The sequence below is a fragment of the Erithacus rubecula genome (genome assembly GCF_903797595.1).
Source record: "Erithacus rubecula genome assembly, chromosome: 22".
Lineage (NCBI taxonomy): Eukaryota > Metazoa > Chordata > Aves > Passeriformes > Muscicapidae > Erithacus > Erithacus rubecula.
This window is the reverse complement of record NC_136674.1, coordinates 2,292,738-2,509,728: the sequence shown is the minus strand read 5'-3', so window position 1 is coordinate 2,509,728 and position 216,991 is coordinate 2,292,738. Positions and strand designations below refer to the sequence as shown.

The window sequence follows — 216,991 nt, the reverse complement described above, 5'->3', positions numbered from 1 at the left end:
CCTGGTTATTGTGGGAACCACACATTTTTTTCTCTTACATATTTCCATCCTTCCTGTGCTGGTAGTGAGTCTAACCTTAAAAACATTTGTATTTGTAACTACATTGCCAAACACTTACTGTGTTTAAAACATTTTAGGTTATTAAAGGTTATTTTTGATTTTGGTAGGTTGTTTTATTTTGCTTTGTTTGTGGGTTGTTTTTTGGGGGTAGGGTTTGTTTTGGAGTTTTTTGTAGTCAGATAAATATTCTCCTATTCATGAAATGTCTGTTATAGTGGGAGTTCTTGAATCAACTTCCAAGGGAGCTGCACCTGTCCCTTCCAACAAACAATAGTGAGATTTGGAGCATTGTTCCTGGCTTTATGGACATCCTGTGGGGACTTGGCCTACAACAAGCAAGGTCAAGGCCACTGATTCTGCTGTTCCTGTGTCTGAGCCATTGGCTTGTGCTGACCTTTGATCTACCTCTTCAATTGTAATTGTAAATGAAATAAAAGCCTTCTTCCAGGCTCTATTTACATAATTAATTTTATTAATTACATAGAGAATTACTCCTCCAGCTTTTAATGTAATTGGAGGTGATGACTATTTGACAGTGGCAGTTTACTTCCTGTCACTTTGACCCTCTCCACATCCTGGGGAAAAAATAAAGGAATCCCATCATAGATCAAAAAAATGAAGGCTCAGTTGGGGAAAAGGGTGTGAGAATTTCAGGACTGAAAAACATTCACAGGAAGAAGGTTGGAGATGCCTAAAACAATTCCTGTCAGCCCCTGCTGCAGAGCAGTAAGGGATTATGTTACAGCAGCTAAAATTCAGATTTTTGCTTTGGGGTTAGACATTTAGCTGTGTGCTGTGCTTCCTGACGTGGCACAAATTCTGTCAGCAGACCAACAAAAAGGACCAAATGTCCTGTTCCATTAGCTGGAAGTGCCATAAATAAATAAACAATATGGGTGTATATCATTCATAGGTGCACTGAGCACCTGCTGTGTTTGCTTCATGATCAGCATTAGGAATACAGAGATAACATGGGGTTATTCCTGCAATAAAGTTATTTATTGCTACAGTACTACAGTGACCCATTTCTCTCTTCCTTGTTTCTCAGGGAACTTACCTGTCCTTAGCCTTTTGAAAATCTCTTTTACCTGTTCTGTGAAATGAGGACAAGGATTCCTGGGACTTGGCCATTTTTTCAAGGAGTTCCCTATTCTTGTTTCCAATACTGCAGATTCTGTTTGGGATTTGTTGAAAACACCAGGGAAATTTATTGCTGAACATCCTGTGCCTTTTGGAGGAGGGAGAAGCTCACCATGATCTCCTTTCCTGACCCTTTGTTCCTGCAAACTCCAATTGCCTGTGCTGTTTGTCTGAACTTCTTGTGCAATCTTTCCTGCAGCTTCTTCTGTGAAAATACCCAAATTAGACAAAAGCTGAAAGTGGCAGAAACACAGCAGAAAATTCTTTCTGACCAGAGCAGGCCCCAGCTCTGAGCTGCCATCTTTTGAATGAAATGGCACTAAAACCTGAAGGTGCACTGTGAATTTGTCCATTTGTCAAGGGAAACATGCTTGAGATTGATTGAATTCTTTTAATTTTTGGCCTGTGGGATTATTTCTGTGGGAGAACAGTGTGACATGGGGGAATGGCAAGAATTCCCAAAGCTCTCCCTACCATGAATGAAAAGCTAAGAGAGGCAGAAGAGAGCTCAGTGTTATAAGGTAATCTTTAATTCTATTTAACTCTTAATTCTTTTATTTCATTTTAATTCAGTGGTTGTCTTCCCAAGTCATTCCATCCCTTTTCCTGCCAGGAGGGAGCTGCAGCTTCCCAGGGCACCACCTTGTGGTCGTGGTAAAATTTGTGCAAAAAAGAGCCAAGTCCTTAAACTGACTTTGGAAATTAGAAAATTTATACTGTACTGTATTTATGATATCAAATTGTAAGTTCTTACATTTGCAGTCTACCAGCCATCCTCATCACAAATATGTTTAAATAATTAACAAGTTAATTAACTTATAAATTGGAGAAAAACAAGAGTTGTAGTTTTTGCTTAGTGAAATGGTCAGAAAAAGATATAGCAAATGTATTGAAAATAGGTATTTATTAGATATATTAAATATTAATATATTTAGTTCTTACTAAACACACACAGACACACACACACACTCTGCTCCTAAGAATGAAAAATAACTCCAGTACAATAATTTACATACTTCAGGAAGTTGATGGAATGTTTTCCAGCTTGGTTCTTTCAGAAAAATCTCTATTTCCGAGCATTTTTAGGAAGAAATAAATCACAGATTGGTGTAACTGGAGATAACTTGTTCCAGAGTTGTGAAGCAGTCCAGGAAATCTTCCTCTTGGATTCCAAACTTTGTGTACTGGTGAAGGTAAGCTCTGAGTGTTGAAGAATGGGTCAGACATTAGAAATCAGTGAAGATATGGGCAATTTTTAGTGAAGTAGCATCACAGTTATTTTCACTTACTTGGAAGCAAACATATTCCAGGCTTTTCCTACGATGCTGTCAAGAGGTTTCAGCAGGAACTGGCTGTTGCTGACCAAAGCAGCAGATTTCTCATACTTGTTAAATGCTCTGGGTGTTTTCCATGCATTAAAAGCATCCTGAGGGTTTAGCCATGATGTGTATAAAGAGGAATCTTGGAAACTTCCTGCAGCAGAAACAGGACAGCCCTTTGGACAAAACCCAGACTTGATCCCTATGTGCTAATCAATGCTGTCAGATCAGTTCAGGCCTGGGAAAATATCTGCAGAGTGGGCAGCCTGTTGGAAATACAACTTTTAAACAGATTATTTAGATTATTTAGGAGCACACTGGTGTGTGGATACTGCAGCTGCCAGCAATGCTCATCACTCCAAGAAACAGCTAAATGTATTTTCAGACATTATAGCCAAGAATTTCAGATATACAAACTTGAGTCTCTTCCTCCTTCCCTGAAGTGCTTCAGGAAACTCAGAAGTAAAATTCAGCAGCCCTAAGCAATTAAACAAATTAGCCTTGGACAGTAAAATATTTCTAGAGGGAATATCAACCTTAGTGTTAAATGTGTGGTCTTGGGATGTTTCCACTTGCACAGATCTGGTTGCAAAGAGCAGTGAGATGTGAACCCAGACTCCCTGAGTCTCTCTCTTACCCAAGTCTACACTGTGCACATCTTTTCCTCTCAGGATAAGCAGGTTGGCAATGGAAGTGTTGAAGTGCAGGGCTTTGTTTGTGGAGGGGATGGAGCAGCCTGGGTGTGGTGGTCGTACTTGCCAATCAATACCTTTGGGATTTGGGAAAAGAGATAGAAAAGCAAATTAATGTTTTGTGAAGATGCAGATGGGAACTATCACTGTGCCCCAAACTGAGACCACACTGGATTCATAGCTGCTGCACATGAGTGAAGCAGCAATCACACAATTCCCAGAGAAAACCACTGCTAATCCTGCAGCATTTGCCTGGCAGTCACTCTGCCAGAGAAAATGGATACCTGTTTCTATACTTAGCAAGCCTCCAGCCCATTCCTTGCATAACTGGGAGCTGTAACTGAATTCTCCATGCAAATTACATGGGAGAGATGAGCCTGATTTTTATGGGTAGAAGGTGTAAAAAGAAAAAGCAGAGCTCACCATCCAAGGAATGTTGCAAATGAGTTATGTAAATTAAGTGCACAGCCACAGACTGTCAGTTTGGTTTGTGTATTTTCAATAGTTATAATTAACTGAGATGTCTGGAAGCAGAGCAGGAGCAATCTGGGAGCTGCTGAGGGAATGGTGAAAGGAGCAGCTGGTTCTGTGGGGGGCAAATTCCTGCTGAGGGCAGCAGCTCCTTTCTGAACTGTGAGCTCCACAGAACATCCAGCTTTATTCCATCTGCACAAAGGAATGTTTGAAGGGTGCTGGAGACTGAAGGTGAGTGACTGGTGTTTATTTACCTTCCTCCATCTGAGCATTAGCAATGAGCATCTGCCTGAGGTGTTTGATGAGGCCAGGCCAGCTGAAGGTGCTGAAGGGCAGGGAGCTCTCAGGCATCTGGGGGATGTTCCTCAGGCCCAGCATCCTGAACTCGGGGTGTGGGACCAAGGTCTCCAGTAAATCTCCTGAGAGGAGAAATCAACAGCTGCTTATGTTTGACAGAGATTGCACAGGGCAGCTAAAAGGGAAGAAGAGTGAGGTCTGTTCATGCACATTTGCTGTGTGTTACTGAGTTCTGTACAGGGTGTTAGTTGCTTTTATTTTGCAGTTTGGATCAATATCTCAAGGACTCTCTCTGCACTCCACACAAATGTGGAAATTTAATTTTACAAGCAATGTGGGCAGCTTTCTCTAATTCTTTCAAGGTACAAATGTCAATCTGCTGCATGTTGCTGCCCACTTGTCTGCTTATTTCTTCTGCCTGAACAAAACTGAAAACTCTCAGTTTGATACAAACTTCTAACCCAAAGTGAAATGTGAAACTCAGTCCAAAATTACTGCCCTACTCAAATTTCCTCTGAAATGTTAACAGGTACAAGGATGTCTGTGATCACTTGAAAAAGGAGAAACAAGGTTCTTTTGGTAAAGAATGAAACCAGAAGTCAGGAGATCTATTTTTGATTGCTACAACATCAGGACTGAACTTCTACATTGGTCTTTTTCTGTCTTAAAATTTGGGATGCATCCAAACACTTGAGCAAGGAGACTGAAGAACTTCAATTCCCAGCTGAAGTGACTCCAGCAAGGTGTGTGGGTGTTGGGTTTGGTACCTAATGGGTTTCTGCTGTAGCCTGAGCCCCCTCCTGCTGTGTGAGTGGGCTGGAAAACACTGCCCAGCTGGTGAGCAATGACTTGATTGACATCCCTGAAGGAAATCTGTTTGATATTCATCAGCTGGGCACAGATCTTGTGGATCACATCATTTTCATGGACAAGCAGAGCATCTGATGAGTGGTACAGATGTGACAGAGTCAAAACCGAGTTGTAGTTTTGAACAATGACCTGGAAGCAAACAAAAAACCACAGACAAAGAAGAGTCAAACAACTTAATCTCTTTTTAGTTTATAATCCTCTGGCTCCTGCTGTTTCCTCAGTTATGATTTAGGAAGTGATTCATTTGCTTTGCCAGAGTGCAGAATGAGGTCAGGAGCTCAGAGCCTTCTCATGGAAAAAGGGCAAGACCTGTGAAAATCAGGTTATCCATCCCTCCCTATACAAACATGCTGGAACCAGACCTGCCTGGAAACTGATGATAATGCTGAGATAAGAGCATACCAGGAGATTTCTAGTTAGAGTTTCTTGTGAATCTGCATCACTTAAATTATCAAGAAGATTTTTTGGTGAGAATTCTTTAGCTGTGATACTGAATCACTTGAACTTTCTGTGTAAAATGTACCCATTTTCTAGTTTATTTCTGTTGTAGCTATTTTGTTTAAAAGCAGACAGTGATTATAAACTCAGAAATTCTATATAAACTATTGCTATCTATTAAAAGGCAACATGACATTCACCTCCCCAGTGCCATAGGGCCAGACCACGTGGTTCAGTATGAATGAGGTGGGAAAAGCATCTCTCAAACACTGGGTCACAAATGCTCCCAGGCCTGATCCTGTGCCCCCAGCCATGCTCATGGTTGTGAGGAATCCCCCAAGCCTGTCACATTTCTCTGCTTCTTTCTGCACCAGATCCATGATTGCTTCTTTGTGCCTGGGCCCATGAACAGAGTAACTGTGGGAAAACACAAAACAGCAAGACAGGGCAGGGTGCATCAAAATAAAAGCAGAAAGGTGAAGTTATTCATAAAGCAGATTTTACTCTAACTCCCACAGTTGCTGTATTACCACTCCTGGGGAGTCTGAGCAGCCCAGAATTCCCTCAGGGAAGCTCAAGGCAGCTGTTCCTACCCGTTGGCCCAGTTGTTCCCAGATCCTTGCTTCTGGCAGAAGTGGGAGTGGCTGCTGTATTTCCAGTGGCCAGACCTGGCAGCCATGGATAAGGTCTGGCTGATCACTTTGGGCTCCATGTCAACAAGCACAGCCCGGGCAACAGGTACTGCACAGGAAGGAAAACAAAACTGGGGGAAATCTGCTAATTATTTGGGTGAGATGGATGGGTTTGGGTGGATACAACATCCCAAGGTTATTCTTCCCACCCACTTCAGCCAAATTATTAATGGGACAATACAGAGAGGATCTGGTCATGGCAGATTGTGCCAAAACCAAATCTGAACTCCAGGGAGCACAGATCTTTTATGAAATAAACCCTTTGGTGTTTCTGTGTGCTGAAATCAGACCCTGAGAGGGGGAAAAAAGCCCTTTAAGGCTTGTACCTCCAGATTCCTCCTCACAGAAGAACCTTTCCTTGCAGGAATCTTGGTAGGATTCATTCTCCTTCTTGGAACAAAGCCCATGGGTGCCACGGATGTCACTGCAGAGAGCACTGAACACCTCGTGCCCAATCTGGTTCCCACACTGCCCAAGCTGCACTGTGACAATTGACATCCTTGTTCACTTGGTATTTAAGCCTGAAAAAGAAAATTATTTGTTTTCTCACTTTTGCTTGATAAAACAGGATGGAAACAAGTAATTATAACTAAAGAGTTACAGGACTAGGATGCAAAATTGGAAATCTTAAGCCAGGTCAAAAACTGAGCTATTTTCCAGTTGTGAACAGTACCAGGCCTGATGCCAGAACCTGCTGAGGTGACAAAAGGATTCCCTGGAGAATTCCCCTTGTTTCCACCACACAGATCAAAGTATTTGACTCCATCCTGGTATGTTTTGACATTTTTCCCCACTCAGCATTTGACAGCAGCTCTGCTTTCTCACTTTTCTATTATTTCACAGAATCAAGGTCATTTTTTTAAACCTTCCTGGTTATTTTGGGCTGCTGTTCCTCACTCCCATCGCATCTCGGGCCCGATCCCAGCGCTGCCGCCGGGCACGGCCGGGTGTCGCTAGGACACCGAGAAACTCCTCACGCAGGAAATAAATAAATATGTGAATTATTGCCAGGAAAGGCTCGTGTCTAAAGCGTACGATACCGACCGTCCCGTGCCTGATTCTCTGCGGGGGAGCCCCACTCGTGTCCCCGCGGTCACAGAACCCCCCTCAGGGAACGCCGCCATGTTCCCGGCGCTGCCCGCCCTCACGCCCCTCAGTGCCGAGCCCCGTCCCCGAGCCTTTCTCCTCCACAGCCCGTCCCGGGATCGCGCTGTCACTCAGCCCTCACCTCATCCCCGCCGTCCCCACACGGGCAGCGGCCGCGCCTTCGAACCGCGCGCCTCGCGCACGCGCACGGCGCGCTCCGGGCAGCGCTCCGCGCGCTCCCGCCCGCGCGGCTTCACCGCGGCCTCTGCGCAGGCGCCGCGCCGGTAGCGGGGGGCGGGCGCGCGGCGCGCTCACCGCGCAGGCTCGGCGGGGCCGGGACGCGCGCTGCGCGTGCGCGGCGGGCGCGGGCGGGGCGGGGGCGCAGGCGCGCTGCGGCCGCGCAGCCGGTGATGGCGGCCGCGGCTGCGCTGCGGGGCGCGGGCCCATGAGGCGGCGCAGGCCCCGGGCACCCGGCGGAGCCAGCGAGGGGCGGCGGCGCCATGGCGGGAGTGTTCGACATCGACCTGGACCAGCCCGAGGAGGCGGGCTCGGACGAGGAGCTGGAGGAGGGGGTGAGAGCGGGGAGGGAGCGGGGGAGGCCGCGGGGCCTGAGGGAGGGCGCGGGAGGCGCCGCGGGGCCGGGCGGGGCCGCCGCTGTGCCGGGCACGGCCCCGGGGCTGCGAACACAGCCCGAGCTCTGCCCCGCCGGGCTCCGGCACGGGCGCCGCGGCGGGGTGGGTGTTTTATTATTTATTTCTTGTCACATGTCCGAACGTCAGGGCAGAAATGCCGATCTTTCTGGAGCTGTGTAAAGTCGCTGCTCTCGCGCCAAAATTAAAAGCAGGGGTTTAAAATGCTGTGTTAGGCGGGTCAGCGGCTGTTTGCATCTCGTGCTTTCGTGAGCAGAGCACCTGATAATGTGCAGTTTGCAGCTCGTGATGTTCATCTAGATCTTGTCAAAGCTTTAGGGGGACTTTATTGCATCATCTCTGTTTATATTTTTCCAGATTTTCTGTTGGGTTTTTTGCTGTTGTTATGTATATTAGCTGTTTGCTGTTAACTCAAACTGCCACTGCCTTTATTTTCTGCTCATTAAGTACTAATGACAGCCTTGGAGCCTTTGTGTCACAGAATGGTGGAACGATTTGGGTTGGAATGGACCTTAAAGATCACCTCAAGCCACGGGCAGAGGCTTTTCCACTATCCCAGGTGGCTCCAAGCCCTGTCCAGGGATGGGGCAGGCACAGCTTCTCTGGGCACCCTGTGCCAGGATCTCCCAGAGTTTCCCCCTAATATTTACTCTAAATCTCCGTGTAAAAAGTCCCTTCCATGTTTGCTGTAGATTCTCTCCAGATACTTCCCTTCAGGAGATAAACAGATATTCTGTTACCCACACTCCTTGTAACCTGTAGAGACTTTATTTCCAGCTGAAGGCTTGAAGGCTTCTCAACCTGCAGGAAAAGCTCTGTCTGTCACCTCAATAATCAATAAAACACTTGGCTTTGGAAAACCTCTCTTGCATCACCCTGTTAATGCTGCCAAGAACAGGTTCTGAGCGAGGTGGTGAGAAAGTTGAGTTTGTTCTCTCTTGTGTTCCTGTAATTCAGAGAACAATCAAACCATTGTGGATTTTAAAGCCTTGCCATGACTGATATTTTTATGGACGTTGGTTGGTCTCAGGTGCCTTTTGGCAAACAGGTAAATGAGGGTGAGAATGGGCTTGAGATTAAAATAACTGAGCAGCAGGAAATGTGTGTCCTGCAAGGATCAGAGAGGGGATGCAGCCCGAGAATGGAGATCAGGGAATGAGCAAGGGGGACACTGTGGGCTGTGTTCAAATTTCTGCTATTGATCCCTGGTATGTCCCAAAAACCGACTCCAGGAGGAGCCCAGACAGCTCAGCCATGGGTTTGAGTAGGCACAGCCATCCTGGAAAATCTGAAGCGTTGTTTAAAAGGAGTTCCCTCCAAAGCCGTGTGGTTGTTTGCACTAATTGTTATGGTGGAAAAAGCCTCAGCCTTAATTTAGGTGTTTGTAGTAAATGAAACTATGTATGGACTAAAGGGCTGGTGGCTTCCCAGTGCCTTTCTTGGTGCTGTGAAATGAGAAGGAACCCTGAAAAAATACCAGAATGGTATCTGAAGTGAATTTTGGTTAAATTAATACTGAGAATGAAACCCAAAGTTCACAGCAGCAAGAGCAGCACACGTAAACTTTGCCAGAACCATTGGGTAACAGGAGGAGTTGCTCTGGGAACTGAGGGGTGTTTATTCTCTGGGTTGAATTTTTAAAAATTCATTTGTTGGCATCTAAAAGTTGGGGTCAAGGGCAGCTTTAGTGGCTTTTATTGTGAAACATGTCAATAAGCTGGATTTCTCTAATAAATGTCACCAGGAGGACATGAGCTGGCAGCTCTCTGAGCTGGAAACAAACCTGATCTTTTGGACTCCTTAATTGCCTGTGGTGTTAGTAGGTGGATTCAAAAGTTAAATTCCCCTTTAGATCACCCAAAATAAACCAGCCTTTGTAAACTTTAACGTTGAAATGGTCTGGAAAATGTTGAAAGTTGTGAGTTTTCTTTGGTTAGTGTTTTCACTTGGGTAATATTTTAAAGTGCACTCCTTGGCCTGGGCTGACTTTTGGAGATCTCAGTGGGTTTTCTTTTTGTTCTGCTTCTCTGAATTTCACAGGTCACTCAACATATTTATATTCAGTCTGTAAGTTCCAGGCTGTTTACCACGAACTCATAGTTGTTATTTTGTGTCCATATTTTTAAAAATAAGAATGTGGCAGTACAGTCTGAAGCTCACTAGAAGCTTGCCCGTGACATTCTATTTGTATTCATTCCAGCTGTCTGCTGCCTTTGCATTTCTTTTGCCATGTAGAGCCACAGTCAGAGGGAAGGGATCAGGTTAAAAATTCTTTGAGGAAAATATCTCTGCAGATTTAAACCACATTGCTTAATGGTGATTGGTTCTGATGCTGAAGTGCAGGAACTTCTTCAGTACTGATTACTGGTCAGAAAATGTGTTTAACAGCAGAGTAAAGCTGAATTCTTTCATCATGATTGGGATTTGACTTGCCAATATAAAATAATAAAACCTTTTCAACAGATTGTTTTTTCTAGTGCAGATGAGTCCCAGTTTATCTGTTCACATAATCTTTATTATTGGTCTGATTTGCACAGTACTGCAGTAGGACTCGAAAATTTCTGTGTAAGAGGAATTTTAAAGAAAATTGCAGTACCTTAACATTTTTCAAGTTCACCTGGGGGTGTGAAATTGTACCTCTAATCTTTAAGTGAATGAATAACAATGCAGCCAGGTAAGAGTGGTTCCCTGTGTCACTGCTTGAGACACAGGGCAGACAGCAAATCTTGATTTTATGATAATTTTTATATAGAAATTTGGTCTTTTCAAACTTAAAAAGTTGTAAACCACATCAGTGCATTTATTTTTAATGCTTTCATTTTTCTAATTCATCTTTCTTCTACCTTTCTTATCCCCAGGGTCAATTAAGTGAGAGCATGGACCATGGAGGAGTTGGCCAATATGACCTGTAAGTTGCTGCTAGAAAATATTCTGTATCATTCATGCCAGCAACATATAACTTCTAGTTTTGTTATTCTGTTAAGTTAAATAGAAAATTTTGTCATTTTAGATGTTTCACTATTTTTTCACATTAAAATTTGTCAATTGTATCTTGAAATAAAATAATAATAATAAAAAGAATTCTGGTGTAAGCTGCTGTTTGTCTTTTGATCCTTGTTTCTCCTAACAAATCTCTTGCCTTTGAATAATATTTGTAATATGGATATAAAGATAAAAAGAAATATCTGAGTCAGTCTGAGGTTTTTCACCCTGCAGTTAATTCTGGTCTAATGCAGAGATGTATTGTACATTAAATTGAAGGTGTTTGAAGGAAATTTTGATACTGTAAATCCCCAAAATCTGCAGGTAACCTTGTCAGTGCAAGTTGCAGTTTGCACACAATGAACAATAATTCCTCATCTCCCAGGCTATCACTGTTAGTTCAGACAGACACTTTCCAGGGAGGCAATGCTTTCATTTGCTCAGTACTCAGCACCAGGTAGACTCACAGCCTTGTTCTGCTTTTTGCAGTGGGATGGAGCATTGTGAAAAATTTGAGATTTCAGAGACCAGTGTGAACAGAGGCCCTGAGAAGATCCGCCCCGAGTGCTTCGAGTTACTGCGAGTGCTGGGCAAGGGTGGCTATGGCAAGGTCAGAACCCTCCAGCACTGAGCCCTGCACACCCTCACTGCTCCCTTTGCTCTCATCCCCCTCTCTGAGAGTCCATTCTGCCTGGGGTAGAATAGAGAGAACCAACCCCAGCTGCCAAGGTTGACACTGAGGTCCTGGCAGAGCTGGGAGCAGCAGGGAATGTCCCCAAACTCATTCTGCATCCCATCTCTGCCTTGTGGTTTGTGGGTGATCTCCTCCCTCTCTCTCTCTCTCTTGCACAACTTTGCTTTTTAGCTTGTGGCAGTTAATGCAGCTGAAATGTGTCATTTGCCATTGTGTTGGTGTTGTTTAGGTGTTTCAAGTACGAAAAGTAACCGGAGCAAACACCGGGAAAATATTTGCCATGAAAGTTCTTAAAAAGGTAACTTGAATTTCACTACTGTGTGAATCTGAAAAAATAGGAATATATCCCTCCACTTACCTTTTAGAATTATCTAATGATATAATATACCTAAAAATAAGTTCTAGGATATATACAGTTTTTATTCAGATACAGTTGGAATTAGAATTACATTTCAGATTTTTCTGTCTGGGTAGTTCTCAGCAGCTCATTTAAATAGGTCAGAAGGTCCTTTCCAACCTAAATTATCATGTGATTCTATGAAATAAAGACTTAAACTTCTGCAAGAAATCTCTTATGTAGATATTGTGGTGAAATGTAATTTTTAAATGCTGTTGCTAACTCATATATTGTATTGTAGTTTAATAAACTCAGAAATGAACTCAGTGTGAAAGTTTGCCTTGTTCAGCATGTTGTGTGCTCACATATCCCTGCTTTTTGCAGGCAATGATTGTAAGGAATGCCAAGGATACAGCTCACACGAAAGCAGAGAGGAATATACTGGAGGAAGTGAAGCATCCCTTCATTGTAGACTTAATTTATGCCTTTCAGACTGGTGGAAAACTCTACCTCATCCTTGAGTATCTCAGTGGTCAGTAGATAATTTACCTCCTTCTTGGGGTCTTACACAATCAAGAATTTGGGTTTCTAACCCTACAAGTTAAAGGCCAATTAATGATGGCTTGGTGTCTTAAACTGATTTATATTAAAATCACCTAGGAGAACATAAATAAACTTTCTAGTTCCATACAATAAAGAGGAATGAAACAAAAAATTATTGTTTTTCATGACAGTACAGGAGAGAAGGGGTTTAAAGACTTTTCCTGCCTCCTGAGTTGTCATTTTTGTGTGTTCTGTGCAATCCTGCAGAGTTACCTGAGGGTTTAGTCCCTGCAGGTTCTTTGTGACAGAATAAAGTGTTACCTTTATTTCATGGTTAGGGAAACAGACACAGATTAGAAGCAATTTTTTCAAACTATAACAACAAAAAACAGAGACAGAAATGCTCCTGTTTTTTAAATGCTAATTTCTTCAGGTTGCTAGAATCCTGAGGGTAACAGAATAGTGGCTCAGTTGTTTTTTTTTTGTGAAACAGCCTGTTGTACAGCAGGCAAAAATACCTGTTGCTTACAGTTTTCCTAGAAAATAGACCTTTGACTGACTTAATGTTACTTTTAATTGAGTACAGTCTATTTTTTCTCATGACAGGAGGAGAACTATTTATGCAGTTAGAGAGAGAAGGGATATTTATGGAAGACACAGCTTGGTAAGTGAAGCTATTTTTGTAAATTAATAGTTTGGGGTTTTTTCCAAGTGCTTAAACTATATTTAACTACTCATTCATTTTAGAGTGTAGTGAAAGAGCAGTTCAGTGGGTTTGGGGAGGGTTTACATGTGCTGTACTCACCAGTTTTGAGCTGTCCTCACCAGTTTGTGCTGGTGGAACTCCAGTCTTACAACAGAGGAGGGTCCATTGCTGGCTGCTCAGTGAGGCTCTGTCCTTAGGGCTGTGCTCAAGGTTTGGGGGTTGAAAACTGTGCAAGACTTGCTTTTAAGATGCTCTGCATGATTGAATATGTCTGATTTTGTTCCCTTTCAGCTTTTACTTGGCAGAAATCTCAATGGCACTGGGGCACTTGCATCAGAAAGGAATCATCTACCGGGATCTGAAGCCAGAAAATATCATGCTTAATCATCAAGGTAGAACTCTAGTCATGAGTCAGGCTGCCAGTCCTTTGAATACAATTCTCCCAAAGGTCACAACACCTGAGTTTTAGGTGAATCTCCTTAGAACAGTGGCAGGATTGTTACCACTCCTGGGATAAGTGAAGAGCTGCCAGAGCTCATTGCCCTCAAGCACAGCTTCCTTGGTTCAATAGGCCACAGCAAGCTCAGGTTCCATGGACCCAGGCTTTGAGTGCTTGATTTACCATCTCTGCACCTCTGGATTTTTTTTTTTTTTTCTTTTTCTGGATCATTGTGAAGTAGAACCTGTGACATTTTAGTCAATGGGGATGACTGATGGTAGGAAAGGCAGTTTGGGTAGGATGCCAAATCATCTGTGGCTGAAATGACTTAGCCAGCAGCTGCCACTTCCCACTGACAGCACTGATTGCACTGTTCCAGTGACTGTGTGACACTGATCAGTCTGGCAATCTGTACCACCCAGAACTGGCATGTTTTCTTAAACAACTTATTTACTTAGCCTGAGTCTTTGTACTGAATTATTCAGAGCACTTTACAGTTTGTTGAAGATCATTCTGTGAATTTTGAAGCAGGCAGTAAAATTAAGTAACCTACTTTTTTAGCTAAATGATGCTCTACAGTCTTTATGTTTAAATACATTTGTCAGTATTTGAATAAGTTTTGGTAGTTTGTCAAGTGGCAGCACTTGGTTTTCTCTGTAAGTGTGATTACCTTGTATTTTACAGCTGCATTGCTTTGTCAGACCATATGTAGAAGTAATTCAGAGTAATTACATATCCATGTTAAAAACTGCTAATTTTTCTCAATGTAACTTGTACAAATGTCAGAATTCTGACAAGTCTTAAATTTGATCTGTTTAATTTCAGGTCATGTAAAACTGACTGACTTTGGGTTATGTAAAGAATCCATCCACGATGGAACAGTCACACACACATTCTGTGGAACAATTGAATACATGTGAGCTGCATGATGAAATACAAAAATATTGCTCTGCTCTGGGGGTAATGGCTGTGTTTTGCCTTTTTTAACTGGTGGTTCATGTGTTCAGTCACTTAGGACAACATGACTTAATAAATGGGGTTTTTGTTTGAAAACTAGCAGCCACAATTAGTACTAAGCTCATTAAAACACTTTCCTATTTTTGATTTTTCTGCTTATAGGGCCCCTGAAATCTTGATGAGGAGTGGGCATAACCGTGCTGTGGACTGGTGGAGTTTGGGGGCATTAATGTATGACATGCTGACTGGAGCAGTAGGTGCACACTTATAATTGCATGTATTTCCCTTTGTAGCTTTTCTGCTTCCCTGTACCCTAACTCAGCTGCATGTATAAAGAAATATATTATATGTATATATACTGCAAATAGGAAAGAACCAAACTACAGCTGTCAAGTTTGACTACAGATATGAGCTGCTTTTATCCAAATAGTGCCTATTTGCACTGCTTTATAAATGACTATTTTACCTGCTTTGTAAATGACTGAAATGAGTTCTGGGCACAGAAATTAAAGATCTGAACAAGTCCTGTTTTTCCTCCTGTTTCAATGGTGCTTTCCAGCCTCCTTTCACTGGGGAGAACAGAAAGAAGACAATTGACAAGATTCTCAAGTGTAAACTCAACTTGCCTCCCTACCTCACACAAGAAGCCAGAGATCTGCTTAAAAAGGTAGAATTTTAATGACTGTCAGTACTCCACATGTATGTAGAAAATAGAAATATAATGATATCACTGTGGCTGTTCAGTTCAAGCTTGGTTTATTACTGATTAAGCCACTGTTTTGCTGAGTGTTACAGAAAGTGATTTCCCTTGAAAATACAACTGTTTTCAAGTGAATGCAGATTTTTCTGATTGTTCTGTATTCATTCTGCATCATTGAAGTGATGATTCATGGCAGAACTAGTCTGGTTATAACAGCATAACTAATTCTGCTTTTTTGGATGTTATTTCTCATCAAGCTGCTAAAAAGAAATGCTGCCTCACGTCTAGGAGCTGGTCCTGGAGATGCTGGAGAAGTTCAGGTAACTTGAACTCAACTTGAGACTTCTTAAATGACCTCATTCAATATAAACCAGCTTTGAAGATGAGACCTCAGGGAAGGAGAGTGTCTGTCTTGAAGGATAATGAGCAGAAAGGCAGCCACACTCATCAAAACCTGAAGTCTTTAAAGCTTAACAAAAGCAGCTGTCTACCTATTTGATAATTAGAGATTTGGAAAATAACTTCTATTCTTTGTCTCTGTCTTGCAGTAGATCTTTTTTAGTAATTGCACAATGCTAACTGTGCAGCCCTGGAAGGGTGAGGATACTCTTCAGCAGTCTGATTTAAAAACTTGTCAGCCTTGTATTAGTGCAGCTCCTTGGAGGGCTAAGGGTGGCATTCCAGCTTGACTTTGGTTTTGTGGTGATACTGACAAGCATTGGAGTCCTCTGATAATTTGTCATTAATGCAGTATTTTGTCATGGTTTAACTTCTAAAGCTGGAAAATTCAGAGGTATTTTGCACATGAACTGGCTTTTTCTAACACTTCCAAGGAAATGAGGACATGTTGTCTGACTTGGAGGTGTGATCTCAATTCTCAGCTCTTGCAGCTACTCTGAGCTAGCACTGCAGAATATTCTACACTAAACCAAATGTGATTTTGGAAAGAACCACCCTAGAGAAAGGGTCTGGGTGGAAGATGTTAGTGGAGAGACTCTGGGCTCTGTGGGCTGGAGGCAGAGGCTGAGTGTGCTGTGCTCCCTCCCCCAGGCTCACGCCTTCTTCAGACACATCAACTGGGACGAGCTGCTGGCGCGCAAGGTGGAACCTCCTTTTAAACCCTTATTGGTATGTACTGGGACTACTGGGAGAGAGAGATTCCCTGTGTGCCTTCAGCAAAGCTCTTAAGGAAACTTAGAAACATTCACTTGACAAACTGGAGTGCCACTGATTGCTGGTGCTTGAGATCTAGCAGCTCAGGGGACAGATTCATTCTCAGAGCTGGCAGATCTGCTCTGCTTCAGTCTGAACTCCTCCTGCTTCTGAGCTGTAGGTTAAACAGACCTGCAAGTGCAGTTCACTCTGAGATCAGCTTCTAAACCCTCTGCAGTAAGTGAGTACTTAGTTTCAACTAGATAGTTGCTAAGCAAAAGTAAATGAAGTCACCTAATTAAGCATTTTCTATGTTGGCTTATTAATCTTTACAATGCATCTTGTGTATTATAAGGAGTAGTTAGAGTTACCTCAAACCAGTGATGTGATCAACAAGTTTTTATTTTCCCATCTTATATTTGGATGGTGTCTGGTTTTCCCTCTGGTACCATCAGCTCCAGCAGCTGTGGGTATTACCACCTCTATAATTCCCAGCTACTAAAATTCTCACTTAAAACTGGCTGAAGCATCACTAATGTCAAGCATTCTACAGCATGGGGACTTCAGACTTTTTTCCCCCTAATCCTTTAGAATGAAATTCAGAAAGAATGAAGCCTGATATTTCCAAATATTTATCTGAAAGTGGTTTTGGGTTTTTCTGTTAGTAGCAATTCTATGGAAGTTTCTTGCATAAACCAGATGGTTTTTCAACTTGTGCTTCCATGGCTTGCACAAATGAGTACCTGCTGCCTTTCCAGTGTCACATGGGAATAAAAAAGGGATTTTGGAATTATTGTTGTGCTTTGAGCAAATGAGACAATATTCCTCATAATCACTTATTCCAGAGTTCTCCTCTATCCCTCAGACTATAAACACTTCTGTATTTGCAAAAATGGGACAAAACTATCTGGAGAGGCCTCCAAAAACTAAATAGTTGCAACTGTTTTATACTGGTTGTGGCAAGGGCTAAACTTGAAAGAAACTGGCATTGTATTTCTAAAAGTTTTTGTTTGTAATTTGAGATTTTTTTTTTTTTAAAGGCATCTTTTTAATTTGTGTTCCTTTTTGATCCATAATTTTTGCCCCTCCCCCTTGCCTTTATTTCTCAGTGTCAGTGCCCATAGTGACCGGATTCCGACACCACTCCAGGGTTTTCCTCCAGCAGAGCTCTGCCAAAAACCCATGGAATGAACTCCATCCAGAGGCTGCACTGCTCACCGCTGAGCCATTTGGTTGATATCTGTAATATAAACCCTTAATCATTTTGTTTTTGCAAAGCAATCTGAAGAGGATGTGAGCCAGTTTGATTCAAAGTTTACACGTCAGACACCTGTTGATAGCCCAGATGACTCAACTCTCAGTGAAAGTGCCAACCAGGTCTTTCTGGTGAGTGAGCCAAGGACAAGTGAGGAGGGACTGTGGAGAGGGAGGTTTGGAAATGGAGGAATTTCAGCTAAATTCATTCTGTTGGCTCTTAACACCTTGAAGCAAACTCTCATAACTATACTGAAATCCTGTAACAGGTTTGAAATGTTTAAAGGCTTTTACAGTACTTTGGTTATTGCTGATGTTTTCTTTATACAGCAGCCAGCAAAGAGTGGAATGTCAGCATTCTGATTCAGAGCTGCACTGTGAACCCTGCACATGGCATTGCTTTCACAGCCATGCAGAGACAGCAATGGCCAGTCTATAGAGCAAAATTAATTAAATTGAGAGTGCCTGTGGGAATCTGTGATTTGAGGAGAAATAGCTGAAATGTGACAGCTCCCTCAAGTCCCACTATTTGCTTCAAGGAGTCAGTATGGGTTCATCTGTCCACATTGACTATTCTTTTTTTAATTTTCCTATAATAATCAGATTTTCCTAACAAGTGATCCTGAATGCAGACCTTGCCTGTGAGTTGCAGTGCCTTTTTCCTGTTTTGCAGGGTTTTACGTATGTGGCTCCATCTGTACTTGAAAGCGTAAAAGAGAAATTTTCTTTTGAACCAAAAATTCGATCACCTCGCAGATTCATAGGTAGCCCTAGGACACCAGTCAGGTACTTTATCTTCTTTTTCTTATAATACATTTTCTGACAAGTAGTTGAAGCACTAGAAATAAGAAGCAGCTTTGCTTCTTAGTAAGCCCAGCACTTCCATTAGAAGTGATTCTAAGTTCTGATGTTCTTAAAGACAAATCTGTGGTGTTGGGTAGCAGATGACATTCTAACTTGTTTTCAGTGCTGATAGAGTGGTGACTTAGATACAGTTAAAACTGTTTCAGAACATCCTAAGCACTAAAGAATTGTGTTAGTACAGACAACCCCTTCTGCAATCACCTCAAAATGAAAGAATTCTACAGGAGAGTGTGGTAGAAACCAGACATGGAAATTTCTCAAACTCCTGGAAGTGGAAGGAAGAATTAGAATAGAAAAGAATTAGAAAAGAATTATTCCTTCTCCATAGGCTTTTGAGTGCAGTTGCCTGCAGAGTAAGGGATGTACCTTGGTGCTGTGTATGTCTCCATCTCTGATTTTGGTATTTCTTGTTTTAAAGCCCTGTCAAGTTTTCCCCTGGGGAGTTCTGGGGAAGAGGTGCTTCTGCCGGCACATCCAACACCCAGCCACCTGTGGAATACCCCATGGAGACCAGTGGAATAGAACAAATGGATGTGACAGTGTGTGGAGAGGCTTCAGCACCACTTCCAATCAGGCAACCAAACTCTGGGCCCTACAAAAAACAGGCTTTTCCCATGATTTCCAAACGGCCGGAGCACCTGCGCATGAATCTATGACAACACCATTCTGTAAGCCTTGGAAGGTGGAACCCAGGATGGACAGCAGCCCCCTTGCAGTTGAAATTGGAGGGCTTGTTTGGTTTACTTTTAAAAAGTGACAATATCAAAGAATCGGTCATTGCACAGAGAGACTTGGAAAGCAAAGAAAAACGGATTTTTTTTTTTTTTCCTGTCAATCAATGGTGCATAAAACAAAACAACAAAAAAAAAAAACTTTAGCAAATGGTATTGCAGAACTCTAGGCACATCATCTTACTGATTCCAGTGACATCTTCTCACCTTATCAAGGATCTTTCAGCTTGAGAGCTCGAAACTGACAGTATTAAGGGGCAGGATGTTGCTTCAGAATCACTGGTGTAGTCTGAATGTGTCGAGGAGGGTTGGCCCTTTCACTAGGCAGAGTTTGGAATGCCTGCAGGCTTGCAGCTGAGGGGTAATTAGCATGCAAGCTTCGTTAAGCAGTTTCCTACATTGGGGTGGAATCAAAGAGGAAAGCTAAACTTAATTGGTGTTTCACATTCAAAACATAATGAGTTTTTTTTATATATATATATATATATATATAAATATATATTTTTCAAATAGATTTTTTGATTCAGCTCATTATGGAAAGTATCCCAAAATGAAAAAGGCAAACTTAATTGGTTGCTGTGAAGAAAGTTCAAGGCTCTAGTTCTGATTCTCCTCCTCATGAACCAACCAATCAATAAATGAATCACTCACTGACCAGCCTGGCAGTGTGGGGTGGGAGAGAACTGTTTTCCCTGCTTCCCCAGCTGAAATCCCTGTTTGTTCCTGCAAAGACAAATGGATTTAATCAAACAGCAGTGCTGCTATGTTCTAGGCTTAACTGGAAGCCATGGGCTCACACATGTCCTGCTTATTTCATGCCTGTCCTCAGCAGACATTTCACTGGGAAAACATCACTTTTGTACACGCTTGTCCTCAGCTGGGCACAGCTGGGCAGCTCAGATTCTTACCCACAGAGATCAACAGTGAGCAGAACACAAGGTCAGTAGAAATCTCTAGAGAGTACCACAGGAAACACAGACAAATCCTCCAGAGTATAAGGTAATAAATATTTTTGTAACCAGTGGGTAAGAATTTGAGGTTTTTTAAATTATTATTATTGTTAATAATAATTAAATTTTGCTTATGGTAGTTCCCTGCCATTATACATTTCTAAATTTATCAACTTTTTTTTTTTTTCTATGCTGGGGCAATAAATTTGGTGATTGTATGAGAAAAGTGTTCAATGGCCTTTCAGTGAATGTCTTCCACAGTGGGTCAGAACTTTAGCAAAACTTTAATTTAGCAAACACGTTCTAAAGGACACTATTTATGTTTTTAAAATTGTCACGATCTGTACAACTGACTTACAGGTACAAAGAATAAAATAAAGGTAAAACTTTACCTTACTTTAAATACTTCCTGCCTTAAAGAGAAAGCATTTCCATGAACATAGCTGGTGAAAGGGTTAATATCTGCAGAGCTTTACCCTAGAGTTAGAGTGTGGATGGTGTGTGTGTGTGTGGAGATGATCATGCAGCTGCATACAAGTCCTGTCACTTTTTGCCTGCCACACGTTGCATTATCTTTTAGTCAAACTGTGCAAAGTCTACTTCTGGTGTTTCACAACAGTAGGGATTTTTTTATTCTAGATTCTGCTTACTCTGTGGATACTAAATCTTTTTGAGCCATAGGATCCAAGCCATAAAACTCTCTGTAAGCATTGAATCCAATCACAGTGCTCTTTGCTAAAATTGGCAAGGCAGAAGGATTCAAACAAAGAACCAACACAAAAATACGGTTATGATTGAGCAAAAATTAGGTTTTTTTTTTTTTTTTTTTTACTTCCTGATAAGCCTTTTGTTGAAAAATATAAAATTTTTTTTAGTTTTAGCAGGAAAATCAAGTTACCTTACAGTGACATACTGGAAGATTGCCATTGTTCAGTTGGTGACGTGGCCACGGGTGATTTGATGGAACCAAAATCCAGGTGCTCAGGAGTGTTTGCACTGGGCCTGTCTGCAAACACACAGCACCTGGACTTTCCTGACATTCACCGAGGATAAAGGAACTTAGTTACAAACAACAACAAAAGAATGTTTTAGAGGCAAATCTCTCTTGGTCCTAGTCACAGCTACCAGTTGCTTTTTGCTTGGCTGGATAGAATTATCCAGTGGAATTGGTTTCATGGCTGGCAAGAATGGCAAGAGTTGTTTGTCTGAGTTCACTGATCAATTACAAACTCATGAGTTTTCCAAGGAAATTCCATGTGCTGTCAATGTTTCAGCCTGCAGATTGTAAAATGAATTCCCTACCATAACTGTGAAACTTTGGGAGTGTGACTCAGACAGCAAGCACACACTATGCAATATGGTTTATCCTGTATTTATTTGTAAAAATATCAGACATAGATCCTCTATATATATATATATAATAGTGTCAAAATTACTAGTTGTGAACTAAGGGGAGTGGAGTTCTAGCTCCTGTCTGGCTATTTCAGATAAGTGCAGAATGCATTGAATATTGGAGAGCTTAACAAGTGCTTTCTTTTGTTCATTTAAAAATGTCTTAAATTTTTCATTAGAGTATAGAATCTTATTTTTTTTATTTTGTACAAGCTGCGCTTTTTTAATTATAATCACTGAAAAATTCACTATAATTTGATTTTATAGGATTTTTGTAGCATTACAAAAATATAGTAAAACTGAGGTTAATACCTGTTGTGGCTAACCATATAAAAGTATTAAATCTTAAACTTGAACAAAAGTCATATTTTTTTTTACTAGATGTTAAATAGGGAAATAATTTGTTCTGCAGGTCATTACCAGAAAAGGTTTTCTAGGTCAGCTGTGTTACCAGCAGTTTTTCTTTTTCCCATTTGATGCAGAAACTATTCTGGTAGAAGATATTCAGAATTCCATAATTTTTCTCTGTGGGAGTGATGCATACATTTGATGCCATTCGTGTACTAAATTGTAATTTTGGGAATGCTGGAATAATTCCTACCAAGACTGTCTTAATTGTGCCATCTGACATTTGAATGTCATCCTGGTATTAGCTCATAATAAAAGATAAAAATCAACGAGTCAATTGTTCTTTTGGATATCCCTTTTTTTTTGGCCATGCTGTTTAAAAGCTGAACTGCTGGAGAACATTTCATATTTGAGTCCACTCTAAGTGTACAGTTGAAGTTTATTTTGGGTTCTGTTTTTCTTTTCAGTATTAACTCCCAACCTGCTCTCAGTGTTAATTAAAAGTGTCTCAAACATTAAGGAGGTTGTTCTGGTTTTAGGGCAGATGTTTGAGGTTGGTTTGGTTGGTTTATTTAAATTCTGTCTCGTTGCTGTTTTATTTTCCCAGTTCAGAGAGAAATCCTTTATCCAAAGGAGAAATCATTAAGAACAAGGCAAATTACTTGAATATTATTCCTGCAAATCCTTGTGTGCAGGTCTCATATATGAATTTCTCCAGTTGTTCTCTTCTAGACTAAATCCATCTGTAGCTGCAAGAACATCCTGGAGCTGCCTTAACAGAAACAAAGGTAATCCCTCTTCTGCCTTTCATCTCTCAGTTTACTGCAACTAAATATCCTCAAGAGCTAAATAAGGTGGATGTGAATAGCAACTAAATGCAAATTTAAACATATGTTAATCCAAGTGACCTATTTGTTTTTATTTTAGGAAGTAGGTAGGCCCTAAGTATAACAGGAAATGTAAATCATTGCCTTTCCTGAGAGCTCTGATGGGAAATGGAGGAGGAATTCCCTCAGAATTTAAAGACCCAAGAGAGGTTCCTTCTGGTACTTTCTGGTTTTTGGGCTCTTAAAAAGTGGCTGTTGATTGTCATTTGTCACCTTGTGTGTCCCTGCAGACTCAGAGCTGAGGTGTCTGTGTGTGGTTCTGGGTTGGATCAAGGAGGGTCAGGTACTCACTTTTTCCCTGTCTCTAACTTAGATAAGAATTACTTGTTTGATTTATGAAGTAAATCTAAACCAGTTGACCAAAATCTCTTTTTTATTCTTGTTTTTTTTTTTAATAAAACATGTTTGTTAATATTACTGGGGTTTGGATAGAAAAATAACAGAGAGAAAAAAAAAGAGAATTTGTTCCTTGATCCCTGTTTTTGACCAATCTCTACACTTATTCCAGTTGTTACTACAATGTTGTAGACAAAGACCAAAGGATCAGACTTGATTTAATGCTTTGTTGTGCACCATAAAATCATCTTGGTGAGCTTGACAGGCCAGATGTAATGATAATCTTCCATCTCATCAGAATTTTATTCTGAATACTGGAATCTGCCCTTGGAGCTGTACTTTTAGGGTATTCAAGTCAGTGTTTCACTTTTTAATTGTTTTCAAAATGTCTCCAGGCAAGACAAGCTCAAGTTAATAGTAACTAAATGTAACTTTCCTGTAACAGAATAATTTATGGTTTTAGTCTTACCTGAATAGCAAAGTGAAAGAAAATCAGGGAAGAAAGTGAGGTTACACAGAAGTTAGTGGTAGAAATAACATAAAAACTAATCATGAATAAATTGTAACATTTAAAGGGCTTTTGTTGTCTTCAACAAGAAAAATATACCTGGCAGTTAGCAGTTTTTATGTGCCTACATATGAATCAATGTCAAAACAATAAGAAATCTTCTTTATTCAACATGCAGCAAACAAATAGATTCAAATGCATTTATTCTCTCTGATTTTTATGCAAACTACAGATTGCAAATAGAGTATAAAATAGATTCTCCCCTGTAAGAAAATCCGCTTCCTGTTATGACAAAAATATAGTATTAAAGATTTATTTTAAAAATACCAGCTTTATAAAATGCTAAGTAAAAAACTAACATCAGTGGTTGGTTTAAAGCCAAAAGATTAAGCCAAGGATCCATTAGAAGCCTACAAGAACCTAAAGGGGAAATATCCTATTCTTGTGCTTATCTACAGGTGCAGTGAGAAATAGCTGCTGTTCCAGGTGCATTAATAAGCTCATTTCTCCCATTTACTGGGCAAGCATTAAAGATCTTTAATGCCAAGAGTGACAAGCAGCTCTAATTCTCACTGCAGTCCAGAGTATAAAATTTACTCATAAACTTAATTAAATCAGTAGGCTGACCTTTTGGCTTGAGTCATGTTAGAAGGATAAATACAGTTTAGTACAGTCTGGAACCCTATTAAATGTTTCAAGTGAAATGTTGAATTCAGAAGTAATGCAGCACATTTCAAGGATTTGACTGTTTCCTATGAGAATCACAAGAGAAGCAATGCTGGCTTTTCTGCAGTCATTCTGAAAACTACAGTTTTCTCTACTTAAAAAAGGTCAAGTTGCCATTTTCTGCACTGTTTTGAATACATGGTATCTGGAATTTGGAAACTCTTTGCTTGTGCCACCTACAGTTTAATCTGCAGTAAACTGAAAAACCATAGTGTGAACAAACAAACTGGAACTCAAGTTGTTTGACAAGCTTTAGAAAATCTGGAGATGCATGGATGTGGCTCCATCCTTCCACTTGTTAACATGGTCTGAAATAACAGTTCTGCAGAGTGGACAGGTTTTTTCTCTATTAAACCATAAAGAGATGCATTCTTCACAAAATGTGTGCTGGAATGAAAAGAATGACAACTTAGAGCTTCTAAGCTCTTCCATTTATATTATTTGTACAGTCTGATTTCTAAAAAGAATTATCATAACATACACTCTTCTAAATTTATGTTGTCTTGTGTAACAGTAGTTTTAAAATATTCTTTAATTAAAAAAAATTAAAAAGGGATTATGTGCATTACCTGACAGATCAGCAGAATAGGCTTCTGAAATTCAGCTTGGCAAATGGAACAAATATCATCAGATTCAGAGCACTGTCTCTTGCTGGCTGGCACCCCATAGTGCTGTAAAACAAAGAAAATATTGCAGCAAATATTAATTTTGAGGGGGATGAAAAAGCCAAACCTACAATACCAGGACAGAAAGGAATTTTGGAATAAGGGCTGCTATGAATGGGAAACTTTAAATCTCTAATCTCAAGAAACATCACTAATTTTTAAAGTAGAAGCAGGACAAAAATTATTATTTCACATCCTTTTATCTGAAGGGACGTGCAGACATTTCTTGTGGGTGATTTTGTTGTTGTTCAGGTGGCAACATTCAGTCAAGGAACTTAGTGAAATGAGAGAATGAGTTAATTTAAAAATGCATTTGTTTATTGCTAAAACAATAAAAGGAATAGGATTGTGGAATTTCTAGGATTTTCATGTAAATTTGGGTGATGGTTTTGTCAGAAGAGAATTCAATACTCACTGGGCGTGTAAAAAATATCCGTAAGACCTGCCTGAAGTTTCTCCATTGTCCAAAAAAGCTTAAAAGCTGAAATGGGAAAGAAAACTTGAGTTAGGCTTAGTATTTTTTTCACTGTGAACTAAAAAGCTCCCAAGCTTTTGATTCCAACACTGGAAGTTTCACTGCTGGTTGGATGTTGGAAGTCACATAAGCACAGCAATAGTTCAGACTTGACTCTATCTTAAATGTTTGAAATGTAACTAAATGAAGAATTTAGGCTGAAGTTTTTCCTAGTGAGAGCCTGGTTTTTAAGAGTGCTGAGATTCTGAAAGGAAGCACTGGAGTGCAAATATATCAGCATTATTATCATACTTGCAATGATCTTTAATCCTGAATTAAGGTCCTAGAGCAAGATGAAGTGTTGGTTATGTTTAAAGCCAGACTGGTTACATTTGGGGCAGATGAGCTCTTTGGAGAAGCAGAGAGCCAGTAGAAGATGTTTAACTTGTTTAGTATCCCACAGATGCTCCAGCAGAGAAAATTCCATTTCCTGGAAAATGGTGACACTTTTAGCTGTTAATATTATTTTTGTCTCATGTGATGGGACCTATGGCAGCTGTGTCCTTTTCTTTGCAATCCCAATCCATTGCTAGATAAAGAGAATTTTGATTCCTGAGCCAGTTTTCCTGGAAGGCTGCATCAGTAAAACTGAAGCAACTTGGCAGTGAGTTCAGAAGGGAACTATCAGCCATGTGTTGTCTATAACCCCCCAGTGATTATTCCTGCAGAACAACGACTTGAGAATTTGATAGAACATGTGAGGAGAGTATAAAGCTTGCATACCTTGAGGATGAGGTAGAGAAGGCCCAGCAGGATGCCAAGGCTCCATCCCAGGGCAGAGTCCAGCTCCCCATAGGCGATGAGGTAACGGAACCAAACTGGGATGGGGACAAACATACGGTAATACTGGCAGAGTTCTTCTAACAGCATGTACCAGTAGCCCTAAGCAAGACATGCAAAGGAATAGCTCAAGGTTTCAAACTCCAAGGATTGGCAAAATACACAGAAAAGATGCATTGTTATTCTTTGGGGTAGCTTCTTGTAATGAAATAATTTAATGCGAAGCAGGGAAAAAAAGATCAGAGGATGAGTCTCACCACAACTGTCCAAGTAACAGGAGCAGAATTGATTGTTGGAAAATCAAATTATAGGATGAATTGGGATGGCTTGGCAGATGCCTACCTACTTAACAAGGCTGTCAGACTTAATTTCATAAGCATTAAAAGAAGTAAAGTTACATGAAAAAGGAGAATAACACAAATTTGGTCACAGAGATCTGCTTGTCATGAGCCAGAATTGTGTCCTGCACTCAGAGTGAAAAAGTGAGAATAAGGCACATTCTTTTAGTAACAAACAATAATAATTATAGTTATTAATTGTTAATAATAAGACTTTTTCTTAAAACTGTATTTGTAACTCTTTCTGTAATGTACACTGGATGATACCACAATTTGCCACTATTGACCAGATTCCTTCTTTAATAATTTAGCCATAGTTGGTAAAATGGAATTTTCAATAACTTTTTTGCATGTTACATCACTAGCTGTAGGAAAAAAAAAATTAGAGATCTTGATTATAAATCAGTATTTAGAGAAGCCAGTTGTACCTCAGAAGAACTTGTTCTGCTACATTATAAGAGATGAAAAGGTCCCAAAACATCCTGTTCAAATGGTACCACATCAAACTGTACTTGCTAGTTTATTTCTTCTGAACCAGCACCAGTAATTGCAATTTTAAGATAAAATATAATTGGCTTTGCCTGCCTCACCTCAGGAAGCAGAATAAAAATAAATACACCATGAGTGAGTGTGAGCTTCTGAGAAAATTATTAAACCTCACTGATTTGAGAAGTTAAGCTATGAATCACATTCCTTGATCTGACAATAAAGAAAATTCAGGATTATTTTCGAAGAGACAGAAAAAACAGCTGTTTGCATGTGCAGATCTTAAAATCTTGACAGTTCTTGTTGAGCATGTGCAAAATTTGCTGTGCTCCAGCTGCTCCAGGCCAACTGCCCATGTACACATTCCTACAGAGCAGAAAATAAAAGGTTTGCTTCAACCCCCAACTTGGAGGCAGAAATAAACCCATTTATCCAATTATATAATACAAGCAATTGTTTCTGATCAGACTGAAAACCTTTTTTAGCACCAAGCAGAGAAGAACATGAAATCCACAGGGTTTTCTTGCCCATGGTGTACTGGTGGATTATATTCAGACATTTAATTAAAGATTTTTCTCTGGGTAGAATTTAATAATTAGTTACTTTTACCATAAGAGAATCTTCACAAGGATCAAAACTACAGCTTGTTTCCTTACCTTGGATTTAAAGGACATGATAAAAGAAGGCACCAGGAGAATAAAGCACTTCAGGCCCATGAAGAGGAATTTCAGAATAAAGTCTGTGACTCCAACAATCCAAAGCACCTCCCAAAAGTTCATAAAATCCACAGTGGGGCTTAAGAAGATTAAGCTACAAAAAGAAGTATCAGAAGTTACTGGAGCACCCTATTTAGAGGAAACTGTAACCTGAGATTATCACAGCAGGTTTAATTAAAAAAGGAAACCTGATTTACACCAAGGGAGAGCATTTGCTAAGAAAATTGTAAATGGATCACTGAGGATCTCTGACAACTGTTCCATCTTGGAACTTTCTTTGCTGTATCTTCATCACAGCTCCCATCCTCCAGAGCTCAGTTTGCTGTCTCAGTTTGGCATTTAGCCTTTGATTTCCAGCCAAGGCTGCAGCTACAGAATAGGCAAGGGGGAAAATCAATTGGAGTCATAAACTCCACAGAGCCCCAGGATGCCACGTTTGGTATTCCCAAGGGTCAGAGCTGGGAATCAAAGCCAGGAATGTTCTCTGTGGCACAGCAGTGCTGTTAAATCAAATATGGAGTCTAGGAAATTCCAACATACTGTTTTTAAGGACAGCACCTGTTAAATTTGGCAGAAGGGAAGGAATGGAGATTAAAGTGCAAGAGAAACCAATGGCACAATTAAAGAAAAACAGCAAAGTGTCCCCAGTTAATGCTAAATACTTTATGGTGGGGTAGAGCTGTTTCTCTACTTACCTGTGATACAGGGACTGAGAGTGGAAGGTGTAATACAGGAGCAGAGATGATCCACTTAGGTAGAGTAGTAACCAAGTGCACTGCAACTTGGAGCACCGTTCCTGCAAGGGGAGTTAAAGACACTGCAGTCCTTGCCTCAGAATCACTGCTGAAAGACATCCCAAACACCAAATCTGCTGCACCCCAGCAGTTACTACCACAGGACTTTATCTTAGGGGGTTCAGACCCCATAAAATAGGAGAGCTCAATGGAAAGGTAAAGGAGTAATTTTAGTATTTTTCAACCTACCAATTTGTAGGTGTAGCAAGTTTTTTTCTGAAGACAACCAAAACCCAGCCCACTCTAAAGAAACAACAGGTTTCCCTTTGGCAGTGAACACAGAGCTGAAAATTGAAACTGTCAACTGCTGTTTCATCCCACAACTATAGATAAGAAGTTAATCCATAACTTACAAAAAAGCGATTTCAATAATCAAAGTCAGAGGGGAATTTTGCAAACCTTGTTATCTGAGAAGTTCCCCAGTACAGAAGCATTAAGACTTCCATCTTGATACCTAATATTATTAAGTAAATAAAATACCATCTCCATTCACATTTCTTTCAAAAATGGATTAACTTGTTTAAGTCTTGTTTAACTTAAAGAATTATGTTGTATAGTGTGATACTTACTCTGAGAAAAACCTGATTTACTATGCTTTTGTTTGCATATGCATAAGTTGTTAGCAGCCCAATTCCAAGAGAAATGCCTATTAGGAAAATAGGATCAGTTATAAACATGAAAAGGAAAAAAATAATCACTGAACTGGGTTAAAAAGCAGACACTACTAATATGTCTTTGTAATTAGAATTAATAGCTCAGACTCTCAAGCCAGGATAATTAAGCACATTGTACATATGCCAGCAAAGGAAACAGAAGCCACTGAAATGTAGTTTAGTAAATCTCCCTTTCTGATGAATAAAGCAAATAAAAATAAAGCTAAAAATAAATTGAATTACATTTCAGGCATGGTTATTAGACTATTTCTTGGCAGGGGGAGGGGAGGAGGGTCTGTTTTGTTGCACTGTACCAGTTAGGTGCTGCATGAGGAGTTTGACACACAGGATCAGCAGGTAGGGCAGGCTCTTGTGCAGCCACTGCAGGAGGTACCGCAGCTCGGACAGGGAGTTCCCTCCCTGCTCCTCGGGCTCCGGAGCAGCATCCTCCAGCCCTGCCGCCTCCCCATGGGCGTGCCCGTGGGAGCGGCTCTGGGAGCCGGGCCTGGGGGCTCGGGAGGTGGCGTTGTCCCTGGATTCCCCCGCGCTGGAGCTCAGCTGGATGCGCACATCGCCGCTGCTGGGCCGGCAGGAGCTCTCTGGCAGCCCGGCCGAGGAGGAGCCGTCGCCGCTGCCCTGGATGCCGTGCAGATGGGAGCAGTCGGCTTGCATGGTGGGGTGTGCTCCTGGAGGCTTTTCTGATTTGTGTCTCCTACATTGGGACATAAGCAGGAACAGCTCAAGAAAAAGATAAATAATTCAGCAAAATAAAAACTCAAGGAGTGCATGAAGGCAAGATTCTCTGAGATCCTGAGTATGTTCACACCCCATCTCCACAGCACAACCTCTCCTGTCCCATATTAAAATGATTTCCTTCCCTCCACGTGCAGGTTTCCCAGCCTGCAGTGACCTGGCTGCCTCAGGAACAGCTAAAAGTGCAAATCAGAACAGCAAAAGCTGCTGGACAGGAGAGCAGCACTGGCTGGTACAAGAGAGATCTTGGGAGTGCTGCATAATTTCACCAAAATAGCAACAGCAGTGGGCCAGAAAAGGAGCAAACACGGATGGGAAGGAAGCAGGGAGCACATTTCCATGCACCCATTAATTGGTGAGCACTGGTTCAGACACGTCCAGTAAAAAGCCAGTGCATGCTCAAAACTGAGGCCCATTATGAGATTAATGAGATTATCCTGTCTGGGGAAGGGAGCAGAACCAGGTTAGGCCATTTTCTAAGAAGCATTTAAAAGAGTGAAAAATGAAATGCAGCCAAATGAGGTCTGATTTATCTTTCCTTTGGCATCATTTGGTTGTGTTCTGGGCAGCTTTTCACTTCTCTGTGAGTCTTTACTTGGATCAAATAGGGTTAAATCAACTTCTTTGGACTGGTGTGACATCAGAGTAATGATTTTGGAGAATGCCTGGAAGCTGAATTTGACACAATACTTGTCACTATGGAGTAATATTGAAACACTGAGAATTTTAATATAATCCCACTGTTCAAACACAGATTCCTCTTTGATTTTTTTTTTTTTTTCCCACAGCTAGGTTCACTGAGGATACAAAAACAAAGCAAAATTTGATTTTTGCAAAATTGGGTTTCCACAGCAAAATGTTCTGGATGCTTTTACACAAACCTCAAATTCTTTACCCTTTAAAAAGATGGTAACACTTTAACACATGAATATGAGAACTCACTAATATTTACAAGTACTGCTCCTACTACTACTATTTTTTTTTTTTTTTTTTGTTGGCCAAAGATGACATCATACTTCAAAGCAACCAAAATTCTCGTTCTGTATTTTTTTGCACACGAATAAAACCGATGGAGCGGGGATGGAATTGACTTGTGTGAACCGCGTTCCTGAGCGATTTTTACGGGAAGGAATAAAAAAGGCACCTCATTTACACTGCAGTTGGTGTTTTAGGGCCGCGTTCTGCAAGAACTGACAGCTCGGTGTTGAAAAAGCCGGAGCTGCAGGATCGCAGCTTCCCCTGGCACCGCGCCGAGCAAACTTTCAAATCACCGAGTTATTAAAAGAGATTTCAAAGGAGACTCCCGCACGCACCCAGATTTTATTCTCCCCCCTCAAATATCAGCTAAAATAAGGCTCTTGAGAAAGGCCCCTCCGAATATTCCCCGTTCCTCCCGGGGCCGCCGCTCACCCCGCAGCTCGCCGGGACCCCCGGGAGGGTTTGAACTCCCCCGGGAGGGTTTGAACTCCCTCGGGAGGGTTTGAACTCCCCCGGGAGGGTTTGTGCGGAACCCCTCGGGTGGGTTTGCACCGGCGGGACCCCCGCAATGAGCAGGAAAGGGTGAGCGCGGAGCGGTGCCCGCGTCCCCCTCGCTGCCCGGCGCTGTGAGGGGCGCGGCCCCTTTCCCGCCCCCCGCCCTCACGGTACCTCATGGGGCGGCCGGCGCCTCCCGCCCGCCGCCCGCCGCCATCGCCGGGGCCGAGGGGGTGGGAGAGGGCGCGGCGGGGGGAGGAAGAGGAGGAGCCGCGAGGGAAGGAGGAGGAGGAAGAAGAAGATGAGTGAGAAGGAAGGAGTGAGAAGGACGAAGGCTGCGAGCTGGGCGTTGCTTTGGCAACATCGTGGCCTTCGCCCCGCTATGGCCCCGTGAGGGGTGGGGGGGGGGGGGGCGCCTCCCCTCAGCCTCAACCCCGCCAAAACCAAGTGGGAGGTTCCTGTTCCTTTTTATTGAAAGCCTCAATTAAAATTAATCTGGGAAGGCAATAATAAGGAAGGAAATGAAGGGATATATATATATAAAATGTGCGTGTACTGCGGATCATTACTTGTCGGTGGCGATTAAGGGAGTCCTGCTGTCTGGAAATTGGCTTTGCCTCCCAGGAAACCTGAGGAAAGCGCTGCCCTAGTTAATATTGCTGTAGCTCTTGGGAGAGGCTTGGAATGAAATAGATACAGGTTTTCTTTTGAAATATGCTCTTGAATAAATTAGTTTGCGTCCAGAAATGGCATCTGTTTTCCCTGGCTCAGATATTTTTCTAGAAGAAGTGTTTAGGTATGCAGCTCACACGGAAAGCGGGGCTAATATCTGAGCAGCTTGGAAAACCGGTGCTGTGTTGTTTTGAGTTAGAACAGAAATGCTGGTTTAATTCCAAAGTTTAAATACAGCAATGCTGTGGGGTCAGTAAGGGCAGGAGAGGGAAAGGATGGACCCTTAGATGTAGATCTTACAAAGTGAAAAACTAAGAGTTTGGAAGAGTTAAGTGGCCTGGTGTGCAGTGACACCATCTAATAACAACCCTTGGCTCTTATTTTCAAGGAAGTAGCTGGAAACACTGGCTGCACCTCTGTGTCTCTTGGAGGTAGGTTTTGAGGAGGCAGTTTGGTCTGCTTTTATGATGTTTTTGGAAACTCTGCCTAGAATTTCCCAACTGGAAAGTTCAGGTCACTTATCCTCTGCGTTTTGCTCAGGCTGTGGTTGATGGATTGGAAGAAACCCGGGTTGGTTATTACAGACAGACTTAATTATTAAATATTCCCACAGTCCTCCTGTTGCTGTAGGCCCTCTGAACTCAGAAGAACTTTCTCATTTGTGTAATTTTTCTGTCTAATTAGCCCAATACTGCTCAGTAGCAGCAATAATGCAGATTTCAGATGCCTGGCAGGAGGCACTCAAAGAATTTCATGGCCATATCCCCATGTTTCCAAGGATAACACAAACCTGTTGTGTTTGGCTTCTGCTGTGCCATATTGTTCATTCTCCCACTCTTTACTCAGTCAGTCACTCTCATCATGTTTGGATTATGAAGGACAATGTGAAAAAAATCTTAATTTGCTTCTCAAATCAGGGAGAGCAATTATAAATCTTTTATTTTTAAATAGTGCTTTATGATTGGAAATTATGCATGCCTTCTGTACATCGCTTGGAAGGGTATAAATATAAAAGATTTGTTCAGCTGTTTCTTTTTTGTAATTATAAAATGCATTAAAGTACAAATGTAGCTTTAAATTCACGTTGTTCTCAAACTGTTTCTCATTGCCACATGCACTGAAAATATGAAATTAATTCACAGCAGCTTATTAATCAATGGTGTTTGCTCATGCAGGTCACTTGCTGATTTATCTCCAATTCACAGCTCATTAGAAGGTGTGTAACTCTTCAGAGATGTTGTTATTTAACAGGTATGTTTTCCTAGTGCCATTAATGACCCTCTGGATTTAGTACCTCCTGACAGAAGAGAGATTTGGGAGATTATTCACAGAAAATTGGAAGTCTCTTCCCATGGGCATTGGACACATTAGGTCATGGAATACCTGGTGATAAATTTACCAATCTGTATTTGGCTTCTAGTCCCAGGATGCCAATCAATTTCAGAGAGTGCCCAGGCACATTTTCAGGTGTTTATACACTCAGAACTATCCCAGAGTTTCTTATCCTCCCAGGGACAGGTGGTACCTCCTTAATTGGTGCAATCAGCACTTTCCACCGGTGTGTACCTGATTTTTCTGGGGTTGTTGAGTGCATGAAAACATTGGAACAAGCTCTGATCCTTGTGGAACTCTGCTTGGGATGCCCTTGCAGCTCAGTATGTACCTCTGCAGCAACAGTTACTCTGTCCTAGAAGTTGCTGAGAGCTTGTTTTGTAGGCAGAAGTATTAGAAGAACATATTTTGTGTCCTGAAGGAGCTCTGCAGAAACCTCAGCAGGTTGAGAGATTACAATCTTCACCTTTTGTATCACCTTTTTTCATCAGAAGGAACTGGTGCTTTAAAATGAGGTGTGCAGCATCATCTGTGGTGGAATTTAAAGAAGCTGATCTCAGATACAGGGAAAGCAATTTTAGTTAATGATATGATAAAAAAAATGGGCTTTTGGGTAAGAGTCTGCAGAATAGCAGAATGTCCTGAATATTCAAAGGCTTTATTGGTTTGTCTTCACTTTACCCGAAATGCTGCTTGAGTATGGAAGACTTCTGCAAAATTAAGAGGGTTTAGTTCAAACTGTTGGAAGGATTTGAAAGTCCTGCCAAGAAGCTCAAATAACCTTTAGAATTTGAATGTTTCCTGAGCTTTGAGTGCTCCATCTTTTAAAAACTCTCCCCTGCATCTCTACAAACCCTGACTTCAGTCTGTATTTCGAGCACAAGAAAACAGCTCCTGTGTTCCTGTAGCTGAGACAGTGAAGAACAGAGCCCAGTTCTGGGCTCTATTCATTCCCTAAACATCCCTGAGGTGGTGGCTGAGTTTCACTGCTGAACTCTGATCCTCTAAGCTTTGTCAAGGAGACTCGCAAGGAATTCGAAGCAGATATTTTTGTATTGCAATGACATCACCCCGTTCCCTGAGGTTTCCAGAAATCTTACGAGCCCTCTGTGTACAGCAGCGTGTTCATGCCTGTGAAGTCATTCTAAACTGGGAGTAATTCCACTGCAGTGCTGTCATGTAATTGTTCTAAAGCTGTTGAATTAGATCCCGGAGTCTTGTTTTTTTTAGGCAAAGATAAAGCCTTGAATGAGAATCAGCCAGCGGAGCCACAAAGGGCAGCTGTAGTTTTTGCTCCCTGCACAGGAGGGTGCTCAGCCTCTGTCTTTATCTGCAGGAAGGAGCGATCCCGTGCTCATCAGAACCAAGTGGAGAAGCTGTTTCCTGAACTGGGCTTTTCTTGTAGTGACACTGGAGGATCTGTTAAATCCAGTGACTCATAAATTATTCAGCTGTTTAAGAATTTCGGGAGGTGTGTGTTAATTGCTGCTGTTAGACCATTACCGAGGTATTTAGGTCAGAAGATGTAATGATCATGACGTTGGTGTTCTCTAATGGGTGTCCTTAAAGGTGCCAGAATTTTTAATAGGATCTTTGAAGTTTCTCAAAATTAGGGGATTTTCCCCCCATCTAATTTGCTCATCTGAATGTGTGAGTCCCTGTGTGAATCGTTCACTTGAACAGTGAATTCTCATGTGTGTAAACATGAGTGGATTTACCAGGAAGGTGTAGATGAGTTTGTTAATTTATATTCCACTTGTAGTACCTGCTCGTAGTTGTATCCTTAATTAGTCTCTATTTTCCTTGTTAAATCAAAGAAGATCCTGAGTTGGAAGGGACCCACTGGAATCATCAGTCCCACTCCTGGCCCTGCTCAGGACAGCCCTAGCAATCCCACCACGTGTGTGATATACAGCAATATATTTTATGTTCCAAACCCGAATTAATCTTCTAACATAACCCATTAAATTTGACTTTCTGTTTACCGTTATAGGGATCAAAGAGGGGTCTTGGATGTTGTTGTCTGGTCAGGTTTTAGTCAAGTGACTTTTCTGTCTGAAAGCAATTTGTCAAACTTGTGTGTTGTACAATATTCCAGCCCTCTGGATGCACATCCAATTTAGTCACTAAGGAAAGACAGCTTTGTTTTTAAAAAGCAGATGTCTGGAAAAGGAAATATCTCCTTTCAGACCTTTTGGAATAAATACAAACCCAGAAATGTAGTAGGCAAAATCTTGTTTGCTGTGGTGAAGGGGATTTGTCCCCTTAACGTCAGCACATAAATATTTGCTTCATTTCAGTCAATATTTACCTCGTGGGTCAATAAAACTTGTTTTGCACTTCACAGAGTTAATATTTACTTGCTGTTTTTAGCTTGGTGATGATATTTAAAATTCTCTTAAGGATATAGGGGGACTCTTCTACTTATTTTCCAACAAAAGATTTTGTTTTAATAGAGGTGTGTTAGTTTATTAGGAAGTGTTATCCACGAGTCACACCATGTTTGTCATGTAATAAGATTATCCAGATTATGCCTATAACACCTTACAAGTATGAAAAGGATTTTTTTTTTTCTTGAAAGGGTAAAGTGACTAAATGTCTTAGCAAATTTAAAAGCAATTGCCTGTGTCTGTAAAATTAGGCTGTAAAACTTAGGACACAGCCACTAATTTAGAAGGTTAAATGAAATTAAAGTACTCCTTACTCCCAAAATTATGGCTTTTCTTGGAAAGCATCTCTAACTCAGTCGTTTTTTTCAGTTAAGTCAAGTATGGAAGACAGTGGCCAGGTTTGTATGGTTTAGGAGGAAATGCAGAGATGAATTTTAGATCCTTATAGTTGGCAAGACCACATTTGCAAACGTACAAGTTCATTTCTGCAGAACTTCCCCTCTGCATTTCATATTTATGTCACAGCTGGCTGTGTGCTATTTCCAGAGGTTGAGGTTTATTAGAAGTTGATCCATGGCTTTCAACCTGCTGCAGCCTTTGTCTGCAGCCTGTGGGTGAGGTTCAGGCCCAGCTCAGTGTCTGCTCCAAGGAGATAAGGGGGTGCTTGTTAAGGCAGGAGTGTTATCTCACTGCCTGTACCCTGCTCCTGCCTGCTGCACTTAACTCCAGCCCTCAGCAGCTTGTTTACATTTCTGTCACCAAACAAAACCAAACATTTCCAGTTCTGGCTCTCAATGGCGATTTTGGGGTTGATACAATTAGAGATGAGGGTGAGGTTATTTAATTGAAGTCTTCAGATGGAGTAAAAACTCAGAACTAAATCACAGCACACCCATATCCTTCAAACTGTCAAACAAAACATGATAAACATGAAATTATGATAATGATTATCTTAATTGAAGAGCTCTAGCTCATGCCATGCTTTTCTTCATTAATAGAAAGAATTAATGAAAGGATACTTAGAAAAGTACTTAACTATTTAACTAAGAACTACTTCTGGAGTGAAACACTGCTGAAGGAATGTTGGAATTCATCTTAGACTACTATATAAACTTCCTCCTGGTGAACTTAACCAAATTAACCATTTTTCAGCCTCCAATGCTGCAGTAAAGATGTGCTTGCTTCAATCTGGCTTGCTTGCAGAGTCTGACACACTGGATTTAGTACAGCTGCAGAATTAGCATTCAAAACTCCCATGCTGCACAATTTCCCCACATGTTACATAAAAATGCTCTGCAGTTCCTCTCTCAGGGCTTTAGCTGCCTGTGTGTTCCCTTTGGTAACTGTTTTAATTTATACACAATCCAATTTTACACACTCACCCAAATCACTATTCACTGTGAGATAAATATGGTAAATTGGTGATTCTGCCCAATATTGACTTAACATTCAAGGTGGAACAGCTTCAGAACATATTTTGAAGGTGTCTTATGTTTCAGGGGATGGGAGGAAATGTGGGTTTCTGTGAGCTGGAGAGCTGTGATGGTTTGGATGTTGTTGAGTTTCAACATCCACACTTTGAGATCCAGGTCTATCTCCTTTAATTCTTCAAGGTAGAGAACAGCTTAGATTCCATTCCCAAATTTTCAGGATTTTTCATTCGGGAAGATTTTTGGAAAAATGACTGGTTTGATTTAGGGAGTGGATGGATTTTAAAGTTCTGTGGCAGGTAAATACCATCAGGAATGCCTCCTCTTCCATAGCTTCTCATGGCAAAAGTAGTTCTGTTATTTTTGTATTCTAAAGAAATATTTCCTAACCTTTATTTTACAAAGAGTCTTTTTTGGTCCAACTAACTAAATTTTTTTGACTTTTATCAGTTTTGCAGCCCAGACTTGGACATCAGTCCTTCCCTCTTTATCCTAATGGTCCTTCCCCTGCAGGAAAATCTCAGCTTTGATTCCTATGGAGTCTGCACTGAAGGATAGATTGGGAGCAGTGTAAAATTCTTGCTGGTGCTGCTGCATCTCCTGACAGGAGAGCAGAGGCACAGAGGAGGAAACAGCATCAACATTCTTCATAAAGCAGAGAAAATAGGTGCAGGCAAATACTTGGAATTGAACTATAATGAAATTATTGTTTATGGCCCAGCTTCTCCCTTCCATCCAGAACCTGTCATTTAGGTGATTGGGCCAGCAGGTGCAAACATAATTGAATTCAGGGGAATAAATAAGAGGGGAGGCTGGGGATTGTTTGCTAAAAAGAAGACACAAATTTTGCTAATTAGGAGGATTTATAGGATGCTGCACTTAAAAATAGATGATTATTGATAGTTGATCCTAATCATGAGAGTTATTTTATTGTTTGAGTTTCTTCCAACAATAACCAGGAACAACACCCTCTCTGCTCTGGATGCTCTTTGCAGCTGGAAACTTTCTGAAAGGCTGCACAGAAACAATGTTGTCAATTCTGAGAGGAGGTAGCAAAAATATGTGTTACATCTGTCTTTGAATTAGTTTCACAGAGGAAAGAAGTTGGAATTGTTTTTAATTATGAGACCATGAAAAGTTATGGGACTGTTGGAAACTAAAATGGAAATTGCTTTTGATATCCTCATCTAAAGTTGTTTTAATGGAACTCAGAGGTAGATATTAAACTAAATATTTGTCAGTGGACACTGCTGAAGTGCAAGTTAAATACTTTTAAATTTAATTTATTTTAAATGCAGTAGTGCTGATAACAGTGGCACTTAGGTCAATATCATTTCTCATTAAAGTTCTTTTAACACTCACAGCTTTATCAGTTACCAGCGAGCTCATCACAGCCAGGCAGCCAGGTATGAATTACACATTTGCCATGCCTTTATCTAATTCACTTCTCCATCCTGCACTTCAATAATTTGAATCTGAAGTATATCAGCAAAACAGAGTTGTTTTCTTCTCTGTGGAGAACTCAAGCAGAACTATTCCTCACAAAGAGTAACAGCCAGACTGAATTGCCATAGAAGATGTTGCAGCTGAGCTTGTAAATATTATTTTGAGAGACTTACATTTCCTTCTGAAAGGAAAGAGCATTATGGAATATTTTGAAAATTTAGAAAGGGAATAATAGGGGAAAAAAAAACCCAAAACCCATAAGATAAATTTGGCTTACCAGCCTTTTTGCCATTTCATGTCTAACATTTATTTTTGAGATGTATCAGTTACATCAAGCTGAGACTAGTTTAGTTTTATGTGCCTGGTAAAATGGATTCACAAAGATCTGGCCCATTCTCTTCTGTCACCTCATATTTCTGTTACTGTGTCTACATTCTTTTTTAACAGTTTGGAGAAAAAGAAATGGAAGTTCCTAAGTAAATATTTTTCATTCAGTTGCTCCATAGAGCTTCTGTGTTGTGTATTCCTCCAAGTAATTCATCATGATAAAGTGCAATGCTGAAGTAAAAGAGTTAATTAAAATTTAAACTGGAAATTGAAATACCAAATGAATCTAATCTGAGAGTTATGATTTCAGGTTTTCTTATGAATATCCAAGGAGTGGGCCAGCCATGCACTCAGGGTTGGGGCAAACACTCAGCAGGAGTTCTGGAAGAAGAGGATCTCTAATGCAGAAATCTGCACTTTGCTTTTGGCAGGGCTGTTCTGAGAAGGGGTTTATGATGCCCCAGGATACTGGATTTTTCTGGATTTGGGAGGAGCCAGTAGGTCTAGAGGTGTGTGGATGTATTTGCCATTCCTCAGTTGCCTCAGGAGGTGCAGAACTTTGCTGCTACAACTTCCTTTGGGTGCAGACTAATGTGTCTCATGGACAATCCAGTTTAGTGTAAAAATTAGTTCAGTTTGCTTCTGATTTAATTGCAACATCACTCAGACTTTGTGTGTTTTCTCCATGAGTAATCCAAATTTAGATTTCACTGTTGGTGCTACCTGAGTTTTTTGTGTGTTTCTGTTTAATGCAGCTGAAAGTTATTATGTAAAATGGCTAAATTGGAGTCTTTAAAGGAGCTGCCAACTTGCATTTGCCTGAGTTACTTCAACAGTGGAGAGGAGAGGAAGAATTCCAGACACGTCATCCTGATTTCACAAGTCTGCAGAGATCTCCAGAGTGGACTTGGCCATCTGTGTGAGGTAGTAAAGAGCTCTGTGCTTTTGTTCCTCACAAGTGCCTGCATGTGTAATCCATGGCATCCAGGGATCCTGCCCTGTCTAGACAACCTGGCCATCCCCTTGCTGGGCACAGCAGAGCCCTCAGGCTTGGCAGGAATGGGCACTTGCTCTCAGAATCACCCTGAGCCCCTGGGTGCAGTGCAGGTGCAGGACTTCCTCTCTGACCTTCCCCCAAAACAGAAAAATTGGCATCTGAACATTCCTGCTTCAGGAATGACCACTGTTCAGGGACAATACTTAGCTCATGATTAAAGTTCCTCCCTAAAACTGACATTTTTTTCTGTGTTCACTCACCCTGAAGTGACAAAAGATAGGAAGGAGAGGAAAATGGGAAGGGAGGCTTTACTTGCCCTAACCTTGACTTCCAAAACAATGCTGGAGAAAGCCACCCCTGTGTCTGGCTTTCCAAACCAAGGCACCAGCATGGCCAGCTGGGGACAATCCCTGTCATGGATGTTGTTCACAGCTCCCTGTTCTGACAGTGTTTGAGTTCTGTTGTTCAGTTTTGTCCATGGCAGGGTGGGAGAGCATTTCCCCTGCTCCAGAGTCCCTGGGGCATCTCCTCAGCACACACAAATTCACCTTTCAGCTGGGTGCTACAAATCAAAGCCTCCTCGTGGAGCAAAACCACATTCCCTTCATTGTTGTTGCACACTGTGTACCCATGAAGGGTCCTTCTGGACTCAGTTCTAAAGGGATAATTGTACTATTTAAATATTAAACATCAAAGTTTTTTTTTTTTTATTGTTAAACCAATATTAAAGTAGGACAAAGCTGATTTACACTTTATGGCTGTGCATTCCAGAGTCGCTGGCATTGCAGTTGATGTCCTGTTCCAGCAATATTGGCACTGCCAGGAGGCAGAGAAATGGAGATTTTAATCAAAAAACTTTATTTGAGATCCACTTCAGTTAAATTATAAGTTAATCTTGCCTTGTGAACTTCCAGGCTGTTAAAAAGGGCAAATGGCTGCAGTGTCCTCTGAAACAATTCAAATCCTATTTTTCATCAGGAGATGATTCCACTGCCCTGGAATTGAAAGTTGGGTGTCTTTTCCTCACAGATTGTTATTTAATCTCTATATATTAGCTTTCATTGCCCTTTTGATATATTTAGGCTCATAAACCTCTCATTGACTAGATTGGATTTACCACGATGTTGTTACTTTTTATGAACAGAATGAATCAATAGCAGATCTGTTGGTTTGCACTCAGTTGTTTATTTTAAGGGATGTTTAAACTTTACTGAGAGAAAATGGAAGGGCTGATGCCCAATCCTCCTCTTTAATGCTCATTTTTTGGTAACACTCTGAGTATAGCAACTGCTGCACATGTTATCCAGAGATCCAGGGCCAATAATATTTCCTAATGTTCTCTGAAATGCAAAATATTTTGCAGTATTCACAATTTATGGCATTTAATGCTTGCAAATTACTTTGTTGTTGTGATAGAAAGTTTTGGTTTCGTTACTAGGGAATATTCCAGAATAAGACTATTTTTTTTGCTGAAAATAGTAACTCTGTCTTGAAAATGTCTGTCTGGTATCTCCATATATATATATATATATATATAAAATTTATGTATCAGGAAATAGTAATTTATTTTCCTGTACTCCTCAAATAATCTGCACAAACCAGTTGACTTCATCTATGAATTTGAAGCACAGTACTAAGAAATATCACTGGGTTCATTTTAACATTGAATTTTAGGGATGGGGTTTCTTGCTTTTATTTCCTGTTTGTTTAATAATAATAAAAACCATCTATTAATCAAGTTCTACACAGGCAAGTGCAAAACTGTACCTAGTGGATCTAAAAACTTAGGAATTCTTGGATCAGTGTGATCAGGTGATAACAGCCCAGACTTGGTGCTTGCTGGAGGGATTTGTTTGGATTCCCTGTTGCTCCCATCCCCATTATTTATGCATCTTTATTATTGCATTAAGTGGTTAATTAAATCTGGTCAGATTAACCTTTGTTGATGATTAGAAGTAGACATCTCAGCCACTGGAAAGCAAATCATTTTGGGTGGAACATCTTGTTCTTGTTTGAATAATTATCTTTGTTTACATTCACACAGCGTTAATCACTTGAACCAGACATTTTTGGGGAAAGAGGAGGAGTGCCCAGAGCAGGTTTTCAAATGTACAGAAATTTAAAAAAGAGATACATTTCCCTCCCTTCTCCTATGTGAGCAAAATAGGGAAACAGTTTGAATTAATAATCCAGAATTCAAAGTATTCACAAAGAGCTGTAATTTGTTGTCAAATGACTTTTAAAAGCCAAAGCTCCAGGCTGACCAGCTGAACTGAGTCCTGTTTCCTCCATGAGAATTCTTCAGCAGTAGCATTCCAATATTTTCCTGGTGGAGTATTTTTCATTCTTTTCCAATTATTACTGGTATTATTTTATAACTCTGTCTTTGTTCTGTTTTTTGAGTGCTAGTGAAAGTCTCTTGTCATTTTCCCTGTCCTTCCCCTTGGTTTGATATTTTCTGCCAACTCCTCTGCCCTAAAGCCTTTTTTCCCCTTTTTCTCCATGTAATGGGATCTTGTTTCTATCAAACCATTGCATTTATTGCTCCTGAAAGAGTGAATTTATCCCAGACAAATTCTCCAGATGTTGTGGCTTCTATCCTCAAGGTGGAAGAAACCAGGAGTGATGGTAAAGTGACCTGGCAGAATTTCTGATTCTTCTTTGGGAAGAGCTCATCAGCTCAGTCAAAAGATGCTCATTCTGGAGATTATTTTATTTTAACATGAAATATTGTTTATTAACTGTTGCTTCTCAGGAACCAAATTGTGGGAATCACAGGAGATCTGTAAACTCAGCATGGTCCAGGAAGTGGGATAGTGGGGAATTAGAGAATCAATAGTGTAAAAACACAAAAGATTTCTTGGTACCACTATAAACCCATCAAGTAGCTGTGTGAATACTCTGCCTCAAAAAGGAGAGGTTAAAACAGCAAAAGCTGTAGAGAAGGGCAAAAAATGTAATCAGAGATATGGCAGATGTGGGGAACATGAACTGTATTCCCATGTTCCTTGTACACAAGGCCTCCAACTCATTTAAGGATGGAACTTTATTTTATGCAATCCCTTTTCTGATTAAAATGGTCTTCTGTAAGTGATTTTATGATACATATAAATATTATGGTTATCAGTCTTCACTTTAAAATAAGGCTTTTTTCTTTGGCAGGAGGAAGGCTGTACATGCAAATTCAGATTCCTGATGCATTCCCACTAACTTGCCCTTCTGTTCTGGCAGAATTAGGAAAAACTGTGGGGTTTGTATTTTCTTTTATTTGTTTCTTTATGTATCATGTGCTCTCTGATTCTCATTTACTTCTTATTTCGTTATCTTTCCTGTTCTTTTTCATTTTTGTGGCTACATTTGTGGCTGCATTTTTTTCTTTTATTTGTTTACTTTGCCTTGAACTTTCTCCTAAATCCTTCTTTTCTTTTTAGAAACACATTGAAGCGTCATTTTTCTCTCCTTCCATTTCCACTTCCCTTCCTCTTCTACTTCCATATCTTTTACCCTTTCCCCTCTAATAATTTTTTCCTCAGCATTTATTGATGTTTTTCTTTCCCATTGACTTTCTTGTCTTTTTTTTTTTTTTTTTTTTTTTTTTTTTTTTTTGGTGCTTTGTAATTCACCCCAAGAGAGACTCAACAAGGATTTGGGCCTTTTTTCCTTAATAGTGCAAAACTGGAGAGAAACCACCTTAAAAATGTGTGGGACAAACTTTTTCCTAACTGTCCTGTGGCATGAGGGTGACTGGGAGCAAATAAATTCCTGTTTAGCAAATTTAACTTCTCCTAAAAATTCAGGCTTCATCCTTCCAGCTGGAAACTGGATCATATAATGTGTTATTACAAGCTGTTAAAATTTGAGACTGAGGAGGGGGAATAGGCTGAAGTTATTCCATGGATTGTTCTGTTCTTTGTGGGAGGCTGTTAAAATAAAGCAACAGTATAAAAGATGAATTATATACAATTTAATGTAAAGCTGTTGGAAGCCATTAGAATATTTCTTCCTTGATGGTCTAACATTTGTGTACTTTTACAAAGTTTTACATTTTTTGGTTCTTTCCAAGCATTATGAAAATTGTACTGAGAGGAGTAAATTCATCTGCATAAAATTGACTGCAAAGAGCAATTAGTCCTTCATTAATATGCAAATTTGGTCCAGTGCAGATTCATCTATATATGAGGCTTAAATATGCAAGTCAGTCTTGCTGTGCAAGAAGCCCAGATGCTTTTATTTACTTTGAAATTGAGGGATTTGGTTAATGATGTTGTTGACAGGAAAACTTGAATAAATTTGATGATCACCATCTTTCATATTAGACGAGGCCCATGGAAAAAAATTACCAAGTAAAATACCAATTTTATTTGGTAATTTCCTATTACCAATCTTGTAATAAAATGTAAGATAGAAAGTAATAGAGTTAGATTTCCTAATGTAGTTATCCTGAGACTTAAACTGTTTCCCAAAGATGGAGCCATTTTTCTTAAACTTTGTTTTTCCAGAGGGTAAAGACATCTCCATAAGCTGTATGAATAACACACTGCCTGGAGATTTAATATTGGAAAGTTGGTTCTGTGACTTGCTTCAGTTGGTGAGAGGATATAACCCTGAGAATGAAAAACCAGGAGCTTTGGAAATGGTTCTTTGTCATCTCCCATGATTTATCTGTAGGATCTTTTTAAGAATTAGTGCTGAGGCCTTTGCCCTGAACCTGTGTAACCATCCTGGAATCTGTCTGAACACACAGCCAATTCTATTTGGGTCACCTAAACTCCTTAATAAACATTTTCCTAAATATCTTTAAATCTTTACAGCCCTTGGTAGTGATACTTTCTTCCTGCTGGCACCCACCAGAGCAGGGTTTTTCCTCACCAATAAATCCAAGCTGTGGTGTGTCTTTCCTCTCTCCTCCTCTTTTCCTGCCCCATGGTTTCTTTGGCACATCCAGGATTCCCCTGGTTTTATCCAGCATCCATCACTCAGCCAGGTAAGGGAACAGTTCCTTTGTACTCTCAGTCTTGATTCACCTGCAAGATCCCACAGCTTGTTCCTCCTTTTTTTTTCCTGTACCAAACCTGGTCTTCTGTCATGCCTGAGTGAGGCATTGGCACTTCCAAAACAACAGAGAAATGTGGTTGAAATGGACTGAGCTGTGTGGTAATTTATAAAGCTCTAGTTGTAACTACCTTAGGACAAGTTAATAGATGAGACCATTTGATTCCTCTGACTTCCTGGCAGAGCTGTTTGGGATATAAATCCTCACAACAGTTGGTTTCCAAATCCTTAATGTGCTGCACTAGGCAAAAAGTTTCTACAGCCATGTTGAGGAGAGAAAAAAATTCAATGAGACACCAGAATTGTTGATGTGGTCTTGCAGGTGAATCCAAAAGCAGGAAAATAAAAATGGAATTGAGTTTTTGGGAGGAACAGAGGAGAGATCTGATAGTCTTGTGAAGGCTGTGGTTATCCTATAAGGGAATCTGCTTTTTTCCATCAGAATGAGGCACTGACAGTGTCAGAGGGGAGTTTATTTGCAGTTCTTAATCATTTAGGAGGTGATAAATTGATTAAAAGGTGAAACCTCAAAACCACACCATCTGCTGAGACTTAAATAGCCTTTGCCTTTGAGAACACAGAATTTTTGAGCTGTTTGGTATTTTTCAGCACCATCCACAGCAATCTTGGCTTTCTGATCAAGCTCCCAAAAGGGGGAAAATATTAATTTTGAAGTGTATAAACAACAGTCATCTCAGCACAACCTGAGGTTGTCTCCTATCAACTGTGTAATCTTTATATTCTAGATTAATAAACACTTCAGCCTTGGAGTTTATTAGTCCAAAATATATTTATTACCTCATAAATTCAAACCCCCTCCAGTTACCATCTAATTAAACTGCAGTGCTGTGCATGCTATCTTTGGGGATGTATTAATAATGGAATTATCTTGTGAAACAGTAATTACATACTTTGTGCATTCTTTGCCACACTCTTTCTTCAGTGTCTGTGTGATGAGTGGGGCACACAGTGCTCCATTGTTTGGAGCTCCTCCAAACTCTCTGTGTATCCAAAGATAAGCAGATTTTTTTTTTTTTTTCCCCTCTTAGTAGAAGAGGGAGAAAAGTTTGTGCATTTTTTTGTACTCAGGAAAGACCAAGTTCCAGACTAGGAACAGTTATGAAACATGATTGTGCAAGTGATTTTAGCTGGTGCTTTCTCCTCACTCTTTGAGGAGATTACTCTCAGGAGGAAAACCTCCTTGCAGGATATGTTTTGTTCTTACTGCAGCTGCCAAAAGCTGAAGACAGCTACTTTATCTGCAAGAGAATATTCATTTATGGGACTTCAGTGGTGACATAGGTATTTTAAACAGGAAAAGAGGCTTAAAGCCTTCCTCAGGAGAGAGAGATTTACTCACAATTTTCTCCACTGGTAAGTGTACTTGCTGTATTCTAATTTATAAATGTATTGACTCTGTCTGTGCTTTTGCTTTGTAAGGTTGTCTCCCATCTTCTACTCTGGATAACTTGTATTGACAAGAATTCTTTTGCTCATTTTTCCTCACTTAGTGCAGGATTGGGTGTCTGAATCCTGCCTGGTGCTCCCTTCCCTGCATGGAAAGAGGCACAGGAGGCAACACCTTTGGCACATAAGTTCCCTGGAGTTTGAAGTGCCTTATCTCTAGTTCAAGTACATCTGTTGAGCAACAGTGGCAGTGTGATTCTTGTTGACACAGGCTCTGCTCTACCTGACAGGAGGGGGGTTTATTCTCTCTTGCACTCCAGCACTTTGTGGGTTTAGGACCCATATGTTGTGTTTTCTTGCCTTTTTTTTGGTCACTGCAGTAGCTGGGGCTGGCAGTGTCTGCAGGGACAGGAAGGGCACTTCCCACCAGTTTCCTCCCTGAATCTTTCGAATCTTTCAAATCTTTTCAGCACAAGTTTTGCCTTCTCCCTGGTTCAGGTTCTGAAGTGTGATGCCAAATAAAATATGGGTAGTGGTCACTCACTTCACACAAAGGGCTTGGATTGAACTTCCAGCTGGAGCTTCATCTCCACTCCTGTGTTGTGATTGCAACTTCATGTTTTACTTGCATTTTGCAGCCATTCAGGGGCCAAGTTTTCAAGTCTCCACATTTGGACTTGTTTTGATACTGCAAAATCCTGCAAGAATTCTGCCAACAGCAAGGCCAGTGTGTTTGAAAGCAGATGGCATTTCCAGTACCTAAAGCCTGGTCAGGTGTGAGTATCTCAGTAGTAAGAGTGACTCAAACTTGTAGCTTTGATTTCCAACAAGACACTATTTGCTTTATCCAGTAATTTTCATCTGCCAGCACTCACAGTGATTTAAATCAGACTGTTTTCATGGATGAGTGTTATTCTTTGGAAATAAAGAATGCCTGACAAGCTTCTGTAGTTTCATGAATAGATTTTTGTAAACCACAAAATGAAATGTAATTATTGTATGAGATATGTTTTACAGAATCTCAAATGGCTTTATCAGCCTAATGTCTAGGAATTCACCTTCTGAGATTGAACATCTTGTGCTTGGTATCTTAATAAAAATGGTGTCTGATAGCACTTGGCCACAGCATAGAATGGAACAGTTTCTGTTGTAATGAATAGCAAACATCTGCAAAGAATAATTATATTTATGACATATTCCTCAAACACACAATATTATTCTTACAGCTCAGCATTAATTACTGGATTGTCAAAACCTGCTGATCTCAAAACTTTTGGTTGTCTAATATTTCTTGTGGCTGTTGATGAAAAGATGGTCTGTGTGTCCCCAGAATGGTCCCAGCTTGTGTCTTGCCTGTTCTGTCACTCTGTTTTTGTCCCTGGTATCTAAACTATTCAAATTAGACACCTTTCTGATGTGTTTTTCCTGATGTGAATAAATTCACTGCAGAATACTTGCAGAGCAAAAGATGTTTGTTGCCAAGCAATTATATCAGATGAAATATACAGAAGGGTAATATTTTAGTCTGACTTTTTTTTTTTTTTAATTTCTTGCTACAGGCATGAATCTGAAGATGAATTCTGGGAATTTAGAGAAGGAAAAAGACAGGGCTTTTATTTCTTAAATAATTTTCCTTGTCTTCTGTATTTTGCAGTGATTGCTTTGAGTCTGTAAGGTCATTGTGGTTGAAGGCATGAAGATGAGGACATCAAAGCCTTTGCCCACTTCTGACAATTACTCTGGAGACAAACACAGCTCAGAAGACAAATGTTATGAGCTACCTGTAAGTTCTGGTTCACAAAACAGATGAGAATCCAGAGATACTTCAGAACTTGAAAATGAAATTTATTCTCAAGGTAATGGTTGTGCTCATTATCTGCTGCTCTTTCTAAATGTAAAGTAAGGAGTGCAATGCCCATCTATTCTATCTATAACAGCTGACATGTTTTCTGCATTCCTGTGTTTGCCTAAGGAGTCATGGATAATCAATTTGATGTGCAAAATATACTGCATGGGTGAATTCTGATACATATCACTTGGCATGGCTGTGCTGTTAGGAGAGGCAAAAACTTCCAGGAAGGAAAGAGCAAGGAAAATCTGCCTGATAATTTTCTCATCAGTTTTTCTCCAAGGACGTATCTGTAGGTGGATTCCATAGACAGTGTTTGGGTTTTTTTTCCCCTCCCTTGAGTGGCTGGTTCTGTGTGTGTCAGTTATTTTTCTCTTGCTATATTAGAAATCAAAGCTACCTTATCTCTTCAGGATATATTTATCTATATTTATATCTCTATATCTATCTCCTATAATCCTAACTAGGAAAAACTAACCTGAAACATTTTATTTTCAGCCTTTGTTATTATTTAAATACATTTTCAATTTTTTTTTTTATTCCCTACATGTATTACAAATAATTTCCCATCTGATTGGGAAGCAGAACAGGCAGGAACCAGCAGCAGACAGATGTGATTATAAAAGATGTTCTGTTTGTTGTAATGAGACTTATGGTCTTAATAAATTCTTAAAATGTTTTTAACACAACCAGTTTAAGTAAGTTTAAAATTTGATTTTCTAGTTTTAACCTTATCAGATCACTTTTTGCCTTATTGTTGAGAACACACCCCCCCAATTTTTTCTTAGTTTTAGAGAATTTCTCACAAAAAAGAGCATCTCTAGTTCCAGCAACAAAAAAAAGGGAAATTCATGTGGATAAAAAGCATGAATGACAATCCTGATCATGTGGAAAAAATCAATCTGTGAGCTTAGACATAGTTTCACATTAGTCTCCTCCTTTCTTGGAAATCCATATTTTCACCAGAATATCCAGCAGCGTTACGTAGCCTGTCAAAATTTGCCCATAATATTTCATGTCCTTCTGCTGCAAAGAAACAGCTGGATATTTTATGTCATGATGTGACCAATCCACCTCTGTTGTTGTCATTTTAATTGCTGGGGCTGTATTTTTAAGTCCTCCACAGAAGGTCTTTGTAGTGACAAGAGAAGGGTTCACGCTTGGTAAGCAAACATAAAGAATGCTGCTGCTAATTGGAGAGGGACTAATGCAGTTATGATCCCATCAACATTTAAGTTACATTGGGAAGGGACATGTTTTTTTGTTGGGTTTGTGTTGTCACATAAAATTTTTCCTCGGGGTGGATTTGGTGGGGAAGGTTTTGGAACAAACAGATGAATCCTGGAATTACAGGGATGGGAGAGATGGAAGTGAAATTGTTCTAAGCTACATCTACAGTAGAGAAATCAGCATTTTATTATTCTTTCTTTGAAATTGTGGTTGTTAGCTGTTGGCTTGTGAAATAGCTTGTCTGTGGAAATGGGAACTCAAAAAACTCCCTTTCCCCTGCCCTGAAGAACTGCAGCCAGAGTGTTTCCTGTGAAGGAGGACTCCTCAAAAATCACCAGTTTCCCAAAGGAAGGAGGTTCTTATGCAGTAATTTAGTATTTTGAGTGTTTTCCCCTTGATATTCTGCCTCTTGTGCCTATAGACCTCCCAGTTTCTGAAAGTCTGCTGGACCTTGGCTTTTTTCCTCAATTACATTTGGCTATGGATTAACAGTTTTACAGTTGTGTGCCCTGAGTTCTTTCCCCTTCATGCTGATTTAATTTTTTTTTTCTACTCACATCTCTCTTCTCAGGTGGAACCTCATCTTGAGTAGCCTTGGGAGGGTCAAAGGTGCTTCCTTTTGCAATTCACTGCATGGATTTTAGAAGATCCCAATTTTTAGCATCTAAAGAAGGAAATCACAGCTATTTCCATGGGAAAATCACAGAGATGACAGGGCTTCCCCCCAGAACACTGCCTGTGTAATTGCTGAAGACATTCCAAGCCACTCTAACGAAGTGCTGTCTGCCAGTCATTATGTTCTCCTTGGAGGACCATCTGTTGCACTTCAAATATGTAAAGGTCTCTATCATTTATTGCTCCAAACAAATCCAGGCCTTTGTCTGATGTGTTGGAGCTCCTGAATGGATTCTAAAGGTGGTTTCAGTCACAAAGGACAGGGTGTTCTCTTTGGTTGTACTCCTTCAGCTCAAATTTCAGAGCACAAATACACTGATGAAACCAATAGCTGAATATTTTCAATTTAGTTAGAAATGAATTGTGAACAACAACAACTGAAAATTTTGAAATATGTTTTCGTTCAGTTAGGAGGACATTGGAAGATTTTTGCTTCTGGTGAACAAATCTTTCCATTGTAGTGGTATCCAGATTTGATATATGCTGAGATTGGAATGAAAATTACCTTTTTTTTTTTAACTAATTTTTTTTATTAGCTTATTTGCATCTGAAACTAGTGATTCAAAGGAATAGTAAAAAATAGAGTCAGCAGCTTGAAATGCTCAAACCTTCCTTAGCACATGTCCTTTACAGGGATGTAATACTTGGTTGTACAGTCATTATTTATAGGTTAATTAGGATCCTTTCCATGAGTGAAATGAGCAAGATCAGGCATTAAGACATTCTGCTTTTTGTTTTTCCTGCTGCAGATTTTAAAGAGCTGTACAGTCAGCTTGGAGAACATGAGCATTGTCTTTTCACAGTGGAAAAGTTCTGTTCAGAGATTTCCAGCCAGAGAAATCCAAAACAATTTCTCTCTGGTTAGGGAGTGGTCCTATCTTTTTCCCTTTCTTTTCTTTCCCTTCTCCTTCCTGCACAGCAGCTAATGTTCTGGTCAGAAGTAATAATATGTTAGATCTTGAATGTCAGTAGCCCCAGAGATCCTGACAAGACTATTCATGTGCATTCATACGTCTTAACCAAAGCTGACACTAAAGAGAGCAAGAATTCTCATATTCCTCTTTTTATTTCTGTGCATTAAACTCAAATCTTCTCTTGGAGACCTCTGCTAGAAATGACACATTCACCATTAGAAAAAGGCATTTTAGCAAGGTCTAAACAAAGCAGCTGGATATCAATCTGGCTCAGGGCAGAGGCTCCTGTGAGAGCTTGCAGTGCAAAGCTGAACTCTGATTTATACCTTACAAATGTTGTGAGATAAATACCAATGGGAAAAACTATTCCTCCCAATCTTTCTAAATTTCAATTAAAATTAAGTGATTTTTTTTTTTTTTTTTTTTTTTTTTTTTTTTTAACTATAGGACATAGACATGTTCTTATAGGGATATTTGGGTTCTGGTAACTTGAGGCTTTTTTTGAGAAACACACACTGAGTGAATATTCTGCTCTACTTTTTACTCTGCATATATTTTACACACACTTGTAGGATGGTGTATAGCACATGTTTGGGTAATTTTGCAGGGATCTGATTAAGTTGTTAAAACCAGGTAGGCAATTTTGCCAGCAATGATATTTTTAATCTTCTTCTTTAAAATGGTTTGGTAGTAGCTACTAAGGCAGACTAGGTGGCTCTGGGCAGCTCGCCATTTTTAGGTAGTTTAATTTGTTAAAAATTATCTTTCTTCCCACCCAAATCCCCTTGAAACCATTTGGAGAGGAGAACTGTTGAACAGTTGCCAGTAATAAGTCCTGCTGAGACCTCTGTATCCTCCTGACAGAAATGTTGGTGCCAACTGGAGACTGACTGGCACGAGTTTGAACTCTACACTGCTTGATCTATTTACTTCACATGCACCAATTACAATAATTACCACCTCTGTAGCTGAAGTTTAAGCACTTGGTCTGCACTCCATACCTCAGGTTGTTGGCAGTATGTTCAATCCTATAATCTCAATTTTCTTGGAATAATTAAGTAGAAAATAAATACTTCAAAAAATTAGGAGAGAATCTGAATGGAAATCCAAGGCTGAATAATAGAGTTGTTTGACATGTTGCTATTGTTAAGCTGCATTTATTTCTGTTTAATCATTATTTCTAAAAGGCAGCATCTTCTTTAGCCTGCAGAGATTCACCAGGAGATGCTGTAATCCACTGACTTTTATTTTCAGCAGTGGAGTATCTCTTGATGTGAATGAAAAAGCAACGTGAACTCCTACTTTGTGGAGATGTTTAAAAATATATTCCTTTCAAAATAAATGCTTTTGACTAGAAGGGGAAATCACCCATCTCTTACTCCTTTTGGCTGGGTATTTCCATGTGAGACTGCAGGGATTTAGTACCAGGACTGGCTTTAACTGCCCAGTTCCTGACAATTCCTGGTTTAAATCTGATGCAATGGGGACTGTCTCTCCCCCACCCCTGTTGTCTTTCCAAGAGACTGGTTAATTTTTAAATTGGATCAGCAACGTTTAAAAAAAAAAAAAAAAAAAAAAAAAAAAGGTAAAGTTTCCCTTACACAAAGATAAACCTTAGATTGAGCACAAACTGACCTGCCTGTAGCTTTCCTAATACAACTGCAATGCACAGAGTAGATACTAAAATTTATATTAAAATTTTTTTATGTGAGTTCCCTCTAGGGAGAGGAAGAGGGAAGGAAAAAGCTTCATGTGACAGATGCTAATTATGCAGCTTTAATGCACTTCTGGAAGTTGCAGAGATGAGAACTCTATAAGAACCTATCTACAAAACAAAGCACATTTTCAACAGCATTTTTTCCTCAATTCTTTTTTAATCTGCTTCCTCTCTGTTTTCCAGGAGGCTTTATTTCCAAAGGGTACAAAGGGCAAGGAGTGTCTCAGGTGCAGAATTCACCAGCCATGGATGTGATTGCTCTCCATTGTGTTTCTGTTCTGGGAAAGCTTCAGGGTTCTGAGTCAGGAAGAGTTTGGGTTCTATATTCCCTAGTTGGTGTGTTAGTTTTCTTTCCTCTTTTGTGGATATTTTATCAGTTCCTTATCCTGTGTTCAGGTTTACTGGACAAATGATGCTCTGCACTTGTGCTGGGATCCTCTAGAAGGATTTCTTGTGATGAATGTGTCAGGACTGATGAACCAGATCCCAAAATGCATTCTATAGAGAAGTGAGATGAGTTCCTCAAAACTGGGAGGTGCTTGCACACCAAACCCAGTGTTAGACACTAATCCTCTCTTCCAGACACTGAGCTGTGCTGTCTGAGGGAAACAAATGGGAAAAATTGATGTTGTCCTGAAGTCAATTCAGACTTGCAAGAACCACCATCCTGGATATCCAAATCTACCAAATGATTATTTTTCCTCTTTGTGATAAACCCACACCAGCTCTTGTGTACTTAATGCCGAATGCTGCTTTCCCTGATTTCCATTTCCTCGGTGGGGAGGAGTGACTTGAGCACCCCTCCCGCAGGGACATCGCGGTGGCGCTGGGACATCCGAGGGGCTCGGGCACCCCGGAATGTTCCTCAGAGCCCTGGGCTGCAGGCAGAGCAGGGAAAACCATCTGTTTGCCTTGGAAAGGGGGTTTGCTTCCCCCCGGAGCCCTCCCCCCGCATCCCGGCTCCGGCCCCAGCTGCCGTGTTTCGATGAGCACTGAGGGAATGAATCTCCTGCGTTTAAAAATACTCTGCTTCTATTTAGATGAAAAGAAGAATCTTGCTTGCCTACACTGGCGTACAAAAATAGGCTCAGTGTGAGTAAATCTTCAAAGTTTCTCTTGGTGAATATATCTAGCCTCACTTCTTTTTTTTTAACTTATATGATAAGTTTATTTATAGTGTCCTTCTTTCCTCCTACTCTATCAAGACATTTGCAGAAGGTTGTTGCTCGTCTTGTTCAGGAGTCCTGAAATAATTTGCAGGGCCTTTGAAACATCATCGTGTTGCATAGTTGTGATCAACGTGCTGCTGTTGCATGAACATATCATATTTTAATGTTAATGTCAGGTAAGCTGAGACATTCAGGGCTTTCTTTCACTTTAGGTGCTTTACACTGGTTTGTGTTTTCACTTCTACACTGCAATAAAAATTCTGCATATAGTAATTTAAAAATTTTCATTCTACATGCAAGGCATTGCCTAGAAAATTAATGTGTAATATGAGAGGATTAGTAAGATGCATACACTTTCCAAACATCTCTTAAAAATAGCTTTCACTGTCGCTGTAGCATCTTAATTCTGAATAATCTCACAGTCCTTCTGCAAATCTGAGCATGTAGTAACAGAGAAGCCACCTACTTCATCCTCTTGAACTGCACAATATGGATCTGGGCATGGAAAAAACTGGGTTTTGGGGTAGGGCCCTGCTTCGGCAGAGAGGTTGTCTGTAGGACTAGTGAGAGCATTAATACCTGCATTAAATATTAAAGTCAGCTTTCACAATACCTGCCTATCTGTTCAGAAAGGCTCCGAGATCCTGAGTTTGGAATTTGCTCCATGGTGCAAAGTGCCTGCTCAGATCTCGGGAATCCTCTGCCAAGGGGTGGGAGCTGTGGAAGGAGAGCCAGGGCAGCGTTCCCGGTGCCGGGGGACACTCTGTGCCCGCACTTTGGCCCCAGGCTGGCCCGAGGTGCCCCGGGCAGGGCACAGAATCCCAGGATATCCACAAGGACCACTGAGCCCAGCCCTGATGGCCCATGCAGGGGTCAGGCCCAGGAATGCACAGGGATAAGGGAAGGGTGATCCCGTGTGTAAATGTCTAAATGGGGGTGCCGAAAGATGCACCAGGCTCTGCTCCCCGCTGCCGACCACCAGGACATGGCACAACAGGCAGGAGCTGATGCCAAGGAAGTTCCACCTGAACTTGTCCTAGGAGCACTGGAGCACATTACCCGGAGAGCTTGCGGAGCCTCCCTCATGGCACCATCCCAGGCATGATCCCGTGCTCCGGGCTGCCTCTGCCCAGCGCTCCTTCCACCCTACCCCGTCCCACCGTGCGGGAGCCGCGGGCCCGGCCGGGGCGGGACTCGAACCCGCGCCCCCGCCGCCGCCGCCGCGCCGCCGCCGTGCGCAGCCGCTAGATGGCGCCCCCCCAACGAGCAAGGCGGGGGCTCCGCAGCGCCCCGGACGCCCCTGGCGGCCGCTCGCGCCGCCGCACCCGCCTTCCCCCAGCGGCGCCGGCGGCCATGGCGGTGCGCGCCCACGTGACGGCGCGGCGGCCAATGGGAGCGCGGCAGGGGGGCCCCGACCGCCGTCCCTGTGGCCGCCATTAAAGAAAAAGGGTCTCGGAATTACCCGGGAGCCGGATCCGCTCCCGCTCCGGCCATGGGGGACCCGCGCTGAGGCTCCCGCCGCCACAGGATGCCGCGGCCGGGCAGCCGCCGACAGAGGCACCGCTGAGGGGAGGCGACGCGCCGGCGGGGGCTTCGCGGCACCGACTCCGCCAGCGGCAGCAGCGGCCGCCGCGTCCCTGTGTGTCGGCGGCGCCGGGAATTGCGGGGCTCCGACCCCTTCGGGCTGAGCAGAGCCCGGGGCTCGGCCGCCGCCTCCCCGCCCTGCCCAGGAGCCTCGGGGAGGGGGCCCTCCGCCCGCCGCCCCCGCGGGGACCCGCACCTGAGGAGAGCGAGCGCTCTCGGGGCTCCCCCGCCCCCGGCACAGACCGCTCCGGCCGAAGACGATCGTTTTTTATATTCTCCCCCCCACCCCCCGCGCCTTCCCCCTTCCTCCCCCCCGTTTTTGTTTTTTGGTTTTTGGTTTTGTTTTTTTTTTTTTTTTTCCTCCTTTATTTTTAAAGGACTGGCCTCGCAGCTGAGCTGGTCCCTCCCCGCCTCGCCGCCCCCCCGCGCCCAGGGCTCTGGCGGGGGTCGCTTCCCCCTCCCCGCGGTGACTCGGCGGGGTCCGCGCTCCCCTGGAGAGACTTTGCGGGGTCCCCCGGCCCCCGAGGACAGCAGGGGAGAACCAGGCTCCCCGAAGACACTCTGCGATTTCCCCCGAGAAGGCTGGGGATCGGCCTCCCGGAGACTCCTCCATCCTTCCCCGAAGAGACTTCGAGGGTCACCCGCAATTTCCTCCTTCTTCCACCCCTCTCCCCCTCCCTCCTTTCCCCACGGAAGGAATTTTTACCCAACGGAGGATATTTTGGTTTCGCCCTCGCTGCGAAGATTATTTCTTTTTGGGGAGGGGGGGTTTCCACACGGGAATTTAATCCCCCGCTGGGCTGCTAAGGAGACTTTTTGCGGCCTTTCTCTCTCAAGGAATACCTTCCCCCCTCCCCTTCCCCCGCAGATGTTTTTTTGGGGTACACCCCAGGAAATTTTTCTTGCTCTGCCTTTACGAATTCTTCAGACTGGCCTTGCTTCTGGCCCCTGAAGTTTGTTTTTATGATTTTAAATTTTAATTTATTTGGAATATTTTTGGAGCAGGGGAGAAGAATCTGACCCCCCCACACCCTGTTGCCCTCGGACTCCGAAGAGACGAGCCTGGATTTTTCTCTCTCCCACGGCCAATCCTTCCCAGTCATTCCACAATTTGCCCCTTTCTCATCTGATGACTAAAGGAACAGGAGGAAGAGGAGGGGGGGTTCTGGATTAATTGCCCCCGCTGGATTATTTATTTTTTCCTGCTTCTCTTGCTTGGCATCTGAGAGAGAGGAAGGAGGGATGTCAACTGATTTTTACCCCTAACCCCCTGGATTAATTACCCCATTTTTATTCTCTTGTTGGATCAATTACCCCTTCACCTTACCTCCTCTCCCTCCCCTCCTTATGCGAACGAGAAGACAAGAGGAACAGGGAGGATTTTGATCTTAATCTCCCGTCGTTGGATTACTTACCACCTCCCTCTTTCTGTTCTCCCCTTCCACGGCGGCTTTACACCCCCGATTGAGCTCCAGAAGACGAGAAAACGTTCTGAGTTCCTCTTTTTTTTTTTTTTTTAATTTTTTTTTATATATATATATTTTTACCCCCTTCTCCCACACCTCTGTGTCTCTCCTCGCGGGTTATTCCCCCTGCCACTATTTCGTGTGCGTGTGTCTGTAAATCCCTTATTTAATTGTATTATTATTTGTGCGTGTGCAGAGCCCCCCTCCCCCTTTCCCTCTCGCTGTCTGTCTCTCCCTCTCTCCCTCTCTCTCTCTCTCTCTGTCTGTCTCTTTCTTTCTTGTCGGAGGCTGTGGGATAATGGCGTGTGGGTTGTGGCTGTGAGGATGAGTTCCTGCTTCGTGCCGAACGGGGCCAGCCTGGAGGATTGCCATTCCAACCTCTTCTGCCTGGTGAGTGTCGGCCCCCGGCGCACACACGCCCGGGGCCACCGAGGGAAGGGCTGGGAGCTCTGGGGGAGGGGGAAGGGGCAGTGGAAGCAAAGCAGCCATTTTTAGCAGAGCTTCTGCTGGATGAGCCCTCGGAGTAGGCCCTGCCTGGAGCAGCCAACTCTGCCATGCCCCTCTGGTTCCCCTCCATCGCTGTCTGTCTCGCCGAGCCCCTCCCTCCGCTTTCTTCCTGGATAGTAGCCTCCCTGCAACTCGCCTTTTCCTTCCCTCGCCGTGCCTTCCAACTTTTCCTCCTTTCTCCCCTGTCCCTGCCTCTCAGCCTGGTGTTTCTCGCAGGGGCAGGGAGCTGCTGCTGCTCCCAGCCCCACATCTCGGGGAACTTTCTCTTCTCCTTCCCCACTCGTGACATCCCAGGCGAAACCTCCCTTCTTCCTTGCTTTTAAACAGAGGCCTGTCCCTGCTTGTTTTTATTCTGGAGGGCTGCTTCTGGTGATGCCCTCCCTGTCTTGTGTTTTGATGTGCACCATTTTGTAGTCTTTTTTTTTTTTTTTTTTTTTTTTTAACCCAAGTATCAAATCGTTCACATTGTTGAATTTTGGTAGCTCCAAAAGTAAATTCGATATAACTGAACTGTGATGCAATTTTTAGGTGTCTGTGCTGAGCTGTTTCATCAGCTTTTAATGCAAATGAGCTAATCTTAGCTGCCTGCCTGATATTTATGATTCTAGAGATTGTTACAACAATCCTGTGCCAAGCTGTGGCACTCATATTTTTGGATGGAGGGGAATCTGGACGGCCTGACTGTGTCTGCAGCCTGCATCAGGCCTGCAGCTCCAGATTAGCAGTGCAATTTTAAATCTGAAAGTCTTTCTAAAGTAGCAACTGTTGCAGACAACCTTTCATCTAAATTGCTCTCCTGCTGAAGGTAGGGAGGCTGCCATGTTAGGTTTAAATGTTGCAGTAATCTTTTGTGTGTTGTCATATTGGGAAGACAAAAAAAAATAGTAACTTCTTAGCAAATGCCAGCCTGCCTTGCTCTGCCTTCCTAAAGAGAACCCGGGGCAATGCCTCCGCTACCTGCCTAAAGATGCCTGTGCTGGAGTGAAAAAACTGAGTGCTAAAACTTGCTGTTGTGGTGTAGATAATCCAGGAATTGTCTGCTTCCCATTATACAGTGTAGTAACTCTTTCTTGTGTAAAGTCAAATTAATTTTTGCCTGGGAAGGGGTTTAGTGGATCATTATCAGCGTGGTTGCAGGTCTAGCATATAACTGAATGATAAAACAAGGGTTTAAATTCTTGATATGTGGTGTGAGGAATGAAAAGTGTGATAGCTGTTGGTAAAATCAGTGAACACGAGATGCTTCCTGGGGGAGAGACAGAGAATTTTTTACAATGGAGAAACTTGTGAATTTTTCCCAAGTGGTAGATGGCTGGAAGAATGTGTGATTTACTGTATCACCTATTTCCATGGAGTAATCTTGGATGGAAAAGGCAGTGTATGCATAAGTAAGCAAAAAGAAGGATGTTCTTTGCTAAGGCAAGTGTTTAGGAGATTGGACACTTGCAGCCTGTGAATAATAACATTACTCACTCGTCTTTCACTCTCTTCTTCAAATCAAATCTGATTTTCCTCTGTGTAACCCTAAAGCTGCAGTGAAAACGAGCAGCCCTTGCTTTACTGCAGTTATTTAACGAGCTATTAAACCAGGATGCCTGATTGCTCCCAGTTTATCTCCTAAGGCACTCCAAACTTCCCAACGTGCTTCCCCTTCCACTCTGGAGGATCAATCCTCCCTTTCCCCCCCGTGCCACCACCTTGTGTTTGCTGGAGTTTCCCACAACCCGCGCGTGCTTTTCTCCCGCCAGGCTGATCTCACTGGGATTAAATGGAAGCGCTACGTGTGGCAGGGCCCAACATCTGCCCCCATCCTGTTCCCGGTGACGGAGGAGGATCCCATCCTGAGCAGCTTCAGCCGCTGCCTCAAGGCCGACGTGCTCAGCGTGTGGCGCCGCGACCAGCGGCCGGGCCGCAGGGAGCTCTGGATATTCTGGTGGGGGGATGACCCCAACTTTGCTGACCTGATCCATCATGATCTCGCAGGTAGGAGCGTGGTCACACCTTGCTTTGGTCATTGACAGAATCCTGGGGCTCATCAGGGTTGCCTTCTGATGGAGTGTTGTATGGAGAAAAGATGAATTTGGTGCTGTGACCCTCACCAAGTTCTTACAGCAGTGAGCTGCTCTGTGTTCAGCTCACCTCAGGCTGTTGGATTTTCAAGAAATGAGGGTTTTGCTCCCCACTTGTTCCCTTGAAAAAAAAACACAAAACACAAGCCTATGAGTTTTGGCAGCTCCTTTATGAGAAAGCTGTGCTGAAAGCTGTGCCTGTGATTCACAAGTGATGTCTGAAACATGTTTTGATAAGATCCCTTTTGTTGGGTAATTAGAATTTTCAAATTCAAATAGTAAAGCTCATTTTATTATGTAATAAGAAGTGTAGAGATCTGGGCAGCCCTTGAACTGTTTGGAGTTGTTTTGGTTGGAATTCACACCATCAGTGAGAATCCCTCAGAAGGGGGCACCTGGAACTAACCAGCTGTTTCCATGCAAAAATCTGTAAACCTTCAGTTTTTGATTCTTCTTCCCCCCCCCCCCCCCCCTTTCCTGGTGCTCTGAACCTGCTTTCAAACTCAGGCTTTTGAAAGACTGACAATATTTGTATTTCTCAATAATGTTGTACTTCAAATTTGGCACCTTCCTCTGGAAATGTTTGCTTGTTGAGCTCAATTCCCCAGGTAGATGGTTTCCAGCTGCTTATCAGCAAGGTGACGAAGTTAGATATTGAAATTGGGTGAGTCTAAAGGTGAGACTAAACTAATCTGAGGGGTAAAAAAAAAAACCCAACAAACACATCACTCTAATTTCCTTTCAAATAATGTACAGTATTCAGATTACTGAAGTGTAAAATGAGACCAAGGTTTGGTGACCTGGTAACCAGAAATTGTTAATGCTGCCTCTGTGTGTGTGTGTGGATAAGCTGGAGAATAAACAGGAGTTTAAAGTGCCACTGAGGAAGTTGACTTGAAACAATTTAATAATGTGTGGAATTTTCATACAAAAATACTGTGATCTGAAAAACAATTGAGGCACTGAAATGTTGTTTATTTCTTTGAATACATGACTTCAAAGATTGGGCTGTTGCTCCTATTCCTGTCTGTCCTGGAACTACAAACTTTGCATTTTAAATGCCACTTACACTGGAGTTTGCTTGATATTTTAGTGCTTTTAAGGCTTCCTTATTATGACCTATAAATAACCTGTTTTGACCTGCAGGGAGCATCCTTTGTGTGGCTGAGGTGTAACTTAGACCCTGTGCTGGGTGTTTGTGGTCTGGGATGCCCTGAGCCAAGACCAACACTTGTGTGAATTTTGTGTGCTCCTGGCTGTGGGATTAAATTGAGACAAATAGATTTTGAATGAAATTTAAGCTATTTGGAAAGTGCAATTTTGTACTGCCTAACCACTAAAGTTATTTGTTTGAGCAACTTATTTGCCTTCTGTTGAATGTGTGCTGGTGATTTATCACAGAGGGACATTTGAAAGCAGCAGTGGTTTGTAGCTGGAGTTTTAGATCAGCACCTTGTTTGTGCTTGTCCAGAATTACCCTTTTGAACAGGTAGATAAGCAGGTATCATCCCAGGGACTTACCAACTCTTAACCTCTCTTAGGGTATAAGGGAGAGATAGGGGAGGATTAGAGTCTCCCAGGCATGTCTTTGGGTATTTTCTTTGTTCAGGTCACCTGTGGGTGCCTGTGCTTCCCCAGAGCTGTTCCACACGTGTTCTGTGTAATGCTGGTGCTGCTGAGGCTGTCACCTGTGTCTGACACCTTGGGCTCTGCAGATGTGGTTTGCCCTCTTTGAAAGAAAAAGACATAATCTGTGAGTGTGTGTGCCCAGGAGTTGGTACAGAGGATGTGGCTGAGGGGTGCCCACACCTGCACTTTCTTTGCTGTCACACAAAATCTTAACGTGGATCTCATAGAAGAGAGAATTATGGCTGAACCCAAACAATGTTATCTGACCTTTGTCGTAGCCTAATGGATTTTTTCATCGGTGGACAATTTCTCCTGGTAATTCACACTGCCTTGTTCTCCCAATGACTGCTTGTTACATTTTCAATGGGAATGATAAATGACTTCTTAGCACAGGCTTGTTACCTGCAAAATTGATTGGAAATTGTTTGCTGCTGGAGGTTGAGGTGCTGCCTCATTTAGAAGTTTGCTGCTGGATGGGTGAAGGGTTGTCCTGGAGGAATCTGGGAGCACTTTGTCCCTTAGTGCTTCTGGACAAATTCCTCCTTGAGAGAGCTGTGGTCAGAAATCTGCCAGAACCACGTTAATAACTCTTGATTCTGACTCCCTTTGGTCTGAAACTCTGCCTGGTAGGGAGAGGATGGTATTTTGACAGTTTCTGACTTTTTTGGTGATGTGTATTTTCAGTGAACAATGGGTGTTCAGTGACTGGAACACATCTTGGTTATCAGCCCTGGGGGATTTGAAATATGTCAGCCTTCCAGAACCCTTTTGTCCCCTTCCCAGGATGCCTTCAGCAGGGGATGTACAGGGCTGTAAATGTACATCTATGCATATCAGATTGAAGAAATAAATGCTATCTCTGTGTTCAGCTGTACATTCTAGAAGTTCCCTCTGTGCCCTGGAGTCACGTTTGAATCCTGCTCGTGGCTGTGTCGGAGTTCTCATTCCAAGCCTTGGATAAGTGTCTTGTTGATGGTCAGGGATTGTTCTTGCCTGGAGGCATGTCAAAAGGAGACTTGTTCAGAGATGCTGATTGATCAGGAATATTGACTTCACTCAATCATTTATTTTTTTTCCCTTCCCTAGGAACCTACTTACTGTACATACAGCCAAAAAAACAGAGGTCTATTTCTAACCCAACGTAGCTAGAGGCAGACAGAAGTTAGTGAAATGTTATTTTAGCCTCTAACAACCTCAAAGGTTATGTTTTTGTTCTGACAGTGAGGCTTGATTATAGTAATTCTTGCAACTCAAACCCTAAAGTAGGACATCTCTTCCAATTTCAGCAGGCAATGGTCTCTCACGGCTCTGAACAGCAGTTATTTTATTAGAAAGGTTCTTTCTTATTTTCATGTGGCTACTTCTACTCTTGGATTATTTTTTTTTAAATTGGCAGTAGATGATTTTAAACCTGAGAACAGTCAGGTATGAATTATGTACAAGACATGGTCCCAGGGAAATGGTTACAATTTGATTAATGCTGGGATAGGGGAATGCTGCTATATGGCTTTGACCTTCAAATTGCATCTTTTAAATGGTGAGCTGCAAGATGCATCTTTTTCATTCTGGTGTCTATTAAATTTGGTTAATTTACTTTAAAAATTAAAGAGTTGTCTGTCATATATCAAGATAATCAGGTTTTGTTTGCTGAACAATCTTGCTCGTGCTACTGTGGGGGGAAATGTAGAAAGATAAAGCAGGTTGGAGGAGAGCTTGGAAGAATCCTGATGTTTGTCTGTGTGGTGAAAAGAGTCGTGGCAGCAAAGACTAATATGTGTTGTGTAGTTGTTAATGCATGTGCATTATAGATCAAATCTCTGCCCCCAAAAAATCAGTGAGATTGTGCTGATGTCAGCACTGAGTGTTTCATTACTCCAGGACAATGGAAAGCAGAGGATGAGCCAGTTATCATTCCAAGGGGCTGCAAGCCCTGCCAGTTGCAAGGATTGGCAGAGGCAGCTTGGAAAAGAGTTCAGCCAGTGATGCTTTTTTAAAATAACAATTGCTCCCTAAGATCATTTAACTGCTACAAAAAATACCCAAAACCCAAACCAAACAACAACAGAAAAAGGGGGAAGGATGCTTTTAAAAACATTTTGCACCTGATGTGAGCACGGTGAGCTGCAGCCCCTTGTCTGGGAAGGATCTGTGTGTTCTGTGTCAGGCAGGAGAGGCATTCCAAGTGTTCTTGCTGCATTGATGCTTCAGCATTTCTTTAGTCCTCCATGTTAGAGATGTAGCCACTTAAGCAAAACTGCTGATAAGCATTATGCAAAAATTACTGAGGCAGTTTTATCAAACTTCTGTGACTTGCTGTGAGCTCAAAGGTGACAAAGGTTTAACTTTCCCCCCATTTTTCCTTGACTAACATGCATGTGAAATATCTGTGGAGTCAGGTGAAAAATGCTTTGTCACAGCCAGTGAGGATTTGGCATGGTGTCACTGTTGGTTGTGTGTACAATGTCACATGCAGAATGACCTGGAGAAATCAGAACAATGAAATATTTTACTTACAACACTGTTACATCTACCTGCATATGGAATTACTTAGTGTGGTGCAGGATATTGGATCATTTTAGCTGGGAAATTTTTCAGCTTTTCTTGTGGTTTTGTAACCAAACTTACACCCAACAAATGGTGAACAGTTACCTTGTTATCTTGATACACTGCCATGGCTACACTCTGACAGAAAAATTCTGCTTTGAAATTGTCAGGATTTAGAAAATATTCTGCTGGGTAGAGAGCATAAAACCTCTGTGTGTGATAGTGGTAAAGGCCAAGCAGCACAAAAACCAGCCTGGAATGATGTAGAATGTTTTCACTGTGCTATTTTGGACAGTTTGGGGATCCAGAGTGTTGGATTCAGGCTCTGTGCAGTGAGTGTAGGTAACAGACACCACTCCATTAGGAACAAACTTCAGATTCTTAAATTAACATTTATAAATGGTATTGTTTTCCTTTATTGCTGCAAAATCTGTTGCTTCTCACTTGTTTCATAGGCCCTCAAAAACAGCATTTCAATAGCTTTGCTGGGTAATTCTCACTTTGAGCAGTTTAAAGTATTTTAATTCAAAAATCTGGGTTTTTAAATAGAAAACTTGGTGTAAAAGTGTTTCTGTCATATCATTACAATATTGTGTACAGCAGCAACTTCACATTGCTTTACTTATTTACTTCCCTTGGAATCTGAGGTTTATATAAGAAGTTCAATTGTATAAATCAGGTTTGTGTCAGTGTTTTTATAACTGGCACAGTCACATAATGGCAAGAAGGAGCCTGTGAGGTAAGAAATGCTTCCAAAAGACAAGTCTCAATCCTGATATGAAAGAATGGATTTTTCCCTGTGTAATTGAAGTAATTGGGGGGAATTGTAGTCCAAAGTGGAGGCTTTGTTTCTTTGCATAGTTTATTTTAGAGGTTCATTGAGCATTAGGGAGATATTTTTAATGGTGTGGTAAACACTCAATCTGTGCAAGAACTGGTATTTACTGGTGTCCTGTGTGTTAAAGGAAGGAGGGAAATCCATGTTCTTAAGTCTTGTTTAAAATGACATTTTTAAGGTGTATATTTATCTGTTGCAGTATAGATTTGTTTATTTATGTAATTGTATTACTTCTTAGAAATCCTTAATTAATAAATTTGGCTAAAGATCTGTGACTAACAATAGGCTTAAAAACCCCCTTGACATTAATTAAATTATAAGGTTTAAAGATATTCCCTTTTCAGAATTCACTTAAAATTGCAAGAGTTTTATATTCTGAGGATTCTCCAAATTTTCTCTTCTCCAAGAGCATCACACAGACAGAGAGGCATAATCAGTAAAAATGAATTTTACTGGTTCAGGTGAACTGTAGGAAAAATGGAAAGGAGAACATAAAAGTTCTGAAGAAATAGAGTTGATAATATTGACAAAGTGCTGACTGAAAAAGTTTTATTTATATGTAGTGTGCAAATTGCTTTTTCCTGGCCATTGTTTCCATGAATTCTTCATTTCCTGATAATTTTTATCTTCATTTGAGGAAAACACAGTGTAATATGTGATGTAAAGAGAGAGGGAGCAGTGGGATATGGATATAAATTGTTTAATGGATTGACATAAAAATGAGTGTGCTGGGGAAGAGTTGAGTGCTTCAGCTGAGAGAACTCATCAAAAATAAAGTACTTGTAACCTTCAGGTTGCCAGAGCACTTTTGTGGATAACACTTGTCCAAAGTGAAATTGTGGCTTAGCACCTTTTGAAAATGAGTCAGCAACTTCTGTTGGTTTGTTAGAATTATCAGATTGAGCATTTGGATTTATTGTTTAAGAAAGATTAGAGGACAAAAGTGCCTCTTGGTCTCCCCCTCCTTTAATGAATGGTTTGCTGTGTACAATTTTCTATTAAGTGGGAGGGGTTTTCTCATGTCGAGAAACAACAATTTGAATTAAGAAGAAAAATAGTTGGCAGATGTGAGCAGATGTCATGTTTGCTTCTCTCCACCACTAAAAATGGGGGGAGGGAATCACTAAATAGACTACAGAAAGTCAGAGAACACTTACTGCTATTTTTTTTTTCTTTTTTTTCCTTGCATGAATTTGAATAATCTTCTAGAATGAGGGTTTCTTGAACTGACAGCTCCTTTTACCTTCCCTCTCTGTGGCAAGGTGCACTTCACTCAGAGCTGGTGGTCTGGTGAGCAAAAATTGGAGTTTTAGTTGTGATTTCCACCTCAAACCTTACACTTTCTGCACATAACACACTGAACTAAGAGAACTTTCAGGAATTACATCCTGTGGCAAGTTCTTGCATAGAAACTTGCTCATAACCTGATGGTCAGCACAGCTGATCCTGAATGAAATCTATGCTAAACAAAGCATGGAAACTTCTTTGTGTCCACAGTGTGACCATCAAAACACAAGATTTGTGTTACTACAGTGTCCCTGCAATTCCAGCATCTTCCATGGCACTGCTACACCAATACACCAAAACAAAATGAGCCATAAAAACTGGAATTAGCTCCTTCCATTCTGTCTTCTAGAAGGTCCTGGATGCAGGGGATGTGCTTGGAATGATTCCCTGAATTGACAAGAGCCATGTACAAACCAAGTGTGCAACCTTTGAGATGGTGAGGAGTTTATTGTGCAGCTAAAGTCCAATGTGAGTGAGCTCTGGAGTTAATGTTTGCTCTGCTGAGCTGCTTTTTGGTCCCACAGCCTGGGCATCCACCAGAGCTGCTCTGGAGCAACCCCTGTGCTTGGCACGGGCACTTTACACCCTTTGACTTTGGACTTTTGTTGCTTTTTGTTACAAGAGCCGTGTATGATGTTTCTTTAGTGAGTTACTGTGTTATCTTGTAGCTTTACAGTTTTTAAAAACAAGTTTTTGCTCAGCTCCAGCTGGCTGGAGTAGAGTGGTGAGGTGGGAACCTTGTGGTGAGGTCTCTGCTTTGGGAACTGCTGCTCCTTGTTTTTCCTTCTCTTTCCCAGAAAGTTATTTCATGGAATGATTCATCTGTAATGATGCACACCTCCTCTTTTATAAATGATGGGGCAGGTCTGTTTACTCTTCTTCTGTCCCTCAGAGTTACTGAGAATAACTTTTTTTTTTTTTACTCACAATACTGGCCTTGTGTGGAAATGTACTTTTCTCTCTGTGCAATATAGCAAAATATAAACATGGTCACCATGTTCTGGTTCCAATAGTATTGAAATTCCCTTCTCTACCATCTCTGTCTTAAATATTGTTTGTTGTAATAATCTGTAAGGTTTTTTTTTCCTAACTAAAACTCTTAGGTGTCTGGTTTTCTAGATGCTCTCTAATTTAAGGATATCAAGACTTTAGTTAATAATGTTGCAACCTTTTAAGCTTGTAAGTGGCTTCCAGAGAAAGGTGAAGGGGCTTATCTCCAAGGGGGATTTAAAATGCATTGTGCTGCTGAAGTTTTCTGCCCATGGAGCAAAGCAGTGGAACCAAAATTCTCTGTGAGGGAGAGGGGAGCAGAGTCAGGTGCTGAGCCAGAGCTGGACTCCAGCCCTGGGATGTGCAGGACAGTGGATGTGACACATGAGCAGCCTGTTCTCACGTGGGGCTCCCTGTGGAGCTTGGAGCAACCACCTCCACAGGTCCCCTCTGACCTAAATTATTCCATGACTATCCAGAGACTGGAGTAAAAATATGTCTCCTTATCTATGTCAGACAAACTTCTGGTCTCTGCTGCTACCTGGAGTATAAAAGCAATGGCATTTGAAGAGTAACTCTGCTAGGTTAGTCCAAGGAGAGCAGGAGCAGATCCTAAGGGATAGATGTACACCACAAAATGCAAGGAATTAGAGCCATAAAGGTAAGATCTGATTGCCAGTGATTGAGGGACAGTATCTCAGGTTTTATTATGTTATTATCCTCCCTTATTAGTGTTGCTGGGGATGAATGATATCAGATATATCCTGGGAGACACCCCAGGAAATTTGAGATGTCTCTTGTTTTACCTGGGTAAGGGAGTTGTGTGTGTGCCAGTGCAGCTCTTTGTGCTTTGAGGGCCTCTAGACCCTGTTCAAGCCCTGAGCAGCAGCCAGAGTGGTGGAAGAAGTTGCAGTTTCTTGCCATAAATCTCACTTTTCCATTTGGCACATCAGCTTGGCTTGTGCAAGTTGGATTCCATGCCTGTGTTTGATTTGTGGGGCACAGAAGATGTCAGTGTTTGACTTCAGAATCCCATCAGTAGGAACTGGGCATTGTCTTGCTGATTTTTCTCTGCTGTGTGTACATCAGAAAGTAGGGCTAGGCTACTAAAATATTTTCATTTTAATGCTGAATTAAGAATAAAAATGACAGTTCTGAGTCTTGTGGGGAGAACCAGATTGCTCATACCAATATTCTGAATCTGAGTGTTTTTCATCATCTCTAGCAGATTGTTGATCACTGGGGGTCAGTTGATTGCTGACTTTTGCTCCTGGCTTTCTTCAGTCAAGACACCAGGATATATGAAAAATCTAGCTGTGGTAAATGTATTTTTAAGCCTCATTGTCACCTAACTCTGCAGGATGAGGAATCCACACTCCCCAAAACACAAGCCACCACACAGTCAGATCACACAGGCTGAAATACCTAACGTGCTGCTGCTACTTGTTTCCTTTTGTGTACAAATAACTGTTCAACCTTCTTTCCTTGTGAAAGACAAGATATTTTAATAACTGATCACTTTCAGCAACTCTTATCATCATTAAAAATTACCTGAACATTACAGGTTGCATGTTACGCTGCGAATATTTGTGGGAGAGAAAAGGATTTGGTGCTATGTCAGAAAGGATGGAAATGAAAGGTGGTTTGTGTTTTGTGCCCTGCAGAGGAGGAGGATGGGGTTTGGGAGAACGGGCTGTCCTACGAGTGCCGCACTCTGCTGTTCAAAGCCGTGCACAACCTGCTGGAGCGCTGCCTGATGAACAGGAACTTCGTGCGCATCGGCAGATGGTTCGTCAAGCCTTACGAGAAGGATGAGAAACCCATCAACAAAAGGTAGGGCCTTCATTTGGCTTTGCTGGAGGGTTGTTCTTTGGGCTAGAAGAAAGGTTTAATGAAGAGATTCCTGTGTATGATTTGGATACTGGGCTCTGCTCTTTGGTATTTTGCTGCTTTTTTGGAGTTCTTCAAAACTTCCGTATGATGAAAGGAAGCAATGCTAAATGTGTCAATAATCTCTTCTGTGCTGGTCCCCATGTCCAGACCATGGACAATGGGTGTTGGGAAAGAAGGTAGAGCTTTTTCAGCTTTCCTGAATGAAGAGAAACCTGCCCTGGACCTGCAGGGGAGTCATTGTAAGCTCATTGTAGAGAGCTCTCTGCAGTTCCCACCTGAGCTTTGGGTAAATTGCATCCCATGGGAGATGCTGAAAGTTTGGAATGTCAGCTCCTGGTCAGAAAAAGGATGGAGTCTGGGAATGCTGGTGTTAAAAGAATCCATGTGGCCTCCATGCTGGGGAGGAGGAGGGAGAGCAGAGAATTTTTGATCTAAATTGGAAGGACTTCTTCTCATGGTTCTAACGTGGTTTGACACGGTCTATGTTGCCTAGCAATAAATAATGAAATGAATAAAAACTAGGTTAGCTGGAACAAGTTTAATCGCTGTTCCCAAATCAGCTTTTAAAATCCAAAGTAATTTAAAGCTTAGATGATGGGGTTTTTAGTGTGGCTTTTTTTTCTCTGTGTGTGTGTGTGTGTCTATGTATGTGTTAAATCTTGCATGCAGGAAATTATGAGATCAGTGGCTTTGCTTTTTGGGTGTGGAGTTGGCCATTGTTGGCATCTTCTGCAATAAATTTAAACTTGAAAGAAATTTAGAAGCTGTTTTGGAGCAAAAGAAGCAGAAGCACATGTTTGTGTGTGTTTCTATTAGTAGTTGTGAACTGCTGCTTTTAATTTTTGTATAAACTTGTCCTTTAGTTCCAGGCATTTCTTTCTCCACCCTGGTCAGGGCAAATGTTTCCTCTCTGGGTTGTCCTTGTCCATCCTTTTTTTTTTTTTCTGCTACAAATCAAGAGTAAAGAGTTTACTTTTAACTATTTTGACCAGTATCATGTTAGCACAGTCTGGGCTTTCCTCCTTTCAGGAACTGGTTGACCAAATTGCCATTTTAAACTAGCATTAGTTATGTCCTAGATTTTCTTGGAGTAATTCTATAAAGCTCTCTAGAGTAGCTGGAAAAGCTGATGAAAGCTTTTAAAATAAAATAGCAGTGTTTGTTTAATTTGGAGTCTCTGATTCTTTTTAGAAGAAGGTCAGAATGTCAGCATGCTTGATGAAAATAACTGAAGGAATTGTGTGCTTACACAATTTCATCATATGTAACCCAGAACTAATGGAAAAATATGTAAAAAGCTTGAACAGATCTGTGCAAGGTATTTTATTGTTGAGAAATTTCAGTATTTCCTACCAGCTACCTCAATAGCAGGAGATGCTCTGAGCACTGGCTTTTATGGAATGAAGTGGGGGAATGGTGAACAGATGTGTGTTCTTGTGGCAAATTTGGCTCATCCCTCCTAGGAAAATCTAGAATTGGGATCATCTCTGCTCTCAGGAAAGTTGGGCTCTTCAGGAAGGTCAGTTCAGCCTTGTGGGAGAAGATCAAACACTGCCATGGATGCTTTGTGGTTCCACCTCTGTAGCTCCAAAGTCTGGAACACTCCTGTAGTACAAGGAACATTTCTCTCATGGCAGAAGTTAAATGTGACACTGCAGCAAACCCCCCAGAAAGGGATTTGCAGCCAGCCTGGAAAAAGCACTGAATGTTGCACCTGGGATTCTGATACATTTCCTACCAGACAGCTGCTCTAAAACTAACAAAAACTAAACCTTAGTACAAATTCTGTGTATTTTTCATTCTTAGGATCCATTTAATCAGCCAAACCTATACAAAGTTTATAATTTTTTGGTAGATGTGGCTGACTTAATTAAAAACCAAGCTAAACCCCCTACAGTGTTTGTGAGTATTGATGCACAGATCTTTAGAATCAGCTTTAAAGCTGTGTTTTTGTTTTTCATCCCATATTGCTCTGCTGTCCTTGGGACTGTTCTTTGCATTAAGGTTCAGAAACCCTGGGAAGGAATTCCTGTGCCTGTGTAATTTGAGGTAATTTGGTATCCTGGGGATGTGGAGTTTGCTACCAGAGTGCTTTGGATCATAATTTATCTCACCCTGCACTTTGAGGCTTGGCCAGCCACTCTAGAGACTTGTTCCCTGTGTTTTACAGCTGCAGATTTCAATCAGGTTGGTTGTTCTTGCTGGAAATCTTTAGTTTCAAGGAATTTGGCTGGAAATGGAGCAGTCAGTGCCCTTGGTGTGGAGGTGACTCCTTCCCCTGGGCATTCTGGGGCTGTGGCTGCAGGACCTCAGCCCCCTCTGTCCCTGTCTGTCCCTTTGAAGGATGTGCAAATAGAGCTGTTTCTTTCATTTGAAGCTGATCCCATCTGGATTTTTCCCAGTTCTGTTTGAAAGGCTGTGCTTCCAGAAGGGGAGATTTTCTGTGCTCTGCTCTCCCAACAATAGCTGGCAGTGGTGGTGCAGCAGCCAGAAGGGAGCTGGGATTTCTAATAGCTGTGATAACAGCTCCTCCAGCAGCCCTGCCTTCCTGTCTGCTGCTCTGGTGGGCTTTTTTCTCCTTGTATAAGGTTACATCAAAATAAAAATTCTGTCATTGTACATTTAATTTTTAAAAGGACAGTCCTGAATGTTCATAGTTGACACTGGTGTGGCTCGTGAGCAGGTGACCAGGGAAGTCAGAATGAGATTGTTTAGAGTGTTCACTCTTTAATGATGTGACTCCTAAACAAATAAACTCATTAAACTAATCTCTATTATATGAGATCTCTTAAAATTTTTGCTGTGGGAGCAGTAACCCCTGAGCTGTTTGTGTTGTGCAGTGAGGTAACATCCATGACCTGCTCTTCCCTCCCTGCTGCTCCCAGTTCAAACCAGCACTGAGCAAAGTGAGCCACTGCTGCTGGGCTGAGATCTCATCTCTAGGAACAGCTCACCATCCTCATCCCCATCCCCATCCCCATCCCCATCCCCATCCCCATCCCCATCCCCATCCTCATCCCCATCCCCATCCTCATCCCCATCCCCTGCCTGGGGAAACTCCCCAAGATTTTCAGCTGGTTCCACTTCTGTTTTTAGATAGGGCAGGGATGCAGCAGCTCCCTGAAAGGGGGTGTGTGTGCTGGAGTCTTTTTTGCCCATTTTTAAATTTTAGTTTTCCAGATGAATAAAAAGGCACAGAGAGGATTTTGCTGAAGGTCTTTGCTGCAACCCAATAAAAAAAAAAAATCATTGTCTATATTTGTCACAACCTGTTTTGGTCACTTGGAGACAGAAGCCAAATAATGTGGTTTGAATGACTACACATTAAATTAAAATTTGACAAATAGAAATGTGATTCTCCTTTCTCCTTTCCAACCACTTGTTTTGTTGCTGCTTTCAGGAATATGGTTGTGTATGTTTTATTCCAAAATCCCCTGATAAATGTGAGGTGCAGACTGATCTGCTCCATCCCACTGTGCTGGTTGGATTGCTTCAATAACTGCCTCTGGATGAGACTGTTCCTCTTACTCATTATTGGGGAATAAATACCTGGAATAAATATGATTAGGAAACCTGTCAGATTAAATGCTATTTTAGATACAATTAAAATAGATCAAATATGACACTCCCTAATGAAGCACAAGTACCAAGTGTTTACATCAGGGGCATCTCTTTGGAGTTTTTGGTCATAATTACAACTTGCTAAACTTTAACACAATTGAAATAGCAGTAAGCAAACAATTGAGTAATCCTGAATTTGTGGGTGGATCTGATAGACAACTGAAAGTCTAGAATGCTAAAAGCTGCTATATTACTTGAATGGCTGCTTTTTTTTTTTTTTTTTTTTTCCTTGTAATTGGGAAATAATGCAGCCAATTACAGTGGGTGGCAAAGCAGAACTTGTGTCTGACAAGTTCACTTAAAAATGGTGAAAAAACATCAGAGAGAAACACCACACACCCAAAACAAAAAACAAAAAGCACAAAAACCACCCCACAAGCCACTTGGAAATTCATAAGTGATAAGGTTATCATAACTTGCTGCACAGGTTTCAGGGTAATTCTGTTTACCACAGGTCTGGGTTGAGGATTTTAGAATGCCAGGCCACCATTCTCCTATTTATTTTTTCCCCATGAAAATAGAAAATAATAAGTATTTAATTTCATGGAAGTGGCTGCTGAAAAATATTCTAGATACCCATTTGGCTTTATTTTAAACCTTTGTACATGTAGTTATCTTGTTTTGAAGGTGTGCTTATCACAGTTCTGGAGAGGGATTTTTTTTCTTTTCTCTTTTTTTTTTTTTTTTTTTCTCCATCTCATCTTACCATGAGGAAGAGGTAGAACTGTGGGTGTGATTCCTGAGTTTGGTAGCAGCCCTGCAGTCTGGAATTGGGATGGCCATGGCTGCAGTGTGAGTTTGGGGGGTATTTTTTAAATTTGGGTCCTGGGAATGGTCCTGCTGTGCCATCAGAAATATCTGTATTGGCATTGAACAGTGTGGATGGGATCAGCTCCTGCCTGTCTGGTCTTCACTGCCCTTAAGACAAAAGAAATGCTGCTTTTGGTCTGTTTTAACCCACATTTCTGCCTCATCCCCCTGCTTGCCTCTTTTTTTTTTCCCAGTTCCCATGATCATTTTTCCACAGGGACAGAGAATTTTACTTCTTGATCCCCTGGAATGCTGTTGGGAATTATTATTATTAAGGAACAGAACAAGATTTCTGGGTGCTAAAGCTCAAAAATTCCTTCATACTTGAGAGAGTTAACTACCAAAACAAGGTTCACCCACAGGTTTTGAGTTTCTTTCTGTCTATTTAGTCTGAAACCAAGTGGCTCTTCCCTGGTAATGCTGGAATATTTTCTATTAAAGCTGCTCAACTCTTTGCAGTGTAAATTTCCTCCCTATGTTAATCTTTAAATCAAACAATGTCAACATTTTTTTCCAGCAGCTCTAATGAGGCTGTTCTGGCATCATGTCCCGGCAGGAGAGCAGGTGATGTTTTTCCTTTTGCTGTAGACAGCTGGAATTGAGAGCTGCTGTAAGTAGGACAGTGCAGGATAAACAGCAGGAGCTGAGAGCATTGATCACATGATTGTCTCTTTGGAATATTGGGTTGCTACAGAGACTACAAGCAGACAAATTTAGCACTTTACATCACAAAGCAGTTTTCTCTTATTTAGCTTAAATTACACTGGTAGTTGGTTCATCAGGAAAAGAGAAAAAAATGATATGGCTCTTGGTTTTGAGCTTTCAAGCATAAATCTGCTCTCTTTGTTCACTGAACAATAAAATAATACAAAAGACATACAGATACTTCAGATTTTGTTAAATGACAATTTTATAATGCGTTTCCATTTTGAACTTAGAAAAAAATCTGGCTTAACAAGATGTTTGTAAATGTTTCAGGATGGGGAAGAGCAATACAGGGAAAGCTGTTCCCCTGGCTTTGGAACACAGGGATGTTTAGAGCCATTATCCTTTTCCCAAATATGTTCTGGATCTTTATAGCACAAGTATATTTCCCTGGGAAAGCTCAAGTTCAGCTAATTGAGATTTGCAGCCTCAAATTAAAGGATTCTAAAATACAAGGTGACAGGTTTATTAGTCTCATTTAAGTTCTGAGATACAGGAATGTGAGCAAACTCTTTGTAGTATTGTTTATAATTGTATCTGGAAAAATATATACCTTTGTGTGTATATATAAACTTCTTGCTGCCTTCTGGAAAAAAAAAAATAATCAGTTTTCTTTATTTTAAAATACCATGCTGGAGTTTTAGTGTGTATAAAAACAAAATTGGTTTTATTGGGATGGAGCTAAGCCCATTAATAATGAAGTTAATTTAAAATGTGGCAGTCTAAGGCAACTGTGGCTTATTCTGGAATACAGATTGCTTGCTACATTTATGTTTGTTTTAGTGCACATAACTCAGTTATGGAATAAATAAATATTTTTAACTCTCAGGTCTAAGTCAAATCAAAACATCCTCAGCCACGAAGAATGCTTTGGAGAGCCTTTTGACAGGAATCATTAAAGATGTGCTTTGAACTGGAAGGGTTTTTTCTACTTTGCTATTAACTATGTTTTTCTGCTTTGTGTTATCATCAAAATCAGCTTTCTGCTGTATTTCCCTGGCTGGCCATGGGGAGTTACTCAGGGATGCTTGGAAGAACATCTCTGGCTTTGTCCAGAGTGAGGGGAGCAGCTGGAATTCCAGCTCTGGATCCTGCATTTATAATACTGAACATGCAGCTCCCTGGAAAATGGAGCTGTGCATTGGCTGAGGATTTTTGCACTGCTTTTAGTGTTTTACTTATTTCCTATCTTGCTGATCACAGCACAAGCACAGTGATTTTCCTGCTCCTTTGTAGGCAGAATAAAGGTTGGGGAGCTTGGCAGTGGGAATTGAAGATATCACATTTGAAATAGGATGGGCTTTGGGAGCAGCAAAGGTGGGAGGGAGGTGGAGAAGAAACTTCTCAGTACCTGGGAGTGTGAGTAATCCCAAAGAGCTGCTCTGTTGTATCTCACTTGATTAAAAAGAAAAGAAAATAAAAAACAAACAGGAAGGGAAGAGGTTTAGGGCTTCATGGGGGCTGTGTGTCACCTTAAACATTTTTTCCTTATAAATTTTTATTTCCAAAAGAACCTCTTTAATTGTAAGGCTGTGTTCTTCATCCCAGGAATTTATTGTGGAAGGGAGCTGTCACATTTTCAAAAGGAGGGGTTTTTTAAAATTTATTTAAGTGGCACCCAGAACTCACCTGTCCTGAAGGACAACTCTGGGCAGAAGCTTCACATGAGTTGGGAACTCTCAATTATTGTCAGCCTGGGTTGATTCTTGGGCAAAATGCCCCACACTGACCAAGATGCACCAATTTTTGGCAATCATTTTATAACTGAAACCACCATGCAAGTGAATGAATGAATGAATTAGAGCCTTACCTAGGTGTGTGTTTGTTCTCCTACACCAGGTGAGTTCTGCCCTGCTGGAAGGGGCTGGGTGGGAGCAGAGGGGGCAGTTCCACCCTGCAGAGGGTGTTTGCTGAGCAGGGACTCTCAGGGTGCAGTTTGGAAGCATTCAGTAAATATTTTGGTTGGGATAGCAGTGCTTTGGCAGCCTAAGGTGCTCCCACTTCAACTCAGAAGTAATTCACAAAGACAAGCTAGGAAAACAGGAGATAGTAATTACATAAAACAAACATTTTCTCTTCCAGCTGAAACATTTGGATTTTTTTTTTATTTATTTACTATTAAAATGTGCTTTTAGTTGGAGCCTTGCCTGTGCTGGTGCTGTCCTGAGGAGATGGTTTGAGTGTGGGTTGGAGGGGTCCTAATGCAGCCAATACTGGGGAAGCACTTTGAAGATCTAAAGCTCTACATAAATCCTAATGTGGAGAAAAAACCAGACCTAATTACCTTTTTATCAAGAAGATATTTTCAGATTTGCTAATGGAAACCTCCTGTAGATCTGGATTTTAGTGTGGTTTCCCCTCCTACCCTTCAGTTATTCTTAAAAAGGTAGAAGTAGAAATTGTATTGGGTTTATCCACAGCAGCTTCTGTTTCCCCCCCCCCCCCCCAATAAAATCATAATCCTTTGTCTCTGAAATGAAAATATCTTTGTTTTGTGTGATTAGAGTGAAGAGGGAGCATGGGGGAATCAAATGGTTTTACACAAATGTATTTAATGGACTGTAGATGAGGACTGAAGGTTCCTTCAAATAGCATTATTCCCAAGGAGTCTCTTTCTTATTTTATTTTTTATTTGTTTCTAAAGTTGCTTTCAGGATTGCAGCTCAATCTAACTGAATTCTGGTGTGTTCAGATCAAAAGTCACAAAGAATCCTTGTTCTGATGGCACTTCATATCTCTCCTCAGAAATCAGCTGGAAACTGGATTATTGATACCTAAATTCTGTGATTGGGACTTTAATATTTCTAATTAATTTCATTAATGGAGCAGCTTGATGTTCAGGATCAGACAAAACAAAGAGGTTTTTTCAGAATTAGGATATTTTTTCAGAATTTTCTGAATAAAAATATATACAGCAATAAATGATGGCAGTAGTAAAAGAACTAAAAAATGGGGGTTATCAGTGCTGGCTTTAACATCAACTATTTTTTTTTTCTATATCTGACCTTAAGGATGTCACTGATTCTCTCTTCATGCAGAGTAAAATTTCAAAGTGTTGAGGTGTAAGGATTTTTTTTTTTTTTTTTTCATATTTCAGTGGTGAGATGCTCTGCACAAATTACCAGTGATCTTCTGAGCTACCTAAAATAGTCTGGAAATAAAAATAGGATGAACTCTCTGTTAGCAGGCAGGAAACCACCAGCCTGATTCTGTTACTGTGTCCTTGACTGAATTGTAAAGATAATTTGCCTATTTACCCCAAAGTGATATGTGATAGAATTTTTGCTTGATTAGGATTTTTTGGCTGTGAGATGAGTTGTTGGGAAGATTAGAGGAGGATTTAGAGAAATGATAAAAAACAAAACAAAACATATCCACCTATTTTTTAAAAATTAGATTATGGTAAACTTTGGAATGTTCCTCCTAGTCTGAGGTTGTGCATTGGCAGGCAGGCTCTGGAAACTTAAAGAATTGGAGGATGTTCAAATGTGTTAATTTAAACAAAACAATAATAAAAAGCCTGCATGTTTCTAGAGTTTCTTGCTAAGTCCATAAAATAATTTGTGTGGGGGTATCCAGTACTGTAGAGCTCTGGTTCTTCATGTTCTTCCTCTTTTCTCCACTCCCTCCAAAGAGCTTCCCCCTGGTTTTGATTTCTTTTTTGTTATTATTGTTGTTGTTTTAATTAGGATTCTTTATTTGTATTTCTTGTGATTATTTCCACATGCATTGCTATTTCCTAAGTTCTGTAACCTAAAATAATTTAAATGTGAGGAAGCAGTTTCTGAGCAGGACTGGCTCAGAAGAAACAAAAATTTGAGTCCGTGGAGTGTTAGTTTTGCCTTTTTTTTTTTTTTGTTTTAAAGCTTCCAGGGGATACTTTGTGTCCCGGTGGGATCTGTTTCCCTTAGCTGGAATTTCCAGACTCCCTTTTTTACTGTGTATTCCTCCTGAGAAACTTATTATCCTGCTGGCCAGAAAGTGGCAGCTGCACCCCTAAAAGAAACCCCCCGGTGCTGTGCATCCTTCTGCTGCTTAACACTTCCATTTATAACCAGGATTAGTGGAAATTGGGTGAATTTTGGGTTTTCCAGGATGAATTACAGCAGTGGATCTTCTCTCCATGGAGGCAGAGCTGGGAACAATGGCAGTGGCAGCACTGGGTGCTCACTCACTGGATTATTTTTTTTTTAAATCTCTTTCCTGTTGAGTTGGGGGAGAAAAGAGATTTTTTTTTTTTTTCAATTTTATTTTTTTAATTTTATTTTTTGGTTGTATTTTTGGATTTGGCTTTTGCATGGTGACCTTGAGTTTTCCTTGCTCCTCCTCAGGACAGGTTTTGCAGTGTGATGAATTGAAATGCTTCTGTTATCATGCTGATGCCTCCCTTTGTCTTGGTTTATCTGAATTCCATCAGATTATGCTGTGATTGTTTGCCCTTTATCTGGCTAACAATGGGGTGTTTACAAGAGGTGAAGCTTAATTGCATTTAAAGTGTATATAGGGAATATGTGCTTTAATTTTAAAATTTTGTCTTGCTGCTACTGAGTTCTGAATTGTGTCTGTCCCTGGGAACCAAGGCACTACCACCTCCTTCACCCTCATCCAATGTGGTTTGGAAAATAAAATTCAGTTTGAAAATCAGTCTTGCACCATTTGCATAAGGATTAAAGTTTAATCAGATTTCCATACTGGAATTGAGTGGTGTGTCCTGGCCACGTGACTTCTGTCACACTTGGAGTCCTCAACGTGCTCAGCTCCATCCTCACTGTGATTCAGAAATGGAACTTTCCTGGGGTTCCTGAGCACTGTGGGGTTTCTGCTGTCATGAAGCAGTTTATGATTCATCCAGATCTTGCCTTTTTTGCCCCTAAAACACAATTAAACCTGAAGAGCAGATGAGCAGGGCTCAGAGCTATTCTGCCTCCAGGCAGCTCCTCAGTGGGGTCACTGCAGCTCCTGCTTTAAGGTGCTGCAATAAAAATGGGCTGTTCTTCTCTCAAATTTCTGGATGGTTTTGGTGCTCAATTTTAAATCTGCTGTGTTTTTTCTCACTGTTCCACCTTTCCCTCCTGAGAGTGAACCAACCCCATCCTTTTCCATGGATTGAATGGGCTGTGCCAATTCCAGAAACTTCCCTTTCCCCTTGCTGTTCCCCATTTCCCTCTGGGAAAGAAACATCTTGGGAATGGCACTGAAAATGTTCCCGGTAGCTGCAGCTGTGGAGGTTGTGTGTGTTTTAATGGGGTTCTTCTGGTGCCTGTTGGTTCTCCCTGCCCTGGAGCTGTTGGTGTCTGTCCCAGGAATGCCAAATTGGATTTTAGAGGAACACAAATGTCCCAGAGCCTTCATGCCATCCTGGGCACTGGCTGGTGGGATCAGGTTGTGATTTTGGGACACAGGGGTGCTGCATTCATTTTTAGGCTGCAGTAGTTCATGGAGTGTTTTTTCCATGGGATCATGCAAAAATCCACTCCAGTATCTGCAGTTTTCACTGACTAAAATCAGCATTTCCTGTGACTTGATCCCTTTTTTCTCTGAGACTGAGCAGGATTTTGCTGCTCCTTCCTTACAAAGGAAGATTTATTTTCTCACCAGCACTTTATGAAGTTCTTCTCAGGTTCTCCTTGACCTTGGTCCTTCTCTGGTTGTGATGTTGGACTTAATTTAATATCCAAATGAGCAGCATCTTCTGCTTTTAAACATCTGCTCTTCCTGCTGGAGTGCATCAGTCTGGAAGACATTTGGGATAACTTGTAGCCACTATAACTGACCAATGTTGTGCCAATGCAGCTTCTTTAAAAGGGGGAAAAAGAGTTTTCCAGGTGGGATCTGCTTCATTTTGCCTTCCTTTCTTCCTGCCCTTGAATTAAAATTGGTGAAATATATTTCACATAAACCATGGAGTTGATGTGGATGCAACATGAAATGTTTTCCTGCATGTCCTTGCAGGGGTCAGTTGTATTTTAATAACAACAACAGGGAGCTGGGACCCAAAATTTAGAAATTTTCTTCAGAGTGATCTTGTGGAGTAAAAGGTTTCATGTAATTGCTCACTAATAACTGTACACTGGGAAACAGCATTTAAATTAGATTTGTAGGAAGGAGAAATGTTGAGAAATGTTCATTGTTGGGAGTTTTTTGCTGTTCAAGCCTGTTGGATTTTTTCCCTAAAACTCTGGGCCATGGGAGATGCTGTCAATGAAGCATCTGCTATTAAACATTGACACCTTAATGACTTTAATTAACAATGTCTTGAGCCTCAGATTTTTAAGTTGATTGTATCTTCTCTTTTGTGTGTAGGTATGGGATTTCATTTTTAGTTACTTGATTGGCTTCAAGAACATGAAGATAAGATTCAATTTAAATAACAAAACAAAACCACTTCTCAAAGCTGTTGCCATCCTTTTTATTCTTAAATAAGTGACTTGTTGGCTGGTATTAAATTCTGCTTAGTGGAGCTGTGACAGGACAACCTAGATATGACCTCATTAAAAATGAAATACATTCAGAAATATTTCTAGAGATTTGAAATAAATGCCGAAGGTATAAAAATATTAAATTACAGGGTTTTGTCTTGTAAAAAATTATGTTTTAAATTTCCTCAAGATAGCAAAATATGAAAATATGTCAGACTGAAGAAATTGAAAACTTAGTGCCTGTGGTTTTCTAACTGATTTTTCTTTGGGTTTGTAAAGGGAACCTATTTACACAGAAGGATGTTTTGGTTACTTTCATTAATGAATATATAGTGAGGAAATGCTGTAAAAGAGACCAACTTATTGAAATCCTTTACTTCAGACTTATTTTGTGCTGTTTCCTTTGCAGTGAGCACTTGTCCTGCTCCTTCACCTTCTTCCTGCACGGGGACAGCAACGTGTGCACCAGTGTGGAGATCAGCCAGCACCAGCCTGTGTACCTGCTCAGTGAGGAGCACCTCACCCTGGCCCAGCAGTCCAACAGCCCCTTCCAAGGTGGGATTGCTGCCTGTGCCACTGCATCCATCCTCTGGGTGCTCCCCCAGGCCTTGGGGCAGGGGGGCAGAGGTGCCCTGCTGTCCCCAGCTGTGCCCTGTCCTCACACAGTCAGCTGCTGTGTCCTGGCCCTTCTGCAGGTGGAGCATTTGTATATTCACCTCCAGGCATGTAATTGAGTAATTTGTCCTCATGGCACCATTTCTAAGTGCTGTCCTATTGGTGACTTAAATATTTTGCTGTTTCAACCTTATAACCCCCACATACCTTCACCAAGCCTCCATCAGAAATCCATTTCTGGCTCAGTGTATTTAACCCATTCCCACCCCTCCCCTTTCCACTTGGCTCTTCCTTGCCTGTAAATCCCTGTGGTTCCCCCAGCAGATGCAGGCTGTGCTCTGGAAGACAGAGGAGTGCTGGGGCCTGAGTCTGGTCAGTGGGGCTGTGTGATCCTCCCTGCAGAAATCACCTCTGCTGCATGGCCACACACCTTTAATAATGCTCACTCTCCAAACTTGCTTTTTTTTTTTCTGAATGCAACTTAACAGCAGCTGTGTTTCCCTACTATGAGCAAGACTAAACATGAAACAGATGATTCCCTGTGTATTCCCTGTTGTTGTAAGCAGCTGAATGAAAGGATGAGGAAACACCTAAACTCTGCCAGGATTTGGAAGTGTTTCTCTATCCCACCTGTGTCTGAGGCTCCTTCAAGCCAAGATGAAAACTTGCCTGTTGCTTGTTTGAATGGATTAATTTGTAGTTGTTATTGTGGTTCCTCAATTCTTACAGTACCTATAAATTTAACAATGTGAAGCTATTGCCAAGAATCTCAGGTAGGGTAAATCATGATTGGGCTGCATTTTGTCTTACCAATGGCAAGTTGTTTATTTGGTGTGGCTGAAATAAGAGTGCTGCTATTGCAGAGGGGAAGAGGGAATTTGGGGCTGATATCCTCTCCAATGGGTTTTTATTTCTGTTGTAGTTATCCTGAGCCCCTTTGGGTTGAATGGCACACTCACAGGGCAGTCCTTCAAGCTTTCTGATTCATCCACAAAAAAGCTGATTGGGGAGTGGAAGCAATTCTACCCTGTCACATCCAACTTGAAGGAGGGATCTGAGGAAAAACAAGAAGAAATGGACTGGGAGGATGATTCTTTAGCTGCTGTTGAAGTCCTTGTTGGTGAGCCTGATTACCTTTAATTACTGAAATAAACTGGGTGATTAAACAAAATTATGAATGCAGAAGTGACCCCATTTGATTCCTTTGCAACAGTGGTGGTTGGATTTTGTTTTCCTGTTTGATGCTCAGGACTATCTGAGTTGCTGCTCAAAGTAGATTTTACATTGATAAGAAGTCTTTTTCTTTTATGCCCTGAGAGGCAAGATTTTAAAAAATTAAATAATTAAAAGAGTAAAAAAAACTCCTGGATGATCACTGTTGACATCTCAGCTGCATAAAAACAGGTTGTGCTGTTTCAGAGTCTGTGCAAATTCAACCAGAGCAGACTTGCCTTTTAGAGATGTCTGCAAAACCACAGTCCTGGAGAACCTGATGTGCTCAGGCACTGCCTTTATCTGCTGTTTTTCCCAAAATCCCAGCCCCTGGATGCAGTGGTTTGTTCTGCTATGGGCTGATGAAATCAAACCTTTGATTTGCCAGCAAATGCAATCCCTTCTCTGTGAGGAGCTCATAGTGCAGTGATGGCTGGAGCCCTTCATGCTGCTGGGGATGTTGGCAGTGTTAAATGATGCTAAAAAAGAATTTTGCAGCCTTTAAAAAGCAAAATGACAGAAGCAGGCAGCAGCATGTGGATGTCTGCCTTTATAAAGCCCTTTTTATTCATTCACCCAAATCTTCTGTATAAAGCAAATCAAGTAATGATGGAGGTGACAACAGAGGTTTTTTTGTCCAAGGAGATGCTTCAGTAGGTGGCAGAGGGTCTGTCAGCTTAGGAGCGGCTGCTGCAATGATCCATTTGATGTTTTTGAGTGTAACTAACTGTGCACTGGCCTCTCTTGGCAGCTGGTGTGAGGATGGTGTACCCGGCGTGCTTCGTGCTGGTCCCTCAGACAGACATCCCTGCTCCCAGCTCTGTGGGGGCTCCCCACTGCTCCACTGCCTGCCTGGGGGTCCACCAAGTGCCTGCTTCCACCAGGGACCCTGCCATGTCCTCTGTCACCCTGACTCCACCCACGTCCCCAGAGGAAGTTCAGACAGGTGAGAGGGAATTGGTTTCTGCATGAGGGAATTGTTTCCATGGCTTCTCCTTCAAACACAGCAGTGTTTGCAGGGAGTTCAGGTGCTGTCTGTGCAGCTGGCTTGGTAGAAAAAAAATCACATTTCTTTAGTCCTAAGTTTGCTGTAGAAAAACTGATGTCACCACTTGTGGGCAAAATGAACTCAAATTCTTCTGTAAGCTGCTGAAATAAGAGCTGCTGTTCTACTTGGTGTTGTTACCAGTACTTTAAATTGCTCTGGGGATGTTTTTGGGTTTTTTCCCCTCTGTGAGCATGGCTGTGTTCTGACACAGCTCCACAACCCCCATTGTGCCCTTGATCATTAGTGAAAGGTGATGTTTTCCCCCAGCCCAGGAAGATTGGCTGTAGTTAAGTTTCCAGTTTCTGTGCCCTCTGCCCTGGGTGTGAGCTGTGATTATGGGGAGCTGATTTAGGTCACAGCAGATGAGACTCACCAATAGTTTTAGGTGACTTACATGAGTTTTATTGTGCAGAAGAGATTTTGTTTCTTTTTTCCTTCCATGATCTTCTGTTACCCAAACTTGACCCTTTTTTAAAATCATAATATTGGCTTTGCTCAGGTTTTCTGTTTCAGGTCACTTTCCTCAAAGATAAAGAATATCCAGCCCCCTTATGACATAAATATATGGTGCTTTTTTTAATCTCTTAAAATTATCTGCTAGAATTCCTACATTTTCTGTGTGTTTTTATTTCCAAACACTGAGTTAAGAAGATACTTTTCTTGCTTTGATGATTGAATTGGAGTGGTAGACACTGCATTGCCTCACTGCCTGAATCTGTTTCCCTCTGCTGCTGCTTTGCAGTTGATGCTCAGTCTGCCCAGAAATGGGTGAAGTTTTCCTCAGTTTCAGATGGATTTATCTCAGACAGTACCAGCCATCACGGAGGCAAAATCCCCAGAAAATTGGCCAACCAGGTGGTGGACAGAGTCTGGCAAGAATGCAACATGAACAGAGCACAGAACAAGTATGTACTCATCCTCTGAAACCAGAAATACCAATATTTTGTGTGCTCCTTGTAGCAATTAGTTCTGTTAAAGGTGCTGTGACTCTGGTGGAATGTGCTTTGCTCTTCTCATAAACCATTTCTAAAGAAGTTCATTTTTTTTCCCCTAACTGTTTAGGAATGACTTACTTAGTTCTCAGTTTAATATGTCAGGAAAAGACTATTTATCCTTTCTTTGCTGAATCCCTTGTCACCAAACTGCTCTTGAGCTTTGCCAGAAGATAAGAGAAGAACATATGTTGCTCCCAAATAACTCTCCTGGTATTGAATCCTAGGAGGAAGTATTCTGCTACATCAAATGGCTTGTGTGAGGAGGAGACAGCTGACAAGGTGGCATCCTGGGATTTTGTTGAAGCCACACAGAGGACAAATTGCAATTGTTCAAGGTACAGCACTTGGCAGAGGCACAGCCCAGTGATGTTCCTGAGGCTGAGGAGCTCAGGAGAGCCTCCTGATCACTCCTGCAGGAGTAATTAAGCTGTAGCTGCTTGGAGAAAAGCTGGAATAAAATTTGTATCTCCTCTCCTAAATGTCATTGGAGGTCTTGAAATTCTGCCCAAGAAGTTAATGCAGAGGTTGGAGTGAATTGGCTGAGGGGAGCTGCTGCCAGTGCAGGGATAATTCCTCATCCTGGGCTGGAATTCCATGTGCATATGGGCAGAACCATCTCATGGGCAGCTTTCTCAGGGAATGCTGTTTATTTAGGATTTAAGCATCTCTTCTAGCAGGCTCTGGTGTTAGCCTTGAAGGGAGAAAGCTGTTAATGATGAGCTTGGTGAAGAGGAATAAAATCCCAAACCTGCTCTCTGGGGAGGGTGGCATTCCATGGGTGGCTGTGTGGGAAACTGCTCCTCTGGGAGTGCATGCCAGTATGTGTCTTTTATATTAGCTAGGAAAAAAAGGGGTCAAAACAAAGGGCTAAAAGTCTGAGATTAAATAAATACATATATAACACAGCCTTTTTTGAGGCTGCAATGCCACAGACTGCTAATACAGGTATTTAAAATAAATGGAAGCATTAATTTCATTGAATTCTCAATTTCTGTGCTTATGGCAGAATATTAATCTTTAGGTGACTGAAGTGTTGCAATAGGTTTAAACACTTTCTCTGATTTAAATGTTACACTGATTACCTTGCAGTGAATATTGGTATCTTAGGAAAAAATTACTGTCTGGAGGATGTAGCATTTTGAGAGAAATGCATTTTTTAAACTCCCTTATTGAAATGGTTGGTTAAAGTTCTGTGGAAATACTTGTGTCCTGAGAGGAGCTGGGATGTGGAGGAGGATTAAATGTTCCTTTCAAGGAGAATTTAGCTATGATAGCACTAGTTAAGAGCAAACCAATCAATTAACTATGTGAGGTGTGTATTAGAAATATGCAATTGCCTAAAGAGAAATTGCAAAGACCTAACCCCCCTTATTATTCCATGTGTTTTGAATTCTAAGTGGAGAAACAACATGTGGATGTGTGTAAGAGTTTAAAGTAAAAATAGATTTTGATACCTCTTACCTTTTATCCCTGCCTAATCCTGTTTTTTCAATACAAGTGCTTCTTAACTTTGCTAATGGAAGAGTGGCAAAGAGCTGCCAGGCTCTGAGGATGTACGTGCAGTTCAATGGCTCAATCATCAACATTTCATTCTGCACTTCAGTATTTCATGTGCCTCCTTCTCTCAGATGATCCTGAAAGTTGGCATCTTGAACTTGCAGATGAAGTGTTTAAGCTCAAGTGCATTTACACTGAACAGACCCAACTGTATCAATGCAGTTGAGACACTGCATTTTTCTTTTTCCCACTCTTGCTAAATTTGTAAGTTAGCAGCTACAAAAGCCCTGTAATAGCTTGGAAATAGCTTTTGTAGGAGTGAGCTTGGCTTCCTGGTTCTTGGTGTTAATTTTCCAGTCCTTAACCCAGTGAGGCTTGGGCAGCTCTCTTGGCTGGTATCAGTGTTTGAATTCCAGGAGCCATTCACTAATTCTTACGTTGTTCTACTGATTCATCAGTGCTGGCACTAGTTAAAAGTGATGAGGTATTCATGTGACAATCTATTTCTGCTAAAGCAGTTATAAAATACTGTCTTAATTCTGAGGATTATTTGTGTGTTTGGCTCAGAGGACAGATGTAACAATTTTTAAAATGGTGTTCTAAGATCATAGAGTGCTGCTCAGATCCCAGATTCTGGTCAGAAAGAAGAGGCAGCTTCACTTAGAACAGTTTCAGTTTGAGACATCTCTCATGGGCTGTTTAATGGCCTAGAAGCAGGTTCTTATCTAGTGAAAAAGAACACCACAGACATATTTGAAAGATTAATGTGGAGTCTTTTTTCCCCCTGTATTAATTCTGCAGGCACAAAAATCTCAAACCAAGAAATTCAGGTCAACAGGGGCAGGCCCCACCTGTGGGCCCCCAGCAGCCGGCGGCTCCGAAGCACAAGACAAATGAGAAGCAAGACAAAGGGGATAAGCCACAGAAACGCCCTTTGACTCCTTTTCATCATCGTGTATCTATCAGTGATGATGTTGCCATGGAGGCAGATTCAGCCAGTCAGAGGCTGGTGATGAGTGCCCCAGACAGCCAAGTGAGGTTTGCCAACATGCGGGCTGGCGAGGGAGCCAAGCCCCCGGCGCTGCACGGGGCCGAGCCCAACTCGCCGCAGCCGCCGCCGCTCAGCCCCCACCCCTGCGACAGCACCGACGAGGGGGGGCCCAAGGCTCCCTCCACCCCCCAGAGTCAGCATTTCTACCAGATGCCAACACCAGACCCCTTGGTCCCCACTAAAGCAATGGAGGACAGGCTGGATGGTTTGTCCCAGCCTTTCCCGGCCGCCTTCCCCGAGGTCATCGAGCCCACCGTGTACGTCGGCGCCGCCGTCAACCTGGAGGAGGAGGAGGCTGACACCACTTGGAAATATTATAAAGTTCCAAAGAAAAAGGATGTGGAGTTCTTACCTCCCCAGCTTCCAAATGATAAGTTGAGAGATGATCCAGTAATACCTGCTGGACAGGAAAATGTAACATCAGTTACAGAGTAAGTGGTGCTTGGTGCTGGAGTAATGACATGAGGAGTGAGGGAAGAGCAAGGCCAAAGGCAAGAGTTTTCAGTATAAGGAGCAGTAATGCTGAGGGTGTGAGCATAGAAGTTAATCCTTGTGAAAAAGGAGCACAAAGCACAGTCAGACCTGTAGCAAGACTTTCTAGCTTTTTCCCATTTTAGCTCTGATTTAGTTGACAGCAATGATATTTATTTTTATATTATAAAATTAATCTGCAGCCAAATGATGGCTATTTGGGACTTAAGTCCCTTCCTGCCTCCCCTCAAAAATAAAATAGAAATAACTTTTTCACTTTAGTATTTGCTTTCTTCATTATTTGAAGAAAATAGGGATAGTCTCAGCTTCAGAGATCCTGTTAAAGTTTGTTCTCTCATTTCTGCTCTTGTCTTCACTTAGAAGAGCTGGTGTTACAAGCCCCAGCTTGTAAAACATTCTTGTTTCCATTTGGATAAAGGGGTTGGTCACTTTGGATAGTGTTTTAAGTTTTAATAAATTCTGGAGCTTAGGACCACTGGAGGAAATCAAACTCTGGTTTTAGTGTTAAAACTTAGGTCTGAGCTCTCTTTTACTTCAGAACGAGCCAAAATGAATTTGCTTTACCAGTCAGAGCAAACACAAAACCCCCCAAAAAAGATCACAGCACCAAATCCCCAAACCATGAGAACAGAAGCCCTGAACCAGAGCCCTGTGTGCTGTGTCCTGTGTGATGCAGGGAGTGAGCAGGAATTGTTCCTGTCATCCCTGTTTCACAGCACTTCCCTGTGAGGACAGGCTGCTGGGGAAGGACAGCCCTGGGCAGCAGCAGGTGCTGACAGGGCTGTTAATGCAGCCACAGCTTCACAGGGCTGGGACATGCATGAGGAGGTGACAAACCTGGGCTCAGGGCTGTGATCAAGGAACTGGGGCTGCACCCAGAGCTGCCTCTGTCCAGGCACTGCTGCTGATTATTTCTGGTCCAAATTTTCTTATTCCTGTTCAGGTGAAAGGAGACTCTTACTGTGATCAGTATCAAATTATGGAAAGCTTTGGGATTTATTTTAGGAGCTGAGGTGCTGAATTTGGGGTGGAGGAGCAGCTACTCACAAGACAGAAACTTGGAGTTGGTTTTTGTCCTGTTGTTGACAGTGGGAAGCCATTGTGGCAGCACATAATGGCTGTAGGAAAGCTGGGAGGAGGAGTAAATGTGGTGTGAGCTGGGAGAAGGAGTAAATATGGTGTGAGCTGGGAGAAGGAGTAAATATGGTGTGAGTTGGGAAAAAGAGTAAATATGGTGTAGCTGTTGTTCTGTGCTCACACACACAGTTTTAGACATTCTTTGTGGTCACTGTTTAAGAGACTCTTTCAAGATGTGCATTTATAGGATTTTTTAGTGGGTTTTTTTTTTTTATTTGCCTTGAATTTTCTTCAGCCAAGTAGATAAAGGAAGAAATTTCCTTGTCTTTCCTAGTTTGGTTTGACAACTTACAAAAACCCTAGGATATCTGGGTGTTAACTTGTCTTCCTCTGTGCTGGTCAAAAATACATCAGAGATGTTTAACTCTCCATTCCTAGAAAGTAGCTTCCATCTCCTTTTTTTGTCCCCCCCCTTTTTTTTTTTTTTCCTTTCCTAATGGCAATTTTTGCAGGATTTAGAAAACTGGTTTATTGAGCATGGAAGAGCAGCATGGATGGATTTGCCATTGTTGTTGGCTGTGAGGTGCTTTTTGGGACAGTTTGTTTCTAGGAAGTGTCTTTGACAAAGTCGAACTGTTTCCATAATTGAGAGGAATGTGCAGGAACCTCTCATCTTGTTTGGGGGAGCACCTTCCTCACCTGGTGCCTTTTGTATGTTGGGATACAGAAAATAAAGCTGGTTCAGGGGCACACCTACAGCTCATAATCACAACAGATTTTTCCTTACCAATATCTTTCTTTTCCTGGTGCAACTTTACATTTGTGAAACAAATACTCCTGAGAGAAAACCTTAATTTCTGTGTACTTACCAGCTCCAGTTTTGGCTCAGAATGTTAACAAAAGAAAAATGCTGATAAAGGCAAATGTGGTTTGATTTTTCTCATTAGTAAATTAGTGACTGGTGTGCTGCAAGCTTCATTTGTATTGATCTGTGTGATTTAAATGCCTCCTGAACACAGTGGCATTTGTGTGCTTTACTTGTGATTATTGCTTGGGCTTTTTTTTGGGAATGCTGTGAGTAATTCTTTAGCCTGGTGAGTTTCTTTTAGTGGATGTGGAGAGTTGAATCCATTTGTGCCTTATAATAAATGACAGCCATGACCTGGGATAAATTACTAATCTTTATGTGAATTGACAGTGCTTGAGGAAAGAGGGGCAGGATGAATCACAGGGCTGGATCTGATGGGTGGAAGGAGGTGATATTAAATGAGTAATGATTTAATCCTCATCCCCAAAAGTTTTCTGAAGCTGGGGTGTGAAGGAAGGCAGTGGGAAGATGAGGTTGTTCTTGTAATGCTGTGAGATAGCAGAAATAATTCCATGTTATAAATGCTAAATAAATGATTTTTATTTTTCTTCTGTTCAGATTAATGGTGCAATGTAGGAAACCTTTGAAGGTTTCAGATGAACTGGTGCAACAGTATCAGAGTAAAAACCAATATTTAACAGCTGTAGCAACGGAAGCTGACCAGGAACCTGAAATTGATCCTTATGCCTTTGTGGATGGAGATGTGGAATTCCTATTTCCTGACAGCAAAAAGGACAGGCAGAACATTGAGAGGGAAGTGGGGAAGAAACACAAGGTGAGTAAAGGAGTGAGGCTACAAATCAGTGATGGGATTAAAACAGATTGCCTTAGGCACTGGATAGAGTTTAAATCCTTCGTGGTGTATTTAGAAGCAAATTAAAAAACAAATTATATTCTAGCAGAAATGATCAATGAAATTAAGCAGCATGTCTCTAATGGCACCTAAATTTTTTTTGGCACACTGGTGGTGCTGTTGCATCAGGGTTTATGAGGATAAAGCTTCTGGATCTGTCTGGCTCAGTGGCCTCCCTGTGGAAATAGGTGCTGGCAGGTGCCTGGGGAGAGAGGAAGAACAAGGCCAGTGCTTTGTGCATGGGTGGAAAGGTCTGGGGGTAGGTGAGGTGAGCCCTGACTCGTTCCCTGGCCACTAAATTTCAATTTTTATTCTTTTATTTGTGCTTTAGTGCAGCTATGTGAGACTTGTACTTAAACCAAAAGGGCACCTACAGAACAGGAGAAAATATAACTGCAATGGGGGCTTGTCTATGAAATAAATTTGCTTATTAGAATTAGTTAGGAGTGGATGCATTCCATTCAGGAACTGGTACAATTAATGTGTAGCATCTGATAGCAAAGGTTTTTCCTTAAGGTGTTGTAGCAAGAATCCACAACTTGCTTTGTAAATTTATCCCCAAGACAAGCCCTGTGCTGGCAGCCCAAGCTCTGCTCCCCCTGGGCCAGCAGCAGCCCCCAGCCTGTCTCTGCTGAGCTCACAGGGTAATGAGAATCTGATCCTCCTCCAGGGCCAGGATTCCCACAGGGACATCAAATACCTCCCACCCCACCACCCACTAATTAAAGCAAACTTTTCTCTCCTTTTTGAACAGGCTGAGGATGGGACATCCAGTGTTACAGTTCTGTCCCATGAAGGAGAGGATGCAATGTCTCTGTTTAGTCCTTCTGTCAAGCAAGGTAAAAAGACTTTTTTTCCTGTGTCTTAATTGTGTTATATTAGTGGTGTGTTGAATAGTCAGTAGGTTCTAACAGACTGCCAAGTTTTGTATTTTATGGTTTGTATGGAGCATGGAGTTGGTGTGGTCTGCTTGGAGCATGTCTTTGTCGCACCTTGCAGACAAATGTTGGCTATAAAATCCAAACGCTCTTAAAAGAAAAGCCCTTACCTCCGTATAAGATGGATGAGTGGAACACTTCACCCCTTGGTTTCCTTTCCCCCAGCTGTGCTGGAGCTGCTGCATGCAGCTGTGAGTGAGGTTTGTGCTGTGCTCTCTCCCCACAGATGCCCAGCGCCTGGCCCACGCCCGCACCGCCTCCACCAGCCTGTTCCACGAGACAGACCTGGTGGTGTCCTACACCGACCTGGACAACCTCTTCAATTCTGATGAAGATGAACTCACAGTAAGTCATGTGCAAAAACTCCTGGCAAGTGACAGCCAGAAAACCAGCAAGGAACAACTCTTGTCTTTCTGTGGTTTGGGGTTTGTTTCTTTTTTTTTTTTTTCTGGTGTTTGTAGGAGAGGTTGCAAAACATTCACACAAACAAGAGCTGTGGCCCCTCGGTGGCAAACGGACTGTTCTGGTTGACTCATGCAGGCAGATTTTTGATGCAAACAACCTTTTGATCTTACTTCCTTACAATCCCCACAATGTGTGCTGCCTGAACATACCTTTAGTTTGAGTTGTACAGATTCAGCAGATCCTAGTGTGTTCTTTTCCTGTGGTCTGGGCTCTGGTTAGCTGCTTCATCAAGGTTATACTGAAACCAAACAGCAACTTCTGAAAGAGAAAAAGCATTTAAACACTGGACATTCTGCCAAATAAGCTGCTTCTCTGCAGCAGCTATTATCTTAAAACAGTTTCTCTTGCAGTTTCTGATGGCTCTGAATCCATTATCTTTTTAGTTTCTATTTCAATACTGTTTGTAATCAGTTGTCTCTTCTAAACTGTACTTTGCTCCATGCTTAATCCCAAATCCCCTTACCCAGACAAAATGCCCATCAACTTTAATGGGAGCTGGAGCTGAGCAAGGGCTGAAGGATCTTAACAGCCATCAGAGATCATCAGTATGTAAACAAAGTGTTTGCTCTTAAATGTGAACACTTACATTCTATAGACATCTGAATTGTTTAAAGATGGTAAAAGGTTTCTTAACCTTTTACTTTTGACAATTTTTCTTTTCTGTATTTCTTGTTGCAGGATTTGTATTTGTCTTTTCTGTTCCTGTGGTAACACCTGTGATGTTAATGTGCCTCTGAGAGTGTTATGGCTTGTTCTGATAGACTGTGGGCAGCCCTAATTTAGCTTCTTTTACCATCTGCTGAAAGGCTGAGGGTTATTTTGTAACTGGTTTTTTCCTTCAATAACATTGTGACCTGTTGGGAAAGTTTTCTCTGGGTTCCAAGAATTAAGAACAAGTGTAAGCCCAACCTTAGGCTTCTGAGCTATTAAAATTTTTCTAAATATTATACACTGTCTCAGCTTTGTATGTGCAGGTGAGATTTCCTGTTAGAAAGAAACATGAACATGTGTTTATGTCTGAAGTGATTTTATGACAATTCTTCTTTCTTAGCCTGGATCTAAACGAACAGTGAATGGCACCGATGACAAATCCAACTGCAAAGAGGCAAAAACAGGAAATCTAGACCCACTGTCATGCATAAGTAAGATTTCTTTGTGTTTTCTTTTTGCCTAATGAGAATAGTAGCTCTAAACATTTGACTCTAATATGTTGTGGCAGTTTGGAAATGTACCCTTCATTTGCCTTATTGAAATTTTGACTCAGGAAAGACTTCAGAAAGTTTCATGCTCTAAAATCTGCTTCTCTCTGAAATTAGGCACTGCAGATCTCCATAAAATGTATCCAACTCCCCCTTCACTGGAACAACATATTATGGGGTTTTCTCCAATGAACATGAACAATAAGGAGTATGGCAGCATGGACACTACACTTGGAGGAACAGTGCTGGAAGGGAATAGCTCTACTGTGGGAGCTCAGTTCAGAATTGAAGTAGATGAGGGTTTCTGCAGCCCCAAACCTGCTGAAATCAAGGTAGGTAGTGCTTGTGATGATTGTTGATCAGTTTATTACTTAAATCTGAATAGCAACGGGAGGAGATTAAGTACAGTTTGTAACTTGTCCTGCATTTTGGGGAGGTTATACACTTTGTGGTAAGTATGTAGTTTTTTACCACTCAAACTTGAGAGAGAGTAATACCTGAGTAGCCATCAGTGAGCTGCAGAAATGCCTTTCAGTCATTGCAGTTCACTGAGGTTTGTTTTGTGTGTTGTGAATTTTGTGTACACATCTCTGCTTTCTCTTGCAGCTGTGTCAGGATTTTGGGTTAAAGAGCTGCTGCTTGAACTCAGTCCTGTTTTTTGGAGAAGCATTTAATTGCTGCAGTGATCTAATGCTTTCCCATGTCTGCCTTCCAGGATTATTCTTATGTTTATAAACCTGAGAACTGTCAAGCTTTAGTGGGATGTTCCATGTTTGCACCACTGAAGACTCTTCCCAGCCAGTGTCTTCCCCCCATCAAGCTGCCCGAGGAATGCATTTACCGCCAGAGCTGGACTGTGGGCAAGCTGGATCTGCTTCCTCCAGGCCCTGCCATGCCTTTCATCAAAGATGGGTATGACCCTGGGGGCTTCAGCACCATCAGCTGCTCACTTTGCCACCCCGAAATATTTCTGTTGTCAGTCAGTAATGGGAATATTTGTATATACTCTGTGTTTATACAACTGACGAGAGCCTTTAAAAACATCCTTCTGGCTAAACCTACTGCAGGAGACTCTTCTCAAAGAGCTTCTTAACTGTACATACATTTTATTTGTTGTCTCCTTTAAAGGTTTCTTGGGGAAGCTTAATGGTGCAAGGCCAGGTTTAATAAGTAATGAAGATGGTAACAATCAAGATAAATGTAAACTTGGGAGTTTGTTTTTGTGGTGGTGTAGTCAGTGCTGGAAGGGCTTAGTAGGTGGTGCTGCTGTTTCTTAAATTATTTTCTTAAGTAGCACTAAACTCAGCTGTGCTGGGAGTAGGAAAAAATTTCCTGTGCTGTGTGACTGGGCCTGGTCACAGCAGAACTGCAGGGGACATTTCTGTACCCTGAATTTGGTAGGGATGGTCTTGCTGCCAGATCTTCTTGAAGAAAAGATTTCTTTATTTTTCTCCTTTGCATTAGTAGCTGGTAGAAATGGATTAGGCAGCAAGGAGGTGTTATGTATTTCTTGATAAGATTAAATGGATATTAAATCTTTGGATTAAACACTGGTATTGCTTCTGTTACTCATTAGCAATGTGTTTCCAGGTCTCATTACCCTTACAAGTCTTTGGAGATACTCGGGTGCTTAGGAAAGAAAATGTTAAACCTTTCCAGGTGATACTTTCTTTGGATTCAGCTGAATCTGCTGTCAGCAGACCTGGTATATTTTCTTAGTGTGTGTCTACACAACATGTAAATAAAACATGAATGAAAAAGGTGTCCTTTAGACTCCATACAACCACAGAATTTATAATTTATTCTGACCACACTTGTGAGCTTTGGGAGCTTTGTGCAAAGGAAAAGATGAAGGGAGCCAGGGAGAGATTCTTTAACGGTGCTGTCAGTGGGAGTCCTGCAAAGTCATTTAGAACAAATGCTCTTGTAGTTCCTTAGGGATTGAAAATCTTGCTGTGGATTATGAAAGACTAGCTTAAAAAAAAGCAAATATTAATTAGAAAGGTCCTTCTTTAGAAATCTGAATCTTAAACTTCAAACCCGGTACGCTGTGTACTTAAAGCCTTTCCTTCTCTTTGGCTGCCGGCAGTGATGGGAGCACCATGGACCAGGAGTACGGCGCTGCCTACACCCCGCAGACCCACACTCCGTTCGGGATGCCCCCGAGCAGCGCCCCTCCCAGCAACAGCGGCGGGATCCTCCCTTCTCCCTCCACCCCGCGCTTCCCCACGCCCAGAACGCCTCGGACTCCCCGCACGCCCCGCGGCGCCGGCGGGCCCGCCAGCGCCCAGGGCTCGGTGAAATACGAGAACTCGGATCTGTACTCGCCAGCCTCCACCCCCTCCACCTGCCGGCCCCTGAACTCGGTGGAGCCTGCCACCGTGCCTTCCATCCCCGAGGCACACAGCCTGTACGTCAATCTCATCCTCTCCGAGTCCGTCATGAACCTCTTCAAAGACTGCAACTTCGACAGCTGCTGCATTTGTGTTTGCAATATGAACATCAAAGGTGCTGATGTTGGAGTTTACATTCCTGATCCAACGCAAGAGGCCCAGTATAGGTGTACCTGTGGTTTCAGTGCTGTTATGAATAGAAAATTTGGCAACAGTTCCGGGCTGTTTCTTGAAGATGAGCTGGATATTCTGGGGCGGAACACGGAGTGTGGCAAAGAAGCAGAAAAACGCTTTGAAGCTCTCAGAGCTACTTCCATTGAGCACGGCAGTGGAGGGCTGAAAGAACCCGAGAAACTGCCCGATGACTTGATACTGTTGCTGCAGGATCAATGCACCAACCTGTTCTCACCCTTTGGAGCAGCAGACCAAGACTCCATGGCCAAAGTTGGTGCTGTCAGCAACCTGGTACGTGTAGAAGAAAGGGATTGTTGCAATGACTGCTACTTAGCCTTGGAACATGGACGGCAGTTCATGGACAATATGTCAGGAGGGAAAGTTGATGAAGCACTTGTGAAAACTACTTGCTTGCACCACTGGTCAAAAAGAAATGGTAAATATTGAAAACACCTTTTTTTTTTCTACTTGTCCACCTGTTTGGGTTTTTGTTTTGGAAGGGTCTTTTTTTGTGGTTTGCCTTTGTGGATTTTGAATGCTGGTTTTGCCACCTGTATGCTCATTCAGACTTCTGGTTGATGGTGTTCAGAATAACCAGCCCTTCTATATCCTGTGCTGATCACCAGAGTAAGGCCTTGGCTGCCCTCAGTTGTAAATTCCCAATATATGTCTGAAGTGTAACATGAGACCACTGGCAGTGTCCACAACACTTCACCAGGGTTTATCCTTTAAAGAGCTTTTGGTGAGTGGCTCTACAGAGCTCTGGAGTGATTGATGCCTGTAGGAAGTGCAGGGGGTTCGAGTGGTGACCGTATTGTCAAGGCCACTGTGGCAGAATTAAACAACAGCTCTGATTCAGTTGGCTTCCCCCCTTCTCAAGGAGGAGCTGGGGGCAGTAGGTTAATGGCACATGTGGCAAAAAAAGCATTATTGTAGCCTTCACTGTATGTTGAGTCTGCCAGAAATCCTTGGATTTTTCCTTTGAGGGCCTGACTAATGATGCAGTGTCTCCTGGAATATCCTTCATTGTGTGTATTTGCTTACTGTTCTCTAATAGAATTTTCAAGTGGCAACTCTTAACAGGGTTAGGGTGAAAGATAAAGTTATGAATCACAGGTAGTTGTAAGTGAAGATGAGGAGGAATCCTGGGAGAACACAGCCAGGTTCCTGTGGCTCACTGGGGGATTCACTTGGAAAGCCCAGACTGAAAATAAATTGATGTTTTCAGGCACACAGGAGAAAACTCCGTGTTACTGTGACTCTGGTGTTTGGAACACAAAAATGTAAAGATACTGTAAAACTGAAGATTTAGAAATTGTAGCCATGCCAAATTTTGTGTCAGCTTTTCATTTAAAGCCCTGTACCTGCAATGGCCCATGGTGGCTCTGGATGGAATGGGCTGAGTCTGCTCAAGGCTTCCCTGACTTCTCTGAAATGAGCACTGGGTGGCAGCCTGCCAATCTGCCTTTGTTGGGAGGGACAATCTGGGAGTTTCAGGCTTCTACAACTTGTTTGGGGGTTTTTTGGGTTGCTTTTGTTTATTTTGTTTTTATTTTAGGGTTTAACTCATAAGATGGGATCTTTTCAATGGGCAAAATTCTAGAGGAAAAAACAAAATTCAGAAAAAACCCCATCTGTGTATATTGTCAGGGGAAGAGGGAGGATTGTATATCTGTGTAAATCTGTGTCTGGTCAGGTTTTGGGTGGGCTGCAGGTGTTTTTCAGAAGGGGCTGTGTCAGTGGGGTGGTGTGGGTGCTCAGTGCTGTGTCTGGTCAGGTTTTGGGTGGGCTGCAGGTGTTTTTCAGAGGGGGCTGTGTCAGTGGGGTGGTGTGGGTGCTCAGTGCTGTGTCTGGTCAGGTTTTGGGTGGGCTGCAGGTGTTTTTAGAAGGGGCTGTGTCAGTGGGGTGGTGTGGGTGCTCAGTGCTGTGTCTGGTCAGGTTTTGGGTGGGCTGCAGGTGTCAGTGGGATGGTGTGGGTGCTCAGTGCTGGGTCTGGTCAGGTTTTGGGTGGGCTGCAGGTGTTTTTCAGAGGGGGCTGTGTCAGTGGAGTGGTGTGGGTGCTCAGTGCTGGGTCTGGTCAGGTTTTGGGTGGGCTGCAGGTGTCAGTGGAGTGGTATGGGTGCTCAGTGCTGGGTCTGGTCAGGTTTTGGGTGGGCTGCAGGTGTTTTTCAGAGGGGGCTGTGTCAGTGGAGTGGTGTGGGTGCTCAGTGCTGTGTCTGGTCAGGTTTTGGGTGGGCTGCAGGTGTCAGTGGGGTGGTGTGGGTGCTCAGTGCTGGGTCTGGTCAGGTTTTGGGTGGGCTGCAGGTGTCAGTGGGATGGTGTGGGTGCTCAGTGCTGAGCAGCTGTGTGTCCCTGCAGTGGTGGATGTCAGCATGCAGTGCTCCCAGGACATCCTGCGCATGCTGCTGTCGCTCCAGCCCGTGCTGCAGGACGCCATCCAGAAGAAGAGGACAGTGCGTTCCTGGGGCGTGCAGGGACCCCTCACCTGGCAGCAGTTCCACAAGATGGCTGGGAGAGGCTCCTATGGTAACACTCCTGCTCCATGGCTCCGTGGAGCATCCCCTGCTCCCTGCTCCTGCAGTTCTGAACAGCACTCGGCCTTTCTTTCAAATAACGAGAGCGTGTTAGAGCAGAATTCTTCTCTTTAGAAAAATGGAAAATATTTATATGCCTTAAAATAGGCAGTGAATTAAAGATGTGCATTTAAAATTTACAGCTTTGGTTGCACTGTTTGCATACACCTGACACTTCACCCAGTGAGGGACTGAAATTGCAAAAACGGGTTTAGTGTTAAAAACTTAGTAACTGCTCAAACTTTTATACTCAATATTTTTCATTCACCCCATTTTAATTACTCTAAAGACAGGGAGGTAAAAATACTGACTTTGAAATGCTTGACAGTGTGCATTATTGCTCACTACTGTCAGAACTGTGTTCAAGATCTAGTTACTCAGTGTCTTGTCTCTGATAAATGTTTGGAGTGGCCAACACGTGATGCATTTACAGATAGAAGGTGAATTTTGTGCACTCACGATTTGATGACTTCATTAGCATATGAGATTGATTTACCACTGTGTTACAAGAGTGACCTTTCACCAGCAGATCTTTTGTAGCTATATTTAGAACATAGCAATTATACATTTACAGTACATGTAAATGCATGTTCTTAAGTTTGGTTCCTTCTCTGGTCCTTTACCCATCTGCTTAGAATATTTACATTTTCTTCCCTGTCTTTGATCCCTGATTGCTTTGGCTCTGTGGGAAAAGGTTTCCTGGACAGTGCTGATCTGTTCCTACTGATAGAAATATAAAACACTGTGGAACTTCTTCCTGAGGCCCTGAGACATTTCAAATAAAACCAGTCAGCTGAGGGGTTTTTGCAGAGGGTTGGATCCTACACCTTGGATCTGTAAAATGAGAACTATTCCATTGATAGCCAGCGCTCCTTCCTGTGAGATGCTGGGAACACCAGAGGCCGTTCTATTCATATTTCCTTGAAGTTAATTTTAAGCTTTCTACTTAAAAACACTCCTTGCTTTTCCAGGAACTGATGAGTCCCCAGAACCACTGCCAATCCCAACATTTTTGTTGGGATACGATTACGATTTCCTGGTGCTGTCTCCATTTGCATTGCCCTACTGGGAGAGGCTGATGCTGGAGCCCTACGGATCCCAGCGAGACGTCGCCTATGTCGTGGTGTGCCCGGAGAACGAGGCTCTGCTCAACGGAGCCAAAAGCTTCTTTAGGGATCTGACTGCAATCTACGAGGTGCAGAGTTTGTGGCAGTTTGCAGTGAAATGGATTTGGGGAGGGCTGTTTCTAATACGTGCTCATAAGGACTTATCGGGCTTGTCGCAGCTGATAGCGACGCCTGCTCAGAATGCTATCTGGGAAAGCTGCTCCGGGGGATTTTAGGAATGGGCACTTGCGAGATAAGGGCTGCTCGTGCTGCTTGCTCCCCGTTCCCATCCGATAATCGCCACCTGGTGGCAAAGCTCTGCATTGCCACGTTAATTGTGTTACCTCCATTTAATTAATTAATTACATGCTTGTATTGCTTGGATTGAATGAAGATTAGAGGAGATTATTATCAACCCGGTTTTCTTGCATTTAGGAAGATGCTGACAATCTCTATTCAACATTTCCTACTGGTGCTATTCTAGAGCTAAAATGTTACTTTAGAATATTGCAAATAAACTGAGAGCTCTCTGCCTTTCTATGATAGATCCTTTGTGTGATATTTAACAGCTTTTCAGGCTTTTTTTTTTTTTTTTTTTTTACCTTCTTTACAGTCCTGCAGGCTTGGTCAACACAGACCTATCTGTAAGTTACTGCCTGATGGGATCATGAGGGTTGGACCTACAGCCTCCAAGAAGCTCTCAGAGAAGTTGGTCACTGAGTGGTTCTCCCAGACAGCCAATGCCAACAACGACGCCTTCTCCAAACTCAAACTCTATGCTCAAGTTTGCAGATATGAGCTGGGTATGTCCTTTATTTAATGTTCTTTATTGCATACAATTGCCACTTACTCCTTTGCAGTAAAGAATCATGGCTTATGTCTTATTGGCTGGGGCAGTTTTCTGGGTTTAGACTGTATTTGAATATGTGCTGAAATGGCCTCTTACCAGCCAGCAGTGCCTTTAGGGAATGGCAGCGTGGCTGCCTGACAGGGACTTTGGTTGTCTTCTTGTATTGGTGACTTAGATTCTGAAGCAGAGATTTCCTGAAATTCATCACATCTGGAAACAAGTTATATTAAAACCAGATTACTTGATATTTTTGAAAGGCTCTTATGAAAACAGAATTTGATAATTTAGTGCAGGTATTTTAGTTTGAGAGGTAATGCTCAAGGTTTGCTCTGCTTTGTTAAAACTGTAGACTTCCATAGGTGACATAAGCATCAAAAGTGCTGCAATATCAAATTAATGCTTTTTTTTCCCCTGGTTTAGGTCCTTATCTTGCTTCTCAGCCTTTGGACAATTCTCTACTTTCCCAAACAAACCTGGTCCCTCCCTCCAGCCAGGCAGCCACTGCTCTGCCCCCAGTGACAGCCCCTGCTGCCAATCCCAACACTCCAGCATCAGCTCCTGCAGCTCCCACCAGCAGCACCATCACAGTGACCTCCAGCAGTGCCATGTCCTCTGCAGCCACTACAGCCAACTCCACCCTGACCACCACTGCCCCCTCCTCCTCCTCTGCCAGCCTGGCCAGTGGCATCCCAACGAGCAAGCCTTCCTCATTCCCACCTTTCAGCAATATGAACAACACCACTCCTGCCTCCCTGCCCACCCAGGCTGCACCAGTCCCCAATGGGCAAACTGGGGGGCAGCAGCAACAGCCAACACTGCAAACAGCAGGGATGTCTGGAGACACAGCTGCAGCACCTGCACAGCCCCATCCAGAGGTTTCTGAAAGGTAGGGAAGTGCAGTCACACCTTCAGCTGAAAAATCAGCTCAACTAATGGGAACTTATAAATGCACTTTCACTCCTTCAGTAAAAATCCTGTGTTTATTTTCACCAAGCTGCTTTTAAGGGAGAATGAGAGTTCAGTGGTGGTGGAGCTGAACCTTTTGGTTCCAATTGTAGCTGTAGTTCTAATTGCATCTCAGTGTCTGCTCTGGTACAAAAATAAACTTCCTTTTTTTTATTCTCTCTCTAAAGAGAGAAAATTCACCAAACTACTCACTTCAATATTTTAAAGGGCTGGGGAAGGAGGGGGAGATAGATAATTGGCATCATCTTAGAGTTCTATTTTCTGTAATCAAAGTTAGAGTGGTGGAGACAGCTCTTAGTGTAGATATTCTTGTTCCCCAGTTGAGCAATAGTTGAGCTGTTGAGCTGCTGTAATAAAAAAGGCTAAAGGAAAAAAAAGGGATTCAGAGTTACTGATAAGCTCCTATACAAAAATGACATAAAAAGACTGTTTCTTACACCACAGTTGACTCAAAGATCTTTCAGATTAATAATTGACAATTTGATCTAGTTTTGATGTAAAACAAATCTTTATAAAACTCAGCTGTTGTAACTGGTTTCAAAATTTAATTTCCAGCACTATGGATCGTGATAAAGTGGGAGTCCCCACAGATGGAGATTCACATGCTATCACCTATCCACCTGCAATTGTAGTTTACATCATTGATCCTTTCACATATGAAAAAAAGGATGAGAACAGCAGCTCATCCAGTTTGTGGACACTTGGACTTCTACGCTGCTTTCTGGAGATGGTTCAGGTTCTTCCTCCCAACCTCAAGAACATCATTTCTGTGCAGGTGAGGCAGCAGAAACAAACAGAGTATCCTTGGCTTTGGCTGTGTTTTGGGGGCAGTAACACCCTCCAGGTGGAAGTTTCATTTCCTTCACAAACATTACTTACAGTTCTCCAGCTTTTCAATCATTAGGTTATAGCTTTTAGAGCAGTTTGGGTGCTATTAATCCAAACTCATCAGTTTTATCTCAGAGGAAATGTAGTGCCCACTCCAATGATGAGTGGAGTGCTGGTCCTGTAATGGATTCTGCAGCCTGACCCTGCTGGGCTGTAGGCACAGCTCCTTCAGCAGCAGCTGCAGGACCAGTTCAGAGGGCAGCTTCTTAGGAGAATCATTAAGATTCTCTATTAAACAAATTATTTTTCCTCTGAAGAAAATTTCAATGAGAATAATTTCTTGAAGCCCCACAGGGCTTAGAAGAGGAAGAAATTTAACTGCAAAGTAAAATTCAAAAAGCAATGTACCAAATATTGTATCAAAACAATATTTTTTTTTTCTCCTCTGTTCTAGATTGTCCCATGTCAGTACCTGCTCCAGCCTGTGAAACACGAGGACAGGCAGATTTACACTCAGCATTTAAAATCTTTGGCATTTTCAGCTTTCACTCAGTGTCGGAGGCCTCTCCCAACTTCCACCAACGTGAAAACCTTAACTGGCTTTGGCCCAGGCTTAGCCATGGAAACTGCTCTGAGGAGCCCTGATGTGAGTATTGTTAATGAGATTGTGGAATTGTCCAGATCAGAGGAAGGTCCCTGCTCATCAACCAGCCATCTTTTATATTAGGAATAATTTCTTCCCCAAATTTCATTGTCTGTTCTGTCATCTTTCTAGAGACCTGAGTGTATTCGACTCTACACCCCTCCTTTTATACTGGCTCCAGTAAAGGACAAGCAAACAGAGCTGGGAGAAACCTTTGGAGAAGCTGGCCAGAAGTACAATGTGCTTTTTGTGGGCTACTGTTTGTCTCATGATCAGAGGTGGCTGCTTGCATCCTGTACAGATCTCTATGGAGAACAGTTAGAAACTTGCATAATTAATATTGATGTACCAAACAGGTAAGAGCCAAACTTTAATTAAAAAGTTTATTTTCTTTCATTCCCCTGAAGAGTTACATTAAGTTTGGTGCTTTAAGAATATCTGACTTTTGTAGGCTTGTTGTGTTGCAGAAGAGGCTAAAGCAGATTAATATTTTCCCTATTATGTGCATATTATTTTGAGTTAAATTTTTAGAAGAGCATAGTTTAGTTTCATGTGATTCTTGAGTGTTACTCTGTGTGTGTGTGTTTATATTCCATCTCCCTTGCTGGCTGCTGATGGCACTTTTAGAATGTGATTAATTTAAAAAACCCAAACCCCCTGAAGCTACAGCCGATGGACTGCAATATCCTGTGAATGTTCAGATCAATCCAAAAAAGTTCTAAACGTGGCATTAAAAACTTGTTGCAGGTGGGTTTTAGCTTTGTTTTTCCTTCCTTCTCACTTGTAGAGCTCGCAGGAAAAAGGGTTCTGCTCGCAGAATGGGTCTGCAGAAACTCTGGGAGTGGTGCCTGGGCCTTGTGCAGATGAGCTCTTTGCCATGGAGAGTTGTCATCGGCCGCTTAGGAAGAATAGGACACGGGGAATTAAAAGGTAACAGCAGCATTTTTTTAGAGTCTAAAGCTTGAATTGAAACTTGAATTTTTCCATAATATCAAGTGTGCCCATCCCTGTTTCTGGAAGAAAAGCTCACTAATGAGATTTCCTTCCTCAGACTGGAGCTGTTTGCTGAGCCGCCGGAACCTGCAGTCTCTGAGCAAGAGGCTGAAGGACATGTGCAGGATGTGTGGGATCTCTGCTGCAGACTCCCCCAGCATTCTCAGTGCTTGCTTGGTGGCCATGGAACCCCAGGGATCCTTCATTATCATGCCAGGTATTTGGGAAGCTTTTTCTCCTTCTGGCACAAGAGCTAACAGTTGAGGCTTTGCAAAGCTAAGGAGATGTTTGATGTCTCTCCCAAAGATTCCGTGTCCACCGGCTCCGTGTTCGGGCGCAGCACCACCCTGAACATGCAAACCTCTCAGCTGAACACCCCCCAGGACACCTCCTGCACCCACATCCTGGTGTTCCCCACCTCTGCATCTGTGCAAGTGGCATCATCCACTTACACCACTGAGAACCTGGATCTGGCCTTTAACACAAACAATGGTTTGTACTCTGGATTTGTTCTTGCCTTCTAAAAACCCCTTGCCACTCCCCCATAACTTTTAATTCTTAGAACCATTCAATTTCTATGGAAAATCACTTTATTTCTGAATGTATTGTCATATCCTGCTCATAGTGAAATTGTAGGAATTCATTGGTCTTGTTCTTTTTCAAGATGGAGCAGATGGAATGGGAATCTTTGACTTGTTAGACACTGGAGATGATCTTGATCCTGATATTATAAATATTCTTCCTGCATCTCCTGGTGGATCCCCTGTGCATTCTCCAGGGTCCCACTACCCCCATGGAGGTGATATGGGCAAGGTAACTATTGGAGTAAATACAGTTATGTGTGTATATGTGTGTTTTGTCTTTGTTTATTCCATCTGTTAATTTCCTTTTGTGGAATGAAAGGTTTTAGATCATCTGGGTATTGGATTGTCACGTCATGTGTGGATGTTTCAGAAGCTACAGATAATTTCTATTAAGTTTGTGCTTTCCTAATCCAAAACCTTTGCCTGTTGTGTTCCAGGGTCAAGGCACAGATCGATTGCTTTCCACAGAATCTCATGATGAAGTAACAAATATACTGCAGCAGCCACTGGCCCTCGGTTATTTTGTGTCAACTGCCAAAGCAGGTCCATTGCCTGACTGGTTTTGGTCAGCGTGTCCTCAAGCACAAAATCAGTGTCCCTTGTTTCTTAAGGTACTGTCCTGGCAGAGCCTTGTGCAGCCTGAGGGGTCTGGGGGTGAAAATGTTCTGGTTGAACCAAAGTCAGTGCATGTCTCTGGGGAGAGCTCTGCTTTGCTTCAGGAGAGGGCAGGTGTTTGAGATTTGGCTGTTTGGAAAGTTCTGTCTTGCTCATGGTATCTTCCTGGTAGTCTGGACTCTTTCTTTTCCTGGTTTTATGCTTTTCCAGGATTTTGTAAGAGCAGGTAGAGTTCCTGGACAGAGCTCTGGCTAAGGCTGGACTCCTGTGGGGACTGGTGGTAGAGAGGGAGGTACCTAAGTACAGTGTAAAAACTCAATTGCACTGGGTAAAATAAGGAATAAATTAATTTCTCTGTATTGCACAAAGTATAAAAGCTGTTTCTTCCATGTTGGCTTTGTCAAGTTACAGCCATTGTATCACTTGTCTGGGTGTTGTCTGAGCCCCTTAACTCCTTATGGCACAGCCAAGACACATTGACACATTTAAGGCTGTACACTGGTATACAGAGAAACTTTCTGTATTAACAAATCAGCATCTCTAATACTGTGCTTTGTTTTCTAATGATCCAGATATATCTTCTGAATATCTTCTGTTTGTGTCTGGATTAGCAGTTCCTCTTGGCCTAAGCTCAGCTGTGGCTTTGGTGTAGGATATTATTTTGAAGAGAGGATTTATTATTTATGCTAATCAGTTCTATATATGAAATATAAATAGACCAGGCCTATAGAAAGCAACTGAACTTCCAAGTGTTACTAGACATCTTGGGCCACTTGAGTTGCTTTTGTAACAATCACTTAATGTAGAAAAGGGATTTAAAAAAAACCCTAATAAATATTTCACAACTAGCACTGTGCTTTTAGCAGAGATCTGTATGAGAGAATATAAATATTCTGATAATTCCTGAACTTGTTGATGGCCTGAGGATAAAATTTGTTTTGGCTTGTGTATCAGACAGAGAAAGTGACTGCAAGCTACAACAATATAGGGGGAAGGAAACATGGTGCAGTTGACCAGGCAGTAACTTCTGGCTTCCTTCTTCCTTCCTCAGGCCTCTTTGCACCTCCACGTGCCTTCAGTGCAATCAGACGAGCTACTCCACAGTAAACACTCCCATCCACTTGATTCTAATCAAACTTCTGATGTGCTCAGGTATTTATCCTTGGTCACTTGCAAAAATATTGTGTGTTTAATTTTTAATGCTGCTGCAGTGAAGCTGCATGTTTGTTTGTCCTGTAGTTAGGTTTTTTTCTTTGTGCAGCTGATATCCTTAGTGCAGATAAAGTGCTGTGCTTCAAGTGATTGTCACAGAGCAGTGGAATTGAAACCAAACATCTCTAAGCCCTTCTTTAACTAATCAGTTTTTGAAAGCATTTGAAAAACAACAAATTCCTTAAACTAGAAGAGACTTTGAGGTCTAGCAGAAAAGACAGAAATAGTTAAGCCAGAATATTGCACAACAATCATGTGTAAAATCTGAAGTGCTTAAGGACAGAAACCCAGACCTTTGTAAACATGGGACACTAATTGAGAAAACATCAGATTATTTTCCCTTTTCTGTTTGTGTTTTTTTTTGTTTGTTTGGTTGGTTATTTTTTGTTTTTATTTTGTTTTGTTTTGTTTTGTTTTGTTTTTTTATGGGAACCTCTTGGTATGAATTAAGAACAGACAATTACAAATTACAATGACAGTTTTCCATCAAAAAGCAAGCTTAGCTCTGAACTGCTGTAATAATTTGGAAGACATGTTATTTCTGAATGTTGGCAAACCTATTTTATGTTTTTGATGCCAAAGAAGATGGATTATAGTAAATCAGGGCTGTAAAATCCTGGTGAGAAAAATGTGTTGGGCTGACAGAGGGCTGTTTGTTTTTCAGGTTTGTTCTGGAACAGTACAATGCACTCTCCTGGCTAACCTGTGATCCTGCAACCCAGGACAGACGGTCATGTCTCCCAATTCATTTTGTGGTGCTGAATCAGTTGTATAACTTTATCATGAATATGCTGTGATCTTCATCTGAATTTTGCAAGACAAAAATGAGGAAAAGGGATATTTCACTGCAGGACTAAGTTATAATTCTTCTCAGTGCAAGTTGTTTGTGATGGGGTATGAATCTTGTTACTTCCAGCAAATATTGTTTTGACTTGTGAGAGGGGCACCCATCGCCCTGCTGTCTTTGAGTCACTGACTATGGGGGACGCTTCAGAATGATGATCAGAAAGTGTATTATAACATTTTTAGTAGCAAAATTAACCATTTTTCCCCAGCCACAGTATTTGTGAAGAGTAATGAGCCATAGTACCCAGTCATGGTTAATGAATTTTAAAAGCATGGAGATGAGAAGAAACACGAGGAACAATTAAGTTTCAACCTATGGCTTCAGAACATCAAGATGTTCTTGTATTGGATTATAGTACTTAGTATTCAAAAATGCCTGCATCTCTTATTTATTGTAAGTTTTTAAATGTATAAATTGTCTTATATTTCTTAACCTCTTTTATAAAAATTTTCCTAGAAGGTTTATACTGCCTTCTTGCTTTAAAGCAATTGGTCTAAAATATATGTAATCGTCTTAATTAAAAGTTGCAGTAGGTTGCTTTTAGAGTATTATTTTTTTGTAAGGGGGTGGGTGGGGACAGTAAATTTGTATTGTCTTGATGTACAGTTTAATGGGGATAGAGGGGTTAATGTCCATACCATTGTGTGTGGGGGATTTACAGCTAAGCTGTAGTTGCAGAGTACATGTACAGTAATGAAGTTCACTGTGTTTATATAAATTGAAAAGGTACCGGGTCTTACAGCATTTTATATCACACCTTTACAGAGTAACAATGGCAATATATAAGTGATATTGTAGGTGGTTTAACTTGTAGTGAGAATAACATGAATAAACTCTTCAATTGAAGTTTGTGTTATGGTTCAGGGCTGGGGCTAGATTCTCAGATCCACTTCCAGGATGCAAGTTTTAATATCACAAGAATATCTCTTGTGCATTGTTGCTCCCTGGATATTCCTGGCACTGTGCTCACTGCATTGTTTGCTTCCACTTTTGTGATAAAATGCGAATCTGAGGTCAGAAAACTCTGACCTTATCCAAAGTCTCCTGCCAGGCTGAAATTTAGCCCAGCTCTAGCCATTTTACAAATGCAAAAATAGTCAATCTTGACTTTAAGATTGGTGTGTGTTTAACTAAAATGTGGTGTATATAGATTCTCAGTGAATTCTGGTATTCAGATTTTATTCCACTAGTAAAAAAAAAAGCAACAGCACGAAACCCTGAACATTTTCCTTTCCCATGTACTTTTGGCACTGTGGTGAAGGTCCCAATTATCAGTGTGTGGCCTTCCCCATATCCCATTTTCAGGCTCTGGCTGGGGCATGTGCCAAGGAGGCTTTGCCCTCCCCAAGGAAGGGACTGACAAACCACAAGGCTTTCCTAAACCTCTCCCTCTATCTACAGCCACCATTTTTTCTCAGTAGTTTCCTTCCTTTTTCCTAGCACATGCCAAATGTCTGGTGCTGCTCTAAAATAGCCCCTACGGGTGCTGAAGAGCAGCTGCAGATGCTTTTCTGGGTTCCTTATCTGACTGCCAGATGAAAAACTGAACTCCTGCAGCACTGCTGGGAGCCTGTCACCATAACCTGAGTCCTGGGTCTTCACATTGTCTATCTCTGGTTTAAACCTGTAAAGGAGCAAGTTTTGAGATCCATTTGTGCACCTGCTGTTAACCCTCTACAAGGAAGAATTTGCTTGCATTTACCAAACTTACTGTGTCCATGAAAATCTTGTAAATGCAAAAGACCTGCCTGAGGTGATCTTTTTCGTATGAAGTCTCACTGAATCGTGTACATACAATATTAGCAACTTTTTTTTGGTTTTGTATAAAGAAGTTGTACAATTGGTGATGAGAATTTTCAGTCATTTCTTCAGAACAACATGAGTGCAATCAGAAGTTAGCATATTTTGATAAATAGATTTAAAAACTGAGTCTGTCCATGACTTTATCTCGGTAATGCACCGCAGATTAAACAGCACATTCTTGTCTTACAGAAGGTTTTTCTCATTTGGTTGGCATTTTTGAAGTGGAGAAATGCTCCTAAAACTGGAATTTTCAAAGTGTATGTCCCTTTTTTTTCTTTTTTTTTTTGAGCTTTGTTGCTAAGTGGTAATTTCTAACCCTGGCTGAGTTAAGCAAGTTCCAAGGGCTGGGTTTTGGTGTGGCTTTGTTTGGTGTTCAATCTGACTTGTATTCCTAAAGGTAAGTCAATCAGCTGCCTGAACATTGGTGTAACTGTATTCTGTTACCTGGACCAGCCTTCTCTGTGAAACTCCTACTGTGAAAGATGCCAGTTTCCCACTCCTCCCCCCATCAAATGCAATTAAAGTAAAATATAATATTATAACCACTATAAAAGATTAGAAGGGCCATTTCTGGAGTGATAGTCACAGGCAGCAATGTACATATCAAACCTGCCAGCACCATGGAGCCAACTACTATATTGGGCATACTTTTTTCCTTACTTTCATTTAACTATTTTAAGTGCACATAATAGCTGGTTTATAAATAAAATTGTTACAATCCAATAACTTGAGGTTGTTTAAGCTTAAATAGCTGAAAATTTCAGCTACAGCTTTTCAAAATGGCCTTGCAAGAAAATGTTGTTCCTGTCAGTGTTATAAGCTGTTGAGGTTTATCTCTTCCAATGAAATAAGAAGCTGAAATCCTTCCATTCCAATTAAAAATACATATTTTAACCCAGACATTACTGCATTTAAGCCTTTTAGTCACCTTTGACTCAGTACTTTTGAACTGGGTTTCTGAAAACCCTGTTGCTAAGACCAGCAAGGCCACCAGCTGTACTTGTAACAACCCTCCCATTTTAAAAGGAGCTGTAACCTTTAGATCTTTCTAACACTCTCTAAAATAATTAAAGATAAATGGATTTATATTTAAATCCTCAGCTATGTTCTTACTTAGCTGTCACTTATGGCACAGATTATTGTATTTCTATATTTACCTCTGATGGTAATTTTAACTTTGTGTGTTGCTATGAAGACTTGCCAATGTCTTTAATCAAGCACTATTTGTTAATACTGTAATATCAAAATATTATGTTGCATTATTTTAAAGCTTTCAAAAATAAGAGTAAAAGGATTTAAAAAAAATGCTATTGCACCATCTAATTTGCTGCACAAGAGTATGGCACCACATATCAGTCTGTTGGGATAGTAATGCTGCATCAACCTTGTTTTCTTCTGGGTTTCTTTGGAGAAATCATTCATGGGGTGACATTGTACAACGTTACTGTCTCACAACCTCCAGCTGGGAAGGTGGTTTTGTTTGTTTTATTACGTTCTTTTCTATTTTTTTTTTTTTTTTTTAATTTTTTAAGTAAAGGGCCCAGGACTATGCCTCATACTTAAGGGGGTTTTTTTATTATTATTTGTGGGTGTACTTTTTATTTTCAGTGGAGTAAAGCTTAATTTACAGTAAAACTGGATTTGGGACCTACCACAATCCTCAGGGTCACTTTTTCAGGATGCTACTCATCGAGCTTTAGGTTTTTCCGAGTCAACTGGACATGAGGACCTTGCTGAGCACTGGCTTGGGATGGCACAGCCTGTGGCCTGGTGAGTGGACACAGAACAGCTGGACACAGCACGGAGCTGCTGCAACATCTGTCACAGCTGGACACAGCATGGAGCTGCTGCAACACCTGTCACAGCTGGACACAGCACGGAGCTGCTGCAACATCTGTCACAGCTGGACACAGCACGGAGCTGCTGCAACACCTGTCACAGCTGGACACAGCACGGAGCTGCTGCAACACCAACACCCCAGCTGGACAGCGCATGGAGCTGCTGCAACACCTGTCACAGCTGGACACAGCACGGAGCTGCTGCAACACCAACACCCCAGCTGGACACAGCATGGAGCTGCTGCAACATCTGTCACAGCTGGACACACCATGGAGCTGCTCCACCACCTCTCCATCATGGCTGGACACAATGGGCAGCCATTCCAACGCCCTGGCTGGACACACCAGGCAGCCAATGCAACAGCACCACCGCAGCTGGACACAGCACGGAGCTGCTCCACCGCCCGTCTGTCACAGAAGGACACAGCACAGAGCTGCTCCACCGCCCGTCTGTCACAGCTGGACACAGCACGGAGCTGCTCCACCGCCCGTCTGTCATGGCTGGACACAGCATGGAGCTGCTCCAGCGCCCGTCTGTCATGGCTGGACACAGCATGGAGCTGCTCCAGCGCCTGTCTGTCATGGCTGGACACAGCACAGAGCTGCTCCACCGCCCGTCTGTCATGGCTGGACACAGCACGGAGCTGCTCCACCGCCCGTCTGTCATGGCTGGACACAGCACGGAGCTGCTCCACCGCCCGTCTGTCACAGCTGGACACAGCACGGAGCTGCTCCACCGCCCGTCTGTCATGGCTGGACACAGCACGGAGCTGCTCCACCGCCCGTCTGTCACAGCTGGACACAGCACGGAGCTGCTCCACCGCCCTGCCGCTATGGCTGGATGCACTGGGCAGCCATTCCAACACCCGGCGGGACTCTGGCAGGCTGGACAGGCCAGGGAGCCGCTCCCACACCCTCCGGCACGGCTGCGTGTGCTGGGGAGCCTCGCCCAGCCGCCGCCATGTGCCCTCAGCCGAGCCGCCGTCGTATTTACCGTGACAAAACACAGAAATAAAACAAGAGATTTAAGGAACAAACACTATTTCTGCCGAATGCCATAAACACTGAGTTGTACAAATTGTGATCGAGGAAATGAAGAAAAAAAAAAAAAAGGTTTATACTTTTTAAAAAAAACAAAAAAATTCAAATGGAATAAATTATTCATGAAGCCTTGATTGTGGTGTGGGTTCATTGAGGGGGCGGGCAGGGCGGTGCCCCTCAGCTTTTCCCGCCTCTCCTTTTCTCCCCCTCAGCCCTTCCCGCCCCTCGGCCCCTCCCGCCGTGACGTCACTTCCCGCTTCCCCCGGTAGTGGCGGTGGTGGCGGCGGGTGGGCGCGGGGCCGTGAGGGAGTCGCTGCTGCCGCCATGTCCGAGTGCTCGGCGCTGCAATTCGTCAGCCCCTACGCCTTCGAGGCCATGCAGAAGGTGGACGTGGTGCGCCTGGCCGCGCTGAGCGACCCCGAGCTGCGGCTGCTGCTGCCCTGCCTCGTGCGCATGGCGCTGTGCGCGCCCGCCGACCAGAGCCAGAGCTGGGCGCAGGACAAGAAGCTGATCCTGCGGCTGCTCTCGGGGGTCGAGGCCGTGAACTCCATCGTGGCGCTGCTGTCCGTGGATTTCCACGCGCTGGAGCAGGACGCCAGCAAGGAGCAGCAGCTCCGGTAACGCAGAGAGCGGAGATCTGTGGCTTTTCCAGCTGTTCAGTTGTTACAGCTGTTTAAAGACCCGGCCGTTCGCGTCCCCTGATGGTCTCGTAGGAAATCCCTGGGCTGTGTTTTGTTTGTGTGTCCTGCGGGTCTGTTCCCCTTGCTGAGCGCAGGGTGCGGGATGCTCTGGGATGAAGGCACAGCTCAGGTGGATGCGCTTTCCTCACTGTTTGTGCTGCTGGGCAATAGAAGCACTTTAAAATTTGGGTAATGTACTGAATTAGCTTTCTTTCACTGCAATCACAACAGTCTTTGCAGATCTGTGGCAGGATAGAGGCCTTCCCTAGAGAGCCGCTGCCTTCCTTTAACCAGAAGCATTTGTGTCTTTGCAGAAACCTTTAATAGCTGTTGTTTTGAATTGTGTGCCAGGCACAAGCTGGGAGGTGGCAGTGGAGAAAGCATCTTGGTGTCCCAGCTGCAGCACGGGCTGACGCTGGAGTTTGAGCACAGTGACTCTCCTCGGCGGCTCCGGCTGGTGCTCAGTGAGTTACTGGCCATTATGAACAAGGTGAAATTCCCCACAAGTGGATATTTGTGGGTTTTAGGTTGCCCTCTGCACTGCTTCTGTTTCTGGTGCTGCTGATGGTGTGAGCACTCTTCTCCAGTCCTTACCTGCTGTATCATTATTCAAAATCTCAGTCTGATGAACAGTGGTTTGTGCTTAAACTCTTTGTGACTTCCTAAAGAAAGTATTTACTGATGTTACAGAGACTTTGTAATATCCTGTACTCCAACACAATGTGATTTTGTGATCTATCTGCAGAATTAATTTGGAAATGAAGTAATGACTTTTCTCCATTCCATTATTTGCTCCTATTGCGGTGCCTTCATATTTCTCTTCTCCCATTTCCTTGTTCACCAAATATTTTATTTTCCTTGTGTAAACTTAGAATGTCAGTGGGCTATTTTTCTTCTGAAAAGAAGCAATGATACCATCTGTTGAAGTATTTCCAGTAGTAAATATTTCTTATTTTACAAACTTTTCCTTCTTGTTCTGTGTTTATAACTTTATGTTTTTGGCAGTTTTTAATCTATTCAACATGCTGAATTAAAGCAGATTTAGACAAATTGCTTGATAAAACCTGCTTACTGATGATAAATGTTGTTCTTCAGGTGTCAGAATCAAATGGTGAGTTTTTCCTCAAATCTTCTGAGCTTTTTGAGAGTCCTGTTTACCTGGAGGAGGCAGCAGATGTTCTCTGCATTTTGCAAGCAGGTGTGTGGTGTTCCTGTATTTATGGTGTTTTCTGACCTCTCTCAAACATAACAGAACAACTTTGGGAGCTGTTGTGACTGATATAAAATTAATCCAAGCTGTGCAGCTCTTGGAAACAGGGTTTTTGTTTCCCAGTGAAACATTGTGACTTTTAACACCCTCTTTCCACGCAGAGCTGCCATCGCTGTTGCCAATAGTGGATGTGGCTGAAGCTCTGCTGCACGTTAAGAATGGAGCCTGGTTCCTTTGCCTTCTGGTGGCCAATGTCCCTGACAGCTTCAACGAGGGTGAGCTACAGCTTCTTCTCCAGCTTTTGAAAAGATTTCTAAACCATGAGTTGTACAGGTTTGAACTGTTGGGTGCTGGGCTCGCTGTGTGTGCCTCAGCTTTTCCTCTCTCAGTCACTGTCACAAAGGCTGATGGGGCAGAGAATGGCTGGGACTGTCCCTGCTGGCAGTTCTTGTCCCTTCCACTGAGCCATGATGATTTCCTTGGGAAGGGCAGTTTGCTGAGAGCTGCTGTTGTCTCTTTAGTGTGCAGAGGTTTGATTAAGAACGGCGAGCGGCAGGACGAGGAGAGCGCGGGCGGCCGGCGCAGAACCGAAGCTCTTCGGCACCTGTGCAAGATGAACCCTTCCCAAGCCCTGAGGGTGCGGGGCATGGTGGTGAGTCTGACTTGGGAATCATCATAAAGAACCTTCCTGAGGCTTCAAACACCACAAAGGTGTCTGAGCCTGAGTGTTTTATCCAGGTGGAAGAGTGTCACCTGCCGGGTCTCGGTGTGGCTTTGACCTTGGATCACACCAAGAACGAATCCTCAGATGATGGAGTCAGTGACCTGGTGTGTTTTGTGAGTGGTTTGCTGCTTGGAACAAATGCAAAGGTTCGCACGTGGTTTGGAACTTTCATCCGAAATGGACAACAGGTAGGAAGAGCTTTGAATGTTCTGCTTTTAAAAAAACGTTCTTGTAGCTTGCTGTAACTCTTCTGGACGTGTTCTGCAGATTTGTGTGAATGCACATAAATCCTATTGCACTTCTTGGAGGAATCTTTACAAGGAAACCTCTTCTGGTTCTCTCAGGTCTATAAATAATGTCCCTGAAGGCAGAAGCTATTTGGTTGTTCCCCTGAGAGGTTTTTTGGCATAGAAACCAGGGAATTATACATTTGTGATATTTACCTGATAAACATGTTCATCCTCAGTGTTCACAGTGGGAAGATGCATCAGTGTTCACAGTGGGAAGATGCATCAGTGCTCACAATGGGAAGATGCATCTTGACTTGCTTAGGTGACTTAGTTAAAGCTTGAAGCTGAAAACTGAATTTTAAAAAATAATCCTCTTCCTTTGACTGCAGAAACTCTTACATGATACATTGCCCAGTGGGCTGAATTTGACATTGTTCTCGTCTTTTAACCTCTTACACAGAGGAAGAGAGATAACATCAGCTCAGTGCTGTGGCAGATGAGGAGGCAGCTGCTGCTGGAGCTGATGGGGATCCTGCCCACGGTGCGCAGCACGCGCGTCGCGGAGGAGGCGGAGGCCGACGCGGAGCCCAACGTGTCCGTGTACTCGGGGCTGAAGGAGGAGCACGTGGTGAAGGCCAGCGCCTTGCTGCGCCTCTACTGCGCCCTCATGGGCATTGCTGGCCTCAAGTAAGGGACCTTCTCATCCTCTGGGCTTTGTTCTTGGCTGCCCATGTCAGCACAGGCTTTGGGCACTTCTGTCTGAATGCCACTGTGTCCTCAAAACCTGTGGCGGGACTCGGCAATTTCAGTTCTCTCTTGTTGCAAAATCACTTCTGCAGACTTGTTTAGGGAACTCTAAAGTCACGTTGGAGCAGTGTGTGGAGTTATCAGCTGTTTTCTAGCAACATTGTATGGATTTTGATTTTCTATTCCTTTGCTTTCACTTTTTAGAGAGTGCTAATGTAGCATCTTTATGCATTGTTATTTTTAATTTAAGTAGTTTGTACTAAAAGGCAAGATAATCAACTACTGCTGTTAACCACATTGTTGGAGGTAAATGGAGCAGAAAGACATAAACATGACATCAGATTCAACTCCATTTTCACAGTTCTTATATGTAAAGCTAAAGATGTTTGCCTTCTGCACTATAGTCAAAAAGATAAATTTTATGCTGAAATTGTTAAAATAATGGGGAAGTTTTCTCACTGTTGTCTCTTAACAGAGATTTTTATGCCTTTAAATTCAGAGCCAATTACCACCTCCATAGATTGAATAACAGGGAAAATTCAATCCTTAACCACTGTGAGAGAATGGAAATGTGTTCCCTGCTGAATGCCCAGCTCTGTTGTGTTCTGTGTGCTGCTCAGGCCCACGGATGAGGAGGCTGAGCAGCTGCTGCAGCTGATGACGAGCCGCCCTCCCGCCACCCCGGCCGGCGTCCGCTTCGTGTCACTGTCCTTCTGCATGCTGCTGGCCTTCTCCACCCTGGTCAGGTACCCTCAGTGCAGGAGGAGACTTGCAACATCTGTTTTAGCTCCATTAAGGCAGTGCCCTCCTCACAGCTGCAAAGTTATTTTTTCCTCTAATTCTTTATAAAATCGCAGTATGTTGATGGGAGGGATTTGTCTCTGTGGTGAGCGAATGGATATTTCACTCTTGTTTTATAGCAAGTCTTTTGAGAGGTGAGCATTAGCATGAACTTAGTGTGAGAGGCCTGGCTAATTCATTTTTTCATGGAACAACTTCATGGCTAAATTCCTTAGAGAGAAGCAGTGCAGATAATTCAGGGGTGTAGCTTATGTTGGGTGCATTCCAAAAAGGAAGTTACCTGACAGTTGGAGTGACCTTTGTGCCAAAGATCACTGATTATCAGCAGCTGGATGCTGAAGTGAAGCAAAAAGTAAAAGTGGCAAAAATTAAAAGTAAAGTGGCAAAAAATCTCCTGGTGTAAGATTCTCAAATACTGTCTTTTCTGCAAGTGATAGTAAAACTAGCACTGGTTTTCTGGGAAAGGATCTATTCTGGATTTTCTTTGTGCAGCACCCCAGAACAGGAGCAGCTCATGGTGATGTGGCTCAGTTGGATGATAAAGGAAGAAGCTTACTTTGAGAGGTGAGAGCAGGCTGGATTTCTTTAGTGACTCCAGTAATCTCACATTTATTTGTGTCTTATTTACTTATGTCCTGTGTTTCTTCCTCTTTGTTCTCATCAGCATTTCTGGTGTGTCTGCTTCCTTTGGAGAGATGCTGCTCTTGGTAGCCATGTATTTCCACAGCAACCAGCTCAGTGCCATCATTGATTTGGTCTGCTCCACCTTGGGAATGAAGGTAAATCCTAAACTATTTCTAGCCTGTGCATTTGTCTATTAAAGTCAGCTTTTTTATTGAATTTTGGTGCTTTGGTATTTACTTTACTTTTGCTATAAAAAAACTTTGGTTTTGCTAAACCTAAAATAAATATAACCTGAAAAATGAGTTAGTAATTCCTCTGGAAGAACATTAAAATGTGCATAGCTCTTGATACAGAGGAACTTGATTATAAAAGTATCTTCAAAAAGTGCTGCACTGTTGAAATCATTATTTCCCAGAAATTAACTTTTTACAAGACTAACCAAAGCAGTTTCCAAATTGAGCTGCAGAGTTTATATTTAAAATAGTTAAGTATCTATATATGTAAAAATTATTTTCACTTAAATTGCCAAAGGAGATTGGCCAACATTTCACCCTCATGGAAGTGTCTCACCAGATGTAAAAGCTGTGGAGGGAGTTTTTAGGACAAGGATGACATGGAGTGATGAACTTGTGACATTGGAAAATGTTTGTTTGACATTTGATACAGATGTGACTGGGATACCAGGAAAACAGACAAGTTTTAAAAACTTTTCTAAAAGTTAACTGTTTATAATAAATTTGCATTCCTTAGTTATAAGAAAGATAGAACTTGCAATTCTAAGTCCTTTCTTCTGAATTTCAGATTGTTATTAAGCCCAGCTCTCTCAGCAGAATGAAGACTATCTTCACACAGGAGATTTTCACTGAACAGGTATTTTCAACCTGGGGATTTATTTTTCCCCCTTTGCCTTTCCCTTAGGGGTATTCCTCAGAAATAAGGAGGTGCCAGTAGGGTGTGGCTGTGTGACCTTGTGCTGAGGGGTGTTTTTCTGTTGGTTGTCTCCTCCCCTCAGGTGGTCACAGCCCATGCAGTCCGTGTGCCTGTCACAGGCAGCCTCAGTGCCAACATCACTGGCTTTTTACCCATCCACTGCATTTACCAGCTCCTGAAGAGTCGTTCCTTCACCAAGCACAAAGTGTCCATTAAGGTACCTCCTTGGTTTTATTTCTGTTTGTAGTTCTGAATGCTGATGAGGCTTTTAGGCTGGTTGACTTAAAGGAGCAGAATTCTTGATGAATCTTGTACCTTCCTGCCATGTCATTTGCTAATGAGCTGTGTTTAAGTCAGGATGTTCTGTTGCAGGACTGGATTTATCGGCAGCTCTGTGAAACCACCACCCCACTGCACCCCCAGCTGCTTCCCCTCATTGATGTCTACATTAACTCCATCCTCACTCCTGCATCTAAATCCAACCCAGAGGCCACCAACCAGCCTGTCACAGAACAGGAGATCCTCAATGTTTTCCAAGGACTCTCTGGGGTAATCATCTTGTTTGGATCTTTCTTGTACTTTATGTGGACGTGGTTCAGGATTTTGTATTTGTGTTAAATTGCTTCACTTTTTGTTTTCACTGCCTGTAAGCTCCCTCCTGCTACAGTGACAGTTGTGAATCTTATTGCTCAGATAAATCCAAATTTTTCTACCAAGAATAAAGAATTCAACCTGACCTTTGTGTTTGGTTTTATGTGCAGGGAGAAAATACTCGTCCCACACAGCGCTTCAGCATCACCACACAACTGCTTGTCCTCTACTATGTCCTGTCCTATGAAGAGGCACTGCTGGCCAGCACAAAGATTCTAGGTAAATGTTGAGAGCATCAGAGGGAGCAGATTAACTGGAAATTAGGTGTAAAGAGGAGAAAAATCCATGCTTCTGTCAGATTAAGCACAGCCTAAAACCTTTAGAAGTTTGGATTAAGTAAAACATTACTGTAGAGATTCAGGATATAAAGTCCCTGCTAAAACTCTCTGGTGGAATAATTTGTTTTGGAGATTAAAAGAGGTCCAAGCTGAGTTACAAGAAGTGAGCATCTAATGAATGTGACAGCAATTAACAAAGACTTGAGAAATATTTGGGATCTTTATTTATTCATGTATCATCAAACTTGCACGCACTTTTCTTTGAGTTGGCAATTTGATAGTTGGAAATAATTAAGGATCCCATTTTTACCTTTGATATGAAGACTTTAAATCGGTTCTAAAAGACTGTTGTGAAATTAAACTGTAGTGAAAATTCAGTGTTTATATCTGGTGTGGTTTTACCAGCCCTTTTTAAGGTACAAAACTTCCAGTGTTCTTCAGTCTTTTTTTTTTTTCATGTTATTCGAGGAAGTCCGAAATACTCTAAAATCAGTTCCAGATATTTGATATTTTCTCAGTTTTGCTTGGATAATACAAAAACAAGTGCTTTACATTTTCCTTATTGATCCAGTTGGAGAAATATGTGTTTTTAGCTGTAACTGCTACATGTGGTTTCTTGTCCTGTTCCCTTGTAGCTGCAATGCAGAGAAAACCCAAGTCCTACTCCTCAGCATTGATGGATCAGATTCCAATCAAGTATCTCATCCGCCAGGCACAGGGGCTGCAGCAGGAACTGGGAGGTAAAAACGTGTCTGGAGGTCTAAAGTGCATGACAAGGAAGGCTGAGTGTTCTCTGCTCACTGGATGTTGCTTTTTTTGTGGCTTGCTTTCCTTTTTCTTGCTTTGAAAATCTGTCAGAGATGTTTGAAGAGTCACAGTGAAAGTGTGAGGAAAGCAGTTCCTTTTAGAGTAGGTCTTACCTCCCTAGGGCAGGTTTTAGGGCAGGTTTTAGGGTAGGAATTGGAGAATGTTGAATATTCCAGGCTGAGTTTAGGAGTTACTTTCCCAAGGGTAACTTTTGTTGGAGCTGGAGTATCAGGCTGTGAACGTGCACCTCACTGAGCTGCTGTGCAACAATTCAGCTCAGGGATTGAAATAAAAGGCACAGATGTGTTCAGGTGACAGAGGCAGCTGCTGAGATCTGAGCTGTGGATGTCCCTGATGTCCCCAAGGGTTGCACTCTGCCCTGCTGAGGCTCCTGGCCACCAACTACCCCCACCTGTGCATCGTGGATGACTGGATCTGCGAGGAGCAGATCACCGGCACCGACGCCCTGCTCAGGAGGATGCTCCTCACCAACATGGCCAAGAACCACTCCCCCAAACAGCTCCAGGAAGGTAAAGAACTTCATTCTGAGTAAATCCTTCCCAAATTCTTTGGAATATAGTAGATTTGGAAGTGTGTGTTTATGCTGCATTTGTATAACCAAAATGCTTCAAATGTCAGAAGTGTATTTTTACCAAGATGTTTCTGTTTGTTGATGTTTCTGTTTGTTGTTGGTGTTTTACAGCCTTTTCCATGCTGCCTGGAAATCACACCCAGCTGATGCAGATCCTGGAACATCTGACCCTTCTCTCAGCTGGAGAATTGATCCCCTATGCAGAAGTGTTAACCTCAAACATGAATCTCTTGCTGGAAGCTGGAGTCCCACGGGGGATCCTGCAGGCTGTCAATAAACTCTGGATGGTTCTGAACACTGTCATGCCCAGAAGGTATCAAGGCTCAAAATACTGTTTGGTTTCTTGGTGCACATAGGGGGGAGGCCACTTTTTCTTTAAAAAATAGTCACACAATGCATTTATCTGGGAGACTGGAGGCTGTGACTGAATAGAATGTGTAGAGCTGCATTTTTAAAAATTTGTTGACATTTTGAACCTTTGCATTTCAAAGGAAGGGGGTTCTCATTCTCAGGGAAAAGGAAGTCTTCATTTTAAAATACAGGAGTATGGTGTTATAGTGTCCATTGTTTGTGATGAATTACTGATGGAACTGGAACTCACTTTGGTCAGAAAATGCCTTTTTTATGAAGTAGATACTCTCTGTCAGTGAAAACTGCTGGAAGTCCAGGGACTGTAAATTAAATGCACCTTGTTTGACTTCAAGGGCTGCAAATGGGGTTTTTGTTACTTGATAGGCCTATAAATACATGACTAAGTGACCAAATGCTTAGGGAACCCTTTATACAAATTTTCTATTTAAAAAACCATAAAAATATTCTCATTTTAGGTTGTGGGTGATGACTGTTAATGCCCTGCAGCCCTCAGCAAAAATCGTGCGGCAGCAGAAATACACCCAGAATGATCTGATGATTGATCCCCTGATTGTGCTGAGGTGTGACCAGAGAGTTCACAGGTGAGTGGCTGTGCTGCTGCACTGGCAGTGCTTAACATAAAGGTGTCCAACAGAAAACTTCTAAAAGCTTTCAGCACTTCAGAACATCTTTTCAAATCACAGTTGCATCTGTTTTAAGCTTGGTCTGAGGTCTGTGGAGCTGGGCCTGCTGTTGCAACATTTCATCCTGTCCAGCTGTGTTTTGGAAACTTTAGGATTTGCACATGGCTCATCCATTTTGGATTTGGGTGTGTGAATTTGTGGTGAACAGACTTTGCAGCCTGTTGGAAATGGCTGCTGCCACGTGGTGGGGCTGAGGTTTGGCTGGAACATCCTTCCAGCCCTTGTGCCTGTAGGTTATTCCATCCTTTTGGGCACCAGTTTCTGCCAGTGGCTGCTGCTGATGGATGTGACAGAGGCAGGTTTGCTCCATTTCCCAGGGGAATCTTTGCAGTACTTGGAAATTGGTTCCTCCAGATGTCAGTGATGCCAGAGGAGGAGCTGTGGTGCTCCAGCCTTTGGGAGTGCTTTCAGTTTGTTCATGTTACTGAAATGTCTTTGTTTTACTGTTCCCATCTCAGGAGTCCTCCTCTGATGGATATCATTTTGCACATGTTGAATGGATATCTTCTTGCTTCCAAAGCTTACCTTAATGCTCACCTGAAGGAAACAGCAGAGCAGGACATCAGGCCATCCCAAAACAATGCAATGGGTCCTGAGGCCCCAGAAGTTACAAGGGAAGAGTTAAAAAATGCTTTGCTTGCTGCTCAGGTAAGAGGGAAGAAATGGATGTTCCATGATGTGAGGAAAAACAGTGATGAAAGAGAAATGCAGACACAGGAAATTAAGAAGTGAGGTCTTTTAAATATTTTTTTACCAGCTTCTGTTACCATGGAAAAGAAAGCTGCCTCTGTATTCAGGTGGTTAAATATTTTCTTTTTTCTAGTCTGAAGCTTTGTGCTGATGTACTGCTTTGATAGTGGTTGTTCTGTCAGAACAGCCCTTTTACCTTGATGCTTGTGTGATGCAGAGGCTGTTCCTGTGTTTGGATTTGAACAGTAAAACATCAATAGATGTGACAGACCCAATGCCTGATCATCTGAAAGATGTTTCAGAGAAGCAGCCAGCACTGGGAAGTGTGAGGCTGAAGGATGGCTCACTTCCTTAGCTTGACATTGTGGAAATTCTTGAGTAATCCTGTTCCAGAGACATCTCTTCATCCCTCTGTGTGTCTGGAAAAATGTCCCATAGGAAGTTCCCATTATAATATGATTTTTGAGTTAATAGAAAGTTTTATATTTAAATGAGCAGGGTGATGAATACTGTGATTTAGATGGCCCTTTGCATATTTTGTCTGCTCTGGATGCTTTAAGGGACCACTGGATATTTATTTTGAAGCAATTTGAGATTCCACTGAATTTACTCTTTTCATCTGTGATTATGATGTTTTGTTAAATTTAGCCTTTTTTCTCTTTGCATCTTGATTGAGATAAAGTGTTGAAGTTTTTTTAAATGTTCTACAGGATTTGTGATTCTTGAGCTGAGTCATTTTCATTCTGTACTTAAAAAAATCTATAGGTATGAATCCTGATCCCATTACAATCTTCCATTTCTTAAATTGTCCTTATTTTGTGTTTGATTTGTTTTAGTTCACTGAGTGTTTTTCAACATCTCCTGTGGCTTTTCTCCCCAGGACAGTGCTGCTGTGCAGATCCTCCTGGAGATCTGCTTGCCTACAGAGGAAGAGAAGGGCCAGAGCAGCAGCTGTGAATTGCTGAGGGATGTGCAGAGCCCCCCAAGCCCCCAGGGGGCTGAGGAGGAGCAGGAGGAGGAGGAGGAGGAGCAGAGTTTGCTGTGCAACCTGCGGGAGGTGCAGTGCCTGATCTGCTGCCTGCTGCACCAGATGTACATTGCTGACCCCAACATCGTTAAACTGGTGCATTTCCAGGTCTGCTCTGCACTGCCAGACTCTGCTCTGCTTTGCAGGGGGAGAGCCCAGAGCTCAGGGGCTGCTGGATGTTCCTCAGGGAGGATAAAAACCCACTTCTCTCCTTCCTGTCCCCCCCTTTGCAGAGCTCACACTTCCTCCCTTTTCATTGTTTGGTCTCTTTGCTTTAGTGAACAGGCAGCACCCAAATTCTGCCTGTTCTCATCATTAAACCCCTCCTGTGCCTCTGCCCTTATCAGTTTGGGTATCTAGGCCAAGGGAAGCTGCCCTAATCATCTTGGTAATTACTTGTTCCACATCTTCTGTGGGTTACTTTTTTCTGGCCATGGTTTTAAGTTAATATTGCCATTATTCAAAATTAATTTGGCTTCAAATGTAAACATCTCCTTATCTTTCCTTGTTGTTAGGGCACAGTTTATCTCTTTAGAGTGGATAGGACAAAGGTTGGCCCTGCAAAAGCAGCTCAGCACCTTTAAAAAAAAAGAAGAGGGGAAAGATCAGCAATTTAAAAAATATAAATGTGTTTTTAATGCATATTAAATTGCTCCTTGGCAGATGGCAGACTCTTTACAAGGAGTTAATTTGCCTTGACCTGGAACTGATTAAGTGATAAAAAAGTCATTATGGGGCAGTTGTGAAATGAGCAAGTTGGGGCTGATGGTGAAATTTGGAGCACAGGAAAGACACAGAAGGAAAAGGTCACAGCAGTCTGCTTTCCTTTGGGGAGTGGAGAGAGAGCTTCCATGCAAGCAGTCACTGAATGTTGAGGATAAAGAGCTGATTCAGACCCTGGGTGTGTATCCAGCCTGCCTCTTGTTGCCTTGGCATTACAGCCTGCTGTAAACTCTGAACAAAGGGAGTTATAAATACATTGATTTTGAAACAAAGCATTCATCCAGGTGTAATTTAAAGTCTTAAGTTGAAGCAGAATTTTTAAAACACACCTGTGACACATTGACACCTGTGTTTTCTTAATCCCACAGGGTTATCCCTGTGAACTTCTGGCACTGACAGTGGCTGGGATCCCATCCATGCACATCTGTCTGGATTTCATTCCTGAGCTCATTGCCCAGCCTGAACTGGAAAAAACAGGTACAGTGCACTCACCTGGCTAGGGAATCACTGTGGGTATTAACCCTGATGAAATATTCTGAGGGGGGAGCATAAAACAGGCACTAACTGTTCTAACTTGCCTGGAATATTCAGGTGTCATTTGTAGTATTTTTACCTTAAATTAAAGGCCTGGCATTGAAGGCAACTGGAATTTGTTGGGCTAAAGATTCCCTGTTTTTATATTAAATTAACTTATTTAATCCTTTCTAGTATTAAGTTACTGCTGATCAACTAAGGTTAAAACTAGAATATATCAGACCTAAAAAGCTTCTGCAAGGGTTGTGTTGCACATTGTGTGTTCCTTTATTGCCCATCATTAATGTTGTGTCTGGGGGAGATTTTGAAACACTTTGATTAATGTTAAATATGTGTGGGTTCTTTTTCTTAATACCAGCAGAAAAACAATCACAATAACTATTGTTAAGGTTTGCTTCATGGTAAAACAGAGAGTATTTCCTTGCTGTTGAGTGTGGTGAAGAGCTTTGGACAGAAGTTGTAAAACATCCTGTAACTTCATTGCTTTTCTGTTTTGACAGATCTTTGCCATCCAGTTGCTCTCCTACCTGTGTATCCAGTATGCCCTGCCCAAATCCCTCAGTGTGGCTCGTTTGGCCATCAATGTGATGGGGACCCTGCTCACAGGTACCACCCCAGCACCCCCAAACCCCCCTGCTGTGGCAGCCAGTACATTTCTCTAGGCTGAATGCAGTTTTGTCTGTCTAATTGTAAAAGTTAACAACAGTTCTTGGTTGGATTTTATAATCATTTATTTTTACTTCTGCCTTTGCTCCTCCTTGGCAGTCCTGACCCAGTCCAAGCGTTACACGTTTTTCATGCCCACCCTGCCCTGCCTGGTGTCCTTCTGCCAAGCCTTTCCCCCCCTCTATGAGGACATCATGTCCCTGCTGATCCAGATTGGCCAAGTTTGTGCCTCTGATGTTGCTACCCAGACACGAGACTTCGACCCCATCATCACCCGTAAGTCAGAGCCCCTGGGGAGCTCCCCAGAGGGTCAGAGGAGGGGATGAGGCAGGAATGTCCTGCTGCCTCTGGAAACAGCCTGGGGTGAGGCTTGCACTGCTGCTGCCTCAGCTTTGCCATCTCATAACATCCACATTGGTGTCAGGGTTGGAAATCAATCTCAGCATTTATTTAGGTGAACTTTGCTTCATTTTCTAGGTCTCCAGCAGCTGAAGGAGAAGCCACATGATTTCTCAGGGCTCTGTAAAGATTCCTCCAGCAAAAGCTGTTCCAGGGACACTGCAAGCCTGGACCCTGATGTTCAGCTTTGCCAGTGTGTGGAAAACACCATCATTGAAATAATTAACATGAGTGTCAGTGGAATTTAGAAAAAACTCCAGGGAAGCTGGTCTGTAGCTTTCCCTCTCTTTATGGTGCCTAAATTTGGAAAAAGCTGTGAAAGTGGAATGAGGAGCTGGAGCAGAATCCACATTTTTCATTCATTCAATTCAGTCGTGGCTGAGAAGAAAATCCCTTCAACAGGATTTTGTTACTTCCAGTGAAAACTTCTGATGGGATCAGTAAATAATTTCCAGGGAAACTGATTTTCAGGCTTGCTCAGCTCCTGAAGTGGCACAGCAACACACCTGGAAGGGTTTTATAACATTGCAAAATGAATATTTATTTTGTTGGGCAAACAGCAAAATGATGGGTGAAAAAAATTGGGGATTGAAGTGCTTTTCTTGAGGAAAATGAGCTCCTTCCTGATCCAGGGGCTTGCAGAGCAAGTTGGAATAAAGTACTCCAAGGAATACTTGAAAAAGTGGTGTCAAAAACTTGCACTGTCACACTGAGTTCTAAGAAAATTAGAAAATTTGTGTGTCAAACCATTGGTCAAAGCTTCAGTTCATGAGATCAGGAACTTAATTTAAAGATGAACCAGCCTTCACTGAGAGTTTGAAACTGGTCTAAAAGTTTCTTTAAAAAAAAAAAAATACTGATAATAAAAACGAGCCATATAAATGGGATTTTTAAAGAATACAGCTCAGATGGTTTTGTGTGTTTTAACTTTAAAAAAAAAAGAGATAAAAAAGACTTGAAGAAATGAGTGCAGAGGGATGAGGAGAGGAGGGACAGAATTCAGCCATGCCAAAGCAATTCCAGGGCCAAACCCTTCCTGCTCCATCTCCATCCTGGAGTTGGTTCTTGAGTGTATGAGGATGGAATTCCCAGGTGGAAATGTGGGAACCCCCAGTGGGTTTGTGTTCCAGGATTCCTGTGCAACACCCCCTGTCACCATCTGCCTCCCCAGTCTGTTTTTGTCATCTTTATGTAAATTGTGTAAATAATCTAAATGTATGTATTTTTTTTTTTTCTCCTCAGTTCCAAGTGTAATTTTATATGCTGTAGTGGTATTTAAATAAAAAAAAAACCAAACAACAAAACAACAGCAGTGTGACTGAAGTTGAAAGGGAGTTGCCTGTTTTGCTTTTAAGTTTTCCAGGTTTATCCCAAATTTCACCTGAGGGAAACATTTGGGGCACAGACACCTGACAAGAGCAGGAGTTGTGTGTGACAGTAATAGAAATGACACTTTTTTTCCAAAACTTCATTTTTCCATGGTGTTTTCTGTGCTCTCTACTTAAAACAAGATTAGTGACAATAATAACATGATAATAATATTGTAATGATATCCAATAATAACATGCAATACTTATAAAATATTATAAAACATAATAAATATAAACCCAAGGTTTATAAATGTTTATATGTTTATATGTTTATAGGTTTATATGTTATAAATGAGAAACAAAAGTCTCGATATTCAGCAAAATTTAGATTGCTTCATTTCAGACTTAAGTATTCTGGTTATACAAACCCCAATACTTCTGTAATTAACACAAATCCTTAATCAATTATCACAATTAACAATAAATATATTCATATATATTTTTTATATATATTCATATATATTATATATATATAATGATAAAGGCCAATAATACTCTGAGCCAAAAGCGCGGTTGCCTGGCAACGCCTACAACCCGGAAGCCAAGGACGCGCGCTGTGATTGGCTGAGGTGAAAGGCGGGACCATCCCAGTGTGCGCGTCGCTGATTGGCTGGGCGCGGCCTTTTCCTGTCAGCTGATTGGCTGCGGCGGAGGCGGGAAGGACGGAGGCGCTGAGGGGCCGTGAGGGACGCGCGGCCGTGAGGGACGTGGGGAGCGGCCGCCGGCGCCTCCGCCTCGCCGAGCACAGAGGGGAAGTGAACGGGCAGGTGCTGCTCTGGGGGCCGGGCTGGGGCGGCCCCATCGCTTCCTGAGCGCCGCCTGCCCTCGGCAGGCAAAGCAGCTCTGCCCGGATTGAGATGTGGCTGAGGGAGATGTGGGCGCACCGCGAAGGGCCCTCCCTCCTCCTCCTCAGGGGCGAACTGCGCTCGTTTAATTGAGTTCTCCTCCCTGACTAGGTTGGGAAAAGCCCTGGAGTGAGGTGGCCTTTCCTTCTGGAAGGAGGGGTTGGATATAAACTCCTGTCAGCGAGCTCCTCTTGCTAAAATTGCTTTTTCCTATCGGGAAGCTCGATGGTGAAGCTGAATCGTGCCATATATTGGTCCTTTTTTATGTATTTGTTTCATTATTAAAAGTCTTTTGAGGACACAAGTCAATGGGTTAATTTATCCCTCAGTGGGTTAATTTATCCCTCTGTGGGTTAATTTATCCCTCAGTGAGTTAATTTCTCCCTGGGAATCTGCTTGTTTAAAGTTGCTGTCCTACTTTGTCAATGTTGGAAAACCTATGAGGAAAAAAGCTCCCTGTGTTGTTCAAAAATATTGTCTCTTAAAGCTGCTTATGCCTCTTCAATGTTTTTAGTTGAATAATTTCACTTTTTTAACACAGGGAAATTGTCTGGCTTCAAGGCAATAATCACAGACTAGTAAAGTGAGTGATGCTCCTTTTCCCCTCACTAATTGCTGTATTATTTGTTGAAGAAAGGTGTTTTTAAACATCTCATTTTTAAAGTCACTGTCCTGTTTTATTTTTCATTGTTATAAAATGTACAAACTGCTGTATGTTTGCAGATTATGATGTCTTGCAGTTCAAGCTGATGGACCATTTAGAGTGAAAAAACTGGCTGGTTTTAGCTGCTTAATATTCTGAAATGCTGATGTGTGGGATAAATTCTCATTTTCCAGTTCTGTTACCAGGTTAAAAGCTTCCTGTTTTTATTTGGTGCTGCATTTCTTTCAGGCTTTGTTTGTTAGCATTGAGTTATTAATTCTGTGTTTTAATTGCAGTTTTCAACCTGAAGTAAACAAGACAAAAACTGGCAATGCCTTCTGATGGGGCAGAATATACAATTGGGGGGGTGAAGATCCTCTTCCCCTGCAAAGCTTACCCCTCCCAGCTTGCCATGATGAATGCTGTGAGTACAACTTGCCAGATTAAGAACCTGTGTTTTCCATTATTAAAATATTAATTGATATAAAATGTAAATTTTATGTTAAAATATAAAAATGTTCAAGTTTTTATGGGGAGAATGATTTAGTAAAACACATTGTTTAAACAGAATAATTATGTGCAGTAATATCTCAATAAGTTTTGTCTTTTTTTGGAGAATTTTTCATAATGAATTAGTGCATTTATATTTAAACATTTTTTAATACTTTTAACCAGCAACAGAACAAGAGGGCACAGCCTTAAGATGTACCAGGGAAAGTTTAGGCTGGACATTAGGATGTAATTGCTAAGATTAGCTAGAGACATCTGCTTTATCTTCTTTAATTCTGTTTCTTTTATTCTCCTTAAAGATTGTTAAAGGTTTGAATAACAGGCAGCACTGTTTGCTGGAGAGCCCCACAGGAAGTGGCAAAAGCTTGGCCTTACTTTGTTCTGCATTGTCATGGCAGCAGGCTTTGTATGGTGAGTGTCTTAGAGTCTGCACGATTTTTATTACAGAATATAAAATCATTAATTGTTTTTCATCAGCTTTTAAACGTTTGGGTCAGGTCTGGGTCCACCACTGGACACCTTGCTTGAATGGCAGCATAAAGCAGTGATGTTAAGCTGGGTTTAGATGCCATAAGGGAATGTGGCTGGTGGCACTTTGGAGGAGATTCCTGCTGAGTTGTGGTTGTGTGGATTGAATGGGAAGAGGGAGGTTTTTCCTTTCTGCAGTTCTTGTTCACCTGAACTTTCATCTTCACTCTTATGCACCTCTGGCTGGAGTGGCTTTTAATGACAGAAAAATGACTTTGTCCCCCAGAGAAATCAGTGCCCACCTCATCATGTGGCAAGGACAGGAAGGCAGAGCTGTCCCCACCGTGTCACTGCAGGTGTCACTCCCAGCCTCAGAGCAACGAGGCTGCAGCCAGTGGGACTCCTTGTTCTGCCAATTGTCCTGGCACAGGAACTTCCAGAAAACCTGGGGGCCCACTGACAAACACAGGTAACTTCATCCACAGGCAGCTCAAATTCTGCTGCTTGCAAGGCAGGGATGGTTTTTTTTACCATCATAATAGTAGACATGGTTCTACCCTGCATGAAATCTGTGCAATGGTTAATGTGTCTAGAAATGTCTAACACTGTTTCCTACACCATATATATTTATGGTATTCTAGCAGTTACTGTTTAAAATGTTGCCTTTATTTAATGCATCCCTAGTAATAGACATCCTCTTTTTTTCTTGTTTGTTAATTACAGAATGTAAGGAAAATGAAACACTAGCTTCAAAACTGTCTGCCAAAAAAAAGTTATCTCTCTGTGACAATGAGAACGATGATTTTCAAGTAGACAGGAAAAGGATTCGTCCTCTAGAAACAGAGCAGCAGGTGAGCAGACTGAGATCATCTGGGTGCAGCCCAAACTCTCAAATCCCAGTTCATGTTACAGGCTGTAGGAAATAACTGAGTCATATTGCAATCCCAGTTTAGATGACAGGATTTTGTTAATTTTTATTCTTTCTTGTTACAAAGGAGTTCATTGTTGCACTAAATGTTTCATTATACCCCATCCTAAAACCTGTCACCTTTAAACAAGTAATATCCCCAAAATATCTGTATTCCCAGTTGATGGTATTAAAACTGTAAGTTTTGTGAGAGTGGGAAAGCAAAGCTGAAAAGCTCAGCAATAACTACAGAGTCTTTTATAATTAAAACTTTTTAGCTTTCTCTATTGATGTTTGTGTGGCTTAGCTTTGCTTAACCTGTTGATGCCCAGTTACTAAAAGAGACTCAGGTGAAACAAAACCAGAACTGCCAGTGTGAGCACATCCCTCTGCCCAGTGCATTTTTACACTGTTTCTTTCCCCAGCAGCTTAGAAAACGTCACTGCTGTGCAAAAGGAGTGCAGTTGGTTGATGCTTTAGAAGTTTATCAGCAGAGAAAAAATGGAGAGCTGACTGTTCACACTGAAAAAAGCATGAAAACTGCTACCTTTTCTTCCCAAACAGTGAGTAATTCAGTAATACCTTTTACATCAGGAGTGTTAGTTCAAGAACAATTTTCTGTGAAGGGGTTATGTATGAAATGCAGCTTAATGAAGTTGGAGCAAACATTGCAGCTAATGCAAAGATTCCTCAATGTTTTGGTTTTTATTTCCACTTTTCTTAACAAAAGTGAATCTGTGTTGTAGGCCATTAGGTGGGAGGTAGTTTTTAATAGTTTTGGAAAGCTCTGTAGATTTTTGAGTGAGATTTGAAATGCTTTGTGCCACTGAGCTTCAATTGGTAGTTTGAAATCCAAACACCACCAGAGTGTGCTGTTGATTTTCAAATAGAGACTTTCTCCCTTCTTGGCTATAAAATTTCCTTTGGTACTTTGGTGTGGGTACATGAAAAATTGGATTTAAAACTTCTAGAGATTTTTTGTCTAGAAGAAAACTGAGAACTAAAGTTTGCTACATCTTTAGGAAGAAGTAACCTAAGAAGAAAGAAAGGGACTTATTTAAGTTGGTTTTTAAGGATGAAAGAATAAGGTATTATTTTGCTGTGATGAACTTTCCTTTTAGCACACTGAGAACTTGTCTGGTATCAAGAAAATTGCAGAAAACAAAGTTTTATTTCTCATAGTAGTTCTGAGCTTTAATTGCATTTATTTTCCAATATGAGGAGAATCACAGCACAGGCTGTTGGGTGTAAAAATGCTTTTCTGGTGTGGTTAGGAAATGAAGTCAGCAGAGCTTCTGTTCAACACTTACCCTAATGGACTGTGTATTCAGAGTGATCCAAGAATGATAACAGCATTGTCCTGCTCACTGAGGCTACCCTGCCTTTGCATAAACTGTGTTTTACAGTGGCCAGTCCTCTGCTCAAAGCAGATTTAGTTTCTTATCAAGCCCTGTTTATACTACAAGAGGGAGAATGGGTTGGTTGGAGAGGTGCTGCCCAGCACTGCTGCATCCCAACACCTGCAGATGTGTGCCTGAGCATCCAGAGCTGTTCTCACTCCAGAGCCTGGGAATCCATCTCTGACCCTCTGCTATTAACTCCTGCAAGGGAGGGCAGCTCCAGTGTGAGTTTAAAGGGGAAATTATACCCTCAGGATACTCTCTTGATTACTTCTGTCAAAGCATATGGCCTGAGAAACTGGGGCAGCTGGGTTAAGGAATCCCCCTTTCTAGCAGGGAAAGAAAGTAAACAGTAAATGGAGAGTAGTGTAACAAACACTTGGGGTATCAAAAAACAACTGTGAAAAGAATCTGTCTTAATGTGCTAGCCCATTGCAGTTTAACATATTGCTTACAACCTGCACAATGGGGTTTGAGTGACTTCTGTTACACATTCCAGGGGACTGGCAGCCTGTTACAATCAGGGTCTGGACTCCAGAATGGGCTAATTTACCACGATGGGATGAAGAAAGTTGTGGATTTGTATTACATGCTCTCACCTGACACTGTATCTGATCCTTTTCCTGCTGATTGACGTTTTGAATGAGCTCTTTGAAGCAAGTTCCAGCTTAATTAAAACGTTTGCTTGGTTAGCAGTGATCTGTGAAAGCCTGTGATAAATATTGAACCGGGTTCACCTGCTGGTGACTGGGGGAGGATAAACAGCTGCTTTGTGTGCTTTAAACAAGAGGCTGCAGCAGCAGCAGAATACTGGGCTTTGAGAGCTTCCAAAGGAGCAGTTGAAAAGCTCTGGTAATGTCACTGCTGATATCTGCCTAGATTGTGCTTGTGTGATATTTCACACAAGAGACATTCACTGCTGCAGCATTCAGGTGCCTTTGTAACTGGGAAATGTAGATGGAGATATGAAGAACTCCTCTTACCTCTTTGTGTTTCAAAGATCACAGCCCCAGTGTTTGTTTAGCTCTATTTTACACACAGGACAGGGTGGTGGACTTGATTATTCCTTTTTTAATCGGACTTCCACGTTTTTGCCATATAAATATTGATGTGATAGGCTGTTTTATCTAGCCCTGACAGAAGTACAAACAAGCTGCATTAGCCTAAGGTCCATATAGGCTGATATCTGATCTCTAATGGCATCTGTTGCTGGGTGTTTCTGATTAAATACTGCACAAAGTACAGGAGGATCTTTTTTTACTCTCCTCCAAATGAAAATCCCTCTTTCAGATTCCAACAGCTGAAAACAGGTTTAGTTCTGAAGCCAGGGGGTATTATGAAATACAATTCTTTTGTCTTAATATGAATTATTTCTAATCAGCCTCCTTCCCTAATTCCTTCATAGATAAATTGAAACATTTTCTAATTTTGTTACATTTTGTACATCTACAATATTTCTGCTAAAAATTTGTGCTTTGAGACAGCACTGCCAATAAAACTCCTTGTTCATGGAGACTTTTCTGTCTGCTGTAGAAATGGGAGAGGAACACCACATTAGGTGTTGCTATATGATATCCACAGTTGGCTCTGCTTAGAGAAATACAGAATTAAAATAATTTGCCTTTAATAAAATTTAAAGATGTATTTTAAGGATTCAAGTGCAAGTCAACTCACTTGAGTAATGTGGAAAGAATATGAAGAACTCAACTTTTAAACTGTGTTTTAACCAATTTTCTGAAGTTTTTCTTCATGATGGAGGACCTTCTAAAAAGGTTTTATTTATTAATGGATTGGGGGCTAATGGTGGCTGTGGCTTTCAGAAATGCTGTGACTACTGCAGGCAGTTTTATTTCTTAACTACTTACTATAAAATCAGCCTGGGTTTACAACTTTCTCAATATTGTGGGTTTGAGTGTTTTTTTGAACATAAAACTTTTTTCAAAGTTAAAGGTAACATTTTAGTACTGAAATAATGGCTAAAGTGCTTCTTAATGCCAGTATTATACCAATTCCAAACCTCTTAAACCAAACTTTTAAGCCTACCTGTAAAATACTGTAACTTATAAGCCTCACACATAAGAACACATTATTTCTTTTTTTATGAAAAGAATAATATCTGATATTTTAATCCCATCGTAAGAGAACTTTCTGTTCATATTTTTATATATTAATTTGAGCTTCATTTTCCTGTTGTTCTAAGAACTCTTGAAAAAGAGCTGCCTGATGGGTCTTAATATTTTTCTATTATTTTTATTTGGCTTAGCATAGCAGTGAAATATTATTCATATATTTCTCTATGAAATATTTTTCTTATATTTACCTTTATGAATATAGAGGTAAAGTCTCATCTTGGTGTTCTGTATTGTTTTTCCCTCTGAAAACACAATCTGACTTGGATTCAAATTAAAAGATAGACATGTTCTATACACTGCTTCAGTTAAATTAATTTTTAGCTTGGTAATGTGGTTTTCATTATTTCCAGGAGCAAAGCAGAATGTGACTGATGGAAATATCAAGGTAGCATTAGCATTGGAGCTTTCTGTGTGAGCCCAGAGCTGGGCATTGCACATATGTAACATATACCATATGTCAGCTGTTTCCTGCTTGCCTGGTGACAAGAGCCCCATTCATAACTCTTCTTTTTATCCTTTCAGTGAATAAGTAATTATTCAATATAGAAGGCAGGATATTTGGAACTGGCTATTTAATGTGGCAGCACAGGGTAATGAAATCTGCTGTTGCTGGCAACCTGAGAGGGGAATGTAACAATTCCAGCATGGGTGTAACTTTATCTGCTTTGAGGCCTGTTTATTTGGCACATCAGTGAACCTTTTATCCCAGTGAGTGGCAGCTCCACAGGGTTACATTTCCATGCTCTCTATCATGTATTGTAATATTTAATGGCAGACAAGGCTGAGTGGGGCTGAGGGTAACACGAACTTGCTTTTCCTTGGAGTGCAGCTGAAGACAGCTTGATCCCCAGAATTGTGGTGTAACACACAGCATGACTTAGCATTTGTTTATCATGGATAATCTTACTGATACACATAAAGGAGGGAGGAGTACAGCTACATGTTGTTACCTGCACCACCACCTGGAGCCCAAACACAAACTCTTTGGCACTGGCAGAACTCTCTATTTTTCATGAGAGGTGTGTTTGGACATGGTTACACTTGAGTTCCTCCTTTCCTATGTGTCTCTTCAAATTCATCATGACAATTGCATGTCAGTTGTTCCAGTATTTCATGTTCTGAAAGACAGGGCTTCTCTGGGAGAAAAAAAAATATTTTACAGGATTAGGTTCTGTTTAGAATTATTCCCTGTGTTTCTTTTGTTCTCCTGGTTACTCGATGGCCTTTGGCAGAAAGGCACAGCAAACATGTTTCTAATGGAGAGTGTGTGGTGTAGTCTGTTTCATCTGCACACTGAGTTCCTGGACTCTCTACACTTCTGCTTGCTTTAAGGAAAAAAAAAATTAATTTGAGTGTCTGTTCCAAGTTTTCTTCATTGAAGGTTTTGGATTCTTGCTCATTGGAGCTGAAGCTTCAATGTAAGAAGCTTTATTTGCATTATTCACTTGTGTAAATATTCCACTGGATTATTAATTCTTTCTCATTGGGTTATGATAAAATTGGGATTGCTGGAAGGTGTTTTTTTAGGGATTTCCAGGCAAGGATGTGGTGCTTTAACATTTTCAAACCTTTTGCAGCCCTGGTGACTGAACCAGCCATCCCAGAGGGCACTTTGCAGACCATAAGCAGATTTAGCACATTCATCTCACAGTGGGATTTTGTGAATCATTTTTTTGTCTTGGTTTGCAGCCTCCTGGCCCTTGCACTGAGTGTTCCTGTTCTTCTGGGAAAGAACCTGACAAAGATCCCAGTCACACAAAGAAGAAAGAAAATGGAGATCGATTGTGTGTTCCCAAAATTTTTTTTGGGACACGAACACACAAGCAAATAACCCAGATCAGCAGGGAGCTGCAGAGGACAGCATATTCCTGTGTCCCCATGACAATCCTTTCCAGCAGGGACTATACCTGTATTCATCCAGTGGTGTCCAACAGCAGTAACAGGAATGAAATGTGTGTAGAATTGCTGGAAGGAAAACATGTGAGTAATTTGGTTTGAGCAAATGAGTGTTCATTAAACAAAACCAGATTTAACAACTGGAATGAGCAACATTTTTTTACATCTTTGTATTATCTTGGTTAAATGCAACCTGGTGACATTAAAATTAAATATTAATTGTTATAATACACAGTAGCAATACTGCAGAAACTTATGATGACAGAATAAGGTTTATGACTGCCAGGTTAATTTAAGTCTTATTACACTGTTATCTCTGGGTTTATAAATGAAGAAAGAAGTATCCTGTATTGATGTACATTTTAGAAACATGGATTTACCTGACAAGAGGTGTTATTGTCTGGCATAAAAAGCAGCTGTTAGAAATGTTTCCAAGAAATAGCCAAGTGCATGGAACACTGGAATGTTTTTCATTATTTCTTGTACCCATTAAATCTCTGCTCTTTGCTTTCAGGGCAAGTCCTGCTCCTATTACCACGGTGTTCACAAGCTCAGTGAGCACCATGCCCAGCAGCCTGCACCCATGGCTTGGGACATTGAAGACCTGGTGAGCCTGGGCAGGAAACTTCGTGCCTGTCCCTACTTTGCAGCCAGAGAGCTCATGGTGGGGGCAGACATCGTGTTCTGCCCTTACAATTATCTCCTGGACCCACAGATCCGGGACAGTGTGAGTATATTGGTGACAAGGGGCAGGAACTGGAGTTAGAAAGAAATTACCCACTGGATATTATGTTTCTGTGGTCAGCTGAATTCCCTTTTATGTGCAGAATACTATCTTCAAAATAACTCATGGGGGTTTTTCCCCCTTGAGTGTTTTCTAAGTCATGGAAATGGATTCAGAGGCTGAAAAGCTTCATTTGCACCGTGATGGAGAATATCCTTTTTTTTAACAGCATCCTGTTAGTTGCTGTTTCTCATGTCTTTCACTCTGTTTTACTAGACAATAATTTTCTTTTTTAGATGGACATTGATCTGAAAGACCAAGTAGTCATTTTGGATGAAGCCCACAACATTGAGGACTGTGCTCGGGAGTCGGTGAGCTACGGGGTCACCGAGAGCCAGCTGCGAGCTGCCCGGGAGGAGCTGGAGCTCATGGTCAGCAGCAGCATCAGGCAGAAGCACCATGAGCCCCTCCAGGCTGTGTGCTGCTCCTTGATCAAGTAAGGCAACTTCTTTATTGCTTTATATCAATTAATGCTTTTAAAAATTCTTTTAGATTCTCTTTGGTGGTGTAAGTTACTCTGTCGCATCAGATGAAATGCAGCAAAGGTGCACTTAGAACTGTGCAGTTGCTTGATTTATGTTCATTTGAGGAATCCACAGGGTTTGATCTATTAAATAAACAATTTTTTTGATTTATTGAATAAACTACTGGAAAAACACATGGAAACATTGGAGTTCTATTTTAAAAAGTCTTGTGCTCTTGAATGATGTGCTGCTCTTTATGAGGCTTTTTTTGGACTCCTGCTTTATAAAGCTCAGCATGAAAATTTTCATAAGATGAATTTTTATGTTTCTGTTTGCTTATTTGACAAATAATAATAGGGTTATTTTGTCAAAGAATTAATTAGTTCATGTTTTTAGGATGCTTTCAGAGCCTTGGACAGAAAGTATTTGGAATGGGTTGGGATCTGTTCTTGGAATCAGATTGAAATCCACCAATTTCTTCATAGTTGAAAGAGAATTTGTCAGTCATACCCTTTGTTTTGCCTGGGAAACAACTTCCTGGAAGGGGAAGAGCTGAGCATAAGTTGAAAATCATGAGAGGGGATGTAACAAAAGCAAATGGACAGAAGCCCAGGAAGAAATGAGAGGTCCAGGGCAAAGTCTTTTGGGTGATGTAGAAGTATCAAAGTCAGCAGAAAAAAGTGAATCATGCTCCAAGTGGCTTCACAGTTAATTAAATTCTGCTTTAGTGTGTGCAATATCTTCATTTGCTGCAACAGACTGTGCAGCACAACACAGGAAGAGTTCACTCTCCCATCCTTACTCTTGTCAGAGTTAAAGTTTCTGTCCCACAGACACAAGGCACTTTTTCTGCTTGGCAGAAGCCAATTCTCCTTCCTTGGATATTTCAAATGTTAAACTTTAGTAAAAGATAAGAACAGCATGGCTGAAGATTTGACTGCCTCAAGCTTTTTAACCTTATCAGGAAAACTAAAGTTGATTGTCTTGGCAAATCTGCCAGCAGCATGAAAAGCAGTTGCTGGAAAGTAGTAGACTGGGTGTAAATAGCCAGCAATAGGTAAAATACCCCTGCACAGTGACATGGCTTTGCCAAATGCATGGGGAGCTAGAAAAAAATCTTATTTCACTTCCAGAGATCCTGGGCCCTCATTCCAGAAAGCACTTAAGGATGGGCTGAGTGCCACAGAGGTGCTGCAGTGACCTTTGTGAGGAATTTGCAGCTGCACCAGTGGAGGTGTGCTGGCAGCTCTGTCAGATGCACATTTAGCAGGGCTGAGCACTTTGTTCAATGGAATATGCTGTGTCAACAGTGGAATTTTCTGGTAGTGAGGGAAGCAGCAAATACTCTTCCTGGAATTGAAGGCATGTATGCAGCATCCATTCATTCTTTTCCTGGAAATACTGCACACAGCAATTTTCACTTCAAAACCAGAGAGACCTTTCTGGGAATTTAGCTAATTTTATTTATGCTTCCTGCTTAGCTCCAAAAATAATTTTACAGGCTTTGCAAGTAAATACTTTATTGTTAGATGGAATTTATTTGAGAATTTGGAGTGTTTTTTGGTGATATTTGGCCATTGTGTTAAGTTTATATTTGCATTTTTCATTTCAAAAGTATGTGATGGTGTTTGAAGTTCATAACAGGGAAACATTTTATATTTCCTGAAGTGTTTTACCCTTTATAAACCTGTTCAATTTTTATCATAGAGGCCTTGTCCTAATTTCAATTTGAGGTCTTTTTGATATTACATTTGAGGAATTGGGGCCAAATTCTCCCTGTGTTAGTGATCACCATTCCTTAATGAGATAAAGCAAATTATAGCCAAAGAGATTGTTGTGGCTGTATTGGTGGGGTTTTGTTTGCATTTAACCTGGCAGAAGGGAAGTTATATTTTAATTGTTCCATGGATCAGATTATTTATGGTGACAGGGCAGGAAATTTAGAACTGAAGGAGTCCCTGAGCCTTGTTTTGAGTTGCTAATGCTGAACTGGTTTTGCAGGTAAATAGTTTGAGCTGTTGCAGCACTGACAGCTGTCCTTTTGATGCCTCCTGCCTTTTGATGGAGCAGACAGCTCCAGCCTTTCCTGGGAGGGAGAGAGGGAGCTGCCTGCTTTTCTAACCAGAGACAAGCTCTTGTGGCTCTGCAGGGGTGAAGGAGGACATGCTCACTCAGAGAAAATTCCAGCTCTGCCACAAATGAGATGATCTCCATGTTTAGCTCATGCTTTTAGCAGGCAATCACATTTTGCATTGTATTATAGTTCTAATTCTGCTTCAAGTTGCAGCAGTTGCCAATACCTGTGGGTAGGTTAAAGTGTGCAATTTTTATTGTCCTACTTTCCCTTCCATGTGGTAATATGAAAAGTGTTCATTTCATGCCTCAGGATTTGTTCTTAATTGGAAAGTCAGCAGTTGACAGGGATGATAAACCAACCTGCAGCAATTGGAGTAGTGATGAGTGGCTTTAGATATGCAGCAGAAGTCTTGCTTGAGTTAACCTGACATATCATAAGAGGAAATTACATTTTAATTCCTTTTCTCTATAAAGTATAAACATGTGAAGAGATATTTTCTTCTCATTTCAATGAGCTGCATCCAAAGCAGTTCCATGGGAGTTCAACAGTGAAAAACAGGCACAAAGGAAAAGCAGAAACTCTCTCCTTACCTGGAGTGAAACATTTATCATCATCTTAGAAGTCTGGTGCAATTTTTGAGGTTTGCTTTGTACGTGCAAAGTGTCTCTAAATCTCTAAAATCAATGCTGAAATGATTTCTGCTTTTTCTCTTTCAGCTGGTTGCAGGAGAGCTCAGGGCAGCTGGTGGAGAGAGCTTATGAAACTGCCTGTAAGGTGTGGAGTGGCAAAGAAATGCTCAGCTTTTTGCACAAAATGGGAATAACTGGCATTACTTTTCCCATTTTACAGGTAATGTTGTGTGTTATATAAATGAACATCACCATGTATAATATTGCTGGTGTTAAACATCTTAAAATGTACAGAAGTTAAATGCAAACAGATCTTCTAATTTACTGCAATATTGCAAAGTTGCCTGAAAATGATTCCTGATGAAAACCAGGAGCAATCCACTCAAGCTGCTGAAATTTTGGAAGATCAAGGTTTTGAAGGATACAATTGCTCACATAGAATTATTTGAACCATTGAACCAGTGATGTTTTTGCCTGTTTTATCCAGCTGCATTTTTATTGAATGCTGAAATGTTTTTACCCTATTTTCAAGTTTGCTCCTCCTTTCTGTGTAAGCCAGATATGTTAAAAGCATTGCTAAAAATCAAAAGGATCATTCCTTTTCCTTTGGACCTTCTTTGCCCCTTTCCCCTGACTTTATAGGTGTTTTAAATGCCCTTTTAAAGCAGTGAGCTGACAGTCTTGTATCTCTATCAACTTTGGTTTTGAGAAGTCACTTAGAATGTTGTTACTGTGGAATTTGCCTCTTGCAGAAACATCTTGCTGCTGTCCTGGAAAAAGAAGAAAAAGTGTCTATGCATGGGAGAGAGGAACTAATTGAGGTGCCAGTTGTGAGCCCTGCAACACAGATTGTGCTCAAAGGCCTGTTCATGGTCCTTTCCTGTCTCTTCAAAGAGAACAGCAGGTCAGGCCTAACATTTATGAGCTGAATGTTCATAATTTGATTGCTTAATTGTAGTTTTTACTGATATTTCTCTCTCTGTATAGGTTTGCAGATGATTACAGGGTTGCTCTACAACAAACTTACACCTGGATGACTGAAAACCAACGTGATGATGCAGATGCAAGTCCCTTCTTCACAAGACCCAAGCACAAAAAGAGTTCAAGGCAGAAAACTCTTGTCCACATGCTGAATTTTTGGTGCTTGAACCCTGCTGTGGTGAGCTGAGTGTGAAAAAAGCCTAAAATAATCTGAGTGATAACAAATACGCATCAGATCTGAAAGGGATTGTGCTGATATTCCAAATTGCTGCTTTTCTTTCTCTCACCTAGGCTTTTTCTGACTTGAATGAAGTTAGAACAATTGTTCTGACATCAGGCACACTCTCTCCCATGGATTCCTTTTCCTCAGAGCTCGGGGTGAAGTTTTCCATTCAGCTGGAGGCGAATCACGTTATCCGCAATTCCCAGGTGAGCGGGGCATGGCTCTTCCCTCTGCTGAGCTCTAATGCTGCCCATGGTGCTAAAACCAAGTAAAAGTGATGGCAAAAAAGAAAGTAAAAAGAAAAAGTAAAAAGAAAGGGCCAGACTGTTGCTTGGCTCAATGCAATGGAAAAGGACATTTTTAAGTAAATAAAGAGGCACTTTTTAAACACGTTTCCCTGAAAAATGTGCTATACGTTTGCTTATATGTGCCACCTGCACTTCAAGTACTGAAATGAATTTAAGAAACACATCAACATTTCTTTCACACTTAAGATGCCCTTACTGAAGGTGGTTTATGCAGCCTGGTTTAAAATGAACTTTGTGAACACCCAGGTGTGGGTCGGCACGGTGGGAGCGGGACCCAACGGGCGCAAGCTGTGCGCCACCTTCCAGCACACCGAGACCTTCGAGTTCCAGGATGAGGTGGGAGCACTGCTGCTGGCAGTCTGTCACACAGTTGGCCAAGGAATTCTCTGCTTCTTGCCATCCTATAAGGTAAGATCAGGAGAATTCACATTTTTATGGGTTTTAGTCCATTTGCCTCAAATCATGAAGTTTCACCCTGCTTGCCCGCCCACCCTCCTCTTTTCACGTTGTTTATGCTCAGGGCCTGAAGTTTGAAGAGATTTGGTTTTTTTTGAGTCCCCAGCTGGAATAGAACTGTTTTGTCTCCACCACCCTGTGAAAAGATCCTAGTAACCCTTAATATAAAACTAAAGGCTGCACACCCAAGCAGAACAGAAAAACTTAAAGCATCAAGATCACACACCTTTAAAATGCATTGTGATCTGCTTTATGCATCATAAATACAACATTTATACATTTATACAACATAAAGAAATGTTTATCAAGTAAATGTATTGTAGTAACACAGTGGGGATATATTGTTATTTCTTGGCATTCAAGTTTGTTTTCATGTTTGGTTTTTCTCAACAGATGTGCTTATGTACACACAATTGTATGTGTTTGCACAGACAATCATTTCAATTAGCATTACCACAAAACCTGCCAGATCCATAATTTTTCCTTATGTTATTTCCCTGAAGGTTGGGAAATGGTGCATTAAGAAAAAAATTAAAAATCACATCATGAAATGATAATTTCTATGTAACTCAGCAGCAAGAATGCCTTTGCATGTTCTTTCTGTGCTATCAGAATTCAGAATTCATCCAGTTAATTTCTCCTTCCCTTGTTTCTTGTTCCATTTCACTGCATTGGAGATTGGAGTGTATTTTTTTTAGTCAGGGGAATTGCTCACTGACATTGGCTGAAAGGAATCAAATTTCTCCATTTCAAGCTATGGAATATCTAATTTCACTGACAACAGTTATCTAATTATGGTTAATCTGGATCTCCCAGTAGTTCTGCTTTCTTCTCTATTTGTTGTTACTGTTGTTTATGGTTAGGAGCAGGAATATAAACCTGCAAGATAATTCTGTAACTCATACTCATTTTTCTTGTACTGCTTGCAAGGGTGTGACTTCTTAAATTTTAAGTGATTATTTCTGATTTTAAAAATCATCTTAACAGATAAAACACAAAGACCTCTCAAAATCTCAAAAAAATCTTACCAAATGATTAAAAGCCCCAACATGATGGAAATAGAATTTCAGACATTTCCCCTCATTGCTAAGCTTCCTAAACAAAGAATATTTTATAAAATGAAATAAAAGCTTTTTTTTTTTTACAAACCCTTCATTTTTTATTATTTAACTGGCAGGCTGCAAAGGGAGGGTTATTTCTTGCCTGGGTGTTTTTAGGAATTGGAGCCACAGTGCAGTTCCTGACAGTAACCATTAGGTGACCACATCAGACCAGGTAATATAAGCCCCTGAAAAAGCAGATTACTGACCATAAATTTATTTAACCTCACAAAACTCTGCACTTCCATGCAAAGGAAATGATCTGGCAAGAAATCTCCAATTTATTTAAGGATTTAACTGGAGCATCTTTCAGTTTGCAGCATTATCTTTCCAAGTGTGTCACACTGGAGAGCTCATCTTCCATATCCAGACCTGACAAATATTTATGAAAGTTTTTATGAGAATAGTAATGTGAATTGTAAGTACAGGGAGACTTGGTAATGACATTTAATAAAGGAGGAAAGCAATTGCTGGCCAGCTCTGGAACCTTCCCCCTCACTGCCCTTCTGCCTCACTGAAAGGTCACCCTGCACACACTGAGTGTTCTGTTCTTTGCAGGAACACTCCCTGAGCCCAGCAGAGTATTGATAAATAGAAATTGCACACAATTGAAGGATGATATTTTAAAATCACATTGCCAATATTTTTCTATGGATGCCCTTTTTCTTCCTACTACTTTTATTTGGGATTGGGTTGCCTCTAAGTCTGAGATTAATATGTTGGAAATACAGAATAATGTAAGCACATTAATACAAGGAAAACAAGGTATTGTTCTTTCATCATCATACAGAATATTTGCATTTCAAAAGTGATTTTCACAAGAAATTGCTGCTTCTCTTAAAAAAGCTGCAGCCTTCAAAGGAATTTTTCAGGACTGTCAAGATCTGATTAATACACATGGTCATGGACCTCACTATTATGAGTTATACAGATTTTTTGATGGTTCAATATGTTTTATGAATTGAAGTTTCAACTTTGGTATAAATGGCAAATAAAGGGGTTTTTTTCCTCTCTGGAAGGCTGAGGACAATTCTCTGAATTTTAAGTACTTGCTATCCAGGTATTTGATGGAACTGGAGTTTAGTTGGGTATGTACATTGGATTTCAGTTTGGAATTACCACCTGCAATATGAATGGGGAAAAAAACAATAGTAGAGAAATTTCCCTTTAATCAGTATTTGAGTAAATACATTTTTAATTGTAGAGTGACTGTTTTAAAATATATGTATGGCAAATATATGGAGTTAATGCAGTGGAGGAAAATGGGCAAACAACCCATCAGCTGTACATCCCCACATTTGTTAGGTGTCTGTTCTGAACAGCTGGGATGGTTCATGTGGGATAATTCACAAACAACTTGGACATTTTTAGTGTCATTGTTGAGTTGTGGCACACTGACTTGTTTAAAAACCAGCTTCATCTTAACATTCAGTAAATTCCAAACCTCCATCATTTTTAAGGCTCCTAAAACTGGTGATACTATGCAACAAAAATGCATTTATGTGAAAATCAGTAGCAACTCCAGCAAAAAAACACTCTATAAAAGAGAATATCAGAAGGTGAAAAGATTGCTCAGAAATCTAAGATGCTTTTAAACAAGATTAAGATAAGGCCCATTAGGGCTCATGTTGCCAACCTGTCTGCATTAAGATATATCTTGCCTGGTGCCTGCATCTTGGATGATTCATTCAATATGTGTCATATCAAAGTCAGGCTATCCAGCAAGGAGAAAAATGCTAATGCTTATAAATTTTAGTGATAATCCATCATGATGAATTAACTGACCTTTCTTAGTAGCTTTTTTTTTTTTTTTTTTTTTTCATAACAGAAGAAGCTTTGGACAATGATGTTAATGTTGGTTTGGTTTGTTGTGTTCTCTGAGGTATTGTTGGTTAATTTGGATCTGCTAATTGAGGTGTCATTACCTGGAAGCAAAATTTTTACAGTTGTAGTTGAAAAGGGTTTGAATGAGTGTTTTCAGCAGGAAAACTTAGCAACTGATTAGAATTCTCTGCTTGAAAACCTGAGCTCCTTGCAGGGAGGTTGGACTGGATCCCATTTAAAGGTTCCTTGCAACCCAAACTATTCCATGACCACAATTAACATAAATTAGCATATAAATGATTCATGCTGCATTGCACTGGCTGTTTTCCTTGAGAGTTTTGGGGGAAGCTTGTAGTGCTGACACACAGCAGCTAATGCTGAATTTCACAGCTGAGTTTTTATCTGTCTCATAACTGTGGGAGCTGCACAGAGTTCAGGCTCTGTCAGTCTCATCCCATTTTGCTGCTCTCTGGGCTGATGATGTTTTCTGGAGTGGGAGCAGCCAGGCTTGGGTGACAGCAAATCCCTTTGGGCTGGGACTCCTCTCTCTGTTGCTTGGCTCCCTGTGCCTGTGTCAGCTATCCACCAAACCTGCACAGGAGTCTCAGCCTGGTGTTGTTTGCCTTTGTGCTGACAAACCACTCTTGGCACCCTCCCACAGCTCCAGCCAGGCAGGAATTAACAATATTAATTAACTCTGAGCAGGGTGGAGCTGCTTCCAACAGGCTGAGAATCTTCAGCTTCAGGGGAATTTTTTGGAAGCAAGAGGAGGGAGCTGAGTTTAACCTCAGGCTGTGTCCATGGGTTTAAACCTGGCCTGGTGTAAATATGGCTGAGGGAGGGATATCATTTCAGGATTAATTCTCCATGTCTGGCTCTTCTGCATTTCAGACACAGCCTTTTCTTATTGAGATACATGAGATTGGGAGAAATTCTTGTTTTCAAGAAGTGTTTCAGTAACAAACAGTGAATAGAACTCTGAAAAGGCAATATTCATTTCTGAAACTTTCCTGAAACATGGGTTTGTAAATAAATTATGAGAAACCCATTTTTTTCTGCCATCAATAAAACAAAGCAATGCTGCTTTCAGACAACTTTTACTTATTTAATAAATTACTTCAATAAATTTCCAAAGGATGGTAGTCTGTTTAGCCCAGCCTATTAAAAGCATTAAGATTTGAGCACTGGCTGTTAAAATGAGTAAATGGCAATATCACCAAGTTAAACAAATGCCAAAAAACATTTTCCAGAGTACTGGGATTGTAACAATACCATTAATGAGGGCAAAGAGGTTTTAATGCAATTTGCACATTCTAAAGTTTCAAAAAGAGGTTTTGGGTTAGTGCATTATTAATGTTCTGAACATCTGGAACTGTGTAAGAGCCACAGACATTGAGCAAGTGCAGGGTTTCCCCACTAGGTCTGATGCTGACTGATTTCCTCCCCAGCCAAAAGCTTGTTTTTAGAAGTTTGAGACAGTAAAATGACAATATCCAGATAAGAGAGAAACATTCCACAGTGTCTTTTTGCTTGTATTATGTACAAGGAGGAAAAATTGCAAACCATTAGGTTCCTGCAATTAAAAGGTGAATTTGAAATGAAATAGGAAAATCATTCTTTGCACCACAGATGGAACTCTGAGGAATTATCTATTAAGTTTCATAAAAATGCTGAACTTTTTCTGTTGGGTATTTCTGTATTATATGCTTCATCAAGAGTAATATTCTCCTTGATGTTCCTGTTGACAGCTGTAGGGAGGCTTTGAAGAAGAAATTTACTCCTGTGTGTAAATATTTTCAGGGTGTAGGGATCTGTTCATGTCATTTATGACAGAAATTTCTTCTTTAAAGTTACATCAACATGAACTTTCTGCATAATTTTAGTGTTAGAGAATATAATTGACACAGGTACAAAAATGTAACACAGTTAAAATGCTACAGGAGATGAGAATTTGCAAATGTGTTATCCAATTTTAGATGTTGTGACTGCAGCTAATGCTCAGCATCCCTGGGATGGAAAGGAAGATGCCTTTAAACAGGTCTGGCATTTCAGGAGTGAGTTACAAAATAATTGTAAATTAATAATGATGCTCACTTTCTGCCCAGCATTTGCTTTCTGCCCCAAGGGAGAGGTTTTCTCTCTGCAGAGGCCTCGTGTGTTTGCAGTGGTGCTGTGACAGTGACAGGAGCCCCCAAAGCTGCAGAGGCTTGAGGGACAGATGGAAATCTTAGGGAAGTGATTTCTGTCTGATGGACCATGATTTGGGGAAAATGTGTTTTAAAAAAAGCTCCCAAATTATTCATTTCAACATTTGCACCTGATAAACACAGATAGAATTTCATTTTACTTGTCTATTTTTATTTCTTCATTGTTGTTTTTTGCTCTTCCTCTGCACTGGTAGTTTTCTTTTTGAACTTTATCTCAGCTTCTTAATGTTTTATGGGCTTTTTTTTTCTCATTAATCATATAGAGTATCTACTTTCAGTTCAATTCTCTATTTTCCATCATTTCAGTATCAGCCATATAAACTCACTTGCTATTGAGGCTCTCACAGTCATCCAAAAATACAATTATCTGAGGTACCTTCTGAGAGCTTCAAGAGCTCCTGTAAATCTTCATGTGATTCCTGAAGTCTGCAGTTTGCTTTTCCCATTGACTTGGGTGTACAAATGTCTGTAAGAATCCCTGTGTGAGAGGGAAGATTTTAACCATTCCCTCAGAACATTTGCTTTGGGCACTGTGGTGAAACTGCTTCAAATAGAAAAAAAACCAGTGACAGAAGGAATGATAAACTCCATACAAAAATAATTGGAATGAGAGGTTTTGTAGAAGCAGGTATATAATATTTATCTTTAATGTCATCAGTTCAATCCAGGCCTGCCAAACTAAATTTGCAGATGGAGCTGGCAATTCACAGCCTGGCAGGATCATTTCTTGTGCAATTACAGAGGCTGCAGCAAACCCTCAGCCAGAGCAGTGCTGGATTCTGCAAAGAAATAACTGAAGTGTTGGCTGGTTGAAGTTCTCCTAATCTTTAATGATTGATTAGAAGGTTTTGATTTAGAATTTTTGACCTTGAGTTGTCAAAGTTTGTTATTTTTGGTGTTGGTTTTAGTTTTTTTCCCCACTGCTTGGTTACCAACAGCAGGCCAAGATAAAAATTTATCTTTGGGGGATGATAACTGACAATCTGGATAATTGCATAATGTGTTTTCCTTCTTAAATAGCATAACAGGATCATAGATGTACAAATTATGGAGTGATTTTGGGAAATTAGGGACAATCCAAACATTAGAGATGCTTTGAGACCTTGGAGGAGATGATGATCCAGGAGCCTGTGGCTGGATGAGCAGGTTCTTCCCCCTTTCCCTGTGACAGTTCTTGTGCTACTGTCTGATCTCCTGAGCAGAGGAAAAGTTTTTATCCTTTTTTATTCATTTTTTCCCCCAGTTAGTTTCCAGGTGGCTTTGTGAACTGAGGTGGCTCATCAGGAGGTCAGAGAAGTGTCAGAGACAGCTCAAGGGAAGAGATGATATTGCACATTCCAAGATCATCCTTTTTTCTTTTCAGTCTCAGGGATGAAACATTTTCATGTTTCTGGGGTTTTTTTTTATATATTTTCCAGTGCTTGGCTGTAATTGGAGAATCCATAAAGATCCTCCTTTAAAAATGCTGATTTTTTTCACTGTGCTGATGTTCTGAAGCTGCTGGTGTGAGTTTGCAGCATCCTTAACTGGCTCTGCCTGACTGTGAATTACCCAAAGAGCTGGAGAGGCACTCAGGTGAATATTCTGGGTGACTGGAAATGTGGGTGAGGTGATATGAAAGGAGTGCCCTGTTGTGATCTGGTGCTGTGCAGAGCCTCAGCAGCACAGAACTCTTTGCTGTCCCTCTTCTCCTCCTCCTGCTGGAACATTCTCCTCAGCCCAGAGCAAATTCCCACCTGTGCTTGGGTCCCACATTCTCATTCTGAATTGCAGCCTGCAGAGAGTGAGCAAACACTCTGCTCCTGACTTGCTGAACTGCTGTGGTGGCCAGCAAGGCTGTGCAATAATTCAGGTGCCCTGTGGCACTTGCATTTTACTCAGAGCAGCTCCTCTCTGCTGCTGCTGCTCGTCACTGAAATCCAATCCAGAGCGACAGTCGTGGCAGATTATTGGATATTATGTCTAAAAAAATTATCTGCCATGCTGGCAGATGAGTGTTTGGCCTGTGGATTTCACACCCTGAGAGTTGGGCAGTTTAATATTTTATTACACTGCTAATTTAAATACCCTGAGCAGACAGCATCAGGAAAATAAATGAAAAATCTATTATTGTTTCTCACTTGTGAGCTCTGACTTGTCAAAGTGCTGCAAGCTGAATTGTTGTAGCTCGTTAACACATGCTCCAATTTCCCTTGTAATTAACACTTGCTGCTTGCATATTTTTCCTCCTATTTAAGTAGGAACTGCATTGAAAATGAGTTTTCACATTCAAGAAATTTGCACTCTTTGAATGATGGGATAAATAGTAAATAACACTGGGCATGTCTTTTTCCTCAGGAGTTTTTAATAAAAGGGGAAGAAAGCAGTTGTGAACAGGGAAATAATTTCCACAAGCAACATTATTCTTAAGAAGGTGTATCCTGGCCAGGTTATTTGAACATTAATGTTGTTCTGAACATTTACAACCTGCAATTCTTGGTCCCTTTGCCTTGGCTGTGAAAGATTCAGTGCCTGATTTGGGAGAGATGTGATTTCTTCATGTGTGAAAAACACCAGATAGGAGAGAAAATGACTGGGAAGGATTTATTTGGGGAGCATGTTGTGCATCAGCAGTGTAACAGCTCATACAAGAATCTATATATTAAATGTATTAAAAAGAATAGTTGGGCTTTTTTAAATTCAGAGAAATTCTAAATCGTTGGAAGGTCTGGGATCCATCAACTTGTGTCTTAGAAAATTAGAAAAATCATTCCTCAGTTTTACCTCCAGATAGGCTAAGCAAGCTCCTGTGTGAGAGCATTTAATTAGTGAGTGATGTATTTTAGAATATTCCTTGCATTTTGTTTAATTTTACAGCTCAGTAATGAACTGATTTTTAGCAAAAATATATCAAAACAACTTGCAATGTGCTACAGTAAAAACTTTGTTTTCATTTTTTACTTCCTATTTTTGATCATGAGGTGAGAAATTACTTTCCTAAGAATCAGAAAAGCCTGTTATTTCCTTCTAATTTTTTTTAGGAGGACAGAAGAAAAGGAGGGAGAAGAGACTGAATTGGGTACTTGGAAGAAATACTTATTTATTTCTTTCTTTAGAGTTGTGTCATGTGCATGGTGGGGGGACTGAAGGATTTGCTGTTGGGCCATGGCCTAGGGGGGGTCAGAGGGATTCAGAGCTGTCCCTGCCAGGCTGGCAGATCCCAGCCCTGTGCCCTGGGGGAGGCTCAGTTCTCCAGGGCTCATGTGCCACTATGACAACCCTGCACTATTTTTTTTCCCTTTATTTTGAAAAAACAAAGAGGTCAGAGATGACTGAGCTTGGCTTCTGGCTGGGGAGGAGCAGCAGTGGAGATGTTGACTTCATCCATGACCAGTTCATCATTTTCCTTTTTATCCAAACCAGGATTTAAACCATCCTTTTAAAAATCTTTTTCTTTTTTCTGAGAGCTCTCTTTGCATGAAGGGTTTTCCCTCCCTGGGATGGGAAGGTGTAATGATAGCCTAGGGTGGATGTACAAGCAGTGCCTGGAACACAGAACTTGTTGTCTTGGTTAAGTTTAAAACCACAAAAGAAACCCTGGTTTGAACCAGGTTGTTCCTAAACAGCTGCCATGGGACTGAACAAACTCTCCAGCTTGTTTGGGGGGCAAAATGTTGCATTTTTTGGGAGAAAATTTCTATTAAAAATCAACTTTAGCTGCAGAAGCAACATATTAACAGTGTTATTGTGAAGCCTTTGGCGTGCAAAACATTTCATTTTTCATTACTGTTGTCACCATTCACGTTTTCCATTATTTAAGGGGGTTATTGAAAAATTGATGGAATGTTGGGAGCAGAGAGACATCCTGTGGCTGCAGTGTTGATTTATGGCACATGGAACACACTTCAGTGCTTCAGTTTGCTGCTGCTGAGCACCACTTTGTCATTGTCCCCAAAGAACAAGGCTGCAGTGAAATCCCCTGTGCTGCCCCAAGCTGAGTGATGCATACTTTGCCTTTGAAAATGATGATGAATTATTCACTTTTTATTGTGCTGGAGTGTGCACATGGTGATCAGAATCTTGTTCATAATACAGAGTTTTTCACCATGGTCAGGATTTAGCTGAATTGTGGAGTTGTGTTGTACAGTAGCTTTATTTATTTTCTTTTTTCCTTTTTTTTTTTTAATTTTTATTTCTTCTGCAGTGTCTGTGTGGATGAGCACAGATTTTACCCCACATTTCCCACCATATGTGGGGATCTCAACACCATCCTTGGTCCTAAATACTTGAGTTTATTTCATGTTTGTTTAAAATTCTCCTTGAGAAAATAAGTGCAGTACTTCTCAATTTAAAAAGACACTTTTTCCATGGAAATTCATGAAAATTAAACCTTCATGGTTTTAAAGTTTTATCTTTCAAACTCATTTTCTGCTGTGAAGAAACAGATTAAGTGAAAAATCTGGAATAGATTTCCAGTCCAGGACAGTTTTTTCCCAGGGAAATGGGGAGGACAAACTCCATGAGCACCTGTTAGGACAATTCTGATTTTTCTTCAGAATTCTGGGAGAAATGTAAAATATCACAATAAATGTATGACATGGCTTCAGCTCCCTGCACAGCCCCTTGAATTAATTTTATTTTTTAAATAATTTTCTATTTTGCTCTTCTGGAGCATTTCATTCCAGAGACTTTGTGAGTGTTTTGGAAAGGAAATCAGGCAGGAATTCACCTGGAATTGGCAGGTTCAGAACCTTTCTCTGCATTGCTGGGTGATGCTCCCTGATTTAATAAATAATTGGGAAAGGTGCAGAAGAAAGCAGGTAGAGATTCTACTTGATAAAAATAACCTTCAAGTGTGGCTTTCCATTAAAATACTGCATTAAATCAATTTATTTTTGGTCCTTAAAGACAAGATTACCCCTGTGCATGTGTATTTATATGGATGTTTAGTATTTCTCTCCAGTTTCCTATTTAAATTTAAAGCTCTATTTTGAAAGTAAATTTTATTTCAAAAATAAAATATTTTAGCACAAATATTTTCATGTTTTCTTGAAATTAAATCTGTTAGAATTGGAAACTGAGAAAATGAAATTTGAATACTTTTTTTGTTTTTAAATGAAAAATTGTGTTTATATTTTGTATTGGCTCAGGTCATTCAGATGAATGAATTTGAAATATCCTCCCATAAACATGAGGAGGGGCTGTGAATCAGTCTCTTGCTTAACCTTTCATGAAAATCTAATTGAGTGCAAACAACTGCTTTAAATAATTCAATGGCCTCAGTTATTCTTGGCTGGTGGAGTCCCAGCCCAGAGCAGTGCAAATCTCTGAGTGTGGAGCAAAATTGAGGCTTTTCTCTTTTTTTGGGAGTGAAAAATATGATTTAAATGACCTTTGGAAAAAGTGTATGGGGTGATTATGAAGAAGAAAAGGTGAAATGTAAATTATTTTTGTTGTTGGGTAAATGACTTGTGGCCCAGAGGTGAATATTCTTTTAGTCCTTCTCAAAGTGGGGAATATTTTTTGGTGATTGTGATAAATGTGGTTGGGATTCTTTGCTCACTTTTCTTCCCTTTTACTCTTGTTAAAGGACTTTGTTCTTATTATGGTGATTTTTAAAATAGTTCTAAGGTGCTGTTCCAAACTGATTTCAATTATTTGGATAATGGACATTGGAGTTTCTTGGTTAGTTAGCCCAAATATTTTCCCTCCTATTTTTGGAAGGAAACTCAATTTCCTTTCACACCAATCCTTCCAGGCAGTTTGTTCTTGTCCCTTCAATCTTTAATTCCCATTTCATTCCTCTCTCCTTTCTTCCTTTTGTTGTTCCCTTTCCATTCACTTTTAACCTTTTGTTTAAGTTTTTAGTTCAAGAACTATTAAATAACTTCTGCTAATTCTCTACTTTTCCAAATCATCTTAATCCTTGAAGAAATTAATTTAATAGGAACTTGGAATGCCAAAAAAAGTGGGTGAAGCCAGATCCACTCTTCAGGATTCCTTTGGAATAACAGGAATTTAAGGCCACTCTTTTAAAGCAATACCTTGATTTAATGACTGAATATGTTTTAGGATTATCACTAATAGAAAAACAGTTCCATCCTTTCATAATAGAAGTAGAAAATTCATCCAGGTGATTCTCCTGGGACCAGAGGGATTGGAACAAAAACTTCCAGCTGTAGGTGAGCAGCTGACTCAGCAAATCTCCTCCTGGCAGGTTTCAGAGGGAATGCAAAATTCCTCTGGAATGAGCCATGATAAAAACATCTGTGCCTTGGGATGAGCAGGGCATTGCTGAGTGGAAAATGTGATGTCCTCCAGCCTGGAGCTTCCAGTTGCAGCAGGACCTGTCAGAGTGTATGGGGAGTTTTTATTTTTATATCATTTTCACTGAAAGGAAGAGAGGAGGCAGCTGATGCAGAATTTTCTGTCATACAGAATAATATACTTGGTTTTTTTGCAGGCAGCCCAAATGGTTGGAAACATTTTGTGGCAAAACAAGGGAGGTGCATTTCTTCTCAACAGTCTCTGAATTGAAGGGTTTTCAGATACAAACACTGCAGAGCAATGGGTAGAGCAGCACTGGCAATCTGTGACACTCTCCATGGGTGGGGGGATGAGAGCCCAGTTTGGTGCCAGGGGCTCCTTTTCCCTCCCAGTCTCTCCCTTTCCATTCCCAGTCTCTCCCTTTCCATTCCCAGTCTCTCCCTTTCCATTCCCAGTCTCTCCCTTTCCATTCCCAGTCTCTCCCTTTCCATTCCCAGCCTCTCCCTTTCCATTCCCAGCCTCTCCCTTTCCATTCCCAGTCTCTCCCTTTCCATTCCCAGTCTCTCCCTTTCCATTCCCAGCCTCTCCCTTTCCATTCCCAGCCTCTCCCTTTCCATTCCCAGCCTCTCCCTTTCCATTCCCAGCCTCTCCCTTTCCATTCCCAGCCTCTCCCTTTCCATTCCCAGTCTCTCCCTTTCCATTCCCAGCCTCTCCCTTCCATTCCCAGCCTCTCCCTTTCCATTCCCAGCCTCTCCCTTTCCATTCCCAGCCTCTCCCTTTCCATTCCCAGCCTCTCCCTTTCCATTCCCAGCCTCTCCCTTTCCATTCCCAGCCTCTCCCTTTCCATTCCCAGCCTCTCCCTTTCCATTCCCAGCCTCTCCCTTTCCATTCCCAGTCTCTCCCTTTCCATTCCCAGTCTCTCCCTTTCCATTCCCAGTCTCTCCCTTTCCATTCCCAGTCTCTCCCTTTCCATTCCCAGTCTCTCCCTTTCCATTCCCAGTCTCTCCCTTTCCATTCCCAGTCTCTCCCTTTCCATTCCCAGTCTCTCCCTTTCCATTCCCAGTCTCTCCCTTTCCATTCCCAGTCTCTCCCTTTCCATTCCCAGTCTCTCCCTTTCCATTCCCAGTCTCTCCCTTTCCATTCCCAGTCTCTCCCTTTCCATTCCCAGTCTCTCCTTTCATTCCCAGCTGGATCTTGTCCTGCTGTGTCCCCTGTTCTACCAGAACAAGTTCTGGAGGGAACCCAGCCTGGAGCAGCTCCTGCTGCCATCTCTGGAGTTTTGTTCCTGCCTGTGGAACTTCTGTTTGACCCTTCAAACACATTTCCAGCCCACTGGAGACACACTTGGATTTGAAGCAGTGCTTATTCACAAAGAAAATCCTGGGAGCAAACACAGGGAAAAGGCTTTTAGATCAATGCTGCTCCCTTGGGGAGCTCAGACTTTTTGCACTAACACTGGTGCCAATACTGTGATTTTTATTAAGAGAAACCTAATGGCTCTCCCCTTTCTTCCCTCCAACTACCTGAATATTTGAATAACAATGAAAAGTGCAGCTTCATATCATTGCAGAGAACCAAGATTTAAAAAAGTAAAGTTTGAAGAAGTGGGTTGTTTTAGAATATAATGGCAGATTTTTAAGAAGGGTTGCAAAATGTTTGTGTAAGTTCTGTTCACCTTGAAATACTTTTTGTGCAGTTATTGTATAAATGTGTGGGGAAAAGGACAGCTTGTTGTTTTACAGGTGCACAAGGACACAATGCAATTGCAATAATTATTTTTATTTTCTAAGGGTTGTTAAACCCAGTGAAGTCAGAGCTATTTTACTCTGCTGTCAGGTGCTTCTTAGGTCATTATCCTTTTTGTTCTGTACTGCTCTAGAGAATCCTTGGATATTTTTAGGTGTTTTGTTGCCTCCCCAAACTCTTTGGATTATTTTTGTGGTACCTTTCTTTCCCTAATGAAAAGGTGTGATCCATTCATGATGTGAATCACTGCTAAAATATTTAAGGAATATTTTATATAAAGAAATTAGCAGGACAAGAGCCAAAAGAAGTCAGAATTTTTCTGTTAGACCTTTTCTCTGGTATTTTCTATTCCACAACTCCCTGTCAGGAGGTGATGGATCCTACAGGAAAAGCACATCTCCAAGTTTGATCCAATGGTGGAAATTACAATCAACTTGCCTTAGGGTAAAATACATTTAACTTTGCTTCATGACCTGGGGGGGGGGGGGGGGGCTAATGTGATTTTTGGCACTGTATAAAGCAGAGCAGCAAATGGAAAAGGGCAAAGCTTCTCCTTTGTGGGCACACACAGGAGGGTTTGGCCTGGGAGTGCAACAATGGAAGGAGGTGGTGAGAAAATAGCTCCCCCCATCCCCAAACTTCCAAACAATTCAAAAACTGCTTCAGAAGGGAGAGCTGAACACTCATGGATCACAGCTTACAGTGGCTTTAAATGGCAGGAAGGAATAAAAGGGAAAAGCTATCCCAGTAAACATCCCTCAGTGCATAGGAAGATGACAGATTCTTTCTAACAAGATTTTCTGCTCTCTTGGAGGAAGACCATTTGTTAATAAACCATTTGAGAATCCATTTTTAAGGGATTTAATAAAATATACACAGGCTGCCTTCCAGTGCAGGAACTATTATTCCCCTGGGTAGGAGGAGTGACTGGCTGGGGGCATTAATGGTTCCTTCCTGTGATTCCTGGCATTGGATCTTGCTCCCATTTGCACTTTTCCAACCCAAAGTGAAATAATTTTTTATGAGAAACCCGCACTTGGTTCCTGGCTCTTCTGAGGCATGTGTGTGTTCTATATTTTATTTATTTGTATTCAGTCAGCTCCATAATTCTTGTTGTTTTAGTGTCTGTCCATGCCATGGTCCTGTGTTTTTGTGGATACAAGGAAAGTTTCCATATCTAGCAAACTCCATTAATGGAAGAGATAATAGCTGTTGTGTGAATTAAATGAATTGCTCCATTCTTGACAAAGATTTCATAAATAATTCCCATACTCCCATCAAAATCACAGATTTTTCTCTTGTGATGGTTGCTGTCAATGAAACAAGAAACCTGAAGCTTGGTCTAAGAGAGACTTGCTTGGAGGGGCTGGGGAACCCACAAAGAGAAAAGATGTTTTCTTAAGAATTTGGATAAAGATTTTCTCCAGCCATCTTTGTAGTTCTGGATATAAATTTGACTTTTTTCAAATACAAGAGAAATATGGGAATGAAAGGGAGAAACTAGGAGGGAAAGGGAGAGACTGGGAATGAAAGGGAGAGACTGGTAGGGAAAGAGACTGGGAATGAAAGGGGGATTGAGGGATTAAGGAATTTTTGTAAGGAATCTTGTCCTTCTGGCAAGAACATCTCCTAGGGGTGTGTTGATGAGAAATACCCTGTGGTGGGATGAGAGGAGAAAATCAGGGCTGAGTGACCCTTAGAAGTCAAAGCCTGGATGATTTTGTGGATGTAAATGTGAAATTCAGCTCTACCCAAGATGTGCTGTGTTCTCTCCCTGGGCTCAGCAGGGATTGCTGAGTGGGGCCCAGCTCCACAGCAGGAGGAATGAAATCTGGGCAGTTAATGATGTTACAGTCCCTGGCAGATTCCAAATGGATGTACTTAGAGCTGTAATGTGTTTGATTCTTTGCTTTCCCAGAATTATCTCCACATCACATCCAAGAACTGAGGCCACAGTGGCAGGCTGGCATGGCAAGATGGACACTCATTGCTCAGTCACAGGATTACAACCTTTATAGAAAAAGAGATTACAGACAGGATGCTGCCAGGAAATGGCAGAGCTGGGAGGGAAGGGGACAGACAGGAGGACAGACACATTTAGCAGAGAGGATTTATTCTGCAGCTCCAGCTGTGTGTGGGGGAAACTGTTCCTATACTCATCATTTACTCTCTCTGTGCTTGCTAATGATCACATCAGTAGTAAAGCAAGAGTAATTCCCTGAGCAGAGGCTGGCACAGAGCAGGGAAAGTTGCAAATAACAGCATTTGTCCCCTTTAGTGAGGAACCCATCCAAATTCTTCATGAGCTCACATCTTTAATGCTGAGGACATGAAAAATTCAAAGGGCCTTGTAACCTTTCCTATAAATTTTCAAATGTGACAACAATTAGTTGTCATTAGTTGTGCTTCACAGTAGCACTTAAACTGTGAATCTGGCCATGGGACAGATGATTTTGGTAACAATCCCCCATTCAGGATCCTGGGATCTTGGCTGGAGTGCACTGGAAACAAGTGGGCTGCAGTGAGGGGATGCTGTGGCTTTTGGAGGAATGAAGCAGGGCAAGTGCAGCTTCCAGATGGAGCAGTTTGTGTAGCCTGGAGCAAAATATGGAAAAGTCTTCAGGAGGGGAGTGGAGGGAAGTGCAGACACAATAAGAGCACAGCCCCTATTGCAGAATCTGTGATTTAAATCTCACATGTGAACCTCAGTAAGTGCATGGAGTAAGTGAGCAGCAGAAGGTGAAATACAGGATTTAGTTCTGTCCATTGACCCAGGGCTCCTTGGCTCTCTCTGGAATGGGTTTCTGGCCTTCCCCTTGTCTCAAGGGCAGGGCCCTGCAGCTCAAGAAGGGACTTTTTTACTCCCTGACTTGAGAAAATTCAATGTTGAAGTGGATGCATTTGCTAAATGATCCTCACCCAGCTGACTGTGCTAATTTTAAACTTTGATTTCTGCAATGCAACATTTTCACTATTTGCATTAAAAGTTGATTTGCTTCAGAGATTTGAACATGTTTTGACTTGGAGTGAAATGTGCACAGTTCAGATTTGGTAATTTTAGAATTTTAGGTGGGCTCTTCAAGGAGCAGAGGAGACTGATATATCCTGCATCAATATTTTCCCTCCCAACTTCTCTATGTAAACTTTCAAGTATTTAAATATTCTGGAAATCTAAGCTATGAAAGCTTGTTTCAAATTATTTTGGGATTTGTTTCTGATCTTACTTAGTAATCAAAAAACCAGGAAACTTCCATTTTTCTTTGGATGACATTCCCTTACTTTGAGGAATACCACAAGTTGCTTTTTAGTGGCCACTGTCATAAATTTAGAGAGTTTTGTTTGACAACTCAAAAATCTGTCTTATTTCTCATTAGCAAAATAATGCCCCAAATGCTGCACAGCTGAAGTTATGGTAGGAAAACTTACATTTACAAATAAAAAACTGGATAATATAACTTCACTAAAAGAAATGGCTTTGTGTGCTTCATTTGAGCAGTTCCTGTGGTTGACATGGATTTCTCTGTTGGTTTTCAGATGCTGGATAAGTTAAAGGATCGTTGGATGCACACTGGCTTGTGGAGGAACCTGGAGGATGTTAAAACAGTCATTGCAGAGCCCCAGGGAGGGGCCAAGAGTGACTTTGATGAGCTGCTGAAAATCTACTATGATGCAATTAAATGTAAAGGAGAAAAAGGTACATTTTTCAGCCATTCAAAATAGGTGATGCAGACTCTTCAAGTAAAATTCAAGGTTTAACATTTCCTTGTAGATACACATTGTTCTTGCATAATTAATTATCCCTGTATTATATAGCATAAAATTATTTTGCTATATGGTGGCTGAAATCAGAATATTATTGATCAAAGTGGAGTTATTCTCATCCCTCTAACAAGTCTTTTATTTTTATGGCCACTTACCTTTTCCAGCCAGAGTATTATACTATATTATAATTATAGCTCTTTGAAACATTTTGATGAAAGTTCCTCCTGATCCTCAGCTTCTCCCTGGAATAATCAGTGTGTTGCTGTCCTGTTGCAGATGGAGCTCTCCTGATAGCTGTGTGCAGAGGGAAGGTCAGTGAGGGGCTGGATTTCTGTGATGAGAATGCCAGGGCAGTTGTGACCATTGGAATCCCCTTCCCAAATGTGAAGGACCTGCAGGTAGGACATCACTTCAGAGCTATTCTTGATTTTGATGTCATCTTTAAAACACTAAATATGCACAAAATACCTTTTCTCTATGTTCAGCTTTGAACTCTCCATCCTATTTGAATTCTTTGAGTTACCTTGCACAGGTAAGAGGTGCTGCAGCTTTAAATAATACTTTAAGACAGTTTATTGCAGGTGAAAAGATAAAGAGTGTTGAATTATGTTATTATTTCACAGTAGAACTGTGTGTGTCCCACTGCTTGCACTATCTCACCTTTCTAATCCCATTGCCTTCTTTAGTGTAGTTGTGTGTCCCACTTCAGCACAGAGTGGAACTGGAAACCTTCTCCAAGCTTGTGCTGCTTTATTAACTTGCAATTTTGAGGCATGAATTTATGACACAACATAAACTCTTCCTGGAGACTGAGGACAGCACTATTTGGAATATTCAACCTCCATGTAACTTTAGGCAAACACTTGTAAGCACCTTGTAAAAATAGCATTTTGAAATGGCTCCAGTGAAATAAATCTGAAATTATTTGTGTTTTTCAGGAGGTGGTGAAAGCAGCATCCTGTTGCACTGCTGTGTAATTGCCCACCTCAACACTTCCTTCCTTTTGACTTGAGCAGAGCTTGTCTGACAGATAATGTTCCATTAGAGCAGGCACTTCAGAGCTGGAAGGAAAAGAAAGCCAAGAAATATAGAAAAGTATTTTTCTAGGCTTTCTGCTTACTGGAAAAAAAAAAAAAAAGGTTTATTATTGGTCAGTTTGTGACAGCTTTTCTTTCTAGTGGTCTGTGCCACTGCTCCCAGTCACTGTCACTGCTCTGTCCTGTCTGTTCCTCTGAGAGCTTTTGGGACTGCTCTGTGAGCCAAGAAACAAAGTGAAGGATCACAGAATAAATAAATACCAGGAGCAGCTGGATTCTGGTTCTCACTAATGCCAAATCAAACAAGAAAATCATAGGTTTGACTTGAAAGGCCAAACAGACTCAGCTTTGGTTTGAGAGATGTGTTCTGAGCTTAAGTGAACAAGCAAAGGCTTCTTTGTTGTCTGCAGCATGTGCCTAATTCCAGCCTTGCTGGGAAAAACCCACATCCTACAAGGACCAGGGGGGCTGTGTTAGGGCAGCTCTTCCAATGTTTGCAGAATTCCTTGGAGCACTCATTCAGCCACAACATTTTTTGTCCTACTGAAATATAATGCACTCTACTGTAGTGTAAAAATTCACATTTAAAGAGTATTCAGGCTCTTTTCTGGATTAGAAATGCTGGTTTGTAGGGGCATGTGCTGACAAGGTATTTTGGAAATCCTTTGTCTGTTGTATGGCTGGAACTTTACAATTAATGCCAAATGATTTCCTGAAAATCAATGGGTTTGGGTTCTAAATGATAGAAAATTAGATTGAAAAGAATGTGTTATGGATGAATTATCTTCACAATGGATACTAGTTTAATTTTACCTTGAGTTCAACTAAATATTTCAAATAACAGAATCACAGGCACTACAGCACATTTGTGATAACTCTGCTTTAAAAATCAGTGTTCTGTTGAACTCTTATTTTTTAATTAGACTGAAGAAAACCCCTAAATTTTTCAGTAGGGCTAGAAACAGTAGCTGCCAAATTGCAAGCAACTCAAGGCCTGAGTGTGTCTATTTAGAGATGGGAATGCCCAAAGCTCTGCAGTGATCAATTCTGGATGAGAGAAGGGCAGGCACCAGTCTCAGCATGAGATCTGCAGAGCTGCTGCATGCCAGAGCTCCTTGCAGGATGCTGGAAAAAATGGATTTTATTTTAAATGTCTTTGTATTGAAAAGGGTTTGGTTTTGCTCAAGGCTTTAGGGTTGTCAGATCCCCAAAAATTCTGGATTCATGCTCTTTTTATCAGCTGAGTTGCAAGAAGGATAAATTGAAGGAGGGTCACTCTGGGGAAAGTTTATATTGTAGAAATCTAAAAGAAATTTGGAAGATTAAGCATCTTTTTCAGCTCAGGAAAGAAACTGGAATTCCCAAGTGGAACAGCTGAAGTTTAGAGAATAGTCACAACATTTGCTGTGGTGATGCAGTTGGTTGGTGTTCCTTTGGATTTTGTAGGTGAAGCAGAAAACTGGGTAAAGCCTGGAACTTCTGGGGAGGACCTTGAGTTTCCAGCACAGACATAAAATTCAAACCACAGTGACACAGCTCAGGCTGGGCTTAGACAGAAAATTGTGCATCAGTGGCTCTCAGACAGCAATAGGTGCTCAGCAGAGGCACCAGAGGAGGAAGCTGATAAGATGATTAATCATGACATTCCTTTAAAAATAGGAAATGCAAATGATTAACAATTCCCTTGGAGTAGCCATGAGTTATATGCTTCTGCGATTGGTTTAAATCACTAAAAACTGCTCAGCTTCTACATGAAAAAACACTTGGATGTCTGCTTTTTGGGTTAATAAAAGTCCTCTTAAGCCTCAATTCCATAACCCCTTACTCCTGCCCAGAGCTCTTACTGGTGTGAGTAATCCCTTTAATTCTCCCAGGACTGAGCACAGCCAGCAGCCTTTGTGCAATTGGACCTTTGGAGAGCAATATTTCATGTTGGCAGTTTGATGTTGGCTCATCTCCACTAATATGACTTGTCTGTGATCAACCTGCTTTCTAAATATGTTTTATGATTTGTAACTTGATTGAATAGCAGTGAGCTGGAATATTAGAGAACATAAATAATGTGACAAGCAGAGATGGATAATCCCACATACGTGTTATCTGATGCTAACATACTGTTAATTAACTTCTCCTAGATATTTTGAAGTGTAGCATTTTGGATCCAGACATCAATCTTGGGCAAGAAACCCATTGTCAAGTGTGATGAATAATATCCAGTTTTAGTTTTTCCACATGTTTGTGCTAAATATATGCCACATATCCTGGTATTAAATAGCAAATATTTGAATTCCTTAAGTAACTGTGGGCATTTATAAGTTACAGGATTTTCTGTGGAGGCTTTAAAGAGAAAAATTTAGTTTCACTTCAACATTTTTAGGCATATTGCATCTTAGGTTTACTGAAAGAGGAGAATCCAAAATATTTTTTTCAGGGTTAGGGAGAAAGAAATTATTCAGGCTCAGAAGTAGGACCTAATTATAAACAAAACTGATTGAAGAAAGAGGCCAACCCCCTAATTCTGTGTTATTGCAAAGGGTTTCATTTTGCTGAAGAATCAGGTTGCTAAAACAAAATAATATAAAAGAAAATGTTCAAGGATTGCTCAAAGCTCTGGTGCTCTCAATGGTAGAGTTTGGCTTGAGTGAAGCAGGAAAATTTATTTCAGAGCCAAAAATTACTTCTTTGGCTGTGACCAGGATTTCCTCTGCCTACCTCTGGGACCTGAAAGTAGAGGTAGGAAAATCTGATTTTGGAGCCAAGTGTGACTTGTTTAGTTCAAGTCATAATTTACTGTTCTTACCTTGGGGAACTGAAAATAAAGAGCTTGCTCCCAAATGTTGATAATGGGCAGCTCCCTTGCCCAGAGAGCATTTCTGCACTTCCACCTCTCCAGATGCTTTTGATCCTGCTACAGAAGAGTGAATTAATCATGGAGCAGCCAGCAGAACCACCAAAATCCAGCAGAAAATGCACAAAGTCAAATCTTTGAGAGCAGCAGATGTGCAGGGCTGGCAGCTCTGAGCAGTGGCACTGCTGGAGTTTGCCTTTAATGGGAATTAATTCCCATGGCTGCTATGGGGGAATATTTCCTTTCTTGTTTCCAGTATCATGACTTGTGACATGAAGGAAATCATCACTAAAATTACAATTTTCTGGGCTTTATGGAACTTAATGATACAATAATTTTGCAGCTGTTTGGCTGAAGTTTCTTCTTGGCCTGTCTCAACAAATTGAGATATTTCTGTCATTTCAGAATAATGATATGTTTCAATATTGAATTTCTGGTCCTTGTGGAAGATTTTAAGCCTGTATGTTTTGTGTCCTTTGAAGGGAGAGAGAATCTTGTGCTCCATAAGTGATTGCTGGAAAAATTAATTTATTTTTTACCATATTCTAGGAAAAGCAAGATTTCTAAAAAAATTATTTTTATTTTAACATTTAATTTAAATTATTATTATGCTTAATCAGAGTTGGGAATTATCCCTTGCACTGTATTAATTTCATTTTACCTTTTCATCACTTAAAATATATATTTTCACTTATTAATCAAGAAATATGGGCAAAACCAGTACAGAAAATGACATTTTATTGGGAGGTCGTTGTATTATATTTAGTGGAAAATTCCTTGTGAAGTTAAGGATTTTTTAGGGATAGAAGACTTTTAATTTCCTCTTTATTCCAGTACTGTGAGAAAAAATTCCAAATAGAAAGTGGGGAACAGAAAACCATTTCTAGAACTTTCATAGATGCTGTGGTATCACTGAGATACTTCCAAAGCCTTTTTCTTCCCACTTTTCCACAACTAACAATGATTATAGACAATCCAAGATACAGAAATTGTGTTAATTAAGAAAACAAAATGATTTGAGAGCTGAGTTTGTGGGAGCAGCTGTAAGATCATGTGGAGCTCAGCATTCCTGTGGCTGGGAATGGGAACTTGTGAGTTCAGAGTGACAGGGGACACAGGCAGGTGACATTTCTGTCCTGCTGCTGCCAGGCCAAGGTCAGTTTGTTGACAGATCACAAAAATATTGGCCCAGATCACAGAACCATCCCTGAATATCTCCCCAAGTGAAACAATCCAGCAAATCCAAACTTCCCCTTTGCATTTAACAGTTCACTTTTCCCATCCAGACCAAACAATTTCCAAGTGATTTTCTGGTGTTGGTCTTGTCCTTAGCAGGTGCTGGTGACCTTTAAGTTTGTGCTTTGCTGTCAGAGTGTGTTGGGGCTCTGAGAGTGAAGCTCAGTGACACTCTGAGCCCCAGCACCAGTGTTGGACCTCAAGGGAACCTCCTGGATTTCTTTCACTTCTGCTTCACTGGAAATGGATGGAATTTCCTCTCCAGAGCAGAGCTTTGCTTGCATTAGGTTTTAATCAAGTCCCTTGTTTGCAGTCCCTGTGAGGCTGGGATGAGTAGATGGGGCTGGGGTGAGTGTGCCAGGAGCTCTGGGAGAGGGAAACTCCAGCTCTGGGGTGCCACAGGCTGGAGCTGCCAGTGCTCAAAGTGTTCAGTGCTTAGTTCCAGGAGCTCCCCATGGGATTCAGAGTGAGAATTTGGGGAAGGGTTTGGCCATCAGATACCTGGGGAGCTCAGGGTGAGGGGAATTGGGTCTGCACAAGGCAGGAGGTGCTGCCAGGCTGCCCTGGAGGGGGCACTGGAGTGGCCATTTGCCACTTTGGCTTGAAGCCATATCTCAAATTTAAACTTCTGGGTTGTGGGGAAACAAGCCAGCAGTGTTCTTCCCTATTGAGTTTATTTTTGTGCCATTTTTCTATCTCGGTGACTCTCTAGTTTTGGTTATATCTCCATTCCCATTGCAATGTTCAATCCCAATATCTTCCCATATCCCCTGTGAGACAGAGTAATTCTGAAATCTGGATTGCTTCCTTTTTTTATTCAGTGTTATCAAAGGAAGGCAGTTTTGATAAGTGCACATAGAAATTTTCAGGCAGAAAAGGTCACCTGAGCAATTTCTGTGTAACAGCATCCTGATGATAATTGAGCAGTACAAGTATTGATCATGTCCCATTCACAGTTTGGGGGCTTGTTGCTGTTTTATAAGGAAATGCAGTATTTATATATGAAAATAAAAGTGTTATTTTTATGTCTAGTGACCTTATTTAGTTACATGAACTCATTAGAATGCCCTTAATGAATTATTGTAATCATCAAAATCTAATTTGGTAAAATTCAGCAAATAAGCATTTCCTTATTCCATATTATTTATGTATTGACACTGCACTTGGAATGCTTGGAACATTTAAAGATGATAAAAATCTTGCCATAATATCTTTTCCTAAGGGTTAATAAATGGAAATGTTGTGGGTCTGGGAGGGGTGAGGATGTTTGAAGCTTTTTCTGTGACTCACCCAGGTCCTTACATGTGCATTAATTGTCTTAAAGCCCCCAGCCCTTGTTGCTGCTTTTGAAGTGACTGAAATGCTGCCCTGTTCAATGCTGCTTCTATTTAAGAATTTTCAGATGTAAAAGAAAAGAAATGGGTTTTTATGTCTTAACTTTCCTGCACTCACAAACTTTTATGGTTCCTTGGCATTCGTCAGGAGGAAAGTAGATGGCAAATGTGTTCCTGAAAAATTCTAATTATTGCTATTTCAGGTGGAAGAGAGACTCTAAGTGGACACATGAGATTTTTAGGAGGGGTGATTGGCTTAAAAAACACTTTTAGGTCTTTTTTTGAGATGAAAGCAGGGAGTGACCACCTGGTATTTTTTCTGCTTGTTTGTTCTTAAGACATGGGGACTTAGTGGACGTTAAACATGAATGTGTCTTTAAAAATTTTTTGGATGATGTGACCAATGGTCTTTGTTTTCATTACTATTTTTCCTCTCATAAAACCAGAGAAACAAGTTGGTGGAATGGCAGAAAACATTTCTATCCATTTTCTGGTTTTTCTTTCCACAGAGGAGAGTCCTGGGGAGGGAAGGGCACGAGCTGCTGCAGCTGTGGATGTGCCACCCCCACCTGTCCAGGCAGTGGCACAGGCCCAGCTTTATTGGCCTTTTCCAGCTGTTCTCTCTTCCTCTAACCTGCCAGAACAAATAGGAGGCAGCTGGAGATGTGATGTCCAATCAAAGAAAAGGCCTGACTTGTTAAACAAAAATAATTCTAAACTGTTACTTAGATTTGTTCTTAAAAAGCAAAGTTTGGTTCAGTGAAGTAAACTGTTCACTTTGCCAGATGAAGTAAAAGCAAACAGAGTTCATTTTGCTGATTTAAATGGCACAAAATAAACAAATGGGTTTAGCCCACTCAACCCTCATGTCGTGGTACTGGCAGTGATAAATCAGTTTATAGTATTCTGATTGATTTTTCTTTAGAAATAATCAGTCCATAATAGATTGATATTTGTTTACCTTGCTGTTAAATACTGTTTGTTCATTCTGAATAAACCTGGGTCAGCCTGGTGTGTTGCTAAAAGGCTGCAGGTTCTGTGTGTGAATTTGCAGGTTGTTTTGGGGGCCAAAACCAAACTGTAATTTTTGAGTTCCTCTTCTCAGCTTTGTGCCATGAACTAACTCATACAACCCATGGTCAACACAGTATAAATTAATTTATATCCTGTGTAAGCCTGAGTTTCTTCACATGAAGGAATATCACCACAGGTAACTTATTTTAAAATCTAACGTAATAAATGTCATTTAATGTTGTCATTGGAGAAAAACCTCAACTGCTAATTCTGTTTGAAAAATACACTTGAGCTGCAGCACAAAGTGCCTCCAAGTATCTTTCTAAACCTTAAAAAAAAAAAGAAAAAGGAAATTGTTCATGGCATTTATCATTTTTGGCTGCTGTTTCCCAGTTAATATTGCAGAGTGAAAGATGTGGAGCTAATTAAGCATTAAAAGCAGGAGAGCTCTGCAGGTGGAACGTGGGCTGAGCGTGGCTGTGACCTCCCAGACTGATCAAAGCCTAATCTGGGTGACAGCTACAGGATGGCAGAGCTTGCCAGGGGCCTTGTGCAGCTCTTTGTCTGCAAATCCTGCCCCAGAGCTGGGAGGATGTTTTTAAGGATGAACAGGTAAAAGTAAAAGGCTGTCTTTTGACATTTTAACTAATCCCTTCTAGCCTGTGCTTTCCTGCACATTGTGGATATTTGCTAGCAGGAGGCACTGGCTTTTTCACATATGTAACATGTCAGCTTGAATCTGGCCTGGGATTGATGGGGGGGAATGCAGCAGTTCCACAATGAAATAGATTCTGATTGCATTAAAATGACAGGCCCTGGCCTTTTACCTGCAGCAAACTCAACTCACAGCACTGCAGGTTGGCATCATCTCTGCTGGGAGAAAATAGAATGGTTGTTTGCTGGTAACACTCCTAAAATTAATAGAAGGAAGTTTTAGAGGCATGTTACACACTTAGAGCAAAGGATTTGGGTTAAAAGCCCCCTGAACTCATGGGATTTTATATTAAAAAATGGGGTGTATATAGTTTGAAATGTCATTGGTGATGTGCATATAAGAATAAACTTGATAACCCTGACATGTATTAGAAGAATGTGGAAGTAATGGATTTTGTTTAGGTGACCTGACTGGCTTGCATTTTAATGCTGCTTCAGTGGGTTTATGCACATATTTTAAAATAATGTCATTTTTCAGCATAAGGCACAGGACCAGTTATTCCAACACTGTTGCACAGTCTGCTGGCAAATAAGGGGCTGGTAAATGGCCAGAATCTTACTGATAACAAAATCCTTCAAAAAATAAATTGTTATAAAACTGACCAGGACTAGAAGACAAGGGCAAAACACACAGAGGAGTATTTTGTCAATAGTTATGTTTTAGAGTCTTTAGTGGACTTTTCCAACATCATTCCTCATTTCCAAAGGTGAGCAGTACCCCTTTCTTTCTCCAGGTAGTATTTCAGTTTGTAGAAATGCACAGATAAAGCCAAATTCCTTTTTAAGGAATGGTTTAATGTTCATAAACCATTCAGAAGAAATCATCTTCTGTTTGGAAAATTACAAAGGAAACCTCACATGCCAGTCAGTAAATTCTGAGTGACTGGAACAAATATTAAATCTGTGAAATCAAACTGAATTTACTTTCTGGCTGTAAAGATTGAATTTGTAAATTTGACAGGCAATTTAAAGGGCATAAGTACATAAAATAAAATTTCTTATCCAAATGCAACTTGAAAGTTACCTGTCAGAAGAGGTTAGAAGTCTGCTGTTTTCTCTCCTGAAGCGTGTCCTTTCACTTGTCAGTTTAGAAAGGTTAATACTATACAAAAGAGCAACAGAAAAACCCTTTTTGGTGTAGTTTTATGCTTGTTAAAAAAAAAAAAAATTCAGTTTTCCTTGCTGAATAACAATAATAAATCCTTTTGATATAAATAATGTTCTAATGCAAATTGTTCCAATTCAGAGCAGGTATTATGTGTGGAGATCCATGGGAGTGGGAAGGGGAGGCAGGGGATTTCTTGGGCAGTTCATTCCAGGTTTTGAAGCATCAGGGATGTATTTTTGAAAAGGGGAAGATGTTTTTCCCTTCCTGATCTCCCCCTGCTCTCCAGTGAAACATTTCCAAACCTCAGGAGGTGATGCCAGGCTGGGAATTTTGCTTGGTGTCACTGACTCCTGCTCCTTGGAGAGGCCCCTCTATCTCTAAAACTCTTTTGCAGCTTCTGCAGAGGAAGAAAAGTTGGATTTGCTAAACCCTGCCTTGGGAAGAGCAGGGTCTGGTGCCAGCTCTGCATGAGGAGTGGGTTTAGTGGTGAAGGGAAGGATGGGGAGCTCCAGTGGGACATTTCCTTTTGGCAGAGCCAGTAAATGTGGGGTTTGGAGTCCATCTGCCTGTACCTGGGTTGGGGTTTTTTCACCTGTCTGAACAGTTTGTCCTTCTCTCACTGGCACAGGGATTTGAGGAGTGTGTGGTGCTCATGTCAATACATTTAAATGATTGGAACAGATCACAGCTAAGGGCAATTTTAGAAGCCAGAATTGGTTAGTGTACAAAATATAGACTTGAAACACTGAAGCACAGTTTATATATTTTATTATTTAATCAATGTTTGCTTGTTTTTCTTTTTTAGAGCATCTTCTTTTCAACAGCAGTAATAAACCAAATATTTAATGGTTTCTTTCTTAGGTTGAATTAAAGAGGAAGTACAATGACCAGCACAAAAGTACAAGAGGCCTTTTATCAGGGAGTCAGTGGTATGAAATTCAAGCTTACAGAGCTCTCAACCAAGCCCTGGGAAGGTGAGATAAACATAACTAAAACTATATCAATTGGTAGAATTTTTTTTTAGGGAGATCTTTAAGGATTTATTCCCCACTTTTAGCACAAGGGGGTAAGTGAGGCCAAACCTTTCATATTGTAAATTTTGTCTCTTGAGCTGCTCTGTGCTGACAACTCTGCTTTTCAGCCTGTTGTGCTCTTGAGCATTGTTATAATTCAGAGATTTTGTTTTACATTCAGAATCCACTTCAATTTAGTTGAAGTTTTATTACTCATAGTCCAGATATACAAGAAAAAAAAAAAAAAAAGCACAAGCAGAGACAAAAAGTTCTTGGGCTTTAAAGCAAATGAAGATCCTGAGGACTTTTCCATGCACTAATTGTTGACACTCTCAGTGGGATCAGAACAGTTGTTTGATATTTAACCTACAAGTATCTTTGAAAGGGAGAAATAGCAGTGGGGTTTTTCAGACCTTTGCAAAAGGTCAATTCAATTATTGTGCTCACTGATCTCTTCCCAGATTTAGAAGAAGTGGTATAGCTTCCCTTTCCTAGATGGAAAAATTCCCCCAAATGTTATTAACAGGGTAGAATTAATTCATCCTCCTTCAACAAAATTTATCAAATAAATAAAGATTAGGACTGTCATCCCTATCTATCATAGGTGCTGTGCATCTGTCATGGATACAGAGCCACAGAAACATCAGCTGGAAAACTCTCCTTGAATTAGTTCTAATGCAAATGTGATGACAAAATGAAGGCTTAGGGAGAAAATTGAGAAAAATTGTAACATTAGGAAATCTCATTGTGGATTTTTGTTGTTCCAGGCCTGATTTCCTAAATTCCTCTTTGGAATTAAAGGGCATTAATTAAAATAGGTTAAGAGAACTCTCAGTTGTGGAATACCAATAGTGAAATATTAACTGTGAAATCAGCTTGAACTTAAACCAAGTTTTAGTTACAATTACTTGTTGTTTGATTTATCAGTTGGATGTCTAAAGTTAAATGGAGAAAATAGGCTTCCATTCTGACATAAAGGTACAAATTCCTTATAAAACCAGGAGCCAAAGCTCTTGCTAACCTGAGATGTGGGGAAGGATTTTGATAAATCCACCAAACTGGCAGGAAGCTCTAGAATATTCACAGTTTGCCCAATTAAGAGTGGAAAACAAATGATGTGGTTTGACTGGCTGTTGAATATTTGTGTGTTTTATTTTTAATTTAGCTGTTCTCATGTAAATTCAACAACTGAAGGAAAATGGAGCTTCTGTGACATCCATAACAATTTTTGGTGCATACAGTAGAAGAGCACTTCCTGTATAATTTTGCATATTCCACCTGACTCAGAGCAATCCCTGCTTCCAAATTCCCACAGATTTTTGCTGATTTGTGCCCTCTAATTACATAAACATTCTTTTTTCCTCTCACTTTTAGGTGTATAAGGCACAGGAATGACTGGGGGGCTCTTATTTTAGTTGACGACCGCTTCAGGAATAATCCAAATAAATACATAACTGGTAAGGGGAAAACATCTTCTGGGGCAACTTCCTAATGTTGAAAAACACTGAAAAATCTGAATTACAGAAATGTGGTTGTACAATTACAGGTGAGTAGGAAGGATCAGGATGTGCCACAACCATAGAACAGGAATTGAACTGCTGAAAATTCAATATACAACAAGAGTTTTCTGTTTGTAGTTTTATACTGGGTAGAAATAAATGCAGGTGAAATAAAACAGATCCTGCACACAACCTTGAAAAAAATAAAAATGAGGAAATAAACTGGTTAAGAATGTGTTTTTAGCTTTGTTCTTGCCCTTTTTGCTGGGCAGAGCTGAGCTCAGCAGCCCATGCTGGGCTTAGTCAGCAGGTGGAGCTCAGCTGCTGCAGTTCAGTCCAGCTCCTCTGATGTGCTTGTACTAAAAACCCATCAGAATTATTGGAGTAAACACAAGAAATTCATATAGGAGCACAAATAATCCATATGTTCAAAACTTGGTAAGATTTCTTTCTCTAAAAAGTAAAACTTCAGAGAAGAGTGAAGTTCTCTTTGTTGTTGTGGGTTTGTTTTTTTTTTAATTTTTTTTTTTTTTTAAATTGTATTCAAAGAATATTTAGATGAGTTAAAAAACACTTTCTAAAATTGAGGCAGTCACTTTTTACTTGACCCCTGTGTGCTCCAATATAATCTAAAAATCTGTTATGCTCAAAACATCTGATATTTAAGAATTTTAAACATTATTTTGATAGGAGCAGGTTATAATAAAACTTGTAGTTGTAGAACAGTTGTGATTCTTTCTGCGTTACTGTTACTTAATATGACAAAAAGTTGTAAAAACTTTATTATATTCAATTTTTTATCAGGCTCTGTTAATATGATAATAAATAGCTGTACTCTGTGTAAGTTGCTTTTAAATAATTCATGATAACAAGCAGAATGAACACCTGGGCATCAAAGAAATAAAATGGTGTTTATGCAAGGCAGCAGTTTGAACCTAAAAAAAAGACTAGTGAAAAAGAAAAAGGCTCTTGATAGAAAAAGAAGGATATTTTTGGTTTACTTATCAAAATACTACTATTGAATAAATCAAATTCCCAGCCCTGGAAAGGAGGAATTGTAGCTTTATCAGCAAATTTCTGCAATTTTCCTGTGTATAACTGCAGAGAAGTCTTTGCAGTTTTGCTGTTTGGTGCTGTGGATCCCTGATGGAGCTGTTGTGTTGTGTTTCCCCCAGGACTGTCCAAGTGGATCCGGCAGCAGCTGCGGCACCACCGGGATTTCGGCAGCGCCCTGCGCTCCCTGCGCGCCTTCGCCTGCAGCAACCTGCAGGGTGGCCAAGCCTCCCCTGAGCCCAGCTCCCAGCTCCCTGCCCATCCCAGGCACCTCTCCCAAGGCTCTCAGCACGAGGCCACCCTTCCTCTGTCCCCAGATGTTCCTGCTAAAAGTCAGGAGCAGAATTTGGGCTCAGAAGTGAGTGCAGCCATCAGCTCAGCCTGGGCTCGGCCGAGTGACAGCATGGCAGCAGGGACACTGAGTATGTTCATTTCCACTGGCACTTTCAAATGGGGAGTTGCATCTTTTCTGGAAGAAACAAATGTGTTTGAAAATTACAGAAGTGCTATACTGGAAAATGATAATTATTCACAAATGTGGAGGAGCTGTGCTCAACAGACTGAAATTAATTCTCGTTCCATCTGGTTGTCTTAAAAGAATAATCTTTGATAAGTTTATAGTACAATCAAAATGTTTTCATTTTAATTTCTTTTTCCATTGAACACTATGAAGATAATTTAAAATATATTTGAAACACACCAGGATTAGCATTATTGCAGTTGAGCCCTGGTTCAAGCTGCATGTGTTGTTTAGAGACACCTTCCATGTGATCTGCTCTAGTTCCAGCTTCACAAGTAAAATCCATCCCTAAATTTTAGGGAAGGTGCTGATTTCCTTTTAGTCAAGAAAGAGCACAATAATAAAAGATTACAAATTTCAAATCCAGTCATACTCTCTGTGTCTGTTAATCTATTTATTTAATTAAGACAATTCATGTGCAGGTAGTTTATCATCTGAACTTTTGTTTGTATTATTTTTAATGAATGTTGTAAAATCACTGTAAACCTTCTAAAACAGTGATGATTCTGATGTGCTAAACATGCTGGAAATCAGATACAATTAATTTATGTTTTGTGATTTCTCACAGGTGACCAGCAAGTTGATGCAGAGAGCCACCCTCATCATATAAAACAGAGAAGGAGACATTTGGACTGCACCCCCAAAATGTCAGCAATTAAAACAGAGACAGAAATAATGAATGGTTGGACCAATGCTGATGCTGTGGAAGAGAATTGCTGCTCTGAGCCACTGACTTCAACCCCTGCAGCCCAGAACTGCAGGGCCACAGCAAGCAGCAGCCAGGAGCATGTGAATGAGCCTAGTGACCTCATTGATCATTTAAATCAATGCCAATCATCATTAATTGCAGAACACAAACCAGGTGGATCAGAATCATGTTTGGAAACAACTCATTCTGAGGCTCCAGTTGCTGAAGGACATCCTGATAAGGGAGTTCCAGCAGCAGGGAGAGCTGAGCCCTCACCAGTAAATGAGGATGAGGATGAAAGCATTTACTTCACCCCAGAACTCTATGATGATGCAGAGGAACAGAGAACTGAGCCCCCAGTGCCAGCCTCCTGTACCACTGGGAATTGGGTGCAATGTGGGGACCCCACAGTCCCTGCTGATCTTTTTGCTACCAGCACCTCAGAAACACAGGATGTGGCTGAAAAAGCTGAGGCAGGCAGAAATCCCCATGGAATTATGGCAAATGCAAGGAGCAGGGACAGTGCAGTTGGTGCTGCAGAGGTGGCAGCTGCAGCAGGAGCAGAGCAGGAAGGATCTGAGGAGGTGGAGACCCCAAAAAGGAAAATCAGCCTTTCCAGATCCCGAAATAAAGGTGTGTCATCCTTCCTGCTGGGCACCTGGTGACACTTTGTGTGGGAATTGTGGTGAGCAGTGCAACAAAAGCACTCCTCATGCAACAAAAGCTTCCTCAGGCTCCATTTCTCCTTCTGGGTTTGGGGTTTTCACTGGGAGAGTTTTGCAGTGGGCAGTTTTCTAGGGGTAGAATGAAGATTCTTCATCCTGACTTCATGGCTAAAGCACATCATGTCTGGAAACTCTGAATAGAAACCCAGGTAGGATCTGACTAGGAATTATTGGTTTGTCCATTGCAGATTTAATTAATCCACCACTAAATACAGTCAAATAATGGAGTTTTCCCTCAAAAATCAAAACACCCATATAACCAAATTATGGTTTTCTGCATTTGTTAGATTGGGGTTTTTTAGGAAAACATCTAGAGCAGTATCTTTGCAGATCAAGTCATAGATAGATTGAGCCTAAATACCAAACCAGGTCTATTCTTCAGTACTTTGACTCCTTCCAATTTCTTACAACAAAATGTCCAGCAGGAGCTGTGCACATTTTGATATTTGATGGAGAAGCTTCTCCAGAGAAAAAATAGAGGTTTATTTAAATTTTCCTTTTGTGAGAAGATCTAATTTCTGTTGCTTGGATTCTGTGTTTATTCATGTTCTGATTTGTGTATCCTACAAGCACTTTTTACATGGAACATATAGAATGTAAATTGTACACAAAGCTCTTTGAATCTTTCCCAGTCTATTTTTTTTTTAAGTATTTTATTGTTTCTTTCATTGACTGCAATAAAAACAGCCAGGATTTTTCTGTAATAAAACATATTGACTTTTCAAGAAAAGATTGTTCATTGCCATCCTACACTCATATGAAGATGCAGGATTTTTACAATCTAAAGATTGGTTCATAGGTATTGATAATTTTTGTTTGAGAGTAAAAATTAAATTATGAACTGGTCATTTTCCATAGAAGTTCATCTAAATAACATTTTGAATCCATCTCTACAGTGCTGTGAACATGCTCATGTCAGTAGGATTTAAATTGTGCCCTTTCTTTACACAACAAATTCATCTTTATGAAATTGGGACACTTTGCAAGAATGGGAAGAAGAATTTTTTTAACTTGCAGCATTTGGCATAAGGCATTTGGTTCAATTTTTGCAACATTGATGATCAAGTTTCCTTGATTTAGCTTTCCTGGATTTCAGTCTGGATTATCAACATTTAATTTAGTTGATATGGCAGAAATTCCAGTATTGAAAAACTCTTGACACATCTAAAGAGAAATATTTTTAATTTCTATTAAATAATGTTAAAGTTCCTGTTGGTCCCTGTCCTGGCAGGTGCTTTTCAGCCACATTCCCCAGAACTGAGGATCAATTTGGCTTCATCCTCAGGACTCTCAACCCTCAGTTTTCCCAAAGCAAATCCTGTGCACCAAACCACTCTGTGCCTTTTTGTGTGTCTAAACAGATGATAACAGAAATCACTTAATCTTTGTGACACACTGCTCATCCAGTGGCCCACAGCCTCTTATTTGTCTTTCAGGAGATTTGTCTGTCTTTAAATCCATAACATTAAAAAAAAAAAAAAAAAAAATCATCTCCTTTTCCTTATCTGGAGCAGATTGTTCCTTTCTTGAGCTTGTGGTGTCTCTCCCTTTGATCAGAAATCCCTTAAGGCAAGGCCTGCTCTGTGTCAAATCACACTCATTTAAACTTTATATCAAATCAATCATTATTTCTAGAACATCTATCGAAACACCAGTACTTGATACTGTGATTATTAAAAAATTTCTGCCCTCTAAAAATTCAGATCAACAGGTGGATAAAACCCCTTTGTGATCTGCTGGGTTTGGAAGGTAAGGGGTGGACTGTTTCTTTAGGTGTAAATTAATTTTTAATTTGTCTTTAATAACTGTGTTATTTGGTATGTTAGAGGTAAGAATATTCTTTATATATATTTTATGGTAGTTCTCATAATTAAATGCTGCCCATTCTGCAGATGAAAGGGAAGTCAATATACCAAATTTCTTAGAATTATTTATTTGGATTTATCACATCTTTCAAGCCCAAAATATTAAAAATGCTTTTCCTTCTTTGATAGAATAGCTCAGTATATTCTCTGTTGTCTAAATAACAACAACATCTTGAATTTCTTCAAGGACTGAAGGTTCAGAGGAGATGCAGCAGAAGGAAAGCTGCCCTTAGGCAAAGTGGCTCCTCCCAAGAGAGAAAGGTACCACATGCATGGATTCAATACCTGTTCTGAGTGCTGAGGTGCAAGGGAATTAAAATAATTTCTTCTACCATTTTTCAAGTGGAATAATACAATGGAATAGTTTCCTCCAGATCTGCAGAGCTCTGATTTACACACTCAATAGATACCTTTGTTTCTTGTGGGAAACACAAAGGCACCAACCATCCCAGGCTGCTTTGCAAAATTCCCAACAAAACTGACAGCCTGCAGTGTTACAGGCAATAAAATCCCTCAGATTTTATATTTATTTCATATTTAAGTAAGGTTAAATATTTTAGCATGGTGTATATATTGAATTATTAACTAATATAAATGATCAACTCAGACTCCTATGAATGTTTCAAGTACTGTATTTCTCTGAAGCACTTTTGATAGACTTAATTTTATTTATGTTTAAATGCTTCAATCTGCATCATTACTATATGAAAACCAATATTTCCATGCATTTGTGCATTGCCTTGTTAGAAGGAAGCACAGAACCAGCCTTGCAGGAAAGGACTTTATTGTGTTGTCTGTGGAGCTGAAATCCTGCCCAAAGCTCAGGGTAAGAGCAGTTATTTCCTTGGGAAAAATGGGATTTCTGATCCACCCTTTGACTCTCCCACATTTGGATGCTGGAGGGATATTTTAGAATAATTGGTTCATTTCTCCACTGGATTTATTATCAGGATAAATGAGTTATGAGACCTGCAGAGATTCTTTGAGGGGAGAGAAGAGAGTTGTGACAACAACAATTATTTTTAAAAAGTTATTTTTTCTGGCAGTTTTCAGTGGTCCTGCCACACTTACCTGTCTTGAGTTTAAATCTGATATTTGAGGGTTAACTGAAGGCAACTCCTCCTGCCATTATGGGAGGCTGGAAGGAATTATTTGCAGCATAGTGGCCCATTCATTGGGGTTTGTTCCTTCCCAGGATTAGGTGTTAATTTGCTACCAGTTGCTGTGAGAAGTTTGGTAATTCCTTGGCACAGTAACTCAATGAATCCTGTGCATGGAGCTATCAAAAGTCTGACTGAAAATCTAGATAATTCCACTGCTATTCTTCAATGTGTAACCTACCTTGTATTAATTTGGTTTTAATCTCTTGTGGCACATTGTACCAAGTGGGGATGAGCTGCTTTTTGGAAATTCTTTGTGTTTTTGTGAGACACTTTCATTTGGGAATGTCTAAAAGCTGAGAAAAGTAACAGCAACTCTATTTTTTAAAAATAAGCTTCATCCTCAGGCCACTGGCCATGTGTGATAATGACCTAATTACAAGATATTCTCATCAGTTACATGCAGAAACAATTAAAAGATGCTTCATGCTTAAACAGTCTGGATCTGATGAAACCAAGAAAGGACAAAAATCTCTTCAGCAAACCAAACCTGTGCCTCAAAGAGAATGGGAAATATTCCATATTCTGCACCTATTAACACCAGCCCAGTTAGAAAAGTCCACATTGGGCAGGCCCAGGTTATGGAGGCACTTCTTGCCTCCCTATTTTCCCAAAAGAACCTTTAAGATTTGGGTAATCTCATCAGGAACCTTCCATTCACTCCCTGAATTTATCAGGATCATCCTGTCCCTGGTGCAGAACCTGTGGAATGGAACCACAGGAGGAGCATTCTGAGGTACAGGAATGTCTGCACTTAGCAGGGTGGCTGTTGTCAGCAAGAAGTTTTATGTTGTTTAAACTGAATCTCAGATGCCAGTTGATTGAGGAAAGTTAAAAAATCTGAAAATGAAAAATAAATGGCTTTATTCAAAGTGGATTCAAGCTCACTGGTTGATTTGGGAGTAATAACAAGGGGAAAATTATCTGTTGAAAAGTAAATTTTGGACACATTAAAAATTTTAAATAAGGCCTTCTTCCAAGGGCCATTTACAGCAATAGAAGTCTTTTCAGTGCCTGCAGTGGGTATTGGATCAGGGCCTAAATTCCCATCTTGTAAATGTGGAAAGTTTGCAGCATGGTTGAACAGTACTGTATTGAAAACCATGTGTGTATATAAGTCTTACACCCCACTTTTTAAATTATAGGAATTTTGAGAAAAGCTTGCTACAGTAATAGTGAGCTGCAAATAATCTGGAAACTCTTCAGAAATGCCAATATAAGAAGTAAAGAATCCATTAATAATTGTAAGTGTAAAGCAGAGGCCATTTCAGAGGATGATAATGTGATGATGGTCATCTCAGATGCTGCAAGTCTTGGTCACCTTAAAGAAACTTTGAAGATTTATCAGATGCCAATGAAAGGTAAATTCTTACTGATAAATACCAGTTTACATTTTTCAATTAAATAAAATATCATTTACAACATTGACACTCCTCCCATGGACCTTTTGGGAAGCTCATGGTGAGATTTTCCTTCCTCAAAGCTCTGTGGGTTCTGAATGTTTGACAAACACTGAAAATGAGCTCCAGTGTCCCCTGCACTCCCAGATTTGTTGGGTCCTTTCAGAATATCCTGCTGAAGAATAAAAGAAAAGGATAATGAGAGCAGAATCCTTTCCATTCCTTCCCAGTTAAAATCCATGAACTGGCCACGTGTTCTGTGATTAAATTACAAGTGCTGTGTTTGCTAGGAAATCATTCCAGCTGCCAGCCCATGGAATGTGCAAACCTTTGTTCTTCAGGTGACAGAGACCAAAAATGAAATATTTTATTTCACATGTGGGCAGTTCTGTTGCCCATCCAGTGGTGTTAGCATGGCACAGTTAATGAAATGTGATTTTTGCCACAAGGACTCATTTTTAGGAGGGATTACTCAGCATTCTTTACCATCTTTCTGACATTTTGAAATGTGAAATGCAACTGATAAAATGGCTTTTATCTCTTCTAAAAATCTCTCTTGATTCCTATAGAAACCACTTTTTCTTTCTCTTTGAAAGACCTGAATGGCAGTTTATCTTTAAATGCTATTTGGAATGAGAAGGAATCTTCTCTGACAAGTTACTTGCAGTGCAGGAACTGTGTCCTTCAGTCCATTTCTCCAAGTCCTTTGATAGGAGCTGAGGTTACTCATTTCAGTAATGAAGTGCAGTCATGGGTAAGTCAGATTAATTTATTTTGCATAATAAAATGATCATGGAGTGATTTGCATAAGAAATACTAAAATGCTATTTTTGTAAAAGGCAGAATGAATATATATCTAGATAATTTTATCTGATTTTTACCAGAGATTTGATAGTTAAGAACTGAGTTCAGGTCACCGAATATATTTGTCTACATCTAATTTGTTGCAATGTCTGTAATATTACATCTGAGAAGGGATGGGAAAACAGCAACCATCCATGTCTTTCATGCAAGAAAAACCAGAACAGAACATATTTACACAAGTGCTGTAGATTTGAATTTTCAGACATGTAGTTTTATGTTTGTTTTGGCACTGAAAAAAAAGAATTCAATCAGCCCCTGAAGGATGAACATGGACACGGTTTAATGGAGTCAAGAGGAAGAAATTTACTTACAGGTATTGTATTTCAATGTGAGCCAATGGAATTCTCAATAGACCCTTTGAAATTTGGATGACAAAACTCTGTATTTTTCTCTTAAAAGTGGAGGGTGAGGCTCCATCCTGAGTGGTCTGTGCAGGTAAGCCCAGGACACCTCTGCCTTCCCTGCATTTTCCTTCATTTATTCCATGGATAAAAATACAGTTGAGTTTAATGAGAGATTTTTGAGACTGAATCTTTGCCAAAAGCTGAATATGATCCTCATGTTTTGGTCTGTGTGTGTCATTAGCAGCTGTCCAAGCTGTTTGAAATGCAGAATATGACAGTGTGGTGATGGGACAAGGTTTGTGAAGCATTATTTGCCATGAATTTTGGGATTTCAAACACCACCACGATGATTTCATGGCATTTCCAGCATTCATTTTGTATCAAACATAATGAAATGTTTCACTGAGGGAATTTATCCTGGCAGAATATGAAATAAAGGGATCCTCAGAAGCAGAATGAGATGATTTTTTTTTGTTTTATGGGAAATAATTAATGTGCCAGGTGACTTGAATGTGGGATTTGAGGGGGTGAGGAAAGAAACCACTATCTTTTGGGGTTTTTTAATATTTATTTTGTGTGTGAAAATAATGGTATTTATTTACAAAGGTAGGATGGACTGGGAATGAATGATGCTAGAGGTAAATACAGCTTTAATTTTATCACTTCCTTGCTTTAAATCCACTGACTGTTGTTATCTTGTAATTGGGAATATATTCATGTAAATGAAGGCACAGAATGACTCCAAGGAGTTGAAAATGATGATTTATGATGTGCTGTCATTTACCAGAGCAAACACAGATGCATTAAAGTGAAGAAGCTGTGATTCAGTCAGTCTTAGCTCCCAGTTCTATACTCTTGAATCCAAGCTCCTGCTGTTGCTGAGCAATATATTTGTGGAGATAAAATCAACATTATAGTTTCTACTGCTGCCCACCCTGTGCTAAATCATGTTCATTGTCGTGGGGTATCGTGTGACATCTTAAATTGCTTCGTGTCATGTGCTGACTATAAATCAAGTACAGTTGGTTCTGGAAGGCAAGGAATTGTTCATTTAATAGAAATCACATTGCTCCAGCAAAGCAAGCTTAAAATAGAATCCCTGGATTTAAGAGCTGTTATTTACTCCTAGATTTGGTCACTCTTTAAAGAGGCAACGCTGCATTTTCATGACTTAAATTTAAGGTGGGATTAACAAGTTGCATCTTGTTAATCTCCCTTTTTATCAATTATTTCTATTGAAAATTAGGTTTTTAAATTTACTGCTCCATTTCTACAAATTCAACTGCATCCTGTGTTCCCCATTGACCTAGAAACCTCCATTAACATGAAATCAGTGGCATGTAAATTATTATTATTTTTTAATATTGCTTAAAACACCCTAAATCATTGTATATTCCTTTTTGGGGAATAGAATTGTGTTTATGAAATGGAATAGAAGGCAGTACTTTGGAATTAGAGAGAATATTTTGCTAGCACAAACATAGGGGTGCTTTAAGATGTAGCTCAGCTAATGTACTAAATCATCCTTCATATGTTAAAAGGCGAACGAAACCCACAATTAAAATTTTAAACTTATTAAGGAGTTGTTGCTCTCACTGATTAGACAGTCAGCTGTTGAGACAGTAGCTTTTATATAACAGGATATTGTTTTGTTCAGCACGTTACCACATTTGGCAAACTTTTATCTTAATGCGCCTATGGGGAATTGCAGCCTGACCTCAATCTGAGTAAAGCCTCGGAGGGGCCTGGAGCTGGCGGGAGGTGCCAGGGCCCTGCTCCCAGACTGTATATTTGTTATCACATGTTAATCAGATTCATCATTCTGTTTAATAAAGATTTCAGCTGCCACGCGAATGCATAATCGGCTATGTCTGAGTGCCCGTCTTTTGTCTCGAGCAGATTGCTCAAACTGTATTAAGCATCATTAGACAAAAATGACCACCTTATTAATTTGTCCTTTCTGTGTTTTCCAGCAGATTGGGCCTCATTATTATGCAAACACAGTACACAGAGCGGCACCAGAAGTAGCTCATTAATGTTTCTTTCCCCTTAGTACGTAACAGATTATTATTGTGAAGTGTGCATGAAATAATTGCTAATTACGTGCCTTAAATTGTACAGTGATTGTCTGTCTGGGGGTTTTCACCAGGTTTAAGGGCACTGGGGAAGGCCATCAGAAGCCACAGGTTAACAGTGCTGAAGTGAGTAAAGGGGAAGGGAATCACAAAACATGCATTTTATCACACATTTTCCTGCCTGGAAGGAGTAATTAGGACAGCTCTGGATTGCTTTGTAGTTACCTCTCACTCCGCTGCTTATTGTAAAAGAAATGACTCCCAGCTGGCAAATCATTTAATAGATCTGTCTGCCTGTGAATAGATGCAGGGGAGCTGGAACTGTGGACTTCTGGTAAAGCTTGAGTTAGTGTGGATCCCTCACACCACTAAAATCTGGATTTCCAAGCGCTGCTCTTTCCACCATACATTTTCCCAGGCACTCCATTTACTGTAATTCTCCTTAAAATGTGTAAACATTACAGAAATTACATGTCAGGATTTGGCATGGGTCTGCAGTTTGACAACTTTGTGTTAAGTGTGTAATTGGTTTAAGCTGGGAGTGCCTCTCCTGATCCATGGCACAGCTCCTGTAATCTGGCTGCCACCGTGGCTGATAAGACTTGGCCACAAACGAAGTTTTTGCAGGGCTGGAAATGAAATCCTGATCCATTAAGGGTTTGCATGGATTTAGCTTTATAATCTGGTTTAGAAATTGTGAGTGGTCAGATCTTGGATCCAGGCTTTGTTGTGGAAAAGATGCCATGAAAAGCATGACATCAGCCTTGGGTTTTCCTAGCCTTGCTTTTTGTTGACAATCTCAGCTAAATGAAAGAGTGGCTATTTCTGAAGCAAAGTGCTTGTGACTGGCAATTATTTATTGTATATGAGCACTGAGATATCTTGGAAGGTTAGGAGGAGAATAACATTCATCTGATATTACTTACATTAAATAATTTTAATGTCTGGCTGCATTTGGTTGATGTTACATAGTTGCTTATGTCAGCTGATACCACCAGTTCAATGTGGTGGTGGCTTCATACAATTTAAGTTAAAATAAATGGAGCATGTGAGCTGTAAAATGTTCTTTAAACATTTCACACAGATCATTACTGAGAATTTCTAAACCTATATTACACTTGCAAAAAATCAAAATGAAATTGTTCTGTGGAAACCAAATTCTCCTTACTGCACTGTTCACTGTTGGGCACGTGGATATTGACTTGATAAATCCCTTGACAGACAAAAATTGAAAATAGTTGCAGAAATAAATATTTACTTGCATTATTTGAAATTAATCTATTGCTATAAACAGGCTCAGCTGTACTATTAATATAGAGGTTCAGCAGCCATGATCATAATTATCTCTCTGAATTTTCAGTGGTGGTTTTGCACACTGATGTTTGTCTGCAATAACACCAGTGCATAGAATCTCCTCCCAAGCAGCACTCACAAACATTGCAGCAATTGTCACATCAGGCTGCAAAGGACTCATGTCCACAGTGGCTGGACACTGAAATTGTCACATCTCCTTTGGACAATTTTCCTTTTCCTTCACAATTTGTATTTTCCTCTTCTTTTTCTGCTCAGCATTTTGTCTTTCCCTGCTACTTTAACTGATCTTTTAGTTACCCACTTGAATTAATTAATTTAAATAGACCTTTTTTTTCAGTGTGTGATTGTATTTCATATGAAAGGCCATGACCCACACATCAACTCTTGAGCAGCTGCCTGTTGAGAATTTCCAAGAAATAATGTTCTGATGGCCAGGGAATATTGGAACTCACCTGAGTTTGTGTCAATGGATTAAATATTTTCCATGAGTCTGGCTTTCCCCTTCTGATGGTGTGCATCCAGAGATGACCTTGGAAAAGGTTTTTCATGTTGCTTCTTTCTGCTGGTGCCAGAATCATTTGTCTCCCAGGAATTATCTGTCTGAATTGCTTTCCTTGTGCTTGACACTGAATATGCTTCTTTTCACTCAGCCAAAATGTGTTTGTTCCTCCTGTCTCTGTCAGTAGATCCTCACTGGGGTCAGTGCTGTTTTCAACTCTCTGGGAATATTGTTTGCTGAAGTCTTATTAAAGAAGAAAAAATATAATTCTGGGAAGAAACTGAACAGTGTTTCAGTAAATGTCTCTATGTGTGTTTGCAAAATCTGCCATGTATTTATCATCACATCCATGTTCTCTGGGAAGGCTGAGAGCTCTTAGGTGTCAGGGACTGAATATTTTATTCTTTCATTCCTTGAGGGCTATATTTAAGTGAAACTGAATCCTATTGAGTGAGAAATAAATGTCAACCTCTGAATCCTGTCCTGCCAGGGCTCCTCCCTGCTCATGCCTGCCAGAAAAAGCCTGACATCTAATTTAGCAGAATTATTTGAATTCCTTTGTATTGAAATTTGCTTTAAAATACATAATAATTTCTTTAAGTATTCTTTAAAAAGAGAGAGATTTTAAAATAGAGGGACAAACCTGGTATTAGCTGGTCCAATGTATATTAATACAAAATAAAAGTGCTGAGACAGTCACAGCACTGTGATTTATTGTCTGCCTGGTGCTGATAATCAAGTGATCTTTCATCAGGCAAGGCCAGTGCACACAGAAGCTGTGAGTGGCAAAATGCAATCATTTCACTTGTTTCCTGGTGCAGAAATAAAGCTTGGCTTAAATAAACTCAGGTATGAAGCTGAGATGAAGCTGGCTTGGGAGGAAAGCCTGGGCTGGAAAGGTTCTGCCCTTTCCCCTCTCCCATCTCGCTCCGAGCTTCAGGCTGTGCCTCTGCTCCACCAGGGCAGCTCCTGGAGAAACTGCCTTGCAAAATGCAATTCTGGAGTGGTTTGGATTAAGAATATTGCCATTTCTGTGGGATTATTTTTATACTGGTTTATATCAGGCATCTGACTCGTGGTGCAATCCCACAAATGTTTTTTATCTCTAAGATGAGATCTGGGAAGCGAAGCTGCAGAAAATGAGCGTGCTGATAGCTGATGCTTCAAAGCTATGGAAAATGTCCAGTAGCAGCTGCTGAAATTCCAGATTCAACATTCCAATTGTTTTATATTCCAATGAGCAGCCATTGTTGCAGGCCAGTATTTTATAGTGATTATGGCAGGCCCAGGGTGCAGCTGCCACTGACCCCTCCAGCAGCCGTAACAAAACCCCTCTTTGTTATCACTCTGGGAAATGTCTTGGCCATTGTGGGGCTGAATTTAAACCAGCATTGCAGTCATGCACAGGGAAATTAAAAGCTCCACAATTCACTGACAGGAGTCTCAATGTCTATATTAATGATTGTGTTCAGGTCTTTTTTAAAATTGTACTTTGGTATCTTGTTACGTAATTAAAATCGAGGTGAAGTTAAGGTATCTAAACTCATCATAAATTTAATATACTGAACTCTCCCTTCCTATAAATTTCTAAATTATAAAATGTAAATCTCCAATCAGGGTAAGAACATTTGTAATTTAACTTTTATTCTCAAAGTGAGTGTGCTTTCAAGTAGTTGGACACTAGCTTTACTAAGTGATAGCCATTTTTCACACTTGGGGAGCCAAGTGGCTGCAGCAGAATAAAAGAATTCAATTTGTTACAGATGTTTTCTAACTCTGATACCTCTGGGTTGTTCTGTGAGCCTTTCCTCCTTGCTAGGAAATCAGAATAAAATTGATTTATATAATGTGAATATGGTATTCTAGATTTACATAATTAAACTGCTCACAGCCTGTGGTTTGCAGGGATACTCCCTGTAGCAGTTCTGTCTGGCTTGCTCACTGTAGGAATTCCACTTTGGGAGCTTTTCTACTTCTTAAATTGCAACCATACAGCAATAATATAAGGTAGGGGGGTGAAAAGACAGACAATTACCACCATTCTTCCATGTATAATTTGTATATGGTATTGGTTATTTTTATTGTTGGAGTTCATAGTTTCTTCCTCTTGATGGAATACAAACATTTGGCCAAATTCTTTCCCAGAAGTAAGTGAAGCCAAACATAAATTTGGTTCTTTCTCTTCTCTGAATGGCTTGAAATAATAATAATAAAAAAGAATTGGCTAAGATTTGAAATTTTCCTGGTGTTTATAGAGAGATGTGTGGCTATACAAAGATTTAGCCTTGTCTTTCTTCAGGAGAGGAACAAGGCTATCAGATAAAGCAATACCTCAGCACATTTGAATTCCCATAAATCCTACGTGACTCCAAGCAGATTGGAGCTCTCTGTCCCAGAGTTTCTCAGTTTGGAGATGAAAAAAAAACTCTGTAAGTTTAGCCTGTGTTCATTAGGTGCTCTGAAGTGGTCAGGTTAAAGTTTAAATAGTCTGCATTATAGTGACTGTGTCACTTCTGCCATCTGCATGCTTCTGTGGGTTATTTTTAAAGCATAATAATTTTTAAAAATTGATGTTTTCCTTCTAATTGATCTGGAATCTTCCATGTATATGCAAAATCTCTTATATTTTTTTGCAAATACAGCATAGAGAATGGTGGCTTTAGCTTAAGATAAAAGTAAAGAACTGTTCTTGGGCAGTTTTGACATTGAAGTTTTCTATTTTATAAACCTCAGCTGCAGTTCACACTTGTGGAAACTCTAAGTGTCCCTCTTATTTTTAACAGCAGCCCAGGGTATGATTGAAAGAGGCATATTTCCATTTTGGCTTTTGTTTGAGCAGCTTCCAAAACATAATTTTTTTTTGTTTTTTGTTTTTTTTTTTGTTTTTTTTTTTGTTTTCTTTTTCTGGAAAATTTGCCAAGTCTAGCTCAGATTAAGTTTCTCTGTTAGATTTGTTCTTTTAAGCATCTGGATCAGAAATGGTATCCCATACTCTGTAGTAATGAAACATTTGGAAATCATCTGAGAAATCACAGTAAGCCACGCTGGTCCTGTGCATTCTTTCTGAAAGGGAGAAATGTGCAGTTTGCAGAGTAGTTTGGGGTGGGGTTTTTTGGGTCAGTGTTATTTTGTTTGAACCACCCCACCAAGAGCTTACACCTCATTCCCCTGGGGCACAAGCAGGTGTTGTTATCTCTTAAATTCTTGCCATCTCTTTTATCAGTGCACAGTACTGAGATGCAGATAGATTCCGTGCCAAATTTGAACATTCTCTGATATTTATGGGAGGGAAAATAAATAAATAAAGGTTGTTTTTATTGTAGCTCATAAAGCCACAAGCTAGGGAATGATTTGGTGCATTGTGCTGTTTTTCTGATGCATTGTGCTATTTATGCTTTTTAAAAGATGAATCCACAGTGGATGTGTAAGTTCATCAAGGCAGCTAAACCCCCTGTTTTACTGATTTCAAATGAATCATTAGAGTTTATGGTAATAGAGAAAATGGTTTTCTCATGTCATAAATGGCAGAGCCATTGTATAAAGCTGGTCTGCTCATGCTATGCTTGGAGTAGAACTTTTATTGAAGAGCAGAGTTTGTTGAAGAGAAACAGATCTGGACTCCAGGGGTAAAGAACTGGCACATCCTCTTCATTAGCTGGAATTGCAGCAATGTTTGTCCATTGAACAGAGCCCTCAGAAAGGATGGGGGAAGGAAGACGAGGCACTTGGGGAATTTGGAAGGGAATATGTGTGTTTTGCATTACTTTTTAGGCAAATATATTTATTCACTGCAAAGAATTAGTGCTGTAGCCAAAACACTCTTTGCATTCCCCCACAGTCTGCTGTCCACATGATCCACTGGGATTAAGAACCAGGCTTTGTTTTGGGTGGTTTGGGAAGTGCAGATGTCTGACTGTTAATGAGTAGTTCTTGAACTTTTTAAAATTTATTTCCCAACTATTTTGTTGCTTTGAAAGTCATGCAAAGCAACGAGAGAGCTGCCATGAATAGAAGCAGAATGTTGCCTTTCTCACAGTCAGATTTCAACTATCAGCTGATAAAACAGACCCCAAATATAAACCACTTGTTGCTTTGGGTTTTGTTATGAATGTCACCTTCAGGGAATGAGTCTGAGCCAATTTTCTCTTCAAGAGAGTGGAATTTTTACTCCTGTTGCCTTCTAAACTTGTGTTATCTACTGCACTTTGTTACGTGGTGCCTCTTGTAAAATTTCTTCCCTCACAGTATGTGTTGCAGCCATTATTTTAGAAATATTTAGCCTGGCTGGAAAGACACTGGAGAGTTATCAAAGGGGACAAGTCAGAGACACTTATCAATAATCCAAATTTGTCCTTCACCCCCAGGTTTCAGCTGCATTCAGGGAAATCACATTTGTTTGACATTGGCTGCCATAAACCTTTAGCCCACTGCTGTGTGTGATAACCAGAAGAATTTATGGCAATATTTAATCTGTGTGTGTGTGAATAATCAGTTTTCTCTGTGGGATGTGCCTCAGGCTCATGGGTCCATCCCTTCCCCTGGCACTGGAGGTGTTTTGTGCCCCAAGGAGTTCTTGCCCTGCCTTCCAAATTCTGGCCTGCCTTGGCCTGGGCTTGGTTTTAAGGGCTGATTTCTGGCACCTTTCTGTGTCACCCCAGATCATTTATTTTTTCCTTTTTCCCCTAAATTTTGGGCCTGTTTGCTGCACTGTGAATGTGCTTGTATTGATGAAGGAGAAAGTAGCCTGGGTGCTGGTGCAGGATGTGGGGAGCAGGAAAAGGCAGATGGCTGCTCTGCTAATGGGGCTTCTCCATTTGATCTCACAGGGAGAGGGACTTTTCATTGTCAGAATTTCTCAAAGCTCATTGATTTTTCATTCTAGCAGGATTTGTTTGCTTTTGAACCACTGCTGTGCTTTTATCATTACATGCTGAACCTTTCACTGGGCTGCACATTTCACTAGTTTTTTGATACTTGCTCTTTTAGGATTCCAGCACAGAACTTTTTCCTTCCCCCTTTGCACTGAGAACACTCCTTAGATTCTAAATAAACCAGGCCCAGTCATTCTTTTTTATTGTTTGAAAGAATCTAAGTGCAATATGATCTGTATTCCAGTTTTAGCTTAGCACTCCAAAATATTAAAATAAAATTTAACCAGAACACTTGTGCTTTTGAATTCTATTTTTTTTTATATACCAAAGTTTTTCCCCCCACAAAAAAAAATATTTTAAAAAGCATTTTCCTAATTTAAACAAAATAAAATCCACAGAAGATACTCTGGATGAAAGGTCAGCTGTGTATTATTCAAGGTCTTCACCCTCTTCTGAAGGAAACTGGGGTGAAGTGCCTGGAGATCAAGGTTGCAAAACTGCACAAAGTTTTCTGAAGCTGTGCTTAAGCAGGAACAGCTGCACTCCTGCATTGCCTCTTTTTTAATTAGTTGAACCCACTTCCTCCACTCTTAACTTCCTTATGGGCTGGATCTGGAAAATATGAAGATAAGGATTTAATAGAGATCCATGTTTACTTACTTCAGCATTTGGGTTTATAGCCCAAAATAATGTAACTAATTTTTCTCTTCTCCTCCATTTATCATCTCATTATTAATATTTTTAGAATGAGCTGAATCCTGATCCTTCAAAGCTTTGTTTTCTGCAGTTCCAGTTGTGCCAGCTGGCTCTGGGCATCAGCCAAGCTCTTCTTTAGAGCTCTTCCTCTACTTTATAGCTGATATTTCTCTGCATTAACACAGCCCTGCTCCTCTCACGGGAGGCTTCTCAGGCAGTTTGATTGCTATTCATTAAAGATGCTCTTGCTTTTCTTTTTGGCAGAAGCTGGGAATGTCAGCCTGTAGAGCTCATTTGTCATCACTGAACTGGAGGCTGATTCTCCCTTCATGACTCTGTGTTTAGTGACAGGGATCTCAGCTGTGCTGGGTTTAAATTGTCACAACTTAATCTGCAGCAGAGCCCTGTGAAGGTGGTTTAGAAAGGAGCTGAGGCAGGGATGTTCTGAGTGCACAAATATCAATTGTTTTGGTGCTTCATGCCATGCTACAGAAAAAAAAACTTGAAATGTAGCATTTAAAACCAGTTTCTTCCTCTGTGCACTCCATATTAAATCATAATTGCCATACTAGACCTAAAAATTCAAAGTATAACCCAATTCTACCTCTGTTCTATGGCTTTTGTATCTACTCATTTATTTTAAAATTATTTAGTATTCTCTATGCCATACTAAGAGAATTCTAAAAACTGTGTGGTTGAGGTTTTTAAAATTCCCTTAAATCAACTTTTGTCTCCTGGTGTAGATCAGTGTGTGACAAAAGGTCCTGATCTCATCCCATGGCAGGGACAGTTATGGGAACCTCTGGGCAAATTGTTGAAATGATTCCTAAAGTCCAGGAGTGTGTGTGGGCATCAGGTACAATCATGGTGAAAAACCCTTGGGGGTGCCTGTGCAGGTTTTTGGGCTTTTAGGATAAAAACTTGCTAATTAGCAAAAAGTTGCTGAGGTAGAAAAGAGATTGGATCAGTAACAGATTTGCAAACAAATGGAGAAATTGCTGCTTATCTTGTCCCAAATTAGATTAAAAGGCCTCTTCTAGAACTGAGTGATAAGAATTTATGGGAATCTCTGGTTCCACCATAATATTTTTTAGGTATAAAAGAGGAAATATGCCTGATGATATTAATTTGCTGTTAACTAATATAGTACAACATCAGTAAGTGGCAGTTAATCTATCAAACTCATGCCATGACATCTTACTTGTTGTTTTAATATGTTATAAGCATGAAATGTGTTTTTCAGGTATGTTTTACATTTGCACCAGGTAATGGAAAGTACAATATATTACGTGCTTGTGCCCCAGAGGAAACTTTTAAACAAAAATAATTGAATGCAATAAATCAGCCCCTGCTCTGCCTTGTGCTTTGCATCTCTGAGGCCACACTTCTAGGAAGCCTTTGGGAGTGACAGCAGAACAGGGCCCACTGCCCTGGCCCACCAGATAATTGCTTTGTGTTGCAAGATTGAAGAATAAAAAGAGAGAGAGAAAATGAAACCATTTCTTCAATGAGCAACTTCTTTCTTTTCAAAGATTTAGGGTCTTATTACAGATTGCTGTTACCATTGGTAGTAAGCCTATAGTTTTTCATGTAATTAGGAACATCCACAAGCTAATAAATCTGCCCTGAAATTTTCATTTCATTGTGGACATTGTATGAGTTTGTATTTAACTGTGTCTCAGCAGGGGTGATTTATCAGGTGTTTATTCTCCAAAGTTTCCCTGGTAGGCACTGCTGAGATGATTTGATGCACAGTAGGTTTAATAACTGAAATGCTGAGATTATTATTCCTGTTTGGTGTAGGGTTTATTTACTCCCTTATCAGACACTAATCTGAAAGATTTTCTTGTCTTATGAATTTGCAACTTGGTTTAGTTGATGCTTAGAAGTAGGAAAATCTCCTAAGTCACCACTCACAGCATCTGGTGCAGCACCCTGTAGTGAATAAAAACTTAAATACAGTCAATATTGCCCTCTTTTTTTTTGTAAATTCAATATTCCATTTGATCAACTCATGGCTGTTTGGGCTGGGTTCCTCAAAAGGAGTTTTGCTGCTTTAAAAGTGGAAATGTGAACACTTCCAAGGATATCTCAGTGGCAGTGTTTTAGAAAGGAGGAATGGCGTGGATTGTAAATAATCCAGCAAAAATAAATGCAGCCCTGGTTCATCAGCTCCTTTCCCCACCCAGGTGTTTGTTTAGCAGGAAGAGATGATGAGAGAGGAACTTCACTCCAAGTTGGTTGGACAAGTCCAGTGTGGTTCCAGTGCCAGCAGCAGCCAGGCTTTGTTCTCCACTGGTGCTTTAAATCAGAACTGCACACCATCATTGATCCCAGCACAAAGAATGCTCCACTGAGCTCTATATAAATATTAAAAACACTCCAAGTGGGGCTGTCACTTCCCCTGTGCTTTTATCTTTAAGAGCTACAACTCTAGAAATGCTTTTATTCTGATAATAATAGAGAATGAAAATTATTTCTTGAAGTATTGCTGCTGATTTAAACCTGGTTTGGAATCTTCTTCTTTGTAGAGATCTGTTAAAAAAAAAATAAAATCTCAGCTTAAGACCTACTTAGCTTAGAATTCAAAATATTACCAGCAGACTAAAGCATGGTAGCTGAAACCAATTGCAAACAGATGGGATTTTCTTATTCTGATTGGCCATATGTTGCCAGAGGAAAAAAATTGAAAAATCCAGACAAAACATAACTCATCTAAAGGAAATGACCTTGATATTTCTTGACTACTATATGGATTTTTTTTTTTTTTTTTAGAGCTAACATATAGAATAGTTCCAATATTCTGTAAGGATGGCAAAATATTGTGATATTAGGGGTATGGTGGTTGTTGAGGTGGTTCAGAGGGAAAATATAACTCTGGGGGAAGAAAAAGCCACAAAAACCTGACCAAAACCTCTGCCATAGACACAGGTGTAAACAGAAAGTACAGAACTGGTGCAAGTCTAAGATGAATGATTCCAAGCCATTCTCCTGGGCATTCCTTCATGGAAATGAATAATAACTGGAAGTGTCTGAGCAATGTAAATCACACTTGCACTTGGAAAACCTCTTAAAATACAAATGTGCTCAATTTCTAATAGACTGGGAAGTTTATGGCTTTAAAATGTGCAGCTTTGTGTGACTAACTTCAAGAATAGTTCATATTCACTTACTTTTTTGGACCTTAAATTCCCATATACACAGCAATTACTTGTAATTGTTAAAGAACTAAAAATTGCTGTTGCTATATAGAAATATGCATTAAACACTTGTAAAGGCACATAGATTAAAGTGCTTGTATTGTCTGTTGGATCTTTTATCTATGGGGTATCTAAACCCATTAGGACTTGTCTGATTCGTCTGTAAATAAGATTTATATATTTTTATGATGTATTTATAAATGTGTGCAAATCATACAGGTGCACAGCAATCCAATATTTCATATTCTGCATTATTTCTCTGTCATCTTTCAAGCTGGTCCTACAGAAATGTTTTTAATTGCATTACACATTCAAAACTTGCCATAGGACAAACTCCATACCTTGGCAAATCCATTTAGCCTCAATTTTAAACACCCTTCCCAACATTTGAGAACTGATTGCACCTTGGGGAGCACCTCAATGGGCTTTGGGGGGATTAATAACAGAACATGCAAAGTAAGTTGACAGTAAAACTTTCACTGGTGTTTGGCTGAGCTCATGTAAATATGACACTGATGAAGTGTGACCAAATCCCTGGTTAAAAACTTCAACTCCTTTCCTATAGAAGTTGAGGATTATTATGGAGGGGTATTATGCATGCAGAAAGTAATTGAGTATTTCTCCCAGTGGAGGTTTATATGTGGTGTTCAGGGGGTTCTGCTTAGTTTAAATTCTATTAAAAATATGTTATAGTAACATTGAATCCATTGTTGAAAGTATCAATGAGCTTCATAGTTCAGGTCCTCATTTTGTTCTTAACATGCTCAATTTTGCCCCCTTGATATAACTGTTAGTTGTCTAAAAGTACATCTAAAACTGTTCATTATGATTAAACCTTCAAGAGGGTTTCTTAAGCAGTTTCTACAGATGTAATCTAAATAATCTTCCCATTTTCCAAATTCAACTCTTCTGTTTTGGGATAAACTTTGTAAATATTATGTTTTCATTGCTCTCTTAAAAAAGATAAAGTAGGAGAAGTGACTCTCCCAATTTGCCTCATTTGAAAATTGAATGTATAGATATAAAAAAAAGTTTTAATATGTAAAAGTTTTAATAATTTAAAACAACCTTCAGCAGGTAGAATAAGGGAACCTTGGAAACGCCTTTTTTTCTGGAATTAGGTTTTAAAAGCTTATGTTTTTCTAGTGTGTCGGTCTCTACCTGAATGGTAAATGTAGGGAGTGTATTTAGACACTTTAAAAAGGAGAATAAAACAAAAATCTGGTCTACCTTTAAAAATGAAAAACCCTGTGATCTATAAAACTCCAGACATGTTTAGAATTTTCTGTACTTCTGGTATGAACAGACTTTACAGTCTGCTGCATGATCAGGAGAATGGATTGCACAATGCACAGAAGCCAAAATTTGGAAAAGAATCCATTAAGCACAGAAATCACTGAAGGATGAGAGCAGAGAGATGTTCTGGTTTGGGATGAGCTCAGATACAACCAGAACATCTTTGTCAAAAGTTGGAAAACCTTCACTGGGAGAGTTTGCAGAGCTCCTGGGCAGCCCTGCTCAGTTTTCCATGGCAGTCTCAGGGTCTGTGCAGTTCAGCCCATTTTCCAGCTGAGCCCAGCAGCAGAGCAGAGCAGTTCTGCAGCCAGGGAGCATCACCTCGTGAGGAAAGGTTAGGGAGGAGACAGCTCTGCTAACAATGCAGAGTTACATTCTCTGCAAACCTTCAGAAGAGGAGAAGCAGCTGCTGAAAGACAAGGGAGGGCAGCTCTTCATTGTTCTTGACCTCTCCTCTCTGGAGCTGTCATAGTGAGAAATAGTATATTCAAAATAAGGATTGCATAGATATCAAATCCTGAGCAGTCATGAGCTTCTGTGTCCAGAGCCACAGCAATAAATGCTTCATGTGGCTGGAGGTTCCTTCTCATGGAGGCCTGGGAGAGAAAAAAACAAACCTGAAAAGGACATTTTTAGCACTGCTGCCTCCATTCCAAAAGAATCATTAGAAGCTTGATTGCATTTGATTGCTTTGTTTGAAAAAATAACAAAAAAAAAAAAAGAGTTTCTAATGAGAAAAGAAAAATAAAAGAGCTCAGCAGTGAATGAGAAGTGTTTGATGTACATGAAAGACTCTGGTGCTTTTCCTGCATTGTTGAATTGAATTGTGAGACTCCTTGGAGCAGGTTGTAACCTGTGCCTTGTGTGTAAATGGATTCCAAAAGCAATTAGAAATACTCATGGAAAAAAGCTCTGCAACAAGGATTGATTTAATTATTCCAAGAATTGAAACAGGGATATCAATATAGAATAAACACCCCCACCAGCTTTGGAAATCCATAAACTGGAATCTGGGCTATGAATCATTATAATTGTCCTGAATTTTTCCTCTTCCTTGTCACTTCTGGCCACTCAGAAGAATGGTCTTGTGGATTCAGGTGGATGTTAAGTCTGGCCTAAAACAGCTTTATTAGAGTTGGTAGAACCTTGGGAGACCCCTAGTCCAGCCTGCTGCTCAAAGCAGGGTTGAACTCAGACCAGGGAATTTGCTTGGGAATTTGTCCCATGTCAGAAACCTTGGAGGAAGGGTGGAGATTTCCCTGCCTCTCTTGGCACTGCTCAGTAATTCCCTCAGACAGGAGTTTTTGGTTGCTTGGTTTCCTTCAGAGCAGTGAGAATTCCTCCTGTTGAATTCCTGAGCTCAGCCCATCCATGGGGAGCTGCTTCCACCTGCTCAGGAGCTCTGGGGTACCAGGATCTGCTGCTGTGCCCCCCTTTGAACTGCTGGGATTTACTGAATTTCCCCTTTCCAGCCTCAGTGAGTCCATCCCCAGCCCCTCCTCTTGCACTCTGCCCCTCCAGCTGTGCTGAACTGGCCCCAGTTTATCCAGTTTATTACTGGGCACCTCCATTTGGTCACTGCTGTCACCTCAGGTGTGACTCTGAATGAAATCATGCTGGACCCTGTTGGAGCTGTGGGATTAAACTGATTTTAGCTGATTTTTTGGGTACCTGAATATTTAAATCACTGTCACCCTAAGGCACTGCACAGAGCCTGTCCAATACTCTGCAGGTCTGCCCATGTTTTTAAGTTATTTTATTAATATTCAGTGAAAAAGGTTTTCAGAATTTGGCCCCTTTCAATGAAAAATTTCTATCTGCTTTCTAATCTCTCAAATCCAACTTGGAGGTAAAGGTTCTACATAGAGAAAAGAAAATAAACCCATCAGAGTTAGGCAGTAAAGAAATAAATATACTCTGGGCTGTAAAAGGGTGTTAGTATTCCAGTGCAGCCTTTAATATTATTTTTCCTTTTACTCTACCAGCTATTCCAATTAAATTAAATACCTTTTATGTGTGATATCAGCATAGAGTGGTTATTAATTTGTCTCTTGAGTTTGAGTAAAGAACATAGTTAATATACTAACTTTATAGTAAGGTCTTGCTATAAAATATTTATCTCTGGAATGAATATGATTATTGTAGGGACATGGTGCTTAGATGTTCATTGAAATGGAACAAATATATATTTCAGTAATCCTGGTTTGTTTAAACAAATTAAATCAATAGAGGTGTAGGTGGTAGCTTTAGTAAGGTATGAGACTTTCTAGACATCAAATAAGTGACACAAAACCAAGACTCTCTTTATAATGGAAGGGAATTTTTTATACTTTGTGTAGCATCCCAAATTCAGTGTAATTTTTATTATTCTGATCTTTTTTGAATTTCCATCAGCCATTAAAAACATTTGACCTTTTCTTCCCCAACTTTGATTTTGTTCATGCTGTGCATTATAAAACACTCCTGTTATTTAACCTGTGTTTTGCTACAGAATTACCAAAAGAAAACTTACTGGGTTATCAACATTATGAAAGTCCCACAGGGTTACTTTAGTTTTAATAAAATTCCTTTCCTCCTTCTCCTTGCAGGCCTAACCATGATGGGGAGGGGATTTTGCTTTTCCTTTCCAGGTATTTGTTTAAACAATAGTGGAGTTCTCTGATGATTCAGAACTCATAAATAACACTGATGGATCTGCTGTGGGCTGGTAACAAGGAAATATTCTTTTTTAAGTGACCAAAATGCTTCAGAACCAGCCTTTGCAGGGCTGCAGGTCCCTCCAACTTCTTGAGTCTTTCTGTTACAAAAAAAAAAAAGAGCTTTTTGCTTTCTTTTGTTCTGTGGACTGGGAACATTCAGGATGTGCCAGCACAATGCAAATAATGGTGTGAGCCACCCTCCAGTGCCTTTCCAGCCCCCTCTGTGTGTGTGTATTTCAAACACCATCATTAGCCATGTTTCATCAGCTCTGCTCCTTATTGTACTTAACCTGGGGTCACTGTAATATTTCTTGGTTTTAATGCTTCCAGATTTATGAAAGGGTTGCTGATAAATTCTTTTAATCCAATATGGCTTATTGATTCATGTATTTGAAAGACCTTTAATATCCTCTTTGTACCTTTGATTCCTTAAGTGTTGCAAAAAGGCAGAAATTGGTAATTGTTGATAACAAGATCTCTGGGTCTCAGAACTGTGTCTCATTCATTTAAAGAGGATTAGGGGAGGCAGGAGCTCACAGAGCAGGAGCCAGGACAGAACAAAACCACAAATAGAATTATGGAGAGAACACACAATAGGTGGTTTAAGCATGTCTGTTAGAACAACAGGACTTGGGTAATCACGTGTCCCACCCTGGGAGAGGGCAGCTCACTTGTAAAAGAACCCCTGGCTTCAAATGCAGTGATCAAATGCCTCCTGAATTACAGATGTTTACTTTCATCAGTTTATTTGATTAGGGGCACAATGGAAGGATGGCGTGCTAAAGGGAAAAAGCATTTTGTGCAGGAAGGAAAAACTTGCTGCTACTGGAGAGCCTCTTAATTCCTATCCAAACTAAAACTGTGCATCTCTCCTGCATGAACTGACTCAGCACTGAATTGCATTAAAGCAACTGAAAGGATGAAGGAATTAGAAAAGTACAAAAGCAAAACTTGTTCAGGCACAGAGCATTTCAGCTTGAAAATGATGAACCAATTAGTTCAAGAAGTGACCATCCAGGAAATGCCAGTAGCTGCTCCAAGCACAACAGTTAGAGCAGAGAAAGCTCAGGCTCTTTTCTTTCTTGCTCTTTTTCTTATTTCTTTTTGATGTTTCCTAGAGTTCCAACATATTTTTCCTGTTTTTCCATCAAAAAAACCATTCAGCTTGGCAATGTTCTGCTGAATAATTCATTCAAATCCATCCCCAGAGAGGCCTGGGCAATGTGACAGCTCTGCAGCTCCTGATGAAGGGCCCAGGTAGTGATGTGAGCTCTGATGTGAGTGTGCTTTGCACTTCTCAGCTGGGCTTGAGCCTCACATCAAACTCTCCAGGTATTCACCTGATCTGGAAAAACTGGCACTGGCAGCTCTTTTGGGACCTGTCCAGCAGGTCTCATTAGAGAGTTTCCATGTGGGGAAAGAAATGACCCCAGAAAGGAGGAGTTGCACAGTCACTGCATCCCTGGGGTATTTTATTTTCAGGATAAGAACACTCAGACCCACTCTGCCAGGGCATGGGCACTCCCACATGGAGGGAAAAGCTTTATTGCCCTTACAGGGTACCTGGGTAAATTCCTCCTCAGCCATGCCTGAGAGGGGTCAGGACAGTTTTATCCTCTGTGGGTGCACAGAATTGCATTCAGGATGGTATCATGCCCAGCTATGATTGTTACCAGACGTGTGCATTTTTTTGCTATCAAGAATTTGCAGTAAACCCAGCATGAGTTCATGTGAGTGCTGTGGCCTTCAGCCAGAGTGGTTTCCCAGGGAACACTGTGCCAGAGGTTTCAGGCAATAAGGATATCTGCCTGATAAGTTATTTTTCTCTCTGGAATCTAAGGTTCAGATCCTTCTGTCAGCCTGCATGTTCTCCAATTGCATTCCACATTTAGCTAATGATCTTGCAATGCTTCAGACAGAAAGTGGAAGTGAGCACATGGAGTGCCAAAAGAAACTCTGAAAGAAGTCTTGATGTAGCACAGCAATAATTCATGGCTGATGACATTACCAGGAGTGATGAGTTTCACACATTGAGAGGAGATGTATTATTTCATAAAATGGAAAGCTGCAAAATCAATAGGAACAGCTATGGGGGAGAGTGCCAGGAGCAGCCATGGCATCCTCCTGGAATTTAATAAGCAAATGTTGCCTGATGGTTTTGTTGTTAGAGCATTGTCTTGTCAAACCCATCACAGCTCCCCATGATCCACTGGAATTCCTGCATTTGGGAATATAGAACATGGATCTGGTTTCACTGGTGCCAGAGCTGTGCTGAGATACTGATACCAGCAGAACATGGGCCAGGGGGCTTCCCATGAGTGAAATGGGAATGAGAGCAGAGATTTGGGATGGAATGACAGCAGAGATCCAGGAATGAGAGCAGAGAGTTGGGATGGAATGACAGCAGAGATCCAGGAATGAGAGCAGAGAGTTGGGATGAAATGACAGCAGAGAGTTGGGATGAAATGACAGCAGAGATCCAGGAATGAGAGCAGAGAGTTGGGATGAAATGACAGCAGAGATTTGGGATGAGAGCAGAGATTTGGGATGGAATGACAGCAGAGATCCAGGAATGAGAGCAGAGAGTTGGGATGAAATGACAGCAGAGATTTGGGATGGAATGACAGCAGAGATCCAGGAATGGCAGCAGAGATCTGAGGGATCTGTTTCATCTTTTTAGCTGTTCATTCCTTGGATCTGCATTGCTTTAGGCAATACCTTTATATCTTTTATTTAAAAAATAGATGAATATGGGTGCACCCTCACAAATATACACACAATAATTGCTTTAGGGAAAGTCTTTATGGCTTTCATTTTAAAATAGATGAATACAGGTGCACACAAACACTTGCAGATACCCACACATGCATTAAGACATGGATATGTGTATATAAGTGACTTCCATCCCATATAAATTCCATAAGAATTGGAGCCATTCAGAACTGACCATTCAAAGCTAGAAAGTTTCTGGTTTAATCTCCAGCTTTAAGAGTCTTTCTTGGCAATGGCTTTGTTTATTTTAAAAATCACTGAGAAATTAGGAGCATTTTACACAATGCTGAAAGATGGGTGGGAGGTTGTTCATTTAATTTCTGTGGCTGTGTAAAGTCTTACTTGTCACTTCAGATCCAGGGCTGGGTGAATTCTGGATGTTAATAAATATTTAGAAATCCCACACCAAAAAAAGGGATCAGGATGTGGTTGGAGGCTGTAATAGATCTTTGCTGCTGCCTCATTGCTGGAGGAATGACCTGTAATCTCAGGAAACTATTTATACAGATTGTGGTGACAAGGAAAGCACAAGGAGTTGTGACAAGTATGTTTGTGATGGCTCCAGAAGTATTTGGAGTGTTTTATTAATGAAAGGTTAAACAGATCCAAAGCTTATAGGAATGATAAGAATAACAAGTAGTGAATACATTGATTTTTGAACATTTACAGCTTTAAAACACAGCATGTTTACTTGGGGTTTTCTTCTTTACCCTTTTTTTTTTTGTTAACAGCTTGCTCTGAAGAAACAAAATTTGATTTTTGTGTTACCTTTTTTGTCTGACCCACATAGAAGAGCAATATGTTTTTATATTTTCTTTTATTTGGTCCTGCTTGCCATATGGGAAGACCAAAAGGAGGCACTACAGCATGTGAAAATACTTTAAATATTAAATAAAGACCACTTGGAAATTCTTTCTGCAAATATTGAATATTCCATGCTTAAATGACATATTTTGCTTTGATACATTTAATCCTGAATTACTCAATTGGGTGCATCAGCCTTTTGAATTTCTCACCAGTTTTCTCTTCATTCATGCAAGATAATAAAAATTGCCAGATTTGGGGATAATAAACCTGAATAGATAATATTAATTGTTGAAAATAAAATATAACTTCAGCCCCACTTGGCTTGCTGCTGAAGAAATGAGGCCTCTTGGTTCAGCTGCAGGTGGCAGCAGAACACTGGAGTTATTTCCACCCAGCCCTAGTATCTAAATGAACTTCTAGCCAATTAATAACACAAAATCTGATCATGCTGTTGAAAAATAGATTTTTTTTTTTTTTAATTTGCAACCTGTATTTTTAAATTTATTTTTCAAATAGAAATTATTTTTCTCTTTGGTATTACAGAGCATTCTGGTCTGCCAGGGTTCTGAGGTTTTCACTCTGATACGTGCAGAAATACAATTATTTACTTAACTCTAAATCACTGATATTCTGTGTATAAAGCCAGAACAAGGAATATGAAGCATTAATAAGATTAGCACTGTAGCTTTAAATATAAGCAGGTGATTTGCCAGATGTGTTTGGACAGAATCCTGTAAAATTTTGTACAACAGTCAAATATTTGTAAGTGGCACCAAAATACAAAACATAAGCTGCTTGTAAGTGAATATTTTATATTGCTTGCCATCCTTTCTCTGAAGATTGTGGGAATAATTTGTGTTATTAGAGATAGGATATAAAAAAATGAGTCTCTGACAAGCATAGGCAGCTTCTCTGACAGTTGGAGTTGTTACTGAGAACAATAATACTGTGTCAACCTTTTATCAGAATTCCTTTTCCCCTTAGAAATCTGAAATATTACAGAAATAGTTATAAAAAATGCACATTACTTATTGGTGTGTGCTGTGGGTAGACTGACAATGCTGTGATGAGATCAAACCTTTTCAAGGCATAAAGGAACTCCTTACACCTGGAGTTATTCTCAGTGCAAAGGTGGGGAAAGCACCACTGAGGACAATGGGGCTGAAAGTCAGAAAATGGGATTTGTTTGCTCTCTCTCCCCTTTCTCCTGTTCTTCCTGGTCACCATTCACAGCCCAGGGAAGTTCAAAGCACACTTTGAATTTATTCTTCAGAACAAATAAGCAATTCACAGTTCCCTGGGCTGTTTGAGGTGTTCATTTTGCCCTTCCTGAGTCACACATCAGCCTGGGCTGGGCTGTCAGAGCTGCATTGACAGAAATAAAACCAGGAGTTCAGAGCAGCCTGAGCCCTGCAGGGGCTTTTCTGGGGCTGCTTTCCTCCAGAATAGATCCATCCATGTGCTAAAACAGTGATACAGAATTACAGTGAAGGGCTGCCAGGTCTGGGGCACTCCCAGTGCCACAGGAGATGCTTTCATTTCATCTTTAGTTCAATTAATCTTCTCACAGCTTCTCCCAATAACAAGTTGCAAAGAATTCCTTTGGATCAGCACAGCAGAGCAGACAAAAGCTCAGAGCAGCTCCACAGTCAAATACTGAAATCACCTTTTCAAATCACCTCTGCAGGGTTGCCATAGCAAGAAAGTGCAACCCCAAAGTTTTATTCTCCAAGTAAAGATGAACTGGGGAATGTTTCACAGGTGTGCTTGTACTGCTGCTCAGGCTGCACCCACCCAGCCCTGCACAGTGCTTGGCCCATCTCAACAGCTCCTTCCCCAGATTCCTGCTGGAATTTGTCCTCAGGAGGAAGGAAAAATGGGCACTAAACTTGCACTCTTTCATCTTTGCTTTTATTTTCATTTCCATGTGAGGATCTTGTGGCTGTTCCGATGAGTTTTGCAAATAAATACATTGGATGTGCATTCACCTCTATTCTAAACCATTTAAAATTTTCCTTTCTGTGACTCTGATTTTCTTTTCAGCCATTTCATTATTCTGGAGGAGGGGAGCAGAGGTTTCAGTTCTGCAAAGTGAGAGCAAAGTTGCTGTACACTGAGGTGATTATTGTTGGGCCATCAAACTGCTAATAAAATACCTGCTCAGTGTACAAAGCTTTAAGAAAGAAGAATATTTTTGCAAGGAAATAGTCCTCTTTGACTTTAATTAGGAGTGGTTTTTAGAATCAGCCCCAAATTTGCTTTCAGAGATATTAATTGCATATTCCCTAGGCTGTTTTACTTCAAAGCTTTTATGTATTTATCAGATTTTTGAAATCCATTTCTTAAAATACATATTTTGCTCAATACTTGCCTTGATATATAAAATTCAGCTCTTCAATTCTGTTCCTTTGAGTTGGCTGCATGTTCAGTTTTGGGGTTTTTTTTTGTCCTGCACAGGGGTTAATTATGAAATGAAAATTTCACTTTAACAAAACAGCTTCTACTGGTTTATTGGGGACTTGAGTTTTATTAATTTGGATCAGCTGGTGCTGTTTTAACTGGGCAGAGCTGTATTGTAAATCCCAGACTATTTGGGAATGCTGAGTAGAGCCTGAGTTAAAAGCGGATGGAGCTTGGGTGTGATGGAGAGTCTCTGACAAGGCAAAAGAAAAGCATCAACCTGCAAAAGCTTACTACAAATAAATGTATATTTTAATTGATTTCCATAGGTCCCATTCCCCTTCTCACCTCATGGTTTGCTCACTGTGAAATTAGTTATTAAATCTTTGCTTTAAATCCTAAAGAAAATGTGTTCTTGTCTTTATGAATGTTTTGAGGCTTCTCTAAGGTCAATCCTGTCCTTTTGTTCTCCACCCCTTGGGATTCAGTTCCCAAAGGATGGAGATTTGGCTTCATCATAACAAGAACCACCCCACTCTTTGAATTTCTCTAAATGTTTGTTCTAATGTATTGGGATGACTCTGTTTTTTCTCACAGTAACCATTTCTGTTTTATTTGATTTTATAACATTTTCAAGAGTGGGACAGAGAAACATTTTGTTTACATCTCCACCACAGAAGCTCCAAATTTCCCCTTTCAGATCAGTGTTTTCAGTGCAAAACCTGACCATTTTTTCTCTAATAGAAGCTCAGACAAGTCTATAAAGCTTTTACAAGTTAATGAATGTTTCACACCAGCTGCTGATTGCCCAAGTCAGGCAGCCTCTCCTCGGGATTGAAGTTCCTGCAATCAGATTGAGACTTTCCAGACTTGAGAGTGGTCACATTTTTCATAGCTTAACTGTAAATCATCTTTCACTTAGGAGATTTAGAGACAGACTGAGGAGCTAAATCTTGGAGTTTGCCTTCCTAACTAGTGGAAGGCATTAGATGAGCCTCATTATGGTGTTTCCTAAAGGATTAGAGAAAACAGTTTGGCAATGTTCAAAGTAGGACAAATACCATTACAAGTTCACAACTTCATCCTTCTAATGATTTCCATGGGTGAGATCACAGGACACTTGGAAATTGTTTGGAGGGACAGAGTGAAGAATCAAAACCTTTCAGCTATGAGATGATTAGAAATAAGTGATACTGGGAATAATTAGCTGGAAAATGTTGTGATTGGGAGATGAAATATGTTTATTGTGATATCAGTTAATGATCAAAAAGTGAAATTCTCGGTCAGCACTGGCCCCGGCACTGAGTGCTCCTGTCACTGAGCCTGCTCACATCCTTTATAGAAACACCCTGCACTGCAGGATTGAGGCTGATTAAATATTTGCTGGGTGAAGGATATTTATAATTATAGACATTTGTTGTAAACAAGGGCAGACTTCGTATTTCAATATAAAAATAAGAACTGAACTGCTGTTACATTGTGATAAAATTCAGAATAACATTGGTTTCCATCAGCTGCCAGTAACAAGTTATTGGCAATTCTAAATGTATCATTTTTGATGGATTGAATGCAGTTCAATTGAGATTTTGATTCCTGTAATTTTTTCAAACACTAGTATTAAAGTTGTGCTCCTTAGGTACTTTGATTTCTTCTTCAGTTTGAAGATTTTGTTTTGTCATTTAAATGGAGAACTCTCCACTGAAAATGCTGTTTGTTTGTATGAGTTTGAATAAGTCTGCTCTTAATACCACATTTGTATTTATAGTAGTATTTAACTAAATTTAATTTAATTTCTTTGTTAAAGAAATGTGAAGTAAATATCACAGATATTTTACCATATAGAAATTGGTGACAGAGCTGTGGATTTTGTATTAACCTTAAAGCAGAACTAGGAGTAAATTTTCTTTTTTTCCCTTCTCAGATTTTCCCTTTTGAAAGTCAAGAGAGCTTTGTGAAAATGAATTGTTCTTTTCTTTGTCATATAAAACAAACTGAAAGGCAGGGGTAACAGGACACTGCTCACTGACCTCCTTTAAACACAATGCTGTGTAAATTAAATCCATGAGTGAGAAATACCCCATTCTGCCAGGTTACACTAGAATTCCTATATTCTTTCACTTATTATGATTTTTTGTGCAGACTCAAAGCCAAAGCAATGCCCACAGACCCCTGGTGTTATCTCAGTACAGAAAAGGGGCATTAGTGGGTGGGTATTTTCCTGGGAAGAACATTATATCTCAATTTCTTTTAGACAGCAATTTAACCTAAAGGACAGATCATGTTCTAACCAGTCACTCTGCCTGGATATCTTATTTAAAACAAAAAAATCTGCTTTTTGTGTCCTGTGTAGTGAGATTTGCCTGCAACCCACTCTAACCTCAACCATGTAAGCAAAAGTCTCTGGGACTATAATTTAATGCTCCAGTTCCAAGTTCTTCTGCTGAAAAACAGCAACTAAAAGATAATTCTGCAAGGCAATGTTCTGCATTTCCCCCTCTATAAAATGGTAGTGTGCCATTTATTTAAAAGCTGCTTGTGTTTTATTTTTGCTAGCACAGAGAAGCTCTTAGCATTATGAGCTTTGTCTGATTAAGTGCACAAAATGACAAACAAGGTTGTCCTGTGCTCATCTTCTTCCTTCTTTAGGCAGATAATCACCTTTAGGAGGCTGGATCCTATTCAGCTACTCTGCCAGTCAGCAATACCAGGACCCCCCTAAGCCGCATTTATCAAACTAAACACTTGATCTGTGTCGGCACATCAGCTGCTGCCAGGCCCTAAGACACAAGATGAAAGTTGCAATTAGGATTTAGGAGGACATTTTATTATCTGAGATTTGAAATAGGTTTTGTTAGTTAATCCAAACATCTTTCCAGATATGTTGGCAGAGCCCTTCTGTACATGTACTTACTGCAGCTTAAGTGGGAACTGTGGTGGATGTTGCCAAGATTTAATAGGTCTAAAAGGAGAATACTTGTCAAGGGCAGGACACCAAGGGAGGGGACAAGGCAGTGCCTTGGGCAGCCTCCCTTCACATGGCATTTTTCCTGAAAAATAAAATCTATTCCTTAATAAAGAAAAATTAGTAGCTTAAGCAAGATTAGACTATACCCAGCTGCTTTTGTGAGTCTGTGGATTGTGTGTGAGCTCTGCATGGCCAGGGTTCCACATGGTACACACAGGGGAATCTCTCCAAAACTTGAAGAGCACAATAAAACCCTCTCTCATGCTCCCTAAAATGCCTCAATGCTTTAATAGCAAGGCATTCTTTTTTCTTATTCACATTTCCAGCCATAACTTTTGTATTTCTCCTGTTCATAACAGGCACTTGTGTCTTTGACCTTCAATCAGGGGGGGATGGATCCCAATGGTTTTGTGCCATTTGATTTGCTCTGGGGCTCATCCCACTGTCTCCAGCTCTTGTGTATTTTGATTTCTCCCAGAGGATGGAGATTGTTCCTTTGCAGGAACCCTGGGAAGGTTTTCTCTCCAGCTGGATTCTCCAGGCAGGAACTGCTGTGTCTGGTGTGACCACACTGGGTCTGCTGGATCTTCAGTGCTTTGTGTCCCCTGAAAATTTCTTTTTATTCCACTCTGTTTGAAATTGGGTAAGGAAAATATCCACAAATCCCCAAATTTCATCACCACCCTACAAATTTAAGCAGGTGAATCAAAATATTCCTATAGAAATTCCCACAGTGTCTCTGACTTCATAAATCATAGAGGGCTGAGCCACTCTTTTACAGAAATACTGAGTTTATTAATCTAAATGAGCTTATTTTGGCAATTTTCACATTGCTGAATTCTTCAGGCAAGGCTGCTGAGCAGGGCTGGTGTTGGGAGTGTGCCTGTACAGCCCCTGGACAGCAGAGGTCCTCCAGACCCAGCTCTTCATCCCCAAGTGGGAATTTTGCAGCAATTACCTTCGATTTGTCACTCTAGAAAAGAATTTTGCTCAATGATTTTGTCATGGAGATAAACAAAACAGACAGCTTGTTTGCCTTGATTTTTAAAATTATTATTATTATTGTAGAATATTTTCTGTTGTTATTTCCTCTGCAGTAATATTTTAGAAAGACACTTGGAGGGTTTAAATCCTCTGTGGAGTCTTTTGAAGACACATCCAGCAATATTTTAGCCAAGTGTTTCTTGTGCCTCCTCTGTCATTCAGCAGCAGTGCTGCTGTCTAGAAGCACAACTCTTTAATTATTATCAGAAAACAAAAAAAATCTGAAATGTTATTATTAGAATATAACTGATATCCAGAAATTATCAAGTCACTTTCCAATAAGATTGTAATGAATTTTTACCTCAGCTTTGAAATACTAATTTTGATTATTTGAATGTGTAGATCAAGTAAAGAGTTGGCAAGGCCTCTTGAATTTATGGGCTTGGGCAAAACTTACAGAGGTAACTGTATTATCAGCCTCTCATTTGTAGATTTATAGAAATCTTACCAAAACATGGAAATTATAAATATTGAAAGTGTTTTTTTCTCCTACATACTCTGCTGGCTGAGCACCTTAACAAGCTCTGTCTGAAAACCATTCCAACTTTGTTGCTGGTAACTTCCCTGTAACCTGGGCAACTAAGCTTTGAGGAGAAAACAAGAATATAAGTAAAAGTAACTGCAGTTTATTTTAAAATATTTTCCATTATTAACACATTTTTAATAGCAGGAGACGCCCAGATTTTGGCTTCATTCTTAAACATGCTGGAGAATGGGGTTTGAGCTGGAGCAGCTGCCAGCTTTGTGTCTCCACTCACAATTATTTCCAAACTGTTACCCTGCTACTGCTATTAACTGGCTTGGTCATTCACAGGTTTTTAGAAGGCCAAAAAAAAAAAAAGAAGAAAAGAGGGCATTTGACCATTTTATTTCAATTTGGTTCACTACTGTCTTTAACCTGTCGTGTTTTCTGGACAATCTCACCACGGTGCCTTTTGGTAAAAGCCCTCTGAGTGATGGATTAAGATCTGTCTTGGATTTTACATGGATTAAGCTTTAAATTAACATAAAAGAATAACAATGTGAATCAATTTGATCAAAGAAAAAGTGTCACTAATTATTTAAACAGGACACTCAGTCCCGAGGTTTAAAGGCAAAGGAGCGGATTTCCCTTGCATGTGGATCGAATCAGAAGTATCCCATAATTGACTCTTTACAAGACCTTTCTGCACAGTAATGGACTAGATATTAAAGCCTTAAGTATTTAAAGTGAGTTTCCTCCTTCTCTAAATGGGGCTGCAGCACTAAGAGCTATTTTACAAGTCTGACACATTAGTGCATCCCTGGGAAATCCAGGCAGCCCCGGCCCCAGAGCCCTTCCTTGGTGTGAAATGGGGAGTGCTGGACCTGTGAGAGAGCAGGAGCATCCCCACAACAAATTCCAGATGGGAAGGAGCAGGGATAGTGCATGGGGCTATTTTTTATAAGCATTTAATTGGCTTTATTTTTGCCACCTATTTCTAATTTTGTTGGTGCCTCTTGGGAAAATTCGTTCTGGTGTGGCCTCAGAGCTCTTCTCCTTTCTGGGCTCTGGAGATGTCCTTCTGCATTTCAGAATGGATGAGATGAATGCTGCTGCAAATAAAACACTGCCTTGTACCTGAAGGAATTCTCTATTTTTTCACAGCAGTTTTATTTTGGAGGGGATGCAGTGAAGTCATTCCCAAAACAGACATTGTTCTTTCATTTGCAGAGCTTGTCCTTTCAAACTGAGCTGTTCTTCCTAATTGTTCTTCCCAATTTATCCATTCTTATAAAAACAATCACAAATAAGACAGGAAATCATGAAAATGTTGGGGGTGTTCCCATTATTTACAGAGTTGAACCAATCCCTTTTTTTTCCCTTAATTATTACTACATATAAAGTGGCATGTGTTATATTAGGGAATGTTTCTGTCAATATAAACTTTCATTTGGATTGATCCTTGTTTAAATTGTTGCTGTGCTTCATGTTAGAGTCCATGAACATCCTCCAGCTCTTTATTTTCCATTAATCCATGCTCCAAGTGGTTTCTCCCACCTTGTACCCCAGGTTTCACCTTTTCAGACAGCTCCATGTATGTGGTGCAATAACATTACACTGATAGGAAAAATCGGTTCCTTTTTATATGGAAATAATTCATATAGAAATATTCCTTTGCTATGTGGTTTATACTGTGTAGACTTAGAGGATAATGTTACTGGGAAAGCAAAAGAAACCTTAATAGGATACAGAATTTGCTTTTAGCCAATTTCTGGCTTCTACTGTCAGGTAGAAACCAAATCACCCTGAAATCAACAGGAGATGGTCAGGGAATGAGCCTTGGGAAGGCAAAAACTTTGTCCCATGTAGGCACAGTTTAAAATTCCAAAAGATGCAAAAATCTGAATATCTGAGCTTCAATTTGTAACATCTGGGACATCAAACCAGACATAAATAATATTGAATGAATTATATTTTTTTCTGTTTCATCAAAATTGTAAATGCTGAAGCCACAAATTGTACTTTAAAATGAGAGTGGACATTGACTGTGATTCCCCTGCAAGTTGAAGTATTTCATACACAAAGATCAAAGAAATGCTGCTTTAACTCTTGCAGAGGAGAAGTAATTTATAAAAGTTAATCTGAAACTCAGGTTATGGATTTAACTGTTCCTTTTTGTGGAAGGTGAAGAAAGGGAGCCAAGTTTTGAAGTATTTATTTTCACAATTATTCCTGGGCTTGTCCTGTGCTCTGGGCAAAGGACCTCCCGTGTTTTGGGAGAGCCAAGTGCTTGTCCTGGGAATGTTGGGGCTCCTTTTCTGAGCTGCAGACAGGGAATGGGGGGCTGCACAAAGCCTCCTTTTCTGATTTTGGCAGGGTGACCTCACCCCCCAGGCTGGGCTGGGTTTGGGGCCAGGGCTGGGCCAACCTCCCCCGAGTCAGACAGGGCTCAGCAGCACACCCAGATTTGCTTTAGGGGTTTTAGGGTTTCTCAGCTCCCTCCAGACTCTGGGGACACATTCTGGATCTGCCCCTGTGCCATGCTCAGGTAAATGGGGTTTGCACAGAGCAGACAGAGCAGAATTCCCAAATTCCCAGCAGCTCCCTGCCTGCTGCACCCCCTGCTCAGGGCTGGGTTTGGCTTCCATCCTTTATTTTCCCCTGGTGATTTCACAATGGAACAAAATGGAGTTCCTATGGCACAGAGCTTTTTCCATTGACCTTCCAACTTTCCATATCCTGCTCCCATGCCATAGAGGGAGTTTTGGAGCTCTTCTGCTGCTTGGACTGTAGGGGTCTGAGTTGTTAAACCTTTTACAGCTCAGGGGTGGGTGTTTTGTATCTGTCTTGAAATCTAAAGTATTTAAATCTAATGATTAAAATTATTTATGAAAATTCTCCTGATTTAAATCATGCCAGAAGGTGATGCTGAGACCCTCAAGGGTCCTGAGCATTGTTGTACAAAAAAAAGAGTTTGTAGGTTTCTGTTGCTTCCAAAGAAAGTAAACCCAAGAAAACCCATAACTTTTAACTTAGTCTTAAAATCTTACCAGTTTAATTTTTCAGTCATGAGATTTCTGCCTGAAGTACTTTTCTTGGGCTATCTTTGTTTTACACCAAAACAAATATTTTGAGAAATCCAGTTTCCATTGATTTCCTTCCCCAGAAAAGCAGCTAGGAGCTAATAAAAGGAGGGGAGCTGGTCCAAGGAAAGCACTGTGGCTCTTGGAGATCTGCAGAGCTGGGCTGGGGAGCAACAAGAGCTGCTGTCAATCCCCTTCCTTTTCCTCCTCTGCAAGGCACAGCTGGGCTTGCACCCACACTGGGGCTCCTCTCCAGCATCCAAACAGAGATTAAACTAATTAATATGAATTTATATTTAAAAATTAACTTAAGGAATCACCAAGCAATGTGTGTAAATAATCATAAAGCAAAGCCTGATCTCAGAAAAAATCAAAGTAAACTCTCCAGCTCTTGTCCCAGACACATTGGTGCTGTTCTCAGCTCACCAGAGCTGATTTTATAGGTTAAGAATAAATGTTAATTTCTAACTTGGAGCACCCAAAAGGAAATATGCAAAGTACAAAAGGCACCACTTGCTCAGAAGGCACAGGATGAGGATTCTCTGTTTCTGTTGATGACAGAAGTCATCAGAAGGAGAAAATATTAAAAAACACCCTCATTCACCTTTTATCATAAACAGCCACTAAAATAATTAACTTAAAGGTGTGTAGATACACAGACATACACACCCATCAGGTGAGTGTGCTTTGTGCCAGAATTTAAACCAGCATGGGCTGGAAATGATAACAGGAGAGGTTTGGGATCCTTGCAGGGATCTCCTGATCCAAGGAGGAGTGAGGACTCCAGGGCCACATTCCAGCTGCATTTCCAAAGGCAAACTCCAGAGCCAGGAGATGTTCCTGCTCTGTCAGGGTTTAGCAGGTTTACCTCACCCCTCCTCATGTCCAGCCTGCAAAGAAAAAACTTGTCCAAGCATTGACTCTTCAGAATTTGCAGCCCTTTGAAAGCCTCTATTTGCCAAATTACTGAGGTGACTCCTGGTACCTTTAGGATCCCTTTGTGTGCTTCCATCTCCATCCCATTCTTGCCCTGTGTCCCAGGTTTTGGTGCTGGAGTGGTTTTCAGTCAGAGTTTCAGTGGTGTCTCAGTCCTGCCTTCAGCCAGGGTTTGGTTTTTCCAGGGAGTTCTGGAAAGTGTTTCCCATCTGAGCCCAGCAGGCTGCTGGTGATTTGACACACAGCAATGGCTTTTTTTAGCTTTGATTTAATTTCTAGGCATGCTAAAAATGCCCTTAGAATCTACCAAGCTAAGCCAGTGTGCATTTGTGAGTAATATCCTCAAGATGCAAGTAAAAATTGCTGATGTCTTTAAGTTCTTGGAGTCTCCTAGAGCCTGTAGGCAGCTGGTGTGCCCCAGGCTGTGCTTCCTTGGATCCAGTACACTCTCCAGAACATTAACTGTGTTAAATTTCCTAGGGGTGTTAATTGAAGATGCTGGAAATAAAGGTATGAATTCTGCTTCACAGTCACTGATGTTTTAATTCATCTCCAGACAGATTATTTTTAAGTAATGTATGATTTAATTTTCATTTTCTCTTCATTTATTTTTAAAAGGGCTTCTGCATTGCTTTTTTCTGCTGTAGTGAATCTGTGCATTAGGAGGAGCAGAATTTATAGCTTAGAAGACATTCATGCAGCTTGGGGAGTCAAATCCATCTCCCTGTGTTTATTTGTCAGCTGTTTAGATTTCCTTCACTTTGCCTTACAACTGCTGTGCAGTGTGAAATAAGTTCAAGCTGTGTATATAAATGTGTGTACACAGGTCTCTGCTTCCATTCTGGCAAGCAAACATTGACTCCTTCCTTTCTGGGTTTTCCTGAAGAACATGACTGCAAATCAAGATGTTTGGGATGGCAAAATATCCAGAACCTCCCAAATTATCTTTGGAAATCTCATACAGACAGGTCAGATCCAGAGCCAGCACATACCAGTGTATGGAATATTCTCCATTGAATAGATCTAATTCTCCCTCCTGCTTTCCCTTTCTAAATTTTTATGTTGTAAATGATTTCTTGACGGGAGACTGCTAATGTAGGTGACCACTTAGAACATTCCTGTGGGAATAAAACTGTCTTTTCTCTTTTCACAAATTAAACTGCCTTAGGTATAGTATTCTTCTGTGTGATATTTCAGCCTTATGACATTCATTTTACTCCTTTCTCATTGTGGCCAATATTTTCTATTATTATCACTTTCACAGCCTATCAGTGCTCTGTATCAGCCTGTATAAACTGATAGTTTAGATCCTAAATATTGCTCCAGGACTGTTCCATAGCTCTGGTATCAACAGGTTTCCAGGGATGATTTTTGGTTTTGATGCCAGCTCAGTCCCCCAGTTCCTCCTGTCTCTCTCTCCCTGTGGCAAGTGCCACTCAGGAGGAGCAGTGGGACAGAAAACCTCCCATCCTCCAGCTGCTGAAAGCTCCAGCACACTGCACAACCCTGGGAACCCCACTTGTTGCTTTTCCCTGTAATCAGCCAGAAAAGGGGTTTGAAAAGCTCCAGGATGAATGGCTGGGCTGGAGCCATCTGCCCCCAGAGCTTGTGGCTGGAGCAGGATGAGATAAAGGAGGAATCCTCCCTTCAGGATGGATTGTTCAGCCTCTGCAGCTGACAGGTGAGTACTGCAGCTGTCAAATACTTACTTGCCACAAGCAGTACATTTCTGCTCTTAATATTAAAAGTGTGTCAGAATTTCCATTATGAACCACTTATTTTGTGGGTTTATAGCTTTGCCATAAAAATACACCTTGGGTTGAGCCCTGGCATGCAGCCATTTGGCTTCTTCTAACACAATATTAATTCAGAACATCCAGACAGTGTTTTTAAACACCAGTATCTGAGAAGTTGTTGCTTCTTTTTTCTCTCTTTTGTTTTTTTCCCCTCAAATCCCTTGTTTTCTGCAGGAATCAAAGATGGCCAGATGTAATTGCCACAAGAATCTGCAACATCTGGAAGTCCTTTTTGGAAGGACTGAGACCTGTGATAAGAAAGAAAGGTCTGGGGACATTTAGAGAATTCCCAGGCCAGGTGGGAATGCTGGATCCAGACCCCCAAGGCTGAACTGACAAGGTCTGACTGCCATCACCCAGAGAACTCCCCAGAACACAGCAGAAAGAAGGAAAGATGAAGATATAAAATAAAATATTCATTTTGGAACCAAATCAAAGGATCTTAGGTCACATTTGAAGCCCACAGTGCAACAAATGATTGTCAGCCAGTGATCTCTGTGACATGAGGAATTAGGACAAAAACCAAATATATAATTTGAAATTTAACAATAATTCTGATGGGACATTTCAGATCAATTTACAAACTAACAAACCCTTTCCATCTGAGCTCAGGGCTTGAGGAGAAGCAAGGCAGGTCCTTTCAGATCCCAGCCCTGATGAATGACTGGAAAGGTGGGCAGAAATTGGAGCTCCTGGCAGCCAAATCCTGGAAATCAAGTCCTGTTTGGAAAATGAATGATGAAAAGGGGCAATCCTAATCTGATCCCTGGCCTTACTGTGCAATTAGGAGAAGTGATAATCTTCATTTGTAAAACAAGGAAAATTGGCAGCTGTGAAAAAAATAAAGGAAGTAGTTCAGTTTAATATTAGAGTTATGAAAAAAATTGGCCATAAAAGCTGTTCTGAGGCTGGCCAGGACAGAGCCTCAGAAATGTCTGGGGAATGTTCTTCAATCAGTGCAGGGAATGTGAGGACATGAAGCTGAAAGTGCTGAGCTCCAAAGGAATGAGCACAAAGCTTCAAGCTTTTCTCTAGATTTGGTCAGTTTACTTTCTGAATGTATATTGAGATCTGGGAAACAAATGGAATAAAGTCCCTTTCTCAGACTGGAGTTATTGGACAAGGTGGGCTGGAAAAGAATAAATTGGGCTCAAGCAGAGAGAGTGACTGCTGGCAGACATAGGGCTTTCCAAAGGTGGGGAAATTGATTTAGAAAAGTCATCCTCTGAGCAAGAAATGTAACTAAAATGATGGATAGGCTATGGAAGGATTTGGAGATCATTATGGCTGGTAATAGAGTAATACAAGCTGGAAGTATTGTCTTACCAATGAAATCCCTGGAAATTTTCTTTAATTATGTGGCTCAGATGAAGCAGAGACTTTGCAGATAACTGATTTGGAGTGAGGAGATTTTCCCAGTGCAGCAGGCAACTACTGCAGCAGCTGCTTGTGGCAGTATCAAAGTCAAGTGCTGGAAATCATATTTTAAGGGCCAAGAATTTGCAGAAACTTTTGCTGCTGGATCTGAAGGAAAGGATGGTTTTTCTCTTGCACTAAACAATTAAAATTTTAAATTCCTTTAAATGCAGAGCTGCAGCAAGGTTTGAAGTGATTTTCCTGCAGCATGTGATTCTCTAATGGGTGTACTTACTCTGGCTTTGCTCCAGCTTTCACAATTCATTGAAACTTTGAAAATACAACAGCTTGGAGGTCAATACAAGTCCTAAAAGTCCAGGAAATACCTCCAGGATCCCAGAGCCTCCAAGCCTCTACTGAATTTAGAGGTGTCATCACTGCTGGTACTTGTGTGAACAGGGCTAAAGTCACCACAGCAGTGCCACAATCCCAGTTCCAGGGTGCTGTTTAAATTCCCAGAAGTTTTTTCCAGTTAAAAATCAGCTCTCTGAATCCAATAAACACACAGGCTGCACACAGTGGTGTACCACAGCTGGATTCTGAGGGAAACCAACCCATTCCCAGCACCTCACTGTCAGAAAGTGCTACTGGGCATCAAGGGAGTGAACTGGGATGGATAAATGAGCTTGCAATGATTTTTGGACCTCACTCACAGTTCTGATTAAAGTCAAATGGTGGCTGGAGTGGATCCTGCAGAGCCAAGTTCCAGGAGCAGGGGAGGGAGCAGCTTGCAGAGCAGGACAAGCCTGCTGCAGTGTTACAGAGATGACTTTTGGCTTTTACAGAGATGACTTTTGGCCCAGCACCTGCTGCCTTTGCAGGATGGGAAGGAGCTGTGCTCCAGCCTGCCTGCATCAGATTAGCTCTGGATGGTATCTTGGTACCAAGTACAACACTGAGGTGTGAACTGATGTATTTACAAATGCTCTGTAACACACTGAAAGTCCTCAGCTGACACCAGTTCCTAAAGCAAGGCAATGGTTGGAAGCAGAAGTGATTAATTGGGAGTCCACAGCCAGCCAGGGAATGGTGTCACAGACAAAAGGACCATCCTGGGCAGCTCCCCAGCCAGTGCCACTCAGGTGAAGGTTATTTTAAGGATTTTTTAAGGATTGCTGTTACTATTTCAGGCAGATTTTTTGTGGCTTTGTTAATATTGTAAAACCACTGCGTGACTTTGGCGAGAAGGAAACCATTTCAGTGGCTGGCACAGTGTGATTTAACATTTTCAAAAATGTTTTTTAACAAAACCTCTTGTAACTGCTCCCATTTTCACCTCCCCATGTTCCAAACACCTTCCAGGCTGGACAGAGATGCTGACACTCCTGGCCTGGGGGCAGCACTGACTGAGGGAATCAAAGCACTGGAGGGGATGGGGGATTATTACAACAAAATGTTCTGTTCTCAGGAGAAAAATTCATATTCTGCTCAAAGGACATCTGACAGTGGTTAAATGCAGAGAAAGTTTCACCTTTGAGAGGGTTGCAGCCCTGGCAGGCTGCAGGGACTCTCTGGAAGGCAGGAATGGGGATTCTGTGGAGTAACAGGCACAGCTCCATCCACAGAGCAACTCTGGAGTTCACCCCAACATTGTCCCATCCCAGAACTGCAGGAAAAGCTCACCTGGGAACCCCTGACAGAGCCTGAGACCAAATTGGAAATGTTCCCTGTGGGAGCAGACACCAGCTCCTGCTCTGAGATTCCTGCTGGGATCTTTTTAAACACAACTGTGTTGAGGAAACACGTGGCTCTGTCCTCCATTAGTCACTCCTGACATAAATATACAGCAATAAATTAAAATGTATTAATTTGTTAGGGCTCAGGAAGATTATTCTGCTATTAAATTCTCCATGTCTGCTGTTAGATGAAGGAAATCTGTACCTTAGTGAAGGTGTTCCAATACTATGTGGCTGGAATGTGTTTTAATCTCCATTTATAAAATATCATTATGATCCCTTGGGTCAGTGCATGTGAACTGATCATTTTCTTGCTATGTTAAACCAAATGTAATGAAAATTTGAGGGGATTTGGTTACAGCAGAGATTAAGCTTTTAATTTTTTGTGTCTAACCATGCTTTCCAAAATATTCTATTTTTCTGTACCTAACCCACCCTGGAGGGGTCCTGTTACATTTCAGGTGTGTCACTGACATGTGAAGCAACAAATATCAGAGTTACAGAGCTGAGGGGAGCTGGGTTTAACCACATTTGTATTAAATCCTGATATCTCAGCTTCTGCACACCACTGAAAACTGCAAGGACAAAAGCCTGGAAATTAGATACTTACAAATAATCAGATTTTGACACCTTTGTTTCATTTTAAAGTTGCTGGAAGCTTTGGGAAGGGTGAAACAGTGGAAAATGAGTCCTGTAAAGATTTTCTTCAGTTTATAAACCCTTGTTGAACAAGCTTCCATGTAAATCCATGGTCCTGCTGGTTCCTCTGGGTTATCCAGGAATGCTGACCTGCCCCCAGGGCACCTTTCCTGAAACCTGAGCAGGGCTGTTTTTCCATGTATGAACTGTTGATGTGGGTTTTATACAGTGTAAGTGCCTGGTATGCTTTAAAAACAGGATGGGAAGGAGAGCAGTGGGTGTGGGAGAGCCCTGTGCAGAAAGCAGCACATTGCCATTAATGTCATTAATTGTCATTAAACAGGCTCAGGAGAGAGATGTGCCTGATATTTGGGTCTCTGAGTCACTGACCCCACAGATATGTGTATATTTATATTTATATTTATATTTATATTTATATTTATATTTATATTTATATTTATATTTATATTTGTATTTATATTTATATTTGTATTTGTATTTATATTTATATCTGTATTTGTATTTGTGTTTGTATTTGTACCTGAGAGGTGCTTGCACTCTGCAGTGCTGAGGTCTGAGCACCCACACAGAATTCAGGCAATTTTTGGTTTAAGATTTGCCTGCTGGGGGCTGCCTGGAGGAAGGTTTGAGCTCCCTGGGTGTTTCTGGTTTGTGTGGCTGGTGTCTGTTCTGGTTCTTGCTTCACCCCTGGGAGCTGTGCTGGCAGCTGGAGCTCCCCTGTGTGCCATGGCCACTGCTCTGTGCCTCAGCAGGGTCAGGGATTCTCCAGGATCCCTCCAAGCCCTTGCAGAGCTGCCTTGCAGGCTCTTGGTCCCTTCCAGGCAAGTGCTGAGCTCCCTCCATTCCATTCTTGCAGGATGAGGCCAAAAGCTCTGAGCTAGGAAGAGGTGTGAGGAGAGCTTTATTAGTATGGCACATATTTAACCCATAGGAAAACCCACAAATTTTACTCATTTTAAGTGTATTTCACACTTTTCCACTATTTGAAATAACCACATTTGTAAAAACTTCTTTTAATGAATAGAGCTCTTTATGTACAAAGGCAAACCCTTTTTTTCCCCCTAAGTACAATCCTTTTAAAATACTATTTCTTTTGTAGGTCTGGCTGCTTCCCTCATCTGTTCATTATTGCTTGCTGCTACAGAATCCTCCAGAACTCAAACCAGGCAATTTAGATTCTATTTTATCTTAGAAGAGTTTTGCTGATCCATGCCATGTGTTCATCAGGACTAATAAGACAGATAAGTAAAGGACTTTAATTATTTAATGCCAACCCCAACCAAGCTGGTGTTCAATATTTGTGTGTGAGGGATGGGAAGGAGGAACTGGGTACAAATTCTGGCCCCATTGAGCTCAGTGGGGGTTCTGCCATTTCACTGCAACAAAGCAAAGGCTTCACCACATGTTCAAAAGAAATATTTCCCTGGGATTTTCTGAATGCTGGTAAATGTGTTTTTATCTTCCTTTCCACTTTTGAATGTTTGTTTACCTTACATGGCCCTTCAAAGTATTTTAATGTAAGAACTTCTCATCAATTCCATTTTATTCCAAGTTTGAATTGCCTCATTTTTTTAAATTTCTTGTTCATTTAAAGACCCCACATGGCAATGTCAATGGGCTGAAAACATGGTAGGGGAGCATTGGCATATTTTGTCTTGCTGTGATTTCAACTGAATTAAAAGAAACCCAGAAATGAAAACATTTCCATTTGTTTATGTAACTAAAAAAGCCCTATAAAAATGAGCCTGAGCCAGCAAGAATATCCTTTCATGAACACAAACCCTTTCTGCAAGCAGACCACAAACACAGGGACATACACACACATCCACCTCCTATCTCCCCTATCAATGACAAATTACAGCAGGTAAAAATCCTCCCACTATTTATCTTAGGAAATATCCACCACTTTTACAGGGGGAAATTTGGAAAATATTTCAGGGGAAGGTGAAATGCTGCAGCACAAAGCACAGCCATGGGCACCGCCAGCCAACAGAGAGCTGCTGTAAAACAACCTTTAATAAGGCATTAAAATGCCATCGACCTGCACACTGAAAAAAAAAAAAAAAAAAAGCTATGAAAACAAATGCCTTTCAAATAATTAGGATCTTATGCCTGAGAGCAGTGTTGATCTCCATGCAGAGATTTTCCTGCTGAAATCAGCCCAGGTCTGGGGCAGGAATTAGCAGTGCATAAATCGGCTGTGCCTGTGCTGCCCCTGCCCTGCACAGCAGCCCTGAGCCATCCTGAGCCCTCCCAGCTCCTCCTTTCTGCCCCTAAATTCTCCTTTCTGCCCCTAAATTCTCCTCTCTGCCCCTAAAGGCTCCTTTCTGCCCCTAAATTCTCCTTTCTGTCCCTAAATTCTCCTTTCTGCCCCTAAAGATTAATTTCTGCCCCTAAAGTCTCCTTTCCGTCCC

General features: G+C 41.0%; 6 protein-coding genes and 2 long non-coding RNA genes across 14 annotated transcripts; 5 read left to right on the top strand and 3 right to left on the bottom strand.

Moving 5' to 3' along the window:
* Window positions 1-2,092: 2,092 nt before the first annotated feature.
* Window positions 2,093-7,337, bottom strand: TUBD1 (tubulin delta 1). 3 transcript variants are annotated; one of them, XM_079324868.1, is made up of 9 exons: window positions 7,211-7,337; window positions 6,309-6,503; window positions 5,884-6,031; window positions 5,491-5,707; window positions 4,750-4,981; window positions 3,940-4,104; window positions 3,157-3,288; window positions 2,490-2,673; window positions 2,093-2,400 (listed from the first exon to the last, which is right to left on the bottom strand). In XM_079324868.1, exons 2-9 carry the CDS (start codon window positions 6,478-6,480, stop codon window positions 2,298-2,300), a joined length of 1,353 nt encoding a protein of 450 aa, XP_079180994.1. In that variant the 5' UTR covers window positions 6,481-6,503; window positions 7,211-7,337; the 3' UTR covers window positions 2,093-2,297. The 3 variants fall into 3 exon arrangements, with proteins under 3 accessions (XP_079180994.1, XP_079180995.1, XP_079180996.1); XM_079324869.1 differs by lacking the exon at window positions 7,211-7,337 and adding an exon at window positions 7,027-7,112; XM_079324870.1 differs by lacking the exons at window positions 3,940-4,104; window positions 7,211-7,337 and adding an exon at window positions 7,027-7,111.
* A 105-nt stretch (window positions 7,338-7,442) lies between these two features.
* Window positions 7,443-22,104, top strand: RPS6KB1 (ribosomal protein S6 kinase B1). The gene is made up of 15 exons (XM_079324663.1): window positions 7,443-7,640; window positions 10,577-10,626; window positions 11,190-11,310; window positions 11,624-11,692; window positions 12,116-12,263; window positions 12,881-12,938; window positions 13,272-13,372; window positions 14,245-14,335; window positions 14,539-14,629; window positions 14,936-15,043; window positions 15,334-15,396; window positions 16,127-16,204; window positions 17,507-17,614; window positions 18,156-18,268; window positions 18,765-22,104. Exons 1-15 carry the CDS (start codon window positions 7,569-7,571, stop codon window positions 19,000-19,002), a joined length of 1,509 nt encoding a protein of 502 aa, XP_079180789.1. The 5' UTR covers window positions 7,443-7,568; the 3' UTR covers window positions 19,003-22,104.
* A 1,580-nt stretch (window positions 22,105-23,684) lies between these two features.
* Window positions 23,685-31,697, bottom strand: RNFT1 (ring finger protein, transmembrane 1). The gene is made up of 9 exons (XM_079324664.1): window positions 31,571-31,697; window positions 29,485-29,882; window positions 29,087-29,163; window positions 28,419-28,519; window positions 27,664-27,817; window positions 26,127-26,285; window positions 25,305-25,370; window positions 24,794-24,895; window positions 23,685-24,611 (listed from the first exon to the last, which is right to left on the bottom strand). The coding sequence occupies exons 1-9, from the start codon at window positions 31,573-31,575 to the stop codon at window positions 24,477-24,479; spliced, it is 1,197 nt and encodes a 398-aa protein (XP_079180790.1). The 5' UTR covers window positions 31,576-31,697; the 3' UTR covers window positions 23,685-24,476.
* Window positions 31,397-51,537, top strand: LOC306811190. 2 transcript variants are annotated; one of them, XR_013776623.1, is made up of 9 exons: window positions 31,397-31,483; window positions 32,457-32,499; window positions 33,244-33,323; window positions 34,741-34,871; window positions 39,749-39,917; window positions 43,153-43,240; window positions 46,273-47,225; window positions 48,104-48,305; window positions 50,100-51,537. It is a non-coding gene; the product is annotated as an uncharacterized lncRNA (long non-coding RNA). The 2 variants fall into 2 exon arrangements; XR_013776624.1 differs by lacking the exons at window positions 31,397-31,483; window positions 32,457-32,499; window positions 33,244-33,323; ... (1 more) ...; window positions 39,749-39,917; window positions 43,153-43,240 and having other exon boundaries at window positions 45,051-47,225.
* A 1,446-nt stretch (window positions 51,538-52,983) lies between these two features.
* On the bottom strand, window positions 52,984-55,896 carry LOC306811192. Its single transcript, XR_013776625.1, has 2 exons — window positions 55,466-55,896; window positions 52,984-53,433 (listed from the first exon to the last, which is right to left on the bottom strand). It is a non-coding gene; the product is annotated as an uncharacterized lncRNA (long non-coding RNA).
* Window positions 55,897-55,920: 24 nt separating this feature from the next.
* Window positions 55,921-108,303, top strand: MED13 (mediator complex subunit 13). Its single transcript, XM_079324662.1, has 30 exons — window positions 55,921-57,443; window positions 59,309-59,543; window positions 68,582-68,750; window positions 80,775-80,920; window positions 81,903-82,100; window positions 82,944-83,138; window positions 83,983-84,145; window positions 84,460-84,570; window positions 86,534-87,214; window positions 89,779-89,995; window positions 90,828-90,912; window positions 91,238-91,356; window positions 92,528-92,618; window positions 92,793-93,007; window positions 93,391-93,587; window positions 94,765-95,678; window positions 97,601-97,768; window positions 98,787-99,010; window positions 99,535-99,724; window positions 100,192-100,657; window positions 101,293-101,512; window positions 102,020-102,211; window positions 102,341-102,564; window positions 102,996-103,138; window positions 103,260-103,418; window positions 103,508-103,693; window positions 103,866-104,014; window positions 104,223-104,396; window positions 105,452-105,552; window positions 106,277-108,303. Exons 1-30 carry the CDS (start codon window positions 57,378-57,380, stop codon window positions 106,407-106,409), a joined length of 6,531 nt encoding a protein of 2,176 aa, XP_079180788.1. The 5' UTR covers window positions 55,921-57,377; the 3' UTR covers window positions 106,410-108,303.
* Window positions 108,304-111,382: 3,079 nt separating this feature from the next.
* Window positions 111,383-125,786, top strand: INTS2 (integrator complex subunit 2). 2 transcript variants are annotated; one of them, XR_013776622.1, is made up of 24 exons: window positions 111,383-111,758; window positions 112,173-112,311; window positions 112,917-113,019; window positions 113,193-113,306; window positions 113,553-113,683; window positions 113,770-113,943; window positions 114,446-114,672; window positions 115,353-115,478; window positions 116,026-116,097; window positions 116,198-116,312; window positions 116,959-117,027; window positions 117,170-117,304; window positions 117,460-117,636; window positions 117,849-117,957; window positions 118,652-118,756; window positions 119,189-119,353; window positions 119,527-119,728; window positions 120,243-120,368; window positions 120,929-121,118; window positions 122,041-122,295; window positions 123,279-123,387; window positions 123,945-124,050; window positions 124,210-124,386; window positions 124,588-125,786. XR_013776622.1 is itself a non-coding variant. In XM_079324661.1 (24 exons), exons 1-24 carry the CDS (start codon window positions 111,466-111,468, stop codon window positions 124,755-124,757), a joined length of 3,588 nt encoding a protein of 1,195 aa, XP_079180787.1. In that variant the 5' UTR covers window positions 111,383-111,465; the 3' UTR covers window positions 124,758-124,903. The 2 variants fall into 2 exon arrangements, 1 of the variants encoding a protein (XP_079180787.1); XM_079324661.1 differs by having other exon boundaries at window positions 123,279-123,383; window positions 123,942-124,050; window positions 124,588-124,903.
* A 694-nt stretch (window positions 125,787-126,480) lies between these two features.
* Window positions 126,481-216,770, top strand: BRIP1 (BRCA1 interacting DNA helicase 1). 3 transcript variants are annotated; one of them, XM_079325178.1, is made up of 25 exons: window positions 126,481-126,646; window positions 127,664-127,791; window positions 128,177-128,288; window positions 128,632-128,814; window positions 129,069-129,196; window positions 129,681-129,815; window positions 134,474-134,764; window positions 135,195-135,407; window positions 135,701-135,900; window positions 138,722-138,854; window positions 139,387-139,538; window positions 139,622-139,793; window positions 139,907-140,044; window positions 140,393-140,554; window positions 157,260-157,419; window positions 157,764-157,885; window positions 167,640-167,752; window positions 169,166-169,248; window positions 170,466-170,765; window positions 171,432-172,184; window positions 174,329-174,402; window positions 174,889-174,967; window positions 176,447-176,662; window positions 177,271-177,455; window positions 215,677-216,770. In XM_079325178.1, exons 2-25 carry the CDS (start codon window positions 127,699-127,701, stop codon window positions 215,767-215,769), a joined length of 4,290 nt encoding a protein of 1,429 aa, XP_079181304.1. In that variant the 5' UTR covers window positions 126,481-126,646; window positions 127,664-127,698; the 3' UTR covers window positions 215,770-216,770. The 3 variants fall into 3 exon arrangements, with proteins under 3 accessions (XP_079181304.1, XP_079181303.1, XP_079181305.1); XM_079325177.1 differs by having other exon boundaries at window positions 126,544-126,646; window positions 129,678-129,815; XM_079325179.1 differs by lacking the exon at window positions 215,677-216,770 and adding an exon at window positions 194,449-194,533 and having other exon boundaries at window positions 126,544-126,646; window positions 129,678-129,815.
* Window positions 216,771-216,991: the final 221 nt, after the last annotated feature.

Excerpts from the sequence above, each read along its gene's own strand:
- TUBD1 (XM_079324868.1), bottom strand. The coding sequence starts at position 6,480 with ATGTCAATTGTCACAGTGCAGCTTGGGCAGTGTGGGAACCAGATTGGG. Across the intron at positions 3,289-3,939 it reads TAATGCTCAGATGGAGGAAG|GTATTGATTGGCAAGTACGA; the intron begins GTAAATAAACAC and ends CAAATCCCAAAG. Across the intron at positions 2,674-3,156 it reads TGTGCACAGTGTAGACTTGG|GAAGTTTCCAAGATTCCTCT; the intron begins GTAAGAGAGAGA and ends TTTCTGCTGCAG.
- RPS6KB1 (XM_079324663.1), top strand. The coding sequence starts at position 7,569 with ATGGCGGGAGTGTTCGACATCGACCTGGACCAGCCCGAGGAGGCGGGC. Across the intron at positions 12,264-12,880 it reads CATCCTTGAGTATCTCAGTG|GAGGAGAACTATTTATGCAG; the intron begins GTCAGTAGATAA and ends TTCTCATGACAG. Across the intron at positions 14,336-14,538 it reads TGTGGAACAATTGAATACAT|GGCCCCTGAAATCTTGATGA; the intron begins GTGAGCTGCATG and ends TTCTGCTTATAG.
- RNFT1 (XM_079324664.1), bottom strand. Across the intron at positions 29,164-29,484 it reads CCTCATGCAGCACCTAACTG|GCATTTCTCTTGGAATTGGG; the intron begins GTACAGTGCAAC and ends TTTTCCTAATAG. Across the intron at positions 24,612-24,793 it reads CTATTCTGCTGATCTGTCAG|CACACATTTTGTGAAGAATG; the intron begins GTAATGCACATA and ends TTTTCATTCCAG.
- MED13 (XM_079324662.1), top strand. The coding sequence starts at position 57,378 with ATGAGTTCCTGCTTCGTGCCGAACGGGGCCAGCCTGGAGGATTGCCAT. Across the intron at positions 100,658-101,292 it reads CATCCAGAGGTTTCTGAAAG|CACTATGGATCGTGATAAAG; the intron begins GTAGGGAAGTGC and ends TTTAATTTCCAG. Across the intron at positions 104,015-104,222 it reads ATGGAGGTGATATGGGCAAG|GGTCAAGGCACAGATCGATT; the intron begins GTAACTATTGGA and ends GTTGTGTTCCAG.
- INTS2 (XM_079324661.1), top strand. The coding sequence starts at position 111,466 with ATGTCCGAGTGCTCGGCGCTGCAATTCGTCAGCCCCTACGCCTTCGAG. Across the intron at positions 120,369-120,928 it reads TGTGACCAGAGAGTTCACAG|GAGTCCTCCTCTGATGGATA; the intron begins GTGAGTGGCTGT and ends TTCCCATCTCAG. Across the intron at positions 124,387-124,587 it reads CTTCGACCCCATCATCACCC|GTCTCCAGCAGCTGAAGGAG; the intron begins GTAAGTCAGAGC and ends TTCATTTTCTAG.
- BRIP1 (XM_079325177.1), top strand. The coding sequence starts at position 127,699 with ATGCCTTCTGATGGGGCAGAATATACAATTGGGGGGGTGAAGATCCTC. Across the intron at positions 135,408-135,700 it reads ACCCACAGATCCGGGACAGT|ATGGACATTGATCTGAAAGA; the intron begins GTGAGTATATTG and ends TTTCTTTTTTAG. Across the intron at positions 140,555-157,259 it reads GCTTCTTGCCATCCTATAAG|ATGCTGGATAAGTTAAAGGA; the intron begins GTAAGATCAGGA and ends GTTGGTTTTCAG.